At 43.9% G+C, this 288,358-nt stretch overlaps 1 protein-coding gene across 13 annotated transcripts; it reads left to right on the top strand.

Moving 5' to 3' along the window:
- Nucleotides 1-1,153: 1,153 nt before the first annotated feature.
- LOC310922014 (kelch-like protein 13) lies at nt 1,154-138,496 on the top strand. Of its 13 annotated transcripts, XM_083882296.1 has the most exons (13): nt 1,154-1,243; nt 3,372-3,504; nt 4,803-4,892; nt 6,919-7,019; nt 11,945-12,009; nt 22,851-22,933; nt 23,085-23,143; nt 99,023-99,164; nt 100,364-100,496; nt 100,747-100,943; nt 107,427-108,222; nt 124,624-124,737; nt 126,323-128,136. In XM_083882296.1, the coding sequence occupies exons 7-13, from the start codon at nt 23,124-23,126 to the stop codon at nt 126,808-126,810; spliced, it is 1,890 nt and encodes a 629-aa protein (XP_083738422.1). In that variant the 5' UTR covers nt 1,154-1,243; nt 3,372-3,504; nt 4,803-4,892; nt 6,919-7,019; nt 11,945-12,009; nt 22,851-22,933; nt 23,085-23,123; the 3' UTR covers nt 126,811-128,136. The 13 variants fall into 13 exon arrangements, with proteins under 13 accessions (XP_083738422.1, XP_083738419.1, XP_083738421.1 ...); XM_083882293.1 differs by lacking the exon at nt 22,851-22,933; XM_083882295.1 differs by lacking the exon at nt 6,919-7,019.
- Nucleotides 138,497-288,358: the final 149,862 nt, after the last annotated feature.

Here is a 288,358-nt window from a genome sequence, read left to right on the forward strand (position 1 = left end):
AGCTGGCTGCAGTCTTGGCAGGAAGGTTACCGATGATTTCATAATTAGTTTTGCATCAAGTTCTGCCCTTGACTGCATTGCTAAAATTCCTATAAATTTATTAGGGTTGACTGGGTTTAACTAAAGTATTATTTGCCCTAAGATTACCTGCAGTCAAAAATTTGCTGAATGTTGGGTGTTCAGTAATTAAAGGTCTTTACAGGAAACAATACAGGCAGAACAGCAGAAGAACAGCAGTTCCCAAATCAAACATGTGGCCACATGAAAAAGAGGAGAGGACTGTGAAGAAAATTCAGGGTTAGCATCCTCCAACGTTATGGGAGCAGGTGAAGCAATTCTGAACTTTTCAGGAGCCAACACTATGGTTGGGAGAGCAGCTTGGGGCTGGCCTTTCTCTTAGTAATATTGCTGATCCCAAATGAATCCCTTGGAGAACACAAGGAGATGTTTTTGTGAATCTGTCACTTACATTCCCTAGGCCATCAAGGACTTGGCGAGCAGCCTTCCAGTGTCTGAGAGGGGACTACAAGGAAGATGAAGAGGGGCTCTTCATTGGGAACTGTAGTGACAGGATGGGGGAAAATGGCTTCAAACTAACAGAGGGTAGGTTTAGATTAGATATTGGGAAGAAATTATCTACTTTGAGGGTTGTGAGGCACTGGCACAGAGAAGCTGTGGATGCCCCATTCCTGGAAATGTCCTAGGCCAGGCTGGATGGGGCTAGGAGCAACCTGGTTTAGTGGAATGTGTCCCTGACCATGGCAAGGGGGCTGTAACTAAATGGTCTTTAAGGTCCCTTCCAACTCAAATCATTCTCTGATTTTATGACCGTTGCTGCCTCTTTCTGTCCTCCCTGCTGTTCCAGCAGCTCTCCTGATGCACCAAGCTGCTGGAGACAAGACCTGCTGGAGACAAGACCTGCTGGCAGACCTGCTGCCCCTGTGCACCGTGGCCCCTCCCTCTCCCCTCTTTTCCTCCCTCCCTCCTTCTCTCCATCCCTCTCTCCTTCTCTTCATCCCTCCCGCCTTCCATCCCTCCCGACACTCACACAGACCACGCCCCTTTCCCGCTGGCCCCGCCCCTCTCCTCTGGCCCCTCTTCGCGCAGGCGCAGTGCGCACCCCCTGTGCCGGTGACGCGAGGCCAGGTGGGCCGGGCGTGTGCGCGGCGAGCGGGGTCGTGCTCGGCACTTCGGGGACTCTCTGGAGCGGGGCTGCGCCGGGGCCGGGCGGCCGCAGCCGCAGGTGAGGGCGCGGCGCGGGGATCTGGCTCGGTTCTGTCCCGCTCGGGGGCCCGGCGGGGCCGGGGGCGCCGCGTCCTGCGAGGCCTCTGCGGCCGCGGGGGAAGCGGGGCCGCACTCAGTGAGCGGCGCGAGGGGGCTGCCTCGCAGCGGAAGGGCTGCCCCGAGGGTCTCCCGTCCATCGGGGGCTACTCGGAGGCCGCGGGGGAGCGCTGCTGGCGGCAGGGGCTCCCTGCGTGCGGGGCGGGACCGGGGTGTCCCGGCTGCACTTTGGGGGTGGCGGACGGTAACCCCTGTGCCGGGGGGTCGGCGTGGGGCGGTGAGGGGACCCCGCTGGTGAGGGAGGGCAGACGAGAGTGTCCCCATTTCAGCGAGTACCCAGCGAGGGGTGCTCGGTGCAGGGGCAGAGCCAAAGTGCGCCGTGGCCGGCGGGGCAGGGACGGGGGTCACCGCTGGGAGTGGCTGGGGACACAGCGGGAGTGTCCCGGCCGAGGTCGTGGCTGGCGGCGTGTGCGGGCCGGGCTGCGGCGCTTATGCTGCTCGCAAAAAGTATCTTTAACTCTCCTTTTCCAGGCTTTGTTGTGCAACCATTGTAATCGTTCTCTTCCTTCACCCGGCCCGTTCTGCTCGTCAGTGTTTATTGTTGCCTGGTCTTTAAATAGGCTGAATGAAGTCTGGGTGCAGGAAGGAGTTTTGGGGATTAATTCTGAGATGCGGTCATTAAAAAGGGGGACGTAGCTGTAGGTTATAATTAACTTGTCAGTTTCCTCTTCTCACTGTTCGCAGAAAATTTAGGCCAAACTCTGTTTTTAGTAGGTACTGTTCAGGACTTTTTGCCTCCGTATGAAAAGTGCCATGTTAACATAAGAACTCTAGGAGTCTTGGCTCGGCTCCTTTGTATAATTCAGGAGATGCAAGGTGCACATCTTTTTCAGTTTTGTATGGCAAAAGGCTCTTCAGCTTGGATGTTCTGAGTGTTAATGAAACTGATGCTGGCTTGGACTTGCTGTGAAATCTGCATCAGAAATACTTCCCTTACTCATTTAAATATGCCTCATATATTTGAATAGAATGTCACAGAGGAGTTTTCCTTATTCTTTCCCCAGTGAGCTACACATAGAGATAATGCTAATGAATAACCTTCAGGGCACTCTTCCTGCTTTGATTTCATGGTAGAGCTTGTTCTTCAGTCTTGTTTAATACTAGAATATGCTGCAGAGTGTTGACAGAAAAAAAAAAAAGTGTAGTAACTTGGGTTAAATGCTATCCCGAATGCACTTCTTGCGATCTCTTTGATTCTATGATTTTCAAAATTGTGCTTCTCAACATTTTCCTTCACTTTTAAAGTTCAAAAAATTGTAGTGAGGTGCCAGCCAGCACAAATTAGCATGCTGCTCTGCTTCAAAGAAGCAAGACTGCTTCTAGTGAGCCAATGATGCTAGGTGTCAAAAATGAATTAAAACAACTTTGCCCCAGCCAGCTTTTTTATTATTATTACTTAAAAAAAAAATCTTCTGCTCTTCTGTAAAAGATTTATTAAACTGAATGTTATGAGGCCGTAGTTCAACTGTACCTAATCTGTAGCAGTAATAGTGGCTTGGAGACTTCTGCAATTCATGGTAACATTGGCACAACTGGTGACGTATGAAGCAGATCAGCAAATGTACCCAGCCAGAAGAAAAGGGTTATGCCCAGATTCCCTGATCTAGTTTGCAGTGGAGTCCCCCAAATGACAGCAGAGCATGTCCGTGGAGTGATGATGAGCACTTGGATCATCTCAGGCAGCTGTGGGGGCAAAGCAGGGACAGGAGCACGTGCAGCTGGTGTCCTACTGGGGCAGCACGTGAAGCTCAGAGGGGAAGTGAGATGTAGCTACTGCAAGAAGGGTTCTGCTGGCACATGACCTGTCTAGAGGCACACTGGGATTGGGCATACAAAGTAAAGCCTTGCCTTTTCCCCCTGAATTCCAGGCCAGGTTGGATGGGGCATTGATCAACCTAGTCTAGTGGGAGGTGTCTCTGCCCATGGCAGGGGGGTTGGAACGGGATGATCTTTGAGGTCCCTACTAACTCAAATAGTTCTATGAATTCTAGTCATAAGTGTGTTTTTTTCTTTGTTTTGTTTTCCCACAGGCTGAGAAAAATGCTGGAGTTCTTAAAAAAAAATCAACAAGCTATCTCATGTTGAATGTATCTCAGTGTAACATAATACTTGTATGTGTTGCTTTGACAATGGTGATCAAGCCCAGGTTGTCTGGATCCAAAGGTATAACCTCTCTTGTCTGAAATAAGAGATCACTGAAGTTACCTCCAGGGCTGTGTTCTTGGTATGGTCCAGCTGTTAGAAAGGGATAATTAATCAACACTACAGAGAAAGCGTTGGTAGAGATTCCAAAGGAATCTGCAGTGTGTTCTGCTGGGAGTGTTTCTGCTAGCACTACTCTATCACCTCCAAAAACACCACAAGCAAAGCTGTCAGAAATGCTCGTGTTTTTCATGGTTGTTAGGTTGCTGAAATGGTTGTGATGCCTAGTATATGGCTTTTTTTTTTTTTTTTTTTCTTTTACTATTTTAGATGATATGTCTGTGCTGGCAAAACTTTCTGTGAAACTGCACTATGGCAAAAATTGAACAATTGTGAAGTGCTTTAAGAATAGCAGCTTCAGAACATATTCAGTGTTAGGCTGTTTTGCTGTATCAACAGTGCAAAACCGTTCTAATGACTCTTAATAGCTTGTCAGAGTTGATTTTTGACAGCCTGGGGCTGGGTTCACAGGGATGGATGCTTTTATCACAGATCTGGCATAGTGTTTTTGGGTGTCAGTGTGAGTGGGAGGTAAAAGCCTAAATAGACGGGGCAACATATGTTCTGCTTTCCTTTCAAGGTTTTCTACTTTCAGGGGTTTTTTAATTCTCACAGCTGTATTGCATTGTCAGAGCACTGACTGGAAACATTTTTATGGTATCTTGTTAACTATTTGTGATGCAACAGGTTTATTGAAATTGTGAGATTAGAGCTTTGGTGATAAATTAAAAACACTGCTGTGGAAGAAACTTTTCTCAGTATATTGGCTAGCCCTAAGCAAAGTGTCTTTGAAAAGCTACAAAGTAATTAAACAATGTTAGATTGTAGTCTCTGGGAGCAAAGGCATGCTTTCAGCGGGCATTCAGGGGAATTGAAAAAATTTCTGGTTTTATCTGAATTATTATGAATTATGATTATGAAATATTATTAATTATTTTCATAAGGCTTTATCTCTGAGGGCTTTATACAGTAGGAGGTGTTTTGGGGTGAAAGTATGCCTATGCCATGTAGTGCAGACAGCCTATATCCTGTAACAGAAGGTTCTGACAAGGGAACCAGGCTATAAGTGCATTGGGATGGGAGATACAGGGAGTTGGAATGTGTGACTTGGTATTGGTGATAGAAGTGTTTCAGAAGTGGATTTCCTGAAGATATCTTTTGGATTTTGAGGTAGGAAGGGATCTGTTTGAACCCAGGAGGAGCTTGCAACCTGCAACAAAATTTAAACCTGACTCCTTTAATTGGCTTATGTCTTTCAGAAGACTAAGAAAATTTGGGTAATTTTCCATGTTCAGTGTCCTGTAATGAATTTGATGTCTTCGATGCCTGTTCTGAGAAGCTGTTTTCAAGTGAGTTTGCTGTATTACTTTTTGAAGAATGCCCCAGCTACTGATTTGTATTATTGATGTTTTTGCTTTAAACTTGCTGTAGGAAATACGTAATTTGATTTCTTTTTGTGCAAACAGTGCTTTGTTAATATGAATGACAATGGTCATATGATTCCTTGGGGCTTTTGTTTTACCTTCTTTGTGACTGATGCAGCTGCTTGATAGTGTGTTCTGTAGCTGTGAAATGTGAGATTTGTTTGGCAATGCCAGATATTCTGCTTGGTTTCTTTAATGTGAAATATTTAAAATATGAACAAGCTTATGTACAGGAGAAGGAAAAATGAAAATAGCTTGTGAACAGAAGCTTCACTTTTAAATAAGTTCTTAGAGCTTTTGCCCTGACTTGTAGTTGCTTAAATTTTGGGGAAAACTTCAGACCTTTCTCCATTTCCTTATTAAAGAGCATCAGTCTTACCAGGTGCTCCATGCATGCTTGAATTGTACATTTTGCTCTCCTTTTTCAAGGGCCCCTTCTCTGGAGGGTGCCCAGACAGTGATGCACATGGAAAGCTACTGACAGAGCAAAACTGCTGCTGTCCTCTGCAGGTGTGGATGGGACCAGAGCAGAACTGGTTGTCAGTAGGCAAAGCAGCAGGGCTATTTACCTGTGATGTCAAACACTTGCTTTGGCTCCTGCTTCCTGGCATATGGGCTTGTTTGTCCTGCCTCTCAGAAGTCTCTTTATTTGCCTGAAGTGGGAGGTGTAAGCTGCTTTAGGACAGAGGTCCTGTCTAAGCTGTTCCACCTCCCAAGAAGAAAAACAGTTGGCACAAAGCTTATGGTAATGTGTTGCATGGATCTCATGGTTAAAACTAGGAATGGGGTGATTTGAGTGCCTGTCCTCGCTTTGATGACTTAAAAGTATGTGTTCTAACAAATATTGCAGTACTCAGCTACTCATCATGTGAGTCCTGTTATGAATGTTAATTTCCATCTTTGCAGGGCAGTGGGGGAAGAACTTTGTTCCTTTTTTCTTGGTGAGGAGAATAAACTCATTTTATCAGTCTATTATTCAGAAATCACAGACCAGGATTTAGCATCATGACAAGTGAAAACCATGGTGCATGGTAAATGAGCTTAATTCATACCATAACCATCTGGTCAAGTGCAAATTGTTATGAGGAAGATGAGGTGCCATGTAATGAAAAAAAATCAGCAGAATGAGTGTGATTATGATTAAATATTAGAGAGAATCTTATAGGCTGAAAAAAGCCAAGGATAAATGTGAATTTCAACCCAGTTCCTTTTTCCTGGTTGTTCTTTGGGATCTCCATGTGAGTGGCGTGTTCTAGTTTAAGTTGAATGTGTTCCACATGCATTTAATTTAGTATTGTGAGAACTTTGATTCCTTTGAATAACTGACCTTATCTGCTAATGGGAGGTATCCAGGAGTATGTTACGATGATCTGAACCCAGCATGTTTTTATTGTACTGGCTTTCTAAAGTTGAAGCTCTGGTTCTGTCATATGTGATTGCAGTGTGTTTTTTACATTTTAAAATAATTCTGTAAGAAAAACAATGCAAAATATTTCTTTTAAATTTCAAACTTCTTAATAAACTTGTTAGGGATTGAAAATTAAGCAGAAAATTCACACTCAGACAGCAAAATCTGATGCTGGAGGCTTTGGGGACAGTTTAGTGCTGCAGATACTTCATCAGATGTGGCTCTGGGTGCTCCTGCCTTGTGCCCTGATCTCCTGCTGCAGCTCCTTGGCAGAGCTAATGCTTGAGTGATTGCATGATGATTTCTTTCATGCTGCTTAGCTCATGGGAAACTTACCCACTCTGTAATGTTTTTATCAGTTTGCTAACTCACCCTGTGGCTACACCTTGCTATTGCTCTCGCAGGTAGAGACAGGATTCCTGTCAGGAGGTAAGTGGAGGGAAAGCAGCACGGCTTCTCCCAGCAGATGCTGAGGATGAAGCATCAAACTCAGTTCAGCAGGATCAGGGCATTGCTCTCACTTCAAACTTGTCATGTTTCCAGATACCTTTAAACAGCTCTTCCTGGGATTGCTGTTCTCCAATTAGCTTTCCATCTGTGAGGAAGCCGAGTGATCCATGTAATGCTTAAATTCATGTTTTCAGGTAAATATTTATATTAAAGCAGAAATTCTACACTACATTAAGGAAGGGGGAAAACTTTTTCTCAGTTCTGGAGGATTCAAACACTACCCTGCTTCCTGCTGACAGATACCTGGCTGTTGAAGGGAGCCAAGAGGGAGAAACGGGTTGCTCTTCTGCCTTGTCAACTTTTGGCTTCTCAGTGCCTGACTCTCAACCAGTTTCAGTGTTGCAAAACACATGGTTCTGGGCAAGTTTATGGCTGCCCACAGATTTTGAATAGAATTGAGGAAGTGAGTAGCATATCCATTATTTAAAGAAAGCTCTGAGTGGCACTAGAATCCTACAGACATGGGCAGATGTTCTGTATACATATATTTCTTGTTTTTTTAGAAGCCGATTATCCACCATGGTGCCAGAATTATAGAAGACTTGTGTTAATAGTTTATGCCTACCACCTCCTATCATTTTTCAGCTCAGTGTTAGTGAGTAACTTTTTAAGTAGTAGCAACTACAAGTTATAAAATACATGTGAGATTGTATTGCTGACACTTATTATCAACTGTATTTTATTGCCTGTTTATGTTGGAAGCTTTTAACAGTAACAGTGTTACCAGTTGTGCTTTCTTTGATGTTGAACTTATAATATAGCAATGATTTTATGGTTAGAAATTTAATCTGGGCTCTTGTGTTTGCTGTTCTAAGCAAAGCTTGTTTTTATACAGTGAAATTAAAGTATTTCCACCAAGGTGTATGTCCTATGAGACATACAAGCAAAAGACTACAAGCTTACACATTGAAGCTGGAAATTGGGAATTAAACACTTAAACTACAAAGGAATTGAAAGATAAATCTAGATAAATCAGCAATATTGAATTTACCAGGTTGCTTGAGCTGCCTTACGCTGCTCCCTTGGTGGCTCTGCAAATCTGACCAGTCTCTTGTGGTTGTTCACATTTGTCATGGGGAAGTAAATGTGCCATCATTCACTGTCTCTGTTTCTTGTTAGGTTTAGGCAGTACCAAACACTGACATCTGTAATGATAAAAGGACTATTGTGGGGAGTTTTGTGATCCAAGTGAGGCTTGGTACCATATTTTACCCCTGAGTCTGAGAATTTTGTCCTTAATGTCCAAACAGAGTTCTGTTATTTTAAGGATAAGAGTAATGAGATGATCATGTTATCACTTGTCTTGGGGTTGGCAGAAGTGTTGTTAACTCTTCTCAGTGATGTTGGTGGCATCACTTGCTACAAGAGAGTCTGGCCTGTATCTTTGCTAATCTTTTTCAGGAATGGTTTAGTACCTTGTCTTAATGTAAATTTTGATATGTGGAAGAGTTTGCTGTGAGACTCTAAATGAACCATGGTACAACCCCCCCTAGTGCTTTCCTTTAGCAAGAAGGTAGGGACTCTGAGATTTTGTGTTCCTACTGCAATTCCTTATAGGTTTTTTCATAGTGTTCTAGCTGGTGTGTCTACCTGATGATAATTAAGAGCCACAGTGATGCACCAAGACCTTGTTATGATAGTCTCTCCCATGTGCAAAACAAAAAGGCAGTTTCTGTTCCCAAATCTTGCTATGCTGCCGTAGTCTTTCTTCTACTGGTTATTTTTCTGGTGTTTGGTGGCAGTGGGTGGGGTTGAGTATGACTGTATAAAGAAACAGTTATCATTGTTGGTAACACCTTAGTAAGCAAGTTGTCTAGCCTGTGGTGGTAACATTTTTCTCTTTCTTGTAGCCTTAAGGCGATGTGGTGGACTTTACCAGCATCTCTTGCCTTCCTCCAAGGGCAGGGGTTTGTGTCAAGTGTTATTGTAGGTGCTCACATGGCTGTCCAGGCTCATGGAACTCCACGTTATGTCTTTTCTGAAAGAAAGGGCTGAGCAGATATACACTGGACTTGTCCTCCTCTTAAAATTGATTTCTTTGGTGATGATGAGTGTGCCAAATGCCCTGTCTTCTTTTGGGATGATAGCAGGGATTTCTTGTCTGCTGATGGCTTTCTCTTGCTGTTGGCTATCATTCCTAGTTTTTAGGAGGAGAAAATATTTCAGTAAGGAAGTTGTATACCATACCTCTAGCAGCTTAGACATTTATGTGAGCTCTTCTGCAGAATGTCAATCAAAATAAGCTGGAGTGGTTTAAACAGCCTAAATAATCACTCTTTGTATTGGTTGATCCTGAGTAAATAGGGTAGAAAGTACTTAAGAGCAGCTCATCTGGAGCCTTATGGCAGAGAGCAGGGACAAGCAGCCAAGGGTGCTGAGCTCTTCCATGGCACAGCTGTTCCTAGAGGAGGAGATCCAAACCTAGGGCAGAGGTTCACTGCTGCTTGGAGGCAGAAATATGGCTTCTCCCTGCAAATAACCCTGCAATTACAGCTGAAATAAGAAAATCCCACTTCATCAGCCTCATGGGGAATGAGTGTATTTTCTAGTTATGCTGTAATGATCTGCTGGTGTGGAGTGAAAGAAGTGATTAAATTTGTTCATGTTTCATGTGGAAGCAGGGGATGGCAGTGCTGGCACCCTTCTGGTGGTGCTGCCAGGTGCCAGGGCATGTGATGTGGGGCTGCTGTGCAGCAGTGTCTTGTCTTCCCCACGTGTGTACAGAAGAGTCCATGTTATGGTTGTAACCAGCTTCCACTACTAGTTCAGATTGTTTATTCATTAGTAAAATTAATGGTAGGAGGGAGTTGGGCTGGAAAATGTGAATGTGCAAGATAAGAGGTTGCATGACAACAGGAATAAATAATGGCAGAAAAAGAAATGGGAGGAGGAAAAAATGAGTGGATCAGAGGAGAAAATGCTATCTTTGTATTGACTTTATTGTTTCAGTGCTGTCCCAGATGTGTCTTAACAAGTCTGACATGGTTTGAGATTTTCATTACTAAGAGCCTTTCACAAGGCCCCGCAGAGTAACACTTGTGTGTGTCACTGGAGCAGCCTGACACGGCTCTGCCGCCCTGCAGGTTGGGCAAAATGTGTGTTATTAATGTATATTATAAAGTTGGCTTTTCACAAGATGTGTGCTATATGATTAATAATGTTGTGGTAAGGATATAAGTTTTTTATTTCTGCTATTAGTAAAGAAAATTAGGCATAGTAGTAGTAGTTGATATAAGTATGCTTAAACTGTCTGTTTGGTCGGAATAACATCCAGTGAACATGTAAAGAAGACCCTGCTATTGATATACCAACTATCAGCATCTACCATTTGAAGAAAGTATGGACCAAGGCCCAAGCTGGAGGTGATAATGAAGACACAGCCAAGAAACACGCATGCTCTAAAAAGGCGGATCCAAGGAGGGACCATGCAAAACAGTTCCTGGAATATGGAAACTAGTTTGTGGAAAAATATGAATATTCAACAGATTGATACAATAGAACGGGTATTTAAAGAATGTCTCTGATATAGCAGGGTGTGGACTTGGCTGAATGTCAAGTCCCCTGGCCGGCTGTACTTTGCTTTTTTTTTCTATCTCCTAATTGTCTTATTTTCTATTAAACCTATTTCTTAAAATTTACCTAGAAAGTGAACCTCGTTTTTTACATGTGCTCATGGGGGATGGAGGAGAGCTGGATCTTACTCCTGATTTTAAAGGGAGTGAGAAACCACCAGAAAGTACTTTCTAAATTCATGTCTTTCTGGCCTTCTTCACCAAAACAAACTGTGTAAGAGGCTTCCTGGTGAATTGTGTATGTCATTCATGATACAATGATATTTTAGTTCTGGAACTTGAGTCATTCTGATTGCTGCCATCCATAGCTCTGCATATGTAAAAGTAAAATAGTTTGACACGTTTTAAGGAGTATCAAAAGCTTCATGAAGTAAGACTGCCATAGCCTCTCATCTTCAGGTAAACCCTTTGTTCTGGTTAAGAAGTTTAAATGTCCCATGTGCTTCTGATCCATTATTATATATGATTTTTTTTGTTAGTATTGCTTTATTGTTTTAACTGGATGAATAATTTGATTGGCAATGGCTTGTAATTGAAAAAATACTGTTCATTCATTGAATTATAGAAGTGACCCTCACTGGTGCTAACAGTGAGAGAATATGGGTTGCCAAATGCAATGTTTCTGTTTTTTTCTTTTCTGGGAGGAAATGAAGAGGAAACGAAAGCCAGCAGAATTATTGCCAGCATTTCTTTACTCTGCTTTATGTTAGAATGAATTAAAAAAAATTAATGCTGGTGCAAATAACAGCACTGCTGATTGCTCCTTTTGTTTTGGGGTAACTGCCTGCTGTTTTCCTTTTGAATCAGTTGTGCTATATTTTCAGCATTAAAAAGAAATGCCGTGTCTCCTCCTAAATCCCTCTATCCCATTGTTCATGGCTGTAAGATGACTTTTCACTGTAACTTTGTGCTATTTGAGCTCTGCTCTGACTGACGCTCCCTGTGCAAGCCCAGCTAGAGCTTCCTGCTTCCTGCTGTGGTAACAGCTGCTGGGGGGAATCTGTGAAAAGGGGGGTTGGCTTGGGATCACGGTGCAAGGTATTACTTCTGTTAGGACTTCTGTACTTCCTGTGACTTGTATGCATTTAGTGATTGACATAAAATGGTGGCTGTGATTCTGAGACGGTGACTGCCTGAATAGCTTCAAAGCAAAAATTAGATCCGACTTTTTTCTTCTGTGCTACTGTTGAAATTGATTTTTATGTGGAGCTGTGATCTTGTGGGATTCTGTATGAAATATTCCATGCACATGGAAAAGAGCAGGATGCCACAAATTTTTAGTGAGTTATGTGAACGTTCCCTTCAGGCAAGAAGCGGGGATATCCAATTTTCCACTCACACTAGAGACAGCTCAAAGGGCTGCAGAAGCCAATAGTTAACTCTGTTGGAGATGCTCTACCCTGCAGTTCTTTAAAATAACAACTACAGTGGATTATAGTGTGCAAACATGTGTGACAATTTTTTTCTCTTCCCAAACGTTCTTCTAGATGTCAAAATAAACCTGGACTACTTGGGAATGGCGAAACATAGCCCTCGGATCCTGCCGTGAACAGTAAGAAAGTTGAGATACTTTGTGTACACAAATAATTTTCTTTTAGCGACTAAACCCCAGTGAAACCATTCCTGTTCAGTTAACACAACCAGGCAACACATTGTGTAGCTCAGTGTGGAGGTGCTCCTAGCTTTCCAGACAGTAAAGAGGCAGCACAGTAGGTCAAAGGGGTGGATCAGCAGGGGAGCATTCTTTGGGAAACTATAGTGGGGAAGTCTCTGCAGTCAGTATGGCATTGGAGGTGGGAAATTGCTATGGGTGGTGCATTAGGACATTATTGAGGTGGTAGCTGAAGGATGCTTTCCTGTAATGTGTAATTATATTGTGAGACTCCATTGTTACCCAGTGTATAATTATATCAAGACTCCATTGTCATGGGATATCTTGAGTGCAAATTAGATTGAAATGTGATTAGACAAATTAATGGAAGAAAAAAAGTGAATTTTGAAGTGCTTAAGGCTGAATTCCAGATGCAGTTTGTGGGAGGAAGTCCCTAAAACCCTGGCAGAAGGAAGCTGCCAGAAGGCAGTGTCCTTTCACTGTCACAGCTCCTGAATCGACTGCTGTTAGACAGGTGGCCTGACTGATTAGGTCTTCAGTCTGAGCTTTCCTGTCTGACTTTTGTGTGGTGCTTTTCTTATATGAAACTTAGTGTGTAACAGAGCTTGATTAAACAGTTCATGTAGCCAAGAAACCAAGATAGCTTTAAAGATATTCTTGAGTGTTGATCAAAATATTCAGATATTTTTGTGTTATTGGTAGCCTGAGACTTCCTAATTTGAAGGATATATAAATATTCATGTATGTACATGCTCTGTATTCTTTACATAGCCTTTTCCAGATGTTGCAGTAGACATCCTTAAATTAACACATTGAAAATTATTCTGATAAATTTTCCCGATACAAAACAGATGACTTGAGAGACTGTGTGGGTGAGTAACACATTTGTAAAGTGTCAACAGTGTCTGCGGAAAACTTACACAATTTGTCAGCTTCACTGGGATAGAAATTAGAAGGCTTTTCTATTGTTATATATAATAATTTGGATATAGTCCATTGGAAATGTACATCTCTTGAAAACTCCTGTAATCTAAACTCTTCACAGCAGTGTAAATACTTAACATGCAAATGTTCAAATGAAAAAATATTTTCTTTTGTAGGACTCTGACCATTTCAAGTTTAATTCTTCTTCAGGAGCAGTTTTTTTTTTTTCCGAGGGCTTTCAAAAGCTGGTTTATATAATTGAGATGGTAGGCACTGCTAATATCTCAAAAATATCAGGGCTCTCTTTTGGTGAAGTAACTATAATTGTTAAATTCTTGTATATCAAATCACCAAGCCTTATGTTCTTTATTAGGAGATCTGATAAAGACACAGGAAGCCTAGTGCTTTGTACAAAGTAGGTGTCCTGGTTTAGGGCGAATTTGGGAGGAAACCTCCGAATGGGGTTCCTCAGGAGAGCAAACCCAAATGGCCCGTCCCCCCAGCTGGTCCAGGAAAAGAACTTCCTCGGAGAAAAGTGGAAAAAACTATTTATTTAACAAACAAACTGCCCACAAGCATAAGAAATGAATAATATGAAACAATAAAACCTCTCGCTACTCCAAAGAGAGATGGCAAAACTGAGAGAAGTCCTTGCTGTGAGTTAACTCAACTCTCTCAGTCTCTTATCAGTCCCAGTCCCTTCGGCACTGGAAAATGCCGAGGTCCAGGCCCCGGTGGGCCACAGGTGCAGCTCCTGGTGCTCCTCTGGGTTTTTTCAGTCCAGAGCAGATTTAAACAGTCCCAAGAAAAAGGAAAAAAACAGTCTAGGAAGCTTTTTTGCCCCAGCTAGCTAGACTAACTAAAAGGAAAAAAAAACCTCTGGCCGCTGTCCATGCGTTCGATGAGCACACAGTCTAAGGACGAAGAAGTGCAGAGGAGTGAATAGTTTTTCAAAACAAACTGCGCGCTTCTGGTTTCTCTGCTTGCTTCCAGAACCAGTCTTAAAGGTACAGAACACACAGAACAGACAATTGGGGATACAAGCATCATAGTCACCCTAGGGACAGTAGGGTATGTAACTCAAGCAGATTCTGCTAAGACTGATTGCTTTTGACTTTCTGAGAAGCTTGTTCAGCTTACCTGAAAAAGATAAATGTATATATTTGTAGAGTATTAAATTGCTTTTAAATCTTTCCAGAATGCAGCTAAAGCTTCAATTTACTTTTTCTGATTGTGGATTGACTGAGCTAACAATTTAGCTGTGCTGCTCAGAGGTAAAACATTCCTTCATTTTGAACTGTCTTATTTACTAAATTCACTGTTTGAGAGGTTGGGACATCTAGAATGATCCTGGGTTTTTTTGTTCCCTGCCAATGTTATCTAAAGGTTGTGTGGCTTCTCTTCTGGCTTTTCTTTCAAGGTGGTTATTGGAGCCAAAAAAGCTGGACTGTTGTACTGGTGTTCAAGATCCTTGTGTTTGGTAGGTTCTTAATGTCCATTTCTAGCACAAGTATCATCAGAAATCCAAATCTCATTTTGCTTTTAAAGCTGTTGTGTTAGAAAACATCCATGTGCCACTAACTAAAGCTGAATGACCAACATGTGAAGCACATCTTACTCAGCTGTCATGTCATTCGTGAGGCTTATAAGGCAGTGAGTGGTGAGCTGTGGGTACACTTCTGACCTAGTGTGTCCCGAATTGTCCGTTCAGGGTTTGTGCCATTTCAAAGTCTGCTCAAAATAGCTTTAGAAAGAAAATAAAGGAAAACTAATGCCTCTAAGTTGATCTGCAGCCTGGTGTTCCCTTAGCTTCCACCTTCACTCATAACAGCACTGCAAGATTAGGAACTTTGCTGACAGTGCTTGGTGTTGGAAATCATACTAACTTGATCTAGGAGCATTTTTCTCAGGCCTTTATTTGCATATGTAGATTTTTCTTCTCCCAAGGATGTCGCTTAGGAGAAGCCTCCAGGTAAAGGACATTGTTGATGGAAGTAACAGCAGGTAGGAAGGCTTGGAGTTCAGTGCAAAGTGATTCCAAGGTGGCTTGTCAAAGGATACTTGAATGGTAGCAATAAGGAATTACCAAGGATTCAATTTCTCAGTGATGCAGGTGGTTCTGATACTCTGGTATGTGATACAGGAGAGGGTGCCAAAAGGTTTTACAGCAGAGAGTGGGAAAATGGGCTTTAATGTTCTGAGCTTCTTTTGCTTTTATTGACAGGTAATGTATACTGGCTATCCAGGAGTCACTTAAGACTGGAAGATTTCAGTCTGTTGAAGTGTGTGTGCGTTGTTTTACTAGGAAGCTTCACAGGCTTTTACTTCCTGTTTTTATCACTTGTTTCCAGTCTGATGTTGTGGTGGTTTTACATTTGCCGAATTTGTTTGCTAACTGGGAGATAGGATTTTGGGAGAAAAAGACAAAAGCAGGCTCAACTTAGAAGTAAAACCAGATTTTATTAACATACACTAAGAGAAGGAAATAAGTAAAGAAAAAAAAAAAACACAAATGAGTTTTTTAAACCAACCACAAACTGTTAATTTTCTACCAACAGTGTAAAGAGGCAAAACTCAGAACTCCAGGTCAGTACTACTTATAAAACAGTCTTTCATTCAGTCTTTGAAAGAGAGGTCTCTCCTGTTGTTTGGTAACTTTCCACAAGAGAAACAGTCTGCTTGTGGCTTCCAACTCACACAAAAGCAGCCTGCCCAGGAGATTCTGCAGTTGTGGAACTTCCCATATCACGTAGCCTTTCTCATGACTACATATGGGCCGTAGACTCACAGAATTGGGGTGGTACCTTTTAAAAATGAGCTGTTTCAAAAGCAAAGGATCTTTTTCAACTCAGGGAACAGAGATGTCATCTCACTTCTTCACTGGTAGAGGGCTTCTCATCTGTTCAGCCTCTCATGGGGTCACAAAAATCACAGCTGCTAATTCAGTATTCACTCAGTTCATCACAGATACCTTTGCTCAAATCCCCAAATCATCTCCCCAGTTTATATTGTCCATGATTTAAAAGATTATTCTAGCATATTACACTCTGTTGCCATAATCCATAGGAGATTTTCAGCCTAGAACCAAGGCAACTTGTCATCTCTATCATTTAAGAAGTCACTCTTCCTTTAGTGACTTTGAGATCTCCATATTATCCCTTTACATGCCCCCAATTTGACCTTTTCTCTCATCTCCGAGAGGGGTTAGAGTTTAAAGTTTCAATCGGTGTCAGGAAAGAGTAAAAGCTTGGCCAGGCCTGTGGTGGTCATGTGATCTCTGCCATGGCAGCTGCAAAAGTTTAAAAGCCATGCCGGTGGGGGGGGGGGGGAAGGCTGATGGATGCTTTCTTTTCCACCCCTCGATTTGATGGCATGAGCCGCTCGCAGCTGCTCTGTAAGGCCCAGCGTAGAGTGGGGGGAGATCCCATCCTCCCCCCACGGGCCAGGGGTGCTGGCAGCCAGGGGAGCAGAGGCACGGTCCTGCCATGGCCAGCCCTGATCCCCGCTATGCCCCCAGACATGTGGCCAGCACTGCCAAACTGCAGCAGTACCACCGACAGCCAGGGGGGAAAATCTCAGCTGGCCTTGCCTCCTCTGCGAGCTCTCGGAGGCCCGGACAGGCCTGGCCGCCCCTGAGGCAGTGGGGACTAAGCCGGGCCCTCCTCTGTCGCCCCTGATTTTCTTGCTTTCAAGTGTTTAAACCTTTGCAGCACCATTCTCACGCTGCTTGATGTAAACAATATGTATTTTTAGAATTTATCTATGTGTTTTGCATAGTTGTTCTCTGAGAGAGAATTTGACTGATGGTCATAGTGACCAATGGAGTCAGGAGGTTGTAACCTTCTTGGGCCAATCTTGGCCCTCAGTTAAAAGTGTATATAAGTTTATTGGAGTCAGAGAAATAAAGAGACTTCCATGTTTGACCCTGCTGCTGCCTTCTGTCCTCTGTGAGGGTCCACACCCCCGTCGCAAGGTGTTACCCCTCTAAGCGTAGGGATAACACTCCTCAGCCAGCCCACGATGTTACCTGGTTGCCGGACAGGGGGGAAAGAGGAGGGCTTGAACCCAACTTCAGCTTTATATGGGTATTACCAAAAGTCGCATTCCGTTTTCTGAGTGGTCAGAACTGCATGTCAATCTAAAACCTGCCCCCTAATAGGTCCCTGTCCTCACCAGAAAATTTTAAGGTCCTAGTGAAACGCCACGGAAAGAACTCCACAACTAATAGTAGTTGTAGACCGATATGTATTTATCAACGTCGAGATGCGTGGGGAATAATTTCACCAAAAACACGCATACCCACCAGGGAACTTGCCCTCCTTATTATTCCCTGAGATCTTACATATGCATGACATTCTGTGGTCCCCCTTCATACATAATAATTCCCTGACCCCACCCATCTGCGCTCGGTATGGTAATTACTCCATGCCCTTCTGGGCATGCTCAGTCCTTAGTGGTGGTGGTCTTCAGGCCGTGGTAGTGATCTTCTGATGTTCACCTCTTCACCTTTATCTCTCCCATGTGGGCTTTGGCCCTCTTGGCACGTTTTCAAGGGAACATAGCATCTTAGAGTCTGTGTTCTTTTTTTTTTTTTATCTGTGCCCTTAGCCCTGTTCTTCTGCTGTTTAGGCTAGTTCTTCTAGTTCTTCTTCTGAGTATGCTGAAGGTTTTTCATACTTGTGGTGCTCAGATATATGTGAAAGGGTAACAGACACAGCATTCAGTGTTCACTAAATGTCTTCTAAAATGCAATCTCATATATTCTAAAGTACTACTTGGAATACATTCTAACATACAGTATATGTTCTTAAATCTATAAAGGATCAGCTGGGGTTTTTCAAATCTATGTCTCATCTAGCAGAGCGATATTCCATTAACCAAAAAAAAACCCTGTATCAACCCATGACAGATGTGAACTGGCCTTTTCATTAAGGCTTCCGGAGTAGTAGTTGGTGCCTCTAAGTCTGTGACACAGACTGTCCAGAATGGAGTTCCTAGCAAATAAAAGCAATCCAAGGAGGGTAAGACTCCTAACTTTGTACTGTCAGCACTCTTGGGAGATAATGATTAAAAACCTTCCTCCAGTCATAAGCACAGAGGCAGAAGCTCACATTGCCTTGGAGAGGGGTGGCATGGAAGCTGCTTTATTGTCTGGACACAGGCGAACTGCAGGAGTTATGGGCATTGTCACTGGTAGGGGCCTGCTCTGCGTTGTGGCTGTAGGAGCAGCAGTAGGAGGACAACAGTGTTTTGGGTAGCTGCCACTGACAGGCCATCTAAGTGCTGTGCACAGCTCTGAACAATGCTTGGAGCTGTAGCTGGAGAGGACAAGAGGGTACAGATGTTTGAGCCAAGGGCAGAAGAGAGAGCAGTGCTGCTGTCCAGGGAACAGAGCTGATGTAAACCCAGGTGAGTCACTAACCTGTCAGATCATTGTGGCTCTGGCAGGGAGCTGGCTTGTCTCACGCTTGCTTTCTTGTGTTTTGGGGCACTGGTCCCTGCTGCATCCTTGTCCACTCCCTGTGCTGGCATCTTAGACTCACTGTCACTGTGGTGTGTCATCTGCAGCCTATTCCTTGTCCCCCTCTCTTTGGTCCCAGGCTGGGATTGCTGTGTGAGGAGATGATCTCGTTAGGGCTCAAGGGAATGAGAGAGAAGTCCATTCATTCCTTGGGACTGGATTATGCTATGCTCTAATTGCTGAAGCTCCCAGTGTTGAGAATATAATATAAGGGCATCCAACCTAGATCTGTTAGGCTTAGCACAGCTATTCAGTATAACACAGCATTTTCTTCTTGCCTATGGTGCCATTTTGAACTGCATGTGTTTTACTTAGATGTGATTTATATGTGGTGTATTAATGACTCGATCTGCTTCAGGGAACTGTTTTTTCTTTCTGTGTGAGTGAAATACTATACCAAGAAGTTTGGGGTTTTTTAATACTTGAAGTATTACTGAAGACTTCTAAGCTTGTGTGAGCATGCTGAAGCTTGTTTTATTTTGTGTTCCTAAAATAAGTTGAATAAAATTTTTTATGAAACATATTTTTAAAGTACATTAATGAAGGCCATTCTGTAACTGCAGTTGACAAGCCTGGTAGCACTGCTTTTGGTGGGTAAGACTTCTTCACATAATACAACTGCAAAATTTCCATTTGGATAAGATCTGTTCTGCTACTTAGAGTTGTATTTCAACTGTTGGCTTCCTTTATAACACTGAGATTTTCAAAATGCAGGACTTTGGCTGACTGAAGCTAATTGGTAGCTTCAGTTGTATTTTCTGTAGTCTATAATATGGGGTTTCTTTTGTGTCTGGACTTGATTTTTATGGAAAATGTTTAAGTACTTATATACTTCTGATTTGTGGGTGGAAGTTAGTAAATTATTCTACTTGGTAATGATTATCAGGTGATAGTAGATATAGGTTAATGCTGCTCTTGAGTAATGCAACTCTGATGCCTGTTATAAAAACTGAGAGACTGTGCTGTTCTCCAGAAATGTCTACGAACTTCATGCTGGCAACTGCCTACATCAGACTGGTCTGCATCTGACTTCTAAGATGATAATACTTTTTTTAGGCATATATTCTCTGTATTTAGAGAGAGATTCTCTTATTATTACTTATTTAGAGATTAAAGCCATTCTTTTAATAGCATAGTTCAATGTCAGATTTAATCAGTTGCTGCTGGGAGGAACAGTGCTGCTTCCTTCTCTCTTTGCACAGTGGGTGCCGGGGATTTGCGGCTGCCGCCTAGAGAGCGGTATGTCCCTGTCCCTTTGGTGGGAGGCAGCACTGGCTGTGTTGGCACTGCTTGTCCCCTGACAGCTCTTTGTTGTTGGCTTATGCAGCTGGATGGTTTGGTCCAGCACAAGGTAGGCAAGCGATGGTTGGGTGAAACTAAGTAACATGGGACTGTAGCCCTCAGTAGTGTTCCCAAGCAAGAATTCAGCCTCTTGCTCCCTTGGATTTCACGAGAACTCTGTTTTTCAGCAGTTGTGTTTTGTTAGTTTTTGATTCAGGTTCTCTGCCGTGCAGGAGGAAGGACTGTGTTACCACTGTAGGTCAGGCTCAATCCCAACATCTGCTTTGTGATTTCTGAGAATCATTTAAAACCAACTTGCCTGCTGTAGGAATGATGTTTGCTGAGGTCTGGCCTCTGACCTGACAAGTGTTTCTCATGTTCCCTGGATGCTCATGTTTGCCCCTGAGGATGTGTGGGCTTGTTCATTTAATGGCTTCCTAGGCTGTGCCCTGCACACTTTGTCACTCCTTGGCATATCTTGTGTCACTAATTTGCTGTTGTTTCTGAAGAGCTGGCTGTAACTGATACAAGTAACCTACATAAGCAGTGTGCACTATCAACCCTGAATAATCTAGAGCTTCCTGACAGATGAATTACAGGCATAAAAATAAGTTTCACAGGGTATCCACCATGTGAATTGCATTCAGTGGCATATGACAATGCATGTAGTGTGTTTTTTATGGAATTGGAATTAGAAGTAGTTTAACTTCTCAGGAATGCTCAACAATTTAACATGGGTCTCAACCACACCTCTTCTGTCTTCCCATATTCAGGCTGAAGATGGTTAGAACAAATGTAATGGTTTTTATAGGAAATGAATCCTTATTCATTAATATACGTACTTCTTTTTGCATTTCTGAAAGAATGATGGCAAAATATAACAGCAGCTACAAGAGCAAACCCTGCAAATCAGAGACCTCAGGACCTTGCACAGTAGTGAGAAATTCAGCTCCTGGCAGGGGATGCAAGTTTGTACTGGTGATCATGTTATAAGTGTATATTATAAAGTTGACTTTTCGCAAGATGTGTGCTATATGATTAATAATGTTGTGGTAAGGATATGTTTTTATTTCTGCTATTAGTAAAGAAAATTAGGCATAGTGGTTGTAGTTGATATAGTATTCTTAAACTGTCTGTTTGGTCGGGATAACATCCAGTGAACATGTAAAGAAGACCCTGCTATTGATATACCAACTATCAGCATCTACCATCTGAAGAAAGTATGGACCAAGGCCCAAGCTGGAGGTGATAATGAAGAACACAGCCAAGAAACACGCATGCTCTAAAAAGGTGGACCCAAGGAGGGGCCATGCAAAACAGTTCCTAGAATATGGAAACTAGTTTGTGGAAAAGTTTGAATGCAACAAGACTGATGCAATAGAAATGGTATTTTAAGAAGGCATCTGAAATAGCAGGTTGTGGACTTGGCTAAATGCCAAGTCACCTGGCCAGCTGTACTTTGCTTTTCCTATCTCCTAATTGTCTTATTATTTTATTAAACCTATTTCTTAAACTTTACCTAGAAAGTGAACCTTTTTTTTCACAATCAAATTTGTCCTTTCTGTGGCAGAGGTATAAGCAGAGGTGTGAATTTCTGATATTTATATGCTGGGAATATAGAATCAACACTGAGGATGATAAAAGCTCTATTGTTAAAGATGAAAGTTAACTAAAATTTTTCTGAGTATGAAAAATTCTATTTTAACGCGGAATTTTTTTTATCCCTTTATACTGTTGTGTTATGTATTGGTCTCATTAGAGAAGCCTGTGTAATGTCCACAGGATGGTAAAACAAGGACTGAGACAAGCACCCATCCTAATTGCAGTAACCACACTGCACATCACATAGGACTTCACAAATAATGGAGTAATGATGGTAGGAGAACAGCTCAGGTGATGTGGCACTTTCTGAATGCTAGTTTTGTGACAGAAGATGGATAAAACCTATCCTATTTACTCAGCAGACTTCTTTGAGGAAAACCTAAAGTTTATTTGAAACAAGAGGATGTCCTGAGGTGTAGCAACACTAAGGGTTAAGAACCACTTTATTCTGCCAGCTGCTGTAGTATCAGTGGGAGGGAGTGGGCAAGTTAGGTGCTGTTAAACAATTCTGTTTCATGCTATCTCAGTTGTAGCATGTTTAAAGTATTGCAAAGCACACATTGAATTCATAATTCATGCTTACAAATACTGTGTGCTATTTCCTTCCACTAAATGTCTAAGTCTGCTTTAGCAAAACAAAATTTTAGACAGGCTCTTAACTTAGGAGAGCTTGTGTCTACTCTCTGAAGTCAAAATTTTATTTGTCATGGTACAGAGCAGTTGAAGGGGAAAGGATGATTTGCAGAAGCTCTTATTTTCTGTTATATATAAACTGCCACTGTGACCTTATCTAAAAATTTGCTTTTGTATCTTAAATGTATTGACTTAGAAAAAGGAATTTCTTCTTCGGGCTGTGAATTAATAGCAAATTACTTTAAAGAAATATGGGATACATGCAGCTACTAAGTTTTTATCATTCAGTTATGTTTATAAATGTAAAATATATAAAAGACCAAAAATCTGAAATGTGACTCTTTTCAGGGGTATTACATAGTTTATATTTTGCAATGTTTGCTAATAAATAAATGTCACCAAATAGAAATGTTTCAACTTTTTCACTGTCCCCTCAAATGGAGGTATGATTTCACAAGCCAGAATATAGTCTGTAGTCTTTCATTTTGGTTAAAGGCTGTGCCATACTCTTGAGCCATAAAAAAAATGAACTAGGAATTTGTTTATCAACTGTATTTGGTCTTAGAAATAGAAGTCATTAAGATTTTGGCCTCTTTGATACAAATTAATGTGATTATGTCTTGCTTATAAATAATTTGAGCTGTTTCTCTCTCTCTTAAAAGGTGGCTTTAGTGTGTCACAGCTTCCATTTTAGTAAATTGTTCATGGGATAGGCAGGCTCAGGAACAACTGGATTAAACCAAGAGATTATTTGAAAAATCTAGGACATGTGCTCTCTGCTCACCTGATTATTTTTCATAATTCATCCTTGTTTCCACAGTAAAAGAGCAGCCTAATGCACGCAAACAAGAAGCACTTTTCTTGCTTTTGTGCTCCTTCATCTCTGTAATTTTACCAGAGAAAGTAAGTGAAATGGGGAAACAGATAGATTGTGCATGAATGTTTGGAACAAATCTTGTTTTGTTTAGTGAAAATCCATGGGGTCAGAGTGCCAGGTGCTATTTGGGGATGTCTGTCTGTGACTCTGCTTCAGTTCTTTTTTGTTTGACTACAGGTGCATGAAGAACAGAGGAGATATTTCCGCTTGTCAGAGATGATGTGGAGAGACTCTTTGTGAGTAACTGATGTGTGTTTTCTAAAAAGCCCAAAATGCTAATGCGGGAATTAATTTTTTATTTATTCTCTAACTTAGAATAACTGTGCCATTTGTCTAACAGTTTCATTTGAGTCTGGAAAGCTTTGAGTGTAGAGCCCTTTATAGGAACCATGGACAAAGCTCATGGTTGAAAGAAAGACCTGGAGGACAGAGCAATGTATGGTTTCATAAGTGATTAACCACAATGCTTTACTTGTCTGTAGTGGTCAGTCTACCAAAGGCTTTTACTGTTGACTGCTGAAAGTGTTCCAGACAGCAGTAAAACCCCTGACATGGTGGGTATGGGGAACCTTTAGCTGGGTTAATTTGTTACTTACAGAAGTTTATTCTGCATGTCAGGTTCTTAACACTTTATTGTCCTTGTCCAGTTTTTATCACGGTCCCCAGAGCTGCCCACCGGCTAGCTGGGCTCTGTCGCGATATGGTGAAGTTTTAGGCAGGTCCGGACCCCAGGCAGAAGCGTGCTTACTTAGGAGAAGGAGTTACTCACACTTGGTGGTAAAGAAGGTGTTTATTCAGGGCGGAAGCCCAGGTGTTCAAGGCTTGAGTGTGTGTGTGTGAGAGTGAATGCCAGAGTGACGATTTTGGGTCTCCCCTGCCCTTATGAACAGGGGTGTTACTCACGGAAATGAGGAGGTTTGACCTGGCCATATAGGGGTGAGAGGGGATGTGTAGGAACTTGAAGCTTTGGCTGAGCCATCTGGCCTGCCAGGGCTATCAAGAACCTTGGGCGTGTTCACAGATAAGATATAATAGATTCTTAAGGACTGGAGCCAGGGCTATCAGCAGAGACAATGCACTGAGCTAAGGTATTGAGAAAATACAATGGAGAGGGCCAGGGCTATTATGTAGCTTAATGATGGTGATCAAGGAAAAGGGGGGGGGGGTAGGAATGAAACCTTTTACAGAAACTTAGATACAAAAATTATACAAAAATTTTAGGAAACCCACGATGCACACTGCAACATTATTGTCCTTGTCCAGTTTTGGATTGCAAGTCTGCTAGATCTGCTATAAAGATTATGGGAATAGTAGCAGTCAGTAGAAGCTTTCCTGAAAGTTTTCATTTCTTTTCTGCTGGAATAAACAATATTCTGGGATCAAGCAGCTAAACCACACTCCTAAAATATTACCGGAAAAAAATATTACAGGAAAGGAAGAACCTCCTTGATGGAATATAACTGTACCAAAATAAGTACTTAAAGGATTTGCTTTTCTGGAGACAAGGTCATTTTTAGAGAGCAAAATTAGGTGATGCACTCTTATTTTTCAGATGGATTCCATAAAAATGCTGTGCTTTTAGTGCAGTAGGTTCCTCAGCCATCTCATTCCTTTGGAGTAATTAGTCCCAGTGTTTCCTTTTTTTTTTGCCAGATTTCCAGTAACAGTTGTGAATTAAAGCAGCATGTTATTTTAGGATTTTCCATGATAGTCTTTGTGCTTTTTTTTTTTTTTTTTTTTTTTTGTGTAAGCATAATATGAGTAATGTAGTCTTGAGTGCTTTCTTTTAAACCATAAACTTTGATACTCTGGAGCTGCTGCTTTGTTCTAATGATAATTATTTAGGAGAACAGTGCCTTGTGGACAACTTCAGTGCTTTTCTTGGCAAGGAAGAGCTCAAGTTAGAAGAACAGCTCTTGTCTCAGACACCTTGATTTCTAATTTTTCTGATGTTTGTAGCATTAAAGCTACACAGTGAAATTTTTTTCTTTTTTCTTTTCTTAAATTGAAGAAAAATCCTTTTATTACAATAGGCTAGTAATTGCTTTTACTCCTGTTATGAATAAAAATGGGCGGAGAAAATATTAATCTCCATAAACGCCTTTATTAATCAGCTCTTATTAATATTTGCCCGAGGGGTTTTTGGCTGCCCGTGGTCGCCGTGGAGGAGGAGGGCTTTATCAGCTCTGCTGCAGGCAATTCAACAGAGCTGGAGGACTGGCCCTCGCTGGGAAGCAACCCCAGAGTCCTGACAGTTCTTTGTTTTCTCCTGTGGTCTCATCTTCGGTTTGATCTTTTTAACTTACGGCTAGTAAGCAAAACCTGAGAAATTAGCTCTTCTGATTCCCCAGGGTCCACACGGCTGAGTATTAGTTTTTATCCGTTTTAATTTTACTTGGTTTTTATTTGATAAGGGTTTTTTTGATGTTAAATTTCATCCCGAGACCCTCTCGGAGTCCTTAATTTGCATGCGGGATCAGCCGGGGCGGGCGCTTGGAGCTCTTTGCGGCCGCGTGCTGGTCCTGCCGCAGCAATGGCGTTTCGGTCTCACGCTGCTTCACAGCGGTGGCAACGTTGTGGGGGTTTGGGCCGGGGCTTGTGCGGTGGGAGGTGGAACGTGGCGTGCGTGGGTTTTTTTTTTTTTCTTGAAACGGGGCAGCGGTCCGGCCAGCTCGGGGACGCGCTATCTGGCCGCGGCGGCTGACCGCATGGCGGCTGCGGGCGGACGGGGCGGCCGGGGCTCTTCTCCGCGCCGAACCGGCGGCGGCTGACTGCAGGCGGGCTGCATGGCGGCTGGACGGCCGGGGCTCTTTTCAGCTCCGGCACGGGGAACGGCTGGGGCTGGGGAGAGGCTGCTCCGCGGCTGCGGGCGGACGGGGCTTTTCTCCGCTCCGGACCGGGGGGGGGGCGGCCGGCTCTTTCTTTTCTCTCTGTCGGTGGCAGAGCCGGCGGCTCCGCTGCGGCTCCCTCGCCCTGTCTCCGACCTGGGGTGGGGGCGCGGTGCTTGAGAGTTCTTTGATGGGAACGGGTTTCTTTTGTTTTTAAGGTGGTCTGGGAGGAAAGGTGCCACTGAGGTGGCATTTTACTGTTACATTATAGGATAAACATTTTAAATTTTATTTTTATCAATTCCCTCCTCTTATCTTTTGATCAGGTTGTTTAACCTGCATCAACTTATTTATGGTAATAATTTTTGATTATTTCTGGGGTTTAACCTTACTTGTTTAAGTTTGGACTTTGCTCATATCAATCACAGCTTGGTTTTGTTTTGTTATTTTTTTGTTTAATTTTTGGGGCTTTCTTTGAGGTGCTTTTGGTATTAAAAGGAATCTGAATTTGGGCTATATTTCTGACTACTAGGGACTGTTTGTAGCTTATTTTTTTTATCAAACTAATAACCAAATTCTTACTGAGAGGTTTGCCTAGCTAAAACCATTCTCTTATAGAGCACTCTCCAGTTAAGCTTTGCTCAAAGGTGGCAGTATTTTTTATGACCAATTGTTTTTTCTCATCCTGACAGGTTGAGAGTTGCGGATCAGCAAAGCAAGTGTGGTTTGGATTGATATAAACTCTTATTGAGGACTTTGAGTTCTTCTCATCATTGATGAGGGAATGCCTCTCTGAACCAGCTCCTCTTATGGGTTTACTCATCATTTAGACTATCATGAGTCTTTCCAAGAGTCCAGTGTGAACCTGTTTCATTTTTTTCGATCTCACCTGGGCTTGCCTCTTGGTTCTAGGAGCTCTCCGGGTTCAGTTTCTAGAGTTTTTCTTTTGTACTTTCACACTTGGCTGTTAACTTTTAGGTAGCCTTTTTGGGTTGTGCTCTATGAGAGATTTCTAAATTTTTGTAGTAATTTTCCCAATAATTTATACTAATTTAAAACAACAAACAATCCCACAGCTTTTGTGATTGATATGCGCTTTCAGTCACAACATTACAATAATAACAACAACAAACTTCTAACAACAATATCACAACCACTAATACAAACAGTAAAAAAAACTTCTTGTATGCAATATGTAGTCTGGGTGTTTTTTGAAAGTTATTTTTGAAGAGTTTGAATATGAAATAACAGTTTATGGGGGATGATGTTTTGAAAGGTTTGTGCTGGACAGGATGTTTGGAGGTAGTGTTGCTGGTTCTTTCACTCTGGTCTTTAGCAGCACCTGGAAAGGACTTATATTTTGGGGTTAATGGAGTGATATTTGAATTAAGGGGAGGAATTTGGGGATTTTTGGATTTTGGTTTTTCTTTCTTGGTAACCTCCTGGGTTAGGGGGTTAACAAGAATGGGAGTCTAAACATTTCTTATGGGAAAGCTCTTATGTTAAATTGGGGCCAGGTTTTAATTTACAGAAGAGCTAGAGGCAAACAAACAGCTGAGCCAATTTAGCTGTGTTTCTTCTATTAATTTGATTTTTACAATTTTGCAAGTCATACCTTTTATGACTTTTTAAGTTTCATCATCTTTTTCATTTAATATACTTTCTAATATATCTTTCTCTCTCTTGATTGCCTCATCAAATGATACTTTTTGGCAATCTTTTCTGAGGTGCCCTATTTCTTCACAATAAAAACACTTTCGAGTTTCCCCTTGTCTTTTAGGGGTCACCCAAGGTAGTAAATTATTTCTTTGCCCTCTGACTGGCTTCCTATCCTCTCGGTGGGGTGAACTCTGGTTAGATACACTTTCTCTAGCCACAGCTACCATGATTTTTCCCTTCGTGATGGTTTTTTCTTCTTCCCTTCTTAAATAGACTTTTAAGGCTTCCCTTAACAAGTCATTTATTCCTCTATCTTGCCAGTCTTCTAACTTTTCTAATTTTCTTCTAATATCTGGCCAGGACTTTGTAACAAACTGTGTTTTAAGTAACACCTGGCCTTCAGGGCTTTCTGGGTCAATATTAGAATATCTTTGGAAATTTTGTTTTATTCTGCTCAGCCAAGTGGCTGGGGTCTCATCTTTTCCTTAAATACTATCAAATGCAAGTTTTGAGTTATTGCTTCTGGGGACTGATTCTTTAATTCCTTTGATTATCAAATTTCGATAATCATCCATATTCCTCCTGTCTTCTTCCCTATTTGGATTCCACTTTGGATCACTTACTGGCAGTTTATGTTCACCTGGGGGCCCTATTCTATTCTCCCTTTCCCAAATCCTTATCCCTGCTGTTCGAATTATCCTTATCTCTTCGGGGCTAAATAAAATTCTGAATATAGAATTTATTTCCCCCCATGTGAAGGTATTGGGACCTAGGAACTGATCTACCTGTTCAGCCACCCCCACTGGATCTTCTACTAAGTTTCTTAGTTCCTTTTTGAAGTTCTTGACCTCTGAGGCTGTCAGAGGGGCATTTACAAATCCCACCCCTCCAGCAACTCCGCCCATTGGAACCTCTCTCAAGGGAAAAAGCTTAGCTTTAGATCTTGTGTTATAAGAATGTCCCTCTGGATTATTTTCAGGGGGACGCTCTATGGTTGGGGTGGGCAAATTTGGTTCTCAGTTTGCAGGTGGGGCTGGAACCATGGATGGCAAGGGAGAAAAAACATAGCTACTGTTGGGGGAAACTGGGGGTACTTCTGTTGTATAGAAGGGGTTAGTACTGGATGGGGGGAGACTCACTGGAGGGCTGGTTAGGGAGGGGGCAAAGGTATTGGTAGAGGGAGGAATAGGGGAATTAGTTTGAGGGATTTGAGGGTGGCTTGGGGCTGAAGGTAAGGGGGAAACAGGGGTTACAGTTTGGGGAAGTCGGAAGGGGTTTCCAGGGGGAACCTGGGGCATATCTGGATATGTGGGAGGGAGAGGTAAGTAACTGAGTGGATCCCAGATGGGGCCATTCTCTTCTTTATCCCTTTTTTCTTTTTTCCCCTGTAACTTACAGATCTTTATGTTGTCTCTATTTCTGTTTTGTTTTTCCCAACAAGCAGCATACTGCACTTGTTCTGCTTTTTTATCACCTTGGGCTCTCAGATGTTGATTTAACTGAGCACACATCCAAGGGTCTGTTGTTCCGTGCCATGGCCATTCTCCAGGTAAACCCAGAGTAGGCCATACCTCTATACAATAATGGATCATTTTGATCCTATCTAAATCTCTAGTACTTTCCTCCCTGTCCCACTGTTCTAACATCTTTCCTAGTGGGCTCCCTGGAGGGATATGTGGTATTTTTTCTTTTTGTACTTCAGCCTCCCTAGGCCTACTTATCCAAGTACCCATTTTTACTTGGTAAAATTTATTCAAAATTTTTTTAAAGCTCTTTCACTCACTCTCACTCACTCACACTCACTCGTGAGCTCTGGAAGCAGTTCGTATGACCCGCCCTTAGGGCCCCGACCACTGCCACAGCCAGCCCCTGGTACCCGTCAATGGCCTCAGCACTCCTGGTGCTTCCGTCACCACCCCAGCCGGTACCCTCTTTCACTCCTGCGCGTCCGGCGTATCCCCGTAAGCAGCCGGTCAACCTGGGCCCAGAGTTCCAGTCACTACTTCTGCCAGGATACACACACACAGTATGCAACTCACTCACTCGCCCTATCGTTAAGTTCCTCACACGTTGGAACTCCCCTAACTTTCACTCACTGCACCCGGTAGCACCGGCCTTAGATACCCCCGACCAGCTTTACCACTCCGTGTCCGGTAGCATAGAGCTCCTGTCTACCCCCGCCCAACACGACACACTCAAGCCCGGTAGCGTATCTAATCCGACCCCCGCCCAATGCACTCTTCACACCCGGTAGCGTGCTCCCCTTTGAGCACCCCCGCCCAGTGTGACCGTCCTGTACCCCGTCAGTTACCTCAGCCTGGCCACCCCTCCCTTGGGAGCAGCCCCTGGTAACCTCGGCCAGTACCTCTTTCTCTCCCCACACCCCTGCAGGTCCCTGGGAGCAGCCCCTAGCCACCCTTTCTCCTGCGTCGGTGTGGTGTGTGCCTCACACACTTGTCCCTGGCCTCCCCGCACACTTGAGGTGACCTGGGTGGTTTGCCCCTACAGGTTTAGGGGAAACCCACAGTACCACTTACTCTATGACATGCCACTCACACTCTATCTAGCCTCCGCACGTCCGGAGGGGGGTCCCCTACACCCCTGGAGACGCCTCGCTCACTCTGTTTCCTCTCGCTTCCTCCTGTTCCTGACCACTCCTCTCGTGAAGAGGTGGAAATGCAGTACTGAGGAGTCCTCAATCGCTCCGGGGGTCCGTGCTAACGGCCCCCGTCTCACACACACACACACTCGTCCGCCTCCTGCTCCCGCCACCGAGTTTTATACTTACCCGGTGCTCCTCAACGGCGCCCCCTTGTGGCTGCTGTGTGTCCCTCGAGGCTGGCGTGCGTTGTCCTCGTTGGTTGTCTCTCGAGGCTGGCGTGCGTTGTCCTCTTTGGTCCAGGAGGCCAGCTGTCCAGGAGGTCCAAGGTGGGCGGCGCCTTCCCGTCTCGGTCCTCTTCTGGGCGTGGCCAATCCCGGACGAGCTCCCAGTCCTCCAGCTCTGTTGAATTGCCTGCAGCAGAGCTGATAAAGCCCTCCTCCTCCACGGCGACCACGGGCAGCCAAAAACCCCTCGGGCAAATATTAATAAGAGCTGATTAATAATGGCGTTTATGGAGATTAATATTTTCTCCGCCCATTTTTATTCATAACAACTCCTAGGTAGGTGATTTATTAAAAAACTATGGATATTAATCTAATACTAATATCCAACTATGACGGACAAAGACTCTCTAACAGTTTCTAAAGTTAGAAAGTGTATATTTATTACGATGCCGGGCAGCGTGTGGGATCGCTCCGAAAAACACACGCGCAATTTACAGATGATCACAGGGTCTTTTATGTACAGGAGTATTGAATACCCAAAACACAAATGCATATTCATTATTCTGGTACATCCCATTCCCCACTTCGTATGGTAATTAGCCCAAAAAGCCATTAAGCATGCGTAGTTTGTTCTTTGAAATGGGTCAGTGGTCTTTTTTATAGGGTGGGGTCCCAAAATGATGAAGTAAGATGGGTCTTCCTCTCTTTGACTTTTTAACCTTTAGTGTTAGTGACAGCTAAATCCTGTTTTTTCCAGGACTGTTTGATTTATGATTGTATTGTATTCATGGGGTCTATTGATTATTCAGGATGCAAAAGCCTAGTTTGACAGCTTCCATGATTTATCAGTTCCTTCTATGATTTATCAGTTTCTTCAGTCAGGCTTCTGTTAACAAAAGGGAAGTTTTAGCTCCCTTACCTCAGCAATATTTATTTTAACTAAAGTCTTTAATTCTTCTAAATCATTGCTTCAGCCCCACTTCTTTTTTTTAAGGTGAGTAAATTCTTTTACTCAAAAGAGTCTTTCTTATCAAGTTAATTTGTACAGCTAGTGTCTCTTAAGACCAAGCCATACGCCTTTGATAGTGAAGTTAAGGCTGCTACTTGTTGTAGCATCCTCCAATTCTAAACAAGTATCACAACAGATAAAACTAAACTTATACTAACCAAAATAAGCAACACAACTATAGGGTGGACTAAGGCATTTAGTATACCGGTTGTTGTTGGAGACCACTCAAAAGGCACATCTCACTAATGATGGGATAAATGTTCTTTAAGCTTCTTAAATACTTATTTGATGGTCTCTGTGTCATGGTGTTTTAAAATTAATGTCTTTTTTCTTCTTTTTCTAATTTCTTTTAAGATTTCTCTCAATCTGGGATGTTTTATCAATTGAGCGATTAAAGTCAAATTCATTCCTATGGGTACAGGCAGTATCTTCTGCATGGTGGTTGTGATATTACAGGTGCCCGATAGGAAAAATTGCATCTTTTAATTCTAACAAAATTGCAAACACACAAATTTAATTGGGTCTCATTTACAATTTGGTTGTCTATTTTTATGATGCGGCATGCTGTCTTTAGACAGACACAACCTTGCCCTGTATACACCAGTGAAGTTTTCTGTTTGTCTGGATGCGTTTCAAAGTGACAGATATTCTGGTCTGTATTCAAACAAGTGTCTTCAAAGTGACAGATATTCTGGTCTGTATTCAAACAAGTGTCTTTGTCACCTTTTAATGTTTTTTCACATATGTATCCTAACTGTCTTCTTGCAGTACAGGGCTCTAGATTAACAGTTTGCCATTTTCTTTCAATTTCTCGTGCTCACATCTTGTGTTCAGAAGGGTACAATACAGTTCCCTCATGATTTAATCTTTAGGGGACTATTGGCATGTATAGTTAAAACAAAGGCTGTCACTGTACCAGTCACAGGGTTATAGGTGAAATTGACCAGACTCCCAACCTTGTTTTTAGCACCCCAGTGAGATCTCTCTTACTTTTAGAAATTAGGAGGCATACTTTTTTGGAGCCAGGTGGTCCAGTCTATAAAGGAGTTTTTGAGAAATGGAGCACATTCTGGTACCTGTACTACCATTTCTACTCGTTTTAGAGACTACTTTGGGTTAATTATCACCTTCTGAACTCTTGTCTTTTTAATAGCTCAATTTTGGTAATTACAGGAGTTATTTGTTTCTCTACTTCTCGAATAGATGGCACCTGGGGGATCATAGCCTTTCTATTACAGATGCTCAATAGGATGGACATATTCGAGTAATGCTAAAGTTGATGTCATACCCTTTTATTGCACACCCCTCTATTTTGAGTCTAAATGGAGGACGTTTCCTTCTCATAAGCTTGCATTCGTAACTCTTAGCATCTTATTTAAAGCCTTACGAGAGTAAGCATCATAAGCTTTTCCTTGGCACCTGTTTATCTCAGTCACATTGTACCTACGTGGTATTGCGTTGACTCTTGCTATGGTTAAGGTTATTACTGCAATAATTACAACTTTCTACATAATGTCTATAATAACTATTAGTCCATCTATTTGTGGTTCCGAGTGAGTTTCAGTTTTAGTTCATCGTCGCCTGGTGTGATCTTCCAGATTCCTTCTGGGGCTTTCTTCACTCAGGAGTGATGGATCCAGGCCTTCTGTTCTTTGATCTTGATTGCAGTGAAAGTAGTAAGAAGCATCTGGAATGCTCCTTCTCACTGTGGTTCCAAGAACCTTTCTGCAAAAGACTTAATCTCCAGGTTGTATATCATGTACTGGCCTATCTAATTTTTTGTTTTGAGCTCCAGCCACATATTTCCTAATTTCTCTAAGTTGTCTATTTAGGGCCACCATATACTTGTGGCCCTCTATCTGCGGATATGGTGGCTGGAACTCCAAACTCTGGTATTATTTCCTGCAACAGTGCTTTGGTTACTCCTCGGGCTTTAGCCGTCCTGGCAGGAAAGGCTTCTGGCCATCCTGAAAAGGTATCAGTTAACACCAATAGGTAACGATATCTTCCCTTCCTGGGCAGCTCTGTAAAATCAATTTGCCATTGTTGCCCAGGTTCACAGCCTTTCCTAATTTGTCCTATTTTAGGTTTTGGTGTATTTTTGGGATTAGTTTGGAGGCAAAGACTACACTGACGGGTTACCTGTATTACTGTACCTTGTAACTTTCTGGCTATAATTTTTTTTTTCAAATAGCTATACAAGGTGTCTATTTCTCAGTGTGTTTCTTCATGTTCTTTTTGCACTAATGACCATAACAAATAGGAGGGTACTACAAGCTTCTCTTTCTCTGTCATGGCCCACTCTTTCTGAGTATAATTTGCTTTTTTTGCTTTAATAAGTTTCATATATTTTTTATTGTATACTGGCTTACCTTTAATTGAAATTTTTCCATTTGGGATAAGTGCTGCCTCAATTGTTTCATCAGGGACCTCACCTTTAGCTGTGTCTTTTGCCTCTCTGTCTGCCAGCATATTCCATTCTTCCAATTCAGAGCTCACTTTTTGATGCGATTTGATGTGCATGATTGCTATCCTCTTAGGTAGCTGCACAGCATCTATCAGCTTTAGGATTTTTTGTGGATGTTTAATGTTTTTTTCTTGTGAATTTAGTAGTCCTCTCTCTTTTCTAAATGGCTCTGTGTGCATGGACTACTTTGAAGGCATACCTTGAGTCTGTATAGATGTTAAGCTTTCTGCGTAGAGGTGTTGGTGGGCAATGGTCTAGACTCTATTACCTCTATTACCTCTTTGCTAGTGGTAACTGCATACTTAGTATGCCGCTTTCCACTGACAACGTAGCTGCTTTTGTCAGTAAACCAGGTCTCAGCATCCTCAATCGAAGTGTCTTTCAGATTCGGGTGACTGGAGTAGGTGGTTTCGATGGTTTCCAGGCAGTCGTAGATCACTGGTTCTCCTATACTCCCACTGAGGACGGAAGCTGGGTTCACAATGTTAGTTACCACAATCTCAACATCATCTTGTTCTACCAGTATAGCTTGGTACTTCAGGAATCTCTGTGGGGAGAGCTAATGTTCTCCTTTTTCTTCAAGGACTGCAGACACTGTATAGAACACTAGCACAGTTGTCTTTTGGCCTAGAGTGAATTTAACAGCTCTGAGGCATCCTGGCCATCCTTTAGCAGCTGTGTCCAGTTGTTTGGAAAGATAGGCCACTGCCCTTCGATATGGGCCGAGGTTCTGTGCTAGTATTCTTAAGATGATCCTTTGCTTTCGTGAGAGAACAAGAAGAATGGTTTACTCACATCTGGAAGCCCTAGGGCTGGAGCTGACATGAGGGCCTTCTTTAGCTGGTCAAAGGCTCAAGTAGCTTCCTTTGTCCACTGAAGTTCTCTGATTCCATCCATGATCAAGGCATATAGAGGTTTGTTGGGGTGTGTATCTTTCTCTGGTCCGCCCGATGTTCGGCTGGACCACCTGCTAGCTCTGCTACGCCACAACAGAACCATTGTGTGGGTTCTTGGCTCTGCGGCACCTTTACTTTTGCTGTCATGGCCGTGGTATGAAAGAGGGGAAACTCTCAGAGGCTCGGGGAACAAAGGTTTTATTCGGGGGTCACAGGGGAGCCCCTGTCCCCAGGCCCGGTGCCTCAGGAGAGAGACTCCGAAGCTGGGCTGCAGGGAGTTTTTGTCCAAAACAATTCAAGGGGTGGATACAAGTTGTAAACCAATAAAACAAAGCAAAGTGGCAAATGCCAACTGAATTAACAAATCAAGGTAAATTGGGGAGGGGTCCCTGGGGGATCCACCAACCACTGGCCGAAACTTCGGACCTTGGAGATAATTGATAGACAGAGGGGGGGAAGATACATTGGAAAGGATGGGTAGGGATTCATCCCGGGGAGGGACCAATGGGAGACAGTCTCTGGGCAGAGACCTGGGTTGTCTTAGAAACTCTTATCCACTTCTGATGAGAACATTCCAGGATAGGGGGCCCACTTAAAGTGGCTAAAAAACTACACTAAAGTTACAATTAAAAACTATACTAAACTTATAACTAAAACTTATAAAACAATTCCAGCATCCCCACACCTCCCCCTTTTATTTGTGTTACTGTTCTGGAGTGTAGATTTCTGAATCGCAATCGCTGCTGGAGGCAGAGTCTGGTGGGAATTCGATGGTGGGTACCACGGAATGCACCGAGGGGGTGGTAGTGGGGAAGATCACATTCATGATGAGATTTTTCACCAAACCAGTAGCAATGGCTACGATTAAAATGATGAACAGAACTAGCAGTCCTGTTTTGACCCACGAGCTGGCAATGTTAGAGAGTCCAACACCTTTAAAGATGTTGCCAAACCAGTCTCCTATTTCTTGCTTGATGGAATCAACCATTCCTTGCAGCTGTTGGATTGATTTTTTGACGTTCTCAGCCTTAGATGATAAATTGAAGCAACACAGCCCTTCGAACTCCTCGCATGAATGTTGGTTCAGTGAAAGTAGGTAGTCGATCGCAGCGCGGTTCTGGAGGGTCGCCTGCCTGGTAATTTGTTCGTCTGATAGGAGGTCACTTATAGCTTGAGTTGTTAAATTCGCTTGCTTGGCCACCCAGCATTCTAAATGGCCTAATTCTCCCATAGACTTTGCTATCGAGACCCAGGGTAAGAAAACTGTCAGGGCTGTGGCCTTTGTCCTGGACCAGTGGATGATTTCCGAATCACAATCTGGGTTGAGACTTGTTAGGTCTCTTTTCTGGATTGGTGCGTGGTGAGAGGAATTTTTTCTTTGCCAATTAAGGATTTGAGTCATGTTTAGGGTAAACAGGCTCAACTTGCCTAATGTGCATGGGCCTCTGATCAGTCGAACAGGAATGCCTGTGAAAGCTCTGTCACCACAAATGAGGAAAAAACCTTTGGGTAAGGAACGGGGAAAAGGACTGTGAGCATCAGTGGAAGGAGTGGTAACATGTGCAATTTTTGTGCACCAATTTTTTGTCACATAAGAACTCTTGATTTGCAGTAAATGATAAAATGACTTGATGTGTTTTTATTGGGGGGTGTAACCAAAATGGACACAGAAAGGAGCTTTTGAGGACCCAAGAAGATCTAATTCTTGAGGCTCTTGGGGGGCACATGGGAGTATTTGCAACCACTCTTTCAAAAAAGCAAGGGGATTTATGACAAAAGCAGAAGGGGCATCACCAATTTCTACAAAGTGATCAACTTCAACAGGTTTTCGATTGTATTTTTAATGTATCTGGAGGAGTGAAAACGGAAACTCCTCCTCTTTCGCAGGGATTCCTACCAGGCAGGTGGACATGAGATCTTGGGCTGCTGCTGAGGCTAGGCAGATGTGATCTTGACCTAGACTCCATGCGAGGGTTTTCCATACATTGGTTTTAGGCTGTGGAACGATCCAGGGGGTGGTTATTGACGGGAAACTGAGCAGCACCACAAGGGTGACAACTGCTGTGCTGCGGACTTCCATGCTTATAACCCGGACTGCAGTTCTGTAACTCAGAAAAAAGGGGTCAGTTAAACAACCACTGAAAACATTCAGCTGGAGGAAACAGCTCTTCTGCTTCCTCTCTGTGCCAGAAAACCCAGGAGGGAAGAGTAACTGGGAAAGGAGGACTTGCCTCTGGGCCCGCTTCCTCTTCCTCCTTTTTCCTCCTTCTCCAGGAGGCCACAGTGACCTGGGGTACTTTTGTTTCTGAAGTCTTGGGGACATAGGGTCTCACATTGCGGGAGGGGATCCACCATAAGCCGGTGGGAGTGGAGACGCAGGCAAACTCACGCTCCCAGGTGACCAAATCGTGAGGACCCTTGTTGCTTCGCGTATCTGTCTCTCAGGCCAGCCCAGCGTTCGGCTGGACCACCCTGCTAGCTCTGATACGCCCCAACAGGACCTTTGCGTGGGTCTTTGGCTTTGCAGCACCTTTACCTTCACTGTCACGGCCGTGGTTCGAAAGAGGGGACGCTCTCGAGGCTCGAGGAACAAAGGTTTTATTTGGGGATCACAGGGGCAGTCCCTGGTCCCAGGCCCTGTGCCTCAGGAGAGTGACCCAGGACCTGGTCTGCAAGGGGTTTTTGTTCACCAGCAGTCTCAGGAGTGGGTACAAGTTGTAAAACCAATGAAACAAAGCAAGGTGGCTAATGCCAAATGCAATACACAAACATCAACAAATCAGGTAAATTGGAATGGGCTCCCTGGGGAATCCACCAACCACTGTCCGACACCTCTCAGAATGTCTTGGGCCTGGGAGATTGATGGACAGGAGGGGGGAGAAGATACATTGGGATGAGGGAAAAGACAATGGGAAAATCAGTCTCCAGGCAGAGACTTAGGTTGTCTTGGAAACTCTTATCAACTTCTGATAAGAACATTCCAGGGTAGGGGGCCCTCTTAGCTAGCGTTAAAGTCCAAGCCATACTAAACTTATAACTAAAAACCTATAAAACAATTACAGCATCCCCACACCTCTCCCTTTTTCTTTTATTTGTGTTACTGTTCTGGAGTGTAGATTTCTGAATCGCAATCGCTACTGGAGGCAGAGTCTGGTGGGAATTCGATGGCAGGTACCATGGAATGCACCGAGGGGGTAGTAGTGGGGAAAATTGCATTCATGATCAGGCTTTTGACCAAACCAAAAGCAATGGCTACAATTAAAATGATGAACAGAACTAGCAATCCGGTTTTGACCCACGAGCTGGCAATGTTAGAGAGTCCAACACCTTTGAAGAGGTTGTCAAACCAGTCTCCTGTTTCTTGCTTGACGGAATCGGCCATTCCTCGCAGCTGTTGGATTGATTTTTTGACGTTCTTAGCCTTGGATGATAGAACTCAGAAAAAAGGGGTTAGTTAAACAACCACTGAAAACATTCAGCTGGAGGAAACAGCTCTTCTGCTTCCTCTTCATGCCAGAAAACCCAGGAGGGAAGAGTAATTGGGCAAGGAGGACTTGCCTCTGGGCCCGCTTCCTCTTCCTCCTTTTTCCTCCTTCTCCAGGAGGCCACAGTGACCGGGGGTACTTTTGTTTCTGAAAGTTTTGGGGACATAGGGTCTCACATTGCGGGAGGGGATCCACCATAAGCCGGTGGGAGTGGAGACGCAGGCAAACTCACGCTCCCAGGTGACCAAATCGTGAGGACCCTGTATCCTCAAAGTTTCTGGATCTTTGACAAGGACTTTTGGCCTTTCCCGGGGCTCTAACTGTGAGCTCCCACGGAAGTGCCTTGTCACCGGCGGGTTCATGGTCTCAAAGGAACAGTTAAGAAATTCAAAGTGAACACAGCACAGGCTAGTCTTACAGATGGTGGTTCAATTTTGAGGATCGGTTGCTGCTGGCTGAGGACTCTTTTGAGGTTCTGATGAGTCCTTTCCACAATCGCCTGACCTGTCGGGGAGTGGGGGATGCCAGTTTTGTGTTCCACTCCCCATTGCTGCAGAAAGCTGCAGAATTCCCTGGATTTGTACGCTGGTCCATTATCCATCTTCAGGGACCTTCGGATGCCCAGGACAGAGAAAGCCTGGATGAGATGCTTGATAGCATCCCCAGCCTTCTCCCCTGTGTGGGCAGAAGCGAAAACAGCTCCTGAGAACGTGTCCACAGAGACGTGCACGTATTTCTGCCTCCCAAAGGGGGCAAAGTGCGTGACATCTGTCTGCCACACTTCACAACTGGACAAACGACGGGGATTCATGCCTGTGGGCATGGATGGGATGGCACATTTGTGACATTGTGGACAGCCAGTCACAATCGCTTTGGCCTGGTCACGGGTTAAGTTAAACTGCCGGACCAGACCTGGCGCGTTTTGATGGTGAAGCTGATGGCTGATTCTGGCTTGCTCAAAACGGTTTGGCAGCGGGGTCACCTCCACAGGGGCAGCGAGAGCATCGGCTCTCCTGTTTCCCTCTGCTATGAACCCTGAGAGCTCTGTGTGTGATCTGGTGTGCATCACATAAAAGGGTTGCTTCCTGTGGGAAATCAGTTTGACAAGTCTAGAAAGCAACTGAAACAGAGTGACGTTGGAAACCTCCTGCAGCACAGAATGTTCTGCTCTAGAAACTATCCCTTCAACATAGCTCGAATCTGTTACTAAATTGAAAGGTCCAGGGAACGTCTCAAATGCTCTAACGACTGCGGCCAACTCAGCGACTTGAGGCGATCCTTCCACCTCAACAACCTCTGACTCCCACCTCTGGGTGAGAGGGTCCCGCCAAGTCATAACTGATTTGTGGGACTTTCCAGACGCATCAGTGAAGACGGTTAGAGCCTTAAGAGGCTCCTTGCTTTGGACACTTTTTAACTCCAATCGAAATTGGGCATCCGAATTGAAAATTTTGTGGGCAGGCTGATGAATAGAAATTTGACCAGGGTAGTTATCTAGGGCAAACTGCAGTGCTTCGTTCTCTTGAAGCAAGTGCTCTAACATTGCTTTTGTAATTTGACCCGATTTTAATTTGATTGGCATGTGAATGCACTCAAAGTCACAACCAGCCAGTTCCCGAAGGCGAACTCTGGCTTTCCAAATCAGGTCAGCCATCAATTCTTGTGGCTTTGTCATCCTTTTGGTCCTGTGGTGGCTCAGAAAGACCCACTCTATAATAGAGAGAGGATCTTCTATGTTTTGGACCTTCCTTGATTTTTGGAGAGTTTTGCTGTTCCATTGGAAAATCATCCCATGGAGGTGTGGCAGCTTTCCTAAGATGATGAAACGAAAAGGCAGGTCAGGTTTACATCTGTTGGCCTGTCTGGTGGACAATGCGTGTTGAATGTTATCAAGTGCAATCTTTGCCTCTGGGGTGAGGGCCCTGGGTGAACTCCGTTCAACTCCCCCTTTTAACAAATTGAAAAGGGGGGCCAGGTCTTTGGTAGAAAGACTCAGCCAAGGTCTCACCCAATTCAAAGCTCCACACAGCTGATGGACGTCTGCAAGGGTCTGAACTTGGGTCTTGATTTCCAATTTTTGAGGAACAATAGTCCTCTTCCCAATTTCAAGCCGTAGGTATTTCCAGGGTGGCATCTTTTGAATTTTGGATTCTTGCAGCTCAAACCCTACAGCAACCAGTGCAGACACTGTGAGGTCGAGTGCATGCGCCAACAGGTCATCTGTTGGTACGGAAATCAACACGTCATCGATGTAATGATGGATTATTACTTGGGGCACCGCTGCACGCACAGGTGCGAGCAGGGAAGAAACATATTTTTGACAAATCACAGGCGAATTTTTCAAACCCTGAGGAAGAACTTTCCACTGATACCTCTTTCACGGAGCCTCTCGGTTCAAGGTGGGCACCGAAAAGGCAAAGCGTGGGGCATCGTCAGGGTGGAGAGGAATGTGGAAAAAACAGTTCTTTATATCAATGACAGTCAAATTCCAGTTTTCGGGGAGCATGCTTGGGGCGGGCATCCCTGGTTGCAGGGATCCCATGTCCTCGATTACCTCATTAATTTTGCGGCGGTCGTGTAGAAGGCTCCACCTGGTCTTATCTGCTTTCTGAATGACAAACACTGGAGAGTTCCACGGTGAAGTGGTCTCTTCAATGTGGCCCTTTTTCAGCTGTTCTTCCACAAGCTCATTGAGCGCCTTTAACTTTTGCTTAGAAAGTGGCCACTGTTCAATCCAGACTGGTTCATCTGACAGCCAATTCAGTTTCTGGACAGGGCGCTCCTCAGTGACCACTGCCCGAAAAACCTTTGGAGGGTCAGGAATGTTAATTGTGACCCCCCATTGGGACATCAAATCTCTTCCCCACAGAGGTTCGTCAAAATCCAAAACGAAAGGGCATAGAGTGGCCAATTGCCCTTTTGGCCCTTCAATTGTCACTGCTTTTTTTGACTGCTTTGCCAATTGCAAACCTCCAATACCGTTTACGTGTTTGACAATGTCCTGCAGTTCCCAATGTGATGGCCACATCCTTTCTGGGACGACCGTCACATCAGCGGCTGTGTCCCAAGCTCCTTTAAGGAGTTTGGATTCCCCACCCATGGAAAGCTTACAGTAATCTTTTGGCCTGTCTGAGCCTATCTTTTTTACCACAGCGACAGTGGTGTCTTCGTCGCTTTCTCCTCTGCCACTCTCTGTGGCACTGTCCTCTGGACTTGCTTTTACTGGAAGCCCTTGCACTGCTGGGATGGCCTGGACAATGATTTGCCCTTTTGGTAGAAAGGTGGGTGGGTTTTCACTGCGGAGCCACACAACAAATCGCTCTGGGTCAGTTGTGATTGTCCCAGGGGCAATCATTATGTCTGAGGGGGTGAACTTACAGTCTCCGATGACAACAAATTTTGTCTCCACCATGTGCCACGTGCCGGGTTCCTTTGAGACCATGGCTGTTTGCCACTGACTGTCCTGCAGGTGAAGAGACTCCGCCAACTGGAGCCTAAAGGGCTCATACCTGTCCATAGTTGTCAAGGATCCTCTTGGCTCAGGCAATATTATGTGCCTCGGTTTCCCTTGTTTTGTCAGGTCCTGTGAAGAAAGAGACAAATCTGATTTAGATGACCTTTTTTTCGTTTTTGGGTTATTTGGGCTGCCCGATTGGGATCTTCACGCTGGGCAGTCCCGCGCTCTTCAATCAGTTTTTTGACACCCTGGTGTTCTTTTTGTTCTCCCTCCCCTCATTTTCCCTTTCTCGTTTTAAAAAATTGTCAAATCGTCCTTTCAATGGACACTGGTTGATCCAGTGACTGTTTTTCCCACAAAGAAAACACGGGCAGTTAGCTCGTGCAGGAGTGTTCTTCTTGTGTGGCTCTGGTGTTTTCTGCGTGTTCCGGGCTTTTGGTGTTTCCACGGCAGCAGCGGTGATTTTCAGTCGCGTTTTCCCCTCTCTCAGGGCTGGTTTTCTGCAGTGCAGGACAATGGCACTCACAGCCTGCAGCATCTCCTTGAGAGGAGGCGTCGAGCCTGGTTGTCTGGGTATGAGATTTATGGCAGCAGTGCATTCCTCATTCGCATGGGAGTATGCTAACTGCTGTATTACTTGTTTCTGTCCCTCTTCTCCAACCAACTGCTGTTCAACTGCTGATGCAAGTCGCTCCACAAACTTGACATAGGGTTCTTGTGGTTCCTGAAAAATTTCTAGGTAACATTGTGAGGGACCATATGGTTGTATTTTTAAAAAGGCTTTACAAGCTCGATTAGCTGTAAACTCAAGGACATTTTTGGGAATGTTGGTGGCCTGATCTGTGGCTGTTTTCCAATAACCCTCGCCTAACAGGTGGTTTAGGGTAATTGGGTTGCCTGCATTGTCAGTGGCAGTGGTTGGATCTTCCAACAGGCCTGGAAGGGCGGCCTTCAGCAGTTTTCCCCAAGAGACCTCCCAAAGCTCAAACTCCATTTTGCTTGAGAGGCATTTGAAAATCTGCTTTAAATCAAATGGGACAACTGTGGTCCCACCAAAGGAAGAAAACTACACGCCTTCAAAGTATGGGCTATCTCGCCCATACTCCTTCAAGGCTTTCATGAGATCCCTAACAAGGGTCTGTGACAACGCTTTCCAGGTGGCAACAGTTGTTCCCTGCCCCCGACTCCGGCGGTATGTCACTGGAGTAACTGTGGGCACACCACATGGGTTCACACCCCCTGGCTTCTGACTCCCTCCCTCTGGGTCCCCAATCACAGCATCAGCTGCGGGTTCCGGGGCAGCTACAGCTTTGTAGCATGTCTCGGGGCTCCAACTGTATGCTAGGGGTCACACCCAGCCTGCCTGTGGCAGGGGCGGCTGGGGCGGCTGAAAGCTCGGAAGAGCGTTCCCTAGAGGGGGTGCAGTTGGGAAAACCATGTCACCAGGGGGGGAATAAGGTGGGAGTGGGGGGGCAGCAGCACCCTTGGTGGAAGCCATCTGCCAGCCCCATGCTGCTGTGTGCAGCGGCAGTGGCTGGTGGGCGTGCGGTGCCAGGGTTGGAGCAGCGCCGCACGGCAGTGGGGGAGGAAAAGAAGCTCCGTCCGTGCCGCACGGGGGCTGTGAGAGGGTGGGCTGGGGCAGGGGCAGCGCCTCGCTCGCACTGCGGGGGGCGGGGAAGGGGCCCCACAGCGTCCCTGCCGGGATCGTGCCCGCTTCGCCCCGCCGCGGCTTCGGGAAAGCGGGCTTTTCCCCTGCAGACATGGGCGGAAGCAGCGGGGGGGGGGGCAACACCCGCTGCGTTCGGGAGGGCAGAGGGTGCCGCGACCGCGGCAAGCGGCGCCGGGAAAGCGGCGCCACCCGCTGTGTGCAAAGGCGGGGGAGGGGGGGCCGGCCAGGCAGGGGGGGGAGCGAGCTCAGGCGGAAACGGCGCCGGCGGAGCCGGGGGGCAGCTCCACGCCGTTTGGGCTGCGCCGTGCCCTCCTGCCGGTCCGAGAAGTGGGGCCGATGCTGTGAGGGGTTGGGGCAGGTGAGGGGCGGTGCCGGCCTGGCACGTAGCAGGGACACCCCACTCCGGGGGCGGGGACGGCAGGAGGGAGGTTCGCAGGGGAGATGGGGCGGCGCCCGCACAGTAAGAGGCGGGCACACCCCACCCCTGACTCTGCGAGGGTGGGGGAAGGGGCGGGGGCAAGCCTTGAGAGGAAAGGAGGGGCGGGTACGGGGGAAGGCTGGTGGGAGGCGGGGGGAAGGGATTGTGGGAGCAAGAAGGTGAGGGGGGAAGCGAACAAAGAGACAGTGGCTGCTCCTCGTGGCTGCCGCCATTACTGGGGCATTTTTCTTTGTTCTCTGAAGGGGAGGGGCCTCGGCATCTCCCTTTTGGGGGTTACCACAGCCATTTTCGCCACCGGTCCCAACAGGGGCTGTCGGGGGCTGGTTTTCCTCGGCAAACGAAAAACGGACTCTGGGTTTGTTGGCAGGGGAAATCGGGGGGGTATTGGGGGGGGTTTGGGCGTTCTGGCCAGCCAGACTGCCCCGGGAACCCTGAGCAGCCCGGCCGTGGCTGCAGGGGGGAGGGGACCCTGGAATTCTTAAAGCGCCCGGACTGGGGGGTCGGAGCACTTTTCAGAATCCCTGCGGGGGGGGGGGGGGGGTTTGGGGTTTTTTGTGGACTTGGGGGGCTTGGGAGACTTGGGGGATTTGAGGGACTTGGGGGATTTGAGGGACGGGACAGGGGGGACTTGGGGGAAGCAGGGGGAGGGGAAGGAGGAGACAGGGCTGAGGGAATGCTTTGAGAGGATGCAACTTTGTTTTCTTGCATTCCTCTGATCTCTTTTAAAGGGGCTTTTGTCTGCCATGGCCAAAATGCAAATTTTGAAGCTAGGACATCTCCTGACTTCGCTAACTGTTCTAACTTTTTAGAATCATTTTCCCAAAACCAAATGCTGTTTACTTGGTCCGAATTAACATTCAGAAAATGCAAAAACAAATACCTAATAAATTTTTTCAGTTCCTTTTTTGAGTATTTAACTTTGCTGACAATTAAAACTCCAATTAAACTTTTAAAAACCTCTTTCTGGGTGGTGTTTAGTCCGTTTCCCATTCCGACTAGCTGTTACTTTTTCCACCACCCCTCCCTAGCAACACCCACCCCAAATCCCTGCGGGTGTCCTTCCTGGGGGAAAGGGCCTCTGCTTGGGGTAGACCCACAGTCCCCCCTCCTTCCCTCCCAGGGGTTGCGCAACCTAGATCCCTGAGGCTTTTCCAAGCCTCTGTGGTGGGTATCTTCCCCTCCCTTCGAGGAAAATACTCACCCAGCCCTCGGGACATTGGACGACGTTGCTGGGGCAACCACAAGCTGAAGGGGACTCCTCTGGGCCGGAGCTGTTCCCTTCATCCACCAGGGGCGCTTTTTGAGCAACCCCAGTGGTGCGTGGAGCGCCGAAGGCCTCGGGACACGACAAAGCGACGTCCTCACAGAAGGTCTCTGGGTCACAGGGTCCGAGTCTTTCTCGGGCCTCCGTGTTGGCCCTCACGCCACAGCGAGGTCGAAAGACCTCTGCGAGCCCCACGTTGGCGTGCCAGAGGTTTAACAAACATTTTATAATTATAGATCTACAGTCTATACCACTCTGTTATGCCCAAAAAAGTTTTTTTTTTTCACTGTCTGAGGCTTTGGGGTCTGGCATCCTGCCCTAAAGTTTTTGTCCAGCACTCACTTCATAACCCAGGTAAATGACTGTTTGCCTCACTAGTTGGGCTTTCTTCTGGGATACTCGATACCCCTGCAGGCCCAAAAAGTTTAGGCGGCTTACCGTCCAGTCCACGTATGTTTCCTGGGTCTGGGTGGCTATTAGATGGTCATCCACATACTGGAGTAACTGTGCTTCTCCTGGTGGAGGTTCTCCAGACTCTAAATCTTTTGCAAGCTGCTCCCCAAATATATTTTTAGGGAAGCACATGCTATGTGAGCTGGTTCTTCCGTCCAGTTTGGGGTTCTCCTACTCAAATGAAAAGATTTTCTGGCTGGCTTTACGGAGAGGGAGGCAAAAGAAAGCACCTGTCAAATTTAAAACAGTAAACCAGGTTAGTTTGGGGTTAAATGAGTTAACAAGATATAAGGGTTAGCAACTGCTGAATACAAGCTTTCAGTTATCTTGTTAACAGCTAAGTTTTGTTCTAGCTGGTATGACTTGTCAGGCTTCTTCACTGGCAAGATAGGAGTGTTGAAATCCGACTGACACTCCTTCAGTAGTTTTATCTTTAAAAAGTTTTTTTTGCCCTGCCTGGCATGTCAGGAGCCCACACTCCAGGAAACACCTAATCTATTATTTTTATGAAATTCTCTTTCTCATTTACAACTTCAATTTTTTTTGGTTATCATCATTAAGCTTAACAGTTCTACATATTGTTCATTCTTTACCTCCAAAATAATTTTTCCATTTTTAAATATTACTTTTGCCTCCAGCTGCTCTAGCAGATCTCTGCCCAAAAGTGCAGATGGAGCTTTAGGCATATAGAAATTGGTGAATTTTTCATTGTTTCCCCAATTTAAACTTCAATGGTTTGTAAAAGTAAGCCTTTTTTAGGTTGGCCAGCCGCTTCTTTTACTATAACATAGTTACTGGTTACAGGTGTTAGGGTTTTATTGCCCTTATGTCTATTAAGAAATCTATTTCTTTTTCTCTGTTATGGCATCAAGCAGCAATTGGAGGTCTGCCCAATCAGGTAAATGCTGTTTGATTGTAAACTTAATTTTTCTTAGCAACCTCTATTGGATGATATTGATAGCTCTTAGCAGCCTTTTCCTAGATTTCTAAATCAATTGAGGAAAAGAGAACCTTAATCAATTTTCTCCCTCTATCAGAGGTCATTGCTTGTCTTAGAGGTGCTTGTATGACCCCTCTGGTTTGTTTTCGGGTCTTTGATGCAATAGGCTCTTGTGGGGGAAGTTTGGGGGCTGACAGGGGAGGTTCAGGTTCATCCCACTCACTGTCACTATTAGGTAGTGGTGGATATAGTTCGGTTGCTGTCCTTCTAATGGAAGATGAAGTGGGGGAGGTTGGAGTCAATGGTGGTACCATTTGCTGGCCACTTTACTCCTTTATCAAGTTTATAAAGTGGCCACTACTGTGTACATAACTTAACCAGCTCTCTCTTCCTCTTGGTTTTGGTACTATCATAGCCCACCAGCTCTTTCCAGTGTGTTAAAATGCACCCCAAAGGGCTCTCTTTGGGGACCTCTCTACTCTCATTTGCCCCCATGCTTAGAGAGTGGGTTTTCTGTCCCTGGCTTGGGGGGAACTCTTCTGAACCAGCTTTTCAATTCTTGTGCCTCTTATTCCTGGGCATATAGTTTAACCAGAAAAAGGGAAAGAACAGTTTGTTAATCTTAAAAGAAATAGTTAGCAATATGTATTCTTTAAAACATGGCTCGAAGCATTACCAAAATATGTTTGAAAATTGCAATCAACTTCTCATAGCAATTTTGAAGTTCACAAAACAATGGGTTTTTGACAACTTCAAACCCACTCAGCTAAAGATCTTAACAGTGTCTTCGAGAATTCTAGGGGCAAACAACAGTTAAAACAAACACATTAGGCTTTATCAGAATTTCAAAGACACCGCCTGAGGCTACAGGTCCTGGCTCCCTGCCAGTTACTATGGTAACTCAGATTCAGCACCCTGAATCTTTTTGCTTTTTCAGACAGAGGTATCCCTCCCTCTGCAGATCGGCGGGGGTTTTAAAATCTCTTACAGCTTTAAATTTATAACACTTACAAGGGTTAGTAACACACTTTAAAAACAAAAACACTTACAACACAAACTTTCACAATTCACCCACGTATGGTACACAAATTATTCTCTTTGTAAGCACGCAATCACAAAGAAAACCCAAACAGACACGAATACACACACACATCCAGTGCTCGCGACCACAACCCAGAACGGGACCCTGTTCACCTCAAAATTCAGGCTAGCCTCTCAGATTATGGATTACTAAAGTGCACCTTTAAACTACAAACCAAAATTGGAGCCACTACGCTCCTATAACCAAGACCAGCAGCTCTGTGCCGCCGCTGCCCCCACACTCGGGATGCAGTCAACAAGTGACCAGCTTAACCTGGTACACAACAACCATTACAACACTCTGCAGAGACTTCAAAACTCAGTCAGGCCTCTGCTTTGCATAAGACGTCTCTTATGACTTATAAGCCGCCTCTATTCAAAGGTACCTGCATTCAATACGTTTTTCTTTAAACATACCTTTTGTCTGAATTTCCAGGAGATTCTGGTCTTTTTCCTGGGTAGACAGCAGGGTCGTAGGAGCCCTCTCTCTCCGAAAAACTTGGGGTGGGTGCCCTGAGGGGGTCCCAGATGCCACTGGCCCCACGGGCAGAAAGAGCAGCTCCTGGCTGGCTCGCCAAATGATTTATTAAAAAAACTATGGATATTGATCTAATACCAATATCCAACTATGACGGACAAAGACTCTCTAACAGTTTCTAAAGTTAGAAAGTGTATGTTTATTACGATGCTGGGCAGCGTGTGGGATCGCGCCCAAATACACACATGCCCTTTACAGATGATCACAGGGTCTTTTTATGTACAGGAGTATTGAATACACAAACTACAAATGCATATTCATAACTCTGGTACATCCCATTCCCCACTTCGTATGGTAATTAGCCCAAAAAGCCATTAAGCATGCGTAGCTTGTTCTTTGAAATGGGTCGGTGGTCTTTTTTATAGGGTGGGGTCCCAAAGTGATGAAGTAAGATGGGTCTTCCTCTCTTTGACTTTTTAACCTTTAGTGTTAGTGACAGCTAAATCCTGTTTTTTTCAGGACTGTTTGATTTATGATTGTATTGTATTCATGGGGTCTATTGATTATTCAGGATGCAAAAGCCTAGTTTGACAGCTTCCATGATTTATCAGTTCCTTCTATGATTTATCAGTTTCTTCAGTCAGGCTTCTGTTAACAAAAGGGAAGTCTAGCTACCTTACCTCAGCACTATCTATTTTGACTAAAGTCTTTAATTCTTCCTAATCAATGTTTCACTATTTCCTTCAAGTTATTATTTTGTACTTCATTTTATTTAGCAGTCATCTTTGTGTTCATAGCAGTGATGTTACAAGTACTTTCAGTCCTTACTAGGTTCATGATTTTCTCCTTTGTTCCCAGGCATGTGCATTTGAATACTTTAGAATTCCATTGCCATTCAAAATGTGAATGTTGGTGTTGCCATGTGAAGCCTTTTTAATATATTCATGTAAGAATTAAAATTAGAAGATAAAGAACTAGAAAAAAAATCAGTGGATTTTTTTTTAAGAAGATGACAAACTTCTTACCTTATTTATTGGACACTTGTTTTTGTTGCATCTGGTCTCAGTATGGTGTGTGACAGTGTTTATGCTTGTTAAGGGGGAAAAGGTTTCTTAATCTCAGTGGAAGAATTAACCTCTTCAGTAAAAAGTTTTTCTCCAGTAAATGCTTTTAGCTCTCCAAATAACCTTTGTTTTTAACCAACCACTAAAATGACCTAAAGATTAGTAGAGTGAATACTTGCAGCTTTAGTGTTGACTTGCATTAAAAGAAAATAGCTGTAATTTTTTTCAAGATTGGCTAGGCAAAAGTAATGTTTTATTTCTGATGGAATATTTGATGAAAAAGCAAAAGTTCCTCTTCTGTGACTAGAAATTAATATGCAGGCTTAATGAATATATTGCAACATGACACAGGTGTACTCCTGTTATTTTTTTTTTTTTTCATGAAGAAAGAACAGTGGTTCAAAGCAGAAACATTCTCTTGCATATTTAAAAGCTGGGTTTTGGTTTTGGTTCGGGTATGTTTCTGGGTTAAATGCAGTTCAGTTTCCTCTAGACATGGCTGTGGGTCCTGCCATCTGTCCAAGTGCATCTTTTGTGTATGGTTTGTAAGCCAGTGCCTTTTGCACATGAACTGTTTGCAACTTGAACTTCATGTGGGAGGCAGAGAGGTATGGATCTAAAATAGCTCATATTTCATTTGAAGGAGGTCAGCTGCTGCTTTTAATGAGTGTTGTGGTTTAGGATATGTGAGCTTGGAAGGTCTGGCTGGCTTGTAGGATGTTCAACATACTGTAAGCAGGTTTTTTCTGGAAAGTTCTGACTTTGGAAAGTTCTCCATTTGATGACACCTATTAGCAGTGTAGTGTAATCTCATGCCGATTGTCACTTTCCCTTTTGTTTCCTCTCTCTGTCTTCTGTCACTTGGATGGATGTCAGATGTCTGCTGGTTATAGTCGTTCTCCTGATGAGTGGTGGTTGTAGGGTTATGAGTAATTGTTTCCCTGCTCCGTTTGCTGTTTATTTGAATGCATCAAGTTAAAAAGAAGGGCTTTAACCAAAGCAACTTTATGCTTATGGTAAGGTGCTTTAAAATCCTAAATCTAACACAATCTACTCACAAAGTGTGTATAGCATTGTCCCTCTGAGAGTATGGTATTTGTTTGTCTGCATGTAATTTATCAATTGCGACCTTATATTTAAACTGTGTGTATCACTTTTGGGTACAGACTGGCATAGTTCTTAAATTGATAATGTACAAAACATTCAAAAATTACTCATGTTGTTTCAAAAATGAATCATTGTAATACACAGTTTAATCTGCCATAGCTAGCAGCTGATCATCTAAATGAACACTTTTGAAATAAAAGTTGAAATCTTGAAAAGCAACAATGCTGTCTAAATTGCTTACTCCCAGAAAATTCTTTTGGTGCTAAAGTTTAGCTCTAATCAATGTCCCTCCATTTAGTCAAAATGGAAGAATTATATTATCTGCTATTCATAAAAGGAAGGGGAAAAAATAAATAGAACTTTTCTTTGAGTGTGTCTGATCTGTTTTATTTAATTTTGTTGTTAACAGAAGAAGTGACCTAATTTTGGAACGAGAAGTGTCCCTTTCTTCATGGTTACCAAATAGTTTGGTACTTCCTACATTTAAAACAAATGAAAGAAACTGCACCCCACCCTAAAACAACTGAAGGATGTGTATATTTTTGCCTTATTTGAACAGAAAAACTCTCCACACCTGAACACAACCCCCCCCCCCTTGCACTATAAAACTGAACCAATCAAAAACCTCCTACGTGTACATTCCACTCTTTTTTTTATGCTAGAAGTGTTCTGTCTGTGTATGTTCCTGTGTGCAGTTTGGTAATACATTTCCCATTATTCCATTGTCATTGGACATCTGGGATGTCTCTGATTCAGGTTACAGCTCACTTAGATGCAAAATCAGTCATATCTTGGAAAATAATTGCACAGTGGTGGAGACTGCTGGAAAAACAGTCTTGCTTGTGTTCATTGTATGGGGACATCAGTTTTGCATCTGAAACTGATCTGTTTTAATGAGCTGCACTGTAAGCTTACTAATGTTGTTAAGGACATCTTGTAATAATGAGAAGTGTTGGGTTATATTTGCATTAATGTCCTGTACTGGAGAATGAAAGTTGAAGCAACTAGTAAGTTTTCATGTAATCTTCAGAGGTATTATACCGGTATCCTGCAGGACAAGCAAAGGCTGTTCAGGGAAACAGCTCAGTTTTTCAAACAGTGTGTTCTACAGCCTGGTGACCTCCAATCCCATAAATAAACACATACTGAAATCCAGACAGCAGTATGATTCCTGCGGGTAATAGCAAATTTAAAAATTGAAGATAACAGTGCACTGTTTAGGTGTCCATGTCTGTCACAGAAAACCTTCAGCTATAACTATTGCTCTTCTGCCTTGTCACAATATTGTGTGTATATTTATGCCTGACCTTCTTATGGCATTACTGAAACTTGAGCAGCTTGCTAATCTCCTTCCATTTTCGCAAGCTATGTTATCACATCCAGCTCCATCATGTTGGATTCCAAATGTTTTCAGCATGCAACTACCCTGTTCCAAATTCCTGAATTCTACTTTCATTCTTCTGCTCCAGCTCACCTGTTAGAGGGTGGTTGAATCCAAGCTGACAGCTGGGTAGGTGGTGGTGGATCAACCAAGGACCCAGGAGGAAATTTAATTTGAAGTGAATGTGTTAAATCTTCAGATGGTCTCATTTTGCTTCTGTTGTCCCAAAGAGCACAGAGGTCATGTATCAACAAGTCAACAAGTCCCTCAGATGCCCAGTTGGATGAGGAGCAAAGCTGTGTTTGCTGTTGCTTAAATTGATGTGACTTGAGTGAATCAGAGCAATGTGGGAATGAAGCAGAACATGAGAGCTGAAGCAGAGGAGTTTGCAGGCTTTGCAAAGCTGCTCTCTCCCAGCTGAAGCACCATCTTTGCCTTTGGATTCCTCTTTGCTCTCACAGCCTGGTTTTCTCCTCTCTTATTCTGTGTCCCGGTAATTAGAGTGCCGATGTGACTCTGTTCAGTTTTGTTTTCAGATAATTAGAGCTCTGCCCATACAGTAAACTACATGGTCGTCTGTGTTGGGCTTTGCTCAGGGCCTTTGCCAGGATGTCACTCGTCTATCATTGGGAACCAGAAATCCTTTTCATTGCTGTTCTGCAGTGGGGTATGGCAAAGACTTTGGCTGATGAGAAGTAATTATGTGATGCTGTTGGTTTGATGTGCAGTCGGAGCAGCCACCCCTCTGCTGTACATGCTTCAGGAGTAATGAGCAGCGATGCTGGAGAACAGGAATGGCCTCGTTCTCCAGCCAGTTAACTTGGGTTAGAAGACTGATGCAGAACTCGAGAGCAAAGGGAGGGAGGAGAGTAAATGAACTGAATCACATTGCTGGAATTTGCTGTGAAAAAGAATTTGTGCATTCAACACCAGAAAGCTAAGGCTCAATAATTTCAGTTAATTGTACTTCTGCCCTTTGGATTCTGTAGGCTTTAATCAGATTAGAGTCCTGAAGTAAAAGCTTAGTCACACTGTGCCTTGTGCATTGTTCTAGGGTGTTGATAAAAAACAATTATAAATAGGCTGCTTTTCTACAAATTCTATATTTAGTTATTTTACACCCAGATGCCTGATACAATGACTCATAATTCTGAAAAACTTTTTATTGAATGTAATTATTTAAAATACTTGGTAGTTTTCAAATAGGTATTTTTCTTTTAATAAATCAGTCTTTGATTAGTGCCATCTGCACACCCCCTCTCCCCCAGCAAAAAAAATAAATCCCTGAATAGACATTTATTTCAAGATCCAACAAAATTTTGTCATGTTTTAGAAATTTCTCCCCAGCAGCTGCTTTTTGGACAGCAAGGTGTTGGTAGTTTGCTTATATTTCTACTTTAGTGAAAGACTCATACAGAAGAAGGTATGTTTGTGCATGTTGTTGCTTGATTCAGGATATGAGCCAGAACATAAGTTCACAGAAACTTGATGAGAAGCACTAAAAGAAGAGTCTTCTGTAACAGTGTTTATGTAAAACTCCTGGGTTCATAGTTACTGTAACTGTTGGTTTCCCTGCAGAGGTTTATTATTCACGAAACAGTTTTTATTTCAGTGTTTACAGAAACTCTTGTGGCAAACATCTTAAACTACCAACTGCATTTTGCTTTGATTTCAGTACTGACCCTACTGAATAAATATCTGGTTTACTGCCCTGCCTTCCTGCCTTCCTGCCTTCCTCCCTTTTTAATCTGACCACTGTATCCTGTGCTTTTGGAGTAGTGTATGTTTGTCTCAGAAGAGATTTTCCATGTCCCCTGAATTAATCTTGCCTTTTCATGTTTTCAGTATATGCTGTTCAAAGGCCTCTAAAGCTTCAGCTTTTGAGGATATTAGTGTCTGTAACAGTGTGTCTTTTTTGGAGTGCAGCCACAACCTTTTTATATCCCAGTCAGCGTCTCCGTAGAGAAACTGCTTGAGAAGAATTCAGGCAGCAATTCAACCTCACCCAACCACACACATTACAAGGCTAGCTCAGCAGGGAGGCAGAAGGCTCCCAGCCCCAGATCAATTTCCAGCAAGTGTTTATTCCATGTGCCAAAGGTGAATCCAGAGCAAAAGAGAGGGGAACATGTGGTTTTTCTCAGTTATATAGTGTCTCAGGTTCATGTGTGGTACAAGGGGCAGAGCAGGGGGCAAGTGGCCATAAGAAAGACAGTAAACTGGACACCAGGCCCCATAGCCAATGGGGAAACAGGGAAAGGGGATACCATGGGGGGAGTGATGGACTTGCGAAACCCAGAGAGAAGATTGCACAATGTTTGCAAGGAACCATGAGGGAGAAGCCTTTTGTTACACCTGGGAGGGGTATCTTTAATCTTTGCCTTTCCAAGGCAAGGCACTTGGAAATTCCTTTAATGGCACAAGGGACTCCACAAGTATCATGAAAGTACTGAGTTCCTTTGAGATTGCCTTTGAATCTCTAGACGCCAGTACTGCTTTCAGTACAGGGTTTGAAATTTAGAATCATTGTTCCAAGTGAATGAAGAAATGCTTTGGTAAATTGCAGAAATTTACTCAGTTACAGTTCTAAATGTCTGTAGATACATGGCTAGGCAGGAGCAGCTCAGGCATGACTGATGTTAGTGCATAGCTTTTTTAAAAAATATATTTTAACAGTTGGTTATGTGGGATTATGGCATTGCATTTTCCTGGCAACACTTTGTGCAATGTGCAGCATGACTTTGTTCAGGTGGTTTCAGTCACATTTCTGCCTGGTCTGAGTTACTCTCATGATTCTCCTGAAGTATTATTGTGCAACTTTGCTGTTATATTAATTATTTCAGAGGTTCTTGTAAAATTTTTCAAGCAAATAAGATATTATTTGCAGTATGACTTATGGTGTTGCTTATGATGAAAATCATGTTTTGTATTTCTCGCGGTGTGTGTATGCCCTCCTGCATATTAACATTCTGTCTTGTGTTGGCAATATTGTAATTTCAGCATCTCCCGAAAATGAAACTGCCAAACTTCAGAATGAGTAAAATATACTGTACTTGGAAGAACACGTTAAAGCAAAGTTTTGATTAATGTAAGTTTTGCTTTGTTTAGAGTTCCAGGAAATGATTATACCATGGGACACATTCTGCAGAGACCTGAGTAAACATGACTGAAAGAATATGCAGAGGTTTGTGGGAAGGTGTGATGAGCAAGTGGGCATGCAAATAGATGTCCTTGTGTTTCAGCTGTCTTATGATGTTTCTGCTGTTTGTACATTAGTGCCTGAGCATGGTCTTGGGTTTGATTCCTACACCAAACTTCCAAATTTTGTTTTAAATTCATATAGTTAAACTTTGTAGTTCAAAGTTACAATGGAAAATTATAGTCAGAAATACCTATTTTCTGTGTCAGAGCTTGTCTAAGTTTGGAGAATCACTTAATGTTTGTCTTGGGAGGGATTGTGTGGTATCAGTTGACACACTTTGGAGTCAGTTATCCACTTAATTTGTAAATGTTATTTTATACCTAATTCTATGCCTTCTTTCTTCCTTCCCTGAAGCTTTTTTTGCTTCAGAAACTGCTGGTGGGAATTTGACATGTAGAAACAGTTTTATATTGAAGGCATAGGTTGAAAATGATCAAAAATTTCTTGAAGTCATAGCTTAAATTGATCTTCCCTTGTGTTTTTATCAGTATAGAGTTAATTGCATAGATCCAGGTATAATACAGGAGGAAGGGGGTTTATAGTTGTTTTTACATAACCATGTGTGTGTCCCGCTACAGTATTAAGGATGCTTTGGTAGTGGGAGGTAAGGTGGAGAAGTTTGATTGCTGGTCTTGTATGTAAGTGCTAGAGTCATGTATGGAGCACTGGGTACAAACCACTTCTGTTTTAAACTGTTTTCCTCACTTTGCTTCAGCGAATCTGTGTTGTAATAAATGGTTATTGAGAAGCTGCAGCATGTTATGTGAAGACATTTCCTCTGTTTTGTTTTTTTTCCGCCAAACATCTGCTAGTTTCATGCAAAGCTTTCTCTTTATTGTGTTGGAGAGCTGGTGAATAAGGACCCCACATTTACCATGCTTTTTGTGACACTATATACTCTCAATGTATTTATTCTTTCCTTTCTGCTTTCCATGCTAAGTCCAATCTAAAAGTCGATTCTTGTACAGAAGCCATTCCACAAGTTTTCTCATCCTTTTCACTCTCTGCCTTTCTCAGTTCTTTGCTGCAGCAAAGATGGGGCAAAGGGCAGAATAGCTCACGTCTCACGCCAGGTAATGTGTGGGAAGGGTGCTGTGTTTGTCAGTAGGTGTCATAGAATATCCTGATTTGGAAGTGACCCACCCCTAAGGATCATCAAATCCATCTCCTGGGCTTAGGAACTTCGAGGCTAGGTACAAACTAGTCCAAGCTAGCTATGATGTTGCACAGATCAACCAAAGCTTAAAAGAAGTAGAATTTTTCACCAGTTTCATAGATAAAGTGAGTGTTCTGTTTATATTTTTTTTTCCATTTAAAATGGGAATGTATTAAAATATTTGTCTTGTTGAGTAGTTCTTGTGAATACCAGAAGGTGGCATAACTGGTTTTCCTAAAAGTGTTCTGATTGCAAGAAATACGCATGATGCTACTGCACTGATTTTAAAGCTGTCGGTGAAATTTTGATCTAAGGGAAGCTGGATCAGCTTAGACCTTAGCATTTAAAAGAGTTATTTAAAGGTATACCCATCTGCCTTTTTTTTTTTTTTTTCAAACTGCAAAACCCTTGTGTGCTGGTTTTTATAGGTAAAGTTTTTGAATGTGGAAGTAGTTTACCTGAAAATGCATCAGGGAAGAAAGGGGTCATCCAGTATGTGTGCAGTGAGATTCTTTCCTGAGCTGTTTTACAGAATCCCAGTTTTCCATGAACACACTGTTTAAATAGCTTGCTTTATCAATTTTCAAAATGACACCAATTCCCGTTTATTTTAAGCTCTTTAGCAAGTGCTATAAAAGAATAAAGTATTGGTATGGTAACATATAAATGATAGTTTTGCGTGGTAGCACCTCTAACCACAGGCAGATTTTTAGGTGTACCAACATTGTTAGAAGCAGTATGTGAAAAGACTGTGCAAAAAAGACCAATGAGCCTTTTAATGACATTCTCTTTTCAGATAATATGTATCTTGTTCTAACTGGAAGCTTAGTCTTTGTGCAGTGTTGCCCTGCATTTATTGACAAGCTGATGTAAGAAGGTGTTAGATACCATCTCATTTGATGTTTTCCTTATTACTCTGTCTCTGGGGCAGTCATCTCCACTACACTGTTGATCAAAAAGCAGTTAAATACACTTTAAATGAAAGTATTGTTGCCATTCAAAGTTGTTGAGGGACTCACTTCTAGAGCGAGTGCACTGGGCATGATGGACAACGTTTTGGTAGTGGAGTGTCAGTGCAGGGGTGCCCTGTGCCAGACACAGCTGGGGTTGATTTTACATTAAACCCCCTTTTGGTTAGAATACTTACATTAATGGGTGTAGGACAACCCTGAAACTTTTGAAGGGATGAGATGCATGGGATTTTTTTCTCTTTCCTTCAGCTCCCTCTGGCAGACAAAGCCCCAAATAACAACTGCTTAGAACTATTTCAGAGAAGGGCTTGTCCCAGCTGAAAGTTATCATGGTTGCTTGGTGTTCTCTATGTATGTTTCAAAAAGATATTTTCAGCTGTAGAAAAGTACATTACTGCAGCTGCAGAAGGTGCTGAAATACAGATATTTCTTGGTTTAGCTGACTCTTGCACTGTGTCTGTGCATCACAGCTGTGCAATGCTATTTCACCCCAAGGACCTCTATACCATGCACATCTATTGATTTTTAATTTTTTTTTTCTCTAATGTGGTCTCTCCTGAGCCTGCTGTTATTCACTAGAGCAGCACAGATGAGAATGATGTGACTGTTTTGCATAGGATCCTAGAGTTATTTGCAGAATTTAGACCCTTTTTTTTCCTGACCAAATGAGGTGGGTGGAATGAAGTGGTGCAGCTGAGCTGGTGGTGGCTGTCACTGGGCTGAGCCTCCCACCCACCTCTGCAATCTTCTCCTCTGAGCTTCATTGATTTATTTTCAGTTCTGTGTTTCTGAAGGGGGGTTTGTCAGGTGAAGGGATGTGGCCACATGTACAACGCTATAAAGATGTAGAAAACTGTCAGGAATGTGTGGAGTGCTGGTAAAATGACCTGTAGAAGCTGCTACATGGACATTGGTGAAAGTACTTTTGAATAGAAGTCAGATGTCTGAAGTTTTATGAAAGAAAGGTTTATAATCAGAAGACTTTAAAGTATTTGATTTAAATAGTTCATAGTTTTTAAAAATGCAAGTAAGATTGCCATTCTTCCATGGGCCTTTCTAAAATCAGCTTGTACTTTTCTTGCTATGTACAATTATTTTATGCAAAGCAGCATGTCTTCATTTGATCCTAAATTATCTAGATTGCCACTAAATGGGGTATTGCAATTGCAGAGTTCTTCCAGTCTGCTAAGGGAATATCTTAAAACTTTAAATCTGCTTTTGGAAATGAATTAATAGCTTGTATATTTGCCCACCATAACAAATTTGAAATAACTGACTGGCATCTTTCAAAATTTTGCCTAGAAAATGTGGAATTTTCCTTAAATTTATGTTCTCAGAGCTGCTAAAGATGAAAGCACTTTGAAATTTTCTGTCTATAATTTAATTACTACACAGGAGTTTTGACATTTAGTGATTTAGAAGTAGAACATAGTGGTGTATTTCAGAGAAATCGAGCCCGTTCATAGGAAGAATTGTTTTTGTGATTGTGTTTTTTGTCTTCTGGAAAAATCTAAATGTAAGCAAGGTATGCATTTTGAAAGTTGCTAGTGGTTTTTAAATGTTGATGACCACTAAGATGGGGCTAATTCTGTGGCATGAACACACTCACTGATTGTACAATGAAAATTTAGTACAAGACTCTTTCCCGCACTGCCTGTTCAGATGTTCTGGTTTTGGTACTAATTTCACCTGTTCTCATGGCATTTATTTGAAATTATCTGTGGTCCTGAAACTCCTTTTCTAGTGTAGAGAAATTATACTTTTTTTCTCCTCTCACTGAATGTGAGAAATTAACACTAGCAATAAACAATTAACATTAGTGACAAATTTAAAATTGAACTTTTTGCTGCTTAAGACTTTCACATGTCCCTGTGTGAAGCCAAGCTGAACTTTAAGGTCAAATTGCTATCTCAAAAAATTGTATCTAATATGCTTCAGAGTATCCGATGGCAGGTAATTAACTGCATTTGGGTGTGTCTTTTGTGACTCCTTGAAGGAATCCAGCCAGCTGCAGTGCAGTGGCCATGGGCAGCAAGGTTCAGCAGTTTCAAGTCTCCTGGAAGAAGCATGTCTGCAATTTTTATGGCTCCCAGGCTGCACACAATGATTTCTGACAACCTGGACTTGAAGCATCAGCATCTTTCTTGAAACCTTTTCAATCTCATTCTCTGTCAGTCTTCTTGAGGGATTCTGGCCTTTGGATAGAGGTGTCAGGAGTGTCCACAGTGGAGATTTTGTGGATTGTGGATTAGAGACATCAGAAGTGATAATGCAGTAGGAATTCCTATGTTCAGGAAAAGTTTGTATTTTTGGCTTTTAATGAAACTGAATCATTACAGAAGCACACAAGAGCAATGATCAAGGGCTTTGTTCTTGCCTCCCCACGCCTGCTCTTCTGATCTTTTCATCAGGGACACTTTCTGTAGGTATGCAGGACCACAAAAACACTCCAGTGGATAAAGATAGTAAGGTTTAGAGAATGCAAGAGGACTAACAGATTCCATGCAAATAATGCAAGAATGAAAGAAAAAGCCTACAAACTTTCACTTTAAGAATATTTCCAAAAAACTTTACCCAACACATGACTCCTGTAGTTTGCAGTTTGCTGTCTGTGGTGCAGAAAATACTGAAGTTGTTCATGGCTGGTGCTCAGTCCTGGCTTCTGTTCCATTACTAAATTTTTTAATATATTTGCAGCATTTGAATCTGATGCGTAAATGTGTTTAGGCATACTTTACTAAAATAAATTGAGCAGCCAACAGACTATAACAGCTGTGGAGAAGTTGTTAAGAAATAAATTCTTTGTAGTTCACAGTTTGACCTAATAAAAATAACTGTTGCTTCAGACAATTATCTTCAGCAGGGTCAGTCTGGCTGCTGTGTCTGTGCATTCAGTTTTCTGTGTTGATTTATTAAATATAATCACCTGGAGAAGATGAGCCAAGTTCTCTGAATAAAGTGGTGCTAATTCAAAAGCATTTCTATTTAGTGGTGTGTTGTCAGTTGAGTACATGGACTTTGATCAAAAATTGGAAACCTTCGTTAGCTCACTTTGGTTTTACCTCCTACTAAGTGTTTCAAGACCTCACTTTATCTAATAACATTTACATAACAATAATTTACCCAAGCAAAGCTGATTTTTTAAAATATATATTATAACCTGTAACTTGTAATTAAGTTATCAGTGCATCTTGACAAATTTTACCTCAATTTTAGAAAAATCTCTCTTCAAGAATACACACAAGAAAAGGCAAGACATCCATAAGTGGCATAAAATAAAACCCACTTTCATGGTAAGAAACACACACATCAGAATATTTGAAATATTTCTGAGACTGTGTGTAGTTACCAAATATACCTGAGACAGGCTTTAATATTTTAATAAATGAATGCTTCCAAATATTAAAAGTATGAATACTGCAGGGACTGAATTTGTGCATTTCTTGTTTCCCTTTTCCTGCAAGTTTTTGAGAACCTGTCCTGGGTTGCAGTGTAGGATGTACACAAAGTATTTATTCTATCACCATCTTCATGAACTGTTGAAACCAGGTGGGCTAGTGTTTTCCCAAGCCCCCTTCTTCTTCTGCTAATGGCCTTTGGGGTGTCTTCTGCTAATGACCTTTGGGGTGTCTTCTGCTAATGGCCCATTAACGCCTGGCCCATGAGTCACAGGTAACTCCCTCCAGGGGTTATCTCTGTTTAATGGGCCATCAATGACCCATTTCACACTCCTTATGCTATTGTGAGATGCTCTGCCCAGGGGGAGGAGCCAAGCATTCTCACCTGGATATAAGCTGGTATGTGGGACAGTGCAGGAGCACTTATCCACTGGATTCCCAGAGGAGCAGGGCTACCAGACCTTTCTACAGGATCACTGCTTCAGGAAGAGCACCTCACCTGGACTGCTTCCACCATCCTGCTCAGGTTGTATTCTGACCTTGTCAGTGATCCTTTGTGTTATTGCATTTATTTTATTTTACTTTTACTTTTTACCTTTCTTCTCATTAAATTATATCTCTGACTTGGAGCCTCTCATTCATTTTGCTTTCAAACCACAACAGAACCTGACTTAAGATTTAAGCAAAATTATTTTACTTAAATATTTTTAAAAGTAGCTGATTGTGACCCTATAGGAAATGGCATGAGTTTTTTTGAATGTTTGCTGTTGCTGAATAATTTCAGATGTTTCAAACTTAGACTATCAGATTTTTTTTTCCCATTTATGAATGATGCAAAGACCAGGGTTATGGACATTTGAAGAATGTGTGAAATTGAGAAACTAATTTCTCAACATGATACCTTCTCAGCATCTTTGGTTTGTTGAAGAACATATACTTACTTTGGTAGTTTCAAAATCATGTGAGAATTTGAATCTCTTCTATTTGAGGTGTTTGGAAGGGAAGGGGAAGTGGCTGTGTCAGATGCAGGGTAATGTGCATTCGTCAAATATATATAGAAATAATGTATGTCTATATATATAGTGTGTGTATATATATACACACATGCTATATACACAATCCCATATATATATAGTATGCATATGTATATTTATGTATATTAATTTTCACTGAAATGACGCATCCTAAAATGTTACTGCAGCAAAATCCTAATTTATACAAGAAAAAATGCTGAGTGAGTGGATAGAAAACTGTAGCACTTGTTGTTAAACACATAGGACATGCCCTGACTGTTTAACTTAATATTTAAAGATTTAGGGATTTTTTTTTTTCCTATTTGAGAAAAGGCTCCACATATTGCTATAGAGACAGGAACCCACACTGCTTACAGCATGTTGACAGCAGGAGGGGTTGGTTACAAACTCAGTTTATCTCACTGCTTTATGATTCATAATTATTCCTTGTTCCAAGAGCAGTCAGCCCAGTTTAAAAGAATTAAATATATTTGATAGTAACAACTTTGTAAGCATCTCTGATCCATATATGAGGTCATATGCACCTTGATGTCTACAGTACAACTGCTTCTAAAAGCTGCTGTAACTTATATCTGATGTCTGAGGGCTTTTTTACACCCAGTTATAAAAAAAATTGAGACAGCATAGCAGGTAGCAAGTCAAAGTACAGGCATAATTGTCAGAACTGTCTTTAGCAGTTTTAAAGCTAATTTCTTAATGAAATTTAAAAAAAGTTAATTCAAAGACTGTTTCTTAGTAAGATCTTTGATGTTTTTAGAAAAGTTACCATTTCAGTAAAAGCATTGCCGGGTGCATTTTGCCAATCTTTTTCTGTACTTCAATATTTGGGGAATGTTATAGTGTTGCTGTGAGAGGACTGCAAATGTGACTGCAGCGGTTTCCTTTGGATTCCTCCTTAGGCAAAGGTTTGTTTTCCCTTTATACGAATTTTGGTGTGAATATTTGACGATATATGGTCAAAGAAATTGTATTAACTGACTCATATATAGGGCAGTACTGTCACCACCATATTTTAATTATTCTCTTCCAGTAATTGGAACAGCTGCAGTTTAATAGAATGAAAAGCCAGAGGTAGAGGCATGAGAAGCATCCATCTGAAGTGGAAAGAGCTGAATAAGGAAGCTACATAAATTATCACAGTCATTTTTTAGGGAACCTGTAGAGAAATGTTACACATCCTTCTTTGCTCCTCTTCAGTTTCTAGACTTGTGACTTTGCAGCCATATTTAAATTGCTAAAATGATTTTGATATTGAAATGATTACTGCATTTGAGCTCCATGCCTTTGGGAATATTTTACTGGATTTGGGGGTTTCTGCTTTATTTTCTGCTGTATCAAAATGCTCTTATGTAGTGTAAGATGTATCAGCTCAGTAGGCTGGTGGTTTGAATATATAGAAAAGATGAGAGCAATTCCTCCTTATGTGAAACTGATTTTCTGCCTTCAGTTTGGAGTGAGCTCTGCTAGTGCTAATATCATAAAACAGGGATTTTATTATATAAAAAATGTGCATTTTAAAATTGAAACATGCTTTTGTATCAATGAATTTTTAGAACACAGGCATGGGGGAAAAGAATCTCAGAAGTTTGAATATGTTTACTGGTCTTACCACTACCATTTTAAGGTATTTTTCTTGTTGTTGAGTCTGGCATATTTTCTTATATAAACACTATATCAGTAGGAAATAGCTTGTGACACAAATACTAAGACCTTTCTGTTGTCTACATTTCTAGATGAAAATGGGAGATGTACATCATACTGTCACTGTAGCTTTGACTGTTTTTCTTTTTGGAAAGCTTAAGAAACCTGAGGTTCTGGAAGTGAGACGACTTTTCAGGTCATGCTAGAAAGGGTTTGGAAGACTTGACAACGTTGCGATATAGCATAACCCTACTTTTCACCTAGTGCTTTCAGTTCCTCTGACTCCTAAGAGATGAATAAAAGGAGAGAGGTAAGTAGCCTGTTAAAGTGGAACAGCAAATTTATTTTTTTTTTACCACAGCAATTCACTTGACTGAGCAAGTATTTTTTTTAGTTTTGCTTTTAACAGTTTAAGAACTGAGGAAAAAAAGTTAAAGTCATTATCTGTGCAAACTGATGAAAATCCAGTAACATCTCTAGAAGTTGACTTTTATTCTGCTTAGTTTTCATACAAAAATTCAGGTGAAATTCAAAGGCTAAGAATAAATACTTTCAGACTAGTACAGTTTTATATTGCTTGGACTCTGATACAGCTTTCTGCCTGTGCCTTTTTGAACAACTGTGAAGGGAAGTCTTATGGGAAATGCAGAGATGGTTTAAAAGTTTTGTTGGCTGTACAGATGCCCCAGAAATGTGAACACAGTGAACTGTAAGAGGACAATGTGTTGACAGTTGCTATGGGCGACACAATGCGATAGCAGCTTAGCATTCAAGTTGCAAAAAGGAATGAAGAGGATATCCCCAGAAAAGGAAGAGAGTCACAAGGGACGTGATTTTAGCTGCATTCCTGCTCTGAAGGTCAGGGAGAGCTTGCAGAAGAAAAGATGCTGTGATCAGTGCCCTGGCAAGGGGGCTCTGTGTGTGATTTGGTCATGTTCTTGCTGAGTGTGATGCTGTGTGTCTGCTCTTCTCATTTGGGGCCAAATTTTGCTTGTTGATCAATAGTGAAGCAGGATGTAGATGCAGGGATGGAGGAAGAGGGTTAGGAAATACTTTCCTCTCTTAACACAACCACTTTCCAGTGTTTCTTCTCTTTGTGGGATCAGAGCTGCACTGCTGTTCAGCCCCAGTCAGTAGCTTCTGGCCTTGCTTAACATCTCAGGTCTGTAAAATGGCACCTTGGGATCTTGCCTTTGGTGGCATTATTTACTTTTTTTCTTCTTATGCCACCTGTTCCTTTCCTCTATGGCCGAGTTTTGTGCAGAAGTTCATGATACTCTGACAGTTACTTTGTCTGTGCTCAGTGCAGCTTTGGAAACATGAGCATGGAGATAGTTGCTTAAACCCCAAACACTCATCTTTTGTACACAGAATAAAGGATGTGTGGGAGACTTGGATAATAAATAGAATATAACTTCAAGCAAGTTATAAATAGATGCTTTTAATTTTGAATGTGAACTTGCTTGTGAAAAAACTACAGAAAACAAGCCCTTCTAATGGTCCCAAAATTATGTTTAATCTGTGCAATTATAATGGGATTTTCAGCATTTAGGAGTTTTAAACTTAAAGCACATCTCCAGTTTGTGTGCCAAGTTGGTATGTTTTCAGAGCACTTGTCTGGGAATAACTTCTCAGCAAGGAGGATTCTGCACAGAGCTATAATGCTGCTTTTGGCCCTCAGAATCCTTCATTTGAGTATGAGTGGCAAAGCTCTGTAATATGAGAACAGAAAATGCATATTCAGTGGGTGCAATGCACTCCAGGAGATCAGATTACTTTTCCCATATTTTTAAATGTGCAGCTAAATTGTTATTTTGAAGTCTTAATTTAAGTACCAGAATTATATACTGAGATGTTCTGTTGTCTTAGGAATAGTTTATGTAAAACATAACATACATAATAATAGTATTTTCCTTGTGAATATGCAACCAATCTGTGACTGTCAGGAAGAAAATGGGGTTTGATTTATGTTTTTTCTCCTTATGTGAGGATAGGTGATTCATTTCCCACATGATTGTTCTTTAGCAAGTAACAAGCATTTCCCTATTTTTAGAGTACCTGGCACTGCTACTTTCTTCAATTCTGGATTTTGTACATGTGCTGTTTGGTGGAGTAGTTTGTGCTGGACTTTGGGAGGGGATTTGGTTGGCAGTGGTTGTAATTTGTGGGCTTGATATTTTCTGAGCCTGAGAATTGCTGAGCTCTTCCCAAGGGAAACTTTTCAACAGTTTTCTTTTTCCCAAAACAACCTTGTGTAAACAATATTCCTTTCCCATAACAACAGGTGTTGTTTGCTATTTCTGTTACTTAGCCAATGGGAAAGGTGTCAGTCCTATGGACCAATAATGTGCCTTTTTAGCACAGCATGTTATAAAAGAGCTGAATGAATTGTAAATAAAGCCTTCTGATTTCTACTGCCTTCTTACTGGAGTCAAGCATCTTTATTTTGTGTCCTATCGCGACAGAAATTCCTGTTCTTTCAAAAAAAACATTTACTGTTTTTTCTGCAAAGGTTTTATTTATGTTGTTTGTAGAGTAATTGGAAAAGTAAGTGGGACTAGGAGCACACAAAGGAGAGCAGGTATTTGAGGACTCATGTTGCCCTCTACGGTGAATTATCTTGTTGGGGTCAAAAGTGAGAAGTAACTCTGATTTCTGTGCCTGTGTGGATTGACTTAAATGTCAGTCAATGCTTGGGAATGACTTTGTGGCTTGAGTTGGATTTTATTTTACTGATCAAAAGGGTATTTCAGGAGTTACTTCTGAAAAAAGTGTCCATTGATTGTCTTTAGCCTCATTCTTTTTTTTTTTTTTTTTTTAATTAGTCATGCAGCTCTTAATAAATAAAACATGTGAAGATCTCCTTGGAGGTGGCAGAGCAGTGAAACAGAGACTTTACAAGCAGTTACCAGTTGGTTGCACTGGCTGCACTTGGTGTGAGGAAGGGAGTAACTGCGTTTGCATATTGTATTTTAAGAGACTTTCTGTATAATGGTGAATTTAAAAGCAAAGTTGAGTGTATGAATGCAAATTCATGATTTTTTTTTTTTTTTTTTTTTTTTTTTTTTTACTTTGTGATTATAATAGATGCTATCTAGCATCTTTCAACCTGATTTCTAGACCTTCAGTGCAGAGCTGGCATAATGTAGTAGTCCGGTGTTGTGTGTGTGAGAGACGACACAATACTGATCAAGTGTGTAGCCAAGCGTGCCTGTTGGCATGTAAATACTTGAATTCTTTTGCTAAAATTATGACTGTGCTAAAACTGCATAGATGTTTTTGCAGGACTTATGTTTCTTAATAGTCACAGCATATAAACACTGTTGTCATACACAGAGGTGTCTATTCAGCATCCCAGTAGCAGTTCCTGTGAAATTTATTCCCTCGGTTAATGCTGCTCATTTGTAATTTAGAACTTGAGAGAAGTGGGAGAGGCCCTCAATTGTTTGTCCAAGGGGTGCATCTGGTTTTGAGTGAAGTTGTCCTGTGTTGTTTTAATTCCTTGCCTTTGGTTTTGGTAGCAGCTTCAAATGCTCAAAACTATTTTGGGCAAACATTTTCAACAATGGTGATCAGGAGCAGCAATTATTCCTTAAAACTTAAGATGTTTCACTGTTGCAAAAAACCTATCAGAGTGTTGTTAAATGTTACTAGAATGAATAAATTTATAGAATTTTATAGAAATAGCTCCTGGTTCAATTCTTTATTGCTAAGCAGCATGACAGGGTGTTGGCTTTTTAATGAGAGGATTAATCTGTCCTGATGAATAGAAAAATTGTCATGCTGTACAGAGACTATTCTGAAATCTGTAGACTAAATATCTTAGTGTTGATTTGGTCTGCTGTGGCAATACATTAGAAGTGATGTATTTTTTTTCCTGTAAGGTAATCAGTATTGCTGAATCTCTGCCTTCTTTTCCCTAGAAACCTGCTCTGCCTCTGTATAAGAGGCTATTGAATTCCCCATTTCCTTTTTAATAGCTTGCCTTCCCTGCTCCCCGCTGCTGTCAGTCCCGGGAGATCACCAAGTAGAGCCCTGAGTTGCGGAGTGGTCCCTGATGGGGACCTGCATGACCATCTGCTTCGTCAGTTCTGGAGGCAATTTGGGAGCTGCTGGGGGGACGTTGAGAATTAGATTGTTGATAGCGTTCCCACAAAGGCTGCTATTAACAGCCTGCTAGTCTCTGCTTCTCTACTGCAGAAGACAGAGTGATATTTGTGTTTGCATATCATGTTGTAAAATGCATGAGATTTTGCTCTTCCTCCTTGGAAATGAGAATAGGAAACTGAGAGCCTCCTGAACCAGAAGCTATTAGAAGAGCATGCAGAAACCTGCAGCAATTTCTGCTTTGTCTTCCTAGCTATGGATTAGAAGGACTGATTTTTGCAATGGACTTTTTCCATAATGGCATTCTTGTATTTTTTGGTCAGAGATTGCACAGGAGGAAAACAGGCTGCTGAATTTAGTCACTGATCTCTATTAGCCGTGGCCTAAGGCTATGCTGAGATTTATATCCCATTTGTATTGTTGCAGCTCAAAAGAAGAATGTTCAGAGGATGACAAGTGTATTCTGAGTAGGTATGTTGTTTCATTTTCATATGAAACCCATTTTTTTTTCTGCTTCCATTGGTCAGAAATGAGGTTAATAGGAAGAGAATATAGTACAGTGCTGCAGTGTCCATGTTAAGGTAGAACAATAGCATCAGAAACAGTTCTTTAAAAATTAGCTGCTTTTATTAAATAAAGCTGCATTATGCTGGTGTGCAGTGCAGTCTTTCCTTTTTTTTCTTAACATATACTGCAGTCAGTGCTTCCCTAATGAGGTGGCACTATTGTTGAGTTAGAAGGATAGAATCATCATATTGCTTTAGGGGACAGCAGGATTTAAAAGGAGATGCCTTACTGCCCTGTTTTACAGATTGGATGCATCGGTTTAAGGGCATCGGCAGAATCATTTCCTTGTTCTTAGCAGCAGCCACTGCTCTGCTGTGTCAGTAGTGTGTGGAATGGAAGTCCTAGTTGGTAGTCTGTTATGGAAACGCTGTTTACTGTTATTGTAGTACCGTGGTGACAACATGCCATTGAAATGGAAAACGAGCTCTCCTGCTATCTGGAAATTCCCAGTTCCTGTGCTTAAAACATCCAGGTCATCGCCACTTTCTCCAGCATACATGTAAGTGAGAGAAATTAGGATAATAAGGTGGGAATTCTTTTCATGAGACTACCGTGTGGCAAAATACCCTGTTACATATTAAATGACATTGGCACTCAGAATTTTATCTTGTTTGCTATATAGACACCCCCCCCCGATTTTATTCTGGATGTTTCATGATGGATGTCATGTCAAGTCTTTCCCTTTTTGTTGAAGCGTAGAGAAATTGTGCAGATTAAGCCCTATTCATAATGATATTGTGTATATTAATTTGAAAATTTTGTGGTGGTGATAATTTGTAGACCTGATCTTGAAATGACAAGTTAAGCTTTGAGGCTGGCAGGCTTTCTGTATAGTGTTTATGTGAACATTTCCTCCTGACTATTTAATTTGGAAATTGAGCTTAAAATCACCTGCTGTACTGTACTGCACTTTTGTTCGTGTGAGTTCTTGTAGAGATGAAATCATCCTGCTTTGGTCTTACTTCATTCTTTAAAGTCTTAGCCTTAATACAAATTAAATGTCTTCATAAAAAGTTACAATAAAAGCGTAAAGCATAAATTTGAATCATTCATATCTGAATACTCACATAGTTATACAGGTTGTCAATGTAAAGTAGCTTCACAATATGCCTTTGTCTTGCCAAATCCTGATGCAGCTTTTGTTCACCTTTTGTTGCTATGAGTTCTGTGTTAGCATATACAGGTGGCTTTTTTTTCCTTCTCTGAAATAAAACCACTAAGCTCAAGGCACTGAATTCCTTCTGCCTTTATTCAAGGAAGCAGCTCTTCCAAAATGAGGAAGAGTTGCTTTAAAATGCATAGGTAGCAGTGTAGGTGACTTTCTATCTGGAAATTGCTGTAAAGGCTACTGCTTTCCAATAGTATTCCAGCCGAGTACCTACAATATTAGTACTTTTAAGCTTTTATTGTCTGCTTGCAGATCAGCTTTTGCTTCAGCTACAGTAGGTACATGCTGTAAGAGAGATGTGTACAGGTCCTCTAAATGTTTTGGTTTTTTTTTTTTTTTTTTGGGTTTTTTTTTTGCTGTTGCTGAGCATGGCATTGTTATGGTGGGGCTGAAAGAATCCAGTGCCATGTGCATGGTCACTATTGTTCTCGGGCAGAAAGGCTGAGGGAACAAACTTGGCTGTACAAAACCTGTGCTGGACACACTCACGTTTAAGATTAATTAATCTTATTACAATATGTGGATGTGCTTCAGTCTTTTTATGGGAAGCATCAAATATACTTAAGGCTAGCAAAAGAGAAGCTATTTCCAATAAATTACTACCTGTTCTAAATTGTTAAAAAATAGGACTTAAATATAAGGAAAGTATCATGTTGATAAGAGTTGAGACATTTGAACCTATTTCAGGGAAGGAAACAGTGCTGTTAGTGTTTTATCTTATGCTGTTGTTTTCAAACTGTAGTAGTCTTAAATGCAAGAAAAATCAGAACTAGCCCAGTCTGATCTCTCTGCTGCTGAAACAGAGCATTTCTTTTGTGCGTCGCCTTTAAAGTGCTAATCTTAGCCCTGAGAATGCTCCAGCCTTTGTGATGGGGATGGTGTGGCTGATTATCTCAGTGTTGAAAGTATGAACAGGTTTAGTGATCATGTTTAAACTATATGATGCTGTGCTTATCTGGAGCATGAGAAATATGTGATCAGCAGCCTTAATCATCTCTTGATAATGAGTCAATGTAGCTCAGTGCTTATGAAGACATTTCTTTATTAGCACACAGACCTGACATTAGGAGGACTCATATATCTAATGCTAAAAATATTCATGTGTTTTATTATAAAGAATGAGAAAGATTACAAAATGGCACCTATTTGATTAGGCAATATAAATCAACTAATTAAAAATCCCTTGTAAATTAGGTTGACCAGTAAAATAGATGATGGGATTAATTACCTTCATTGCAAAGATAACAGTAAATTTGATACTGTTTTATATTACCTGATGTTTTTCATATTCGTATTTATAAGTTTTCTGTCATAAATAGTACTCTGCAGACTGGCAAAGGGCTTATGTTTTCAGTAAAGAGTTGAGGAATAAGTGGTGTGTGAAATGGAGCAGTATTGATGTAAAATAAATGGCCTTAAAACTCTAGAATTCACAGATGAACACTTACTAAATATTTTGGATCTAGGGTATACAAAGGTATGATTGAGCTTTAAACCCCTTTAATACTTGACATCTCAATCTTACAAAATAGGGAGTTTAGTGTGGTTTGGAATGCAAAGTAGGAAGGTTTAAAATGTGTTGTTTTTTTTCTTGTATTTAAAATGAAATTCCAGTTTTTCAGGTTCCTCTAGTAAAGTTGACCTTAGCTTTAAAAGCTTCATCTGCTTTTAAATCACCTGCTTATAATTTACAAGCAACTTATCTAGAGATTAAACTGATGATCAGGACACATAGATTTTATTAGTTTTTTTTGTTCTGTGTACCCAATAGCTGAACTTTGCCTTAGTTTCCCTGTCTCAAAATGCTGAGACTGGTGGTTGTGAGCAGGTTTGGCTTCTTGGATGAAGCACCTATGTTCGAAGTGCCACTGCAAAATGTTGGCTGTCCTGCAGCTGTGCAGGCTTAGCTCAGGCTCTGCTTGGGAAGTTTGTGGTAGTTGCTGATGGGGGAAAATGAGTGGGAGGAGCTCATCTCAGAGAGTTCTGTGCCGTGGGAAGCTTGTGGCTGTGTAGTATCTGAAATGAAGGACCTGCAGAAGTTGAGGTGTGATGAGTTTGTAGGTGAGGACGTGGTTCTGTCACTGGGAAGTCTACTTGGTTTGCAGGATGTGGTACCCCTTTCCTAGCAATGGGAAGGAGCAGCAGGGACTTGCTGCCTCTTGGCTGGTGGATTTGTATACGACCAGTTATTTATTAGGGATATTTTCAGGACATCCTGACTGCAAGAGGTAACTCTTCACATTATACAGAGGGCGAAGGGTCCCGTTGATGGGGAAGGCATACATTCCTTGACTTCTGGTGAAACCGATCCAGAGTAGCTTTAACTTTCCCCCAAGCTGGAGAGATCCGGTGACATTGCTTAGGGAAAATTAGGCACTATAAGAATTGGAACAGTGGCATGTGCCAATATATGTAGGTGTAGTGCAGCTGGCTTAGTGCACGAGTTAGGAATGTGCAGCTCTGGGTACATGCACGCACCTTTGTCAGGCTGCATTTTCTTTCATAGCACTTATTTTGCTGGGATTTAGAGTATAGATGCCGTTTATCAAATATTGTGAAAACTGTTACAGCAAGTATATGCACCACTAGTCAAATCATTCATATTTGTGGTTGTGTTGACTATGTGGAGAGAGACCTACGTGACTTCATATATTATGTGGACAGTTTCAGAAAGTAAATAAGAGGATAGGAGAAAGTGAATAACACAGACAGTGAATAACACTTGAAAAAGTGGTGTCCCATGGCATCATAGCTGTTAGTTAACATGACTGCCAAATGTTTAAAAAACAAAAAAAACCAACAGTTACTGACATAAGCAGAGGTTAAGAATTAAAGCACTACTACAGTGAGGGTGAAGAACAGTTCCGAATTGTATTTAACAGCTTTGGGGCATAAAGGAACATGAGTCCCAATTATTGTTCATGAGGCATGGCATCTCATACATTAAGAACTAAGAGAATTATTTCTTATTCACACCAGTAATGTCATTAAAAAAAAAAAAAAAGAAAAAAAAGAATTGTGCACATCTTCCATTAATACAAGTGGAAGAGATGTTTGTGAAACTCAGGAGATTAAAGTGCTATGATGAACATCTACAAAGAATTCAATAATGCAAAAATACTATTTGCAAAAACACTTTACAGAAGATTGTTCTGTTAAGGTTGTGTCATGCAAGAATATTCTTAGCTGGTTTTTAGAAAGTTAAATGTTCAATTAAGTAGTTTTAGTCACCTGCATGCCAATTATAAAGATAAGTAAAATAAAAGATTTCTTAATTCAGAATAATCCACTTGTAATCTTAGTGCCTTCTATCCTTTCACATGGAATAGTATGTTAATATTAAATGGAAACTATCCTTTGTGTTTTCATAAATAACTGACCAATGTCAGGAGAAATAAACAGATGTGGTATTCCAAATATATTGCTATCAAAGGGTTTGCAACACAGTCTATCCTGAGTCACATGGTTATGAAATTTGTCTGATAGGAAATACTTTGCTCTAATGGAAATCAGTTACTATGCAGAAAAGTAGAATAAATTCTTAATACTCTGGAGTATGCAGCATAAGTTTTAGCTGCTTATATTGGTTATAGAGATTAATGCTTTTGTGTCTTTTTCCAACTATCTGCTTTGCTCTACAATGAGCTCTTTGAAATTAAGCTATACAGTGATATATACTTTAATGGGAAAAGATGTGTGTGTGTAATTCATCAGACCTCCTGTATTAGTTCTCTTTGGTGAGACCACCCTATGTGTGTCTGCTGCCTTCAATGGTCATTTTTAGTAAATGAACCCTTTTGTTGAGCTCCCGAGCATTTGACAGACTACACGATATTCACTCACTTGTCTTTGGCAACATTTCCATTTTATGACATTGCTTCCTAGATGTTTCAAATTTCAATATGTTGAAAGTCGATATGCAGCTCACCTCAAATGTTTTTTAAAATGATCTGACAATACATGAAAACAGATGAATTTGAAGAGTGGGGAGTAGAAGGGGGTTGTATCATACTAGTAGAAGACTGCTTTTAATCCCAGAATTTTTGTGTATAGAGTTCTCGTTTGTGCCTGTTGATGTTTCTTTTGCTCTTTATATAATAGGTATTTCAATAGATTATTCTAAGTTTGAAGTGTGAAATTTCATTGCTGTAATAAACTGATAAAAATGAGAAAAAACCTCCAACTTGTTTGTCATGAAGTCTCCTGGGGCTACTGTTTTTTCTGGGGAGACCTTATAGGGGATGATGTGGTCTACAGGTTCCCAAATTTACACGCTTCTCCTTATACATCAGGATAGCGCAATATTGACATTGTGTTGTGACATGATGTCCTGGGTTGTAGTATAGGATGTGCACAGCTATCACCATCTTCATGAACTGTTGAATCCAATTGTTGGAGCAGTGTTTTCCCAGGCCCCCTCCCTCTGGGCTATCTTCTGTTAATGGCCCATCAAATGCCTTGCTGCATGACTCATAGGTAACTCCCTCCAGGAGCTATCTCTTTTTAATGGGCTATCAAGGACCCACTTCATGACTCATCATCCCATTGTGAGATGCTCCGCCCAGGGGGACGAGCCAAGCATTCTCATTTGGATATAATCTGGGATTTGGGACAGTACAAGCAGCCCTTACCCACTGGATTCCCAGAGGAGCAGGGCTACCAGACCTTTCTACAGGATCACTGCTTCAGGAAGACCACCTCATCTGGACTGCTTCCACCACCCTGCTCAGGTTGTATTCTGACTCTGTCAGTGGTCTTTTGTATTATTGCATTTATTTTATTTTACTTTTTTTCATTTCTTCTTATAAAATTGTATTTCTGACTTGGAGCCTCTCACTCGTTTTGCTTTAAAACCACGACACATGATAAAGCATCTTTATTGAATTATCTAGAATATGTTACTCAGCCTGTTCTGCCAGCATGTCGGTTCTACCAGTTTGTTATTTTTGCCATTATTTCTTTGTTACTGTAGAAAAATCTTGTTCTCCAGTCACATTCTACTCACTGACTTTTCTAGTGTTAAGTGGTATTTTCTGTTGACATTTGGATGGGGCTACCTATGATTTCCAAAAAGTGCTTGGTGAATATTTGGATTTTAAAAGAGTAGTTGCTTGTTCTGAATGGTAATATAATGGGAATTGTAGTGTAATAATGTGTAGCTATCACACTAAAGTGGAAGTGCACATCTATATTATTGCTGTAATCTTTTGTCCAGCAGTGACTAAGATTGTATCAATGTCTAAATTGCAAAAATGTGTTTTTTCATGGGATGAACAAGTCACATGCCCCTCTTATCTGGCATGCATAGATCTAAATGCTTTATCACATAGAGGAAAAATATTTTACATTTGAAAGTAATTAATGCCCCTCTACATTCTCTCTAGAAGACTGCAGTAAAGGAATGCTAAAACATCTGTAAGAAGTGACATAGCAACAGAAATAGTAGATAAGAACCCAAACCCTAATGCCAGAATCTTACTGACTTTTAAAGTATCAGAATTATTCTGACCAGTATATAGGGAAAAAAACCTCTAACACTCTTGAAAGGAGTAGTTCATAATTTGGTTACAGGAACACAGTAGGATGTGTCTTCTATGACCAAATATTGAATGTGCAGGTGCCTCCTTAGATTTATATTTGTCTCTAAGGAGCAATTCTGTTAACTTACTAATTTCTTTGTGTGAAAACTAAGGACACATGAGGTACAACTGTAATCTGCTGGTGCATGCAGAATGGTTTTTGTAAGTGTTTTGTAATACATGGGAAATATTAAGCTGCCTAGTCAAAATTCTTATTTAACTCTTGAGTACTTAAGAACAAATATAAAGAGCAGAAAATAGGTGCAGTGTTAGTTCAGCTTAAACTGTGAAACATCTGACTGTTCTATTTTACCTTTTTCAACATTAAGGGAATAAAATAGTTCTCCTTATGTAGACAAGCTACAAAATGTGTATTTCCTTAGCTTTTTGTGTTTCTAATAGTTGGACTCAATAGACAAACACCAACTTTGGCAAAGAGTCATTAGCAAACTGTTTCTAATTTATCATCATTAAACAATGCGAGTCTGCAAATTTAAGCTATGAATGACTCAATGAATGCAAACCCTTTGTCAAACAGATAAATGTGGATGTGATACTAAGGCTCCCAGAGTGATTAAATGCTGTTAGGGACAAAAGCTTTATAGCACTGACTGAGCCAAATATTGCTTTGTTTCTGTGGAAAATAAATTTGAATTAACCAGCGAGCTGTAATTATGCTGCAAAAAGCTTGAGACCTGTGATTGTTTAGTTGTTTAAGAAGGAATTTTAAAGAAAATATTTTCTATGTGCATATTCTTGGGAAATCATACCAAAACAGTTGATGTTGCTCAGTCCTCCTCTGCTGGCTTTGGTCACAGTGTGGCCTTACTAGAAAGCGATACAAAAGTGTTTTAAGTGATGTAGGGATTATCTTTGTTTCTGTGTTCTTCTACTTGCCATTGAGATCCACTGGTGCTTGGAACAGTGACAATGTCCTCAATCACCTGAGTGTTTATAGTAGCTCTCATCATTTCTCTTGATGTGTGCTTGTGTGCTTGGACACAATATGGTGATTGCATGTTGAAGTCCAGAGAATTGACTGTACTAAAAACAAAAGGGGAAAAAAAAAAGAATGGAAAGGTTAAGGCTTGACATTTAAGTACTAGTCTCCAAAACTTTGCTTCTAGAAATAGCTTCAGTTGGTTACCTGGAGTGTGACTGTGGTTAAGCATGTGTCATTGTCCCTGTCCTTCAAGTGAGGTTGTAGTTGTTCCCCTTGTAGCCTTGCTGCCTTTGGTGATGGTGCTGGCAGAGCTGCTCAGCCTGCATTGCTTATGTACTGACTTTCACCTTCTTCAGCTGGTCACTGCAATGAGAATCTTGTGCTGTAACTGTGTCAGAACAGCAGATAAAGTTGTGCTCTGCCTGCCTCTGCCCACCAGTGTGTGCCCACAAACGACCTTTGTCCTTCTCTGCTGATTTTGGGGTTTTGCAAGTCCTGTATCCTCATCTCCTGCTTCCCTTGGCCAGAGGCTTGTAAAAGACCACTGCTTTGGTCTATTATATAGAGCCTGGTTTTATGTTCTCCTTTTACAGAACATCCTCAGTTTAGAGGAAAGGTGGAAAATGGGACATCTATTTGCTTTTTAATTTACAAAACAGTAAGTTTTACTTTGTGCCTTTCTCCTGGAGTGGAGATTTAGAAGAGCTCAGTATGAAGTTACTAAGCAAATATTTTTAAATGTTCTGCTGTTACTGCTGCCCTTATAATGTATGAGAAAGATCAGGTATAAAAGGTGAAATATTAAAATATAAACATCAGAACATTGTCCGAAGTGAGCAGTATTCTGCACTAGCTGCCATAGCTGTTTTAGGAGATTGTATTCACAGTAGTTACAGTGCAATGATAATTCACTTGAGGCAGGTTTGTAAGCTTCTGGTTGTGTTGGCCCCTTTCAAGTGAACAGAATTAAATAGCATTTTAAAGAAATTCAGTAGCCTGACAAATACAAGGTGTTTTTAGTTTCAGTGGCAGCCTCAAGTTAATCTAATAAAAATATGGTCTTTAAACTGTCCAGTAAAAACAGTGACATCTGAAGCCGATAGCGTAGGACAACTGGCCATAGTGATAAAGGAAAAAAAAGGCATGATTCCCACTCCTAATGCACTGTGTGTGTCACAGAGGTGATCCATGCAAAGCAATTTAGGTCCTGCCTTCCAGTGTTGTTCTTGTTTTCATGCTACATTTGGGTCTTGAACAGCAGCGGTGTCAGTTCCTGTGTGCTTCAAAGAAAGAATTGGCTTTTTGCAAATATTGAAATGAATACTATATGTGTTATGTTAAAAAGTTATGTTGCATTAATATAGTGTGTTATGAATATATATTATAAAGTTGGCTTCTTACAAATATTAAAGTGAGTGCTATATGTAGAAAAATATAGTTTTTATTTCTGCTATTAGCAAAACTTATAAATAGTAGTGAGATAGCTGATATGTAGTTATGCTTGTAACTAAATGGCCTGTTTGATTGAAATAACATCCAGCCAACATATAGTAGAGACTCTACTGCTAACATGCCAACTATCAACACCGACCGTCTGTAAAAAGTGAAGACCAAGGCCCAAGCTGAAAGTGATAACAAAGACACAGCCAAGAAACACGCATGCTCTAAAAAGGCGGACCCAAGGAAGGGCCATACTAAACAGTTCCTAGAATATGGAAACTAGTTTGTGGAAGTTTGAATATGCAACAGAATGATGCAATAGAAAGGGTATCTAAAGAAGGCCTCTGAAATAGCAAGCTGTGCACTAGGCTGAATGGCAAGTCACCTGGCCATACTTTGCTTTTATTCTGTCTCCTAATTGTCTTATTTTTTATTAAACATATTTTTTTTTTAATTTACCAAAAAAGTAAACCTCGTTTTTAACAGAACTGAGGTTTGAACCTGCTTGTTGGTCTGTGGAGAGGAGTTAACTCGCTATGTCAGCCTATTGGAACAAAAATGACCTTCGTTCTTTCTTCTGCTAGCTGGAATCATGTATCTGTTTTAAAATATGAACTTGCATTTCCTATCAAAACCTTTTTGTGACAAGAAATCATTAGCTGTTGATAAAACTGGTTAGATTTACTGGGTTGCTGATACCATAAAAGAATTAAATTAGAAATTCTTGATAAAAAGTAGTAATAAAAGGAAGAGATGTTATTTTAGGGGAGGACAAGTATAAGAGTAACTTCTTTGCCTGAATAAAGGATTTCCTGAAATTGTATGAGTAGAAGATATGGAATGGAAATGTGAAATACCATGACTGCCAAATTTTTTCATCTATATATTATATTAACATTTGAATTTCTTAAGAAACATTGAGTTTTTCTTTAATACAATGCTGCCATATCAGTTCTGCTTACTGAGCTCCAAGGTGGCTAGTACTTTGTTGGGGAATTCCTAAATTCATTAATCATGAAATTGGAACATCTATACATAATGGGAAGACAGCAGTATAGTAAATAAGGGTTTTTTTTGAGACTAAGCTAACTAAAATACTCTTTGGCAGATTATGCGTACAAAGTAAAAAAATATTGTATTTTTAATAACAAATGAAAGTTTTGTTGTCTTTTACTGGCCTTTTAATTAATAGGTTCATTAGCAAATTACATGCATAGGTGCATGCATAGGATAGCCCTGGAATGTACCAGGGTTGTTGTTTTTGTTTTTTTTTTTTTGATATGTCATAAAATCATAAAGATTCGGCCTGCAATAAGAATAACCTAATATGAAATTGAAATCTCTGTCCTTGTTACCTGATAAATACCAGAGTCTTGGAACATGCCAGGGGTGATTGCATCTGAAGCTGATATATTCACTCTCCTGCCCTCCTCCTGGGGACTTTTAACTAGCTCAGTTATTAGGAGGATTTGGAGAGAATTATACCAAGGACGAGGTGAGATACCTCAGAAGAGGCCCTTTCCCCGGGACCCTTGTCCCAGGTGTTTATTCTTCGAATTTCCAGGGGGGAAATAGATAGAACAAAGGAAGGGGAGACATTTTATAGCCTCCCAGCTCAGAGGAGAGATAGCTGGACTACAGCCAATGGGGTCAAAGAAGGAAGTAAGGGTCTGTCCTGGGTTGTAGTGTAGGATGTACACAAAGTATTTATTCTATCACCATCTTCATGAACTGTTGAAACCAGGTGGGCTAGTGTTTTCCCAAGCCCCCTGCCTCTTCTGCTAATGGCCCATTAACGCCTTTGAGGTGTCTTTTGCTAATGACTTTTGGGGTGTCTCCTGCTAATGGCCCATGAGTCACAGGTAACTCCCTCCAGGAGTTATCTCTGTTAATGGGCCATCAAGGACCCATTTCACACTTCTCATGCTATTGTGAGATGCTCTGCCCAGGGGGAGGAGCCAAGCATTCTCACCTGGATAAGCTGGTATTTGGAACAGTGCGAGGAGCCCTTACCTACTGGATTCCCAGAGAACCAGAGCTACCAGACCTTTCTACAGGATCACTGCTTCAGGAAGACCACCTCATCTGGACTGTTTCCACCATCCTGCTCAGGTTGTATTCTGACTCTGTCAGTGGTCCTTTGTGTTATTGCATTTATTTTATTTTTATTTTATTTTTATATTTTTACCTTTCTTCTTATAAAATTGTATTTCTGACTTGGAGCCTCTCACTCGTTTTGCTTTCAAACCACAACAGGGTCACTCTAAGTGTTAAGGAACTCTAGGAGGTCAGGAGGGAGAAACCATTTCCCTAGAGAATTACAACAATTCCCCCTTTTTTGTTTAACAAAATTACAAGAAAAACATTTGGTTCATTTAGACAAGGGATGTGAGCTTTCCCACCATTTACGATTGGTGGGGAAGTCAGACTGCTTTAGGTCTGCAAATTGATGTGGTTGACTTCCGAGGTAGAAAGTATGAGGCCATGGATAGCCTTGAAAACCAAACGACATAGGATCCTGAACACAATTGTTACAAGGAAAAGAATAACAAGGAATAACAGAATTGTTTTAACTATAGAGGTCCACCACCCTGTGACTCCCCAGCTCTTGAACAGTTCATTGACCCAATCCTCAGATTCTTGTTTCACTTGTCCGATCAAGCTGTTCATGCTCTGAAGGGCAGCACGGATGTCTGGAGCTTTTGAGGTCAGGTTCAAGCAACAAAGTCCTTCAAATTCCTGGCATTCATGTCCATGCAGGAGCAAGAGGAAGTCTATGGCAGCATGGTTCTGAACCGTTGCCTGTCTGGTAATTCTCTCGTCCTCTAGGAGAGAGCTGATGGCAGTGGACGTCAAATTTGCCTGTTTGACCATCCAGCACTCTAGATGGCCCAATTCACCTAGAGCTTTGGATGCTGCGACCCACAGAAGGAACAGGGACACAGCAACTCTTTTTGACTTAGCCCAATGAAAAATTTCTGAGTTACAATTTGGATCCAATGTCAGCACTCCTCTTTTGAATTTTGGTTGCCGATTTGTTTTTGTGAGTCCATTCACCAATTAAGGTTTGGTTGGGTGTCAATACGGACAACCGCCCTATGGTACATGGCCTTCCTAGAAGTCGAGATGGAATTCCTGCCCACGCCCGATCCCCACAAACCAAGAACAATCCCTTAGGGAGGCTTTTGGGATTTGAGTCAGATGGGTTGTCAGCTGCAATATGGCTTATATTATGACACCACCTTTTTGCAGTGAACTCCCCACGATATTGTCTCATGTGGTGATACTCGTCAGTGTTATGGGGCTTTGGGACAACAGAGAAATGTATGCAGTGGGACGCAGGGGAGGAACCCAACAGCTCTAACTCTTGGGGTTCCTGAGCTACCTTGGGCAAGCTTCGCAACCACTCCTCTAAGAGGTTCATGATCCCCACAGCTTGCTCCTGATGCTCTTTGTGTGTTCGAGGGGTGTGTGATTCTGGGATTTCATTGGACCTATATTTGTCCAAAACCGCTGGAAATTCTCCAGCCTGCAATAGAATTCCTACCAGACAGGTAGACATAGGATTCTCTGCTACTGCAGTGGACAAACATGTTTTTCTGCTGAAGTGTCTGTGCCAGGGTCACCCAGATGTTTTGACACGGCTGAGGCACGATCCACACCATTACCAGATTGTTTAGCATTAGCAAGGTGGCCACTTGGATGGAGTTCATCACAGGGTTGAGTGTGAGGTAGGTTTTCTCTAAAAGGGAAAAACAAACATTTTAAAAACATGTTAGAGTTTCTGTTTCTGCCGGAAGGAATCCACACCTAGGAAGATTCTTCTTCCTTCATCCGACGGCGTCTTCTCTTTGAAGCAACAGCTACTTGCCTCTCATCCCCTTCTGCTGGAGCTGGATTTTTGGGGACAAAAGGTTTCACCCATTTCTGTGGAATCCACCGAGGGCCTGAAGGAGTAGCCACACAGGCATAGCCACGACTCCAGGTCATGAGCTCATAGGGACCTTTGGTTTCCCAAATTTCAGGGTCCCTAATCAAGACCGGTGGACGCTGAGACAATTTGAACTGATTGCCACTGTTAAAATGGTGTACCACAGGTGGACTCATGTTTTCAAATGAACAGTTCAGAAAATTGATGGTAAACATGGCTTTGCAGAGCTTCTGCTGTGGAGACATCCACGCTGTCTAGCCAAGACCTGCTTGAGCATCTGGTGTGCACGCTCGACCACAGCTTGACCTGTGGGGGAGTAAGGGATGCCAGTTTTACGTTCCACTCCCCACTGCTGGATGAATTCCAGGAACTCCTTGGACACATACGCTGGGCCGTTATCAGTTTTGATTTCTTTTGGAATCCCCAACACTGAAAAAGCTTGCACTAGGTGCTGCTTGGCATGCACAGACTTTTCTCCTGCGTGGGCAGAGGCGTAGACTGCACCTGAATATGTGTCAATGCTCACATGAACATATTTGAGGCGACCAAAACTAGGAATGTGTGTGATGTCTGTCTGCCACACCTCACAACTGCCAAGTCCCCAGGGGTTAACCCCTATGCCCATGGATGGTATGGCCTTGAGCTGTCAATTGGGACAGGTGGCCACAATGGCTCGAGCCTGACTCCATGTTAGCTGAAACTGATGAATCAGACCTGGCACATTTTGATGGTATTGTTGGTGACTCAGCTTTGCCTGTTGGAAGATGTCAGGTAGATGTGCCTTTTCAACTGGGGCAGCAAGGGCGTCGGCAGTACGATTCCCTTCTGCAATTTCACCTGGCAAATCAGTGTGTGACCTTACATGCATCACATAGAACGGATGTTCCCGATGAGAGATTAAATAAATTAGCCTGGTAAGCAACCTGAAGAGCTGCTCATTCTCTATTTCTTTGAGCACAGCCTGCTCCACTCTGGACACTATCCCCGCCACGTAAGCAGAGTCGGTCACCAAGTTGATTGGCTCCGAGAACTTCTCAAAAGCTCTCACCACGGCGGCCAGTTCATCCACTTGGGGTGATCCCTCCACAAACTCCACATCAGCTTCCCAAAGCTGTGTTTGTGCGTTTCTCCACATTATCACTGACATGTGAGAAGCCCCAGATGCATCCATGTACACTGTGAGAGCCTTGAGTGGTTTCCAACTCCTCACGAGGAATGAGGTGGAATTCCTCATTGAACAACTTGTGGGATGGGGTATGGTCTGATATTTGTCCCCTGTAGCTGTCCAGAGATATCTGGTGACTGGCATTGCCCTGAAGCAAATGCTCAAACATCTCTTTGGTCAATCTCTCAGGAGAGTTCCTTCCCTTCTCAGAAAGTTTGACCGGGAGGTGGATGCATGCAAAATCACAACCCGCCAATTCACACAGTCTCACCCTGGCCTTCCGAATCAGCTGAGCTATCAATTCTTGTGGCTCTGTGCTGGTCTTGGATCTTTGGTGAGAGAGGAAGACCCACTCTATGATCAAGAGCGAATCTCTCTGCCCCTCGATCCATTGGAAAATCAAACCATGCAAACGTGGCAGCTTTCCTAGAACAATGAAATGGAAAGGCACGTTTGGCTCACACCGATGAGCCTGCCTCTCTGACAAGGCCTTCTGTACCTTTTCGATTGCCGTCTTTGCCTCTGGAGTCAGTTCCCTGGGAAAAACCAGCTCCCTCTCCCCCTTCAATAAATTGAAGAGGGAGGCTAGATCCTCATTTGTGAGGCCTAGCCAGGGTCTTACCCAATTCAAAGACCCAGACAAGGAGTGGAGATCTGCTAGGATTTTGAGATTGTACTGAATTTCCAATTTCTGCGGAACAACGGTCCTTGCAGTGATTTCCAAGCCCAGGTACTTCCAAGGTGGCATCCTTTGTACTTTATCTTCCTGCAATTGAAATCCAGAAGAGGTTAAAACCTTAACCACTAGGTCAAGCGTGTGTTGGAGTATTGAGTCATTGGGGGCACACACAAGGAGATCATCCACATAATGCAAGGTTATTGTGTCATTTCTCTCAGCACGCACTGGAGACAGCAACGAGGCTACAAATTGTTGGCATATAAAAGGACTCACTTTAAGACCTTGTGGTAAAACTTTCCAGTGATAGCGTTTCATTGGGGCTTCCCGGTTAATAGAAGGAACTGAGAACGCAAACCTTGGGGCATCTTCTGGGTGTAGAGGAATTTGGAATAAACAATCTTTGATATCTAGGACAGCCAATTTCCAATCTCGAGGAAGCATTGTTGGAGTAGGCATCCCTGGTTGGAGGGGTCCCATGTCCTCTATAACTTTATTTATTTCTCTGAGATCGTGGAGAAGTCTCCACTTGTCCTTCCCCGGTTTCTTTATTACAATGACTGGAGAATTCCAAGGGCTTGTTGTCTCTTTTATGTGTCCTTGAGCCAGTTGCTCCTCCACGAGTTCCTCAAGCGCCTTGAGCTTCTGTTTGCTTAGTGGCCACTGTACTACCCATTTTGGGGTATTATCCAACCATGTTAACTTTTGGGTAGGGCGCTCCACAGTGGCTATTTTCAAAAATCCTGGGGTGTCTTGGGAATGACTAACTGGACTCTCCATTAGGACATGGTGTCTCTCCCCCACAGGGGGGCCTTGTAGTCAGCAACAAAGGGACAGACACTTGCCAATTTTCCGTCAGGTCCCTCAATTTGCACTATGTTTTTTGAAATTTTTGCCTATGCAATTCCTTCTATGCCCTGAAGTTTGCCCGCTACAGATTGCAATTCCCAGTGGGATGGGCACATGGTCTTAGGTATAACCGTGACGTCCACGGCCGTGTCTAACACACCGTCCACTTGGAGGTGCTCTGAGCCATGGGCTATGTTACATGCCATAGAGGGTCTATCTTCTCCCACCACCTCCGCCCAGTAGACCTCTGGTGATTTACCATCTGCTGTGATCTCTGCTGGAACGGGAATGGCCTGGTGTTGTGGTTTGAAGCAAAACGAGTGAGAGGCTCCAAGTCAGAGATATAATTTAATGAGAAGAAAGGTAAAAAGGTAAAAATAAAATAAAATAAATGCAATAACACAAAGAATCACTGACAGGGTCAGAATACAACCTGAGCAGGATGGTGGAAGCAGTCCAGGTGAAGTGCTCTTTCTGAAGCAGTGATCCTGTAGAAAGGTCTGGGAGCTCTGCTCCTCTGGGAATCCAGTGGGTAAGTGCCGCTTTCACTGTCCCAAATCTCAGCTTATATCCAGGTGAGAATGCTTGGCTCCTCCCCCTGGGCAGAGCATCTCACAATAGCATGAGAAGTGTGAAATGGGTCCTTGATGGCCCATTAACAGAGATAACCCCTGGAGGGAGTTACCTGTGACTCATGGGCCATTAGCAGAAGACGCCTCAAAAGTCATTAGCAGAAAACACCCCAAAGGCGTTAATGGGCCATTAACAGAAAAGGCAGGGGGCTTGGGAAAACACTAGCCCACCTGGTTTCAACAGTTCATGAAGATGGTGATAGAATAAATACTTTGTGTACATCCTACACTGCAACCCAGGACATAATCCACCCCTTATTCTATTACCATCTACATCATATCCAAATCAATATATTCTTACAAAGATATGCATACACATAGAGAATAAAATGTTACACACTGTTCTCACTTAAAATTAAGTCTCCCTGTGGTACACAATGGGTTTCCCCATCTTTCTGCATTACCCACCAAGTGTGACCAGGTCCTTGAGCAAAGACAATCCCACGGATGGGTCTGCCTTTTCCTGAGACGGGGTTAATCCAAACAGTCTTCCTTAAAATGCCTTTCATATGTACTGCAGGGACTTTATCTCCATCCACTGTGTGCAAGGGTTCAGACTGGGCAGGACCACCTGGATTAATAGACCCTCGGGTGTTGACCATCCAGGTAGCTTTGGCTAAGTTCATTTCCCAATTCTTGAAGGTCCCCCCGCCAAGTGCCTTCAGGGCAGTTTTTAGTAATCTATTGCACCGTTCAACTTTTCCGGCAGCTGGTGCGTGATAAGGAATGTGATATATCCATTCAGAACCATGTTCTCTAGCCCAGGTGTTTATAAGGCTGTTTTTGAAATGGGTCCCATTGTCCGACTCAATTCTCTCAGGGGTGCCGCGTCTCCACAGGACTTGTTTTTCCAGGCCCAGGATGGTGTTCCGGGCAGTGGCATGAGGCACAGGGTAGGTTTCCAGCCATCCAGTGGTGGCTTCCACCATGGTCAGCACGTAGCGCTTTCCTTGGCGGGTTTGGGGAAGGGTGATGTAGTCAATTTGCCAGGCTTCCCCATACCTGTACTTCAGCCATCGTCCACCATACTACAGAGGCTTCACTCGCTTGGCCTGTTTGATTGCAGCGCAGGTCTCACAGTTGTGGATGACCTGTGAGATGCTGTCCATAGTAAGGTCCACCCCTGGGTCACGGGCCCATCGGTATGTCGCATCTCTTCCTTGATGACCAGAGGCATCATGGGCCCAACGAGCTAAGAACAGTTTTCCCTTGTGCTGCCAGTCCAGATCCTCCTGTGATACTTTCACCTTGGCAGCTTTGTCCACCTGCTCGTTGTTGCGATGCTCTTCATTAGCCCGGCTCTTGGGTACGTGCGCGTTTACGTGTCGAACTTTCACAGTTAGTCTCTCTACTCGGGCAGCGATGTCCTGCCAAATGTCAGCGGCCCAGATGGGTTTTCCTCTGCGCTGCCAGTTGGCCTTTTTCCAGCGATTCAGCCATCCCCACAGAGCATTAGCTACCATCCATGAGTCAGTGTAGAGATAGAGCCTCGGCCATTTCTCTTGTTCAGCAATATCCACAGCTAGCTGAACAGCTTTAAGCTCTGCAACTTGACTCGACCCAACTTGTCCTTTGGTAGCCTGTGCAACTTGTCGTGTGGGGCTCCAAACTGCAGCTTTCCATTTCTGGTTAGCGCCTACAATTCGACAGGAGCCATCAGTGAAGAGAGCGTATCGTCTTTCAGTCTCCGGTAGCTCATTATACGGTGGGGCTTCCTCAGCACGTGTTACTTGCTTTTCTTCTTCTTCAGACGATAATCAAAAATTCTCACCTTCTGGCTAGTTTGTTATAACTTCTAGAATCCCAGGGCGATTTGGGTTTCCAATACGGGCGCGCTGTGTTGAGAGCAATCCATTTGCTCCATGTGGTGTCAGTGGCGTGATGTGTGGAGGGAACCTTTCCCTTAAACATCCACCCCAGCACTGGTAATCGGGGTGCCAGAAGCAGCTGTGTTTCAGTACCAATCACTTCTGAGGCAGCTTGAACTTCTTCATAGGCGGCCAAGATCTCCTTCTCTGTGGGAGTGTAGTTGGCTTCGGAGCCTCTGTAACTTCGGCTCCAGAATCCCAGTGGTCGGCCTCGAGTCTCCCCAGGCACCTTCTGCCACAGGCTCCAGGACAGACCGTTGTTCCCAGCTGCAGAGTAAAGCACATTCTTCACATCTGGTCCCGTCCTGACTGGGCCAAGGGCTACTGCGTGAGCAATCTCTTGTTTGATCTGAACAAAGGCTTGTTGCTGTTCAGGGCCCCAGTGGAAATCGTTCTTCTTGCGGGTAATCAGATAGAGAGGGCTCACGATCTGACTGTACTCAGGAACGTGCATCCTCCAGAAGCCTATGGCACCTAGGAAAGCTTGTGTTTCCTTCTTGTTGGTAGGTGGGGACATGGCAGTGATCTTGTTTATTATCTCTGTGGGGATTTGGCGACATCCATCTTGCCACTTGACTCCCAGGAACTGGATTTCTTGAGCCGGCCCCTTAACCTTACTTCGTTTAATGGCAAAACCAGCTTTCAACAGAATTTGGATAATCTTCTCTCCTTTCTAAAAGACCTCCCCTGGGGCATTTCCCCATACGATGATGTTGTCGATGTACTGCAGATGTTCCAGAGCCTCACCCTTCTCCAGTGCAGCCTGGATCAGCCCATGGCAGATGGTGGGGCTGTGTTCCACCCCTGGGGATGTGGGTTCCAGGTGTACTGCACGCCCCTCCAGGTGAAAGCAAACTGGAGCCTGCACTGTGCTGCCAAAGGAATGGAGAAGAAGGCATTGGCAATATCAATGGTCGCATACCACTTTGCTGCCTTGGACTCCAGCTTGTACTGAAGCTCTAACATGTCTGGCACAGCAGCGCTCAGTGGTGGCGTGACTTTATTCAAAGCACGGTAATCCACCGTCAGTCTCCATTCTCCACTGGACTTACGCACAGGCCATATTGGGCTGTTGAAAGGTGAATGAGTCTTACTGACCACCCCTTGGCTCTCCAGTTTACGGATCGTCTCATGTATGGGAATCACAGAGTCTCTGTTAGTACGGTATTGGCGGCGGTGTACTGTTGTTGTGGCAGTTGGTACCTGTTGTTCTTCGACTCTGAGCAGTCCCACAGCAGAGGGGTCATCTGTAAGACCAGGCTAAGTATTCAACTGTCTGATGTTTTCCTTCTCAACTGCAGCTATTCCAAAAGCCCAACGATATCCTTTTGGGTCTTTGAAATATCCATTCCTGAGATAGTGTATGCCGAGAATGCATGGGGCCTCTGGACCAGTTGCGATGGGGTGTTTTTGCCACTTGTTCCCAGTTAAACTCACTTCAGCCTCTAATACAGTCAGTTCCTGGGACCCTCCTGTCACCCCAGAAATAGAGATGGATTCTGTTCCTACATACCTTGAAGGCATCATGGTACATTGGGCCCCAGTGTCAACCAACGCTGTATATTCTTGTTGGTCAGATGTGCCAGGCCATCGGATCCACACAGTCCAGTAGATCCGATTATCCTTTCCTCTTCCTGGCTAGAGGCAGGGCACCCCTATTCCTGGTCATGGCATACATTGTTCTCCTCCTGTACGTATGTTTCTGAGGTCCCTTCCAGAGGATCAGTCATATCATCATTCCTGTACCGTCTGGAGTTCTGAGAGACTGGGGCAACCTTGATTCTAGATGGGCTTCTTGTGGTAGGTGTTCCTCTTTTCAGTTCACGCACCCGGGCTGCTAAAGCAGGAGTGGGTTTTCCATCCCACTTCTTCATACCTTCTCCATGCTCTCTAAGAAAAGACCAGAGGTTACCCTGTGGTGTGTATCCTCTCTCCCTGGCTGGGGGACGCCTGCTCCTAATGGCAGAGACTCTCATCAGCTCTGGTGAGATATGGTAAATTTCTTCCTTAAGTTCTTTTAATTTCTGATGGCCTTCTTCAATCAAGCTCCGGACTTGCTCAGCCAGTCTTGTTTCCACAGACGAGACATGTGTGCGAACTGGGGCGATGACAGTGTCCTCGTAAATTCTTAATTTATTAGCCAAGACACCCACCTTGTCCTCACCTTCCCTCCATTGCAGTGTTGCCAGGTAACGTGAGTGCATCTCTGGTCCAAGCCGTGCAAGTCTCAGCCACATCCGTGATGTGCACTGGACATCATCTGGGTTTTTAGGAAATCTCTCGTTTTCTGAAAAAATGATCTCCAGCACAGCCAATTCCCTCAGGCGTTGGATACCTTGTTCTATTGTGCTCCATTTGCCTTGGTGCACTTGGAGGTCTTCTTTACAAAGGTATCTGTCTTTCACACTTGTTAGCAGTCGCTGCCAGAGGCTGAGAGGTTCTTGGGTTTTCCCAATCCCCTGGTCAATGACCACATCCCGGGACAGCGATCCCAGTTGCCTGGCCTCAATTCCATCCAGAATGGTGTCATTGGCTGCAGCGTCCCAGATGCGGAGCAGCCAGGTCAGGATGGACTCGTTGGTCTGGCGGGTGAATTCCCTTCGCAGGTCACGCAACTCACCCAGGGATAGAGAGCGAGTGATGATCTCTATCTCTGTCTCCTCTGCTGGCTGCGAAGGTCCTGCTGCATCCTCGTCAGTCACTACGCGGACTGATTTGCTCCTTGACTTCTTCTTCTGAGTGGTGGCAACTGCTACTGGTTTAGGTGGTTCCAGTTCAGTGACGGTTTGTGTGGAGATCGTGACAGCACCTTTGGTTTCTTTCTCCTCTGTGACAGTCTGCATAGATGTGGACACCGTTGCCTCACTTTTGGCTTCTTTCTCTTCTATGATGGTCTGTGTAGATGAGGACACTGTTGCCTTGCCTTTGGTTCCCTTCTCCTCTGTATCGGTCTGTGTAGACGTGGACACTGTTGATTCACTTTTGGCTTCTTTTTCCTCTGCAATGGTCTGTGTAGATGAGGACACTCTTGTCTTGCCTTTGGTTCCGTTCTCCTCTGTATCGGTCTGCGTAGACGTGGACACTGTTGATTCACTTTTGGCTTCTTTCTCCTCTGCCATGGTCTGTGTAGATGATGATGCTGTTGTTTTGCTTCTCTTTCCCTCTTCCTCTTCCTTAACAACACACTGTATCACACCATGTAGTGTTTTGATCCTAAGCATGGTGCAGAAAAAACAAAAGGCTGTGCAGAGAAGAGAAAGCAGGACTAACAACATCATACTATCCTTGGTATCAAGAGGGTACTCCATATTTTCAAAAACTGCTGTGTTATGCCTGAAAAGCTGGAAAAAATCATTCTTTACTCCTCCCCACAGGGGCTGGGTAAGATTGTTGAGGCCCCAGATGTAGCATCCTAGACCAGAAAATGAATCCACAACTGGATATATATTCTGAATGCTGTTCATTGCCTCGGAGTTTATCAAGCAATGGGCATAATAGACCAATAAGGCAATTTTAGTACCATACCCTGGTCTACTCAGGAGCATTAAGACCGGCAGATAGTGCCCCATGTGTGGAAAAATATAGAGAGATAGGTATAAGACACATGTAAGCATGTTGAGCATCATAGCAAACAGGTGTCTTCTCAAATACAAAACTGTAGTTCTGACTTTTCTCAGTGCCTCCTGCCCCACGTTGGGCACCAAAAAATGTTGTGGTTTGAAGCAAAACGAGTGAGAGGCTCCAAGTCAGAGATATAATTTAATGAGAAGAAAGGTAAAAAGGTAAAAATAAAATAAAATAAATGCAATAACACAAAGAATCACTGACAGGGTCAGAATACAACCTGAGCAGGATGGTGGAAGCAGTCCAGGTGAAGTGCTCTTTCTGAAGCAGTGATCCTGTAGAAAGGTCTGGGAGCTCTGCTCCTCTGGGAATCCAGTGGGTAAGTGCCGCTTTCACTGTCCCAAATCTCAGCTTATATCCAGGTGAGAATGCTTGGCTCCTCCCCCTGGGCAGAGCATCTCACAATAGCATGAGAAGTGTGAAATGGGTCCTTGATGGCCCATTAACAGAGATAACCCCTGGAGGGAGTTACCTGTGACTCATGGGCCATTAGCAGAAGACGCCTCAAAAGTCATTAGCAGAAAACACCCCAAAGGCGTTAATGGGCCATTAGCAGAAAAGGCAGGGGGCTTGGGAAAACACTAGCCCACCTGGTTTCAACAGTTCATGAAGATGGTGATAGAATAAATACTTTGTGTACATCTTACACTGCAACCCAGGACACCTGGGCAAGAATTTGCCCCTCTGCCAGGTAAAATGGTGGGTGCATGCAACGTGCCAACAGCATGAGGCTTGTTATCTTTCCCTTAATGGTCATAGGTGCTATCTCAATCTGTATGTGTATGTGTGCTGTGTCCCCAATAACAAAATAGTCACTGTCCAGTCCCATGTCGTGAACTTTCAGGTCCTGTGAGGTATTTGACAGGTCCACTGTGACAACAGCCCAAGCAGTAGACCTGAAATGAAAACCTTTGGTAGTCACGAGCCTTATTCGGCCTCGCGGCTGCCAAACCTTGTTAGTTGAACATTTGGCATTTTTATTTTTCTGCACTCCCATACCGTGTGTCCCTTCCTCCCCCCTTCTTTTAAAGAGAGAGGCTTTAGTCAGTGTGGGTCCCGCCATATTTTTATCTTTGCGCGCAAGGATATTAACTGCGGGATCGCGTTGTGGACTCAGTTTTTTTGCTTGTTGACCTTCTTCTGCTTCTGGTTCTGTGGACAGGCTATGGCGAAGTGTCCAGGCTTCTTGCAGCGAAGGCAGATGATGTCCTGCAGTTGTTCTGATGACAATGGTTGTTTCCTTGGTCCTGGCCCTGCAACTGCTGCAGTTTTTGGCTGTGCCAGTCCTGCATTCCTTTCAGGTGCATTGAAAAATTCTTCTTTTCTGGTGCATGCTTCAATCATATGTGCAAGGCTGGGGGCTGGCTCCAGTGGAAGACTGAGGATAATTCTACGACATGTCTCACTGACATTCCTCTGAGCCATCTCTTTTATCAGTTCAGCCTGCACCATTGAGTCTTGCACCTGTCTTTCCACCTGAGTCTGTAGCCGATCAAGAAACTGCAAGAAAGGCTCAGAAGGAGACTGGGTTACATTAACATAGCTGCCTTTAACTTCAGTTGTTGCTAACTGGTAAAAGGTTTTCTCTGCAGTATTACAGATCTTATCTAAAATTGACTTGAGTAATAATCAGGTTTGTTGTTCTGGGCTGTAAAAGGCACCCTCACCACAGAGATGGTCATGAGTTATATCATAGCCATCATTGTCTTTGGTTTCACCAGGTGTGTGGTCGATCTCCTGTAATACTGTATATAAAGTTTGTTTCCACCTATTTTCCCAAAGATCAAACTCTGAGGGCATTAAAAGGCATCTGAATAAGTCTTTTATGTCAGCTGGTACCAATTCATTAGAATTTAAGGTTGCCCTCATAAAGCCTTTAAATATTTCACTCGATCTCCCAAATTCCCTTCGTATCTTGCAGATTTCTTTTTTATCTTGGTAGGATATCGGCTGATAAGTTCTCTTAGTATTTCTCCTTCCAAGATAAACTACTGGTGTCACAGATGGGATGCTATCATCCACATTGGTCTGAGTTGTTAGAACTTCTGCAGTTCTTTCACTGCCCAGGGAAGCAGGAGGTATCTGCTGTCCCACCCCCTGGGGTCTGGCAAGGGGCAGCCTCCCTCCCCCATCCCGGGGACTCAGGGGAAGCTGCTCCTGTTCCGCTGCCGCAGGGGAATTCCACCCTCTGCCGGGGCTGCAGGCTGGGAGCGACCCACCCTCATCCCCACCGGGGCTGCGAGCTGGGGGCCACTCCCCCCAGTCCCCGCAGGGGCTGCGGGCTGCAGAGGGCCCGCCCCCGTTGCTGTAGTAACTCGGGGGAAGGGGTGGACAGTGGGAGGAAGAGTTAGACAGGACAGGCAAAGGTATGCAAGGGTTAGATAAGGGATATGTATTAGGGGTAGAAAAGATAGGAAAGGAGGGGTTCTGGGGAGGGGGACCAAACATGTGGCCATTGTTTCCCTCCATGTGTCTCTGTGGGTGAGTCAGCAGTTCTGTGCCGATATGGTTTATACCAGAGTTCTGTTTCTCGGAGGGAGATTGGAGCCCCTCCTGGTCAGCCACAGAGGAGTTTGGAAAAAAAGTGTTATTTGGAGCATTTTTCTCTGGCTTACTGCTGCTCTCTGCTTCCAGCACCTTTTTTCTGGCTTGTAGAAATCTTGGAATTAATAAAGAAGCTTTCTTATCACCATTTTCAACTTTTAAAGTTAGTATTTGCCCAATATTATCCCAAAAGGAAACTGAATTCAAATCCTGTAAGTCAGAATCTGGAAATTCAGTGGTTAGCCAGTGGACAAATGTTATTAGTAGTTTCTTAGGTATTTTAACATCTGATAGAATATTTCTAAGGTGTTTAAATGTGTTCTTCTGAGGGACAGATAGTCGGACGCCCATGTCTTGATGTTTTAAATGCTATTTGTCCAAAATATCTCCCTCCTGACACGAGAGAAACACAACACAAACTTCCCACCCCAGCTCTCTGCTGAGAGAACGGGACCGGGCAGGGGGGCACTGCGGTGCCAGAGGACAGCGTCAGCGCCGCTTCCCGCCGGCTCCGTGGGCGCAAGGGGGGCCCCAGCTGTCCTAACCTGGCCTCAGGGACCCGCTCTGTGCTGGAAAAACTTGAGAAATGCGGTGCGTGCCGGTCAGGGCCACCCCGCCACTGTGGAGCCCTCCAGCGGCAAAGACGCGATGGAAAAAAACCCACCGCGATTCTTTCAAGGAGGGGTCCGCAGGGTCCTAGCTTCCTCAGACCGCCGCCTTCTCCAATCCACTGGTAAGAAACTCCACCCAGCTAGGACCTCTACCCAGGTCCACGGTGGGGTTTTACCTGTCCTTGTGGATCGTGGGACTGTGTCAGGAGTTCTCGTCCGGGGACCGCTCGCGTGGCGTGTCACAAGTTCCTGGCCCCTTCCCCCAAGCACCCACAGCCGTGCAACACGGCTGGGAGAGTGTAGGGGGTAGTTGAGCTACTCAAAAGGCTTCTGAGACCCCTTAGAAGAGGCCTCCAGCCACTGCGTGGGCTTTTAATATTTCATAAAAACCGACGTTAAGCGCCAACTGATATATTCACTCTCCTGCCCTCCTCCTGGGGGCTTTTAACTAGCTCAGTTATTAGGAGGATTTGGAGAGAATTATACCAAGGACGAGGTGAGATATCTCAGAAGATGCCCTTTCCCCGGGACCTTTGTCCCAGGCGTTTATTCTTCGAATTTCCAGGGGGGAAATAGATAGAACAAAGGAAGGGGAGACATTTTATAGCCTCCCAGCTCAGAGGAGAGATAGCTGGGCCACAGCCAATGGGGTCAAAGAAGGAATAAGGGTCACTCTAAGTGGTAAGGAACTCTAGGGGGTCAGGAGGGAGAAACCATTTCCCTAGAGAATTACAACATGAAGCCATTTTACCAGTGACCAGAACACTTGTGGTCATGGTTCATTGAACAGTAATTTGACAGAGAAAATAAGGTTATAGTCTTTTCAAAAATGAGCTATTGAGCTTCACCAAAGAACTCACACTCTGGCCAATCTGGCTTTGGCAAAGCTTTTACTGAGTTATGTAAAGACTGGGTTTTAAATAAATTGGAGAACATGGACTCTAAAATATCTGTAACTGTAGGCTGATCTCCTTACTTTGTTTTCAGAGAATCTACAGTAGTTTGAGAAACAGATGAATGGATTACTGATGGAAATTACCAAACCTTAATAATATTCTTAGTTGCCTTGTTTCTGTTGCATCAGAATAAACTCAACTACTTCTGAAGAAAACATTTTAACAGAGTATTGGTTTATTTCATTTGTGCCACTAAGCTCTACAAAATGGCAACTCCATGATTTGAATATTCTAGTTGAGAATAAAATCTTTCATGGTTTTCATGGATCTTTGCTTGTCATGGGTTACCTGAATGTCTCTGAACTGTTTTAACAGGTCAGTATTTGCTAAGTGGTTTAGAAAGCAATTTGCCTCTGTGAATCATGTTGTAACTCCGACCTGTGAAATCTGTCAGTATTTGCCATAAAGTTAAAGCATGTTAATATCCATATAATGAACACTCCATATTTAATCACTACAAAAAAATATCATTTGGAAATACTTGGAGGATTAACTTGGAGTCATAAGAAAAGCCCATTTAGTTACAGCCTCTAGGAAAAAAACTGTTGTAATATAAAGAATCATCATGCGGTTAGAAAGAAAATTCTGATTCAACCTACTTTGTGATAGCAACTAATTAACCTCTGGCACCTGTCTCTTAACTGCAAGCCACTGTATCCCAGAGGTTGCAGAAAGGCAGCTCCTCTGCCTTCCTCTTGCAGTGTTAACATTCATTTCACACTCAACTCCAACATTCCCTTGTTCTTACCACTATGATGTTCAACCCTCTCCAGACCAAGTGTGTATGTTGATGGTGATTTTAACATCCACATTTAGAGCAGCTTGTTGTGAATTCTCACTCCATATTACTGTATTTTTAACTTTTTTAAACTTTTGTTTCCTAAGTTTTTTAAACTCTGGTTAAAAATGGTACTGGTCCACTTCTTGTTTAATGATTTCTATTGATCAGAACAATAGAATTAATTAGAAAGTGAATTAACTTTCTCCTTTGGTAGTATGCTTAATTGTGATATACTGTATTTGAAGTAAAAAAGTCAATGTTTACATTCATTACTATTGAGTTAATTATAGTGCTTAGTAGACCTATGTTAATAAATGTAAATAATGCCTTTGGTAAGTGTCCAAACAAGACAGATGAACTTACTGTGGTTTTGTTGGGAAGTCAGTTGGACATTCAGCACATTTCTCATCTGTTCTGGGTTTGAATGGCAGAGTTATTTCTGAATCTTAATGTTACAGCCCCTGAAACAGAAGCTACATTCTAAATACTTAAGGATTTTGTTGCAGGGTATATGATGCAATGCTTGGGTTTTGCTCTTTGCATATTGCTGTTAACACAGAGCTTAAGCACTGTTGCAGTTTCACTTTGTCTTACAAAGACAGGTTCTTTGTGGTGTGTGGAGATAAATGCTGAACTGCTACCAAGCTGGTGACAAAGGCATAATTTGTGGTCGCTCTGGAAGTGCTCTTTCCCTCTTGGTGAATGTCACGGGGCTGGAATTCAGGGGATCAGTGCCTTATTGCCAGGTGTTATTGCTGACTTGCTTTGGAACTTCTGCCAAACCCAGCTCCTGAATGTCACTTACTGCATAAGGGAGAGGATGCTCAGCCCTCCAGAAATGTTAAGCCGTAGGTTAGAAAGGTGGTGTATTTAACAACAACAAATCAAACAAAAATCCCCAAGTCCCCACAAACAAACAAAAAACCCACATCACAATTTTTTTTGGTCATAGTTATTTAGATATAAGCCAAAACCCATATAGGATTAATATAATCTGCTTGTCTTTATTCACATGGAATTATACACAGCCAAGTTAATGTTTAGGATTAGAATTGTAACAATTATACTCCGGTGAATATTTATAGTGTGGAATTTGCAGTTTTTAATGCCTCATTCACATGTGCAAATTTCTGTCCATACATAACAGCAGATGTGGAAGCGATATAGTGAAAACCTTTTCTGCAGAAGAGCTTCAGGTGGTGAGCTGCTGAGGTTATGTGTGTGATATAGAGAACTGTTCATTATATATTGAAAATCAGGTAGAGGAAATAACTTCTTATAGCCACACCAGGCATGTTGAATGTCTACTTTTAAGTATTGCAAGTATTTTAAAATTTATTATATCCTCTCTGTTGACTGTGCAGTTTTAACAAAGCGTTATGTTCTACAGAGGATGACCTGTAGAGAACAGAGCTATGGGAAGTTGTGTATCATGTTCAGAATAATGCTTCCATTATCCCAGCTGTTCTTGGAATAAATGAATCATGCTCAATGTCTTTGCCTTCATTTGTAAAACTTATGGATTATGCTGTCTGTCAGGAAGTCAAGTAGTGATGTGGCAAACGTGGTAAAAAACCCACTCCAAACAGCCAAGAAGGTTGGTTTACTTGTCTGTTTCTTTTTGTAATGATTTTAAATGACATGTTCACTTTCTATTTTCTTCCGAGTTCAGAGAAAGTATTTTAAATAATCCTTCATGTAACATCTATCTGATCTGACATTTTGGGAAGATGCTTCAAGAGCAAAGAGTCAGATTCATGCTTGTTGAATCTATTGTTCTTCACACCCACACTTGCAGGTCTCCCCACATTATTTTGTATTTCTTCTCTAGAAAGACATGTACAAATTTAGAGACTGGATGTCCTTTGAAATTATGTAAGACTCTTGCCTCCATGCAATTGTATGAAAACTAAAATAAACAAAACCCGCCAAACCCAAAACACCCTAGAACCAAGTGAACAAAAATATTTTGGGTCATGAGCCAGCAACTGCTTGCTGCTCTGTTGCATAGTTGTATTTGTTGGATGCAGAGATAGTCTGGAGAGCCCTTTTCTAAGGTATACCCTGTAAACTTTGTTTAAATGACTCTGGATTTGTTTTATAAAATAGAGATAATTGTGTTTCAAAAATAGCACAAATCTTGCATGCTGCAGTTCATCCACATTAGTTTATTCAGCTGAATACATTAGAAGTCACAGCTGTTTACCTTTGTGTACCCTTGTTCCTACAATGTTATGTCTGTGTGCATAAAATCTCACTGTTTCAAACCCATGTACACTGTTGAATGGTGAAGTTGTTTTGAATATGTTTTTGTACCTGACCTTTTGTACTCATGGGTTTGAACAAGGCACAATGATGCTATGAGGGTAATATGTGAGTTTCAGAAAGTGCTCTACATGGTCTTTGTACCCAAAGAAGGTGGGGGTAAATATTTTTTTTAAAAAGGAAATTATGGTAATTATTTTTCTTCCACAAATTTCAAATTTGTCCTTACATAGTGATCATAAAACTGGGGAAAAGGAGGGGGATTTTAAGCACATTCTTGTTACTTAAAGTAATTTCTGAAACTAGCGTGGAGGCCAATGTTTTAACCTGCATGTTTAAAATTTGGAAATCTTTTTGTATCTGAAATTTGCAGCAATTATGTCAAACAGCTATAAATCTTTTTTGAGATATGGAGTCTTGATTAACAATGGAGATGCCCTCTTCTGTGGATTAATAGCTTATGTTTGCTAATTAAAATTGTGTACATATTCATTATACCTCTACACAGGCTCATAGGTAGAACACTAGATCACAAAAATTACAGAAACTAGTTGTTATTTTTCTGTAGAAGAATTTTATTTACATTGTATAATAATTACAGATTAGCATAGTTATGTTAAAAATTAGCAGAGAGAGTATTTTTCTCCTTAAAATGCCTTTATTAATCAGCTCTTAGATGGATGGCTCGAGGGAGGTTTCAGCCTTTCCAGGTTCACCTTGAAGAGGAGGGTCTTGTTCAGCTTTGCAGTCTTAAGTTCTTGCAGAGCTGGGAGCCCCGCCCTCATCGGGGGTCGTAGGAGTTCATTTTTCGTTGGGTTGGTCTGGGGTCTGCTCTCTCTTGGGTACTTTTTAGGTTACAGTGAGTTACAAAAAATTGTTCATTAATACTTTAGGGTATACACAGTTTAGTACTGTCTTTTGTGGGTTCAAATTTTACATTGGTTTGTTTTGGTAGGGGATTTTTGGTTGTAAAAGCATCCCAGGGTACACCAGGGTTTCTAATTTGCATGTTGGTAGTCGGGGTCACCTGGGGGAGTTGCGTGTGTGTGCCGTGGCACGGCAGCCCCATGGTGGTGGCTGGGGGTTGGAGCAGCCCGCTCTGGGAGCTGCGGGGGACATGGGGGCTGCACCGCGCAGCTCCGCGTCGGCCACGCGGCGCTGCGGAGGAGGCGCGGGGCGGGCTCGCGGCTTGCCGTGGCCCCGGCGGCACAGGGAGGGTCTCATGGCGGCTGCGGCGGGCAGGGATCGCGGGGGCACCGGGAGCCAGGAGCCACACGGGAGCGGCGAGCGGGGGTCGGGTCCAGGCCGGCCCCATCGGCAGAGCCACGCCGGAGAAGTGGCGGCCGCGCGGGTTTACTCTGGTGTTGAGGGGGGTTGCTGCACGCTGGCAGGCACAGGGGCACTTGCTGTGGAGGAGCAGCGGCTTTTTTGTGGCCTCGGAGGCGGGGCGCAGGCTGCCCCCCCCCCCCGGCCTCGACGGTGGGCGGGCCCCGCAACCTGGGAGCCGGGAGCGGCGGCGGATGCGGGCGGCTGCTTTCGCTTTCAGTTACTCCGGTGGCTCGGGGAGGGGGGGGGGGGGGGTGCTGCCGGTCTCCAGCGACCAATTAGGCCCCCCCTGCTTTTTCAGGGGAGTATAAACGTGGTTCTCTACTGCTACATTACAATTTAAAACATTTAAAACATTAATACACTTATTATACAATAACCAAGGGTTTTAACACTTTAAATTTTTAACATATACTTAGGAGTTTTCTAATTTTTATTTCTCTCAATTAGGCTCTCAGATGTAACCTAATTTGCATCTCAAGATGAAAATAGTAGGCTAATAATACTGCAGTAATTCTTTAACAATTCTACCTAAAATTAGCTCGTTCTGTCTAGATTTGGACGGTAGTTGCTTGGAATCAAATCTTGAATTAAAATTATGAAGTGTTTGCCTGCACAGTAGCAAAACACTGGATATCATGTCCTAAAGACTTCTAATTCTGTGTTTCTAAAAGCAGGTTAAAGCTGTAGCTTGAAACTCCATTATGTATATTTTCTATTATGAATAGTCATGCATGAATGATGTCTAATGCAAGCTGTAAGAATGAAAATACTTTCTTTAATATTACACTTAAAAATTCAGTGTTTCACCAGTTTGCCAAGGAAAAGCTAAGATGCTTGATTTTGGAAACCAGATGAAACCTCTAAAAGAATCCTAAAATACTGGCTCATAGAAATAACATAGTGTGCAAGTGTCTAAATCAGGGAGCTGGGGATGGAAAGAAAAGGAAAAGCTTACTAGCCAAAAAGTAGTCATGCCTTTTTAGCGACTATTAACGCTTCACTTTCTTGAATTAGCTGAAGGGAACCACTAAGAACTGATTCTGTTGCCTGCTGATTTTTTTCCCTGTAGCCTCTGTGCTGTCACATTTCATCCCAGAAGACTATGGGTTTAGAACAAAAGATCACTGAATGAAAATTAGTTTGGTCTTAAAGGTTTTTCTATTCCAATTTTCTTAGATCTCTGGTGGAAGAGGAAGATGCTCATATGAAAGTATCTCTTGGTAGCAGCGATATGGGCATCTCCGCTCATCTACAGTCTTTGAAGACAGGAACCACAAGATTTTTCACCAGCAATACTCACAGTTCTGTGGTATTACAGGTAATTAAATATTCTCATGCCTGTATTGAGCTGTACTGAGAATTTTGGCTGCTCTAAACAATGTGTCCACTCAATAGATTTTATTATTCTAATAATTCCTATAAAGCCTCAAAAACTCTCATGTTCTTGTGCTGTCAATGCCCACAAGCAAGCATTGCTTGGGACTTCTTTTCCTGTGAGATAGAGGTTTAGCTTTTACTAGCAGCTTTGAAAAAACCCCTGGCCTTTTCCTGGGGTCCTATCCCAGTCCACTCTCAAGCTCTAAGAGGTAACAACATTTAAACTCTGACATGACAGCTGTATCAAAGAAACTCACTTAAATATCATTATTTAATTAAGTAAGGCATGTCCCTAAGATGGCAGAGCCCTGCCAGGTTTGGTACAATGCCCTGTGCTGGGTCTGACTATGGCACTACTGTGTGGTAGAACATCTATAGAAACAATTCTTGCTAGTATTAGAAAAATACCAGTTTGAAGGAAAATGTTTACTATTTGAGCTTCTGTTCCACAGTGAATGAAGGAGGAGAGTATTTCATCCATCCTCCAGTATCCACAACTGGGTACATCTTTGGAGGAAATTTTGCTCTAGGATGCCACTGTAGATTATTTTATTTTTTATTGCAGTTAGATGCTATAAGTAATTCAGAGGAGATCAGATGTATAATGAGAGCTTATTTTGGAGTTTTTAGCATATCAACTTTGATAATAAATTTGATAATCATAAAACCAGCTAACAGCTTTCCTTTCAGGCCACAGACTTTTGCAGCTTGTTAGGTTGCAAACCCCTTAAATTGCTGTGGAACAGAATTATATCTAGAATGCTTATGTGACCAGAAGGGATAGGTCCAAAAAAGATAGCAGTCCCTACCTGAAACAACTGCTATTGTGAAAGCTTACAAAAGAAACTCCTTCCTGAAAATAACTATTTGAATAAAACTACTTTCTAAGGCCCGATGTACTTTGCATTCATCAGCTATATCTGGAAAATAATGATTATTCTGCTTGTTTTCAATTGATAATGATAATTGAATATATTACAGATAATATTTTTAAGATGACAAATTATTTTTTTGTCATTTTTTTGGACCTACAGTACACATGTACATAAAAGTAAATAAATATTTACATAAAGGAAATAAAAGAGATTCCTAGTCTCCTCCCAAATCAAAGGGATGCTTTGCATTGTGCTTTTCCTGCAGGGTTTTGACCAACTGCGAGTGGAAGGTTTGCTCTGTGATGTGACGCTTGTTCCTGGAGATGGCGACGAGGTGTTTCCTGTCCACAGAGCAATGATGGCTTCTGCAAGTGATTACTTCAAGGCCATGTTCACAGGTGCTGTTTTTATTAAAGCCATGTACTTCTGTCTCCAAATTGCTCTCATTTAGACACTCAGACACAAGTTCAGTGCTGTGTGTGAATCAGTCCAGTATTGCAAACAACACTGTGGACTAAACATCTCTCTACTTGCATATGGGGTTTTTAAATTAAATTTTAAAATTGTATTTTAATCATCTCTAAATTTATGAAGTCATTTCAACCCCATCAAAATGATCATATACATTTACCTGCATGTCTATTTCAGGAGGGATGAAAGAACAAGATTTAATGTGCATTAAGCTTCACGGTGTGAACAAAATAGGCCTAAAGAAGATCATTGATTTCATCTATACTGCAAAACTTTCCCTTAACATGGACAACCTTCAGGACACTCTAGAAGCTGCCAGTTTTTTGCAGATTTTACCTGTTTTGGACTTCTGTAAAGTATTTCTTATCTCTGGGGTAAGACTATTAATTTCCCATTTACAATGTTTAAGGCCTTGGTATGTAGTTTTGTTTTTTCTTCTGTGATGACACTGACATAATAGTCAAAGTTATGTCTAAAACTTGCCATTATTCATAGTTTAGATTCACAGAGAACAAATTTGCTTTATAGTTTCCTTGAAAAACTTGGTTTTCTTCTGAGTATTACATACAGTATGAGTTTGATACAAGTGTTTTACCACATTAAAATTCTTCCCTTACATGTCTGATATGAGATGTTTCAGGGTCTCCCTGCATGATTTCACTTTCTCTAGCATTAGTCTGCTTGCTGCATTCATTTTATTTCTGTACTTACAGCCCTTCCATCTCAATGGGGGTGCAGTTACCTGTTTTCTGACTCAAACACAGTATAAAAGCAACACCCAGATAGGATCCCTCAGTACCTTTCCTTGCCTTCCTGTCCTGTCAGCAATGAGGAGCACCTGCTCTGTGGGGCTGTAGAACAACAGTGGTGAAAGAGCTGTGCTGTCAAAGCAGTTCTGCCTGGAGACAGACAGCAGTTATTTTTAATGTTTCCTGGAGGTTTTCTAATGTTGATGTTAAATGCTTATATATCTCACTAGAACTCTGACTTTAACAGGGAGACTGGTGTGCTCCACACGAATTACAAAATTATTTGGAATTCAGCTTTTTGATTCTGTAATGAGAAATAAAGAAGCAGATATTCATGTTGCTCTGCAGAGTACAGGCTTAGAAATGTGACCTCCTTAACTGAAAATATGTACCAGGATTTATGCAAACCAGAGGGACTCCAAGCTGGTAATAACAGCAATCTGTTTCATACGATGTGTTAGAGATATTTAGGCTTGATAATGCCATTTTTATTGTAATTTGGAAATATTTTCTAACTGACCAGTCATCTGATAATGTTGTGATAATGTTTCATTAAGCTTAATACTCTTCAATCCTAGCCACCTATTTTATGATGCTTGGTGTTTTTTTACCCTCCAAAATGATGCCTCTCCAGGTTTGACATTACTATAAATACCAACTTGGAAAAAGGTCTTGGTGGTGTTTTGAATCAGGTATTTGAAAAGGGCCTCCTCTGATGGGAGCTGAGCCCTGAGGACACTGTGTTGCCCTTTTCCTTTTCTGGGTAGGGCAGCTGCTTGTTTATTTTGCTTTGTTAAGGAAAGAACTTTTTCATATTAAATCATGTTATTGTTTAAAATGCTCATTCTCTGAAAGTATGTTCACTTGTGATGTTGACTCAGTCACTGTTTTTGTTCAAATAAGAAATATCTTGTTTGATACTGCATTTTCAAAGAATGAGGAAGACTTTATTAATTCTCTAATTTTATTGGGGTTTTTTTCAGAAATACTTTCATTTAGACCATGTCTAAGGGAAAATAATCTCATTCATGGTATAGCTGTAGAGGAAGTAGAAAATTGAAGTTGTTCTGTTAGCCTAGTTGTTCTTAGCATCCTTATATAAAGAATTTTTGAATTACCTTACTTCTAAATTTGTTGAAGCAAGAGTTGGTGAACAAATGAGCTTCTTTTCGAAGGAGCATTTCTGTAATTTAAATGAATTTTCTGAGCAAGTATTGAGCTTATTTCTACTGAAGTTAGCTGGCTCGAGAGCTGAGGTAACCATTCCCGGACAAATGCTTGTCTTTGAATTGTCTGGGGAGTCCATTATTAAAGAGATTATAGAAGTCAGTTTATGTAAGGCATAATGTAATTGTTTACTTCATAAGAGAGTATTGGAAATATTTGCAAAGAAAAACCGAAGCTTAAGGTAGCAGCTTAATTTGTGTAACAAAAATAATGAGATCTTCAAAGAACAGTATCTGTTGTAGCTGACTTGAAAGTGTTTTTTATTTGTTCTGCAGTTACACTCCTCCTGTCAAGTAGCCCATTGCTCTGAGTATCTTTGCTCTGCAACCAGACTCTCAGAGAAACAATGGAATACTTCCTAAGATGTTTTGTCTTACCGTTACTATTGGTTTTAAATAATTATAGCTGTACAATAGACTAGGACTATGCTCATGTTCACGCCTAACTGAGCTGTAATGTAATTAAAATTCATAAAAATGCTGTGGAAATGTTTTCAGAGTAGTGAGTTCTAGACACAATACTGATTTTGTAAAAGTAGCAGCAATGGACAAAATGGAGAAAGAGGAGAAACTTACCCAAGTGAATTACAGCGTTTAGGAAAATCACAGGGTAATGGGGAACAGGTTGTTACACTGTAATTAAAGAAAACATTCCCAAACATTGAAAATTAATGTCTTGGATGTACTTGCAAAAAAATTTTATTCCTTCGATAATTTGGTGCTTTAAGCTTTTGTAACTACCAGGAAATAGTCAAATATTGAGGGCTTAATACTTGGAAGTCGTGTCTTGTCAAAAGAACTTGGTTATCTGAGGATGGACCAAGTTAATCTGTTTAGTGGGAGCACGGGATTTAATCCTGGGACCAGCTCTGACAGCCACCAGAAATTTGACTTTGTACTGTAGGGGTACAATGGATTCTGTTTTCTGAGCTGGTCAAATTTCTGTGCTTTTTTTTTTTTTTTGTGCTTCTGTCAATGGAAGCCCACAGGAAAATTGAGGGTTTCAGGAGTGTGTTTACCCTTTTAAACTTTGACCCTTTGAAACACTGCATTAATTGCTTCAGTGTCTAACAGTCATTGAAACAAAACAGTTAGACACCTATGGTCCTTCCGAGCTTGTCTGTCCGGCTAGCTCTGCTCTTCAGATACCATACAAACGAGTTAATCCTTTGGGTCCAGATTTCAGACAGAGATGTGACCTTGCTTGGAAGAATGGAGCAGACTCACACTTGGTGTTACTTAGGAAGGTGTTTATTCAGGGCAAAAGCCCAGGTGGTCAAAGCCTGAGTGGAGTGTGAAAGTTCTTGCTTGCCCTTATCAACATGGGCGTTACAGATGGAAATGAGGGGGAGAGGTTTAGGTACAAGGGGGCTGAACTTTGACATGTAGGGGAAAAAGGGGTGTGGAATATACATGAGGCCTTGGCAGAGCCACCTGGCTTCATAGAGCCATCAAGAACCAGGGGTGTGTTCACAGATAACGTACAAAGTTATACAATGGCCTAGCCAGGGCTATCAGAGACATACAATGGGGAAGGCCAGGGCTATTATGTTGAGTTGATGACAGTCATCAAGGGAAGTGGGGTGGATGAACACTTACAAAAACCTATTAACAAAAATTACAGAAATTTTAGAAAACTCAAAAATGCACACTGCAACAGACACCCGATTGTTTTTTGCTACCAGGTTTGAGGGCTTGATCTTTTTGTGCATGTTACTTTTCCTGAGCTGTTCTCCAAGGCTCTCATACTTGCAATCATTTTGCTACATCCAGTTTTGTAGTATTTTGTAGTCAGTTAAGTTTTTATGAGAACTTGCAAAGTGATTGCTTCAAAATTTCAAAGAATTAAGTGAACTGCTTTCTCAAGAAAGTACTTTGGGTTTTGCTTTGGGTTTTTCAGGGTGTCATAACACGGTGCTGTGCTTGACCTTTCTTTTTTGAAAAGCTTTTTAGTATTTTCTACAACTTCTGCTATGTTGAAGAGCTCCTGATTGCCTGACTTCCACACAGAACCATAGCATAAGTCAAACTTCTAAAAAAACCAAAAAATGCCAATATTTGGGTAACTGAAGTATTTATTTAAATAACATTATTGTACTGAACTCTGTACAGTTTTGAATATTCAAGTAGAAGTAGCTGCAGCATTTCTTTTTGTTGAAGGACTTTTTTTTGGCTCAGGATTTAAAAATTTCTAGAATATGTATTTTTATGACTTTTAAGTCTTTGCAATATATTTTAGCCTGATACATTGATCATTATCTTAGAGCACAGTAAAGAGGGTAATAGCAATTTTGCAAGGTAAGTAACCTTTAAGACAATATTTAATATATCACCCTGATTTGAGGTGAGTGGTGGAATGTTAGTGAGTCATAGTACACAATTTCATAAGCATAATGGAAAGTACTTGCAATCATATATGAAAAAAAAAAACAACTCTGAGTGCAGTACAGTCCCAGTGGATTAATAAAGGCAGAATAAAGTAAATTTTCCAAGAATCAGGGGTTGACTGGAAACTGCTGATGTCATGTTCATCAGTCATTAACAGTGTGTAATGTATGAATAAATTTCAAAAATGTAAGAAGTCCAGGAATATGCTCAGTTGCATAGATTTACAGTGTAACCTAATTATGGTAATACATAACCCTGGGCACTTGATAAGTGGCAGCCAGTCAGCAATAGCTCCAAATACTTAATTGCATCCTGAACGTGTGCCAATGGTACAGAATCTGTACAAAAACTGTATAGATTTTGCTTTGATCTTTTAAGTTCAAGCATGCCTTTCCTGTATGCAATAATATCTGCCTGCCTTTGATGTGGAGGAAGTGCTGCATCTCTCTAGTTTGGTGCCAGTCAATGTGTTCCAAAGTGATTTTTAGATACAGTAACTATATAGCAAGAGTTAAGATTTGTGGTATGCTGCAAGTCAGCTGTTTGTTAAGGGGTGATTTTTCCATTGCTTTATTTTGTAATACAACTTGAAAGAAATTTTAGAAGTAAGAATGTTCTGTTTCATTTACTCAATTTATGCTATGCTGTTATTTCCATTATGCAATTAATTTATGTAAATTAAAATACCTAAAAGGAAATGTACAGAAATTAGAATCATAGAATGGCCTGGGTCAAAAGAAACCTTAAAGATCATCCAGTTCCAACGTCCCTACTGTGGACAGGGAGCTTCCACTAGATCAGGTTGCTCAGAACCCCATCCAGCCTGGCCTTGAACACTATAGCGATGGAGCAGCCACAGCTTCTCTGGGCAACCTGTTTGATGTTGATCCTCAAAACCAGTCAGAGAATATTTTACAGGCTGTTGCTAGTTGGTGTGATTATATATTGATACAAACAATGTGATCTGTCTTGTAATACAAAAAATTATTTCCATGTATATAAAGCACAAATATTTTCATAATAGAACTCCTGACAGTCTGCTGCACATTCATTTTATAGATAGGACCTCATTATGGGATTAGCAGGCATTTCAGGATGTGTGAATGAAAACTTTGGATGAATGTAGATCTTAACTCTAGGGCAAGTTAGATCAGTTTCTAGAATTAAGAAAATCTTCTATTCCTGTACTCATTAGACATTTCAGTTGTCTGGTATTAAAGGACAATGATGAGATTGAGCTATACAGTATTTAAATCTTCTAATCTCTGTTATGACCAGAAGGTCATTTGAAGGTTTTGGAATTCTCAGGCTCCAGTTGGGTCATAGTCCTCAATCTTTATAATCTTTTTTAAAAATAACTGTGAGATTTGTAAGCTTAAATTCTTCTGGAATTACAAATGTAATGAGAATCACAAAGTTGTGGAGATGGTTGACACTGAGTAGGACTGACATGGACAGAGATTAGAACATGTGTAAAAGAAGCTTAGATTGGAATAAGGTTTGAATGCAAAAGAGCCACAATTCTCAGCAAGAAGCATTTGAGTGACTTTCTGGGCACATGTACCAGAGAACTTTCTGAAATTAACTGACTGGGTTCACTGAAAACCCACTAGGAGTTGTGCCCCATACCTCTCATGTTTCTTCCTCCCTGTGCCTTGGATCCCAGGTGAGCTTAGAAATTCAGGATCCAAAGATATAAAAAGGTAGATGCAGCTACAGTTTAAAACAGATTATTACCAAGATACAGTCACTCGAGTACTGAGTTATATTAGGATGTGATCCATACTGCTAAAGCATTTAATGAGCTGGGTATTTTTTAGGGAAAATCCTCCTAGGTTCATTCTTTAAAAAAAAATTACGTATAAACTAAATTCACTTTGTCTTATTTTTGACATATATTTAATTTTGAACAGTCTGTAAGAACACTGCCTTGATTTATTAAAGATCCATTTTTGTTTGTTTTGAAGGAATTTATTAATGAGATTGAACACTGTACATATAACTTGGCCGAAATATGTGGCATACAGGGGTTAGTTGTGCCATTCTCTTTGGTTTTATTGTGTCAATACAATTTTAATAATGTCAGAAAATGTCTAATGGTGAGACTTTTGTTTTGCTCTCTGTAGCCTTGGGCTGATCACCTCTCCCTTAACTTTCTTTCCACATCTTTATTACTAAGATGTTTTCAGAGCTTTTCAAAGATGAAGTGCTATATAACTGCTATCCCTCATCATTGTATAAGGTAATTGACATAATATATGCCATCTGTTTGTTACTTGTCTCATTTCTTTCTTCAAAATAAGGAATAAATTTGGTCTCCCCTTGCAGTCATGAATATATATACTGCATTGAATATTTACTCATGTGTAAATCACTTTGAGCACTGCAAAATGCTGAAATGTTGCTGATTCTACAGTATTCATTAAATTTTACATTATCATTTAGACACCAAATTAAGAAAGTGTTTTGATTCCTTTTTCTGTTTCCTTAATAGGTTTTGTTGGAAAATTGTGTTGAGATTGGGCGAATTGCCAACACATACAATCTCACAGAAGTAGATAAATATGTTAATAATTTCATCCTGAAGAACTTCCCTGCATTATTAAGTACTGGTGAATTTGTGAAACTCCCCTTTGAACGTCTTGCCTTCGTGCTTTCAAGTAATAGCCTTAAGCACTGCACTGAACTTGAACTCTTCAAGGCGGCATGTCGCTGGCTGCGCTACGAGGAACCTCGCATGGAGTATGCTGCAAAGCTCATGAAGAACATCAGGTTTCCCCTGATGACACCCCAGGATCTTATTAACTATGTTCAGATGGTGGACTTCATGAGAACTGACAACACCTGTGTCAACTTGCTTCTGGAAGCCAGCAATTACCAAATGATGCCATACATGCAGCCAGTGATGCAGTCAGAGCGGACGGCCATCCGCTCAGACAGCACTCACCTGGTGACCTTGGGGGGAGTCCTCAGGCAGCAGTTGGTGGTCAGTAAGGAGTTACGGCTGTACGATGAGAAGGCCCACGAGTGGAAATCCTTGGCTCCCATGGATGCGTCGAGGTACCAGCACGGCATTGCCGTGATCGGGAACTTCCTGTACGTGGTAGGGGGCCAGAGCAATTATGACACAAAGGGAAAGACGGCAGTCGACACGGTCTTCAGGTTCGATCCTCGCTACAACAAGTGGATGCAAGTGGCATCTTTAAACGAGAAACGGACCTTCTTTCACCTAAGTGCCCTCAAAGGACATTTGTATGCAGTCGGAGGTCGGAATGCAGCGGGTGAGCTAGGTGAGTCCTCCTGGAGCCAGCCCCTTGCCTTTTGTTGAGCCTGGAAATACCCTGCTGACCAGGGAATGGGTGGAGAGAAACAAGGGGAAGTCATTGGAGTGCTGCTGCTTTCTGGAAATACTGCAAATGCAGAGAGAAATTTGTCTGGATACTGTTATATCGGCGATTGATGGAGAAACAGGAAGACTGATTCATGATCAGAATTCGATTTTACTCAGGTTTTCCAAGAACTTATATACCATTTCAGTAAGATTAATAATTTCTACTACAATAATTAGGTTAAAAGATCATACAAACAACTCATGCATTTTACATCATCTTTATTGTAGGGGGTTGATTGAATCTTTTCCCTTAAGCAGGTTTAATCCCATGTTCTCATAAGCTCAAAGTTCATGGCATCCTATTCACCAGACTAGTTATGCTAATTAAGTCTGTCTTACTCTCGCGAATCCTCACAATTTTCCCTTCTGTATTAACCAAAAACACCCCTTTAACAGCCTTATCAATCAATCTCTGCACACATTGAAGCAAGCAAGGTATCATAACTAACATAATTATTATTAAAGTCATAACATGCATTCCTATTCTAAGAAAATCTTTTAGCCAAGGTGTCAAACCCCAGCCACTAAACAAGTTATCTAGCCAAGATCCAGATTCTACCTTTGATTTAAATACACTATCTTTCAGCAGCTGAATGCTTTTATGGATAGATTCTGAGTAATCAGAAAGATTCATACAACACATTCCATCGAAATCTTCACATCCATGGCCTTGAGCAAGGAGGAGGAAGTCAATAGTAGCCCGGTTTTGCAAACTGGCATGCCTTACACTGTCAACATCTGTTAATAAATTTGATAAAGCAGAGCTGGTGGCATTAATCTGCTTTGCCAGCCAGCAGGCTGCCTTATTTAATTGGTTTAAGGCCTTCTTTGCAGCCAGTCCTGGCAAAAGCAAAGAGGCCCAATTCATCTGGGTCACAGACCACAAAGACAATTCATCATCACAATATTCATCAAATGCATGCAAGCTGCACCTTATTCTGCGGGGTTACTTGTGCTGTAAAATCAAGGATGCATTAGGTGTCAGCACGGTCAGTCGTCCCAAACTACAGGGACCTCCATTTATGTGTGAAGGGATCGCTGCCCAGGCCCGATCTCCACATACCAGGAACATTCCCGGTGGCAACCACAGGGGGGTGTTACTGGACTTAGAAGGGCTGCTAGAAGTATAATTACACCAAGAGGTCTGATTCCTATACACGGGATGATAAGCAGAAACATCCCAAGCTTTAGACTGATTTTTTCCTGTGTAATCAAAATTGACACAAAAATCCATTTTTACAGAACCCAGGAGTTCTAATTCTTGTGGCTCCAAGGGTGTTATAGGAAGGTAAGGAGTCCACTGATCCCATGTATTAACAGGATTTGAGCTCTGTACAGTGCTTTTAGTTGCTTCTGGTATTGGCCAGCCATCTAATGGCAAGCCAACTAAACAAGTTAAAAATGGATTTTCTGGGGATGCAGTAGCTAGGCATAAGGTTTCTTGTTTGGTTGCATTAGCCAGGGTTACCCAAACATTTGTTTTGGGTTGGTTAACAGGCCATGCTGTGCTATCACGGGCAAGCAATGCTAATAAGCATAGCATTTGATTCAATCCCATTTTTGCTTGTTTGTTTTGATCTATGTTGTGGAGAGAAAAAGATTCCTTTCAGCGTATCCCCCTTTTAAAAATCAGTCAAATATAAGGTACTCACTTAATTGTTTTGTCTGCATTCCAGTTTGCAAATATGGCTATTTTTGGATTTCCTCAATACTTGCCTCCTGAGAGTAGGGAGGTGAGGACTATCCTTTTCTTGTGCCCTGCTATAATTAAAATTTCAATGGCTGTATACCTGAATTACACCAAAAGAACTCTGTAATCACTCTAGTTTTCACACCCTTTATACTGACACAAAGCTCAAAGTTCACAGTTTCCTAGATAGGACAAAAGATCATCAGCTGCAGTCCGGGTGGGGTTCCTCCTCTTCCTCCTCTCCTGTGGACTCGGTGGTGTCAGCTGCCGGTAGAGGTTCTTGGAAAGGCTTCACATTCCTTTCCAGGAATCCAGTGAGGTCCTCTTTCTGAGGAGATACAAGCAAAGCCCCTCCCCCAAGTGATCAAAGGGTAAGGGCCCAGGATTTTACCAGATTCTGGGTCACGAATTAGTACTGGTGGGTTTTCCTTGCAGGAAAGCGATGTGGATGAAGCAAAATGCCTAGTCATGGGGGGATTCATGTTTGTCATTGAACAGTTTAAGAAATTGAAAACATATAGGGCTTTGCATAGCCTTTCAGCGGGGATGTCTCCAACTCCCCCCTTTTGTTGTACCAGAAGGTGTTTGAGGGTGCCATGGGTACGCTCTAGAATGGACTGCCCTGTGGGTGAGTGTGGTATGCCTCTTTTGTGGGTGATATCCCATAAGAAGAAAAAATCTGCAACTCTACGGGAAATGTATGCAGGTCTATTGTCTGTCTTAATCTGTTGGGGGATTCCTAATGTAGCAAAGGCATCAGCGAAGTGACAGCAGACATCCTTCGCTGTCTCTCCTGTGTGAGCTGAGGCAAACAGAGCACCTGAATATGTGTCAATGGAAGCATGCACAAATTTCAAGCGGCCGAATTCAGGAAAGTGTGTTATATCTGTTTGCCAAATCTGTAGGCTTTGTAAACCTCTTGGGTTGACTCCTGTGTTTGCATTACGAAGAGAATAACGCTGGCAATCTAATCTGGACACGTATTAATTATGCTAGAAGATTGTGTTGGAGTTAATTCAAAAAGTCTCACTAAAGCTCCAGCATTCTGATGGAAAAAGGCATGACTCAGCCTACCTTGATCTATTTTGTTTGGTAAAACATGCTGTACTGATAAAGCTAGCAAGTCCGCCTGGGCGGCCTGGGCGTTACCTTCAGTGAGATAACCTGGGAGGTTGGAATGTGACCTAATATGCATAACAAAGTAAGGAGCCATCCTTTTGTCTAACAGAGTAACCAGCAGTTTCAACCAGGAAAAGAGTGTAATTTTTAACATTTTTCAAAACAGAATTCTCTGCTCTTTGAACAATACCTGAAACATATGCGGAGTCAGTAACCAGATTAAAAGGTGTACTGAACTTCTGAAATACTGTGACCACAGCGGATAATTCCACTATTTGTGGAGACCCTTCAACAACAGCAATATCAGATTGCCCGGTTCCAGTTTCAGAATCCTTCCACTCAATCACTGATTTATGGCTTTTCCCAGAACCATCTGTGAAAATTGTCATAGCTCGCAAAGGAGTCTTACTTCTCTTTGGCTTGGGGAGTAAGTTAAAAGAAGAACTTAACAATTTGTGTTTAGGTGGATGGATAGATATCTGTCCTGGGTAATCTGATAAAGCAATTTGCAATTTTTCAGACATTTGTAGCAACCAATTCAAATAAAACATAGTGAGAGGCAGATAGATACGATCAAAATCTTTCCCAGCCAAAGAGGTCAGCCTTTGACGAGCCTTGATAATCAACATGGCCATAAGTTCATCCTGCATGGAAATAGTCTTGGGCATGTTATTAGGCAAAAAGACCCACTCGATGATTAGTAAAGGGTCTGGTTTTTTCTGAGTCCCACTGAAATATTAAGGCATGGGGTTGTTTGGTGGGGTTCAGAATGATTAACCACAATGGTAGTTCAGGGGCCGAACAGGCTGATTGTCTCTGAGAGATAGCATCAGCCACTTTCTGAAGCTCAGTCTGTGCTTCTTTGTTTAAATGCCTAGGTGATAAAAGGTCGGGCTCTCCCCCTAGGAGGGCAAACAATGGCTCCAAATCTGCATTTGAAATCTCAACCAGGGGACGAACCTAATTTATCATTCCCAGCAGTTTCTGTGCATCATGTAAAGTTTTGATTTCAGTTGAAATTTGCAAGGGTTGTGCCAAAATAGAATGCATGCCTATTCTCCAGCCCAAATATTTCCAGGGAGATGTCTTTTGAACCTTCTCAGAAGCAATGGTCAAGCCTGCTGCTTTGGCAGCTTGGCAGACCACTTGCATTGCTTCCTCCACACGAACCACAGTTTCTGCAGAGATGAGGATATCATCCATATAATGATACAACAGAACATCAGGCATTTTTTCCCGTACTGGACTCAGAATTTTTGCCACATACCATTGGCATATGGTCGGGCTGTCTCGCAATTCTTGAGACTGTACTAACCAATGATATCGATCAAGTGGTGCCTGCATATTAATGCTTGGCACAGAAAAGCTAAATCTGGGTGCATCGTCTGGATGCAGTGGAATATCAAAAAAGCAATCCTTTAAATCAATCACTAGTTGATGCCAATTTCTAGGGATCATGGAAGGAGAAGGGAGCCCTGGTTGTAGGGGCCCCATTCCCTCAATTGCCTCATTTATTTTCCTCAAGTCATTTAACAGCCTCCACCCCCCAGACTGCTTTTTAATTACAAACACAGGTGAATTCCAAGGACTATTAGATGGGATTATATGTCCCTTTTTTAGCTGTTCTTGTACAAGTTCCTGTAATACGCAGTTTTTCTAATGACATGGGCCATTGGTCTACCCAAACTGGATCAGAGGTTTTCCAAGTCAGTTTGGGGGTGTTGCGCGCAACAATGACCCTTAGGCAAAATTTGACTGCATAAAAATTCCCCACTGAGATAAAACATCTCTCCCCCACAAGATCAGTGGCGCAGAGACCACAAACGGCCTAACAGTAGCTACCCTTCCCTCAGGCCCTGTAATTTGCACTAGGTGTTGGCTCTGATAGCTTTGACTGTTCCCACCCACCCCTGAAAGGACTTAGGGGACAGGCATTAATGGCCAATCATTAGGCCATTGATTTCGAGAGATAAGAATAATGTCTGCACCGGTATTGTTATAAATGCAATGGCAAATATTGGATAAATAAAAGACAATTTATTAATAACAAAATATCGAGCACAAGAAAAATGAGAAAGCCACAAAATACGAAATGGTCAGCGCCGTGCTGGGTGGATAGGGGTCCGCACCGGGGTACAGGACTCCCAAATCCACGCCGATGCAGCTTTCAGTCCAGCATTTTATAGGGTTTTTCTGCCCTTAGGCAGTCCAGGTGTCCAGGATGGGCTGAATAGTCCGAATTTCTTTTCGATGGCCTTCCCGGATCTCGTCAGGTCTCATTGTCTCATTCCGGGAAAAACTCTTATGTCAATTTCATGTGTTAGTCTTATGCTGATTTCATTTAGCTTGTTGCACCGGAGAGCTGATGAGATCGCCAGTGGGTTGATGAGATTGGCATCGTTGTCACGAAGGAATTTCTTCCTTGTATTGGCAAGGAAGTGATTCTTATCGAGGTTGGCCAGTGTCTTTGTCTAGCTTGATAATGTTCATCCTGTCTTTGCAACTGAGACTGGCAGGCTGGGGGGGAAACGATTAGCCCTATACTGGATTTCACAATTTTATTAACCTTATTCCCTATTACACATCAGGTTATTATTTTATACCCAAATTTTTACCCAAAATTTATCACAGGTATCAATATGTCCGGTTAAAATTAATTCCTTGCCTTTCAGAGAGACTTTGCATTGGCATGTGGGATGCTGAGAAGTGATACCTTATGTCCAGAAAATCTGTGGTACCCCTGTGGAACCAAACCCATCCCCCCTCCGTGCATCTATCGGGGGTGCGGACAAGGGGCCTGCCGGGAAAAGTATAAGCTGAGCAATTTTGCTGCCTGTGGGGATCATGCAGGGGGGGTGCGGGGTCCAAGTTATAATTTTTATTTCCTCATCTGTATCAGAGTCAATAACTCCTGGCAAAACAAACAGTCCTGTCACTGAGATAGAAGATCTACCTAAAAGCAAAGCATGGTAACCCTGTGGTAAAGGACCACAAATCCCTGTGGGGAGACAAAATACAGAGCTGTTGGTTAACGTTACTATGTCACTGGTTGATATGTCCAACCCAGCACTTCCTGGAGTGGCTGCCCGTAGTTCTGTGATGGTCCGGGTGGCGGGGGCAGGGCCGGCTGGAACCTGAAGGTTGGCTCTGGCAGCTGTGGCTGGGAAGGCTGTGGAACTTGTGTTTTCACGCATAGCCATCCCGCGCTGCGAGATGAGTTTTCCTGCAAAGGCTGGCCATTTTTGTGAAATTTAGAGTGACAGGAATTAGCGAAGTGAGAACACTTCTGGCAGCATGGGCATAAAATTGGTGGTTTTGCTTTTTGCACCTTTCGGCAGTCATTTTTAATGTGCCTGGGCTCCCCACAGCCAAAACAAACCGACTGCTTTCCAGGCAATATTTTCAAAGCAGCAAAGGCATCGGCTATACCTTGCCCCACGGCGTGGTAAGTAACTGCTGTTGCGTGCTGCAATGTCCCCAGACGATTGCAAGGCTCAAACATTTGGGGCAGTGTGGGCTCAGGTTCTGGGGGCAGGGTTTTCAAAAGGAGTTTGCAATCCTCATTAGCATTTTCAGCAGAAAGTTTTAGTAGTACAACTTCCCTGGCTTGATCATTATCAATTTGTCTTTCCAGAGTTTGTTTCAATCTGTCCACAAACTGCATATAGGGTTCTTGTGGAGCTTGCTTAATATTTATGAAGGATTGTTGCGGGGTTTTGGCATCTGGCACTTTGAGAAATGCATATCTAGCTGCCTCCATGATCCCCTCCAAGGCTTCTCTCGGTAAAGCAGCCTGGCCATTAGGATCGGTATGCACACCCTCGCCAGCCAATTGGTCAATAGTTAAGGCAGCCAGGGCTTGGGTTGCATGCCCCGCATATGTAAAATTAAGTTTTCCAGTCTTTTTTTCCACTGTGCCATGAATATTGCATATTGAGTTGGGGTGAGCAAAAGGTTTGCCGAGAATTTAATGTCATGAGGAGTCATCAGGTGGGTAGTGAAGGTTGCTCTTAGTAAACTACTGAAGTAAGGAGATCCCAGAACATATTCTGTCACTGTTCGGCGCAGTTCCTAAATTTCTGAATGGCCTAAGGGCTCCCATTGCGGATTCCCCCGCTCGGGCTCGGGCCGAGTTGCACAGGGGCTACAAAGATTTCTGCTGCAGTTTCAAAGTGTCTGTTCTTAAGGGCTTTCTTTTTTATCTGTAGCAAATTGTTATGCATTTTTGGAGGGAATGGGTCCAGATCTTTTTTGGGGCTGGGGTTGAAAGACTCTCCGTCGCTACTAGAGTCACTGTCCGCATAATCAATTAACCTTTGGTGGTTCTGGGGTCGCTGGTGGGATAGCGGCAAGGCTACAGGTGGCGTCTGTGCTCTGTCCCTGGCTTTCGTCGGGGAGGGGGTGCGGACGGGAGAGGGAGAGTGAGACCTGGGCCAATCAGGGTTTAACACAGCTGCAGGGACCATCTCTGCGGTTGCCTCACAGGTTACCTCACTTCCCGTATTTTTTAATCACATCCATGACCGCTCTCCAAGCAGGGAGCAGGCGAAGCTCTGGCTCATGGCCAGGCTGTGTAGCCAGGTCGTAGAATTTTACACCTTGTCCCAGTAGCAGAGAGTAAAATAGAAAAAGGGATGGTATCAGGAAATATGTATGACACCCATCGTAGAAGTGACTTAAAATCCCTCTTAGGGATGAGGGATCCATACTTGCTTAGGAGGCGTAGCATGGTTTCGTAGACATCTCTCTCGGTGGACATTCCCTCTCCCATATTTTTAGTTCCCCTGGCTCACCTGTCACGTCGCAGCGTACAGGGATTGTGGGCCGAAACGCAGTTCTTTCACCATCACAATCAGTTCCAGTGGTGTCACCGATTGCTGTCAGATAGCTGGTTCTTCTCCAGTCACACAGAGCACCAATTATCAGCGATTGATGGAGAGACAGGAAGACTGATTCATGATCAGAATTTGATTTTACTCAGGTTTTCCAAGAACTTATATACCATTTCAGTAAGGTTAATAATTTCTACTACAATAATTAGGTTAAAAGATCATACAAGCAACTCATGCATTTTACAACATCTTTATTGTAGGGGGTTGATTGAATCTTTCCCTTTAAGCAGGTTTAATCCCATCTTCTCATAAGCTCAAAGTTCTGTTTGTCCTTGCCATGGCATCCTATTCACCAGACTAGTTATGCTAATTAAGTCTGTCTTACTCTCGGTCTTGTGTATTCCCACACTGTTAGAAATTAATTTTAGAAGGGATTCCACAAAAAAAAATTCCAAATATGTATGTCTTGTGTACTGATGCATAATATCCAGTGTCTTGGCCTTTACTACGAAACATGAAGTAAGCATGTATGTCTGCCTGTGTAAGTGTGGGGGAATATAAATGCAGTTTTAAAAAGAAAAAAATAATCATTATTTCAGCTGAGAAACAAAATCCATTCCTAAGGGATACATGGCTCTAGCTGAAACTTGCTGTTGAATGAATGTTACATTTTAAAAGACAAATTCTCTGGAATAGTATTTGAAATGCCAAGGGGTTTTTTGATGTGTTTTTTTGTTGTTATTGTTTTAGTCTAATGACAGTGATTTCTTTCACTCACAGATTAGTGAGATTCAGATATTCTGATGTTCTGGGCTTTTTAATTATTAAAAATGTTATATTTCACCTATGATCTTGTGAGTACGCAGGTAACTTATTTGTACGAATGACTGAATTACTTGTTCCTGCTGCCTCTTCCTTTTTGCCCCCTTGCAAATGATATTTAATTTAGCTTGACCAAAAAAAAAAAACCCAAAACCCTAACCCAAACAAAAAAAGCAACCAAAAAAACCCCACAAAAAAACCTGAAAAAACACACAAAAACAAAAACCCCAAACAAAACAAAACAGACCAGAAGAAACCCTCCCATATCAGTTTTTAGGAAACAATATAGAAAGAATGAATGGCAAGTTTTAATTTAACAAAAAATCTGCAGAGGATGACCCCTATTAATCCACTGCATTGTGCAAAGCCATAGTGGTTAGCATTTAGTGAAATCTGGGATAGGAGATTCAACTTTAAATTTGTCTGTACTTTAAAATGTGTCCTGGTTTAGGGCAAATTTGGGAGGAAACCTCCAAATGGCGTTCCTCTGGAGAGCAAACTCAAATAGCCCCTTCCCCCCCCCCCCCCCCCCCCAGCCAGTCCAGGAAAAGAACTTCCTCGGAGAAAAGTGGAAAAAACTATATATTTGACAAACAAACTGCTCACGAGCATAAGGAATGAATAATATGAAATAATAAAACTTCTCGCTGCTCTGAAGAGAGATGGCAAAACTGAGAGTCCTTGCTGTGAGTTAGCTCGGCTCTCTCAGTCCCTTCTCAGTCCCAGTCCCTTTGGCACTGGAAAATGCCGAGGTCCAGGCCCTGGTGGGCCACAGGTGCAGCTCCTGGTGCTCCTCTGGGTTTTTCAGTCCAGAGCAGATTTAAACGGTCTCTAAAAAAGGAAGAAAAACAGTCCAGGAAGCTTTTTTGCCCCAGCTAGCTAGACTAATGAAAAGGGAAAAAATACCCTTCTTTGGCCGCTGTCCGTGCATTTGATGAACACAGTCCAAGGGCGAAGAAGAGATGCGGAGGAGTGAACAGTTTTTTAAAACAAACTGCGTGCTTCTTCTTTCCCTGCTCACTCTCAGAACCAGTCTTAAAGGTACAGAACACACAGCACACACAGAACAGACGATTGGGGATACAGGCATCATAGTCACCCTAGGACAAAATGTCACAGAGATTATGCTTGGAATTTAAGCATAGTATTATATCTAAACCAGATGTATCATCTCATCATTTAGTTTGCTGCTTTCAGCCCAATACTCAACTGTCCCTTGTCCCTCTGTGGCTTCTACCTCTTGCTACTAAGATTTGCTTTTCAGAAATGCACAGATATCAGTAAGTGCAGTGAGAAACATTTTTAATTAAAAGAATACAAAACTTGATTTCTACTGCAGGATCTGTGACTTCTTAAAATTACTGCATCTCGGTTATTCACATACACAGGTTTAATTCATCATCATGTTGCAAATTTTCATAGGAAACATACAGTACACTGCTTCCACCATACAAAAGTGGCCTGGCTTTGCTAGAAATTTAAAATCCATTCCAATGTTTGACAAAATGGGACATTTAAAAATGCCTCCTGTTCCAAAAAGATGGGAAACTGCTTAGCAGTAACTTGTTTTCCCTAGACAGCCATTTTCTGATGCGGAGCCTGAGGTTTTCAGAATTTTTTACTTCGTATCACTTTATTTCCCTGAAAGTACATCCTAAACAATTTCAATATCCTCTAAAAGACTAAATGTGCAAACTAACATCATGTATTGATCTTCTGAGTATCAGAAAACCTGATATATAGCTTCAGTGAGCTATTTTCTAACAGTATGAATTAATAGCAGATAATCAGATTGCTGACCTTGTGCACTGTAAAATCTGAACAGAGTAGGGTTGTAAAAATTTCAGTGAAAAAGTTGCAAGTCTGACAAAATCAATATGAAATAATATTGTCAGTAAGCCAATGCAACCTGTGTGAAGGAGGCTTTGAGTGCAGCATTACTTTAAATTAGATCAAGCAGTATCATTCTGCTGACATCAACTCTTCTGCTTTCTTTAATTAAAATTCAAAATTTATCACCTATCTAAAATTCTTTTATAAAGATATCATTAAAATCCTGTAGCAATTTCCACACAGACCTGAAAAATGCCACTGGATTAGTCTGTGGGAAGAGCACTCTAAATGCTAAATATTTTAGCTGTCTGATGCTTTGATTTGGGACTTCAGGTTCTTTCCTTGTTAATTGTGAGGTGAGTAATTTTTCATTTTCATATTTCTTTCCTAAACCTTGACAACTGGAAGATGCAATCCAGCTTAAACTTCACATTCTGTTCAGAAGAGAAAAACTCTCAGGCTTTACATGGAAGAGAAAGTCAAATGTGTGTTGGACAGATATTAAAGAAGTTGCCCTTGGGTTCAAACTAATTTCAGTCTGTTGTTATAGAGGAAAAATTCCCAAATCCTGAATTGAGCTTTCTGGAAGATCAGCTCTTATGAAAAGGGCCAAAAGATTAAAGTTACTAAAATGAATTTTTTTTTCTTGACATTCACAGGAATAAAAATTATACTTTTTGAGGCTTTCTATCAAACCTTTTCAAAACAGTTTTCAAATGTTTCATCTTCTGAGAACTTTGTAAATGCCACTTCCTACATCTGTAATACTTGCTTTAGTGTAATAATGAGCTGCTGTTTTACCAGTGCATGCCACTGACAAAAGTTTGGTTAACTGGAGAGGATGAGTGAATTTCCATGTAGGTGGTACATGTGTTGGAAAGTGGTAAATGTATCTTTTAAATGTCCTGCATTATGATATTATGATTTAGATTTTTCAACCCTGTTATAAATGCAATGGCAAATATCGGATTAACAAAGAAAATTTATTAATAACACGATATCAATCACCAATAAAAGAGAAAACCACAAAATAGGATATTAGCAGCGCCGCGCCGGGTGGATGAGGGGTCTGCACACCAGGGTACAGGTCGCCCAAATCCACCCCGAACGATTCTCAGACCACCGTTTTATAGGATTTTTCTGCCCTGAGGCAGTACAGGTGTCCAGGATGGGCCAAATAGTCCAAATTTCTTCTCGATGGCCTTCCCGGATTTGCCAAGTCCCGTTGATCCGTTCCGGGAAGGTCTTTTCTTATGCCAATTGTACCAGCCAGTCTTATGTTGATTCCAATATGCATATCGTGCCAGGGTGTTGATGAATTCTGCTTCACCGTTCAAGAAGGAATTCTCCTTGCATTGGAAAGGATGCGATTCTTATCGGGGCTGGCTAGCGTCTTTGTTTGGTCTGATGGTCCTTGTCCTGTTTTGCAACTGGAGCCGCGGAGACTGGGGATACAGATTTCTACCTACTAGACTTTACAGTTTATTAACATCATTCTTATTATACATTTGATTATTATTTTATCCACGAATTTTTACACCAGATTTATCACAAACCTTGTGACAGCTTAGGGCTGTGCAGAATTAAGCACCACTCCTGGAAGGATTGTAGATAATTCTGGTTAGTTCCCTTTAAATGTCAAGGCAGGCACCTGCCAGAAGTATTCCCAGAAGGCAGGAGAACAGCATTTGGGCACAGGGAGGAGCCCAGCCTGGAGAAGGCCGGCGTGCAAAAAACAAGAGTTTTTGGAAAAAGAAACAAAGGGAAAACCAGGTGTGGCTCATAGACACTTGTGAAGCACAGCACATTGGCAGATTCCAGCTGAACAATGGAGTCTGTTTTCTCTTCTGACAAGTAGATTTTTGTAGCTCATTGTAAGAGTTCAGTTGTGGTGCTTGATGATGACAGAAGCTGTGTGTGTAAGTACTAGAAAACTTATGCATTTAAGTCTTTTCCAGATACTTCAGGCTCTGCTGTTGATAGGCTTGAGTAGAGTTTGGGGTTTTTATATATGGGCTTTTCCTAAGCACTTTAGGGGATGTTGGGTTGTGACTAAACCATAGATTCATTCATCACACTGCACTAAAGACAGAAAGAGAAAACCACCAGGCCAGTTACCTGTTCTTTTGACCCTCTGCCCATCAAGTTGGAAGGTATTTATTTTCTAGATGCCCTCTATGATGTTGAACCCTCCTTGTTTATGTAAAAACTTCCCCTGTGAGTGTGTGTGTACATATATATGTATGTATGTATATAAAGATAGAGCTAATGTATTTTAAATGTTGTTGATTGATATGCACCAGTACCCAGTTGGGCTGTTTACTGTTGGAGTAGTATTGTGAATATCAGACCAGAGCATGAACTAGAGGACCTTTTGTGCAGAGGCTTATTTTGGAGTGGCTCCTTGGTATGCTAGGACAAAATTAGTCAGGACTATTTAACCAAGTCAGCTTGGAGTTGTACAGGAACAAGCTGTATTACAGAAATAATAAAATTAAGAGCTGGGTTTTGGGACATCACAGAGTTGCTAAGTGCTGCTGTAACAGACCTCAAGACACTTTAGAAGCTACTGACAGAGAAAGGTTAAATATCTGTATACTCCTCAAATAGCATCACAAATGGCACTATAAAATGAGTGCAGGCTGAACTACCCTTGGGACTGCCAAAACTTTGTCTTTTTGAGATTGCTTAATTCTATTAAAACGAGGCCTGTCTTCCTTGGATTATGGTAATGAACACATCAGAAGTTCTACTGTTAAACATCAAGCCTGCTCTGAATCATTCATGGTGTTGGAAGAATGACTCCATCACTCTCACTTAGGTGCATTAAAGTAGCAGTTCTAGAGTGTTTTGTGACCTCTGCTCTGTCTGGAGATTTTCTAGAAACGTCTCTCTTAAATTATGGGGCACCTTTAATAGCTGGAATTTTGATTTTTTTTTTCTTTTCAGTGCAGAGGAATATCTGGCTAAAAGAGAGAATTTGAATGACCTTGCAAGGTAACAAGGAAACAAGTATATGGATCAATCTAACAGCAGAGTAGGATTTTTCAGCTGGAAAGTGATTAGCTTTGTTTTAGAGCACAGTGGATGTGAAATTTGAGTTGGAATAGTTTGTCTGAAATAGTGTCAAACAGTACTTTAGCTTTACTAGGAACGTTTGAGACATTTTTGAAGCCACATCAGAAAGTGAGGGGTCTTGGCCTCAGCATCATCCATTCTCAGATAAATAATATCTTTACAACATGGTGATAGTGATGGTGGTAATGGGTACCAATTCTGCATGTTTTGTCTTCACTTGCTACAGGGATATTTTGGCTATGGCTTCTCTCTTAAATCCAGTTTGTAGTGCAGAGTGAGATAAAACTGTCCAGCGCTGAATGTCACGTTCATCTGAGTGCTGCTGGCTCTGCAGTTGCTTTGCACATCCTTTGCTCTTCCTGTCCTTGGAGCGTGTTAGAAATACAAGTTCCTCACCTAGGTGCAGAGTGGAAGCACTTTGGGAAGGGGAATGCAGTTGTTGTGGAAGCAGTAGAGTGATGGTTTTGGGGCAGAGGAGGAGCGAATGGCAGGTTGGAAGGGACTGCTCTTGGGGTGGAACTGGGACAGCTATAATTACTTGCACATCAAATCTGTTTCTTTCTGGTTTTGAAATTTTTGCACATCTTTGCTTCTGATTGCTAAATAGAGCAGAGTGGAAAGGAGCTTTCCTTTTAAAAAAAGAGTATTGGAAGGGATGAACATGTTTACAAGAGCCAGTATGGGTTTATTTGGGGATTGGGCAAAAACTGCATGTGATGTCAATGTGGTACTGCACAGAAACACAACTCACAGATTTAATTTTAGGTGTCATTTGTGGAATCAGTTCTTTGTGCCTATACCTTTCTTTGGGCAAGAGAGTGTCTCCAGCATCACTGGATTTATGGCTACAAGTCCTTGATGGGATACAGAAGGGCCTGCAGCATATCGAATGGAAAAGAATACAATTTTTTTAAAGAGGAGATTTCTGTCTTTATTAAGAAAACCCAAACAACAAAGGCAGATCTCTTAGAGTAGACTTGGGAACTTGCCCATATATTGGGCAGATTTTTAAAATCAAAAATTTGGTACATCACCAGTACTGCAGACACACATGACTTCAGTTACTTTGTATTGGTTTATTATTTTGTCCATCTTACACATCCCTGAGAAGGCAGAACTGGGAGTCCTTGTGCAAGGCACTCTCACAGAACCAAATGCATTTCAAGATTTCATTACTATTTTGAAACAGTTTCAAGAATATGAAATGAATAATTTTATACATGCAAATCAACATATACAATTTGTTTAGAAGAAAGCAGAAATTTAGTATGTTTTGCCCTATATCATGAACTTAATGTTCTGGACTGGCACTTTTCTGCATTTCATAAATTTGAAGTTCAGCTCCTGGGTGGGGAAAAGCTGAAGCAAATCCAGTGTGTTGTAACAATTTAACAATTCTTAAATGCAAAATAGATTTTTTTATTTTTCACTTCTAGCCTTAGATGATGCTGAACTGGCAGTCAAACAGTATTTCTGACTTCTGTTTTCAGTGCATGTACTTGAGACACTAATTGCATAGAATTATGTATTATCATCCTGTTTTGCAACAATAAAGAGGTTATGCAGCAACTAAAAGAGAATTCAGGTCACTCTAATGTGCTCTATACTAATTTTTTTAAGACTGGGGATTTTTTTTTGTAGACCGAGACCATAGCTATACTCTTCAAAAATGATCCAGAGGATCTTATTTTAAAAAAGCTTTGGAGTTAGGGTGAGGTGCCTTATATTCACTATGTAAGAGTTACTGTCTGGTGTTCTTTACTGGCCTGGTCTATAATTCTGTAATTAGGCTTAAACTAACACTAACTAGGTTCTGCCTTTATAATGGCAAGTTTCTCAGATTCTAAGGGTTTTTTCACTCTCGGTTGATGTGTAATCCTGCACTGTTAAGTCACCATCACTGATTCCATAGAGCTGACTCAGATTTTCTACCCTTGATTCAATAAAAACCTTGTTCTAGAGCAAGTAAAATGCCACTTTTTAAAGACAGTTTCGATTTTTCTATGTATAGTTCATAAGCATCCAATAAAGATTAAGCAGTCTTTAATTATTTAAAATGAGATTTGATTTGTCTTTAAGATAACTTAATTATTGACAATTGCTCTGTGCATCATAAAAACACTATATTATGGGGTTTTTGAGGATCTTGTGCCTCTCTGATCATACTGCAGTATTCAAGCTGCCAATACCTAGAGCTTGCTCCATTATTGAATCTGCTTTCTATTTGTATTCCCTGTGCTTGTTGTACGCCCTTTTCCTGCAACCTGCATCTTTCCCGTGTTATGTCAGAGAGAGGTTTCCTTCTCAGGAATCCATTCTGCACTGACTCCTGGGCACTGGGTTTCTTCTTAACTTGGTACTGTCCTCTGTGATTTCTGATCTGATTAAACCCTTAAACGTTTTAACATTCCAACTCTCAGAGAAAACTGCACAAATGGAGTTGTACATCAACATAGGCACTGCTTATCTCCTTTCCAGATTCAGGGATGTTTCAATTTTTTTGTTTGCTTTTTTAAGCTTACTTTTGTAAATTGATGTAGTGACTTGCGTATGCTGTGCTGTATGTTGCTGTGCAAATCCTTAATAAAACACTGCAATACAATAGAAAATTAGTCAGCAAGGGACAGTGTGTTCTCTCAGCAAGTTTGCTGATGGTACAACCCAGCTGGACACAATTCTATGCAACCTGTTCTTGGTGACCCTGCTTTAGCAGAGGAGTTGGACTAGATGATTTCCAGAGGCCCGTTTCAATCCCATTTGTTCTGTGTTTCTGTGATAGTGCTCAATAATTCCTTTGAGACTACCTCAGCTGAACAGTGTTACTTGCTGGCACTTCCTCTGTGAATGTTTCTGCCACTGCACTGAGCTCAGCACCAAACTGCCATGCTGGTTTCAACACTTTTATGCTCTCATTTGTCTCCAACAGCCACTGTGGAATGTTACAACCCCAGAATGAATGAGTGGAGCTACGTGGCAAAAATGAATGAACCCCACTATGGTCATGCTGGAACCGTGTATGGGGGTTTAATGTATATTTCAGGTAAATCATGCCTGTGATATCAACTCTATGAAACAATTACTTATCTAACTTTTCCTGTTTCAGCAGGAGACAGTACAAATTAGTCTGTGGTTGCAGTAGGATTGCTATGGTATCAGTAGTGATGCAATTTCATATGAAGTCAGTCAAATAGCACATACACTGCAGGCTCTGACAAAATTATTGTAGATAATATTATGCTTAGTAATTGAATAGCTCTGAATTCCAAAGCAGTTCCTCACTTTACCAATCAGAATAGTTTTTATATATGTGTAGCCACATATATAAATTTATATAGCAACATAATTAAATACAATATTGTTATAATATATAATTATAATTGTGTATAACAGTATTAAATAATTTTAACATAAATTATGATATGATATAATATAGCAATGTAATTAAACACACCCTCCCTATAAACTTTGGAATGCACTGGAAATTTTATTGCTTTAAAGAACAACATTTGCCTTCATTGAGGTAATAGAAAGGGCTAAGTTCCCATGTTAATCATATTGTATAAGTGATATCTGTACTTTTCACTGTTTTTTTATTTGGAATATGCTCGGTCCTGTATGTCACTCAGGTTGTAGTTTCATTACATTTTTTTTTTCCAAATGGGTTGTCTGAAAATCGGCTATTAGCTTAATTTTTAAAGAAGATTCAATCTGTCTGTCAGTGATCATTGCAGAGATCACAGGCCTATATTCTCCTACTGAAATTTTAAAGGATATCCTCTTAAGAACTAAGCTGAAATTCAGGGCAGGAGGTGGGACAAGATTGCTTAGCTGACAAGAACTGGTGGGGAGATGTGCTGGAGCAGCTTGATTTAGGGGCCCTTGTTCCAGTAGACTAGGAGGAATTTGCTTTAGAATTCACTGTAAGATACAGGTGCTTATTATTCTGTGAGCAAGTCCATTGAGCTCCTAATTGCTGTGCTGTTGTCAGTTGTTTTGCCCATTTTCCTTGTTTTACTGCAGGTGGCAAAAGCATGTGCTGTCTGCTGTGGGTCTTTTTCATGTAGATCACAGAGATTTTTCTTTTCCTTTTGTCTTGAAGCTTCTCCAAATGCTTTTGCAGGGAGCTATGGAGAAGGTAAATGTAGAGGGAACCATAGGTAACTATTACCTGAAGAATGTTTGAAATCTCTGTCCTCTCTCTATTCACTTGAAGTTGATGAAAAAAGTTTTCTGATGAAAATTCTACAATGTGATACTTAAAACAGTGGCATAGCATCAAAATTTGAAAGGGAAATGAATTCTTGATGGTGAGAAACAAAACTAGCAAACTGAATGAATGTAAGCAAAGAAATAATTTTGCAAAATAGAAGCATAGGTAACAGATTTTTGTTCTTTTAATCTGCCAGTATCAATTGTGTAATGAGGTGCAGTGTGAGACATGCCTTCTGTCCATATTCCCATTTAAAGGAACAAATGTTGTTTGAAATGGAGTACTTCTGTGATAGTAATCTAAGCTAGAGTGAAGAAGTTTTAAGGAAGATGGGATTCTTTCAGTAAAATGTATTTTTTGTTATTTAATGCTTATTAGGGTGAGCACTACTCTAACATGTGTCTTGTTTCTTTAGGGGGAATTACCCATGATACTTTCCAAAAAGAACTCATGTGTTTTGACCCTGACACAGACAAATGGACTCAGAAAGCTCCAATGACAACAGTCAGAGGTCTGCATTGCATGTGTACTGTAGGAGACAAGCTGTATGTTATTGGTGGAAATCACTTTAGAGGAACAAGTGATTATGATGATGTTCTAAGCTGTGAATATTACTCGCCAGCTCTAGACCAGTGGACTCCAATTGCTGCCATGTTACGTGGGCAAAGTGATGTTGGGGTTGCTGTCTTTGAAAATAAAATCTATGTTGTTGGAGGATATTCTTGGAATAACCGGTGCATGGTGGAAATAGTTCAGAAGTATGATCCAGAAAAAGATGAGTGGCATAAAGTATTTGACCTCCCAGAATCTCTTGGTGGCATTCGAGCCTGCACTCTCACTGTTTTCCCTCCGGAGGACAATACAGGATCACCATCTAGAGAGTCTCCTCTTTCAGCACCTTAGAACCATCCCTTGACTCACGATGTAGTAACACTTCTGCACTGCATCATGGAGTCTATTCTTTTTCTTCAGTAGTTTCTGTTAGGCTTAGCCTACATCATTTCATATAATTACTGGAAAAAAGAAATAATTTTGGCATTATTTGTGTTGTTTCCTTGGCCTAGAATGTCTCTCAAGTGGTTAACAATAAAAGATGTATTCGCCTGAGCCAAATGTTTAACAAATGAGAGGGTATTGTCTATAAAATGTATGAACTAGGTACATTATTAATGTTGTATGTTGGGTGTGAAGTACCTTATAGCTTACATTTGAGAGCCCAGTGAGTCAAATTTGTATTGAACATGTCACTAAATTTCATGTTGAAATCCTTTTTCCTTTCAGTTTTGACTGCAGATTACAAGGGTAGGTAGATCACATCAGTTCTCCAAGGCAGCAACTGACAGAACGAGAGGACACAGTCTCAGACTGCATCAAGGGAAATATAGGTTGGATATCAGGAAGAAGTTTTTCACTGAAAGAGTGATTAAGTACTGGAATAGTCTGCCTGGGGAGGTGGTGGAGTCACCACCCCTGGACGTGTTTAAAAAAAGACTGGATGTGGCACTCGATGCCATGATCTAGTTGAGGTGTTAAGGCTGGGGTGGATTCGATGATCTTGAAGGTCTCTTCCAACCTACACATTCTGTGATTCTGTAATGTGAACTGTCTGAAGGTTGCCAAGGGACCTGAGCTTCCTCCCTCTTTACACAGAGTATTTTTGACATATCTGTTTACCTACCTGACTTTGTGGGTGCTTTCAGAGCATATGAAGTTTCTTAGGCAGAGGGAAGAAATAAAATAATTTTAAAATATTAGCACTGTACAGGAGCTGACCTTGTAGAGGCCAGGAGTTTTTTATAACATATATCAAGTGTTTTTCCTAAGTCAGTTGAATGATGCTTCAAACAAAACATCCTAAACATGTTTGTGGTTTTTAATTTGGGTTTTTTTTCAGGAATTGGCTTCCGCTTGCATGGGAGCACACACTATTAACAAACGGGAACTCAGTGCAGTTGTGCATTCTGTTGTATGGCTGTACTGAATATGGGTAGTTAAGGGCTAGAAACTGCAACTTAAGACACTGAATTTGACCAAATGGTTCCATCCGATCAAATTTAATCTACCTTTTCTCCTTTGCTGTTAAGATAACTTGCATAATGTGTCCTCTGTATAGTCTCAGTTAATAAGATTATTTAGCACAAAGTGCAGCTTCAGTGAGAGCTGCTTTTGCTCAGTGAACCTGAACTACCGCATTTTACCTTCTTTTGTTCAATAAAACTTTTAACTGCAGTTACCCAGTCTAAGCTACCTCATTAAGGTTTTCTTCCTCTGCCTCACTGTCTCCAGGATACGCATTATGTATATCCATGTGGGTAGATGAATTTGCTAGGAAACCAATGCAGAAATGATCCTAAATGGGTATTTTTGACCTACTTTTAAGAAACTATTTTGGTATGATGTGTTCATTTTATTGTTAGGGACTGATGAAAAAACAGTCTTAATGTTTTTTCCTTGGAGAACTGCTTGTGTGCAGCTGTGCAAATTCACAGGAATCTTTACCTGCTCAAAATACAGTGCCCTGCTGACAAACTGCAGCTCTGATTATGCCATTGTGCTTGTTCTGAACTTCCCATGATGTTACAAGTCATTTTGCTGATGAACACAGTCACAGGGGCATCCTCTGGGGAAAACTGTTTAAACCAGCTTATTGTGTTACCTATTAATAATAACCAAGTAAAGCTTAATAGACTTTTGTTGGGAGTTTGCTATTTGTGTTTTGTCCCTGCTTGATGCATCAAGCAGCTGGATTACTGTGGTGTCAGTTTTGGAAGTACTGATATTTATTCCTTGTGCAGTTTACTAGTAATGGTCACTATCAAAATCTACATGTAAGCTTTAGGATTCATAATTGTTTTGGTTAAAAAGCAAAAGCAATTCTTCCTCTTTAAAAAATTGAAGTCTCAATTCCATGTCGCTGTGCAAGGTTGTTGGAGGTGGAATAGCGGCACCAGTGTATACTCCTGGAAACTGGCCAGTGAGGATAAGTTGACTCATCACCCTAAGAATACTTTTCCTTTGCTGTGCAAAGCACTGGATAGAAAAATGTTGCTCTGTCTTTTAAGGATTTGTCAGTCATTTAAGTGTCACATGCTACTAAATTTCTTTTCCAGCTCAAGAGACCATGTTTTAGACCGTGCTTGAGTTTAAATCCCCTGAAATCCATATTCAGTGTCTCTTTTATTAATTAAACTGAAAAGTACTTGAAGGAGTTGCAATCGCTTTAGAATAATGTAAATATATCCTGTTCTTTGTATGCTGGGGATGAGGGACACTGTCGTCTCTGAATTTCTTGCCTTCAAGTGTTTGAGTCTTTGCAGCAGCTTCTCACGCTGCTTCATGTAAACAATATTGTATTCTTAGAAATTATCTGTATGTTTTGCATTCTTGTTCTCTGAGAGAGAACTTGACTGATGGTCATATTGACCAATGGAGTCAGGAGGTTGTAACCTCCTTGGGCCAATCTTGGCCCTCTGTACAAAATGTATATAAGCCTTTGGAGTCAGATAATAAAGAGCATTCCATGTTTCACCAAGCTGCTGCATGCTGTCCTCTGTGAAGGTTCACTCCCACGTCTCAACGTGTTGCCCCTCTAAGGGCAGGGGTAACATCTGGTGACCCCGCACGTGTGAGAAGAGGGTCCCCTGTCACAAGTGGTGACCCCGGACGTGTGGGAAGAGGGTCTCCTGTCGCATCTGGTGACCCCTCCATGTCTGGACTGCAGCTGGGTCACATCTGCTGACCCTTTGTGTCTGAACGGCACATCTGGACACTGTCCGTGTCTGAACAGACTCCTGACGTGGGAGAACAGGTCACACTGGTGACCTCCGACTGCGAGAGAACTGCACGTCAGTGGACCTCTGTGCCCAGTGAGAGACTGTACCTGCTCTGCCTGAGGCAATTGTGGTAAGAGATAATGATCTCTAAACCCTCCTCAGATAAGGAAACCCTCATGTTGGACCTTTGCCTTGAGGTCCTGAGGAGAGAAGAAGTCTCCTTTCCTGGAGATGCTCTCCAGAAATTGTTCTATTATGCTAGAACTCATGGGGTTTTTTGCAGCCTTGAAGAAGTTTTTTCTACAGCAGAGTGGAAGTCTTTGGGCGACTATCTGCTCCAGGTTTTCTTTGCAGATCGCAGTGTGAAGCTTTTGGAATTGATAGCGACCTGGAGCAGGCTGGAGAAGGTGCTGCCTAAAGTACAGCTTTCCAGCTCTGAGGACAGCTCCAGCCCCATCGGGCTGAGTGCCAGGGAAGACGATGGAGTCATTCCTCCTGTTCCTGCCCCTCGGAGACGGGCGGGACAGCCGACCCCCCTTCCTCGGAAAGGTAGCAGCTTGGCGGGAAGCCTGCCTGCACTCAATGCACCAGCTGAGGCAGGCACGGGGTCTTCTGTAGAGCAGATCCCTCTCCCACCCACGCCGTATTGGCGCTGGAGTGTGGAAAACCTCGGGGCTTGTGAAAGCCCCGCAGGACCGGAGAGATCAGCGCTCCCAAGCCCCGTGCCAAACAAACGGCGGCGGAGGCCAAAGATCGCCTCCCCCACTTCCTCCCCCCGTGCTTTCCTGGCCTTGGAGGCGCCGGGAGCGCTCTTGGATCGGGGGGGCGGGGTGTGTTTCGTGGACTGTCCGCACTGTGAGGCATCGGTGGAATGTTACGTGCGGCGGGGCGGCGCGGGATTGCGCTGTCCCGGGGCGCCGGGCAGGGCGGCCATGCGCCCCCGCGGCGGGGACTTACACAGGGCACACAGTTCTGTGCAGTTTGGCGACAAGCCAAGTGCCCCGCCAGAGCGGGGGTGGAGACCTGCCCAGCCCGTCAGCGGCGGAGCGGCCCCGAGAAACAGCGGGGCTGGCCCGGGGCGGGCAATGCAGCCAGCCCAGCCCCCACGGGGGGGGGCGGCCCCAAGGAGTGAAGGGGCCAGCCCAGGGCCACCGCGCATGGCCCCGGAGCGAGAAGAAACCCCCCTGCACAGGCCGGTGCCGCACGTGAAAAGGGGCGGGCCGGCCCCAGGCAGCGCGGTGCAGCCGGGCAGCGCAGGAGCCACAGCCGCGGCTCCGCTTGGGAATGCAGAGCTGGGACACCCTCCCAGCCCCCCTGCTCCTCCCAGTGCCGATCGGGGCACTCCCCCTGCACCTGTGGGGGCAGCACTTGGCAAGCGGGACACGCCTCCTGCAGCGCTGCCATCTCCCCCCGTGCGGGGTCGGGGCCACGCGGAGCGGGCAGCAGCCGCCGGTCCGAAAGTGGCGCCGAGGGACACGCCCCTCCCAGCGCAGCGATTCCCCCCCGCGCCAGGCAGGAGCAGCGCGGCGGAGGCAGCTGCGGCCGATCTGTCAGTTTTAAAGGGACAGAGCAATCACAAGCGGGTGTTCCCCCGCTGCAGAGGATCCTGGGGTGCCGGATCCCCCTCAGTCTCGGATCATGTCCCAGCCGAGGCTGATGCTGTGGGCGGCCGTGGGTCAGCACGGCGCCCCCTGCAGGGCAGGGATGGATTCCCCAGCTCTGTGGGTGCGGTGAGAAAAGCTCTCACCCCGGTCTCTGTGAAACACACGAGACGGGAATCAGAGGTGGATGATGCCGCATCTAATGCTCAGGCCAGCAAGACTAATGCTCAGGCCAGCAAGAAACAAAGAAAGAGAGTGCAAAAAAGAGGAATCACTCCCTTGTTTCTTTGTGGAAGGTGTGGACGGCCGAATTACATGGCAGATGTTTGCAAGGCAAGCCATCTGAAAGGTCAACCTCTGTCAAAAGGGCAGTGGGGTGCAAAGAGGAAGTGTGCTCAGACAGAAGAGTCTTCCCAGTCCCCACAGCTGATGGAGGTTTGTTGGGAAGGTTTAATCCCACACCCACCTCTCCCTGTCAGTGTCCCTGAAGGGACCAGAATTGTTTAATTTGTGTTTGAGTTTCTGTTCACAGGACAAAGAGTCGGTGGTGAGAAGGCAGTTGCTCTGAAGTATTGAGCTGCCTGGATTTCACTGGACTGTTGCTCTGATCAGAGACTGTCCTGGAACAATTTGGAACGGACATTGCGATTTTTTCCTTTGCTGTTTGGCAGCTAGAATGGACTGTCTTTCAAGATCCATTCATCGCACTTCGTGACTTGTTTGGGAGCTGTTGGACCAGGATCATCTGGAAATTTCAACCAGTCCTGGGATGTTCCTGTGTTCTGCATCGAAACAGAACTCTGGGGACTGAAGGTTTTTTATAACACCTCCAAAAAGCCAATCCTCAATTGTGAATCTGAATGATTGTTTTCTGTGATTCATTTGTATCCTGCAGGTATCACTGGCTGATGAATGTCCAATTCCTTGCACGTTCTGGAATGGGTCATTTTTGCCCCATCTGCCACAAGGTGGCAAAATATTGTTTGAAAAAACAAACAAACAATCAAAACTTTTTTTTGTTTTGTTTGAGCTAATTATTGCTCAATTTCAGCCAAAAAATGGCAATCAATCATTTTTGTATGAGCTCATTGCTCAATTGATAAATGCAGGCAACAATGCTTGCAAATTTGATGGGTGCAGATTTTTGTAAAATTCATACTCTCAGTATTATGGGAGGAATTTGATTGGAGCTTTGCAAGCAGTGTTTTTCTGCCAAATGCTCTGGAGCCATGAGCTGTTGCGAGTGGCAAGAATCCTTTGGATTTCTTTTTTTGCGGCCCAAAAATATTCAGAAATTTAGTGCAAGGGCCCACTGTCTTTACAGATGATTTGGGAGGATGAGATAGGCCAGTGTTCCTTGGAAGGATGATTTTGAGGGCAATGTTTTGGAAGCCCCTGAGGATGGGCAGCCCATTTGGTATTGGGACTGCTGTCATGGCATTTCCACAGTTTTCCCAGAAACTTTTTCATTTAGTCACGGATTTAATTTCTGTGGTCGACATGGCACACAGATGGGTTGTTCAATTTAAAGGGAGTCAGCAATGTTGTTTGTTCCATTTGCTGAAGAACCTTTTGTTATGCCACAGAGGCCTGGTTCTTCAAAAACAAAAATGGGGAACGCAGGGTGAAACCCCGCAAATTTAATTGGCAAAGGCTTTGCATGCCATGGAGCACCTTACAGGTGCCAAAGAATTTCACTAACCCTGCAATGTGAAAAGCAAGAAACCATGACCGAATGAAGGTCAACAGAGGAGGAACCACTGGTCCTCCCATGGGAACAGAAATTGAACTGTAGTTCATTTTCTTTTTTCCTTTTTTCTTTTTTTAAGGTAAAAAGGGTGAGATGTCGTCCCTGAATTTCTTGCCTTCAAGTGTTTGAGTCTTTGCAGCAGCTTCTCACGCTACTTTATGTAAACAATATTGTATTCTTAGAAATTATCTGTATGTTTTGCATTCTTGTTCTCTGAGAGAGAACTTGACTGATGGTCATATTGACCAATGGAGTCAGGAGGTTGTAACCTCCTTGGGCCAATCTTGGCCCTCTGTACAAAATGTATATAAGCCTTTGGAGTCAGATAATAAAGAGCCTTCCATGTTTCACCAAGCTGCTGCATGCTGTCCTCTGTGAAGGTCCGCTCCCACGTCCCAACGTGTTGCCCCTCTAAAGGCAGGGGTAACAGAACACAGCATTTAAAGTGGGTATCTTCACTGGTATTCTCTGTTTGGAAGAAGCTTAACATGGCTTCTGATCATTCTGAGGTGGTTTAAAGCCAGGATGTCAATTTTGTGTCTGAGCCTTGAATAGCCAGGAGCTGGTATATGGCCACAGTGTTGAGGGTTTTTTGTTCTTTTTTTAAGTGACTCATTATCTGTTTTATGTAAAGTGGAATAATTATTTTTGAACATGTTGTCTTCAGTGGATTAAGTGTAATGCTTCAATCAAATTAATCTTTGGGTTTTTTTTCTTTTTCTTTTTTTCTTTTTCTTTTTTTTCTTTTTTTTTTTTTTTTTAATCTCCCTCTGGATTAAAGTATTTATAATAACATTAGTTAACATTTACTCTCTAGGATTGAAAAGCAAACATCAGACTTGCCCAAAACTGCAAACTGGTTTCTTCTGTAATGTAGTATAAAATGACTTGGTGTCACTGTGTCTTTCTTAACCATAGCATAAGAACCCCTTTCCATCTCTGAATCCACAGCTGTAGATATGCACATGGATACAGCAAATACCCATCTCCATTTCCAGTCAGGCTGCCTCTTCATAAATCCTCGATTCTCTCATATTGAAGTTGTAGTACTTAAATCAGAAAAGCATCTGGATAAAAAGCAATTATAGCTATTTGACTTGGATGAAATTAAGACTACATAGTGTGCCAGCTGGGAGAGCCATGGGAGCTGTCTGCCCTCTCCCAGTGATGCAGACACACACTGCAAAATTCATTCAAACTTTGCTTTTTTGGTGCCCAATTAGCAGCAAATGCCAAAAGCACTCATTTCCATATACAATTTGCCCAAAGGCCCATATGATATCCCTGCAAAACCCAGTACTCTGGGTCCAGACATCTGAGATGACATTTCCCTTGGTCTGTGTTTTGAGATAGGACAAGAACAATGGGGAAGAAGACCTGGGAAAATCCAGATTATGTAAAGTTTCTTTGTCCTTTTAACATCAGAGAGTTCATCATCTGCAGATATCCATTTTTCTGTGATTCCTCTCCCTTTAGAAAGCTGTAAAGTCCAAGACCCTGGTCCAGGGAAAGCAATTCCTGCCAGGATCCAGCCAGTCTTGTAACTTCTTGGGATAATGGAGTTGTGCTGAAGGGATGAGCACTGGTGCAGCAGAATGTGGCTGACAGCCTGGCTGTGGCTCTACAGGCCCCTTGGGTGGAAGAATCACTTTACCTGTTCTCATGACAAAAGTGAGTTGTTTTCTTATAAGCAATGCTATTTTTCAATTGCCCATTCTGCTTCTGAGGGGTGGGTTCTCTAAGGAGTAGCATTTTAGTAAGTCAGAAGCTCAAACCAGTAGTCTGGTCCTGTAGTGAAATAATGGCAATCATGGATTCTCGGATTTAGGTTTTCTTTTCCCGAGATTCCGGGCTAGTGGTTCAAGTGGGTCTTTTTTCCTCTGAAGGCTTTGAGCCAGGCGCGAGAATGAAGTGGAGTCTTAAGGTCTTGGTTTTCTTGGTTTCTCGCGTTGTTTATTAATTCTTATCTTACAATTCTCTGTGTCCAGCCAAGATGTTCACAGCAGCTCAGACATGATGTGACTCTCCCTGTGATGGGAGGTCACTCTGCCTTTATACAGATAACTACATGTCTCTTATTTACCATTTCATACCAATGCCTGGTATCTATACTAGAAGGGTCATTTCTACTTTGACCCAATCATCTCAAACTATCTTGTGTCCACGTCACTGCAGAAGATGGATGCCAAGGGAGAAGGAGAAGGACTCAGGGCAACACCCTAATTCCTCCATCTTGTTCCCCTGCACCTACATTCTAAAAACTCAAAACTACAAAATTTTCCACCTGGTGATAAACTACACTACTATCTGTTACACACTTGTGACTTGTAATTCCTCTCTGTGTTGGAAGTTTTTCCCATGGACTGAAATTAAAGCCTGTGTCCTCCTGGGCTCTGTGCCAGGGTCTCAAACCCCTCTGCACAGACCCCAGACCCTCTTTTTCTCGGGTCCCAGGCCTCTCTGCCGAGGTCTGTGACCATCCAGGGCGCCCAGAGGGTTGCCCTGGACTCTGACAATGGATTAGGGTTCTCCCTAAAGGCTTACAGTCTTAATCTGATGGGCTGGTTGGACATCAAAAAATAATTCGATACCACAGCAACAAGTGCAGTACAAATATCTGGAGAACTTTCTAACCAAAGAGTTGGGGATGATCTGATCAGAAAAGATCATAGCACTTTTCTTTGCAAAGTTCATTCTGCCTACCAGAATTGTTGTTCTTTCTTAATCTGCCCTCCAGCTGGTGATTACCTCACCTTTACACTGCTGACTGACTCTGCCAGTCACTGTTTTTTTAATCCTTTGGTTTTGTAGATGATGTCTCTGTTACTTCCTCTGCTCCTGATCAGAACAGATAAAGCTGAGGCTTTTTTAGTGGCACTGTCCTTACATCAAGAGAGAAAATAGCCCATTGTTGATAAATCTATTCATAATTCAGCTTGTGCATTCTTGGAAATATATAAGCAGTTTTAAGCTAGTGAAAGGCACGTGCATGTTGCAGAAGTAATGTGTGTCCCATTTCCTCCTGGCTTGCACCTTACGTGGTATGTGGAGGGTTGTGTGCAGTGGTTACCCAGAGATCTGGAGGGAGTCAAGCTCTCATGTGGCACTTTGCTTCCCATACTCTGTGAAAGTGTTCTTTACTTGCACACCTTATGTAGCTTATCGGGTATTTTTTCTTTTGTATTTTAGTTTAAATGTGAATAATGATTCTGTGTGCGCAAATGTGGTCAGAAAAAAAAAGTCTTAAAGGGCAGAGTTATACTTTGCTTAATTGATGCAGTTTTTAGTCCCATGAGTATTGCAGGACCCATTCACCTGTGAAAAGGTAATTGCAGTTTGAGAGCAAGCTAGGAAATTTGGATGGCTTTCCTGCCTGTCACCAGTTCACATGTTCTTGTTGCCAGTCTTTTACAGGTCATTAAGTGAACTTCTTTTCTCGGTCTATAGGCTCCATATTTTGATGGCCAGCTCTGTTGGACCTGCTGATTGCCCACTCTGGGGAAAATGTGGTGAGATGTGTTTTCACAACCTTACTGAAACAACATGGCTTGTTTTTTTCAGGAATTCCACCATTAGTGACACACAGGAGTCCTCCAGAGTTCTTTAATGACCAGGTAATTTGTATAGATGATGTAGCCCGGATAACCTGGGAGTGGTGCTACAGCAGGAGCCATAAGTGGCTGACATTCCTGAGGGGGTGGTCTCCTGTTACAGTTCTGCTTGCTTTATTTCGGCCAAGGTTAGAATAAAAGACACAGGAAACGTAGAATCGAGTTTGGTCTTGGTTGTTTTTTATATCTTATCTATTTACAGTATTTACAGTTTCACAAAGTGTGAGCTCCAACTTGCCAGTTAAAGAAATGTGACAAAATGGAGACCTTCTAACTTTTACCAAGGCTATTTAAGAGTTGTTTTCTTATAAGAAAATGCCAAAGTGACACTTATTTATGGTTTTGACCCAATAATGACCATTTGATGTTCGCAGTGCAGATATCTTTCACCCAATTAGAGAAAGCCACCCAGATCCGTGAAGAAGACGGAAGAAGAAGGTGAAGAAGAATTCAGACAACACCTTGAATCCTCCATCTTGGCCTACACACATTGCTATATACCAAAACCCTAAACCTAAATTTCTACCTTGTGAGATCACACAACACTACTTTAACTACACACTCACAACCCCTGTGCTATCACACAATCTCGGAAGCCTGTTCCAAGACCTCAAGTCAAATGCAGTGTCTGCTTGAGGGTCAGCACCCCTCAGCTCAGAAAGCTTGAAATTTTCAGCCTCCAGGGTTCCAACAGTCTCCTACTATATGTATTACTTTGGCTCGACTGCTGTTTTTTTCCCCATCTTTGGGAGTATTTATTGCTGTTGTTTGAGTTTTTAACTTTTTATTTATGAGATGAGTAATGCCTCTCTGGGTCTGCAGTGGGAGCAAAAGGTTCAGGTGGCTCTTTCAGAGCTTCACGCTGTCAGGCTATCCACATGGTTATTAAACCCTTTCTATCTGGAGCTCTGTTTCCTAAGCATTTAGGAGAAATCGTTCTGCAATGTGAAAAAATCTCAGATGAAAATGTGTTTGGGACTGGAAGAGAAATGCATATTGTTTTAGAACTTTTTTGTCATGGTTTAGAGGTTAGTTTGGACTTTGAGCTCTCACAGACTGAATAGGGAGTGATATATATATAATTTTTTAAATAATTTATAGTTGGCTTAAGTGAGTCAAAGCTCAGTTGTTTGTACCTGCTTGCACTCTTGGCTGGCCTTTTGTTGTATTCTCTCTCAGACCACAGCATTCTGTGCTGTCTGGCATCTGTTTCCTTTTGTAAGAGCACCTCCTGTCTTCCCTGCTGCCTGTTGATTGAGTTCCAAAATAAATCTGAGCTTGGATTCTTACATCTAAAGTACCTGTGGACCTAAAGACCATGTGGAGCTGTGGATTGAGGGCCATGACTTTGGAATTTAATTCCCCACCAGCCCCTCACTGCTTTGCAAGATGTTCCCAAACCCAACTTAAATCTGTGTGCAGGAGGCAAATCTCTCAGGCTGAAAATTTTAGTAACCTGGGCATCTAACAACCACCAGAGTGTCCTCGTCCCCTTTGCAAGGAGAGTTGTGCATGCGAGCTGCTGAGTGGTCTGGAAGGGGACAGACACAAGAACTCCTTTGTTAACCATACTTTTTGTTGGCCTTTAATTCTGCTCTAATTCTGCTTCCTTCTGTGCCCAGATGGAGATCATGGGAGGGAAGGTCAGGGTTGGGTCACACTTTCCAGCTCTCAGTAGAGAGCAAGTTTGTTTATTCTCATCTGTCTGCACAACACTGCAGGAAAAAACTGTAGGAGCATTTCAGATTTTAAACATTGTTTCACAGAACAGTATTCATTAATAAAGGAAAAATTAGTCTGTTTTAACCTGTGTTCCTCTTAACCAGGATTGTTCCAAAATACTTGGCTTCTGTTGAATTATCAACTTTGCCTTTACCTCCCTTGTTCAACATTACTGTAAAAAAATTGCTTGGTTTCTTTTCCATTTGTTTTTCATTGCTTGTAACCTTTTCTTAGAAATGCGGAAATGATTTTCCTTACGTGTTTTATGCACTGAAATAAACACACCACTGATCACCTGTGGGGATGCTGGAATTGTTTTATAGGTTTTTAGTTATAAGTTTGGTGTGGTTTGGACTTTAACCCTAGCTAGATAAGAGCCCCTGTCCTGGAATGTTCTTATCAGAAGTTGATAAGAGTTTCCAAGACAACCTAAGCCTCTGCCTGGAGTTTGGTCATCCCATTGTCTTTTCCCCCATCACAATGTATATTCTCCCCCCTCCTGTCCATCAATCTACCAGGCCCAAGACCTTCTGAGAGGTGTTGGACAGTGGTTGGTGGATCCCCCAAGACCCCACCCCAATTTACCTGATTTGTTGAAGTTTGTGTATTGCATTTGGCATTAGCCACCTTGCTTTGTTTCATTGGTTTTACAACTTGTACCCACTCCTGAGACTGCTGGCGAACAAAAACCCCCTGCAGACCAGGCCCTGGGTCACTCCCCAGAGGCACAGGCCTGGGACCAGGGACTGCCCCTGTGATCCCCGAATAAAACCTTTCTCCCTGAGCCTCCAGAGTGTCCCCTCTTTCGAACCACGGCCGTGACAGCGAAGGTAAAGGTGCTGCGGAGCCAAGACCCACGCAAAGGTCCTGTTGAGGAGTATCGGAGCTAGCAGGGTGGTCCAGCCGAACGCTGGGCTGGCCTGAGAGACAGATATGCGAAGCAACAATCACCCGAGTCCCCTCCTCATGTTTCTTACTCAGTGCCTGCCGGTGTATCTTTCCATATTTTTACCCAAATGTTTGACAGCTGCCAACAAATACCATCACAGAGTCATAAAATTCCCGCTGATGAGTGCTGCATTGTTAGTTGGGCTAAAGAGGGGTCATCTTTTTTCTTAAACACTTCTGGAAAAAAATTGCTTTGAAGAACAGGCCTGCCCTGTTTAATACATTTAAGTGCAGATAGTTTTGGCCTGTGGTTAACTTTAGTTTTGAATATTTGACTCTTTCATATATGTAATTGCAATGAGTGCCTACAGTAGCTGTTTATAGAGTGTGTATTCCCTGCTGGTATGTGGACGAGGCACTGGGTGCTGAGGTTTCCTCACCCCCTGCCTGTGAGGTTCCCTTCCTACCCAGGAAGACTCATTGGGACTGATGTTCTTCCATCTTCAGGGGAACAACCTTGTGTGACTAAAGAACCTCTACCAGGGTCAGGAGCAGTGAACTTGGAAGGAAAATCAAAGCAGTTTCCTAATTGCAGTTAAAGCACAGCCCAAGTTTCCAGAAAGCAGAGAGAGCTGCTGTCCCTTAGGCATGTTTTGTCAGGAGTTGAGGATATTAGCAATGAAAGGATTGTTGCTGTCAATAAAGACAATAAAATAAATACCTACATCTGCCCTCAAAACAGAGAGAGATTGCTTCTGTTGATATACCACAATATTAATATTTGACTTTGTGTGTATATGGGATGTCCTAAGTGCTCATATCACATAAGTGATGCCCTAGTTCCCATAAGTCACAGTGTTTTCTACCTAGTCAATTCTGAATAATATTTTTAAATTACATAGAATATTAGAGGATACACTTTGGGTTTTTTTCCTAAGCCTTTTTAAATGAGATTTTATGTATCTAGTTATTTCAGCATTATTGTATTTAGTCAAACCCAGGAAACATGAAATGTCAGGTTTTGGTTCATCATTCAGGTCTTTTTTGAAGTTTCTGCTTCTCCTTTTCACTTTACAGAGTTTTATGGAGGCGATGTTTCTTCCTGTGGCGAGAAGAAACAAAGAAAAGGAAACATCAGATGCAACTGATATTGTCTGCTGTCAGCAGCCATTTGGGACAATTTTATGATTTACAATCCTGTCAAATTTATCTTGTGTAATAACCCAGGAGGTTTCAATTTGGCCTGCAGTGACACAGTGCTGGGAAAGGAAAAACCAAACATCTTTGCATTATTCCCTGCTCTGTGAGTTTTGTCTTACACCATGGAATAACAATGCACGCTTGCTTGCATAGAGGCACTGGAGCCTCAAATCCCATCCCTGCTCCTGTTGGGAGGATGGGTTCAGTCTCCACTGTGCCAGAGCTTCCCAGAGCCAGGGGCCATCTGTGGCCACCTCTGCCCCAGCTGGTCTCCAGCCCATGGCTCTGGGAGGCTGAAGGGATGGAGCGTGACTTTGGGAAGGCAGGTGCTGCTGTGCCTCTCTGAGCAGGGACCAGCAGGGCTCCACTGTGGACAGCAGAGCCATAAAAATACCTTCATCCAGCTGCATGGAGGAAGGATTTTCTCTTTTATCTTTGATTGTTCATCAGAATACTTTGAATCTTGGCTCTCCAAAGCATAGGACAAATTTGAGCTGCAACCATTGCATGTAGGCTGGACCATGCAGAGGTTTAAGTAGTTAGAGACATGACTGAGACCTCTTCATGTCACCAAGCATGTGCCCTGTACTTAGGGATGCTGATAAGAAAAAAGCTGTGACCTTGTTTGCTCTCCCTATCCTTACTTCCTCCCCAAAGAAAACTCATCCTCATTGTAAACCAGCATTTTCATTAGACCAGGCATCAGATTGGAAGTTTTAAAAGATGACTCACATTCTTCATCTCACCCTTCATTTTTGCTGTCTTTTTGAAATTAAGATGAATTTTTTTGTCTTAATATTATGTGGCATGAGAGACCATTGCCATTCAATAAACAGCTGCAGCTTAGAACTTAGGGTTACAGCAGAAACTACGCTTCCAAAAGAATCACATTTCATTTTCCTCTTCTTGGGTTTGGTTTCTCACCTGAGATTCAGATGGTTGAGAGTCTTTTGCTTTCTGAAGCCCTGAGCCACATTGCAAGAAAGAAGTGGAGTTTTCAAGGTCTTGTTTTTTAAGGTTTCTCGTGTTGTTTATTATTTCCTATCTCACAATTTTCTCTGCGCTCAGCCAAGATCTGAACAGCGGCTAGGACATGAGGCGACTGACTGCCGATAGGGCATTGCTTCCCTCTTATAAAGATAACTATGTGTCTATTATTTACAATTCCATGCCAATGCCTATTACCTATACTAAAAGGGTCATTTCTACTTTGACCCAGTCCCCTTAAACTGCTTTGTGCCACCATCACTGCAGAAGATGGATGCCAAGGGGGAACAAGAAGAACCTAGGGCGCTGCCCTAAACCCTCCATTTTGTCCCCCATTTACCTCCATTCTAAGAACCCCAAAACTACAAAATTTTCCACCCTGTGCTATGCTAAACCACTGTTTTCACACCTTTGTAGTTTGTAATTCTTCTCTCAGTGTTAAAAGCCTCTCCCATAGACTAAAATCAAAGCCAGTGTCTTCCTAGACTCTGTGCCAAAGTCTCCAACCCCCCTAGACCAGCTCCACACCCCCCTGTCCAGAATTCAAACTCCCTTCCTCAGGTCCAGGGTGTCCAAAGGGATGCCCTGGACTCCAACACCTCTTCTGTATTTACACACTTATAAATGTGGACTTTCTCGAATTTAGATAACTTGATAGAGGTGACGTGCCATATGGTCTTCAGGACAAATTCCAGCTTCATTAACAGTTTACTGGCTGAAAGGAATAGCAGTTAGTCTTTCATGTAGTCTAAAATCAACTTGTCAATTAGCAAACAAACTAAAAATTCCTGAAATTACTGGAGTTTCTTTTTACAGAAGCCTCTGCTCTGAGCCTTCTCCCTACACCCCATGTAGAGCTGACTTTGCAGCATCAAAGCATTACACTCTGTGTTCATTGTTACCGCTTTGCCACTGGAAATGGGTCAAGATTAAGCAGGAGAATCTCAATGTGTGTGATGCAAATATGAAAGCTGAGGCAAGTGAAACCTCTCTATTGCTAAATCTTATGGGCACAGTGCTGGGAGTGGAGGGAGGGACCTGCTGGAAGAAGCCCTGAATGTTGTAGCTGGTGGGCAAAACCAGTGCCCTGAGAGCAGGAATGCCATGAACCTCTAGAGAGAGGTGATGTCCAGCAGGGTGGCTCCTCAGTAACCAGCACTGCCATTTGTTCAGGTTCTGGATGGGGATGTGGGGAGAGCAGGGCCAGAGTCTGGGAGGGGCACCCTTGGCCTGGCCTACCCAGGGGCTGGGTCTTGGTCAGAGGGTACGATACATCTTTATTTTCCTAGTTCTGTTTGCTGGAGGAAGACCTTTCTCTTTCCTGTTTCTTTTCTAAGCCACATGGGAAGCCTGTATTCCCTTACACATAAAATGGGAACAAATAATTTATTACACTCTTCTGAAGCTGGTTATCAGCTAAGGTTTGAAAGACTTGTTTTCTCCAACTGTTTGTTGATATTACTTTTTGGTTTTTTCTCAAAAGCCCTAACATCAGGTGATCTACCTGAAGGAGTATGGGGGGTCAGGTGACATTTTTGATGTCAACAGCAAAGACTGTGCTGTCAAATGGCTGTATTTGCCATCCATGGAAGGCACAGAACCTCATGACCACTGGTTATTTTATGAAAACAGCTCTTGAACTGCTGCAAGTAACTGGATTCATCATAAGAGTAAGTCTGCTGTGATCAAGTATCTAGTGCAGGCTGCCCCTCCTGGCTCTGAACTCATCCCTGTTGGTTAATGCCTCTATAAAATGCTGTGCATGGCTGCTGTGATGGGAACCATCAGCCCCTGAACCCACTGTGCTGTTTTTGCTGAAGGTGGGATGCCCCTTGTTCAACTTCTAGTTTCTACTCTCTAACTGTGGACTTTATCCATGTGATTTGACAGCCTTCAGTGAAAACATGAAAACATTTCACCAGAGGAGTAAGTAAAGGCATCTGCAGAGGCTTGTGACCCCACTGTCTGCAGATCCTGGACAGTACATTCTCAGATGTGTGGTACTGGGGGGTGGATATTGAATGGCCTTGTGTGCCTTTCAAAATGGGAGTAATATTTTGGAAAGACCCAATCAAATGACTGTAAAGTAGCTTCTTCTCTGGATGTGTTACTTGTTGCTTGATGGGGGGGGGGGGGGGGGGGAGGGGGGGGTGTTGAGAAGCCAAAGCATTGTAGTGCAAAGACCCTGGCAAGAGAGACCCCAGGTATCTGAATTGACCAACACCAGAAATGCTTATTTGGGTTTGTTAGACAGTTCCTCAGTTTTCTCTTTGCCCTCCCAGTCCTGACCCCTTTGCTTGGAAAACATACAGATGACTCCATGTCTGACCGCTCTGAATACAGGAGGGGAGGGTTTCCCAACAGGCAGCTCTGCTCCTGCAGCTCAGAGATGCAGCTATGGGACTCTGTTCCTGGTCCCATAGCACTGCTGAGGTGGCACCAAGAACAAGGTCATAGCACACAAGCTGAACTTCAAAAATTATTTTAGTAACTGCTAATGATAATGGAACTGAGCTGGAAATGTTCCTGTCTGAAAGAGCTGGGCTGCAGAAAGCCACCTACTTTTTCTCTATAATTCAACAGAAACTGAGTTTGCTCCTAAGTGCAGCCTGTTTTGAAACCAACCCTTGTGTGGACTTGCAGGGGTTAATGCCCATCTCCACTGTCAGATGGAAACTCCCAGGGCTGGTAGGGATGACTGAGCGGAGCATGCAGAGGAGCTTGCAGGCCCCTTGTGTGTTGTCTGCTGTGCTGTCTTCTCTGTATTTAGGCTGTCTTGTCTTGCTAATCACATCACATCTGTCATCTCTCTGTGGCTAGAAAAAAAAAAATGTAAACAAGATGTTAAGGTGGAGTGGGATGAATTGTTTTAAAAAAGGGACAAAAAATCAAACCATCTTGAATAGCTAAAAAAAATTTGAATGGGTAAATAGCATCTGAATGTTCCTTTTAAAAATTCTTTTTAGTGCATGTTTTATCATAGCTAATGGATGATGGTTTATACACGAACATTTGGTTGTAAAGATGTGCACCAGAGTGGCAAATCTAAAGCAGTTTCATTCCTTCTCAAGGCCTATAGCAGGTGCTTTACCATTTTTCTACTATTAAGATACTAGAAAGGGCTGCAGCAGTTTAGTAGCAACTTTTTCTTGCAAACAGTACAACCCCACCAACCAACACCAGCAGCATTTGCCCTGTTCACACCTTGCAGAATGTCTGATATTTCTGTGCTTCATTTACCAGATTTGCCCAGTAGCAGGACTCTGGTAATATGATCACAGACAATATAAGAGAGAATATGTCCTGTAGGCACAGAGAAAAGATTTATAGTTTACTTATTCAGTAAAAGTTACTTTGGTTACTAATTAGAACTAATTTTATTTATTTCTTAGAATTTCTATCACCAATAACTGTGTGTTCTCAGCTGAAAAAAGTGGTGAACAGGAAGGATATAACAGAGGAACTGTTTGTCCTCGGTTGAAGAAGATGCAATGTTAAATACTCAGATGCTATGGTTTATGTTCATTTAAAGTCCATTTTCCTTCCAGCTCCAGTGAATGATGTGGAACCAGGTGAAATGTTTGTGTGTGGGTCATAGATTAGATTTATATGTCTTGATGGAAAGTTATTTCAAATAATTTTAGGCTTAGAAAAAAAATCTGGAGCATGTTCTCAGCATTACTATAGGCATATGAACAAGTTTTGGTTGTGGCCATCACCAAGTAGGGAGGTCTTTAAAAGCCCTTTGGAAAAGCTGCTGGTACCTGAGAGCTTTACCTCCTCTTGGGTGTCGCCCCTGATTTTCTTGCTTTCGAGTGTTTGAGTCTTTGCAGCACCATTCTCACACTGCTTCATGTAAACAATGTGTATTCTTAGAATTTATCTGTATGTTTTGCTAGTTGTTCTCTGAGAGAGAATTTGACTGATGGTCATAGTGACCAATGGAGTCAAGAGGTTGTAACCTCCTTGGGCCAATCTGGGCCCTCTGGAAAAATGTATATAAGTAGATTGGAGTCAGATAATAAAGAAGCCTTCCATGTTTGACCCTGCTGCTGCCTGCTGTCCTCTGTGAGGGTCCACACCCACGTTGCAACTTGTTACCCCTCAAAGTGCAGGGGTAACACTCGGGCACAGCTTCCTTCAGGCAGGGGAGTATCTCGCCTGCAGGCTCTGCTTCCAGCTGTGACAGGAGCTGGATTCAGCAATTTTGGTGTTACCAGCTGCTCCTCACTGAGCTGTGCTTTTGGGTTGGGTGATGGACAGAGAGGGAGAAAGGGAGATCCTGACCAGCCCTGTGACCAGCACGCTCATGGGAAATGCTTTGTATAGTCTTAAGAATTTCCAGTTGTTTGCTTTAACACTTCTGTAAACATTTTTTTTATCAAATTGAGCCTTTATGTGGAAGGGCAATGCAGGGCTCATGCTGCATCTCACAGGCTAGAGAACTTCTGCAGGAGTGATGTGACAGCATGGAAAAATTCAACAAGAAACTCCCTGTAATTCAGGGCCAGCATCTTGTGATGAAGAGACATTAGAGAGCTGTAACTTAAACAAGAACTAAGCCTGATGTAGGTATAGAGCTCTTCAGTGAGGTGGTGGTTCCAGGTGGCACAACCCTGCCAGGTCAGTGCAGCTCCTGTCAAGGACCTCCAAGACATGCCATAAAGGGAATAAAAGAGTGTAGCTGTGGGTACAATGCATGGTCTGAACACAGGGAGGGGTAGGTGCTAATTTATACCTGCACAAGATTATTGCTGGGTTTTGCATGTAGTGGTCTGGTGGTTCTTTTGAATTCTCACAAGAAAAAAACTGATTGCTCTGACTCTTTTTACCCCTCAGAAAGGCAGAAAGCCATTGTTTAGTTTCTTTGATGTATTTTTCATGTTTATTAGTCTGTGCTATTGTATTACATAAGAGTAACCATGATTTGCTAATGAGAATCACTGTATTCCTAGGGACAAACCAAGAGTATTTTTAGCAAGGGGATAGACTAACGAGATCACTGAGAGGATACATGGTTGAATTAACTATTGCTATTTAATATACAGGCATTTTGCAAAGGATTAGACATTGTAAATCCAGTGGCCTTCCCAAGTAGGATAACTATCACTTTGAAATTATATTTAATTGTCCACTCTTGACTTTTATGTCATTTAGTGTGTCTAGCCATGCTATTAGTGACTTACTTCAGGAAAAGCCTGCTGTGACCTTACAATACACAAACCTCTAGGCGGTTCCTCTTTATCCTTCTCTCTGGGCAGTCTGTTGTTCAGGAATAAAGGCTCGGCATAAAGGAAAATAAAATTTACCTGTACCAGTGGGGGAGAGAGGGGCAAAATCAAAAGCTATTTTTATGTGTAGAAGAGCCCATGATGCTGATGGTTTTGGAATACCTGGATGTGTCTGATGGCCTGGAGCCCCCTAAGCTCAGGATCTGACCTATCTCAGACAAGGTACTGAAGCTGCCATTGTAGAAATGAACCTGCTTTAAGTCCAAGAGATCTCTGGGGGGAAAAAAAATCCAACCAAGGAATGGGGATTAAAATACTTTCTTAAAAATAATTAAACCCATAGGTTTAGCAGTAACTGCAAAATGGATTAATTCCCAATTGGAGTTGCTTCTCACTAAGCATCCGATGGTGTGAGAGCTGACACACAGCACTCATGTCAAACTCCACTAAATGAACTCCTGATGGCTTTTCTCCTCCAGCAGAATTAAAGCTGCCTCCCCAAAATTAAAGCTGCCTTTTTTCATGTAAGGAGTGCAGCACCAGAACTTGCTGGCGTGGTGAGCAAGCCAATCAGATGACTAATGGCCCTCAGTAATGGAAATGATCCTTGAGGGCTGGTTGCAAATGCTCAGCAGTGATGAGTGCATCTACCTACAGCAGAAGGACCGCCAGAACCCTGGAGCACCATGGCCTGGCATTCCAGAGAGTGAAGCCTCAGGATCCCAGCTGTCCCTGGGAGGAACAGCTCTGTTCCTCTGAGGCTCCAGTCCTGGGGGAAGAGGCTGCAATTAAAGCACCCATCCCTGTCCATAGGGAGCAAGAGTCTCAGCTCTGGGAGAGAGCAGAATGTGAAGATCACTGGCATGGCAGACTCAAGGCAGCAGTCTACCACAGCTGCCATCGTGAGGGGCACAAGCAAAAGGAGCAAAGTCACCAGGAGCATGAATTTTAAATAATGTCAATATGTTCTCAAGGTGAGAGTTTGCTCTATGTAATTGCTCCGGGGCTCCAGTGGTCCTTTTGCTTAAGATGGATGCACTTGTCATTGCTAATCAATTGGTAAATACCAGTGTTGCCCGATCCTGAGAGAAAACACAAACCAACAGAGTGTCAGTTTATGCGGTGCTTTATTCGAGGGACCTGGGGACCTGAAGACTAGCATCCCAAGTCAGTGTCCCAAGTTGGTTACAAAAGATGCTCATCTTTTATACCTTTGTTACAAATCTTACTTCATCAGCCTACGTGCAGTTTCCTACATACTTCACTTCAAACATTCACATTCATCTTCTAGATAACCTTTCTAACGGTTATAAATTTTGCACGCTTGCTTTAGCTAAAATTAAGGTTAATTTTCTAAGCTTAACTCCCACCATAGAAAACATTTTATTGGTAACCATGTAATCATATTTCACGAGTAATCTGTATAGCTGTATGTACTACATGCTCTACTAAGTCCTTTAAACGTTGTTCCCTACATCAGCAGATTCTCAGGCCTCATTTCTCAGGCTTGGTTCCCATGGGCCTGTACCAGGAACCAACTCCTTAGCCTAACTACTGCTAACGGAGGCCTTATGGCAACAACTCCCCCCTTTTGAGCATTCTTCAACCAGTTGCAAGGATGCTCAATTTTCTTCTTCATGCAACAGTCTCCATATAAGATGGTGGTGGAGTAATTCTTGTCATGACTTCATTTCGGGTCATGGCCTTCATGACTCTTCTCATATGCATTCTTTCCCTAAAGATCATTCCTAAGAAACAATGATATGCTACAAAAATAATCACAACCAAGATTATAATCATTATTACATATTGAATAACAGAGGATATCCAACCAGAAACCTGGATCTCTAAGGAGTTAATATTGCTCCAATCCAATTGTGTTCAGCATCTTCTTTGGTTTCCTGTATCTTAGACTCTATATCTTCCAATTGACTTATGTCTTTTTCTACTTCCTTTGTAACGTTTGGGATATGGATACAGCAATGATCTGTTCTATCATGTAGGTACCTGCAGACACCATGTTCTTTTAATAACAACATATCCAATGCCATTCGATTCTGTATAGCCATCCTACTAGTTGCTTGTAGCTGCAAAATCAAATCCTTAAACCCTTTTTAGTGGCTGATGCGAATTTCTCAGTTTGTCCCAAAAGCCGGTAGAGCATTTCCCTATTTCTATAGGTCGATATGGGAGCAAATAATGATTCTAACATCCAACCCAATTTGACCCCTCCTGATGGTTCATGCCACTCATCTTCTGGATTTATTCCTTCCATGACCTCTCTTTTATTCCTCCTTCCTATGTCCAAATCTGTCAATCTTGATTGTTTCCAGAATGGGCATAATGTGGGCACTCCCAACGTTATTTGGGTCACCAATCCATCTATAGGTATATGTGTGGTCCACATTCCATGTCCCATGACCCATACTAAATTCCCTGGACTCCTTATGGTAGTAGTTTTACAATTCACCTGCTTTTGCCCTTTTAATTCTCCTTTTATAGAGTGGTTGTATCCTCTACATTCACATCCCCATTTCAGCAAAATCTTCACCGGTACCAGCCCTATCTGCTCTCCTGGTGTATCACACGTAATTACCCTTGTGCAATTCCATGACTCTACTTTCTCTGTCATTTTCCTATGACTTGTTTCTACTGTCAGAACATGGGCATGTGTCTGGTTCTTTCCACCAGTCCATTGTATACACCATCCAATTTTCCCCAGATAACTATATGTTTCCAGCAAGCTTGGCCCCCAGATTGCTTGCCATGTAGTCCACTCTTCCTTGCCATCCTGGCAAACTACTTCATAGTAATATTTTGTAGTGGGCATTTTATGCGATTGCACCTCATCATATTCACACCATCCTACATTTTTGAATTGTCCAATCTTGATAAATTTGGAATTGGTTAAGGCTTCACAATCCCCTCTGCTTCCAGGTGATGACCACTGTTTACGGAGAATCGTTGTTTTAACTGTCCACTTAGTACGATTATACAACTCTTTCCTACATTCCTTTGTCCCATTTCTGGTGATCGGAGGCATTTCAGTGATAGGAATAATTCCCCAGGGTATAGGATCCCCTGCTGCATGGGGTAAAGGTAGACAAGCAGTTATGGATGACACATTCTGAGTTTTTCCAAAGTCTCGTATCAGTCCTACTACCAGATTTTCCTGTTTAGAGTTTCTTGGTAACCCTACCTCATTATCTACCTGCCGAGTCACTCTCATCTCATCTAGGTACGTCGTCGTTCTTGCATGTGCCCACCAATCATCCTGTGCTATCCAACACCAGTAAATGCCTTCATCTTTCCCTGGCTGCACATTTCTTACTATTAGGATAATTGATTCTCCTAATCTTCTTTCTATCTGATACTTTCCTCCAGATGTTAAATTTTTCCCAAACCACCATCCATACTTGGAAAAATGCTGGCCTTCTTTAACTTCACAAGTAAGAATCACATCCTTCCCTTTGGTTACCCGGTATTCTCCATGTTGGGCCTTAATTTCAGAGCCTAAGTGGGTCCTTGCCTCCACCTTTCGTAACCCAAAATTCCCTTTCCCTCCACAGGACACTATGCACAGATATATACCTTCTGTCTCTCCTGTCTTCGGATCAGTATAATTCAGCCACCCTTTCCCATAAGTTCCCAGAGTCCACCAACTTATATTCCCCAGCTGTCTTTCCCATTGCTGATGTTTATTCTGTTTCCACCATTTGACTTGGATATCCTGATAACATTTCTTTTCCAATTTGAAGGTACAATTTATTCCCAAAGGAGGTCCGTCCCACATATCCACCTGAGTTGAGACTGGAGTTACATTTACAGCTACAGTTTCTTCACTTATTTTCCCAGTATCCCATGGTAAAACCTTCAATTTGAAATTCCCATAATCAAAGCTTTCTCTTATCCAGACCACGCAACGATAAACGTCGCTGTCATTTATCGTGCCATTGGATAGTTGCAGGGTGGTATTTCCCTTTTGCTCATCCTTATCCCAAACCATAGTTATACCTGTATGAATTTGTTCTGCCCCCTGTCTCCTCCACCTTACATTGACTTCTTCGGATCCAACTTTCTGGTTGTCCGTGAACAGACAGATCATAGACATATTCATTCCTTCCATTATCACTATTTCGGGTTTGAATTCTGTAATAACTAAAAATTAATTGGTTAAAGGTAATAAACGGATCAGCAAGAACCCAACTGTCAGAATCCAACCTTGGGCTGGAACGCCATTCGAGTGGGGGTTAACGGTTGAACTTCCCAACGGGTCGGCACCTTCTTGACTCGGGTGTAATGTATCCAGTTGTCAATCCCCTCGACTTTTACTGCGGTGAAGGTGGTCATGATCACTTGTCGCGGGCCTTCCCATGTTTCTTTCAGGGGGTCTGTGTTCCAATTCTTCACATAGACCTGGTCTCCCGGCCGGATGTCATGGACAGGATTTTCCAGCGGCAGGGGTCTGTTCCATTGCAGGGCTCCTTTTAGGGCAGTAAGTACCTTATTCAGAGACAATACATAATTAAAAAGCACATCATTCCCTACTACATGAGGGTCTCCTTTTAATACTGTAGCATGATATGGTCTGCCATACAGTATCTCGTATGGACTTACTCTTATCCTCTCCCGGGGTTTAATCCTAATTCTTAACAAGGCTAATAGTAGGGCCTGAGGCCACTGGATTTTGGCCTCCTGACAGATTTTCTTAATCTGTCCTTTCAGGGTTTGATTCATCCTCTCTACTTGCCCGCTGGATTGAGGCCTCCATGGGGTATGCAAATTCCAGGTAACATCTAACAGTCGGGCGACTGTCTGTACCACTCCTGCCACAAAATGAGGTCCCCTGTCAGAAGAGATCCCTAATGGAACTCCAAATCTCGGAATGATTTCTCTCATTAATGTTTTCACTACTTCTTTGGCCTGATTAGTTCTGCAAGGGAAAGCCTCCGGCCATCCCGAGAATGTGCAGACATACACCAGCAGATACTTGTATCCTTGTGATCAGGGCAATTCGGAAAAATCTATCTGCCAATAATCTCCTGGCTCTGCTCCTACCTGTAATTTCCCTAGTTGTATCTGCTTCCTCACTATTGGATTATTTTTAAGGCACACTGGGCACATGGCATTCACTCGTTTAGCCATTGTTAACATCTGGTTAGAGAAAATTTCCCTTTTCAGAAATTTTACCAATACCTCTGCTCCCCAGTGGCATTTATTATGCTCAGTTTCTAAAATCACCTTCATCAATTTGGTAGGGACCACTACTTGGCCAGTCCCAGTCACATACCATCCCATTGCATTCTTCTGGGCCTGGACCAGCTGTGCCAATTTCTCATCCTCAGCGGAATAACTGGGGTTTTGTCCCATATAAGGTTGTACTGGTCCTACCTTCGTTGGAATCAGCGCCATTTCAGTCCAGACCTTTTTAGCAGCTTTTCGTGCGATTAAATCAGCCAGCCGATTCCCTCGAAAAATCTTTCCCTCATCTTTCTGGTGTCCTTTCACATGCATCACAGCCACTTCCACTGGCTTATACACAGCTTCCAGTAGCAGCAGGATCTCATTCCGATGTCAAATGGATGTCCCCTGTGAACTCAACAGTCCTCTCTCTTTCCATAAAGCCCCATGTACATGCAGAACTCCAAATGCATATTTTGAATCTGTCCATATATTTACCTTTTTCCCACTGCTCAGGACCAGGGCTCTGGTTAATGCTATAATTTCAGCCTTCTGTGCAGATGTTCCTGGAGTGAGGGCCCTAGCTTCCACCACCTGCGTGAGGGTCACCACCGCATACCCGGCATACCTGCTTCCATTCTCTACGAAGCTGGATCCATCTGTATACAGTTCCCAGTCTGGCACCTCCATGGGCACATCTCTCAGGTCCGGTCGGCTAGCGTATACCTGTTCGATGGTTTCCATACAATCGTGTTAATTCGCCCACATTCTGCTCACTGTGGAGGAACTCTGCTGGATTGATGCAATTAGTCACTTTGAGCTCAACATCATCCTGTTCTCTGAGCAATGCATGGTATTGTAACAATCTGCTAGAGGACATCCAATGCCCCCCTTTTTGTTCCAAAACTGCCAGTACCATATGTGGCACAAACACCTCCATCTTTCTCCCCAGAGTCAATTTTCGGGCCTCCTGGATCAGTATTACTGTGTCTGACACTGCCCGCAAGCATGCCGGCCATCCTGCGCTCACAGTGTCCAGTTGTTTAGAAAAATACCCAACAGGCCTCTTCCACGATCCGAGGGTTTGGGTTAGTACGCCCAGGGCTAGTCGCTGCCTCTCATTGACGTATAGCTGAAAGTCTTTATTTAAATCTGGTAGGCCGAGTGCAGGTGCCTCTTTCAAGGCCCGTTTCAGATCTAGGAAGGCCTTCTCCTGTGGTTTGTTCCACTGCAGTTGAGACTCCTTTAAAGCTTCACAAAGGGGTTTAGCCATTAGCCCAAAGTTTGGTATCCAGAGTATACACCAACCCACCATTCCTAAAAAGGATCTTAATTCTTGGTGGTTTCGGGGTGTGGGTATTGCACAGATAGCTTCAACTCTATTGATTCCCAATTTCCTTACCCCCTTTGAGATTTCACAGCCTAGGTATATCACACTCTCTTGGACTAATTGGGCCTTTTCCTTTGAAACCTGATATCCTCCTTGTCCCAGCATATTCAGCAGTTCTATGGTTAGGGTTAAACAGACCTCCCGTTGTTCTGTAGCCAAAAAGATGTCGTCCACATACTGGAGGAGAACGTAAGAGAAGGGTGATTCTCTTACCTGAGTCGTCTTCCATTCCTCCAGCTCTTTGGCTAATTGATTTCCAAAAATTGTAGGAGAATTCTTAAATCCTTGGGGAAGTCGTGTCCAAGTGAGCTGCTTTTTTCGTCCGGTATCCGGATTTTCCCATTCGAAGGCAAAATATTTCCCACTTTCTAATGCCAGTGGGATGCAGAAGAAGGCATCTTTTAAATCAATAACTGTAAACCATTGGAATTTCTCTGACACAGATGTTAACAAAGTATATGGATTGGCCACCACCGGGTGAATGTCTTTGACAATGTTATTTATTGCCCTTAAATCCTGCACTAGTCTATACTTACCATTTGTATATTTCTTTCACAGATGCTAGCAATGCATAAGGATTAGCAACTACTAGATGAATGTCTTTTTAGTTATCTCATTTATGCCCCTTAAATCTTGTACAAGTCTATACTCACCATTAGATTTCTTTACTGGGAATATTGCAGTATTGTATTTTAATTCACATTCTTCTAGAATTTGGTACTTTAGGAATTTATCAATGGTCTTTACTATTCCCTATCGTGCTTCTGCCTTGATAGGATATTGTTTAATTTGCATGGCACTTGACTTGCCCTTCCTTCAATTCTACCTGTACTGGCTGTGCCAATTTAGATTTCCTTAATATATCCGTTTCCCACACAGAGGGAATCACTACTTCTTCTACCTTTTTAGGAATATTGGAGTTGGTTTCTCTTTTACTGTTAAAATCTTTCCTGGTTTAGACTCGGGTATCCTCATTACAAGTTCACCATTCTCAAAAGTAATCACTGCCTCTAGAGCTGCCAGAAAATCACATCCTAAAAGCAGAGCTGAACACCCAGGCATATATAAAAATTTATGTGTTAAAGTTTTATTTTCAAAGCTCAGATCTAGGGGTTGCGGAATGGCCAGATCTCCTCTTTCCTTGTGGCTCCAATAATAACAGTCATTTTTATTTTTTTTTTTTTTTAATTTATTTTTTTTTAATTTTTTTTTTTTTCCAATCTGCCCTTCTACATAATTTAATATGAAATATTTACAAGAAAAGGGATATCTTTCCCTTCTAAGCACAGAGTGACCATCTGTTCCTTTGATCCTGGCTTCCCCTCACAGATCCATGACTCTGGCTATGCTATTCAACTGAGGCTGAACATACTGACTAAACCAGTTTGGGCACTCTCGCTTTCAATGTCCTTCTAATTTATTTATTCTTAATACTCCACAGCTTCTGCCAAAACCACCTCTATTACTGTCCCAACCGGTTCTGCCACTATGTCCTCGCCACCTCTAAAAGCTTGTCCAAACTTCTTAACTTTCCGCTTTCCAGTTCTTGTAACTTTTCCTAATGTCCTCCTGTGACTGGTCTAGAAAAATAAAGGCGAGCTGAATCCCCACTCGCCCACCATCCACTTGAAGACCAGTATACCTCCTGGCCGCATCCGAGCCATCCCTCCCACCACCACTGCTTTCCGCCCTGTCCCTTCTGCATCTCCCTTCCTTTCATCCCCGCCCCACAGTCAAATCCTGATCGCTGCCAGGGATAGAAGCAATGGGCAACTCCGGCAGAGGAGGACTGGGGATAGGGGACAGGAGCCGATGACATAGGCGTAGGTGGGAGAGGAGGGTCGGTAGAGGGATAAATCTTTGAGCAAGTGTCAGCAGAGAAGGGGGATAGCCAGGAGAAGCATTTTGGATAGGCGCAAGCAGGGGAGAGGAAACAGAATCAGGTGGGGTGAGAGTAAGTGGAGTAAAACTTAATGCTGAGGTAACGTTAGTAGGGGCAGTGGGTCCTACAAATAAATCAGCTTCCAAATCATCTCCTCCCTTTTTTTTTTTTCAAAACCAGGTGTTCTACACAACACTTATCTTGGACACAAGCCAAACAATGATTATTTTCTAAGACCAGTACTTGTATTCCACATTCCACTAACCATGCCGGTTTCTCTTTTAAATAAAAGAAAAGATCTATGTATGGCAATTCATCAAGTTTTGATTCTCGTTTACAATGTGGCATCAGTTGTGATATAAGTTCTGATTGTAAAGACCCATTTTCCCGCCATCTCTGGTTTGTTTTTGAGAGCATAAAACAAATCAAGATAAGGTATTTCATCCCATTTCTCATTATTCTGTAAAAAGTACATCAAAGTGGTTATAACATCAGGGTTAACAGATCCATTCAAAGGCCACTCTGGGCCACCAGTTTCATATAGTGTCCACCGATGATTACAATAATCAATCTTTTTACTTTTTTTATTTTGTGTAACTCTTGGTGGAATCCTTCCTTTTTCCACCTTCCCAGTAAACATCCCAAGGGGGAATTCCCTGGGACCTTATCATTAGATTGTACCAAAGTCTTAAAGGTTTTAAACGGCATCACCTCTTTTTTTTTTTTTTTTTTTTTTTTTTTTTTTTCTTTTTTTTTTCTTTTTTTTTTTTTACAGCTTAAGTTGCTCACACACACACACACACACACACCAATACTAATACTAATACCAATACCAATACCAGTACCAATACCAATCTTGCCACTTCTCGTCGCCGCGAGGGGCAAGAGCCGAGCCTGCGAGGCTTTCGCCTCGTCTGACGGTCGGCGCCTAGGCTTCCCAGACCATAGACGTCTTTAGCCCAACCCTGCGGGAATCGCCGTCCCGTCTTATTAGGCAGGCACCCAAACCTTAAAAAAAAAAAAAAAAAAAAAAAAAAATAAAGCACCTTTCGGGCTTACCTTCTCACAGTTGTCCGTCAGGCACGGGGTCGGGCGCGGGTCGATGACTCCCCAGAAATCACCTGGTGCCGGCGTGGAGTTGATCGGCTCGCGAACCGCCCCAGCCACCTCCGGAGGTCCTGCCGCGGTCGCCAGAAAACTGCTGCCCGATCCCCAGAGAAAACACAAACCAACAGAGTGTCAGTTTATGCGGTGCTTTATTTAGGGGCCCCGAGGACCTGAGGACTAGTGTCTCAAAGTCAGGGTCCCAAGTTGGTTACAAAGATGCTCATCTTTTATACCTTTGTTACAAGTCTTACTTCATCAGCCTACGTGCAGTTTCCTACATACTTCACTTCAAACATTCACATTCATCTTTTAGATAACCTTTCTAACGGTTATAAATTTTGCATGCTTGCTTTAGCTGAAATTAAGGTTAATTTTCTAAGCTTAACTCCCACCATAGAAAGCATTTTATTGGTAACAATGTAATCATATTTCACGAGTAATCTGTATAGCTGTATGTACTACATGCTCTACTAAGTCCTTTAAACCTAGTTCCTTGCATCAGCAGATTCTCAGGCCTCATTTCTCAGGTTTGGTTCCCATGGGCCTGCACAGGGACCAACTCCTTAGCCTAACTACTGCTAACGGAGGCCTTATGGCAACAGTTTTATTGCAAGGGTCGTGGGTAAAAGGGCCTTGCCTTCAGCCACCAGCCTCGGCTGAAGGGATGCCCCAAAGAGAGAGGGAGAGAGGGAGAGAGAGAGAGAGCTCCAGAGGGTAAGAGGGATAAGAGGGTAAGAGAGGTAAAAACAAGAGAGAGAGGTCCTTGTTACAATACATTATATCTCCTTTTGTGCTGAATATTCTAATTTACAGTGACCAGCCGGCGCAAGATACAAAACCTACAGACTTTGCATACAGCCTATGAGAACTACTATATTACCATATCACTCTGTATTCTAAACTCCAAAGGCTACTCTCTTATCTACCTTCCCCCCCCCATACCTTGGTTAGGTTACACCCATGAGTCCCTCGGTGTCCCTTTGTTTGTTATCACTCAACCCATCTTCCAGTTAATCACCATCTTCCTGTCTGCCATGCCTACATCTCAAAGCTAGCTTTTATTTCTATTTCACTCACAGGTTTTATATTTTCAGTATTTCTTGCCAGGCAATCATATTTGTAAGGTTTTCCTGTCTCATCTTTCCCAACAATCCGCAAGGCTGGGAGAGACTCTCCTACAATCCTTTTACCTTAATCAATCATGTTTGCTACTAACCTGTTATTAACTTGTGACGCGGTTGCTGGTGAAATCCCCCAAGGTAGCCCTCACTAACTGGTCTGCGCCAGGAGTGGCGGCCCCCAGATCTGGCTTTGACCTGAGTAGCAGTACAGAGCAGGGCTGCTTCTGCTCTTAATGGCAGCCAGTGGTACAGCATCTAGGATCAGGGTGAAGAACAGGGAGGAGCCTTCTGTGTGTTTCTCAAAGGAGTTTATTCCCCAAGATGGTCAGGGATGAAAAGGCACCAAAAGGCATTGGGCACAGTCTTTTAAATGGGGGAGGTAGAGGGGGAGGGTACAATTCTTCCACCAATTAGGGATACAACAGGGAGGAGATTAAGGAGGAGATCACAATATGACAACCAATAGGAAAGACAATGGGAGTGGAAAGGGTCACATGGGCCAATGGGGCCTCATGGAATAGGGGAAATCCCAGGAGGAGTTTAGGCAGGGGGTTGACACTACTACAGGTTGGGACAACAAGGACTGACAGGGAACTTTCTAGAACAAAGGGCAGGGATTAGGGAGGATTGACATTTATGTAGATGGAGTAAAAGGCAGGTCTAGGGGAGTGAATGACAACCAGGCGAGGGAGGAAAAAACTTTGGGTAAAACCATCCACCTGAGGGGAGAAATAGGAACAAACCATTCAAAAGGGTTTACAAAAATATACATAAAGGAAAACACACCACCACAAACTTGTGAAGAAAACAATCAGAAAATCAGTATCAAATTAATCTGACAAGATCATCTTGCCCTCCTTTAATGCTTTATTTGTTATGAAGTAGGATTTAAAATAGTGATGCCTTCAAGGTACCTTCATCCCAAGCAGATGGCAGAAGTCACAAGGCAAGAGCTGTAATTAGAAAATCAATGGTGGTCTTATCATTTATTGCCTTCTACATCAGTTCTGGAGAGAAAAAGAGGGGGTCTGTTTGTTGGTGCTGAGGGTACCCATTTTCCAGTTTGATGCTCCTTGTCCCTGGCCTCCACAGAGAATGGTAACATCCCACTTGAGTTGTTTTGGAAATCTCCAAAGTGCTCAGTTGTTTCCAGGACCAAGGAAAGGGGAAGATGTGTCACTTTGCCTGCTAATAAGTCCCCAATTGCTTTTCTTTAATGCCTTTGAAGCTGATTCATGAAGATTGGCAGGGAAAGGGCACTAACAGTGGGATTGTGCCTTTTGCATCCCCCTGATGAGTTACCACACTCAGCCCAGAATTTCCCTAACACTAAGGGGAGTGTATGCAGAAACTCTGCACTCCAACAAATGCTCTATGTGCATATGGGTCAGATCAATTTTAATCACATGATTCTTTTTTCTCTCTCAAATTCCCAGACTTATGCAGGACATGCTGCAGAGCTGGTTCATGATTTGCACATTTAGAAGGAGTTCTATTCATAAACCATGAGGATAAGGTTTATGCTTCAGGCCTGCTTCCTAGAGTATCCAATATTTAGTAGCAACAGGGAAAGCTCAGGAATGAGCAGCACCTTGCCAAGCTTTTCAGCAAGGGCTGAGACCAGCTGGCCTGGCTCAAAAAGGATGCAGAAGTACCTGAGCAGCAGCTGCATTTTGGCTGCAGCTGCCCCCAGACGCAGGTTCCAGCATCTCCTCTTTTTGCAACCTGTGGGCAGGACCTCAGTGCACTGCAGGCTGGAGGGGTGGGAAACCAGCCCAGAAAAGGTGCACCAGCTAGCAAAGAGAGCATCCTGTAAGTAACAAGGCAAATAGTGCAAGGGTACAGTCAGCATTAATTCAGGAGCAATTCTGGAAACATCCCACAGAGTAGATAATGCCAGGGAAGAGCATTTTCCTTTAATGGCCCCTTCATTTCTCTTTTATTGCATCTGAAGTATGCAGTAAAAGGAAAAACATTTGAAGCCATAAACAATCACAAAGAAACAGCCTGGCATCTCCTGAAATACACTGCAGGATTGGATGCAGGCAATTTTAGGAGGGAGCAGGGTAGTGGCACAAAGGAAGAGTACTGATGATCCCATGCTGGGGGAAATCTCATCCTCCCATGGGATATCTGAATAAAAATCCCACACTGTACTCCTCATCACTTGTTCTGCTCTGGGAGACTTGCCTGCTGGCTCCATGGGCATCAGGCCCCATGGATCATGGTATTGCTGGGGGAAGCAGAGGTGGTGGATAGACAGAAGGACAGTCCTGCAGCAGCACCACATGTTGCACGTCCTAGAGATGTGCTGAGGAGATAAGCCAAGATAAGATTTGTGCCACCGCACTGCAGCATAAGGAATCCAACCAGCAGAATTCCACTACCATGGACAGTAACAATGCAGTACTGTCAGAGCATCTCTAACTGAACTGCGCCTCACTGGCAGAATTTTGGCCCTATATCTGAAATACCAAGGAAAATGATCTTTTTTTTTTTAGGAACTAATAAGGTAGCAAACCCCCACAGTGTGCAGGATGATACAGAGCCCATCTAGGGGGTTTGAATACCTACTCCATGCAGTACCTGAAGGAAAGCTGCAGGATGGGAGCAGCCTCTTGCAGATACTACAGGACAGCATCGCTAAGGCTCAATGGGATAAGTAAGCTTCAAAAATGAAAGATTTCAGATGAGACTCACTTTCAGAAAGAGTCCATGCTGAGCTCACTTGCTACTTGCAAAAGCTCATATCTAGCAAAGACATGATAAGCAATTTCTCTGCCAACACACAAAGAACTCTAAAGCTGTGGGGATGCTGGAATTGTTTTATAGGTTTTAGTTATAAGTTTAGTATAGTTTTTAATTGTAACTTTAGTGTAGTTTTTTAGCTACCTTAAGTGGGCCCCCTATCCTGGAATGTTCTTAACAGAAGTGGATAAGAGTTTCCAAGACAACCCAGGTCTCTGCCCAAAGACTGTCTCCCATTGGTCCCTCCCCGGGATGAATCCCTACCCATCCTTTCCAATGTATCTTCCCCCCCTCTGTCCATCAATTATCTCCAAGGTCCGAAGGTTCGGCCAGTGGTTGGTGGATCCCCCAGGGACCCCTCCCCAATTTACCTTGATTTGTTAGTGTTTATGTAATTCAGTTGGTGATAACATAGGGTTAAATTGATTTCTAAAATAGCAAGGGCCCAAAAACAGGGATCGGCTCCACTTGTGACCAGGATGTTATTCCGTGCTATTGTTCTAATTAAATGAAGTATAAAGCATAACTTTGCACAGGTGGTAGGGGGAGAGAAAGGGGGAACCTTGGTAGAATGCATAGGCCCTAAAGAATAAAGTTAGGTCAGGAGGATCTGTACCGATATAATCATTAGCAAGACGCATGCCAGAATTGTAAATTGTAATATCAGTTTGGTAACTAAATATGATTATTTTCTCTAACCAGAATCTTGAGCAAGAATCACACAGACTATTGTTCCTCGGGATGGAATCAATGGAACAATGGGGTTTAATGATTAACACGAATCCTTATGTAACAATAAAGGTATAAAATTGTAACCATGAAGCATGTTGGACAAGCCGAGATCTGGGTCTGGACCCCCGGCTTCCAGAGCTCTGAAATAAAGCACCGCATACAATTTCACGATTGTGTGTTCTTTCCTCGGCTAACATTTTGGCGACCCAAGATGGGACCTTGTGAGCGCTGCTGAGGACCTCCCAACCCGATCACGCTCCAGCCGGCACCGAGGGATTCTCGGGGAGCCCATCGCGCCGGGACCCCCCGCCGCTCACAACGTCCCCTGGGAATGAGGTAAGGTGCTTTATTATTTGGTTTGGTATGGGTGCCTGCCTGTTAGACGCGGCGAAAGCTGCGCGTGGTTGGGCTAAGGAATTCCTGGTATTGCCTAGGCAGCCGTCCGTCAGTCAATTGCGAAAGCATTGCAGGTTCGGCGGTGGTGGTTTTATGTAGTTATAATGGAGAAGCTAAGAGGATTAAAAGGGTTTTGGGCGGCAATGCCCCCATCCCACATGCTTCTCCACTGGGTTGTTTCTTGGCACATTGGAAGGAAGGAAATTTTGGTCAAGAATTACATAAGGATAAGTTGATTGATTATTGTACTGTGTGGTGGCCTGAGTACATTTTGCCTGATAACCAGAGATGGCCGGAAAATGGGTTTTTACAATCAGAACTTATATCACAACTGATGACACATTGTAAACAAGAATCTAAACTTGATGAATTGCCATACGTAGATCTTTTCTTTTATTTAAAAGAGAAACAGGCATGGTTGGTGGAATGTAGAATACAAGCACTGGTCTTAGAAAATAATCATTGTTTGGTTTGCGTCCAAGATAAGTGTTGTGTAGAACACCTGGTTTGGGGAAAAAAGGGGGGAGATGATTTGGAAGCTGATTTATTTGTAGGACCCACTGCCCCTACCAATGCTCCCTCAGCATTAAGTTCCACTCCACTTACTCTCACCCCACCTGATTCTGTTTCCTCTCCCCTGCTTGCACCTATCCAAAATGCTTCTCCTGGCTATCCCCCTTCTCTGCTGACACTTGCTCAAAGATTTATCCCTCTACCGACTCTCCTCTCCCACCTACGCCTATATCATCGGCTCCTGTCCCCTCTATCCCCAATCCTCCTCTGCCCAGGTTGCGCACTGCTTCTATCCTTGACAACAATCAGGATTTGACTGTGGGGCGAGGATGAAGGGGAGGGAGATGCAGAAGGGACAGAACGGAAAGCAGTGATAGTGGAGAGGATAGCTCAGATGCAGCCAGGAAATATACTGGTCTTCAGATAGATAGTGAGCAAGCAAAGATTCAGCTCGCCTTTATTTTTCTAGACCAATTACAGGAAGACATTAGGAAAAGTTACAGAAACTGGAAAGCGGAAAGTTAAGAAGTTTGGACAAGCTTTTAAAGGTGGCGATGACGTGGTGGCAGAACCGGTCGGGACAGTAATAGAGGTGGTTTTGGCAGAGGCTGTGGAGTATTAAGAATAAATAAATTAGAAGGACATTGAAAGCAAGAGTGCCCAAACTGGTTTAGTCAGTATGTTCAGCCTCAGTTGGATAGCATAGCCAGAGTCATGGATCTGTGAGGGGAAGCCAGGATCAAAGGAACAGATGGTCACTCTGCGCTTAGAAGGGAAAGATGTCACTTTTCTTGTAGATAATCCATATTAAATTATGTAGAAGGGCAGATTGGGGAGAAATTGATTGTAATTATTGGAGCCACAGGGAAGGAGGAGATACGGCCATTCCTGCAACCTCTAGATCTAAGCTTTGGAAATAAAACTTTAACACATGAATTTTTATATATACCTGGGTGTTCAGCTCTGCTCTTGCGGTGTGATTTTCTGGCAGCTCTAGAGGCAGCGATTGCCTTTGAGAATGGTGAACTTGTAATGAGGATACCTGAGTCTAAAGCAGGAAAGATTTTAACGGTAAAAGAGAAACCAACTCCCAATATTCCTAAAGAAGTAGAAGCAGCAGTGATTCCCTCTGTGTGGGAAATGGATATTCTAAGGAAATCTAAATTGGCACAGCCAGTACAGGTAGAATTGAAGAAAGGAGCAAGTGCCATGCAAATTAAACAATATCCTATCAAGGCAGAAGCACGACAGGGAATAGTAAAGACCATTGATAAATTCCTAAAGTACCAAATTCTAGAAGAATGTGAATTAAAATACAATACTGCAATATTCCCAGTAAAGAAATCTAATGGTGAGTATAGACTTGTACAAGATTTAAGGGGCATAAATGAGATAACTAAAAAGACATTCATCTAGTAGTTGCTAATCCTTATACATTGCTAGCACCTGTGAAAGAGACATACAAATGGTTTACTGTAATTGATTTAAAATATGCCTTTTTCTGCATACCCCTTGACCAAGATAGTAGGAAACTATTTGCCTTTGGGTGGGAACATCCAGAAAGTGGAAGAAAGACCCAGCTCACCTGGACTCAATTACCGATGAAGTACAAGAACTCCCCCACCCTATTTGGGAGTCAATTGGAGAAGGAACTGGAAATCTGGACTAAAGGACAGGTGCCAAGAGACCAATACCTAATACTTCAGTATGTATATGAAGTTTTGATTGCAACCGAGGAAGAAGCAACTTGCATAAAGGTAACAACGGAGATTTTAAATTCATTGGGAATGGGAGGATATAAGGTGTCCAGAGAAAAAGCACAAATTGCCCAACAGACTGTGATCTATTTGGGATGCAAAATCTCACAAGGGCAAAGAAAACTAGGTACTAATCGTGTCCAAGCTCTTTGTGCCATTCCAGAACCCCAGAATCTACATGAGCTGCGGATTTTCCTTGGGATGACTGGGTGGTGTCACCTGTGGATCATGGACTATGGACTGATTGCGAAATCTTTGTACAAGGCTCAGAAGATGCAGTCATTCACCTGGGGCAAACCACAGAGAGAGGCCTTCCAGAAATTGAAGGTAGCACTGACAACTGCTCCTGCTCTAGGGTTACCTGATCTGTCCAAAGACTTTCAGCTGTATGTACATGAAAGGCAGCAACTGGCACTGGGAGCCCTGACCCAACGACTGGGAAGCTGGAAAAGGCCGGTGGGTTACTTTTCCAAACAACTCGACAACGTAAGTGCTGGATGGCCTTCATGTCTATGGGCAGTGGCAGCTACTGTGCTGCTGATACAAGAAGCCAGGGAGCTCATGATGCAAAGACACATAGATGTCTTCGTGCCGCATATGATAACCACGGTTTTGGAGCAGAAAGGGGGCCACTGGCTCTCTCCAAGCAGGATGATGAAATTCCAGGTAACCCTGACTGAGCAGGATGACGTGACTCTGAAAACCACTAACCTTTGAATCCAGCCTTGTTTCTAGGTACCACAGCTGAGGAAGGTCCACTAGAACATGACTGTGTGGAGGTAATTGAGTACACCTATGCAGCAAGAGCAGACCTGAAAGACATCCCTCTAGAACAACCAGAATGGGAACTCTTCACAGATGGAAGCAGCTTCGTGGAAAATGGAATCAGATATGCTGGATATGCGGTAACCACAGTTGATAGGGTAGTGGAGGCAAAAGCATTACCACCAAGTACTTCAGCTCAGATGGCAGAACTGGTCGCACTAACCAGAGCCCTAGAATTGAGCAAAGGAAAGACAGTCAACATATGGACTGACTCAAAATATGCCTTTGGAGTAGTACATGTACATGGTGCCTTATGGAAGGAGAGGGGACTGCTATCCTCTCAAGGCACACAGATTAAACATCAGGATGCAGTCCTGCAATTAATAAGTGCAGTACAGAAACCTGAACAGGTAGCGATTATGCACTGCAAAGCACATCAGCCAGGTAACTCCAGAATCTGTGAGGGAAATCAAAGAGCAGATTGGACAGCCCGCCAGGTGGCACAGAAGTACAGACAACAATGGCACTAATACTGTTGAAATTTAATGTGTCTCAATTCAATTTGCCTCCCCAGCCAAAGTACACAGTGGAAGACAACAGGTTAGCATGTCTGCTGGAAGCACAGAAGAACTCAGAAGGGTGGTATGTAACTACACAAGGGCAAATAGTGGTACCTCCCTTGGTAATGAGAGAAACTTTACAAATAAAACATAATGAGTGTCACTGGGGTGCAGAGGCATTGGTAGCATTGGTAAAACAACACCTAATCTCCTCACAAATGCAAACAATGGCAAAATCAATAATGTCAAAGTGTGAGATATGCTTAAAGAACAATCCAGTGGCTAGACGACAGGCACGGTTAGGGAAAATTCAGATAGGAATAGAACCAAGAAATTATTGGCAGGTAGATTTTGCAGAACTACCCAGAGCTCGGGGATACAAACATCTGTTAGTAGGGGTTGACACATTTTCTGGATGGCCAGAAGTCCTTCCCTGTCGCACCAATCAAGCAAAAGAAATAGTTAAGTGGTTACTGCAGGAGATCATTTCTAGATTTGGGGTGCCCCTAGGGATATCATCAGACAGAAGTTTACATTTTATAGCTACAGTGGTACAGGAAGTAAGTAGATTATTAGGAATATTTTGGGACTTCCACACACCATATGAATCTCCTAACCCTAATGCAAATGTACATATCATGATGTGTATAATTATGTTCTGTCTCTTGGGAGAACTTTAGCTCAGCTCCAAAGTGTCCTTGTGTAGAATAAGCCACTGACTCTCGAGAATCCAGTCCATGATATCGAAACCAGGAGATGAGGCGTACACCAGAGCCCAGAAGGAAGAACCATTGAAAGAGAGGTGGACTGGCCCTCATCTTTACAGCAGTCAAAGTGGCTGAAGTGGAACCCTGGATACACTACACGAGAGTGAAGAAGGTCCTTTGAGGAGTTCAATCATGAGCTGTGCAAACTGTGGAACCAACGAAGCTGAGGATAAAATATCTGTAACTATTTTTAATGGTATCAGTAACTATGCTCATGCTCATGCTTATTTTGTGGTTAATGTTAATTCTATGGATTCTAATGTCACCATTAGGGAATGCTGTTGCTTTGGGATATGGAATGCAACAAGGTCAATCAACCGCTCTTCATTCTAGGATGAAGAGAGAAGTGCAAACAGAGACACAGGTAATAGAAGCTCCTAATACAATTCGGGCTGAAAATGTGATGATTGGATTGGTTAAAGACTTTGCCAAAATGCAAAATACTAGTAGAATAACAGCCTGCCTGCCAATACCAATGGCAGCAGGGGACCCTATAAGTTGGGGAATTATAACATCAAATTTACCTGATATAAAAGGGAACAAAACAGTTAAATGTAAACAAGTGCCAGAGTCAAGGATTGTGCTTAAAGAGTACTGGAAGATAACAGAAAGAGCTTATATGAAAACCTTGAGGAAAAAGGACTGTAAGTTAAGTCATGGACAGGTGGGAAAACTGGTAGAATGGTGGGTTAAGGATGAAGACCTTGCAAACTGGGAATGCTGGTTACCACACTACCAAAAGGTTAAGGACAATGCTACAGAAACCACTGTGGTATGGAGGTGTGAGGAGAAAGAATGGAAAGGTCTAGAGCCCTGGGACAGTGCATGGTCTGTGAGTATACTCCAGAAATTCCAATATATGGCAGGCACTCCCTGGTGCATTAAATGGAAAGGTCCCGAGAATGACACAGACCCAGCAGTAACGAATACTGAAACCAGCAGTAGCAGGGAAGCAAATAAAGTAGATTGGTGGGCATGTGATAAGATTTATGACTGCACTTCTGATGACCTGGAGATAAAACAATGGTCACTATTGGCAGTAGCCTTACAAATTGGTTGTGGTTGCAGAGGGATCAGACATAAACAAGGTAAGATAGAATCTAGGATTGTAGTGGGATGTAGCAGGAGTACAATTCGGAGTCTGGTGCAATTTGTATGGGCAACAAGTGATGGTAGATGGATGACACACCTGCCAGTGGATGGGGAAGTAAAAGAAATTACCATGGGTCTCCCTACTTTATGTCCCATTTGGAAAAGGTCCCCATTTAATGGGAGCCATGAGCTTCTGCAAATCAGAACAAAGCAAGATGTCCCAGATAGTGAAGATCAAGATGATACCTGGCAAGAACCCTCTAGTGGAGTAAAGCTTGGATGGGCCCTGGAATCTTTGTTTGGCCCTGTTGCAAACTATCAAAATAGGGAAATGTTATATAGGCTCACAGGTCAGGTAGATAGACTAGCCAGGGTTACGAGAGAAGGATTCAGAGAACTCAATATGCAATTACAAGCCACTACCAAAATGACCCTACAAAATCAATTGGCTCTGGACATGCTACTTTTAAAAGAGCATGGAGTGTGTGGATATTTAAAAGGACAAATTGACCACTGCTGCGTCCACATCCCAAATGTAACTGCAGATGTAGAATATGATATTGGTCAAATAAAACATATAGAACATGAGGTACAAGAGGAGCAAAAGGATTTAGCTACTAATTGGTTAGACAAAATCTTTAACAAGTTGGGATGGAATGTGAGTTCATGGGTAAAATCTATCCTTGAGAACTTGATAACTTTACTAATCATATTTCTAGTGATTTGGTTAGCTTTTAGAATCCTGAAGAGAGAAATACAGAAAAGGACATCCTGGAACAGAACAATAATGAAGACACTAACACGAGACAAGACTCCACATCCAGCGCCTGCAATCCATAACAACTTCCACCATGGGGCCCACATCAACCATGGATTTGAAGACGAACATCCAGTATAGACACAAAAGATGAATGGACTGTAATTCTGTGAAAGCATTTGCATAGTAGAATGAAAATACTTTCAAAGGGGGGAATGATAACATAGGGTTAAATTGATTTCTAAAATAGCAAGGGCCCAAAAACAGGGATCGGCTCCACTTGTGACCAGGATGTTATTCCGTGCTATTGTTCTAATTAAATGAAGTATAAAGCATAACTTTGCACAGGTGGTAGGGGGAGAGAAAGGGGGAACCTTGGTAGAACGCACAGGCCCTAAAAGAATAAAGTTAGGTCAGGAGGATCTGTACCGATATAATCATTAGCAAGACGCATGCCAGAATTGTCAATTGTAATATCAGTTTGGTAACTAAATATGATTATTTTCTCTAACCAGAATCTTGAGCAAGAATCACACAGACTATTGTTCCTCGGGATGGAATCAATGGAACAATGGGGTTTAATGATTAACACGAATCCTTATGTAACAATAAAGGTATAAAATTGTAACCATGAAGCATGTTGGACAAGCCGAGATCTGGGTCTGGACCCCCAGCTTCCAGAGCTCTGAAATAAAGCACCGCATACAATTTCACGTTTGTGTGTTCTTTCCTCGGCTAACATTGGCATTTGCCACTTTGCTTTGTTTTATTGGTTTACAACTTGTATCCACCCCTTGAATTGTTTTGGACAAAAACTCCCTGCAGCCCAGGTTCGGGGTCTCTCTCCTGAGGCACCGGGCCTGGGGCCAGGGGCTTCCCTGTGACCCCCGAATAAAACCTTTGTTCCCCGAGCCTCGAGAGTTTCCCCTCTTTCAAACCACGGCCGTGACAGCAAAGGTAAATGTCGTCCCTGAATTTCTTGGTTTCAAGTGTTTGAGTCTTTGCAGCAGCTTCTCACGCTGCTTCATGTAAACAATATTATATTCTTAGAATTTATCTCTATGTTTTGCATTCTTGTTCTCTGAGAGAGAACTTGACTGATGGTCATATTGACCAATGGAGTCAGGAGGTTGTAACCTCCTTGGGCCAATCTTGGCCCTCTGTAAAAAATGTATATAAGCCTTTGGAGTCAGATAATAAAGAGCATTCCATGTTTCACCAAGCTGCTGCCTGCTGTCCTCTGTGAAGGTCTACTCCCACGTCACAACGTGTTGCCCCTCTAAAGGCTTGGGGTAACATCTGGTGACCCCTCCGTGTCTGGACTGCAGCTGGGTCACATCTGGTGACCCCGGACGTGTGAGAAGAGGGTCTCCAGTGCATCTGGTGACCCCTCCATGTCTGGACTGCAGCTGGGTCGCATCTGCTGACCCTTTGTGTCTGAACGGCACATCTGGACACTGTCCGTGTCTGAACGGACTCCTGACGTGGGAGAACAGGTCACACCGGTGACCTCTGACTGCAAGAGAACTGCACGTCGGTGGACCTGTCTGCCCAGTGAAAGACTGAGCTGCTCTGCCTGAGGTATCGTGGTAAGAGATAATGATCTCTAAACCCTCCTCAGATGAGGAAACCCTCATGGTGGACCTTTGCCTTGAGGTCCTGCGGAGAGAAGAAGTCTCCTTTCCTGGAGATGCTCTCCAGAAATTGTTATATTATGCTAGAACTCATGGGGTTTTTTGCAGCCTTGAAGAAGTTTTTTCTACAGCAGAGTGGAAGTCTTTGGGTGACTATCTGCTCCAGGTTTTCTTTGCAAATCGCAGTCTGAAGCTTTTGAAACTCATAGCCACCTGGAGCAGGCTGGAGAAAGTGCTGCCTAAAGTACAGCCTTCCAGCTCTGAGGACAGCTCCAGCCCCATCAGGCTGGGTTCCAGGGAAGACGGTGGAGTCATTCCTCCTGTTACTGCCCCTCGGAGATGGGCGGGACAGCCGACCCCCCTTCCTCGGAAAGGTAGCAGCTTGGCGGGAAGCCTGCCTGCACTCAGTGCACCAGCTGAGGCGGGCACGGGGTCCTCTGCAGAGCAGACCCCTCCCCAACCCACGCCTCATCGGCGATGGAGTGTGGAAAAACTCGGGGCTTGTGAAAGCCCCTCGGGATCAGCCCCCCATCCCAGTCCCAAGCCGCCGCAGAAAAAGCGGCGGCAGAAGCGAAAAATCGCCCCCTCCACCTCCCTTCCCCCCCATGTTTTCCTGGCCTTGGAAGCGCCGGGAGCACTCTTGAATCGGGGGGGCAGAGTGTTTTTTGTGGATTGTCCGCACTGTGGGGCATCGGTGGAATGTTCAGTGCGGCAGGGCAGCGCGGGATCGCGCCGTCCCGGGACGCCGGGCAGGGCAGCCGTTCCCCCCCGCGGCGGGGACTTGCAGGGCACACACACGTCCGTGCAATTTGGCAACAGGCCAAGTGCCCCGCCGGAGCGGGGGTGGGGCCTTGCCCAGCCTGTGAGGGGCGGGACGGCCCCAAAAAGCGGCGGGCAATGCAGCCTGCCCAGCCCCCGCGGGATGGGGCAGCCCCAAGGAGTGAAGGGACCAGCCCAGGGCCACCCCGCACGGCCCCGGGGCGGGAGAAAACCCCCCCCGCAGCGGCCGGTGCCGCCGGTCAGAAGCGGCGGGGCCGGCCCAGGTTGGGCAATGCAGCCTGCCCAGCCCCCGCAGGGGCCGGTGCCGCCCCTGAGAAAGGGCGGGCCAGCCCCGCGCCGAGCGGCAGCGATGCCGTCCGGCATTGGAGCCACAGCCGCGGCTGTGAATGGCAGGCGGAACACGCCTCCTGCAGCGCTGCGATCTCCTCCCGTGCCAGCCCCGCGCCGCGCGGGGCAGGCAGCGGCCACCGGTCCGAAAGCGGCGCCCAGGGACACGCCCCTCCGTGCCGATCGGGGCACTCCCCCCGCGCATCTGTGGGGGCAGCGCTTGGCAAGTGGGACACGCCTCTCCCAGTGCTGCTTTCCCCCCCCGCGCCAGGCAGGAGCAGCGCGGCGGAGGCAGCTGCAGCCGATCTGTCAATTTAAAGGAACAGCGCGGCCACAAGCGGCTGTTCCCCCGTTGCAGAGGGTCCCGGGATCCCGAATCCCCCCCAGTCTCGGGTGATGTCCCAGCCGAGGCTGATGCTGTGAGCAGCCGTGGGTCAGCACGGCGCCCCCTGCAGGGCAGGGATGGATTCCCCAGCTCTGCAGGTGCAGTGAGACAAGTTCTCACCCCTGTCTCTGTGAAGCACACAGGACAGGATTCAGAGGTGCATGATGCCTCATCTAATGCTCAGGCCAGCAAGACTAATGCTCAGGCCAGCAAGAAACAAAGAAAGAGAGTGCAAAAAAGAGAAATCACTCCCTTGTTTCTTTGTGGAAGGTGTGGACGGCCAAATCACATGGCAGATGTTTGCAAGGCAAGCCATGTGAAAGGCCAGCCTCTGTCAAAAGGGCAGTGGGGTGCAAAGAGGAAGCGTGCTCGGACAGAAGAGTCTTCCCAGTCCCCACAGCTGATGGAGGTTTGTGGGGAAAGTGCAGTCCCACACCCACCTCTCCCTGTTAGTGTCCCTGAAGGGACCAAAATTGTCTAATTTGTGTTTGAGTTTTTTGTTCACAGGACAAAGAGTCGGTGGTGAGAAGGCAGTTGCTCTGAAGTATTGAGCTGCTCGGATTTCACTGGACTGTTGCTCTGATTAGAGACTGTCCTGGAACGATTTGGAACGGACATTGCAATTTTCTCCTTTGCTGTTTAGCAGCTGGAATGGACTGTCTTTCAAGATCCATTCATCGCCCTTCGTGACTTGTTTGGGAGCTGATGGACCAGGATCATCTGGAAATTTCAACCAGTCCTGGGATGTTCCTGTGTTCTGCATCGAAACAGAACTCTGAGGACTGGAGGTTTTTATAACACCTCCAAAAAGCCAATCCTCAATTCTGAATCTGAATGATTGTTTTCTGTGATTCATTTGTATCCTGCAGGTATCACTGGCTGATGAATGTCCAATTCCTTGCACGTTCTGGAATGGGTCATTTTTGCCCCATCTGCCACAAGGCGGCAAAATATTGTTTGAAAAAACAAACAAACAATCAAAATATTTTTTTGTTTGAGCTAACTATTGCTCGATTTCAGCCGCAAAAATGGCAATCAGTCATTTTTGTATGAGCTCATTGCTCGATTGATAAATTGCAGGCAACAATGCTTGCGAATTTGATGGGTGCAGATTTTTGTAAAATTCATACTCTCAGTATTATGGGAGGAATTTGATTGGAGCTTTGCAAGCAGTGTTTTTCTGCCAAATGCTCTGGAGCCATGAGCTGTTGTGAGTGGCAAGAATCCTTTGGATTTCTTTTTGCGGCCCAAAAATATTCAGAAATTTAGTGCAAGGGCCCACTGTCTTTACAGACGATTTGGGAGGATGAAGTAGGCCAGTGTTCCTTGGAAGGATGATTTTGAGGGCAAGTTTTGGAAGCCCCTGAGGATAGGCAGCCCATTTGGTATTGGGGCTGCTGTCATGGCATTTCCACAGTTTTCCCAGAAACTTTTTCATTTAGTCACGGATTCAATTTCTGTGGTCGACATGGCACACAGATGGGTTGTTCAATTTAAAGGGAGTCAGCAATGTTGTTTGTTCCATTTGCTGAAGAACCTTTTGTTGTGCCACAGAGGCCTGGTTCTTCAAAAACAAAAACGGGGAACGCAGGGTGAAACCCCGCAAATTTAATTGGCAAAGGCTTTGCATGCCATTGAGCACCTTACAGGTGCCACAGAATTTCACTAACCCTGCAATGTGAAAAGCAAGAAACCGTGACCGAATGAAGGTCAACAGAGGAGGAACCACTGGTCCTCCCATGGGAACAGAAATTGAACTGTAGTTCATTTTCTTTTTTCCTTTTTTCTTTTTTTAAGGTAAAAAGGGTGAGATGTCGTCCCTGAATTTCTTGGTTTCAAGTGTTTGAGTCTTTGCAGCAGCTTCTCACGCTACTTCATGTAAACAATATTATATTCTTAGAATTTATCTCTATGTTTTGCATTCTTGTTCTCTGAGAGAGAACTTGACTGATGGTCATATTGACCAATGGATTCAGGAGGTTGTAACCTCCTTGGGCCAATCTTGGCCCTCTGTACAAAATGTATATAAGCCTTTGGAGTCAGATAATAAAGAGCTTTCCATGATTCACCAAGCTGCTGCCTGCTGTCCTCTGTCAAGGTCCACTCCCACGTCACAACGTGTTGCCCCTCTAAAGGCGTGGGGTAACAGGTAAAGGTGCTGCAGAGCCAAGAACCCACACAACAGTTCTGTTGAGGCGTATCAGAGCTAGCAGGTGGTCCAGCCGAACACTGGGCAGACCAGAGAAAGATATGCACCCCAACATGATGCAGGTGAGGCAGACCCGTTCTCTACACCTCCAGCACATGCACCTTCTGGACAAATCATACAAACTGCAGAGCCAGAAAAAACTTTTGATTTGGGGAAATTAGGGCTTGGCTCTGCTGTGCTAATGAGCAGTCATTAATTGAAGCATCAAAGCCAAAGAAGGGAGATCCTGGAGCAGGGTGAAAACACACAGAAGTGTCAGGGAGAAGCATGATTAACTTCCCTTCAGAATCAGGGTACTCTCACACTAGGGCTGCCACAGCATATCCTGCAAAGCAGCTGAAATGAGAGTGACCATTGAAGGTAACGAGGAAGTGGATGAGCTGGAGATGGAACTGCTACAACTCAGCATTTCCTATTCCCTGGCTCAGCTCTGCCTTCAGCAGAGGTTCTCACCAACTCCAGGCAGTGGGAGAGGCTACAACTGTCAGGACTGAGTATGGAGGTTTAATTGGGGTCATCCTGGGGCTGTGATGTTTGACCTTCTACCTTTCAGCTGCACTCTCTTCATCTATTCTGTGTAGGCTTTTCCTGCTGCATTTTCACCTTTCAGCAGCACTCTCAACAATGGGCAAGTATCTGATACCCAAAAATCCTTCTCCCTCCTACCCTTTTCTGAGAGTACATCCACCTACATTATGAAAACCTACTGATTTTTAAAAGAGCTTCATAAATCAAAGAAGGGAGCAAACAGTGGAATTAGCAAGCAAATTACACACTGCAACATGATGAAGAGTGAATAGAGAGGGGTAACTTGTTGAGATTTTCTGCAAATAAGTCTCCCATTGGAGCAGGCTACATAAACAACTAGTCAGAAATTTATTACATCTGCATGAGTCACCACTGGCTTGAAAGCTGCAAAAAATGGTAAGAGTTCACGGAATCCTAATCGGCAACAAACGTGCAATCAGCCTCAGAACTAGAATAACAACTTCTCTTGGTTTGAAAAACAAGCGTCTGCCAAGGAAGGTGGGAACCTCCCTTGAAATAGAAAATATGGCCCCCTCCCCTCCAAATTATTTTAACTTTGAAATTAAGGGGCTTTCAGGCAAAGATATGGGGAAAGGAACAGTTCTTAACTGGTATGTATATGTCAAACAATGCAAACAAACACCACCAGCAGCAGCACCAAGGAACAGAACACAAACCCAGTGACAGCCTCTCTCAGCTGCAGCACCTTCCCCTGCAATGCCGTTCCGCTCACAGCCAGCAGGGGTGGTGCTGGCTCCCGGCCGGGCAGGGCTGTGCGATGATTCCCCCGCACCTGCAGGGGGCGCTGTGGCGTGAGATCGGCCATGGCTCCCTCACACGGTAATGGTGGGCAGGCTGGCAGGAGAAAGAGAAAAGCAGCTTCCTTTGCAAATCCCCAGGGGAAGCCAGTGTCAGTGCCCCTCTAGATGGCAAAATGGGCTGCAGCAGAAACTTCAGAGTGGAGTTGGGATGGCAGAGACGGGCACACCCCGGGGTGGCAAACAAAATGTATCAGAAACTCTGTAGCTGTAGCAGGAGCCACAGGGTGTCCCAGCAGGCAGGGGATGTGGGGTTACACTGTAGTGAAAAACCTGGAGGAGTGGCAAAGGAACGGCGGGGCTAGGCAGCGGCAGCCGGACTCCCAAACACAGTCAGGAGAGGTTCCCTCAGGGGGGAAAGGGGCTCGGGGTCCCAGGTTTTCCCTGAAGCACCCAAGTAGATGGTGAGGGTCCCTTCCAGTGAAATTGGGTGTTAATAAGGTACCAGTTCAATGGCTGTTCCCATGAGCAGAGCCTCACTCACAGTAGAAGACAGAACTCCATAGTGGTGGTGAATTCTCCCCACAGCAACTGCAGCCTGTTTTCCCTCCCCTCAACAGTGAGAGATAGGAGCTGTGCCCAGCCCCTTCCCCCAGCCCAAATCTCATGGTATCTCTGCCCCTCCAAGAGAAACCCCTCAGCAAGAGTAGCCAGCCACACCCTTCCTCTGAACTTCTTGGGTCTCTCTTATGCACCAGTCATTATCGTGTCTTAGCAACAGAGGTGAGAAAATTCCCTGGGAGAAAGAAAACAAAAGGAGCAATCCTAACCTCCAATACAACTACACATATGCAAACAATGCTGCTTTCCTATAAAGTTTGTAGAAAGATGTTAAATAACACCTAATGCTGGTTTTAATTTAGCTGGATGCTGTAAAATAATGCCAAAATAGGAAAAACCCACAAAATCCCAAACAATCCAAAACACCAATTTCCAGTGCCCAAGAGTCAGTAACCTATCACCGTTCCCAGAGAGCCCTCCGGCTAGCTGGGCTCTGTCGTGATATGGTGAAGTTTTAGGCAGGTCCGGACCCCGGGCAGAAGCCTGCTTATTTCAGAGAAGAAGCTACTCACAATCGGTGGTAAGAAGGTGTTTATTCAGGGCAGATGCCCAGGTGTTCCAAGCTTGAGTGTGTGTCCGAGAGTGAAGACCAGAGAGAGATTTTTGGGTCTGTCTTTCTCTTATGAACAGGGGTGTTACTCTATGGAAATTAAGGGGAGTGACCCAAAAAGAGGGGATGTGACATTACCATTTAGGGTTGAAAGGGGTGGGATGATACCCGAGGCCTCTCTGGCCATCTGGCCTGCCTGGGCCATCAAGAGCCTTGGGTGTGTTCACAGATAAGATATAATGGTATACAATGAGCTAGCCCAGGCTATTGAGAGACATATAATGGGCTAGCCTGGGCCTATTATGTGACTTAACAACTGTAATCAGGAGAAGGGGGGGGGGGGGTGGGGGGGGTGGAGGGGTAGGAATGAAACCTTACAAAACCTTAATAACAAAATTATACAAAACCTAAAAAACCCAATTCCACACCACTACAGTAGCCAAGGACATCAAACACATTATTAACATTTAGTGTATGTGAACAATGAGGTTCACTTTCCTGGTAAAATTTAAAAGGTTTAATAAAAAGACAATAGGAGACAGAGATAAAGCAAAGGGTTAAATGGCTGGGTGCTTGGCATTCAGCCAAGAGCATACCTAGCATCTTCAGAGATACTCCTTAAATACCTTTTCCATTACATCATCAGATTGCATATTCGTTGACCGTTATGCATATTCATACTTTCCCACAAACTAGTTTACATATTCCAGGAACTATTTTGCATGGCCCCTCCTTGGGTCCACCTTCTTAGAGCATGCGTGTTTCTTGGCTGTGGTTTTGGTCCTCCTTCATTATCACTTCCAGTCTGGGCCTTGGTCCATACTTTACACAGATGGCAGGTGCTGATAGTTAACGTCAGCAGCAGGGTCCTCATCATATGTTCACTGGATGTTATCTCAACCAAGGAGACAGTTCAATTACAAGCCTAACTATATATCAGCTATCCCACTAGCATTTCTAAGTTTTGTTAATAGCAAAAATAAAAGCTATATTCATACAGCAAAGTTAATCCAACATTATACATATAGCATTTATCTTAATATTTGCGAAAAGCCAATAATATGTATTTATAACAGTGTAGATATGCATTACACCTCTGGTTGTCCAGCCAGCAACACGTAATTGAACTAAAATTATTCACTCTGCATATCTAATTAGAAGACATAGTCTCAAGGCTGTGATACAATCAGTCACTCAGCATTAGGCTTTTATATGAGACAGCTGATGACACCCGCTTGTGCAGGGCATGGAGGAAATGCCAGTGCTGCACCCGCAGCTCTGGTTTGCAGCAGATATTACTGTTTATGATGGCCTTGATATTTTTGTTGTACATTTACAGACCCTACTGCTGTGCACAGACAACCCACACTAAATCTATCAGAAAACATTACCCGCTATAGCTCTTGGCAACACCAACCCCACTGTGTCAACCAGCCAAAACAGGGCTCTAAACAAGGAGGACAACTCAGATCATATGTTTTGCTAATTATGCATAAGAAGAAGACATAAACAAGCTCCATTAAGATTATTATGCATGAGTTCATGTTTTTGCACAATTCACAAATTACCTATAACCGCTTTTCTCAGATAAATAAGGTTGGAACCATACAGCTGACATTTTTTGCCAAAGACTATGATTTCACCTCAGCTTTCAGAGAAATTACCCGGAGATTTACAGTCCTATTAACCCATGACCCTGATATTGTCTGATGAGACTTTATTATCATCCTAGTCTAGTGGCTGAAAAGAGTCCTTTTCTTGAACCAGAAGACTCAGAGCAGAAGCAATATGTCTCTGAACTGAATCTGAGTCTGAAAGAAACTGTCCCAGTTGTGTATGAGCATGGATAGCCCTGTTCTGTCTAGAAGGAAAGCTGGGTCAATAGGATGAAATACAGGATATCTTTCTTTTCTGATTCAAGTCAATCTTATACAAACTGGGAATGCTAAAAGAGACAAAATTACTAGAAGGCATTGATACATAATTCCCTGACCACACCAAGTTCACGATGCTCCTGCAGAGAGATGCATGGAGAGTCTGGGGAATCAGGACAAAAAAAATAGGTTTCCTGCAAGTATCATCTCCACATCCTGAACAAACACAACTCCAAATGTATAAAGCCATGGCCTCTCCCTAGGTCTTAGATCACAATTAACATGTTGTTTGGCAATACCATTCTCTTTTTTAAGCTCTCAATTCCCCAGCACTTCTGGGTTCACTCTTAACTGCATGCCCACTTGGGATTTCCTGTTGAAAAATGTTGGGAAGCAACTGCAGTCCCTTTTTACTTTTTAACAGTGCATAAGCAGATTAGGGCAGACTTGTGACTTTTTAAACTAACCATATTATTATTTTGATACTATTTTCTTCTGGATTGTTAGATAACAGGAATTCCTTTCTAACCCCATGTTACTCTGCTAATTTCTTCAGTTGTACCTACTGAGCACTGGCCCACTGTCCAACACTGGAAAGAACAAATTTGATATGAAGAGATTGCCTGTTTTTCTATAGTATCTTCTGACAGAGATAGAATGAAAATACCTCCCCAAGATGAGAATAACGTGGGACAAGTCTGTCGTTTCAGCCAGCGCTGCAGACAGCTTTGCTGGAGGAGAGCAGCGATCAGCTTCTTCCCTTGACCAGGCTGTACACAAGCAGGAAGTCTTACCTAACATTTCTTAGATTTATAAATCCCTGAATGACCTTCATGGATCTCTTTAAAACAGTTTTGAAGCACTGCCAGGTTCACCAACCTTGCATAATTTCCAAAATGATGCTGAGTGCCTTTGCTTAAATCGGTGGTGGGGTAAGAGCACCTTGTCTCAGCAGCTCTCTTCACACCTGAAGGGATTTAAAAAGGCAATTTAAGGATTTCTGCAGAAATCTCATTCATCTTCCAAAAGTGGCCATTATGAAGGACACAACTCCTGTAACACTGAGGGCCCAGTGGACTGGAGGGCAGAGCAGAAGTCTAGAGGAATCCAACAGGACCTGGGTTTTAACCCAAAATTAACCCACATGTCCATGAGCTGCTGCTACCATTGAGTTAAACAGGCATGTGCTTTCTTATGGATGTGTTCAGGCATTCAGCTTCCAAATCCAGCTTGCTCAGGGGCTCCTGCTTGTGCAAAACTGTCCTGTCCTGGGTTGACGGTACCTCCTATCCCATATCGTGGACTACCTTGTTATGTCTAACAGCTGTCCCTGTTTTCCTGTTGGCTCGGCTGGCACTTGCTCTCTCTTCTCTCTGCTGGGCTGGCTTTTTGGCTTCTCTGGCTTGGCTTTTTTGCTGCTTTGCTTGCTCTTTTTCTCTTTCTGCTGCCTCTGTTTGGTTTTTTTCTTTCCCTCTTTTCCCTTTCTTCCCCCCCCCCCCCTTTAAGATTTTGGACCAGCACCAGACCTGACCTGACCTGAGAAGTCCGAGGATCTCCGGGGCCCGCGAAAGAAGCTCTGCGCCCTCCCCCTCACAGTAACCTGAGCCTTTTTTTTTTCTTTTTCCCTTGTGTCGGGGGGTGTTTTTTCATTTGTCAATAAACCGTTTTTTTTCCACTTTGTTCGGGAAATTCCTTCCCAAACCCAGGGCTGGGGGAGGGGTGGTAGAGGTTTTATTATTAGGGGATTCCTTTGGAGGTTCTCCCCTAATTCATCCTAAACCAGGACACGTCCCCAGGCCACAAATTAAGGTTATCCAGTGGCATTGTGTTCTCCTTGACTATGACATTCATAGCCTTTAACTACAGGTATTTAGAACCATATTAATGTCTCCTATATTATGTAAGGCAGATTAAATTTCTGTTCCATTTAATCTTGCTCATCCGTCATTTATTTAACTTTGCATATTGTCATTCAAGGCAAGTATTTTGAAATCAAAGCTCCATTAAACCTATTCAATTATCTGTTGTTCTGGGTAACTGTTATCACTAGGTGCAATAGCTTTTCTTAACTGAAATAGAACATTTAAAAATGAAAAATATGTGATTGTTAACCTTGGAGCATCCCCAGGTCCTCATTTTAAAGCAGTTCAGGCATTAATCCTACAACTTAGAAATAAATTATTATTTAAAAAAAGACTAGGAAAAGTTGTAGAAACAGTCAACTAAGCAATGTCTTCCATCATTGATTCTGCTTTTTTAAGCAGATATATCTTTTTTTCCATGCAGCACACAGAAAGGCTTTGCTGTTTTATGTAATGCTGTCACTTACTAAAAGGCAACTTGAAGTTCAGTATAAAATTCAGACTGCACAGAGAGCCCTTCATAGCTCCTGCTCTCCTATTTGTGAAATGCTTTATATTTAAGAGTATTTATACTGCTTGAAAACTATATTCAGAAGAGACATATTGTGGCGACTCTGTCTTAATCACTTTGTAATTAGATGTACATTTAGTAACTTGAAAGTAAGGGGAAATACTGGTATATTTCTGTACTATTCTTACTCTATGTCATGCTTGTAAAAACTTCAAAGTGTCTAAAAAAACAGTCTGATTTTATACATATTAGGTATGGAAGTGATACTTTCAACAGCAGCCTAAGACAATAGCAACCCACTTTCCAGCCCTTGGCAAGAAACAAATTGAGACAGAGACAACAGCAAGAATAGTTGATACCTGAAATCACCTCCCTGCTTTCTGAAGTGAGAAAGCTTAGGATCAGACAACCCATGTAGTCTCTGCATCGTCAAATTTCTCATTTGTGCCAGGAAGATATCTAGGAAATCTTATAGACTGAAATATATGAATTGGTCAGAGATAGGTGGCTAGATCCAGAAACATCCTTGAAACAGGGAGCTGCAGAAAATTAACAGGCTCTAAGGGAAGATGCCCAACTCTTCAGAGGCCAAAGATACCTGATATGGTAACAAGAGGCAAAATTGCAGTGTGAAATTCCACTATACTTAGATAAAGTTGTTAGCTTTATCCTGGGAGAAGTTTAATCCAGGCTTCCTTGTAATCCTTTTCCTATTGCTGACCAACACCATCTCCCCCAAACAGCCCAAACCACTCTTCATGGAGAACAGTGCTTGCACAGCACAGCCTGCCATCCCCATAGCAATTCTCTGGTGCAGGAATCAACGCAAACTCCTATTAAGGCATATATTTTTCTGTTGTTCCTCTGCCACAGTGCAGAGAACCAAAAAATACCCTTGAAGAAATGCACATATGAGATTGGATGACTTACAGGCAGCATGAACAACAGATGTACGTGGGTATTGACTACCTTTATTGCTCCAAGTAATTACTGCAGGCTACAGTGAAGAAACTGCAGTCTCCCAAACACCTTCAGGCACATCTCATTGACCTCCAGCCAGATCATCCCACAAGAATCTTTTCAATTACACAATCCTATAAAAACCAATTCGGTTTCATGACAGTGATGAATCTGTCCTCTGACTAACCTTATTATTTTCTTGCTTGCTTTGTGAAGAGCCAGATCAGATAGCTTCAGATTTATCCATACATTTTCAGTGTTTTGTTAATCACCCTATTGCTTTATCGATGTTCCCATATTAGACAATCACTTTCATCTGAAGAACACTTGCTAATTGTCAGTACTAGGGAGGCTGGACATTTGTGATAAGTCTGATTAGCAGAACAGCATTTCTGTTGTTTTGTCAGAATGTAACAATCAGCTGTAAAACAACAGGATAAAAACAAGTAGGAAACAAAATAAAATGCTATGTATTTTCATCCATGGGAAATCATGCCTGACCAATAACACATGATTCCTTATAAGAAAACTTCCTTGTTGGACTGGGGAAACACACTTGTCCTCACCTATCCAGTGTGGCAGTCAGTGAAATCTCCTTAAGTGAGTTACTGCTTGAAGACAGAGTGGCTGGGAATTAAGAGAAGGAACCAGCTCCATTGGGATTACCAGCAGGCTGTGCTGAAATGAGATTTCTCAGAGCAAGGGCATTATCAGTGATGACAATCCAGTTCATAGTTGTCATTAAGGATCCTGGTCCATGAAGCAGCTGTGGTGTTCAAGGAACATGCCAGGCTCATGTTCAAGGCAAGAGCTGTCTTACAGAGGGAGACATAACATCAAACCTGTATCAAATTGCACTGTATTACCAGGCTTTTTTTTTTTTTTTTTTCTAAAACCTTGAAACAGTCAGGCTGAGAGTCAGAGAAAAGGTGACATCAGAAGAACTGGTACAGATAAAACAGAGAATGCCTTGCAAAGAGGCACGGCTTGGCTCAGCTCTGCTCTACATCAAGCAGGTGATCACTGACACAGGCCCATGTGAAGGAAGAATAAAAACTATACTTCAGCTCCTAAAGACTTAAGATCTGTAGGAAAAGCAATCAACAGTGCAATTTGATTCTAATTCCCAAACTTTTAAAGTCTGCTGTCACCCCTGACTTTCTTGCTTTCAAGTGTTTGAGTCTTTGCAGCACCATTCTCATGCTGCTTCATTTAAACAATATTGCATTCTTAGAATTTATCTGTATGTTTTGCATAGTTGTTCTCTGAGAGAGAACTTGATTGAAAGTAAGAGTGATCAATCAGCTCAGGAGGTTGTAACCTCCTTGGGCCAATCTGGGCCCACTGTACAAAATGTATATAAGTAGAATTGGAGTCAGATAATAAAGAGCCTTCCATGTTTGACCCTGCTGCTGCCTGCTGTCCTCTGTGAGGGTCCACATCCATGTCACAACGTTATTGCCCCTCTAAGGGCAGGGGTAACAGTCTGCTGCAGTGAAATAGTTCATAATGAAGCAATTTCTACCACCACGCTGAAGAGGAGAGATGTATGGGCTAGGAACAAATCAAAAGCCACTCTACCAGAACCATTGCTCTTGAAGAGCCATCAGAATTGCTGCTGAAGTGTCTTCAGTGCATGTGACTTAGCATTCAATCATTGCCCAGGCTGATGCCAGGCTAAGTAGTCTTGTACAGGTCAGTGTATTGCTGCTGTTGGGACTGAATCTGGAGGCCAGGTGACTTTTGAGCTTCTCTGTGCAGAACAAGGAGTATGAGATGCTTTCATTTGCCTCCCAGAAACATTTCACCTCTAAATAATCAAGCAGTGGAAGAAAAATGGGTTTTATAATGCCAGATGCTGAAGCCTGTCTTCAAAGGCTCTCTCTCACAGGGTGCACCAAAAAGGCTCAGATGGTACAAAGGGTTTAGTCCACACAGGGTTGACAGCAACTCTTGCACCAAGCCAGGAGGCCCTGCAGTGACCTTCCTGTGGTCACCAAACTCTTGGAAGTTTGCAGGATTTCCTCAGCTCAGCTGAGACAGATGTGAGCAGGAGCAGCGGCACAGCCAGGACAGACACCTGGGGCTGAGGTAGGTCCTGCTCCAGTGCCAAGAAGGCTCAGCCAGGGCAGCTTCTGGACCAGAGCACCACAGTGAGACAAGCTTAGCATTCACCCTAATGAGCTACTTATTACAGGAACAAAGCCCGCCAATTTTAATGCTCTCCCATTTATGCTGAAGTCATTGTGCTCCCACACTCCCTTCACCAGACAGTGTCCACTGAGACAAACAGCAGCTCATTCCTAAAGCAGCAGCACCTCTGTACCCCATGAGCCCTGGGCTGGAGGACCAAAGCTCAGACAGGAGCTCCCTGGCACCTAGATGAAGCATGGGGGATGCAGACACCCTGCTCACTGCCACTGCAGGACTTCCCCAGAGCAGTAGTGCCTGGATTGGGGGAGGTGATGGTTTTGCCTCCAAAACCATCCCAGTCCCTCTGCAACTTCAAGGCAAGCTGAGGGACCTGAGCAGGATCCCAAACTGCAGCAATCTGGGGCACAGAGACTCCTGAGCTCTTCCAAAGGCAGGCAGAGCCACACAGCCTCTCTCATCTGGTAAAGAACATCTGCTCATCAGAAACTACAGTTTTCACAGAGAAAAAGAAGAAAAACAGGTGGCATTTTTCACTCTTTCCCACTGAATTTTAAAACTGAAAATATCACAATTTTCAAAGAAGGCCAAAAAGAAAAAAAATACAAGACAGGGCAGAAACAGAAATTAATAGAAGTATTTCCACAGTATTTTTAAAGCATGAAAACCTTTTTATAAATATCTATGGAAAAATTACTGTTATTGATAGCATAGGGTTAAAATACTTCTAAAAATCATGGGAACTGTATACAATAGATTCAGGGGAGGTGGAAAGAAAGGTTGGGCCTGGATAGTCCTGGGAAGGGAACCAAAACTACGTAGGCCCTGGAAACAAAGGTTAGGTTTTGTCTTTACTAGATCATGTGAAACTGCACCTGCATAATCATCATATGATAAATGATATGATTGTTAATTGTAATGATGGTTTGGTAATTGAATATGATTATTATCTTAAACAAGAATCATGAGAAACAATATTTGGGGGGCCTGATGGAAACTACAAGAATTCATGCTTGGATAAGATCAATATATACAATAGAACAATATGAGTTTAATAATTAATGATAAAAATGAAATTTGGAAAAGTGAAAACTTTGATTGTTATGTAATAAGTGTATTAATATCTTGAATGTTTATCTTGTAATGTAACAGTAAAAAGCCACCTCCGTGGCACCCCCCCAGACCTCAGACCACCTTAAAAACAGACTTCGAGAGCGGGTGAGCCGGCTCCATTCAAAGAAGCCCGGCACCGCAGCCCCCGCCCGCAGCATGGCACCCCACCCCCGACCCGCCGGACCGTTGCCGGCGCTGCCGCCGCCGAGGCCGGGAGAGAGAAAGCCGGCTGCTCCTCTGTGCCCACCACGGGGCAGCCAGGCGCCGCCGAGAAAGCCAAAAAGTGAGCAGGGCCGCCCGGCCCCGACCCCCGCCCGCAGCCGCCGCGGCCTCCTGGCTCCCGGCACCACCGCGGTCCCTGCCGGGCAGCCAGCCGCCGCCAAGAAAGCCGAGAGCGAACAGAACCGGCCCGAGCCCGGCGCAGAAAACCCCAAAGCTCGCAAAACCACCACGTGGCGCGCCCAGACCGCCGCCCCGCTCCAAAAAAAAAAAAAGAACCTGCACCCGCCACGCTCCGTCCCCACCTCACAGCCCCGGCGCTGCCCACCATCAAAACCTCCAAGACGCCATGGCTGTTGCGAAACTGCCATGAGCTAGTTAGAGCCGGCAGCCCCTGCTTCCCTGGGCAACCCTGTACATGCAAATTAGAAATCCCAGGTGCATCTCGGGATCCTTTTAACACCAAAAAACCCTTATAAAAATAAACCTAAGTAAAATTAAAACACACAAAAACCAATACTAGGCCGTGTAAACCCTAGAGTATCAGGGGAACTGATTTTTCCAGTTTTTGTGACTGGCTGTGACTTGAAAGTACCAAGCCAGAAGTGAGACCCCGAGGAAAACAAAGGGAATTCAGAACTTTGGGAATACTCCCGACGAGGGAAGAGTTCTCCAGCCCTGCTGAACTTCCTGCTGCAGAGCTGAAAGGATCCTCCTCCTCCATGGCGCACCGGGCGGCCAAAAACCCCTCGAGCAACCATTGTAAGAGCTGATTAATAAAGGCATGTTAAGGAGAAAGATATTATCTCCGCCCATTTATTACAATTAATACATATAGTTATATAACAAAAGGGTATAAATACATGTCCATCTCAAATCCATGTCGGAGTCAGATTTGGGTCTGTACCCTGTACCCCTGATTCCCAGAGCTCTTCAATAAAAGCACCTGCATATAATCATTCTATGATTATGTGTTTCAAGGCTAACACTATTTTGGATCAGCTGTGGAGTCAGCATCGAGCAACAGATTTTGCTGAGCATGCGCTCCTCTGGAAACATTTCCCAGGATGGAAAGCAAAACACCCAGAACTTCTCAGTCCACTCAATTTGCTAATTTTGTCCAAGGGTGACACTGGCCAGTAGATCCCCAGCTAGCTCTGATTCCCAGCTGTGCCAGGGGCCATTCCCCAATCTTCCTGCAGTCTCGGGTAACAGTGCAGAACAAGGCTGTTCTTCTACGGCAACAGGTGTTGCCATGTCTAGGTTTCAGAGCAAGGATGAGAGAAGGCTCTTTTCCACATGGTTTCTCAGAAATCTTTATTCCCCAAGAGGGGGGGATGGAAAAGAGGTTGAACAAAGCCCGTGTGCCCACTTTTAAACTGGGGGGTAGAGGGCGTGGGACAGGAAGGTGATTGGCCCCAGGCTGGACTGACGGGTAATTTTCTATAACATAGGGCAGGGTCAGGAGGTAGATGGACAGCTGACCAAAGCTTCCAGAGCAAGGGCAGAGTCAGGAGAGATGGACAAGGGACAGGGGAGGAGTTACCTTTGGACAGTACCTGATTTATCGGGGGGGAGCAGGGATGAACCATTGGGATACATAACTCCAAAACAGCTTAACAAAACCCACCACCAGAGGTATCTCTCCCGGGGAGGGTTGAGACTAGCCTATCACAGCCCATTCAAGGGACATCCCTTCAGGGAAGAGGTTTGGCAAGCTTATCTGCCTCCACACAAGGAAATCTACCCTCCAAACTGTCTTAGAGCAGTCCCAAGGAAGACCAGGAGCACTGTAGACACTTTGGTCACCTATCAGCCCTTTGTACAACACACTGCACATACAATCCAAAGCCTTTCCCTTGCCAAATACACATTTTTATCCATTTTAATGCTGATCCTCCCAGCAGCTCCTAAGCAGCAATGAGTGGCTGAAACATAGGCAGGGAGGCAGCAACAAAGCCACTCTCAAGGTGTTGGGGAGCACTGAACCTCCCAGAGAGCACTGGTGGGACATGAACTCCTCCTTGGAACAAGAGTGGAGACAAATTCAGGGAACGTTTTCCTGCTGCCCTGGGGCTATCCTGAAAGAAAACCCATCAGATAGTGTTGCCATAAGGCCTCCGTTAGCAGTAGTTAGGCTAAGGAGTTGGTTCCTGGTACAGGCCCATGGGAACCAAGCCTGAGAAATGAGGCCTGAGAATCTGCAGATACAAGAAACAATGTTTAAAGGACTTAGTAGAGCATGTAGTACATATAGGTATACAAATTACTTGTGAAATATGATTACATGGTTACCAATAAAATGTTTTCTATGGTGGGAGTTAAGCTTAGAGAATTAACCTTTATTTTAGCTAGAGCAAGCGTGCAAAATTTATAGCCTTTAGAAAGGTTACCTGGAAGATGAATGTGAATGGTTAAAGTAAAGTACGTAGGAGACTGCACGTAGGCTGATGAAGTAAGACTTGTAACAAAGGTATAAAAGATAAGCATCTTTTGTAACCAACTTGGGACGCTGACTTTGAGACACTAGTCCTCAGGTCCCCAGGGCCCTCGAATAAAGCACCGCATAAACTGACACTCTGTTGGTTTGTGTTTTCTCTCGGGATTGGGCAGCAGTTTTCTGGCAACCGCGGCAGGACTCCAGAGGTGGCTGGGGCGGTTCGCGAGCTGATCAACTCCATGCCGGCACCAGGTGATTTCTGGGGAGTCATCGGCCCCGCGCCTGACCCCCCGTCTGACGGACAACTGTGAGAAGGTAAGCCCAAAAGGTGCTTTATTCTTTAGGTTTGGGTGCCTGCCTAATAAGACGGGACGGCGCTTCCCGCAGGGTTGGGCGAAAGACGTCTATGGTCTGGGAAGCCTAGGCGCAGACCGTCAGACGAGGCGAAAGCCTCGCAGGATCAGCACTTGCCCTTCGCGGCGACGAGAAGTGGCAAGATTGGTATTGGTATTGGTATTAACACTGGTATTAATATTAGTATTGCTGTTTGAGTCTATCCATATTTAGTGTGTGTGTGTGTGTGTGTGAGCAACTTAAGGTGTAAAAAAAAAAAAAAAAAAGGAAAAAAGAAAAAAAAAAAGACAAAAAAAAAAAAAAAAAAGATGATGCCGTTTAAAACCTTTAAGGCTTTGGTACAATCTAATGATAAGGTCCCAGGGAATTCCCCCTTGGGATGTTTTACTGGGAAGGTGGAAAAAGGAAGGATTCCACCAAGAGTTACATAAAAGTAAAATGATTGATTATTGTAATAATTGGTGGCCACAATATGAAACTGGTGGCCCAGAATGGCCTTTGAATGGATCTGTTAACCCTGATGTTATAATCCCCTTGATGTGCTTTTTACAGAATAATGAGAAATGGGATGAGATACCTTATCTTGATTTGTTTTATGCTCTCAAAAACAAACAAGAGATGGCCGGAAAATGGGTCTTCACAATTAGAACTTATATCACAACTGATGCCACATTGTAAACGAGAATAGAAACTTGAAGAGTTGCCATACATAGATCTTTTCTTTTATTTAAAAGAGAAACCGGCATGGTTAGTGGAATGTGGAATACAAGCACTGGTCTTAGAAAATAATCATTGTTTGGCTTGCATCCAAGATAAGTGTTGTATAGAACACCTGGTTTTGGGAAAAAAAAAGGGAGGAGATGATTTGGAAGCTGATTTATTTGTAGAACCCACTGTCCCTACCAACGTTCCCTCAGCATTAAGTTTTACTCCACTTACTCTCACCCCACCTGATTCTGTTTCCTCTCCCCTGCTTGCGCCTATCCAAAATGCTTCTCCTGGCTATTCCCCTTCTCTGCTGACACTTGCTCAAAGATTTATCCCTCTACCGACCCTCCTCTCCCACCTACGCCCATGTCATCGGTTCCTGTCCCCTATCCCCAATCCTCCTCTGCCAAAGTTGCCCACTGCTTCTATCCTTGACAACGATCAGGATTTGACTGTGGGGCGGGGATGAAGGGGAGGGAGATGCAGAAGGGACAGAACGGAAAGCAGTGATAGTGGAGAGGATAGCTCAAATGCAGCCAGGAAATATACTGGTCTTCAGATAGATAGTGAGCAAGCAAAGATTCAGCTCGCCTTTATTTTTTTTTTTAGACCAGTCACAGGAGGACATTAGGAAAAGTTACAGGAACTGGAAAGCGGAAAGTTAAGAAGTTTGGACAAGCTTTTAGAGGTGGCGAGGACGTAGTGGCAGAACCGGTCGGGACAGTAATAGAAGTGGTTTTGGCAGAGGCTGTGGAGTATTAAGAATAAATAAATTAGAAGGACATTGAAAGCGAGAGTGCCCAAACTGGTTTAGTCAGTATGTTCAGCCTCAGTTGAATAGCATAGCCAGAGTCATGGATCTGTGAGGGGAAGCCAGGATTAAAGGAACAGATGGTCACTCTGCACTTAAAAGGGAAAGATGTCATTTTCTTGTAAATATTTCATATTAAATTATGTAGAAGGGCAGATTGGAAAAAAAAAATTGACTGTAATTATTGGAGCCACAAGGAAGGAGGAGATCTGGCCATTCCTGCAACTCCTAGATCTGAGCTTTGGAAATAAAACTTTAACACATAAATTTTTATATATGCCTGGGTGTTCAGCTCTGCTCTTGGGGTGTGATTTTCTGGCAGCTCTAGAGGCAGTGATTACTTTTGAGAATGGTGAACTTGTAATGAGGATACCCGAGTCTAAACCAGGAAAGATTTTAACAGTAAAAGAGAAACCAACTCCCAATATTCCTAAAAAAAAAAAAAAATAATAAAAAAAAAAGTAGAAGAAGTAGTGATTCCCTCTGTGTGGAAAACGGATACATTAAGGATATCTAAATTGGCACAGCCACTACAGGTAGAATTGAAGGAAGGGGCAAGTGCCATGCAAATTAAACAATATCCTATCAAGGCAGAAGCACGACAGGGAATAGTAAAGACCATTGATAAATTCCTAAAGTACCAAATTCCAGAAGAATGTGAATTTAAATACAATACTGCAATATTCACAGTAAAGAAATTTAATGGTGAGTATAGACTTGTACAAGATTTAAGGGGCATAAATGAGATAACTAAAAAGACATTCATTTAGTAGTTGCTAATCCTTATACATTGCTAGCATTAGTGAAAGAAATATACAAATGGTAAGTATAGACTAGTGCAGGATTTAAGGGCAATAAATAACATTGTCAAAGACATTCACCCGGTGGTGGCCAATCCATATACTTTGTTAACATCTGTGTCAGAGAAATTCCAATGGTTTACAGTTATTGATTTAAAAGATGCCTTCTTCTGCATCCCACTGGCATTAGAAAGTAGGAAATATTTTGCCTTCGAATGGGAGAATCCGGATACTGGACGAAAAAAAGCAGCTCACTTGGACACGACTTCCCCAAGGATTTAAGAATTCTCCTACAATTTTTGGAAATCAATTAGCCAAAGAGCTGGAGGAATGGAAGACGACTCAGGTAAGAGAATCACCGTTCTCTTACGTTCTCCTCCAGTATGTGGACGACATCTTTCTGGCTACAGAACAACGGGAGGTCTGTTTAACCCTAACTATAGAACTGTTGAATATGCTGGGACAAGGAGGATATCAGGTTTCAAAGGAAAAGGCCCAATTAGTCCAAGAGAGTGTGATATACCTAGGCTGTGAAATCTCAAAGGGGGTAAGGAAATTGGGAATCAATAGAGTTGAAGCTATCTGTGCAATACCCACACCCCGAAACCACCAAGAACTAAGATCCTTTTTAGGAATGGTGGGTTGGTGTATACTCTGGATACCAAACTTTGGGCTAATGGCTAAACCCCTTTGTGAAGCTTTAAAGGAGTCTCAACTGCAGTGGAACAAACCACAGGAGAAGACCTTCCTAGATCTGAAACGGGCCTTGAAAGAGGCACCTGCACTCGGCCTACCAGATTTAAATAAAGACTTTCAGCTATACGTCAATGAGAGGCAGCGACTAGCCCTGGGCGTACTAACCCAAACCCTCGGATCGTGGAAGAGGCCTGTTGGGTATTTTTCTAAACAACTGGACACTGTGAGCGCAGGATGGCCGGCATGCTTGCGGGCAGTGTCAGACACAGTAATACTGATCCAGGAGGCCCGAAAATTGACTCTGGGGAGAAAGATGGAGGTGTTTGTGCCACATATGGTACTGGCAGTTTTGGAACAAAAAGGGGGGCATTGGATGTCCTCTAGCAGATTGTTACAATACCATGCATTGCTCAGAGAACAGGATGATGTTGAGCTCAAAGTGACTAATTGCATCAATCCAACAGAGTTCCTCCACAGTGAGCAGAATGTGGGCGAATTAACACGATTGTATGGAAACCATCGAACAGGTATACGCTAGCCGACCAGACCTGAGAGATGTGCCCATGGAGGTGCCAGACTGGGAACTGTATACAGATGGATCCAGCTTCGTAGAGAATGGAAGCAGGTATGCCGGGTATGCGGTGGTGACCCTCACGCAGGTGGTGGAAGCTAGGGCCCTCACTCCAGGAACATCTGCACAGAAGGCTGAAATTATAGCATTAACCAGAGCCCTGGTCCTGAGCAGTGGGAAAAAGGTAAATATATGGACAGATTCAAAATATGCATTTGGAGTTCTGCATGTACATGGGGCTTTATGGAAAGAGAGAGGACTGTTGAGTTCACAGGGGACATCCATTTGACATCGGAATGAGATCCTGCTGCTACTGGAAGCTGTGTATAAGCCAGTGGAAGTGGCTGTGATGCATGTGAAAGGACACCAGAAAGATGAGGGAAAGATTTTTCGAGGGAATCGGCTGGCTGATTTAATCGCACGAAAAGCTGCTAAAAAGGTCTGGACTGAAATGGCGCTGATTCCAACGAAGGTAGGACCAGTACAACCTTATATGGGACAAAAACCCAGTTATTCTGCTGAGGATGAGAAATTGGCACAGCTGGTCCAGGCCCAGAAGAATGCAATGGGATGGTATGTGACTGGGACTGGCCAAGTAGTGGTCCCTACCAAATTGATGAAGGTGATTTTAGAAACTGAGCATAATAAATGCCACTGGGGAGCAGAGGTATTGGTAAAATTTCTGAAGAGGGAAATTATCTTTGACCAGATGTTAACAATGGCTAAACGAGTGAATGCCGTGTGCCCAGTGTGCCTTAAAAACAATCCAGTAGTGAGGAAGCAGATACAACTAGGGAAATTACAGGTAGGAGCAGAGCCAGGAGATTATTGGCAGATAGATTTTTCCGAATTGCCCCGATCACAAGGATACAAGTATCTGCTGGTGTATGTCTGCACGTTTTCGGGATGGCCAGAGTCATTCCCTTGCAGAACTAATCAGGCCAAAGAAGTAGTGAAAACATTAATGAGAGAAATCATTCCGAGATTTGGGGTTCCATTAGGGATCTCTTCTGACAGGGGACCTCATTTTGTGGCAGGAGTGGTACAGACAGTCGCCCGACTGTTAGATGTTACCTGGAATTTGCATACCCCATGGCGGCCTCAATCCAGCGGGCAAGTAGAGAGGATGAATCAAACCCTGAAAGGACAGATTAAGAAAATCTGTCAGGAGGCCAAAATCCAGTGGCCTCAGGCCCTACCATTAGCCTTGTTAAGAATTAGGATTAAACCCCGGGAGAGGATAAGAGTAAGTCCATACGAGATACTGTATGGCAGACCATATCATGCTACAGTATTAAAAGGAGACCCTCATGTAGTAGGGAATGATGTGCTTTTTAATTATGTATTGTCTCTGAATAAGGTACTTACTGCCCTAAAAGGAGCCCTGCAATGGAACAGACCCCTGCCGCTGGAAAATCCTGTCCATGACATCCGGCCGGGAGACCAGGTCTATGTGAAGAATTGGAACACAGACCCCCTGAAAGAAACATGGGAAGGCCCACGACAAGTGATCATGACCACCTTCACTGCAGTAAAAGTCGAGGGGATCGACAACTGGATACATTACACCCGAGTCAAGAAGGGGCCGACCCGTTGGGAAGTGCAACCGTTAACCTCCACTCGAATGGTGTTCCGGCCCAAGGTCGGATTCTGACAGTTGGGCTCTTGCTGATCTGTTTATTACCTTTAACCAATGAATTTTTAGTTATTACAGAACTCGAACCCAAAATAGTGATGATGGAAGGAATGAATGTGTCTGTGACCTGTCTGTTTACGGACAACCAGAAAGCTGGATCCGAAGAAGTCAATGTAAGGTGGAGGAGACGGGGCAGAACAAATTCATACAGGTATAACTATGGTTTGGGATAAGGATGAGCAAAAGGGAAATACCACCCTGCAACTATCCAATGTCACGATAAATGACAGCGACGTTTATCGTTGCGTGGTCTGAATAAGAGAAAGCTTTGATTATGGGAGTTTCAAATTGAAAGTTTTACCATGGGATACTGAGAAAATAAGTGAAGAAACTGTAGCTGTAAATGTAACTCCAGTCTCAACTCAGGTGGATATGTGGGACGGACCTCCTTTGAGAATAAATTGTACCTTCAAATTGGAAAAGAAATGTTATCAGGATATACAAGTCAAATGGTAGAAACAAAATAAACATCAGCAATGGGAAAGACTGTTGAGGAATATAAGTTGGTGGACTCTAGGAACTTATGGGAAAGGGTGGCTGAATTATACTGATCCAAAAATAGGAGAGACAGAAGGTATATATCTGTGCATAGTGTCCTGTGAAGGGAAAGGGAATTTTGGGTTACAAAAGGTGGAGTCAAAGGCCCACTTAGGCTCTGAAATTAAGGCCCAACATGGAGAAAACCGAGTAACCAAAGGGAAGGATGTGATTCTTACCTGTGAAGTTAAAGAAGGCCAACATTTTTCCGAGTATGGATGGTGGTTTGGGAAAAATTTAACATCTGGAGGAAAGTATCAGATAGAAAGGAGATTAGGAGAATCGATTATCCTGATAGTAAGGAACATGCAGCCAGGGAAAGATGAAGGCATTTACTGGTGTTGGATAGCACAGGATGATTGGTGGGCACATGCAAGAACGACGATGTACCTAGGTGAGATGAGAGTGACTCGGCAGGTAGATAATGAGGTAGGGTTACCAAGAAACTCTAAACAGGAAAATCTGGTAGTAGGACTGATACGAGACTTTGGAAAAACCCAGAATGTGTCATCCATAACCACTTGTCTACCTTTACCCCATGCAGCAGGGGATCCCATACCCTGGGGAATTATTCCTATCACTGAACTGCCCCCGATCACCAGAAATGGGACAAAAAAATGTAGGAAAGAGTTGCATAACCGTACTGAGTAGACAGTTAAAACAACGATTCTCCATAAACAGTGGTCATCACCTGGAAGCAGAGGGGATTGTGAAGCCTTAACCAATTCCAAATTTATCAAGATTGGACAATTCAAAAATGTAGGATGGTGTGAATATGATGAGGTGCAATCGCATAAAATGCCCACTACAAAATATTACTATGAAGTAGTTTGCCAGGATGGCAAGGAAGAGTGGACTACATGGCAAGCAATCTGGGGGCCAAGCTTGCTGGAAACATATAGTTATCTGGGGAAAATTGGATGGTGTATACAATGGACTGGTGGAAAGAACCAGACACATGCCCATATTCTGACAGCAGAAACAAGTCATAGGAAAATGACAGAGAAAGTAGAGTCATGGAATTGCACAAGGGTAATTACGTGTGATACACCAGGAGAGCAGATAGGGCTGGTACCAGTGAAGATTTTGTTGAAATGGGGATGTGAATGTAGAGGATACAACCACTCTATAAAAGGAGAATTAAAAGGGCAAAAGCAGGTGAATTGCAAAACTACTACCATAAGGAGTCCAGGGAATTTAGTATGGGTCATGGGACATGGAATGGGGACCACACATATACCTATAGATGGATTGGTGACCCAAATAACGTTGGGAGTGTCCACATTATGCCCATTCTGGAAACAATCAAGATTGACAGATTTGGACATAGGAAGGAGGAATAAAAGAGAGGTCATGGAAGGAATAAATCCAGAAGATGAGTGGCATGAACCATCAGAAGGGGTCAAATTAGGTTGGATGTTAGAATCATTATTTGCTCCCATATCGACCTACAGAAATAGGGAAATGCTCTACCGGCTTTTGGGACAAACTGAGAGATTAGCATCAGCCACTAAAAAGGGGTTTAAGGATTTGAATTTGCAGCTACAAGCAACTAGTAGGATGGCTATACAGAATCGAATGGCATTGGATATGTTGTTATTAAAGGAACATGGTGTCTGCAGGTACCTACATGATAGAACAGATCATTGCTGTATCCATATCCCAAACGTTACAAAGGAAGTAGAAAAAGACATAAGTCAATTGGAAGATATAGAGTCTAAGATACAGGAAACCAAAGAAGATGCTGAACACAATTGGATTGGAGCAATATTAACTCCTTAGAGATCCAGGTTTCTGGTTGGATATCCTCTGTTATTCAATATGTAATAATGATTATAATCTTGGTTGTGATTATTTTTGTAGCATATCGTTGTTTCTTAGGAATGATCTTTAGGGAAAGGATGCATACGAGAAGAGTCATGAAGGCCATGACCCGAAATGAAGTCATGACAAGAATTACTCCACCACCATCTTATATGGAGACTGTTGCATGAAGAAGAAAATTGAGCATCCTTGCAACTGGTTGAAGAATGCTCAAAAGGGGGGAGTTGTTGCCATAAGGCCTCCGTTAGCAGTAGTTAGGCTAAGGAGTTGGTCCCTGTGCAGGCCCATGGGAACCAAACCTGAGAAATGAGGCCTGAGAATCTGCTGATGCAAGGAACTAGGTTTAAAGGACTTAGTAGAGCATGTAGTACATACAGCTATACAGATTACTCGTGAAATATGATTACATTGTTACCAATAAAATGTTTTCTATGGTGGGAGTTAAGCTTAGAAAATTAACCTTAATTTCAGCTAAAGCAAGCATGCAAAATTTATAACCGTTAGAAAGGTTATCTAGAAGATGAATGTGAATGTTTGAAGTGAAGTATGTAGGAAACTGCACGTAGGCTGATGAAGTAAGACTTGTAACAAAGGTATAAAAGATGAGCATCTTTGTAACCAACTTGGGACCCTGACTTTGAGACGCTAGTCCTCAGGTCCTCGGGGCCCCTAAATAAAGCACCGCATAAACTGACACTCTATTGGTTTGTGTTTTCTCTGGGGATCGGGCAGCAAAACCACGTGTTCCAAGAGTGTCTCAGGTCTGCAGAGTTCCCTCTCCCTGCCATCCGTGGAGGCTCCTACAGCAGATCTTTTCTACTTTGAAAATAACATCATGAAGAATTTATAATCATCAGCAGTATACTTTGTAGTCAGCACTGGACTGGTGTAGAATAAGCTGATTTTAATGCAGCTAAATACAAGGCAAGGTACAAGGCAAAATAAATGTAGGCTGTGTAGGAAAGATTGCAAATTTGTTTCTTTAACACAGTGCTTCAAAGGAAAATTTATGGTTTACAGTTACCAGATGCTTTAGTGTTTGCAATATCCCTGGGTGTCTAACTTGGGGGTCTGGTGTCTGCTCAGTGAGAGCCAAAAAACTGAACTGCTCTCTGTCATCTGTGCTGCAAAAGTGAGAGGTGGCTGAACAGCTCCTGGCACCACTGGTGCTCCTACAGCATCATCCTGCACCTCCTCTGGCCCTTACAGATACAAGAACTTCATCCTTGGCTCTTCCTTAGCCCAACGGTCACTGTAGCCATGTGTTGTTTTTGTTTTCAATCTAGCAGTTTTACAAAGCCTTCTGCTGGCAGGAACAGCTCTCTTAGTTCTGGTGCTCAGAACTGTCAGTGGGGACTTAATTTGTCTTTTACGATTTGCAGTTCTGTGGTCTCACTGCTCCACATATCACCCTGTGGCAGTCAATACTTTTAATGGGTGGAATTGGCAATGCTCTTGCTTAGGCAAGGAAAAATCTGTCTCTGAGACTGTCATTAGGAGACAGCTTTAATATTGCTACAGGTGAGCTCACAGGAGAGAAAGGGCTTGCACTGTATGAAAAAACCTGTGTTGTTGCGGTGCACATTTTGGATTTCCTAAAGTTCTGTATGTTTTGTTATTAATTTTTGTAATGGTTTATCCCTACAACCCCCCATTCCCAATTCCCTGTAGCTTTCCCTAATAATAGACAGGTTCCCCACTCCCCTTTCTATCCCTAAATGGCCCTGCCAATGCCCCATTCTTAGTCACTCCCCCCCATTCCCTAAGTTGGTTCTGGGTGTCGCCTTGCCCAGGAAATGCCCCTTGTATTTAATGGGCATGCTAAGCCCCAGAGAGCTCACTTCCACGTGGACTCGGAGCTGAAATGAACCTTCCTGCTTCCCACGTGTGAGTCCTCCTTCTTCCAAGCTGTAACCACGTTTCTGTCTGAGGTTCAGACCCAGAAATACTGCATCATATGGTTGTCAGGAGAGCTAGCTAGCCGGTGAAGCAGCTCAAAAGTCACCATACTGTGTGAGTCTTGGGGCTGCAAGCACAAGACTGAGCAGCAGCTGTGGGTGCTCACAGCAGACCTCCTGATGGGCTGCACTTCACTGGGAAGAGACCACTGGCCAGAATTTGCCTTTCTCTTCATCCATGATTTGAGCCAGCCCTGGAATATTGTGGTGACAGCAAAACCTGACATTTTCTGTCTGATAATGGCAGAGCAGTGGTCCTGGGCTGTAGAGATGTGTTTAGCTCTCCAACATTTTCTGTGATCTGTTGGCATATTTTTGTGGGGAGAAAAAACCCCAAACCCACAAAAATTGTGTTCATTTTTGGCAGGTGTATCTCTTGTTTATAGGAAAAGTAACAAAGGAAGAAGTCTTCCCTTCCCTTCCCGCATTGCAGATGCCAATAGATACATTAGGGGCAAATTGTGAAATGTTTGAATAGCAGGACTGGAAGACAATGCAGAAAGTAATTTTTCCCTGTGCTTGCTTCAAGGCAGGAATCGCTTAGGTGTAGATCTCTCTGCTGTCATCTCAGGAGCCCATCCCAGGAACTCTGATGGACCAGTTTCCAGAGGTCACAACTATTCAGCCCTATGATTCTGTCAAACCCTCCTTTCCTCTGAGGAACGGACATCCGAAGTGTTAATCCTTATCAGGTTCCTCAAGGTCTGTCTCACTGACTTTTAATTTGCCTTTTCCATCCTTTCCTTTTTTGGTTGTTTGCTTGAAGTCAGATTTCATCCCAGTGCTTCTCCTGGGCTCCTGCCAAGCTCATCTGAGATGAACCCTTGAATTCATAAGCACAGAATCACTGCTGCCTTGCCTTGCCTTGCCTTGCCTTGCCTTGCCTTGCCTTGCCTTGCCATGTTGCGTCCATGTCTTGCACTTCTGATTCCTGCCCTGAAGTCGTTAATTTTCAAGTTGAGGCTTGAGGCAAGTTAACTGGAAAAAGAAACCGGCATCTTCCACAGCTTGTGCCCACCTCAGGAATTTCTGCTTTCATTCCTTCCCCTCCAGCACCTTCAGCTCACCTTAAGAGCTGGCAGTGGAAGCTGTGCTGCATCTTGGAGCAGTGTTTGTGGCTGCCGCTGTGTCACTTGTGGACATGGAAGTCATGGAGTGATCCCAAATTGCCTCATTCTCACCCTGTCCTCAGCTTCAGAGAAACAAGGAAAGCAAGCCACTAATCACTTGGGGCGACAGGTGCTCAGACTTGTCTCAGCAGCTTCCAGCACAGGCTGTTATAACACGGGATAAAATTAGACTCTGACCTTGAAACCTATATGTGGTAGAGCAGGAGCTGTAGCCTTGAAGCTACCCACATCCCATGTAATTCTCGGGAAATTATGCACTTTGAAAATGCTTGTCTTTCATTCTGACAAGTTTAAATCTTTTCTTATGGCACAAAGTGCTCCTGCCTTCTTTTCCAGACTTTGTCTCCTTCCCTCTCTCTCCACTGTGCACCATGCTCAGAACATTTTCTCCTAAAGCATCTTCACCAGAAAAAAATCCTTTTTATCATGCATACAGCAGCATGAAGGAGAGTCATGTGCCAAGCCTCAGCTCTGCTCAAGTTACTGCAGGTGATATATTTATCTCCCAGGCTCAGCTCCCCCTGGAAGTCCATTCATGGGGAAAAAACCCAACAACCCCCATCCCCCCAAAAAAAAATCCCAAGAGGAAAGCAAGACTGAAGCCTTGATTATAAATAGTTTTTGTGGAGAGGCAATATTATCTGCTTAAGAAGCAAGCAAACAAACAGGAATGCACACAAAAAAAGCCTGTCTCTCCTTTTGTCCTCTGAAAGCCACCTTGCTGCTCTTGGTGTGATGGTAGAAATGAGCAAACCACAGAATAATCAAAATAATGAATGTTTTGGTACTTGTATTTAGTGATTGCCCCTTCATTAACAATAGGTGTGTTTGCAGTTCAGTGAAAGTATAATAAATCCATAGCAAGTCTGGGTGGATCCCACTGATTTCCCCTTCAGTGGAAGTAGATAGCAAAGTCAGGGCTTTTATGACACCTAATCAATGGCAAGCCACACAATAACATGTACAAAAACTACTAGAAACTCCAATAGCCTCTGTGAGCCTAAACCAGTCCGACTGGGCTTCAGTCTAGCAGGAAATACTATCAGGTGTGTACCATCATCACTTTAATTTTATGCCAATTGTAATGTGCACAAAGCAACAGGTTAATATAACAAATCGGGATAGGAACTGTCCCTTTTCATTTGCATTTGCACTATTCCATGCTCAAGTTTTTCATTAGAAGTTATTAAAAAGTCAAGTTTTTAAAGTCAAATATTGAAAAAAAAACTTTTAAAAGCATATTCTTACAGCAGTTTTTGTAATTCTTCTCAGAGATGTTTTAAAGATGTACATAGTAACTACTTACACCTGTGGTTTGGTAGAAATATTATTTACATATAACACATTAAAAACCACACTTGTGAATCTTCAAAGCTAGGAACTCTTTTCTGAAATATTTGCATTTGAAAGCTCAAGGTAATAGTAATGAAGTCTGCATATTTAAAAAGAATTTACTCTCAGCAAAAGCCTTTGATTGTTTTTCCTTGCAAAGAGAATGTTTCAGCAAGAGTTGTGTCTCTCCAGTGGATGCAACACTCACTGTAAAATGATGGAATTAATCCAGTACTGGAGTATCAGCATGTGAATCCATTTCTCCCTTTCTTCCTCAGTGAATATCATGTTGTTGACAAAAACTCTTGGTAATGTAGAGTATTTTTGCAGTTGCTGGAGGTGAGGATTCCGTCTCCCTCATAGACCCCAGGATAAGAGTGAAAGAGAGACTTGAATGAGGCTGGCAGATGTTTGCTCTTGTGTTGAAATTATTAAAATAATCTCACTATACATAATATATAATGAAAGTGTAGGTACCCTCCTGGAACAGCCGAGGAGTTCTTTAATAATGAAACATTGCACCTCTGACAATGATGGGCTTTTTGAATTACTAGGTCTTGGAAGATATAATTTCTGGTTTGATTGGAACAATCTGATTTACACCCAGATAAACCCTGAGCCAGACTGAAAATGTTACTTTGCTTGATGGAAGATTTTGGACTGAAACGCAGGAGAGAAGATGGCTCCTGGGGCTGTGCTTAAAGGTGTTTTAGTGTTTCTTGTCATGCACAACAGTCTAGGGAGACTTCTGAAAGTTCATTACAGGATATATTCCACTCCCACTTTCTCTCTTGATCTCATGACCTCTTCTTGTCTATTCTCTTTTCTTTCATTAGCACTTTATATCATTGACACTTCATCAGGATGATGGCCTGTTTACTGTATGCAAATAATCCCTGAATTATGCATTATTAATTATGAATTTTCATATTGGTTTCCTGAACTGGCATATTGCCATGTAAAATTAGCTTCACTTTAACATGAGCACAAAAACACAGCGACACATCCAATTCAACTTGAAGGAAGAGCTCACCTTGAAGGGAACACAAAGTATTGAGCCAGTGCTGGGAAAGAGCAAAGTACAGTTGGAGTCAGGTAGGTGCAGCCATGATCCTCAGAACTGGGGCAATGGTGTGCAATGGAACAGGGTCTTTTTGCACTGTAGCACCTCCTCTGGATCAAAGGTACCTTCCGAGTATCACCTTCACATATGGCACCCCCTGAGCTGACTCAGCCATCCGTTCCAGTGCAGGGATTTGGTGCATTGCTTGAAGTCAAAGCTGACCACAGGACTTGACCTGCCCAGTACAGCCCTCGTGAACGGCCTATGGTGTTCAGACTATGAGATGGGAAGGAGCCACACTGAGGATTTGAACCCTTCTACATTTCAAGATTTGTGTTCTTCAGGACTGGGTCCCAATTGAGTCGCTGGGGCTGACTGGGTCAGTGTGGGCACTCCTGAGGTCATGCGTCAGTCTCTGGTCTGCCAAGGCACCCTCTGTGCCATCCTGGCAGAACTGTGGATGAAATACCCTGCATAATTGCAAATCAATTAATTATACTTACATGTGGTATTTAAATTTTATTTCTCTGCCATTTTAATTGCCTATAAAATCTACTCCAGAGTAGCCAGCCTGCCTCTGATCAGATGAACCGACCTTCTTAAAAGACTTCAAAAGCTGAAGGCACCTTGTTTTCTCTTGCTGCCAAGCGAAGGCCAGGGGTGAGCCCACTGCACTCATGCTCTTGCATCATCATCTTAAGTTTTGCTATGCAAAGCCCCTCAGCAGGACCACTTTGTGTATCAGATCTAAGAAGGGAGCTAGAGGTGGTAGCAGCCCTTTCACAAGAAAGAGTACAAGTATTGGCGATTGATGGAGAGACGGGAAGACTGATTTGGTGATCAGAATTCGATTTTAATCAGGTTTTCCAAAAGCTTATATACCATTTCAGGAAGGTTAATAATTTCCACTACAATAATTGGGTTAAAAGATCATACAAACAACTCATGCATTTTACAACATCTTTCTTGTAGGGGATTGACTGAATCTCTCCTCTTCCCATAAGCAGGTTTAATCCCATCTTCTTGTAATCTCAGAGCTCTGTTCATGCTATGGCATCCTGGTTATCAAACTAGCTATGCTAATTAAATCTGTCTTACTCTCTGTCTTGTGTATTCCCACACACAAGTACTGAAGATCTTTTTGCCTTTCTAGTATTTTTCCCTCTTGCCAGGGAAACCTTGATAGAAAAAGGGAGGACTGGACAGAGGAAACGTAGGTCCACTCAATGTGAGTAACACTACGCAACCACTTTATTTCGAGAAAAATGGCGTCTTTTATACACTTCTATATAGTTTACAGTTCAGATAGCTCAGTCATTGGTATACAGCGAGAGAAAGAATGTAAACACACATTATTTTAGTTACAATTAAGGTGGCTAGACATGTGCCTACTAACTACTTCACCCAGTGACCTTCAAACCTTAATACTTTTCCCAAACACCTTAAAAACTGTTTTCTAACTGCGCCACAACTCTAAAAGAATTTTATCTGCGTCATGGCTCCAAGGCCCCGACAAGGCCTCAAACCAGGCCTTGACCAGGCCTCAGGTCAGGGTAGTTCAACATTCTGGCATAAATCATGACCTCCTACCCTGAGGAGATTAGCAACATTTCCCAAGATGACATGGAATATATTTAGAGAAGGGCTGAAGACAGGCATTCAGTAGGCACAGAGAGACTATTTGTTATAAATGTATATTATAAAATTGGCTTTTCGCAAGATGTGTGCTATATGATTAATAACGTTGTGGTAAGAATATAGGATATAAGCTTTTTATTTCTGCTATTAGTAAAGAAAATTAGGTATAGTGGTAGTAGTTGATATAGTATGCTTAAACTGCCTGTTTGGTCGGGATAACATCCAGTGAACATGTAAAGAAGACTCTGCTACTGATATACCAACTATCAGCATCTACCATCTGAAAAAAGTATGGACCAAGGCCCAAGCTGGAGGTAATAACAAAGACACAGCCACGAAACATGCATGCTCTAAAAAGGCGGACCCAAGGAGGGACCATGAAAAAGAGTTCCTGGAATATGGAAACTAGTTTATGGAAGAATATGAATATTCATAAACTGATGCAATAGAAAGGGTATTTAACAAATGTCTCTGATATAGCAGGGTGTGGACTTGGCTGCATGCCAAGACACCCAGCTGGCCATACTTTGCTTTTTTTATCTCCTAATTGTCTTGATTTTTTATTAAACATATTTCTTAAAAATTTACCCAAAAGTGAACCTTGTTTTTCACATATTGAAGAGCTGTTTTCAGTTGGCAATAATTCTGCCTTGAATCTGTGGCGCCCCTTTGAGTAAGCTCTTTGGTAGGTTTGTATTTAATAGCTGAAATCTCACGTGTCTCTGCATATGGTTCTTCTGAGCTTGTCTCTCGGCTAGCTTGCTTTTCAGATACCATATAAACGAGTTACCTTTTGGGTCCAGATTTCAGACAGACGTGATCTTGCTTGGAAGAAGGAGCAGACTCACACTGGGTGGTAAGGAAGGTGTTTACTCATGAGTGTGAGTGTGAGTCCCGATTTTGACTCTCCCCTGCCCTTATGAACAGGGGTGTTACTGATGGAAATGAGTGGGAGTGACTTAGGTACAGGGGGCATTGACATTGCCATTTTGGGGCAAAAGGGGTGTGGGGATACCTGAAGCCTTGGCTGAACCATCTGGCTTTGCCAGAGCCATCAAGTACCAGGGTGTGTCTATAGATAAGATACAATAGAAGGTACAATAGACTGGGAGAGGGCTATCGAGGAGACATACAATGGAGAGGGCAAGGCTTATTGAGGGGGATAACGACAGGGATTAGGGGAAGGGGGGTGAGTAGGAATGAACCATTACAGAAATTAAAAAAAAAAATCATACAGAACTTTAGAAATCTCAAAATGCACATTGCAACATCTGCATAAATGTTCTAGTTGTCGTCTCCTCTTTGAATTTCCTGCCAGGACAAAGCTGTTGATTGAACCTGTTTGAGCAAATCTTAAAACATCTGCACCAGTCTTGGTGTTACAGTGCTTTGTTCTGTGATGTTTGACAAGGGCTAATTAAAACAATTATTAGCTATTCTATCTGAAATATTATCTGAATTACTCCCTCTGAAGTGTTTTGTGTGCATTGCAGCTCAGGGACCCCAGGACAGAGGAATAGTGCTGCCCTGTAATTGCAGGCATTCTTGGCTCTGCTCCATGTTTGGTGAGTGTTATTTTAGATCAAAGTTTGATTTTTGGTGGGGATATGTCTAAACTCATGACAGCAGTGAGCAAAAGGACCAGTTAACATAAAAGTCCGTGTCCCTTCTCTTAAAATCTAATCAGTGGACACACTGTTCTCCCAATAAGTCTGTTATTCATCAAAATCAGCTTAAATAGTTCACTAAAGTGACTTCTTTTTTTCTATTAAAAAGAGAACCAGTAAACAAATCATAATACTTTTATTACATTTTAGTGTGAATGTGATTTCTTAGCAAATGAAGGCATAATATTTTCTTTGTGTGCCTTGCCTTCCTAGCACATGGGGCCATAAACTCAGTGACAACTATAGAAAGGTGAGTTGGTGCTCCTTGTTCCATCCAGCAAGCAACAAAGATGATTAAATGAATCCAAGAAAATCCCTATCTATGGACAAAGTCAAAGGAGAATTTAATGACTAATTTTTCAGAATCAGCAGAGATAAGGCTCCTGTATGAGTTTTTTTCATTGTGCAGCATCACATTTCCTTCAGATTCAAAGATCTGAGAAATTCCAGAATGCTTCCTCTTGTCTCCTTCCTGTTTTAGCTAGATTCTTTTACTGGGGTTTGGGACAGGGACCATCTTTCAGCTGCATGCACATGGATCATCCTGCATAACTGAGCTGTAAATGATATTGGGGTGATCTGGCTAAATTTTCCCAGTGTCTTGTGCTGTGATGTTCGCTGAAGTCTTTCCATCTTCCCCCTTTAAATCCATTCCTTGCTCTCTGCCTATTTCAGGCTTGGAGGATGCTGACCAGTGATGGCACTTTCCTCAGCACTGAGTTGTGCTGGTTTCTAGGAAGGTGATCTGATCCATGTTGCTCCCCTGGCAGCTCCACAGGTATTGCACAGGGCTGGTGCTATGCTGCCATAAGCAGGCAGAGGTGCATCTGCGCTCGGGCAGGAAAACAGGCTGGGGAGCTGGCAGGGCTGCTGTAAATAGTGTCTGTGGGATGGTACTGAACTGGTAACAATGGGGAATGTGGGTGATGAGCCTGCAGCACCATTTCATTGCATTATTTGAACCCATATGATTATTTACCTCCTCAGTGGTGAATATCCTCTTGATTCCAGCTCAGGAAGTGATTACTGGGGTCTGTGATCAAGCTGCTGTTTTTATTCACCTTTCTCCCTCTGCAATTTATCCTCTGACTCCTGATAATCCCTGTGGCTCAGGCTGGTTTCCCTCCTCTCTTTGTGGCTTTTACTAGCTTCTATCTATTTTAAGGTTTAAAAAATGTATATCAATTTCTTTCCTAAGCACAGGAAGTCAAAGAGCTGAATTTTAGCTGTTAAGCTAAAGCAGTCTAAATAAATGATCGTTGCTACATCAGGCAGCAAGTGTGCACCCATCCATGTGGCCCTGAGAGGGGAAAACAACTTCTTTTTCATAGGAGGACTGAGTTGATTAAAATATTTAGTAGTTCTTTCTGTTCAGACTTTCTCGTGAATATTCACATTCTCCTCTCAGTAGGAAGACAGCACAGATTCCCTTCTTGGCAGAAATTTTAAAAATGTCCCCCTTCACCTGCATCGACCTTTGACGGGCAGCATGTGCTGTGCTTGTGGACAGAGGTTCATGCAGATGTTTGTGCCTGTCAGCTGTTTCATTCTGTCTCTATCCTGCAGTTGCTGTTTTGGTCAGGGCAGCCATCTGTGGAGTTTAGTAAGGCTTCACCCCACACCTTCAGGAAACCACTGGATCCTCAATTTGACAGGAAGGTGCCTTCAGCCACCCTCAGAGAGCATGGCATTACTAGACCTGAGTGCCTCTGGACAAAAACTGTTTTCCATAGGCCTGTCTTGCTCCCACTGATAGATGAGATTTATTTGAGAAGTTTTAGCAAGCCCCTCAAAGGACACACTCCTGACTGCCTGCAGGGGAGGTGCAGGAGACCCATTTCTGGCTTCAATTTTGATTCAATTTGCCCAGTCAAAATTCCTTGGAAACACTCCTACCTTTTTGTCCTGGCAGGCATATAGCTTAAGTGCCCTAACAGATTCAAAACACCTGAATGATCACAGTATTAACAGCGCATAAAGAGTTCTATCATTCAGTGTCACCTCATTGCGCTAAGAGAAGTGTAACACCAAATGTAGTGCCAGTGACAAATGCAGAATAACTCCAGCTGCTGATGGTACGAATTGAATTCAGCTTCAGCTTCACACATGCTCAAGAAGCTGGAGAGAATCAAAAGTCTATTTAATATACTTGAGTGTTTGAGAGTAGTTGTAAGGTATTTCATGCTTGTGATAAAAATAGGGTAAAAATTCGTGTATAAAATAATAATTCGATGTATAATGAAACAAAGCTAAAGTAAAATTGTAAAATCCAATAGAAGGGTAACCGTTCTCTCTCAGCCTGCTAATCTCAGTTGCAAAGACAGGACGAAGGTCATCAACTTAGACAAAAGACACTGGCCAACCCTGATAAGAATCACTTCCTCGCCAAGGCAAGGAGAAATTCCTTCCTGACGACGATGCCAATTTCACCAACCTTCTGGTGCCACAAGCGGAATGAAATCAACATAAGACGGACTTTTGGAATTGACATAAGAAAGGAGCCTTCCCGGAATGAGACAACTAGACTTAATGAGGTCCGGGAGGGCCATCGAAAAGAAATCCGGACTATTCAACCCACCTTGGACACCTGGACTGCCTAAGGGCAGAAAATTCCTATAAAACGGTGGACTGAGAGCTGCACTGGCGTGGACTAGGGCGTCTGGTACATCGGTGCGGACCTCTATCCACCCAGCGCGGGCTGACAATTTCCTATTATTGTGGTTTTTCTCTTTTTCAGGTGCTCGATATTCTGTTATTAATAAATTGTCATTTATTAACCTGAAATTTGCCTTTGCATTTATAACAATGCTCATTAATCAAGGGCTGGGGGAGAAACTCAATTGTTCAACACTGATTAAACCTGTCCTTGCTGCTTTTACTAAAATACATCTTCACTTTGGAGCCTTCCTTAAAAAGATAATGCATCTAGGTTGTATTAAACAGAGAGTCATGTTTGGGTTTTGCTGGGTAAAGTTTTAATTTGCAAAATCGCAGGAAAGCCAACACTTAGCGGATACAAACTGCAAGATGAAGTCTTTGGTGTGAAAAGTCCTCTCTTCAGTTGACCCATCTGAGGTCAGTTCTTATCACCGTTCCCAGAGAGCCTACAGGCTTGCTGGGCTCGTCGTGATATCATGAACTTTTAGGCAGGTCTGGACCCCGGGCAGAAGTGTGCTTATGTCAGAGAAGGAGCAACTTACAATCGGTGGTAAAAAGGTGTTTATTCAGGGCAGAAGCCCAGGTGGTCAAAGCGTGAGTATGTGTCCGAAAGTGAGGGACCAAAGAGAGATTTTTGGGTCTGTCTTGCCCTTATCAACAGGGGTGTTACAGAATACAAATGAAGGGGAGTGACCTAGGTACAGGGGGGCTGGACTTTACCAAACAGGGGAAAAAGGGTCGTGGATGATACCCGGGGCCTCTCTGGCCATCTGACCTTGGTAGAGCCATCAAGATGCTTGGGTGTACCCGAAATAAGATACAATCGGTCTACAATGGCCTAGGCCGGGCTATTAGAGACATACAATGGGGATGGCCAGGGCCTATTGATAACATACAATAGACTGGGCCTGGGCCATCAAAGGGCATACAATGGAAAAGGGGAACCCTTTATGTGACTCAACTTCTGTGATCAAGAGGAGCAGGGATGTGGGGGTAGGAAAAAATCTTACAGAAACTTATTAACAAAATTTTACAGAAATTAAAAACCCCCAATTTCACACCACTACAAGTTCTCCCCTCTGGAATGAATAGGGAAGTCAGGGAACAGAGGAATCATGCAAGAGGCAGGAGAGGGAGAGGCTCCCAGGCTGCTTCAGGATCTGCAGAAGCAGAGCCCATCCCTGGCAGTGCTGGGAGTTGGGAATCCAGCTTTGTCTGTGCTGAGAAATTTGGCCACTGTAGCAAAACACAAACAGTTCCAAAGCTGTTTTAGTAAACAGAATAGGCTCAGTTAGCAAATGGAATTCATGCTGGCACTATGTATCTCTGCTATTGTATTTTGCCAGCAGAGAAATGTGGCAGATAGAAGCAAGTGTATATATTTTTTTTTTAATTCCACCACTAGTAGAGCTTGGCAGAGCCTGGGGCAAACCTGGTGTGAGTTGCCAATCCCATGGCTCCAGGCATGCTGAGGGAGGGATTGAAGCAAACACCAGATCTTTCCTGGAGTCACTGATAAGCTTAATGTGGGCACTAAGCAGAGGCAAAACCTCTCTCAAACCCCCTGACAAAGTTCCCAGAGGCATCTGGGAGAGCAAATATTATGCAAACTCCAATTCTTCAGTGTGGTTTTAGGAATATATCTGCTAAATTCAGAGGCCTGGGGATGGGGGGAAGATCTCCACAAGCAAAACATGCCAAAAGAGTGTCCAGAGCCGGTAACTGCATGCCTGTGTCTCCGCTGGGTTCACGCAGCTGCGGTTGCTAGATGGATCCAGGTGCCATCAGATTCCCCAGAGCCATGCATTTCAAGGGGAAAGAAAGGGTCTTAAATTTTTTTTCCCTAGCTTTTCTGCAGTGTGATCTCCAAATCCCTTTGGAAAGGGAAATTGCATACTGGTTTTCACTGTTTGGCTTCATGAGTGGGGCATTTTTTTCTGCTCTACGATGCAGCATGCTCTGTTTCTCACAGCTATTAACCTTGTAAATGTGGGTATTTGAGACTCAGCCACTTAAACAGTTTTAGTTCTTTCCTGGGGCTTGATATATTTTTCCTGAAAATGCATCATTACAAAAGTTTATTAGGAGAAACTGCCATTGGCAGAGCTCTCTTTCACCATGGTCCAGATCAGGTATGTGATGTGTTGAGGTTTATTTTCTTATCTCATTGCACACAATTTTAGAAGTCAGGCTTTTGGACTGGGGAGGGAGAGATCTGCCCTCTCTTAGCTGCTGAAATTAGTAATAACAAGTGGTCATGGTATAGGGATGAATCTGAGGAAGAAATAGAATGGGGCTACTGCACATCAGTGTGCTACCAGAGCCAAACTCCCTTCATCTTCTGCTCTTCAGGAATTTCTGTCATTAAAGAAGAAAACTATGAAAGCAGAGAAAAATGGCTCTAGGCTACTTAATTAGTGAGTGTCTGGCAAGTGCAGAAGATTGGACCAATCCTTGGGACATTAAAGTTTTTTTCAGGGACAATTTTTCCTTTCTACACTGTTCCTTTCGAGGTGGACATGTGGATTAAAACTCTCTGCATTGTTTCTAGAAAAAAATAGCTGCAACAGCTTGATTCAAACCTCTCAGAAAGCTTCAGTGCCACCCCAGCTCTGCAGGTAGTGGCTGTTGGGGCTGTTTGGGAGTGTGGATTGTGGGATCCCAGTGGAGGATCTTGCTGGGCTTTGTGCTGTTCTTGGTGTGGCTTCTCTGTCTGGTGCCACATGGCATGGGCTCTTCTTGTGTCATGAACCCAGCTCTTCCTGCAGTTCTCAATTTTTTCCTCTACTTTTCCTTGCCTTTCAACATTTTTACAGGTATTCCTTAAAAATAAGAAGAAAGAATGAGTACAGTGGATAACTATGTATATATCCCCCCATAATCCCCCAACAATTTAATAATCTAAAATGCTGTTTATTTGCCACATCCAGACATCCACCAGCAAGCTGTTCTGCTGGACTCTCTGCCAGCAGCACACAGCAATGAATGAGAAGGGTGTTAAAGTGAGAGGGATGTGAAAGAAAACACACAGAACATTGTGTTTGTCTAAAAGCACCAAAGAAAGTGCTACTAGAGAAGAAAGAGTGTTAGATTTTCCTGGGCCATTCCCATTCTCAAGATAAGTGCTTCAGAGAGAGCCAGAGGGCCTCTGCCACCCAGGTATTCTCCAGGGTATCTGAGTTATCAGCATGATTGGAAATGGTCCATGGTGCAAAGGGGTAAAATCCTCTGACCCGATGCACTGATGCGAAAACTGAAAGTTTTGCTTTATTGCTGGGGAAAGAAAATCAGGAAAGAAATGTCAAGAAAGGAAGGCTGAAAAGAAAGGCAAATAATCTGCGTGCTTTACAAGAGAGGAAAGACTTGTGGGACATTCAGTGGTGTTTCTTGGATGAGATGCCACCTCCATGGCTCAGGGTAGCTCACTTGCCCTGTGAGCAGTGCTGTGGTTCCTGGGAGATCAAAGCCATGGGGCACTGGTGCAGCCTTTGCTGTTCCCATCCCACTCAAGAGGCAGAATTTTCTTTTCCCATTTTAATTTGTGCCAGTGCTGACAGCAGAATTTGCCCAGGCAGAAGTTGCTCTTACAAGAATTATGTTCCTTTTCTAAAATTGCTTCCACCACTGATTGCTTAAAAATAATTTGAATGGCTGCCACGCCAGCTCTTAAATGAGAATTGCTCACAGAGCATCTCAAGAGATTTCCAGAGAAGCAGCAAATGAAAAGTCTCTTCTGTTTCTGAATTCCTAATCTGCTCCGAAGCGGAGCTGTATGTCACAGTAGGACATGAAATAAAGATGCTTGACTCCAGTCAGAAAGCAGTAGAAATCAGAAGGCTTTATTTACAATTCATTCAGCTCTTTTATAACATGCTGTGCTAAAAAGGTACATTATTGGTCCATAGGACTGACACTTCTCCCATTGGCTAAGTAACAGAAATAGCAAACAACACCTGTTGTTATAGGAAAGGAATATTGTTTACACAAGGTTGTTTTGGGAAAAAGAAAACTGTTGAAAAGAGCTCAGCAATTCTCAGCTTAGAAAATATTGAGCCCACATCTCACCTTTTATTCTGTAAAAAAAAAAGAAAAAAAGAAGAAAGGAGCAAGATGTTCAATGTCTGCTTGTAGAGGGGCCATCCAAGTGATCGCTCGCATCTTCTGCACTCGAAGGTTCCTCCACTTGATGACTTTCATTCTGGTCACAGTCTGAGGTTTGCCTGTTGGCCCAGTTCTGTCTTTGCTATTGCAAGTATAGACAAACACACCTTGCAGGTACCCAGCGTACCCCAGTATCTGTAGATACACATGCATACCCACGACCCAAAGTGATAAGCTCATACGGACCTTCCCACTGCTTGGTGGTTAAATTTTGCACTCAACCTTCAGTCGAGGCTGATGTGTCTCATCTGAAGCCTGCAGCGAAAGGTGATGGTTCAAAATAACAGGATTATTTGAATTCTGCGGCACCATAAGGTGTTTGATTGTATACAAAGCCTTTGCCAATCAACTGCGCGGGGTTTCACCCTGCAGCTGTGAGCCAGAAGGGTGAGGGGAGCCCTGTCTGTGGATACAGAACTGAGGACTGGACAGGCTGGCTGGGCTAGCTCATATTAAGAGCTAGCTTGCTTCTTCTCCTTCCATGCTTGGCCTTCCTTTTGGTTTCAAAGGCTCCATTTGGAGCCAGAGCAGCAAATTGGAGGCCAGTTGTGTGAAGACAGTGTGGGGAGAGACCTGGACCAGAGCAGAGGCTGTGAGCTGGGATGTGACTGGTGGAGATGAAGCCTGCAGAGGAAGGAGAAAAAAAATAAATGCTTTGTATTTGGAATAAGGTTGTTCTTTCCTGCCTTGTCTGCCAGAAGGATGCTGGGGGTTGAGAGCTACTGAAAAGCAGTTTTTCTGGCAGAGGGATGCAAGCCTCCTGACTACACCCCCCTGTGATAAGGAATTGGCTGAGGCGCTCTCTCCCAAAGATCTGTCCGAGGGGAGAAAAATAAAGGGAAGGAGAAGAAAAACAGCCAGCAGAAATACCTTAGAAAGACCAACTCCTGGTTGATGCTGCAGTGCAAGCTTTGAAAATCAATGGTGACAATTGCAAGGTGCTGCACAAGGAGAGTGTTATAAATGCAATGGCAAATATCGGATAAATAAAAGACAATTTATTAATAACAAAATATCGAGCACAAGAAAAATGAGAAAGCCACAAAAGTAGGAAATGGTCAGCGCCGCGCTGGGTGGATAGGGGTCCGCACCGGGGTACAAGACTCCCAAATCCATGCCGATGCAGCTTTTAGTCCAGCATTTTATAGGGTTTTTCTGCCTTTAGGCAGTCCAGGTGTCCAGGATGGGCTTAATAGTCCAAATTTCTTCTCGATGGCCTTCCCGGATCTCGTCAGGACTCATTGTCTCATTCCGGGAAAAACTTTTTCTTATGTCAATTTCATGTGTCAGTCTTATGCTGATTTCATTTTGCTTGTTGTGCCGGAGAGTTGATGAGATCGCCAGAGGGTTGATGAGATTGGCATCGTTGTCACGAAGGAATTTCTTCCTTGCATTGGCAAGGAAGTGATTCTTATCAAGGTTGGCCAGTGTCTTTGTCTAGCTTGATGATGTTCATCCTGTCTTTGCAACTGAGACTGGCAGGCTGGGGGGGAAACGATTAGCCCTATACTGGATTTCACAATTTTATTAACCTTATTCTTTATTACACATCAGGTTATTATTTTATACCCGAATTTTTACCCAAAATTTATCACAGAGAGGAACTTGAACTGTGGGCACAGACCTCCAGATTATTTGCAGACGCCGGGGCCAGGCTGCTGGAAGCTGGGTGAAAAGCCACTTCTCAAAATGCAGAAGTAGAAATGTCACATTGCAAATCATGGGACAGGTGACAGCCCTCAAAATGCTACAGTGACACTGCTAAATAGGAGGCTCAAAGTTTAAGGGTGCCTGGGGGGAAGTGCCTGCTCCTACCATTTGGTGAACAACTACAGAGGTTTCCACAAGGGCATGCAGTGACAGGACAAGGGGGAATGGCTTCAAGATGAAGGATGGTAGGTTTAGACCAGATATTAGGAAAAAATTAGGGAGATGTTGGCTAAAAATACTCCAGAGAGCCCATTTTTCTGCAGGAAACTCTTTGAATAGTTCTTTTCCACATCCATGCAGATTGAAATATCATTTTTTCAGTAAGGGGGTAGAATCAGCAAAGTTAATTTTTTGACTTCGAATCCATCAGATTGTAGGAAATAGAAGCAAAAAATTATTTTAAAAAAGGAATAGAATGTATTTTCACAAATATGATGCTTATTAAACATTATTTTCTATTCTCAAAACCAGCATGTTGACTTTATTATCAGCCAAACAGACTATGCTGACTGTAAGCCTAATAATGACTACTGTACCCCCACTGCAAATCTCCCAACAATTTTTGATTGCTGCTGAGAAGACATTGCTGGCAATTCAGGAGTAAGATTTCAGAGAACACCGATTTTTCAGCAGAATATTATGAAGTGTTGAAGAGTCACTGAGAGTCACCAGTCTAAGGCTGATGTTATTTATATCCTCTGTGTCTGGTACAAATGATAAATCTGCAAAGACAGTGAGGATCATATCCTGCAGCCCATACTATAATGGCATTCCTTAGCCATAAATTGAAAACTAATGTTTATTTCTCTTTAATTAAATATTCCATTAGCCACAGACTGTGTTAAAATATTTAAAAGGAAGTAATGTAATCAATATACCAACTTTGCCCCTGAAAACATATCTCATATGCAGTAAGTTCCAGGTTTTCTTTCTTTGCTGACTTATGAGTGCTTTGAAAAGGATAGGTGGAACATTATGGGTTGAGATAATCTGTAAATGCAAAAATGGTATTTTTTTCTTGACTCTCATGAGGGCACTTCAGCAAGTCTTGGTAATGCTCAGTGTATTAATTGATTAATTTTTTTTTTTCTGACAGGCAACATTTCTCCTAAAAATCTTCATCTGCTTCTTAGGTATGTTTGTGTGTGTGTGTGTATTTAAACATAAAATTATTATCGAAAGCAGAGGATTTTGTGCTCCCCTTGGATTTACTCTTCATATTGAGTAAATCTTTTTTGATTTGGTTTTTTTTTTTTTTTTTGGTCTTCCATGCTTGGGCTAGAAGCTGATGGGACCACTGCATAAGGTGTGGGTGCAGTGAAAGGTTTCCTCTTGCATGAGGCCTGGGTGAGATGAATAAATGCCCAACTGCTCCCTTTCCATAGTGATAACAGACTCCTGTTCCTGCTCCTGTGTGGCCACTGATGGCCACTCAGGCAGAAGAGGCTACACATCTCATAGACAAAGCCTTTCCAAAATATGATCTAAATAGAAGGGAAGGGAAGAGAAGCCTGGCAGTAACCAGGTGGAGGAATGCAGAGATTATTTTCTTCTTCAGTCCTTAGGGAACCAGGTTAAAATCAGGCTTTCAACCACTGAGGAAATGTGTGTGGGGGGTTTCCAATAAAATAAATATTCTGCAGCCCCTCCTCTCCCTTACTGGTACCTGAAGGAGCTCAGCCAGAAGCATCAAGTGCCTGATTTAGTGTCCACATGTTCTCAGCAGGTACTTTCTTCCCCCTTGTTATTGCCTTGCAAAGTGTCCACTGTACTGAGGTAATCAAGGGGAGTTTGTGCAGACACTTTCTTTCCTCAGAAAAATATTCCTAGAGGTGTGATGATAGAAAAAAAAAAGTCTTTTATGAAGATAATCTGTCACTTGAATTAGTTTAAATGTGCTTTTAATGCCAAGAACCTCAGACTGCTTAAAAATAACAAAAATGAAATGTCAAGCAAATAAAAGTTAATTAAACACACAGTGAGAGAGGCTTAATTTTAGTCCTAAAAGGAGCAGAAGCTTTTGCAGAACATCTCTACAAAGGTAACAAAATCCCTCACTGCAAGGTGTAAAACATCCCCCACTCCCTGGCAAGAAATAAGCACAGCAACTGAAGAGCATCTGTACTCCAGACACCACCAGATGTGAAAGAGGTAATTTTCTGGGAGGTTGGGGAAATAAGAAAGCAGTGAACTAACACAGATCCTCCATGAATTGTTGTATATTACTAGTATTCTTGAAAATCTTCATACAGAAAGAGCTCTGAGTTATTCAAAGCCAAATGCAACACAAGATTTAAAGGTCAGCTCCTTTTCCATGGCAGTCCATGGAGGTGTGTGTTTCACAGGAAGCCAAGTTGAGCTCCGGGCTCTTCCCAGCATGTTTATTCCAGCATATCAGCCACGTTGAAGCAAAAGGGTAGCAGAGATTTCCATAGGAATGTTCACTTCCCTTGCTGAGACTCCTAACTGTAAAGGTGTCTTGTCTCTCTGCCTCGGCTAGCCCTGACACCTCGACAGTAAAGGGTACGGCTTGGTAGCAGGATGAACCTCACCGATCCCTATGAGTTCTTGTTTGCCCGAAGGAGTGAAGCGACGACAGCAGGAAAGAAAGAGGGAGGCTGTTCAGGGTTAACTGCTGGCTTTATTCATCAGGGTATCTGCCCCAGCAGACACCCCTCAACAGAAGTAGTGGGGAAAAAAGGGCGCGGAAAAAAGTGGAAAACCCCTCCAAAGTAGCATCTTTTATTCGGGGGAGGAACTCAGGGATGGGTTTAACTGGGGACAAATCAGGGATCATGGGGGTATGGCTCTCCAGGTAAATGACACACATTGTAAAAAATCAATAATTCGGGTGGGGAGACAGCCGAAGTCTTGTCCAATCACTTGGGGTCCTTACTGGAACTTTCCAGAATTTTGAGAGAGACCTCAAAGTGACAGACAAGACCCAGGGGCTGTATAACTTATGACTGACATATAACGGGTTGGGGTATAACCAATGTTATAAATGCAATGGCAAATATCGGATAAATAAAAGACAATTTATTAATAACAAAATATCGAGCACAAGAAAAATGAGAAAGCCACAAATTAGGAGAATATCAGCGCCACGCTGGGTGGATAGGGGTCCGCACCGGGGTACAAGACTCCCAAATCCACGCCGATGCAGCTTTCAGTCCAGCATTTTATAGGGTTTTTCTGCCCTTAGGCAGTCCAGGTGTCCAGGATGGGCTGAATAGTCCAAATTTCTTTTCGATGGCCTTCCCGGATCTCGTTAAGGTCTCATTGTCTCATTCCAGGAAAAACTTTTTCTTATGTCAATTTCATGTGTTAGTCTTATGTTGATTTCATTTTGCTTGTTGCGCCGGAGAGTTGATGAGATCGCCAGCGGGTTGATGAGATTGGCATCGTTGTCACGAAGGAATTTCTTCCTTGCATTGGCAAGGAAGTGATTCTTATCAAGGTTGGCCAGTGTCTTTGTCTAGCTTGATGATGTTCATCCTGTCTTTGCAACTGAGACTGGCAGGCTGGGGGGAAAACGATTAGCCCTATACTGGATTTCACGATTTTTTATTAACATTATTCCCATTACACATCAGGTTATTATTTTATACACGAATTTTTACCCGAAATTTATCACAGTCCCCCACCTAATAATTCATCAAATTAAAAATTCGTTTATTTTATTTACTTTGACCTCAATTCCAATTGAGATCACACTCTTCCCAGTCCTCCTGAGAGGATTCATCACCTGGTTCATTTTACTCTCAGAGTTCATCTCTTCCTAATGCAATTTTCCACCCATGTTACATATTTTCAGTTTTGTTTTGTCGTAAACACAGGGGATTCACCTTGTAGTAGGCAAGGAAAGTAGATTGCCTTTTTCCTCCCACCCATACAGTTTTGTTACATTGCTGACATGTTTGCACTGGGTAAGGAATTTCGAGTTCGTGCCTTTGCCTAATGAGTGAGCAGGATTCTTGAACAGCCCGCCCTTAGGACTTGCCTCTGAGCGTTGGCACCGGACCCTTTTTTCCAATTCACAAAGGTGAAATCAAGTGCCATTGGCCCAACAATCACCCAGCTGCCTTTCTAGAGGACAATCCATTATCTGCCCGGTTTCTGGAGCTGTTAAACACCATTCACACTTCGCGGGAGGATTCTCCCCCAGGAGCGCCCCTGGAAGGGCCCCCTTGGTCTAGCACACGGCTAGACCCAGGACTGTCAGGATTCCCCACAGAAATACCCCTTTGCCTTGCCCTTCACCCATATGTGAACATACGGCGGGGTAAACCATCTTCTCGGCAGCAAGGGTGTGCTTCAGGGGCCCATGTGGTCCTGATGGCAAACCTTCTCTTGTAGGTTGCCCACCGGGATAATTTGATTGTATCCCCTCGGCAAGGTACTTTGATGGTCCTCCGGCACTCAACTGCTAAAGGCTCTGCTTTAGCGTCCAATTTTCCCTTTATTCCCTTTTTGAAAATTTGGTACCACTCAGGAGAGTCTAATTCTAAAAGTCCGGCCCGAGTGGCAAGTATTAAGAGACAGTTTGTGTTATCCTGCTCCTCAGCTAGACAGTTAGTACACAAACCTCTAGGTCGATTCCCTCCCCAACAATGGGTGACCCAAACCTGTTTACAGTATACACACTCAAAATGAATGAAAGGAAAACATTCACAGTCTGGGGTATTGCAACTTATCTGACTGGTCATTTAGGTTGACGCCTGAGCTTGATTTTAAGTTCTCCGGGAGGAGTGGTGACCTTCCAGTCCGAGGTTTTTGGGTCCCCGATCTTTTTCACCCTTGATGAATGAGTCCAACCCTTCTCAGCGGTTCGAACTGCAGTGTCGGTCGTGAGCAGCACTAGGAACGGTCCTTCCCACTGTGGAGCGAGAGGGGTTTCTTTCCAAGTCCTGATCAACACTTTGTCTCCCGGCTGGATCTGGTGGATTGGAAACCCGAGAGGAGCGCTTTGGGGAATGAGTCCGCACCTTCGAAGCTCCTGTAAATTTTTGTTTACAGTGATGAGATAAGGTTGCAATTGCACATCTTCGACCCGGGGATGTCCCACAGGCATTCCGTGTTTGTATGGCATCCCATACAACATTTCAAAGGGGGACAGCCCCGTATCAGAATGAGGCATAGTTCTTACATTCAGCAAAGCAAGGGGAAGGCATTTCACCTAGCACATTTTTGTTTCCAACATGAGTTTTGCCAATTGTGATTTTAAAGTTTGATTCATTCTTTCTACTTGCCCTGAACTCTGGAGGTGCCAGGGGGTGTGATATTGCCATCTGATTCCCAAGGCCTCGGTTAATTGTTTTATAATTTTTGAGGTGAAATGAGTCCCTTGGTCTGAATCTATGCAATCCACGATTCCGTACCTGGGGACTATTTCTTCTAACAATATTTTGGAAACCGTTTGAGCTGTGGCTTTCGCCCTTGGGTATGCCTCTACCCAGTGTGTCAGTTTGTCCACAATAACCAATAAGTACTTATATCTCCCGACCTTTGGTAAATCAGTGAAATCCACCTGGATCCTTTCAAACGGCCGATATGAAAGAGGACGACCTCCCCAAGCCGTTTGTCTGGATCTGGACCGGTTCACTCTCTGGCAAGTCACGCACCCTTGTACCTCCTGTTTCGCCAATTCAAAGATACCCTTGCACCCAAAGAACTTCAGAAACTGGTCAGCCAGTGCCCATGTTCCCCAATGGGTCTGCTCATGCAGACGTCTCAGGATCCCTCTGCCCGTACTTTTTGGGACCAGTTCCCTTCCGTCAGGCAACTTCCATTTTCCCATTTCCAAAGCTCCTCCCATCTCCTTGAATCCTTCAATGTCTTTTTCAGAGGGACATATTTGGATTTCGGAGTTCTCCTCCCCGACTACCTCAGGAATGCTTACTGTGAGCAAAGCTGCCCTTTTCGCTTCCTGATCAGCCAGATTATTGCCGCGCGTTTGAAATTGCAATCCGGTCTGATGCCCTTTCACATGTACCACCGCAATCTCCCTTGGTTCTCTGATTGCCTCCAAGATTTGTCGAATCATCTCCCCGTGAACCAAGCCTTTCCCCTTTGTGTTTATTAAACCTCTTTCTTCCCAAATCTTTCTGAAAGTGTGAACCACCCCAAACGCATATCGGGAATCGGTGAATATGGTCCCCCTTTTTCCCTTTAGCCTTTTGAGAGCCCTCAGGAGAGCGTAAAGCTCACAAGCCTGGGCCGACCATTTGGGCCTCAGGGGGCTTGATTCCACCACCTTTCCCGTTCTGCCGTCCACCACTGCGTACCCTGATTTCCTTTTCCCTTCCACTACTCTTGCCGACCCATCCACAAACCATTTTTCTCCCCCTTCCAATTCCTCGTCCTCCAAATCTGGTCTTACTTTTGTCTGGAGTTCCACGATCTCAGCACAATCGTGCAGTAGTTCCTCGGAGGGGTCTCCAAACATGAACTGTGCCGGGTTCTGTGCTGAGGTGGTTTTTAACTCCAATCCCGGGGAGCTGATCAGAATGGCTTCATATTTCAGAAGCCTGGAATCGGTCAACCACTTTTCTGCCTTTTGTTGTAGAATGTTTCTCACATTGTGGGGGGTGTAAACTACCAGTGAGGCTCCAAAGGTGATTTTCCTCGCCTCTTCCACCAGGAGTGCCACTGCGACGATGGCCTGCAGGCACGTAGGCCATCCCCAACTCACGGGATCCAGGATTTTAGATAAAAATCCTATAGGTTTCCTTTTGCTGGCCCATTCCTGAGTCAGGACTCCCTGTGCAGTCTGTCCACTGACATCTACAAACAATTGGAATTCTCTGTTCACATCTGGAAGGGTCAGTACTGGGGCTGCCATGAGAACCTCTTTCAATTTTTGGAAATCCAATTCATCCTGCTCAGTCCACTTCACCCTGTCGGTGTTCAATCTTTCATACAGAAATCTCACTTTCTCACTGAAACCTTCAATCCACTGTCTACAGTATCCCAGGAGCCCTAACACTTGGCGTATTTGTCTCTTAGTTTTTGGAGCGGGTAAGGTAATGATCCCCGCGACCCTCTCAGGGTCTAATTTCTTTTTCCCATGGGACAGCCAATGACCCAAATATTTCACTTCGGGCTCCGTGAACTGTAGTTTGGATTTTGAAACTTTCAATTCCTTAGCTCCAATAAAATTTAGCAATTCCACCGTGCATTTCCTCACACTTCCCTCAGAAGGTCCAGCTATTAACAGGTCATCCACATATTGTAACAGTTTCGTCCCTGCCTCCGGAGTAAATTGAGTCAAGAGGTGTTCCAGGGCCTGCTCAAACAGGTTAGGGGATTGTACAAACCCTTGGGGAAGCACTGTCCATCTCAACTGCTGTTTTCTATTGGTATCGGGGTCCTCCCATTGGAAAGCAAAGTAATCCCTGCTTTTCTCATCCAAGGGACAAGTCCAGAATGCATCCTTCAGGTCAATCACACTATACCATACATCCTCAGGCGTGAGCCGGTTCAGTAAAGTATATGGATTGGCCACCACCGGAAACCTAGTCCTGGTTCGAGCATTTACTGCCCTCAAATCCTGAACTAGCCGATAGCTTCCATCTGCCTTTTTCACAGCCAGTATAGGGGTGTTATGGAGGGGGACATGCATGGTTCTATTGTTCCTCCTTTCAAAAGGTCATCGATTACCCGCTTCAATCCCTTTCTCCCTTCCAGAGGAATGGGATACTGTTTGACCCGTATAGGGTCCTCGGGATTCTCGATTATGATGTGAATGGGATCTATTTCTAGCTTCCCAACCTCCCCTTTTGAGTGCCATACCTCTGGATTGATGTCTGCCTCATCCTTCTCGGTGAGCTTAAACATTCTTACCCCGAGATCGGAGCTTCTTACAACTATGCTAATTTCAAGAGCGATAATCATATCTCTCCCTAGCAAGTTGTAATCCGCTTCCTCCACCAACAACAAATTTCCCAAGCAAACTTTATTCTCTGATTCAATTTCTACGCTTTTTATCACTGGTACTTTAAAAGGATCCCCCTTTGCCCCCACCACCACAACTTTCTCTTCACTGACCGTGCATCCCCCTGGTAAATGCTGCAAGGTGCTCCTTTCTGCCCCGGTATCCACCAGAAAAACGATCTCTTGATGCTGGGGACCTACTTTCAATTTTACCAGGGGCTTGTTAGATGTCTTGGTCCCCAAAGTGAAGAGCCCCTGACACCCCTAATCCTCCTGGAACAGCTTTTCATCTCTTATCCTTTTCTTGCAATCTCTCCGAAGGTGTCCTGCCTTTTTACAATAGTAACACTCAGGCAATTCCCTCCTGGTGTCTGGGGTTGCCTTGCGGGGGCCTGAAGGCTTTCGGGGTAAGGTCTTATACTTACCCAAAGCCTGTTCCTGTCTCTGAACCTCCTTCACTGCCACTACCAAAACCTTGGCTTGCACCTTCTGCTTCTCGTCCTCCCTCCTCATGTAAACTTTCTGCGCTTCCCTCAGCAACTCCTGCAAGCTTTTGTCTTGACAGCCATCTATTTTCTCAAGCTTTCTTTGAATGTCCTCCCAGGATTTTGCTACAAACTGTGTTTTGAGCAACACCTCCCCCACGGGGGAATTGGGGTCCGTCCCAGAATATATCTGTAGACTTCGCCTTAGTCGCTCAATCCATTCAGTGGGGGACTCATCTTTCCCTTGACATTCATTGAAAGCTTTGCTAATGTTCTGACCCCTTGGGACGGCTTCCCGAATGCCCTGGATTATGATATTTCTCAGGTCTACCATGCTCCTCCTCCTGTCCTCTGTTTGTGCATTCCAGCTCGGGCTAGAGCTGGGCCACTTTTGGTCCCCTGGTGTCCCTTGTGGGTTTCTTCTGTCCCAATCTCAGATACCCGCCTGTTTTATCATTTCCCTTTCCTCGTTGTTGAATAAAGACCTTAGGATTGCCATCAGGTCTTCATATGTATAAATACTGCTTCCCAGGAACTCATCCAACCTATCTGCCACCCCAAAAGGATCGTCTAACAATCGTCCCATTTCCTTCTTAAATGCCCTTACATCTCCCGTGTTGAGGGGTACATTAACAAATCCAATTACCCCAGGGGCCGTGGGTACCTCCCTCAATGAAAGTAGGTTGTGTCCCTCATTCTCACTCTCTCCCCATTCATCACCCACCATCCTTGCTTTCAGTCGGGTTCTGCTAGCAGGGGGAGAACTTGTAGCAGTGGGTTGTCTCCCCCTCCCAGATTGCGGGGGCGGGATTGCCGCCTGTGCGGCAAAAGGGAGTCTCTCCTCCGCTCGGACCAACCCTGGTGGTGGCGGCAAAAGTGAACGAGAGTACTCCCAAGCTTGTGCAGGAAGGACCTCAGAAGGGGCTCCTGCGGCTATAGCGTCTATCGGCGGGGACGCCGCCGACGGACCCAAACCAGACGGAAGAGGCAAGAGTGGGGAGGGCAGCAAGGAAGCTGCCAGTGGGGACAATGGAGGAGAGACATGGCTCCCCACCTGGGATGCCGGTGCCTCCGAGAGTTGGCTCGGAGGATCCAAAGGAGCCGTGGGCACCACTTGCTCCGGAGAGGGTGGGGAATTTAACCCATTGTAGGGAGGTGGTAGGTGGTCCAGGGGTTCCCAGGGCTCGGTCCCGGTTCCGGGCCGCCCTTTCTGTTTCATCGGAAACAGGCCCGCTCGGGTGTTTAACCAGAGCCGGGGCGTATTCCTTCTCCTCGGGGTCCGAGGGGCTCTTATTTTCCACATAGCGATATAACTCACTACATACCCAACTTTCAAATGTTCCCATTACTGGCCACGTAAGGTGGTTCCTCAATTCTTCACCACCCCACACATCCATGCAATAATAAATCATTTTTTCCTTGGATTTCTCTTTTCTTTGTGGACAATCTCCCCAGTGTTCCAACATCCACCCCAAGGGACTATTTCGAGGGATTTTCATGGTTCCCTTTCCCTTACCAGAGGGGCACTTTTCTGAGGTCTTTTTCTGGGGCTTACTCTTTCTCTGTCCCATGTTTTTGCAAGTTCTCCTTACCAAATCTTCAAATTTCCCTGCGAGTCGACTTTTCTGCCTGTGCGTTGTGTTTTTTCCTTTTTCAGGGGATGGGGCTTTTTCGATCACTCACCCCTCCAGCGAGCTGTGCCGGGGGTTCCTGATCGGTTCTCAATCCTTTCGGATTCCTTTTGGACCCTTACCTTGGTCCGCTGGCAAAAAGGGTTTACCAATTCCCGAGCTCAACAGGACGTACCCTTCCCCTTTTTGCCCACTCCGTGATCGGTCCCCGAGACTTCCCTCGTCCTGGTTTTGACGAGCGATGTAAGAGAGTTTCACACGAAATCGCTTCCTTCGCGGCCGACCGTTCCCCTCGCGGGAATACGGAAATGCGACCTTGAAGTCCACACTCACTTCGTGATCAGATCACGTCTCACACACTCGCCCGATCACCCGCTCAACCAGCAGTACTTACAGCTCCTTTTCCTGCGTGGATGTCTTCGTGCACGTAGACGTTTTACGAGCAATTGCAAGCCGCGGCTTTTCCGAAGGCCCTTTGCCTTCCTGAGCTCTCTTTTGCCCCCGGATCCATTTTCTCCCCTGTCCTAATTTGTGGCTTTCTCGTTCCTAAATTTGGTTCGGAGGTTCGGGTGGAGCCGCAGGGTTTCCTCACTCACCAGGCCGCCGAACTCGGCAGGGGTACCCTCCTGGGTCGCAGGTCCCCGCAGCTTCCTCCGAATCCGAGTCACGGCACCAAATCTGTTATAAATGCAATGGCAAATATCGGATAAATAAAAGACAATTTATTAATAACAAAATATCGAGCACAAGAAAAATGAGAAAGCCACAAATTAGGAGAATATCAGCGCCACGCTGGGTGGATAGGTGTCCGCACCGGGGTACAAGACTCCCAAATCCACGCCGATGCAGCTTTCAGTCCAGCATTTTATAGGGTTTTTCTGCCCTTAGGCAGTCCAGGTGTCCAGGATGGGCTGAATAGTCCGAATTTCTTTTCGATGGCCTTCCTGGATCTCGTCAGGTCTCATTGTCTCATTCCGGGAAAAACTTTTTCTTATGTCAATTTCATGTGTTAGTCTTATGTTGATTTAATTTTGCTTGTTGTGCCGGAGAGTTGATGAGATTGCCAACGGGTTGATGAGATTGGCATCGTTGTCACGAAGGAATTTCTTCCTTGCATTGGCAAGGAAGTGATTCTTATCGAGGTTGGCCAGTGTCTTTGTCTAGCTTGATGATGTTCATCCTGTCTTTGCAACTGAGACTGGTAGGCTGGGGGAAACGATTAGCCCTATACTGGATTTCACGATTTTTTATTAACATTATTCCCATTACACATCAGGTTATTATTTTATACACAAATTTTTACCCGAAATTTATCACACCAAGAAGGGTGGAACATAGGTGACATGGGGCAAGCCATTACAACTTATAAAAAATACAAAACAAGGAACAAATACATCCATAAAACTGATAAAACCAAAAACACACCACTACACTAAAGAAGGTAATAAAACTGTAATTAAATGCTTCTCCATCACCATAGCTCAATCAAGGATGCAGACAACAGATGTGTGCTCTCGTCCAGGGCAGCTCCCCGGGGGGCCGCAGGGTCTGGGTGGGGAGCAGAGCTGCAGGAAGGGGTGACGTCCAATATCTGGGTCTGTGCCTGGACCTTCAGGACCACAGGTGGGATAGGAAATGTCCTAAAAAAAAAAAGGTATGAAAGCCCACAGTGCAAGGGCTATCAAACCAAAATAAAGGGATACCAAAGCAAAATTACAGTGGTGGGTGGGGCTCTTCTGGTGGGAAACCGCCCGCTCTGGCCAGGACCCCAAGCCTGCCTAAATGCCTCCAACCAGTGGAGGAGGCTTGAGGCTATGTCCAAAATAAAGATGCCAGGACTTGTTCAAAAACACCCCCAAAGTCCACTGTGAGGGTTGTATCTTCAGGAAGCACAAATGCCGGGAAGAGATGGAGGGAGACAAGAGGTTTGCTCCCCATTTTATTTATGTTAAAGGGCTGTATGCTACATTTCCTGATTAATTTTTAAAAGACATGTCAGAAACAGAAGATATGAGACATGCTGTATTTAATCTTGGAGTCTACAAGGCTTTCCTCACCCTTGACCCATCACTGATTTATGTGTGCTTTGGAATGTGCTGAGTTTCTTAATGGATGGGTAACATCATTTCATATCCCAGGAAGTGATAACCTGCCCAAAATGTCAGAGCTTCAAACTGATGAGTTTCAGTCAGGCTCTTTTCTTTAGTCTTTCTCTGCATTCTGAATGCTTTTTCTTAGCACCATCTAGGAACCATTTTCACAAAGTGGATGATATTTTGGTAAACACTTCATATGCAATCTTCAACAATATAACAGCTTTGTTAATCACTGTAACAGAATAAATGCTCCTTCTCTGAGCTGGCCTAGTTTGGAGGTTAAAATTATACAGCTTAAAAGGAAAAAAAATATGGGGGGAGGAAGGAGGGGGAAGGTGCTCTCATTCTCTTTGTATTATTTTGCAGTACAAAAAGATCAGCATCATCAGGAAAGCAGATTTCATCTTGACAAGTAACTTTGTTTTGAAATGTAATTATTGGGTCAGACTTGCAGAATGGGTAACCCCTAAGGTTGTGCATCCTTGAAGAGTGGGAGAAGGAGCATGGATGAACAAGGGGATAACAATGCAATGACTGTTTTTTTCATTTTGCTTTCTCTGTACTTACAAAGAAGTAGACCTCGTTGCTCTGTTGATGAGCTTGCAGTGCAATGCAAAGAAAAACAGCCAACACTTGCTGTTAGATGCACAGCGCATTAATTGCATGAAGACATGAGCATACAGGTCCTTTGCTGGGTAGTGGCAGACATAGCGAATAGAGTCATATTGATTTATTAAAAAACTATGGATATTGATCTAATACCAATATCCAACTATGACGGACAAGGACTCTCTAACAGTTTAAAGTTAGAAAGTGTATGTTTATTACGACACCGGGCAGCGTGCGGGATAGCTCCCAAAAACACATGCGCAATTTACAGATCATCACAGGGTCTTTTATGTACAGGAGTATTGAATACACAAACTACAAATGCATATTCATAACTCTGGTACCTCCCATTCCCCGCTTCGTATGGTAATTAGCCCAAAAAGCCATTAAGCATGTTTGTTCTTTGAAATGGGTCGGTGGTCTTTTTTATAGGGTGGGGTCCCAAAATGATGAAGTAAGATGGGTCTTCCTCCCTTGACTTTTTAACCTTTAGTGTTAGTGACAGCTAAATCCTGTTTTTTCCAGGACTGTTTGATTTATGATTGTATTGTGTTCATGGGGTCTATTGATTATTCAGGATGCAAAAGCCTAGTTTGACAGCTTCTCTGATTTATCAGTTCCTTCCAAGAATTATCAGCTCCTTCAGTCTGGCTTCTGTTAGCAAAAGGGAAGTCCTAGCTACATTATCTCAGCACTATCTATTTTGACTAGTCTTTAATTCTTCTAAATCAATGCCTCATTTTCCCCACTTCTCTTTTTTAAAGTGAGTAAATTCTTTTACTCAAAAGAGTCTTCCTCATCAATCCAATCTGTACAGCTAGTGTCTCTCAAGACCAAGCCATACGCTTTTGATAATGAGGTTAAGGCTGCTATTTGTTGTAGCATCCTCCAATTCTAAACAAGCATCACAACAGATAAAACTAAACTTATTCTAACCAAAATAAGCAACACAACTATAGGGTGGACTAAGGCATTTAGTATACCAGTTGTTGTTGGAGACCACCCAAAAGGCACATCCCACTAATGATGGGACAAATGTTCTTCAAGCCTCTTAAATACTCTTTTGATGGTTTCTGTGTCATGGTGAATTGTAATTAATGTCCTTCTTCCCTATTATTTAATTTTCTTTAAGATTTCTTTCAATCTGGGATGTTCCTATGGGTACAGGCAGTATCTTACAGGAGCTCGATAGGAAAAATCACATCCCTTAATTTTAACAAAATTGCAAACACACAAATTGAATTGGGTTACAACTTGGTTGTCTATTTCTATAATGTGGCATGCTGTCTTTGGACAGACACAACCTTGCCCTGTATACACCAGTGAAGTTTTTTGTTTGTCTCAAAGTGACAGATCCTAACTGTCTTCTTGCAGTACAGGGTTCTAGATTAACAGTTTGCCATTTTCCTTCAATTTCTTGTGCTCACATTCGGTGTTCAGAAGGGTACAATACAGTTCCCTCATGATTTAATCTTTAGGGGACTATTGGCATGTACTTTTTTATTGCACACCCCTCTATTTTGAGTTTAAATGGAGGACATTTCCTTCTCATAAGCTTGCATTTGTAACCCTTAGCATCTTATTTAAAGCCTTATGAGAGTAAGCATCATAAGCTTTTCTTTGGGACCTGTTTATCTTAGTCACATTGTACCTACGCAGTATTGTGTTGACCCTTGTTATGGTTAAGCTTATTACTGCAATAATTACAACTTTCCACATAATGTCCATAATAACTATTAGTCCATCTATTCGTGGTTCCAAGTGAGTTTCAGTTTTAGTTCATCGTCGCCTGGTGTGATCTTCCAGATTCCTTCTGGAGCTTTCTTCACTCGGGAATGATGGATCCAGGCCTTCTGTTCTTTGATCTTGATTGCAGTGAAAGTAGTAAGAAGCATCTGGAATGCTCCTTCTCACTGTGGTTTCAAGAACTTTTCTGCAAAAGACTTTCTAATTTTTTTGTTTTGCGCTCCAGCCACATATTTCTTAATTACTCTATTTAGGGCCACCATATACTTGTGGCCCTCTATCTGGGGATATGGTGGCTGGAACTCTACCTCCGGTATTATTTTTTGCAACCGTGCTTTGGTTACTTCTCGGGCTTTAGCCGTTCTAGTAGGCAAGGCTTCTGGCCATCCTGAAAAGGTATCAGTTAACACCAATAGGTAACGATATCTTCCCTTCTTGGGCAGCTCTGTAAAATCAATTTGCTATTGTTGCCCAGGTCCACAGCCTTTCCCAGTTTGTCCCATTTTAGGCTTTGGTGTATTTTTGGGATTAGTTTGGAGGCAAAGACTACACTGATGGGTTACCTGTATCACTGTACCTTGTAACTTTCTGGCTATAAGTCTTTCCTTCAAATAACTATACAAGATGTCTATTCCTTAGTGTGTTTTCTCATGTTCTTTTTGCACTAATGACCATAACAAATAGGAGGGTACTACAAGCTTCTCTTTCTCTGTCATGGCCCACCCTTCCTGATTATAATTTGCTTTTTCTGCTTAATAAGTTTCTTACCCTTCATATTATATACTGGCTTACCTTTAATTGAAATTTTTCCATCTGGGATAAGTGCTGCCTCAATTGTCCCATCGGGTACCTCACCTTTAGCTGCGTCTTTTGCCTCTCTGTCCGCCAGCATATTCTCTTCTTCCAATTAGAGCTCACTTTTTGATGCGATCTGATGTGCATGATTGCCATCCTCTCAGGTAGCTGCACAGCATCTAGCAGCTTTGGGATTTCTTGTTCAGCCTTCTGTGCAGAGGTGTTGGTGGGTAATGGTCCAGACTTTATTACCTGTCTGCTGGTGGTAACTGCATACCCAGCATGCCGCTTTTTATTGACAACGTAGCTGCTTCTGTCAGTAAACCAGGTCTCAGCATCCTCAATCGGAGTGTCCTTCAGATCCGGGTGACTGGAGTAGGTGGTTTCGATGGTCTCCAGGCGGTCGTGGATCACTGGTTTTCCTATACTCCCGCTGAGGAAGGAAGCTGGGTTCACAATGTTAGTTACCACAATCTCAACATTATCTTGTTCTACCAGTATAGCTTGGTACATTAGGAATCTCTGTGGGGAGATCTAATGTCCTCCTTTTCTTCAAGGACTGCAGACATTGTATGGGACACTAGCACAGGCATCTTCTGGCTTAGAGTGAATTTTGAGGCACTCTGGCCATCCTTTAGTAGCCGTGTACTCACGTCTGGAAGTCCGAGGGCTGGAGCTGACATGATGGCCTTCTTTAGCTGGTCAAAGGCCTGAATAGCTTTCTTAACTCAGGTAAATGACTGTTTGCCTCATCAGCTGGGCTTTCTTCTGGGATCTGCAAGCCCAAAAAGTTTAGGAGGCTTACCATCCGGTCCACTCATGTTCCCTGGATCTGGGTAGCTATTAGGAGGTCTTCTGCATACTGGAGCAACTGTTTGCAAGCTGCTCCCCAAATATACTTTTGGCGAAGCACACACTATGTGAGCTGGTTCTTCTATCTAGTTTGAGGTTCTCCTGTGCAAGGACCACCTCAAAGGACTCAAATGAAAAGATTTTTTGGCTGGCTTTATGGAGAGGGAGGCAAAAGAAAAGCATCTGCACATCTAAAACAGTAAATGAGTTAACAAGATATAAGGGTTAGCAATTACTGAATACAAGCCTTCAGTTATCTTGTTAACAGCTAAGTTTTGTACTAGCCTGTATGACTTGTCAGGCTTCTTCACTGGCAAGATAGGAGTGTTGAAATCAAACTGACACTCCTTCAGTAGTTTTATCTTTAAAAAGTTTTCTTTGCCCTGCCAGCATGTCAGGAGCCTACACTCCAGGAAACACCTAATTTTTTTTTTTTTTTTTTTTTTTTTTTTTTTTTTCAATTTTTTTGGTTATCTACATTAAATTTAACAGTTTTACATATTGTTGATTCTTTACCTCCAAAATAATTTTTCTATTTTTAAATATTACTTTTGCCTCCAGCTGCTCTAGCAGATCGCTGCCTAAAAGTGCAGATGGAGCTTTAGGCATATAGAAATCGGTGAATTTTTCATTGTTTCCCCAATTTAAACTTCAATGGTTTGTAAAAGTAAGCCTTTTTTTAGGTTGGCCAGCCGCTTCTTTTACTATTACATAGTTACTGGTTACAGGTGTTAGGATTTTATTGCCCCGGTGTCTATCAAGAATTTTATTTCTTTTTCTCTGTTATGGCATCAAGCAGCTATTGGAGGTCTGCCTAATCGGGTAAATGCTGCTTGATTATAAACTTCATTTTCTTAGCAACCCCTATTGCATCACTTCGATAGCCTTTAGCACCCTTTTCCCAAATCTCTAAATCAATTGAGGAAAAGGGGACCTTAATCAGTTTTGTCTCTCCATCAGAGGTCATTGCTTGTCGAAGCACCAGCTGTTGAAGAAAGAATTTTTTAAAAAGGAAAAATTCTTTTTATTTAAAAGAAAAACCCCATACAATTGCCTAGACACTTAATCCAAATTACTGGTTTCTGAAATTCCGTCTCTGGGCAGGGGAACTCTTTGAACCAGCTTTTCAATTCTTGTGCCTTCTATTCCTGGGCATATAGTTTAACCAGAAGAAGGGAAAGAACAGCTTGTTAATCTTAAAACAAAAGTTAGAAATATGTATTCTTTAAAACAAGGCTCGAAGCACCAGCTGTTGAAGAAAGAATTTTTAAAAAGGAAAAGTTCTTTTTATTTAAAAGAAAACCCCACACAATTACCCAGACACTTAATTCAAATTACTGGTTAACGCAGCGTGAACTATTTTGCTTGGGTGTCTCAGCAGCAAAAATCTTTCACCTTCTTCTGCCGGCATTAGACATAAGTTCTGGGTTCTCTGCTTTTCTTGCACAAAACTACTAGACTAGGTTCTTTCCCCCCTTCACCAAAACCTGTTTGTGTGATAGCAATTTTTTTAAGCTCACAAAACAATGGGTTCTGACGACTTCAAACTCACTTAGTTAAAGATTTTAACACAGCGTCTCTGATCAAAAACACTCCACAAATTTTCTGCACTGAGGAAAAAGCGGGGGGGAGGGGGTTCCCGATCAGGCAGTTCTGGCTCTTTTTACAATTAAAACTGCATTCTACAAACAAACAACAGTTAAAACAAACACATCAGGCTTTTTTCAGAATTTCAAAGACACAGCCCGAGGCTGTAAATTCTGGCTCCCTGCCGGTTTCCGGGACAACTCTTATCTCGGTGGTATGTTGGGCATAAGCTTGCAAAAAATAACAAAACAAAAACAACTGAAACAAAACTCCTCAAAACTCTTTACTTTTTTTTTTTTTTATACACAATAAACAGTTTATTCACCCACAGATGTTTTTTTACTGAACAACACACTGATTAAAATCACACTATCAGTTATACAGTCAGGACTCACAGCACCCTCCGTGACACCTTCCAGTCACGGCCCAAGCACATCCCCCCTCGAATTCCTCCGCTTTTCAAATAGAGGTATTTTCTGTGGATTGGCAGGGGGTTTTAAAATCTCTTACAACTTTAAATTTATAACACTTACAAGGGTTAGTAACACACTTTAAAAACAAAAACACAACACAAACTTTCACAATTCACACACATACGGTACACAAATTATTCTCTTTGTAAGCACACAATTACAAAGAAAACCCAAACAGACACGAATACACACACACATCCAGCGCTCGCGACTGCAACTCAGAACGGGACCCAGTTCACCTCAAAAATTCAGGCTAGCCTCTCAGATTATGAATTACTAAAGTGCACCTTTAAACTACAAGTCAAATCGGAGCCACTACGCTCCTATAACCAATACAGCAGCTCTGTGCCGCTGCTGCTCCCCTCCCTGGGATGCAGCCAACAGTGACCAGCTTTACCTGGAACACAACAACCATTACAACACTCCTCGGAGATTCCAAAACCCAGTCAGGCCTCTGCTTTGCATAAGACGTCTCTTATGACTTATAAGTCGCCTCTATTCAAAGGTACCTGCATTCAATACGTTTTTCTTTAAACATACCTTTTGTCCGTAGTTCCAGGAGGTTCTGGTCTTTCCCCGGGTGGACGATAAGGTCTTAGGAGCCCTCACCCCGAAAACTTCGGGCAGGCGTCCAGAGGGGGTCCCAGACCCCACCGGCCCCACGGCCAGAGAGAGCAGTTCTCCTGGCTGGCTCGCCAAAATGATTTATTAAAAAACTATGGATATTGATCTAATACCAATATCCGACTATGACGGACAAAGACTCTCTAACAGTTCAAAGTTAGAAAGTGTATGTTTATTACGACACCGGGCAGCCTGCGGGATAGCTCCCAAAAACACACGCGCAATTTACAGATCATCACAGGGTCTTTTATGTACAGGAGTATTGAATACACAAACTACAAATGCATATTCATAACTCTGGTACATCCCATTCTCTGCTTCTTATGGTAATTAGCCCAAAAAGCCATTAAGCATGCGTAGTTTGTTCTTTGAAATGGGTCGGTGGTCTTTTTTATAGGGTGGGGTCCCAAAATGATGAAGTAAGATGGGTCTTCCTCCCTTGACTTTTTAACCTTTAGTGTTAGTGACAGCTAAATCCTGTTTTTTCCAGGACTGTTTGATTTATGATTGTATTGTATTCATGGGGTCTATTGATTATTCAGGATGCAAAAGCCTAGTTTGACAGCTTCATGATTTATCAGTTCCTTCTAAGATTTATCAGTTCCTTTAGTCTGGCTTCTGTTAGCAAAAGGGAAGTCCTAGCTACATTATCTCAGCACTATCTATTTTGACTGCAGTCTTTAATTCTTCTAAATCAATGCCTCAATATATAAAACCTTTTTTTTTGTGGGGGAGCTGTGGGGATTACCTGTACATCTTTATATGATAACTCAGTTTAAAAAAGGAGCACTTTGGTGGCTTTCCCACCCATGACAGATGGTGTGGGCTGGCAGTGGGAACGTGCAGTGAGCCAGAGGCAGCACTGCTGTATGTGCCATGCTCTCTTCTCCATGACAGTCCTATCTGTATCCCCTGACTGCTCATGAATCTCAGCTTGCAGGGACCTGCACAGGGGTGCCAGTCAGCCCAAGGCAGGTAGGCAGGGGTGGCACTGATTAAATGCCTTTCCTAATGATGTGCTATTAGAGGGGTCTTAACCAATCCTGGGAAAGGACTTTTGCTGTTGAACTAATAAAGATTAGGTGGCATTTGAATTACCGCTTTGGCCCTTTCATTTCCAAAGACTATGAACATGTTTGCATTAGTTTCCCAGCTCAAGAGGTTTGTATACCCCATGTCTTGTCTGGCAGGACTGGCCATCAGTCTTTCCTGATGCTGTCTGTTGTCCCAGTATCTCCAGTGACTATGCAAAGTGCTGGATGCTACATGCACATTCCAGATTTATCAGTGCAATTTGCATATACTTAATATTTGTGCCTCACTGATGTAAAACTTGAATATTATTGGATTATTAACTTTTTTTGGGGAGGAAGGTCATTACTCTGCTTTATGGAGGTGTTTAAAATGTACAGAACTTGATGTAAACACTTTGATTGCATGCATAAAACTTGTGGGAAATACTGTAATAAAGCTTATAGAGCGGATAGTAAATGTCTTCATGTTTGGAAGGAACTGGATGAGCTTTGTGTTTCCTGATGAATGGTTCATCATTGTTAAGAAACAATTTTCTATTGTTCAGGGTGTATTTCAGCTGCAACCTGCCCCGTGTGTCTGTGTGGGTTGGTAAAGGAGCAAGTGTCACTTTTTGCGAGCCTGGGTCTGCTTCTGGGAACCTTTCAAGCCATGGTCTCTCCTCTCATATCCCATGCAATTCTTCAAATTTTATCTTTCAGCAAGCAAGAAAACATAAAAACTGACAAGAGTTTAGTACTTAAAATGCATTCATTTTACTTGCTGGCAGGATATTGTTGTTTCAAAAAGACAAAAAAAAAAAAAAAAAAAAGAATTGTGCTTGTTGGAGTAAGAGAACAAATCAGAAAAGCATGAAATAATACTAGGAAAATTCTCCTGCCAGGTGCAATATATCCATCCAAACAGACTTTTGAGTTTGACCATGCAATGCTTGTGATCTCTTATGGCTGCTGAGGGTGCAAGATGAGGAAGAATTGGACTGGACAAGGTTAAACAATCTTTCAATCCTCCTCTGGTACTGAAGTCTAAAATATCCTAAAAGATCTGTAGTTTATCTTTCATATATAGAGGTTTGTAGTGACTTATTTTCAGTTTGTCTGTTCTGAACTAGTGAAAGGAATGAATGGTGTGCAATTAATTTATCAATCACATTCAGTAAATGGATTGTTGGATCTGAAACACAGAGGGGGAAATTAAACAGATTAATGTCTTTTCTCAACTGAAGCAAAAGCAGTGATGAGAGCTGGCTGAATTAACTTCAAAATGAATTGACATCATTTCTGCAGACACAAGTAGTTTCTGTCATGTTTGGGTTCATGTTATTCAATGTCCATGAAGCAGTCAGGCATGCTGGCAAAGCTGGGACTTTTCAGAACATCAGCCTGTGTGGTAATTCAAGCCAGCCTGCCAACATCCATCTTTTATTGGCCTTTATCTTTTCAGAGGAGGAGGAATGACCTGGTGTTTTCATCCCTCTCTGTCAGTGCCCAGTCATTATGGGAGAAACTCATGATGGAGCCAAGGTGTTGAATTCACAGATCACAGGAATGCAGCAGGGAAACCTCCCTCCCTCAGGAGGAGCCTCCATCTGCCTCCCAGACAGGAATCCAAGCCCAACCACTCCCTGCAGAGGCACCACTCCAGCACTCAGTGGGTAGCAGAAGGGGAGCTGACACACTCTGTATTGACAGATCTGTATTCAAAATTGGGGGCTCCATAAGGAAGGTGCTTTCTGGGCAAGGTGAACCAGGTATGGTCCTAGAAATAGACATTGCTGGAGGTAGCAGACATTCCACAAGCCAAGCAGAGCATGCCTTACCTTGTATCCCATCACTTATTGGAAGGGGCTGTCACATCACTGAACTCACCTTCCTTGTTCCCTGCTGCTGGGAGAGGGGGTAAGACCTGCTGTAGAAGTGGAAAGAAGGGGTGAGAGTGGCTGAGAACTTGGGAGATGCAAACTGAAGGACTTGAGTTCTTGGTGAGCTCAGAAAACGCATTCAAATAGGCCAGTGGGGTGCAGGCTGCCTGCTTGTTGTCAGGTCCTGTGATAGGAAACAAAATTTGTGGAGAGACCTGAAAGGTCTGGTTTTGGTTCATCTGGGCCTCTGAACCGGTGAATGCAGCCGGGAAAAACACATTCAGGAGAATGAAGCCTGAACTGGGCAGAGGCAGTGACTTCCCTGCAATAGGCAATGGTGTTCCACCACTGCCCAGAACCTCTGTGTCACCTCTCAGGAGACAGGCAGAAGGGAGAGGAGCAGCCAAGCTGATCCACTTGGCTGTCACCTCCTTTTTCCTCCTGAGTGAACTCACAGCAAGTAGAGCTCCTGTCTTGGTTTGGGAAGATAGGCATCTGCCAGGGAAAGCTGGAGTTTCCCTTGGAATGGAGAATGTAAACTCCCCACCTTCTAAATTATTATAATTTTGCAATTAAAGGCTTTTCAGGAAATGATTTGGGAATAGGAATAACAGTTCTTTACTAGAAATATTAAGAATACAAATGTAGTAGTACAAAAAACAAGCAAACAAAACAAACAAAAAATCCTAGAAACCCTGATAGAGTCAGAAATACAACCTGACACCCTGTTGGTCAGGGTGTTGGAAGCAGTCCAAAGCAAGCCCTCCTGGACTGGCAGATGTAGTTCTGTTGGAGTAGAGATGGTCCTGTAGAAAAGAGTCCAGTAATGGTGAGATGGGTCCAGTCTTCCTTTGGGAATCCAGTGGGAACACTGGATATCTGGCATCCCTACATCTCAATTTTTATCTAGGTAGGAACGGTTTGGCTCCCCCCACTGGGTGGAGCATCTCACAATGGGATGATGTAATGTGTCATGTCATTGGTGAGCCTTAATGGCCCATTACCAGAAAATATCCCCCAGAGGGTGGGCATGTTGTGGAAGAGATAAGGAACAATGTTCCATCCGGTTTTAACAGCTGGCCCATTACCAGAAGGCAGCCACCCTCCTCCCCCCTGGAGCTACAAGAGATAAAGAAAAACATGTCCCCAACTGCTTTCAACAGATGAAATAGAATACACTTTTTTTTGTTGTTACCTAACCCAAGACAGCTCCCAAAAGCAAGAGCCTGCCCAGAGCTGAGTAGATTGTGGAGAGCAGCTCCCTGCCAGTCACACTCCCATCCCTGCCTGGCTCCCAAGGGTGCACTGCCTGTTGAGCTGCTCCTGGTGCCAAGCTCTGGCTTTACATTTCTGCATGCAAGTTACCCTCTGAGAACACAGAACTGCAGAGCTAATCTGTGTTCATAATTTGCCATTAAAGTTTATTTTCAGCAAATTATTTAAAAAATCCACGGCATAGCTGTTCCACATTAATCTCTTCCTTCTTGCAATTTTTTTCCTTTGGCAGGAGGCAGTTTCTGTCTCTCTGTTTGTTTGTTCCAGAGCCATCTACAAGAGACAGGAGCCTGATGAGTACTTGGGGCAGGGAGAGAGTCTGTGGAGGTGGGTTTTACCTAACAGGAATTTGGAGAGGAGGTGGGGAAGGGTAACCCATCACCTGAGACATCCCTGCACCACTCCAGTGCAGGTTAGGGCAGGGATTTCTGGAGCACAGATATAACAGGCTGCTCTGAGGTTTGGAGAGTGAGGACTCAATCTGAATTATCCTGCTAGCCTCATCACTAACAGCTGTAATGGCTGTGCATGGGCCAGCTCATTTCCTTTACTAATGACAAGAGGACTTAAAGCTGAATGTTTCCTGGAAATCAGATTAGTGCTGTGTTGTTGGAACCCTGGAGGCTGAAAATTTCAGGCTTTCTGGGCTGAGGGATGCTGACTCTCAGGCAGGCACAGCATTTGACTTGAGACCTTGGAACAGGCTTCCGAGATTGTGTGATAGCACAGGGGTTGTGGGTGTGTAGTTGGAATGGTAATGTGTGATCTCACAGGGTGAAAACTTATGTTTGGGGTTTTGGTATATAGTAGTATGTGTGTGGGCCAAGATGGAGGATTCAGGGTGTTGTCTGAGTTCTTCTTCACCTTCTTCTTTCTTCTTTTTCATGGATTTGGGTGGTTTTCTCTAATTGGGTGAAAGATGTCTGCATTGCGGACCTCAAATGGTCATTGGGTCAAAAGCATAAATAATATAGGTGTCACTTTGGTATTGGGCAATTATCTCTTAAATAGCCTTGGTAAAAGTTAGAAGGTCTCCATTTTGTCTCATTTCTTTAACTGGCAAGTTGGAGCTCACGCTTCGTGAGACTGTAAATACTGTAAATATATAAGATATAATAAACAATCAAGACCAAACTCGATTCTATGTTTCCCGTGTCTTTCATCCTGACCTCGGCCGAGATAAAGCAGGCAGAACTGTAACACTGTGTTAGTGCAACAGAGGATTGCCTCTGGGAAACAGTGTAAGGTCAGAAATTTAGTTTTAACTTTTGAAATCACCCTTTGGGCAGCTAAAACATGATGTTACAATAGCTCACTGATACTGTGGTTTTGAAAGTAAGTTTGCTTTACATATGCTCTTTAGACATTCAATAGGTTATTTGAATTAACCATTAACTATTATTGAATTCAATTATTTAATATTTGTATTGAATATTTTAAAATAATGTTTATATATAATATTTATTTACTTTTGTTATTTAATTAATTACTAACTGTAATGGAATGTTATTAACTACTACTTGAATTGACTACAAACACAATACAAATTGATGCCTTTGAATAGCACAGGTCCAATTTGTAATGCACAGTCAATTTGTTCAGGTACTTTTAAGCACATGGCTTGCAGTTGTCCCCTTTCTCAACCCAGTTACTCAGAAACATGCCTGCACTACTGTGATCTTTTTTTAAAAGTAATTTATTTTTCTGAGCAGCTCTATCTTCCCTTGTTAACAGACTCTGAAACAGTTCAAAGCAGAAGGTGAACGGGCATTCAGTCAAAGTGGAAAATGTCAAATGTGTAAGCTGGTGAATGTGGTTTATCTCAAGATGGAGAGTTTAGAATGGACAAGAACTGGAAAATATGTATAGCATCATTTTTCCTACAAATTTAAGACTGAACTTTTCTGACCCATCCATCCTGTGTGCCATACTATTAGATGCAGCATGATATTGGCAGTACCAGAACTGGAAGGATGTTGCAGTTTGTTCAAGTTTTAAAGTTGATAAACGGTTCTGTACCCCTTGTTTAGTCTGAGTCTGGGGTTTTGTCTCAAAAACCGTTTACTCCCCCAGAGCTGTCAGTTGTTCAGACCCCGGCCCTTTTTCCTGAAGATTCTAGGCCAATCTTTCCCCAAACCAATTTTCATTTGTCCCTATAATTTGTTTTCCTTTCACTGGTTCCCTATTAGTCCCCCAAACCCTTGTTTACCTTCTTCGCTTCCCCACGATTGGCCGGAAGTTATTGCTCGCCCAAATCCCTCTGGTATATAACCTGCCATGCCCGGTGTTCGCAGTCTATCTGTCGCAGTGATTCAGGGAATAAACTGTTTGGATATAAGACAACAGATCTCCCTTTCTTAGTCCCTGCCCTCTGCCTGCGTCGAAGAAAGATATCTGAGCTGCTGAGCTGAGAAGCTCAGAGACACCCCACCTGCAAATTGGCTGAGGAGGGGGTGTCCCACACAATATCGCCTATGCGGAAAATCACAGCTAGCACGAAGATTCTGGCCCTGGTGATAGAAGGAAAATATGTGTCTTATTAGAAAATGTATCTGTTTGGAAATTAGGTTCATCTATTGCATTTTTTTTTTTTATTCATATGATCTTCAGCATTCAATTTACATTTACCCCATTCAATAGCCTGAAAGCCATGGGATGTTTCAAAGGGGATATTTTCCTGTTCATTAAATCTCACTGGAGTCTAAGACAGAGCACTGTGACTTTCAACCAGAAATGTGTGGCAGTGCTGTTTGGGGAGTGGAAGCCATGTACAATAACACTGAATTAGAACCAGTCTAGAAAAAATACATTTGAGCAAATTTCATGTCTGTTAGTTCAGACTCCTCTTCGGACCAAAACACTCATGAGGTACTTGGATGGGAAAAAGGAGGTAGATCTTGATTTCTCCTCTCTCATTTAGCTGGGAAGACACTGCACAGTTGTACTAGTTTTAAGTTTGCAACCAAGTGGAAACACCAAATCATGTAGCAGTTTCACGTTCGCCAATTTTGACCTTTCCCATTCAATGCACCAATTTTGTGATGGTTTCAGTGTTTACTCTGCTGTGAGATAGGATTAAGAGGAAAAAAGAGCAAAACAGGCCTAAACTTAAAAGTTACAAAGATAGTTTATTCACACATACTAAAAGAATGAAAAAAAAAAAAAAAAGAAACTTCAAAACACTTCTCCTGCCCCCACAAACTGTTCACTTTCCCACAAACAACATAGAGAGGCACAACCTGTGATTTTCAGTTTCACTATTTAAACATAATCTTTCATCACTTTGGGAGAGGAGTCTCTCTAGAGTCCCATGGAGACATTCAACACAGGAAAAATACAGTCTGGTGTCTCCCAGTGTCACAAATCTGCAACCACACGGAATTTCTGCAGATGATGCAGCCCTGCCTATTAGCAGCCTTTCCCCTGGCTACTCATGGGCCTCTCAGTGTATTTGGGGTACCGTTTAAGAATGCTTCTTCTAGTATAAAACAAAGATTCTCTTCTTCTATCTCTAAAATCATCTCTATCTCAAAAAAAATAGAGACCTCCTTTTTATCCTAGGAGCGAAGGGCCTCAAATCATTTTCTCTCTAGAATAATCTCTGTCTCAAAGCCTGAGACCTCCTTTTACCCCAGGAGCGAGGGGCTTACTCTGTTCAAAATTCTCAGTTAAATCTCAATTATATCAATCCACAACCTTTGAATAGAACCAGCATTCCCCCAAACAGCATTAATATATTACAAGAAATAGTCCATTTCTCCATGGTTTACACCAGAGAAGTCCAGCCAAAAACATCCACTTCCTTCATCCCTTCTTCCAATAGTCTTTATCAGTTCTTTTGCTGACTCCATCTCATGCTGTGTCTCTACATTTTAAAATCACTTTGTCTTCCATGGAGGAGGGAAGGAGTTAATATATTTGCCCAGATTTCCTCTCCTTCAGGCTTGGGCTTTCAAAACTGTGCTGGTGATGGGAGGTGGGGGGGACCATGCTCAGGAACGGCTGATGGATTGCTTTCCCCCACCCCCTGGTCTGATCCAAAGCGGACCCATACTCAGAACTTCTCCCTGGGGCCTGGGGGCAAGATCCTGTAAGAAATAAAATACAAAGTTCCTGAATTCAGTTGAGCATTAATACTGTAAAGTGTCTTTTTTGTTAGATACTATTTACCATTACCTGTTGTAAGGCTTTCTCTGTTAGATACCGTTATCTCAGACCTATTGCAAATGCTTTTCCTAAATGTTTTCTCTGTTAAGTGATAATTATCTCGGACCCCTTTGAGGTTGTATCTCTCCCATCTCCTCCTGCTGCTCCCCACATAGCAACCGCATGGCAACCGATGACACCACCTGACATGCAAATGAGGAGGCCTCAAGGGCTCATGGGACACTATTCGGACATAAAACCCCTAAAAACAATGAGCCAACCCAAAATCAAGGACTAAGAATAACCGCTCTGAGTCAGCAGAACCATAGAGAACCTCAAACCAACCAAAGTTGAGTTCCACCTCGTCACCATAACTTAAACAGCACTCGACCAGGCAGACACCCCTGGACTACGAGCCCAACAGTGTCTTCCCAGAGACTCTCGTGAGGAGGAAGCCCCAGCTCTGCCCTGCAGCAAAGCTGAACACCTCCTCCCCTGCGTCGTCCATCGGGAGCAGCGGCGGTGAGCACAACCCCTCGAGCCCCCACCTAGAGCTGATCTTAATAAAGACATTAAAAAGGAGCTGGTCTCCTTGCCCATTCATTTCAATCCCATCCTCTCCCAGGCCAGTAGCGCCAGCAGCCAGGGCCGGGGCACGGCCTAGCCAGGGCCAGCCCCTCCCTGCCAGCCACCACAGGCCTGGGCACATGGCCAGCATTGCCAAGCTGCAGCCTCCCCTCCCTCCTGCCAGCAGCTGGGGGGAAAAGGGGGCCCAACCAGCCCGGGCCTCTCCCCCGTGGGCAGTGGCTCCTGGAGGGCCGGCTGGACCCGGCCCCGGCCACGCAGGGGGCAGCAGGGCCTGGACCAGGCCCCCTGCTGCCCACAGTGTTACCTGGTGGCCTGGTGGAGAGTGTGTCACCTGGGACCCTCTGATTTTAAGCCGAGGTGTTTCCAGAGGTGTATCTAACTCTTTAATTGATAAACTAAGCTGTCAATATCTGCTATAACTTCCTTAGATAAAAAAAAAAACAAAACCCTCACATCCGTGCTAAAACACCACAACAGTAAAGGTTTAACTTTTTTCAGTTGCTTTGAAAAAGATGCAAAAGGAGAAGTGAAAGGAAAGGGCAGCAGATAAAGATACAGCAGATGGGGCAATGTGGTGCCTTGAAAATCAATTTCATAAAATACATCTTAAATGGAGGAAGGATTAAGTTAGGAGGATGCCATGTAAAAGCAGAGGAAAGAGTGATACTAGAGCAGGAAAATGTCAGTGCAGGAAGGCAGAGATGTGGCCAATGTTTCAGGAGGAAGATCTGGTGTCTCCCAAGTTGATGGGAATTTTTTTGTTGGATTCTATGGAGCCAACATTTCCACCTTTAACTAGTGGTGCCATGTTTTGAATCACGAGCAAGATTCTTTTCTCCATCTGAACACAACTTGCAGTAACACACCTCCCAGAACCAGAGGTGATGAAATAGTTTTTAATACATTTCTACCTTCCTTTTAGTTCAAAGGTTTAACCTTGGCCTCTGAACCACCCACTCTCAGAATCTGAACCACTCACTCTCAGAATCATGTCCTCCAAGAAGACTTAGTTCCTACCCATTTAGGCCTGTGTGAAAAGCTACAGGAAGAGAAAACTCACCTGATTTTCCCATCTGGCTCTGCTTTTGATATGGAGTTAGGAAGAGTGGTTGCTAAGCATAACCTGGGATAACAGTCCTCTGAGGGTTTTCTTGTCTTAAATCTGTTCCAAAGATCAGAAAAAAACCTACCAGATGTCAATTTTGATGAGGTTAATGAAAAACTGTGGTTCGGGTACTGTTTTATGAAATATGTTTCTACATCTGTTAGTCAAACAAAATGAATTCTTTAATTAGATACAGTAAGAGAAGCTCTAAAAAAAGACACTAAGTCAAATTTGAGCCACTGCAAATGAAAGAAACTTCAAAAATTTAAATATGTTGCATTCTTCCTGCAGTTTTAGTTATATCTTGGTATTTTTGATTTATCTTGTTATTCTGAGCTAAAGGGTTAGTGGGCCTAGAAGGCTGTAAGCAAGGAGAGACCAACTGAGGGAAAAGGAAGGTCTCCAGAGTATTTGTAGGAAGGTGGATTTTCTGACATCCAGGTTGTAGTGGAGAACTGCTCCATCTCCCCACTGTGACTCACTGACACCAGGGCTCTGTGTAGAAAGTCCAGCAACCAAATTTCTGTCCCAGTCACAAAGTGTTGGGTTGCTCTGGGGACACTCTGGCTTTTGCAAAAACATGTCCTGAAAGCATTTTGCTTTCATTTTGATGAGGAATGGGAATGCTTTGAAATCTCAGAAAATGCTCAGGTTAAATCATATCCCACTGAGGGTACAGGAGCTCCCTGTAGCACCTTATCAAACAGCACAGCAAGAATATGCCCTTTCTTTAGGCAAGTGTACTCTTTCCTGAACAGTCCTCTGTACGTCAGAGCAGAGCTGAATCTCTCCAGGTAAAATGGAAAAAATTTCCCTTTGACACAAGTTTATCCTGATGTAAGGCTTAATTGATAGCTCGCAGGGCACTTGTGTTTTCCAGGCTGTTGGTTTTGCTCTAAGCACAAATTTACTCAGTGACGAGAATATTTTGACAACTCTGCCTATCTGAGCTCAGGAACTGCAGTTTGGTGTGAATTTTCAGGGTGTGTTGACCCAGTTTTAAAGCCAATAATGAGCATGCTCTAGATTGATATGGAAATACTGTGCTTGGCAAAATAAAACAAAGAAATTGTAAATAATCAGAAGTAGAGTACATTCTGCACAAGAACTTTTAGGAGAGTTTTTCTTAGCTAGTAGAAGTGTGTTTTTGTCCTTAGACTTTCTCCAGAAGGTAATTTTAAAAAAGTGGTGCAATTCAGCTTGAAGAAACTTGTCATTCTGACCCACTTGCGTGGCCTCACGGACACCTCTCTTCAGCAAGTCCCTGCCTAGCTGTGAACACACAAAAATCAACATGTCAAATCAAAGAGAATTAGTTTTCACATGTTACTTCATTATTCCTTTGCCATACCAGGTCTAATAAATGTCTCATTTAGAATTCTCTCTCACTCATATTTCTGGTGTTTATTTTTATGTGCTTATCAAAGCTTATTTTTAGGCAACTCATGGCTCATTCTTTAAGAATAAAGAAATTCTTTTTGGTTTTATATGTTGTTGTGTGAGCAGAGCTGGGAAGCCTGTTCTTGTTTTCTTTAGATGATGTAACAAATTAACTTCTTCCAAAATATTATGCTCTGGGGACTGTGGTCACAGGAAGCATGAGAGAACATTTGACTACATTACCAGATCTCTGCAATACATATGTGTGGTTTTTGTGTATAGAACAGAGTTTTAAGTAGAAGTGTTCAAAGCATTTTGCTACAAACTCTCCTGACAGTGTTTGTGCTGTCCATACAGTCAGAAAAACATTTACATGCTGGAAGATAGTTGATTTTGGTTATGGTAGTTTAGCACGGATGTGAGGTGATTTTTGGTTTTTTTTTTTTTTTTTTTTTTTTTTTTTTTTTTTTTTTTCTCTAAGGAAGTTATAGCAGATATTGACAGCTCGGCTGACCAGTTGAGAGTTGTTCATGCCTCTGGAAACCCCAGCTTAAAATCAGAGATCCCAGGTGACTTGGCCTTTCCCTCTTCCAGCTGGTAAGGAGTTAACATCACTTTGTAAGTTAGAGGCTGGAGTCCAGGCCCCGCCGCTCCCCCCCCCCCCTCGGCGGTCGGGGCCAGGCCTCCGGGGGCCGCCGCCCAGTAAGCAGTAGCCAGGGCCAGCTGTGTCTCCTCTCTCCTCCCTCGGCTCCCTACGAGGGGAGGAGAACGAGATTGCACATCGGTAGTGCTGGCCCTCCACCAGGGGCCGCTGCGGCTGTGCCCTTGGCTTGGCTGCCAGAGCTGCTGGCCGGAGGGAGGAGAGAATCTTTCTCTGGAGCCTTAGGGAGCTGATCCAAGTTTGGGTCTGCTTTGGATCTGACCAGGGGTGGGGGAGGGTCATCCTATCAGTGTTCCTGAGCATGCTTCCCCCCCTGCCCCCACCCCCATGACCTGCTCGGCCTTGAAGTTCCACACGGGGAGTCAGCTGGAGAGAAAAGAAAGACTCTGGGCAAAGACATTAACCCTTTCCCTCCTCCATGGAAGACAGAGTGATTTTAAACCGTAGAGAGACAGCATGAAACAAAGTCAGCGAAAGAACTGATAGAGACTATTGGAAGAAGGGATGAAGGAAGTGGACATTTTTGACTGGACTTCTCTGGATGTGAACTATGGAGATATGGACTACTTGTAATATATTAATGCTGTTTGGGGGAATGCAGGTTCTAGCCAAAGGTTGTGTGTATTAATATAACTGAGATTTAATTGAGAATTTTGAATAGAGTAAGCCCCTGGCTCCTGGGGTAATAGGTCTCAGCTTTTGAGACAGAGATGATTCTAGAGAGAAAGTGATTTTGAGGCCTCGGCTCCTGGGTTAAAGGGCAGTCTCTATTTCTTTTGAGACAGACAATTTTAGAGATAGAAGAAGAGAATCTTTGTTTTATACTAGAAGAAGCATTCTTAAACCAGTACCCAAAATATGCTGAGGCCCACAAACAGCTTGTGAAACTGTTAAATGGGTGGGACTGCACAGATCTTCAAAATTCCGGGCGGTTGCAGATTTGTGACTTTGAGAGCCGCCTGACCTTTTCTTGTGGTATGTATCTCCATGAAATTCTAGAGAGACTCCTCTCCCAAAGTGATGCAAGACTATGTTTAAATGGTTGCAACTGATTGAAAATCATAGTTTTCTCTCTATGTTGTGTGGGAAAGTGAACGGTTTGTGGTGGAGGAAAGGGTTGGTTTAGAAGTTTCATTTTGTTTTTTTCTTTTTCATTAGTGTGTGAATAAACTGTTTACCTTAAGTTTGTGGGGGTGCTGGAATTGTTTTTAGGTTTTTAGTTAGAAGTTTAGTGTGGTTTGGACTTTAACCCCAGCCAGACAAAAGCTCCTGTCCTGGAATGTTCTTATCAGAAGTTGATAGGAGTTTCCAAGACAACCCTAAGCCTCTGCCTGGAGTTTGGTCATCCCATTGTCTTTTCCATCATCCCAATGCATCTTCTCCCCCCCCGTCCATCAATCTCCCAGGCCCGAAACCTTCGGAAAGGTGTTGGACAGTGGTTGGTGGATCACCCAAGACCCCATCCCAATTTACTGATTTGTTGAAGTTTGTGTATTGCATTTGGCATTAGCCACCTTGCTTTGTTTCATTGGTTTTGTAACTTGTGCCCACCCCTGAGATTTCTGGTGAACAAAAACTCCCTGCAGACCAGGCCCTGGGTCACTCTCCTGAGGCACAGTCCTGGGACCAGGGACTGCCCCTGTGATCCCCGAATAAAACCTTTCTACCTGAGCCTTAAGAGTGTCCCCTCTTTCGAACCACGGCCGTGACAGCGAAGGCAAAGGTACTGCGGAGCCAAGACCCACGCAAAGGTCCTGTTGGGGCATATCAGAGCTAGCAGGGTGGTCCAGCCGAACGCTGGGTTGGCCTGAGAGACAGATACGCAAAGCAACAGATTGGCGCACCAACTGTGGGGCCTGCAGACACCTTTCAACCCGGCTGTGCCATGGGGCCTGACACGGAGGCACGAGAAAACGCTCGGACCCTATGACCCATAGACCTTCTGAGAGGATATCGCTTTGTCGTCTCCCAAGGTCTTCAGCACTCCACGGACCACTGGGGTTGCTCAAAAAGCGCCCCTGGTGGACGAAGGGAACAGCTCCTGCCCAGAGGAGTCCCCTTCAGCTTGTGGTTGCCCCAGCAACGTCTCCAGCGTCCCGAGGGCTGGGTGAGTATTTTTCCTCTAAGGGAGGGGAGGATACCCACCACAGAGGCTTGGAAAAGCCTCAGGGATACCCCTGGGAGGGAAGGAGGGGGGACCGGGGGTCCCCCCCGAGCAGAGGCCCTTACCCCCAGGGAAGGACGCCCGCAGGGATTTGGGGTGGGTTTTGCTGGGAAGGGGTGGTGAAAAAAGTAACAGCTAGTCGGAATGGGAAACGGACTAAGCACCACCCAGAAAGAGGTTTTTAAAAGTTTAATTGAAGTTTTAATTGTCGCCAAAATTAAATACTCAAAAAAGGAACTGAAAAAATTTATTAGGTATTTGTTTTTGCATTTTCTGAATGTTAATTCGGACCAAGTAAACAGCATTTGGTTCTGGGAAAATGCTTCTAAAAAGTTAGAACAGTTAGCGAAGTCAGGAGATGTCCTAGCTTCAAAACTTGCATTTTGGCCATGGCAGATAAAAGCAGCTTTAAAAGAAATCAGAGAAATGCAAGAGAACAAAGTTGCATCCTCTCAAAGCATTCCTTCAGTCCCTTCCCCCCTTCCCCCTCCCCCTGCCTCTCCCGAGTCTCCCAAGTCCCCCCTGTCCCGTCCCTCTGCGTCCCCCAAGTCCCCCAAACCCCCCAAGTCTGCCCTTCCCCCCCCTCCAAGTCTCCCAAGCCCCCCAAGTCCCCAAAAACCCCCAAACCCCCCCAGGTATTCTGAAAAGTGCTCCGACCCCACAGGGGTCCCCCTGTCCGGGCGCTTTAAGATTTCTGGGGTCCCCTTCCCCCTGCAGCCACGGCCAGGCTGCAAGGGGTTCCCGGGGCAGCCTGGCTGGCCAGGACGCCCAAACCCCCACCGTTACTCCCCCGATTTCCCCAGCCAACAAACCCAGAGTCCGTTTTTCATGTGCCGAGGAAGACCACCAGCCCCCGACACCCCCTGTCGGGACCAGCGGCGAAAACGGCTGTGGAAACCCCCGAAAGGGAGACGCTGAGACCTCCCCCTCTTCAGAGAACAAAGAAAAATGCCCCGGTAATGGCAGCAGCCACGAGGAGCAGCCATTGTCTCTTTGTTCACTTTCCCACCCCCCTTCTTTCTCCCAGAATCCCTTTCCCCCCCCTCCCACTGGCCCTACCCCGTACCCGCCCCTCTTTTCCTTTTGAGGCTCCGTACCCACCCCATCCCCTCACCGCCCCGGTCCCACTCCTGGGACCGGGAGGAGATCACGGCACAGCCGAAACAGCGTGGGGCTTGCCGCTTCTCCCAGCCCCGGCGCCGCCGGCGCCGTTCCCGCCGGCTCCTATACGCCCCCCGACACGGCCGCCCCCGATAGCGCCGTGGACCCCCTTCCCCGCTCCCCGCGGCGCGAGTGAGGTGCAGCCCCTGCCCCAGCCCGCATTCCCGCCGCCCTCACGCGGCACGGATGGGGCGCCCCGGTCCAGCGCGGGCCCCCCCACCTGCACCAGCTGCTGCCGATGGGAGCATGGACCCTGCAGCCCCCTTCCACTGCGGGAGTCCCGCCGACCCCACTCCCACCCTATTCTCCCCCGGTGACATGGTTTTCCCAATTGCGCCCCCTCTGGGGAACTCTCTTCCAAGCTTTCAGCCGCCCCAGCCGCCCGTGCCACAGGTGGACTGGGCGCCTCCTCCAGCATACAACTGGAGCTCCGAGACATGCTACAAAGTGGCAGCTGTCCCGGAACCTGCAGCTGATGCTGCGATTGGGAACCCACCAAGAGGAAATCAGAAGCCAGGGGGTGTGAACCCAGGTGGTGTGCCCACAGTTACTCCGGTGACATACCGACGGAGTCGGGAGCAGGGAACGACTGTTGCCACCTGGAAAGCGTTGTCACAGACGCTTGTTAAGGATCTCATGAAAGCCTTGAAGGAGTATGGGTGAGATAGCCCGTACTTCGAAGGCATGTTATTTTCTTCCTTTAGTGGAATCACAGTTGTCCCATTCGATTTGAGGAAGATTTTCAAGTGCCTCTCAACCAAAATGGAGTTTGAGCTTTGGGAGGTCTCTTGGGGAAAACTGCTGAAAGCTGCCCTTCCAGGTTTGCTGGAAGATCCAACCACAGCAAAGGACAATGCTGGCAACCCAATTACCCTAAACCACCTGTTAGGTGAGAGTGATTGGAGAGCAGCCACAGATCAGGCCACCAACATTCCCCAAAATGTCCTTGAGTTTGTAGCTAATCAAGCTTGCAAAGCCTTTTTAAAAATGCAGCCATATGGTCCCTCACAATGTTACTTAGACATTTTTCAGGAACCACAAGAACCCTATGTCAAGTTTATGGAGCGACTTGCATCAGCAGTTGAACAGCAGTTGGTTGGAGAAGAGGGACAGAAACAAGTGATGCAGCAGTTAGCATACTCCCATGCGAACGAGGAATGCACTGCTGCCATAAATCTCATACCCAGACAACCAGGCTCGACGCCTCCTCTCAAGGAGATGCTGCAGGCTGTGAGTGCCATTGTTCCGCACTGCAGAAAACCAGCCCTGAGAGAGGGGAAATCGCGCCAGAAAATCACCGCTGCCGCCGTGGAAACACCAGAGACACACAAGAAGAAAACTCCTGCACGAGCTAACAGCCCGTGTTTTCTGTGTGGAAAGAACGGTCACTGGATCAACCAGTGTCCATTGAAGGGGCGATTTGACAATTTTTTAAAACAGGAAAGGGAAAATGAGGGGAGGGAAAACAAAAAGAACACCAGGGTGTCAAAAAACTAAGTAGGGAGCGCGGGACTGCCCAGCGTGAAGACCCCAATCGGGCAGCCCAATTAACCCAAAACGAAAAAAAGGCCATCTAAATCAGATTTGTCTCTCTCTTCACAGGACCTGACAAAACAAGGGAAACCAAGGCACATAATATTGCCTGAGCCAAGAGGATCCTTGACAACTACGGACAGGTATGAGCCCTTTAAGCTCCAGTTGGCAGAGCCTCTTCACCTGCGGGACAGTCAGTGGCAAACAGCCATGGTCTCAAAGGAACTCCGCACGTGGCACATGGTGGAGACAAAATTTGTTGTCATCAGAGACTGTAAGTTCACCCCCTCAGACATAAAGATCGCCCCTGGGACAATTACAACTGACCCAGAGCGATTTGTTGTGTGGCTCCGCAGTGAAAACCCACCCACCTTTCTACCAAAAGGGCAAATCATTGCCCAGGCCATCCTAGCAGTGCAAGGGCTTGCAGTAAAAGCAAGTCTGGAGGACAGTGCCACAGAAAGTGGCAAAGGAGAAAGCGACAGAGACACCACTGTCGCTGTGGTAAAAAAGATAGGCTCAGACAGGCCAAAAGATGACTGTAAGCTTTCCGTGGGTGGGGAATCCAAACTCTGTTGCTTCGCGTATCTGTCTTTTAGGCCAGCCCAGCGTTTGGCTGGACTACCCTGCTAGCTCTGATACGCCTCAACAGGACTTTTGCGTGGGTCTTGGCTCCGCAGTACCTTTGCCTTCGCTGTCACGGCCGTGGTTCGCAAGAGGGGACACTCTTAAGGCTCAGGTAGAAAGGTTTTATTCGGGGATCACAGGGGCAGTCCCTGGTCCCAGGACTGTGCCTCAGGAGAGTGACCCAGGGCCTGGTCTGCAGGGAGTTTTTGTTCACCAGAAATCTCAGGGGTGGGCACAAGTTACAAAACCAATGAAACAAAGCAAGGTGGCTAATGCCAAATGCAATACACAACATCAACAAATCAGGTAAATTGGGATGGGGTCTTGGGTGATCCACCAACCACTGTCTGACACCTTTCCAAAGGTTTCGGGCCTGGGAAATTGATGGACAAGGGGAAGAATATACATTGGGATGGGGGAAAAGACAATGGGATGACCAAACTCCAGGCAGAGGCTTAGGGTTGTCTTGGAAACACCTATCAACTTCTGATAAGAACATTCCAGGACAGGAGCTTTTGTCTGGCTAGGGTTAAAGTCCAAACCACACTAAACTTCTAACTAAAAACCTAAAAACAATTCCTGCACCCCCACACCTCCCCCTTATTCTTTTATTTGTGTTACTGTTCTGGAGTGTAGATATCTGAATCGCACTCGCTGCTGGAGGCAGAGTCTAGTGGGAATTCGATAGCAGGTACCACGGAATGCACCGAGGGGGTAGTAGTGGGGAAAATTGCATTCATGATCAGGCTTTTGACCAAACCAGAAGCAATGGCTACAATTAAAATGATGAACAGAAACAGCACTCCGGTTTTGACCCACGAGCTGGCAATGTTAGAGAGTCCAACACTTTTGAAGAGGTTGTCAAACCAGTCCCTTGTTTCTTGCTTGATGGAATCGACCATTCCTCGCAGCTGTTGGATTGATTTTTTGACGTTCTCAGCCTTAGATGATAGATTGAAGTAACACAGCCCCTCAAACTCCTTGCATGAATGTTGGTTCAGTAAAAGTAGATAGTCAATCGCAGCGCGGTTCTGAAGGGTCGCCTGCCTGGTAATCTGTTTGTCTGATAGGAGGTCACTTATAGCTTGAGTTGTTGAATTTGCTTGTTTGGCCACCCAACATTCTAAACGGCCTAATTCTCCCATAGATTTTGCTATTGAGACCCAGGGTAAGAAAACCGTCAGGGCTGTGGCCTTTGCTCTGGACCAGTGTATGATTTCCGAATCACAATCCGGTTCGAGACTTGTTAGGTCTCTTTTCTGGATTGGTACGTGGAGAGAGGAATTTTTTCTGTGCCAATTAAGGATTTGAGTCATGTTTGGGGTAAACAGGCTCAACTTGCCTAATGTGCACGGACCTCTGATCAGCCGAGCAGGAATGCCTGTAAAAGCTCTGTCACCACAAATGAGGAAAAAACCTTTGGGTAGGGAACGGGGAACAGGACTGTGAGCATCAGTGGAAGGAGTGGTAACATGTGCAATTTTTGTGCACCAGTTTTTTGCTATATAAGAATCCTTAATTTGCAACAAATGATAAAAAGACTTGGCGTGATCGTCTTGGCGGGTGTAACGAAAGTGAACACAGAAAGGGGCTTTTGAGGACCCAAGAAGGTCTAAATCTTGGGGCTCTTGGGGGGCACGCAGGAGAGTTTGCAACCACTCTTTCCAAAAGGCAAGGGGATTTATGACAAAAGCAGAAGGTGCATCACCAATTTCTGTAAAGTGGCTAGCTTCAACAGGTTTTTGATTGTATTTTTGTTGTATCTGGAGGAGTAAGAATGGAAACTCCTCCTCTTTCACAGGGATTCCTACCAGGCAGGAGGACATGGGATCTTGAGCCGCTCCTGAGGCTAGGCAGATGTGATCTTGACCTAGACTCTTTGCGAGAGTTTTCCATACATTGGTTTTGGGCTGTGGAACGATCCAGGGGGTGGTTATCGACGGGAAGCTGAACAGCACCACAAGGGTAAAAACTGCTGTGCTGCGGACTTCCATGCTGATCACTCGATCCGGAGTTCTGTAACTCAGAAAAAAGGGGTCAGTTAAAGAACCACTGAAAACATTCAGCTGGAGGAAACAGCTCTTCTGCTTCCTCTTCATGCCAGAAAACCCAGGAGGGAAGAGTAATTGGGCAAGGAGGACTTGCCTCTGGGCCCGCTTCCTCCTCCTCCTTTTTCCTCCTTCTCCAGGAGGCCACAGTGACCTGGGGTACTTTTGTTTCTGAAGTCTTGGGGACATAGGGTCTCACATTTCTGGAGGGGATCCACTGCAAACCGGTGGGAGTGGAGACGCAGGCGTACCCGCGCCCCCAGGTGACCAAATCGTGAGGACCCTGTATCCTCAAGGTTTCTGGATCTTTGACAAGGACTTTTGGCCTTTCATGGGGATCTAACTGTGAGCTCCCACGGAAGTGCCTTGTCACCGGCGGGTTCATGGTCTCAAATGAACAGTTAAGAAAATTCAAAGTGAACACAGCACGGGCTAGTCTTACAGATGGTGGTTCAATTTTGAGGATCGGTTGCTGCTGACTGAGGACTCTTTTCAGGTTCTGATGAGTCCTTTCCACAATCGCCTGATCTGTCGGAGAGTGGGGGATGCCAGTTTTGTGTTCCACTCTCCATTGCTGCAGAAAGCTGCAGAATTCCTTGGATTTGTACGCTGGACCATTATCTGTTTTCAGGGACCTTCGGATGCCCAGGACAGAGAAAGCCTGGATGAGATGCTTGATAGCATCCCCAGCCTTCTCCCCTGTGTGGGCAGAAGCGAAAACAGCTCCTGAGAACGTGTCCACAGAGACGTGCACGGATTTCTGCCTCCCAAAGGGGGCAAAGTGCGTGACGTCTGTCTGCCACACTTCACAACTGGATAAACCACGGGGATTCACGCCTGTGGGCATGGATGGGATGGCATACCTGTGACATTGTGGACAGCTGGTCACAATCGCTTTGGCCTGGTCACGGGTTAAGTTAAACTGCCGGACCAGACCTGGCGCGTTTTGATGGTGAAGCTGATGGCTGATTCTGGCTTGCTCAAAACGGTTTGGCAGAGGGGCCACCTCCACAGGGGCAGCGAGAGCATTGGCTCTCCTGTTTCCCTCTGCTATGAACCCTGAGAGCTCTGTGTGTGATCTGGTGTGCATCACATAAAAGGGTTGCTTCCTGTGGGAAATGAGTTTGACCAGCTTAGAAAGCAACTGAAACAGAGTGATGTTGGAAACCTCCTGCAGCACAGAATGTTCTGCTCTAGAAACTATCCCTGCAACATAACTTGAATCTGTTACCAAATTGAAAGGTCCAGGGAACGTCTCAAATGTTCTAACGACTGCGGCCAACTCAGCTACTTGAGGCGATCCTTCCACCTCAACAACCTCTGACTCCCACCTCTGGGTGAGAGGGTCCCGCCAAGTCATAACTGATTTGTGGGACTTTCTGGACGCGTCAGTGAAGACGGTTAGAGCTTTAAGAGGCTCCTTGCTTTGGACACTTTTTAACTCCAATCGAAATTGGGCATCCGAATTGAAAATTTTGTGGGCAGGCCGATGAATAGAAATTTGGCCAGGGTAGTTATCTAGGGCAAACTGCAGTGCTTCGTTCTCTTGAAGCAAGTGCTCTAACATTGCTTTTGTAATTTGACCCGATTTTAATTTGATTGGCATGTGAATGCACTCAAAGTCACAACCAGCCAGTTCTCGAAGGCGGACTCTGGCTTTCCGAATCAGGTCAGCCATCAATTCTTGTGGCTTTGTCATTCTTTTGGTCCTGTGGTGGCTCAGAAAGACCCACTCTATAATAGAGAGAGGATCTTCTTTGCCTTGGATCTCCCTTGTTTTTTGGAGGGTTTTGCTGTTCCATTGGAAAATCATCCCATGGAGGTGTGGCAGCTTTCCTAAGATGATGAAACGAAAAGGCAGGTCAGGTTTACATCTGTTGGCCTGTCTGGTGGACAATGCGTGTTGAATGTTATCAAGTGCAATCTTTGCCTCTGGGGTGAGGGCCCTGGGTGAACCCAGTTCAGCTCCCCCTTTTAACAAATTGAAAAGGGGAGCCAGGTCTTCGGTAGAAAGACCCAACCAGGGTCTCACCCAATTCAAAGCTCCACACAGCTGATGGACATCTGCAAGGGTCTGAATTTGGGTCTTGATTTCCAATTTTTGAGGAACAATAGTCCTCTTCCCAATTTCCAGCCCTAGGTATTTCCAGGGTGGCATCTTTTGAATTTTGGATTCTTGCAGCTCGAACCCTGCATCAACCAGTGCAGACACTGTGAGGTCGAGTGCATGCACCAACAGGTCGTCTCTTGGTGCGGAAATCAACACATCGTGGACGTAATGATGGATTATTACTTGGGGCACCGCTGCACGCACTGGTGCGAGCAGGGAAGCAACAAATTTTTGACAAATCACTGGCGAATTTTTCAAACCCTGAGGAAGAACTTTCCACTGATACCTCTTTCGTGGAGCCTCTCGGTTCAATGTGGGCACCGAAAAGGCAAAGCGTGGGGCATCGTCAGGTTGGAGACGAATGTGGAAAAAACAGTTCTTTATATCAATGACAGTCAAATTCCAGTTTTCGGGGAGCATGCTTGGGGCGGGCATCCCTGGTTGCAGGGATCCCATGTCCTCGATTACCTCATTAATTTTGCAGAGGTCGTGTAGGAGCCTCCACCTGGTCTTATCTGCTTTCTGAACGACAAACACTGGAGAGTTCCACGGTGAAGTGGTCTCTTCAATGTGGCCTTTTTTCAGCTGTTCTTCCACAAGCTCATTGAGCGCCTTTAACTTTTGCTTAGAAAGTGGCCACTGTTCAATCCAGACTGGTTCATCTGACAGCCAATTCAGTTTCTGGATAGTGCGCTCCTCAGTGACCACTGCCCGAAAAACCTTTGGAGGGTCAGGAATGTTAACTGTGACCCCCCATTGGGACATCAAATCTCTTCCCCACAGAGGTTCGTCAAAATCCAAAACGAAAGGGCGTAGAGTGGCCAATTGCCCTTTTGGCCCTTCAATTGTCACTGTCTTTTTTGACTGCTTTGCCAATTGCAAACCTCCAATACCGTTTACGTGTTTGACAATGTCCTGCAGTTCCCAATGTGATGGCCACATCCTTTCTGGGACGACTGTCACATCAGCGGCTGTGTCCCAAGCTCCTTTAAGGAGTTTTGTGGGGGTGCAGGAATTGTTTCATAGGTTTTTAGTCATAAGTTTGGTGTGGTTTGGACTTTAACCCCAGCCAGACAAAAGCTCCTGTCCTGGAATGTTCTTATCAGAAGTTGATAGCAGTTTCCAAGACAACCTAAGCCTCTGCCTGGAGTTTGGTCATCCCATTGTCTTTTCCCCCATCCCAATGTATATTCTTCCCCTTGTCCATCAATTTCCCAGGCCCGAAACCTTTGGAAAGGTGTCAGACAGTGGTTGGTGGATCACCCAAGACCCCACCCCAATTTACCTGATTTGTTGATGTTGTGTATTGCATTTGGCATTAGCCACCTTGCTTTGTTTCATTGGTTTTGTAACTTGTGCCCACCCCTGAGATTTCTGGTGAACAAAAACTCCCTGCAGACCAGGCCCTGGGTCACTCTCCTGAGGCACAGTCCTGGGACCAGGGACTGCCCCTGTGATCCCCGAATAAAACCTGTCTACCTGAGCCTTAAGAGTGTCCCCTCTTTCGAACCACGGCCGTGACAGCGAAGGCAAAGGTACTGCGGAGCCAAGACCCACGCAAAAGTCCTGTTGAGGCATATCAGAGCTAGCAGGGTAGTCCAGCCCAATGCTGGGCTGGCCTGAGAGACAGATACACAAAGCAACAGATTGGCGCACCAACTGTGGGGCCTGCAGACACCTTTCGACCCGGCTGTGCCGTGGGGGCTGACATGGAGGCCCGAGAAAACGCTCGGACCCTGTGACCCAGAGACCTTCTGAGAGTGTTACCATAAGGCCTCCGTTAGCAGTAGTTAGGCTAAGGAGTTGGTTCCTGGTACAGGCCCATGGGAACCAAACCTGAGAAATGAGGCCTGAGAATCTGCTGATGCAAGGAACAACGTTTAAAGGACTTAGTAGAGCATATAGTACATACAGATATACAGATTACTTGTGAAATATGATTACATGGTTACCAATAAAATGTTTTCTATGGTGGGAGTTAAGCTTAGAAAATTAACCTTTATTTTAGCTAAAGCAAGCATGCAAAATTTATAGCCGTTAGAAAGGTTACCTGGAAGATGAATGTGAATGTTTGAAGTGAAGTATGTAGGAAACTGCATGTAGGCTGATGAAGTAAGACTTGTAACAAAGGTATAAAAGATGAGCATCTTTTGTAACCAACTCGGGACACTGACTTGGGACGCTAGTCCTCAGGTCCCCAGGGCCCTGAATAAAGCACCGCATAAACTGACACTCTGTTGGTTTGTGTTTTCTCTTGGGATCGGGCAACAGTTTTCTGGCGACCGCGGCAGGACTCCGGAGGTGGCTGGGGCGGTTCGCGAGCTGATCAACTCCGCGTCGGCACCAGGTGATTTCTGGGGAGTCATATACCCGCGCCCCGACCCCGCGCCTGACGGACAACTGTGGAAAGGTAAGCCCAAAAGGTGCTTTATTCTTTAGGTTTGGGTGCCTGCCTAATAAGACGGGGCACGATCCCCGCAGGGTTGGGCGAAAGACGTCTATGGTCTGGGGAGCCTAGGCGCCGACTGTCAGACGAGGTGAAAGCCTCGCAGGATCGGCACTTGCCCCTCGCGGCTACGAGAAGTGGCAAGATTGGTATTGGTATTGGTATTGGTATTGACACTGGTATTAATATTAGTATTGGTGTTTGAGTCTATCCATATTTTGTGTGTGTGTGTGTGTGAGCAACTTAAGGTGTGAAAGATGATGCCGTTTAAAACCTTTAAGGCTTTGGTACAATCTAATGATAAGATCCCAGGGAATTCCGCCCTGGAATGTTTACTGGGAAGGTGGAAAAAGGAAGGATTCCACCAAGAGTTACATAAAAGTAAAATGATTGATTATTGTAATCATCGGCGGCCACTATATGAAACTGGTGGCCCAGAATGGCCTTTGAATGGATCTGTTAACCCTGATGTTATAACCCCCTTGATGTGCTTCTTACAGAATAATGAGAAATGGTATGAGATACCTTATCTTGATTTGTTTTATGCTCTCAAAAACAAACCAGAGTGGCAAAAGGAGTGTGGAATTATGATCTTGCAAAAGACAGAGAATGGAGATGGTTGCTTAGGATGTAAAAATAGAAGTAAATGTGATGAGTGCATTAGTAAGTTAACGAGTACGGAGGAAGACATTTCGTTGCTCGTATCCCCTAGCGCCCCCCCCCTTAGAATCCTCTGAAGAAGAGGATGGAGCAGAATGTGGGGGGGAGGAGAAAGTGGTTTCCTGGGACTCGGGGAAACGTGATACTCAAGAGTCACCTGCGAGAAAGGTGAAAGAGAAGCCGAGAACTCCCTTAGCTGAAAGAACTAGAAAAGGGAGAAAGGGTCGGGAGGAGCCTCAATTGATGGCCCCACTGAGGGAAGCGATGGGGGTGCAAGGAGAGAAAGTAGTGATTAAAGTCCCATTTTCCCCAGGCGATTTGATGATATGGAAGCAATCAGCAGGGTCATATTGGGAGGACCCAGAAAGAGTGGCCCGCGTGGTTAAAATGGTGATAAAAACTCAGAATCCGGATTGGAATGATTTACAAGTTTTATTAGATACATTAATGGACTCCACTGAAAAGGAGATGGTATTACGGGTCATGACGGAGAGAGCTAGGGAAATGGTGTGGTTGCAGCTGGCTGAGGGAACTTTGAATGATCCGGTGCCAAGAGAGGATCCTGGGTGGGACCCAAACACAAACAGGGGTTGGAAAAGGCTTAAAGACTACCAAGAGTTGCTGATTGAAGGAGTTAGGACTGGAATACCTAAAACTTTAAATTGGTCTAAATTATATTCTGTAAGGCAAGATAAAAACGAATCTCCTTCTGCATTTTTAGAACGGCTGAAAGAGACAGCCAGGAAATATACTAATTTGGAAGTGGAAGGAGAATCAGGAAAATTACAATTGGCTTTGATTTTTATGGGGCAGTCGCAGGAAGACATTAGGAAAAAGTTACAGAAATTAGAAGGGGAAGACACGAGGAATTTAGAGAAGATGTTGGAAGTTGCTTGGAAAGTGTATAATAACAGGGAGAAGGAAACAGTGAAAAGGCATCAGGCTAGCATGTTAGCAGTGCTGCAGCAGGCTGTGGGGGGTGAAGCGAGAGGAAGGGGGCGGGGAAGAGGGAGAGGAGGTATTGATCGTGGGAGAATTCTGCAAAGTCAGGGAAGAGGGGGAGCTGGGAATGTGTTTGGGGTCCAGGGAAGGTTGGATATTAATCAATGTGCCTTTTGTAAGCAGATGGGGCATTGGAAAAACGAATGTCCAGTGAGATTGGGAATGGGGAACGGAGCAACTGCTATGGGAAATATGGGAACTTTCGCTTCAGGGACAGCAGATGTCGCTCAAGCATTTGTTTTAGGAAACTATCAGAATCAGAGCTGACTAGACCAGGATCTCAAGGTAACCCTAGAAATTGGAAGACAAGAACATGAATTAAGAGTGGACACTGGAGCAACACATTCAGCATTAAACACAAAATTAGGACCATTAAGTGATACTAAAATTCAAGTTGTGGGGGCTATGGGAAAAATGGAAGAAAGGGCTTTTCTACAGCCCCTAGATATTAAATTTAGAGGGAAGGCGTTTGATCATCAGTTTTTATATTTACCTAACTGTCCAGAGTCTCTTCTTGGAAGGGACCTATTGTCACAATTAAATGCAAAAATAATATTTGAAAAAGGAAGAGTTAAACTGGAAATACCAGATGAACAATTGTCCAAATTATTTGTAATTAAAGAAGTTGAACCTACCCCCGTCCCAGAGAAAATAGAACAGGCAGTAGTACCTTGGGTTTGGGAAACAGGAGTCCCCGGAAAATCCAAAGCAGCCCAGCCAGTGGTAATTGAATTAAAGGAGGGAGCACAACCTGTTAGGGTGAAACAGTACCCCATAAAGTTGGAAGCCCGGAGAGGGGTAGCCCCTTTAATCACTCAGTTCACTACGCTAGGGATACTACAGGAATGTGAATCTGAATTCAACACCCCCATTTTTCCCGTAAGGAAGCCAAATGGTAGGTATAGACTAGTGCAGGATTTAAGGACAATAAATAACATTGTCAAAGACATTCACCCGGTGGTGGCCAATCCGTATACTTTGTTAACATCTGTGTCAGAGAAATTCCAATGGTTTACAGTTATCGATCTAAAAGATGCCTTCTTCTGCATCCCACTGGCATTAGAAAGTAGGAAATATTTTGCCTTCGAATGGGAAAACCCGGATACCGGACGAAAAAGGCAGCTCACTTGGACACGACTTCCCCAAGGATTTAAGAATTCTCCTACAATTTTTGGAAATCAATTAGACAAAGAGCTGGAGGAATGGAAGACGACTCAGGTAAGAGAATCACCCTTCTCTTACGTTCTCCTCCAGTATGTGGACGACATCTTTTTGGCTACAGAACAACGGGAGGTCTGTTTAACCCTAACCATAGAACTGCTGAATATGCTGGGACAAGGAGGATATTGGGTTTCGAAGGAAAAGGCCCAATTAGTCCAAGAGAGTGTGATATACCTAGGCTGTGAAATCTCAAAGGGGGTAAGGAAATTGGGAATCAATAGAGTTGAAGCTATCTGTGCAATACCCACACCCCGAAACCACCAAGAATTAAGATCCTTTTTAGGAATGGTGGGTTGGTGTAGACTCTGGATACCAAACTTTGGACTAATGGCCAAACCCCTTTATGAGGCTTTAAAGGAGTCTCAACTGCAGTGGAACAAGCCACAGGAGAAGGCCTTCCTAGATCTGAAACGGGCCTTGAAAGAGGCACCTGCACTCGGCCTACCAGACTTAAATAAAGACTTTCAGCTATACATCAGTGAGAGGCAGCAACTAGCCCTGGGCATACTAACCCAAACCCTCGGATCGTGGAAGAGGCCTGTTGGGTATTTCTCTAAACAACTGGACACTGTGAGCGCAGGATGGCCGGCATGCTTGCAGGCAGTATCAGCCACAGTAATACTGATCCAGGAGGCCCGAAAATTGACTCTGGGGAGAAAGATGGAGGTGTTTGTGCCCCATATGGTACTGGCAGTTTTGGAACAAAAAGGGGGGCATTGGATGTCCTCTAGCAGATTGTTACAATACCATGCATTGCTCAGAGAACAGGATGATGTTGAGCTCAAAGTGACTAATTGCATCAATCCAGCAGAGTTCCTACACAGTGAGCACAATGAGGGCGAATTAACACATGACTGTATGGAAACCATCGAACAGGTATACGCTAGCCGACCGGACCTGAGAGATATGCCCCTGGAGGTGCCAGACTGGGAACTGTATACTGATGGATCCAGCTTCGTAGAGAATGGAACCAGGTATGCCGGGTATGCGGTGGTGACCCTCACGCAGGTGGTGGAAGCTAAGGCCCTCACCCCAGGAACATCTGCACAGAAGGCTGAGATTATAGCATTAACCAGAGCCCTGGTCCTGAGCAGTGGGAAAAAGGTAAATATATGGACAGATTCAAAATATGCATTTGGAGTTCTGCACGTACATGGGGCTTTATGGAAAGAGAGAGGACTGTTGAGTTCACAGGGGACATCCATTCGACATCGGAATGAGATCCTGCTGCTACTGGAAGCTGTGTATAAGCCAGTGGAAGTGGCTGTGATGCATGTGAAAGGACACCAGAAAGATGAGGGAAAGATTTTTCGAGGGAATCGACTGGCTGATTTGACAGCACGAAAAGCTGCCAGAGAGGTCTGGACTGAAATGGCACTGATTCCAACGAAGGTAGGACCAGTACAACCTTATATGGGACAAAAACCCAGTTATTCTGCTGAGGATGAGAAATTGGCACAGCTGGTCCAGGCCCAGAAGAATGCAATGGGATGGTATGTGACTGGGACTGGCCAAGTAGTGGTCCCTACCAAATTGATGAAGGTGATTTTAGAAACTGAGCATAATAAATGCCACTGGGGAGCAGAGGTATTGGTAAAATTTCTGAAGAGGGAAATTATCGCTAACCAGATGTTAACAATGGCTAAACGAGTGAATGCCATGTGCCCAGTGTGCCTTAAAAACAATCCAGTAGTGAGGAAGCAGATACAACTAGGGAAATTACAGGTAGGAGCAGAGCCAGGAGATTATTGGCAGATAGATTTTTCCGAATTGCCCTGATCACAAGGATACAAGTATCTGCTGGTGTATGTCTGCACATTCTCGGGATGGCCAGAGTCATTCCCTTGCAGAACTAATCAGGCCAAAGAAGTAGTGAAAACATTAATGAGAGAAATCATTCCGAGATTTGGGGTTTCATTAGGGATCTCTTCTGACAGGGGACCTCATTTTGTGGCAGGAGTGGTACAGACAGTCGCCCGACTGTTAGATGTTACCTGGAATTTGCATACCCCATGGAGGCCTCAATCCAGCGGGCAAGTAGAGAGGATGAATCAAACCCTGAAAGGACAGATTAAGAAAATCTGTCAGGAGGCCAAAATCCAGTGGCCTCAGGCCCTACTATTAGCCTTGTTAAGAATTAGGATTAAACCCCGGGAGAGGATAAGAGTAAGTCCATACGAGATACTGTATGGCAGACCATATCATGCTACAGTATTAAAGGGAGACCCTCATGTAGTAGGGAATGATGTGCTCTTTAATTATGTATTGTCTCTGAATAAGGTACTTAGTGCCCTAAAAGGAGCCCTGCAATGGAACAGACCCCTGCCGCTGGAAAATCCTGTCCATGACATCCAGCTGGGAGACCAGGTCTATGTGAAGAATTGGAACACAGACCCCCTGAAAGAAACATGGGAAGGCCCGCGACAAGTGATCATGACCACCTTCACCGCAGTAAAAGTCGAGGGGATCGACAACTGGATACATTACACCCGAGTCAAGAAGGTGCCGACCCGTTGGGAAGTTCAACCGTTAACCCCCACTCGAATGGTTTTCCGGCCCAAGGTTGGATTCTGACAGTTGGGTTCTTGCTGATCTGTTTATTACCTTTAACCAATGAATTTTTAGTTATTACAGAACTCGAACCCAAAATAGTGATGATGGAAGGAATGAATGTGTCTGTGACCTGTCTGTTCACGGATAACCAGAAAGTTGGATCCGAAGAAGTCAATGTAAGGTGGAGGAGACAGAGGGCAGAACAAATTCATACAGGTATAACTATGGTTTGGGATAAGGATGAGCAAAAAGGAAATACCACCCTGCAACTATCCAATGTCACGATAACTGACAGCGACGTTTATCGTTGCGTGGTCTGGATAAGAGAAAGCTTTGATTATGGGAATTTCAAATTGAAGGTTTTACCATGGGATACTGGGAAAATAAGTGAAGAAACTGTAGCTGTAAATGTAACTCCAGTCTCAACTCAGGTGGATATGTGGGACGGACCTCCTTTGGGAATAAATTGTACCTTCAAATTGGAAAAGAAATGTTATCAGGATATCCAAGTCAAATGGTGGAAACAGAATAAACATCAGCAATGGGAAAGACAGCTGGGGAATATAAGTTGGTGGACTCTGGGAACTTATGGGAAAGGGTGGCTGAATTATACTGATCCGAAGACAGGAGAGACAGAAGGTATATATCTGTGCATAGTGTCCTGTGGAGGGAAAGGGAATTTTGGGTTACGAAAGGTGGAGGCAAGGACCCACTTAGGCTCTGAAATTAAGGCCCAACATGGAGAATACCGGGTAACCAAAGGGAAGGATGTGATTCTTACCTGTGAAGTTAAAGAAGGCCAACATTTTTCCGAGTATGGATGGTGGTTTGGGAAAAATTTAACATCTGGAGGAAAGTATCAGATAGAAAGAAGATTAGGAGAATCGATTATCCTGATAGTAAGAAATGTGCAGCCAGGGAAAGATGAAGGCATTTACTGGTGTTGGATAGCACAGGATGATTGGTGGGCACATGCAAGAACGACGATGTACCTAGGTGAGATGAGAGTGACTCGGCAGGTAGATAATGAGGTAGGGTTACCAAGAAACTCTAAACAGGAAAATCTGGTAGTAGGACTGATACGAGACTTTGGAAAAACTCAGAATGTATCATCCATAACTGCTTGTCTACCTTTACCCCATGCAGCAGGGGATCCCATACCCTGGGGAATTATTCCTATCACTGAAATGCCCCCGATCACCAGAAATGGGACAAAAAAATGTAGGAAAGAGTTGTATAATCGTACTGAGTGGACAGTTAAAACAACGATTCTCCGCAAACAGTGGTCATCACCTGGAAGCAGAGGGGATTGTGAAGTCTTAACCAATTCCAAATTTATCAAGATTGGACAATTCAAAAATGTAGGATGGTGTGAATATGATGAGGTGCAATCGCATAAAATGCCCACTACAAAATATTATTATGAAGTGGTTTGCCAGGATGGCAAGGAAGAGTCGACTACATGGCAAGCAATCTGGGGGCCAAGCTTGCTGGAAACATATAGTTATCTGGGGAAAATTGGATGGTGTATACAATGGACTGGTGGAAAGAACCAGACACATGCCCATATTCTGACAGCAGAAACAAGTCATAGGAAAATGACAGAGAAAGTAGAGTCATGGAATTGCACAAGGGTAATTACGTGTGATACACCAGGGGAGCAGATAGGGCTGGTACCAGTGAAGATTTTGCTGAAATGGGGATGTGAATGTAGAGGATACAACCACTCTATAAAAGGAGAATTAAAAGGACAAAAGCAGGTGAATTGCAAAACTACTACCATAAGGAGTCCAGGGAATTTAGTATGGGTCATGGGACATGGAATGTGGACCACACATATACCTATAGATGAATTGGTAACCCAAATAACGTTGGGAGTGCCCACATTATGCCCATTATGGAAACAATCAAGATTGACAGATTTGGACATAGGAAGGAGGAATAAAAGAGAGGTCATGGAAGGAATAAATCCAGAAGATGAGTGGCATGAACCATCAGGAGGGGTCAAATTAGGTTGGATGTTAGAATCATTATTTGCTCCCATATCGACCTATAGAAATAGGGAAATGCTCTACCGGCTTTTGGGACAGACTGAGAGATTAGCATCAGCCACTAAAAAGAGGTTTAAGGATTTGAATTTGCAGCTACAAGCAACTAGTAGGATGGCTATACAGAATCGAATGGCATTGGATATGTTGTTAATAAAAGAACATGATGTCTGCGGGTACTTACATGATAGAACAGATCATTGCTGTATCCATATCCCAAACGTTACAAAGGTGTCGCGGCCGAAGGTGAAGAAGCGAGACACATCAATATGATGAGTAGGCTAATGCTTGCTATATTGTTGCGTCCGTGTGGACTCTTATACAGTTTTTTGCTTCCGTGCACGCGATCATGCATTTTCCTATTTGCTATAAACATAGTGCACGAGGCAAGCATGCATAAAGCTCTACTATTGATTGGTTGGCACTCGCCTAGCAAAATTCCTGTTTGCGGTTTTTAGATGCTGCCTCCATATGTTTTTTCTCAACTTCTGCTTAGCTTTGCATGACTGTTATCTAGCTAGCAGTTTCAAGGTTACTGTGTCCTTTATATCTTTCTGTAAGCATTATTAACTGTTAAAGCCCCAACATCTCCCCCTCTTTTTTCGAATAAGGCTTGGGTCATTGCTTGCATGCGAGCCATAAAACATTGTAAAATGCAAGGCCCAAATAACAGTATGGCAAAAACAACCACAAGTACCAAAAATGCCCCTTTTGCAAGTGACATAAGCCAAGGGGAAAACCCAAAAGAGGCCAGCCAATTTGTGAAAGGATCCGAGGTCACCTGTAATTTATGCATGTTATCCCTCAATTGAGCAAGCTGTCGGTGAATAGAGTTAGAGTGATCTGATAGATTCATACAACACATCCCTTCAAACTCCTCACAACCATGGCCTTGTGCCAATAATAAAAAATCAATCGCGGCGCGGTTTTGAAGAACTGCGTGTCTGACCCCCTTCAACATCAAGCATTAAGTTGGCAAGAATATTGGAGGTAATATTGATCTGTTTGCCTGTCCAGCAGGCTAAGCGTCTCAATTGTGTCAATGCTTGGGAAGTAGCCACCCCAGGGGCAAAAATACTAGCAAGGATTACTTCGGGGGGATCCCACAGTTCCATGGTGTCCTTGCAGTCAGGGCCTAATTGCGACACGGCCCGCCTATGGCGAGTCCGATTATGATTCACTGTGGTGACAGCGGTGATATTGGGGGCAAACATTGTAATCCTGCCCAAGTAACAGGGTCCCTCGCTAGCATTTGCTGGGATACCTTGCCAGGCTCTATCACCACAAATCAGAAATATCCCTTCCGGGAGTGTGATCGTAAGGTTACGGGGGTTGTAAATATGTGCTGTGCCATTACAATAAAGAGAATAATTGTAAAATCGTACTGGAGAAAGGTTACTGCCATTGCCATGAAATTTAAAGCAAGAATCGTTGGTGGCAACTGAGCCCAGCAATCTTAATTCCTGTAACGAGGACACGTTCTTCGGCCTAGTATTAGCATTATGGTATATTTTTGTATGGTTAACAACGGACACTCCTATTAAACAAGTTCTAAAAGGATCGGAAGGGGTAGCTAATGATAGGCAAAAACTCTCTTGGCCGGTTTTGTTGGCCCAGGTGACCCACATGTTCTGCCTGTCATCTATGTTCAATAGCTCCGTGCAAGCAACAGCCTCAATACTTATTCCCATTAGCAAAAACAAAATCAAGCTGCTCCTATTTTTTCCAATAATGTTTCCAATAATTGCCATGATGTTGGCACTGTATCATATACCGCGTGCCAATAACCTTAGTTCTCTTAAACACTATTATATTGCTGCAAAACCAAGCTAAGCAATAAGCGCACTCCGCTAAAGCCCGCTCTTCTCTACTTTCAAAGAGCTCCAACAACTGATTGTCAGTAGCGTCGGGAAGGGAAACCCACTCCCGCAATGCCACAAACACGTTTCTTGCGGTTAAAGCGCGCTGACACTCAATACAGCCATACACATTAGCAAGGCTGTGTCCCTGCACTATTCTCCTACAGCCTCCACATTCCACAATTACTGTATCACACAAATATCCAGCGCGGCCACAGCACAACTGAGTTACGGCCCGTCTACGTCTGCTCTTCTGTTGTTCCCAAAGACGAATGACCTGAGTTACGTCAACTGCGTGAGGGGAATCACAGTTCAAGGTGTTTGGCGGTAGGTTGAGCAGAGTCTCAAGGGCTTGACATAATAGGCCTAATCTTTGACGTGCTCGGAGTCGCTGTCGGTGTGTCGGCTGGGTTTCGTTGCTGGAAGCCAGGGCCGCACCCACTTTGCTGGCAACCACCTCGGGCGCGATTCTCCTGTAACGACACAAGCATACCCTCTTCCCCAGGTAAGCAGTTTACTACCTTGTCGGCTTGTTGACGACCGGCCAATGAGTAGGGCTGCCAGGCCGTTGCCAAGTGGTCCAGAGGTAGTGGAATCGACCACATGCACATTCTCATCCTTTAGTATTACTGCGTCTGCCAAGGCCAGATCGACTCCTGTGCTTCCTCGGGTTGCGGCATGCAGCTCGTGGAGGCAGCCATGCTGGGGAGGTTTTGACGGCCCGAGTATTTGTTGGCCGCACTCGGTCCGCGGCTGCTGATGTTTCCCTGCTGGTTCTATGGTGTCCCGTCTTTCCGAAAACGAGAACAGCATTCCTGAGCTTTATGCCCAAACTTATCACAACGCTTACAGGTACCATCAAACGGCCCTGCTGGCTTCACTGTAGCCTTTTTCAGCCTTTCGGGACAATGCCTTTTAAAATGGCCGGGTTTTCCACAGGTATAGCAGTTAGTAGGGCCCCGATCCCCTTTGCCTTGAATGTTTTGTTTTAATGCGACTGCTAAGGCTGTGGCATGAATTTTTGCCTTTTCTTTCTCCTCTTCCCATGGCGCACGGGCGCATGCTTCCACCATTTGCACTAATGTAGCCCCAGGGGTGAGTGTAGCCAACAGCCTTTTGCAAGCCGTATTGGCATTCTGTGCGGCAATTTCCTTTACCATAACGTCTTTCATTTCTTCTGGCACATTTGGTGCTGCCTCCACAGCTTCTTTCACCTTATCAAGAAAACTTAGGAATGATTCTCTGTCGCCTTGTGTTATCTTCAGATAGGGGGGGTTGACCTTCCCAAGCTGAGGCAGGACCATAAAGGCTTCCAAGGCGGCAGCTTTGGACTGCGCTAATACTCGCGGATGAAGAGCCGCCTGTCTTTGCGGGTCCCTGTATGCCCCAGTCCCCATTAGTTGCTCAAGGGTAGCTAGGCGGAGGGGATCCCCTTCAGGTAATTTGATATTTTCCAACTGTTTGTCCTCTAAAGGCTCCTGCCACTTAGTTAAGAATAAGGTGAAAGATGTGGGTCCCAAAATCAACTCCATCAACAAGCGGATATCAGTTGGTACCATTTCCGCATATTTGCAAAGGGCCTGAACTTGGCGCTTAACCAGTGCGTTGTTAATACCATATGCAAGAACCGAATTCTGCTACTTATTAACAGCATTCCAGTCAATAGGTTTCCATTCTGGCCCATTAGGGGTGGCCACCACTGGAGCAGCCAACAACGGTGTAAAAGAAAAATCCCCGGTGATTTCAGCATTTGTTACCACCCCCTTCCATCTCTTAGTGATGTCAAAGGTGGGGTCTCGAGGAGGGTCCATTGCGGCTGCACCCCCAGACCTCCGAGGGGTTGGTCCGGTATAATGACGGTCCCTAACGTCCAGATCTTTTCCCAGCGCTCACAGTTGCTGCCGCATCGCTTCGATCCTTACCCTTTCCGCTTGTGTCAGCCCTTGCCCTGGCCCATAAGTCTCCCGGAGATGGTCATTCAATTCTTCCACCCCCATCTCACCATAGGCTGCGTAGTCAATTAAGTTCAACCTTTGCGCCTTAGTAAGCGTTTTTGGCTTGTCTGGTGGTTGCTCAGGATGGGAACCACTCGCATCCTGGCGATCGAGCTGCTTCTCGATATTCTCCAGACCCTCCTTTAGAGCCTGAGCAGCACGTTGGTATGCGAGCGCTCTAGTAGGCTTTGATGCCCCTCCATCAATCCTTTTCATTTCCAACAATATCTTTTCCATCACATTCTTCTGAGCCTCTAACAAATGCCCTAACTCTGGGGATTCTGGGGATTCCTTGGGCAGCGGTACCTTAGCTGGATCAATGTCCATGGGCATCGGGGGCACGCTGGCCTGTTGCCCCTGCGCTTCCGGTGGATCTTTTGGGGGCTCTGGAATCCAGGGTGGTATGATGTCATCAAACACGCCTTTAAATCCTGCAGGGGCTGCCATAGGGGGCATCGGAGGCGCAAAGTCCCCCCACTCATCAAGGTATCCCTTCTCCTGCTCTTCTTTTCTCTCTGCATCAGCTAACAACTCTTTCTCCTCCGGGCTTAAACTATTTTCAGGTCCTTCAGCGACAGCCGACTGTAACGCCTTTGCTACCTCCGCATCAGCATGCACTTGCTCAATAACCATCCGCACCTCTCTGTATGTTTTTGCCAGCTGCTTGCTATCTTTGGCCCCTATCTGCACATACTCCCATAGTTCTCTCCCTACTTTCTGCCAAGCCGCCAAGTCAAATATTTGCCCAGTAGAGTCCAATAGCCCCTGGCGCCGGCACCAAAACAACAAGTCCACCAAATCGCTTCGATCAATTTTTTGCCCAGTCGTCATAGCAACTTTCAACAGACCGTCTACGGTCGCCTTTTCCAATGCCGTCATAGCAGCATTCCCCATCCCGATCCAGACCTCAGTCTGCCTGACTCACCGGTCAGCCGTGGCCACAGTAATTTCTTTACTTATGATTCTCCTGCCTCAGCCGGGCAGCCGGGATGGTCCACCCTCTCTCTCGTCCGCCTGGTTGCGACTCCTATCCTTGTGTCGGGATCACGTCGAGGTCACCAGATGTCGCGGCCGAAGGTGAAGAAGCGAGACACATCAATATGATGAGTAGGCTAATGCTTGCTATATTGTTGCGTCCGTGTGGACTCTTATACAGTTTTTTGCTTCCGTGCACGCGATCATGCATTTTCCTATTTGCTATAAACATAGTGCACGAGGCAAGCATGCATAAAGCTCTACTATTGATTGGTTGGCACTCGCCTAGCAAAATTCCTGTTTGCGGTTTTTAGATGCTGCCTCCATATGTTTTTTCTCAACTTCTGCTTAGCTTTGCATGACTGTTATCTAGCTAGCAGTTTCAAGGTTACTGTGTCCTTTATATCTTTCTGTAAGCATTATTAACTGTTAAAGCCCCAACACAAAGGAAGTAGAGAAAGACATAAGTCAATTGGAAGATATAGAGTCTAAAATACAGGAAACCAAAGAAGATGCTGAACACAATTGGATTGGAGCAATATTTACCTCCTTAGGGATCCAGGTTTCTGGTTGGATATCCTCTGTTATTCAATATGTAATAATGATTATAATCTTGGTTGTGATTATTTTTGTAGCATATCGTTGTTTCTTAGGAATGATCTTTAGGGAAAAGGATGCATACGAGAAGAGTCATGAAGGCCATGACCCGAAATGAAGTCATGACAAGAATTACTCCACCCCCATCTTATATAGAGACTGCTGCATGAAGAAGAAAATTGAGCATCCTTGCAACTGGTTGAAGAATGCTCAAAAGGGGGGAGTTGTTGCCATAAGGCCTCCATTAGCAGTAGTTAGGCTAAGGAGTTGGTTCCTGGTACAGGCCCATGGGAACCAAACCTGAGAAATGAGGCCTGAGAATCTGCTGATGCAAGAAACAATGTTTAAAGGACTTAGTAGAGCATGTAGTACATACAGATATACAGATTACTTGTGAAATATGATTACATGGTTACCAATAAAATGTTTTCTATGGTGGGAGTTAAGCTTAGAAAATTAACCTTTATTTTAGCTAAAGAAAGCGTGCAAAATTTATAACCGTTAGAAAGGTTACCTGGAAGATGAATGTGAATGTTTGAAGCGAAGTATGTAGGAAACTGCACGTAGGCTGATGAAGTAAGACTTGTAACAAAGGTATAAAAGATGAGCATCTTTTGTAACCAACTCGGGACACTGACTTGGGACGCTAGTCCTCAGGTCCCCAGGGCCCTGAATAAAGCACCGCATAAACTGACACTCTGTTGGTTTGTGTTTTCTCTCGGGATCGGGCAACAAGAGGATATCGCTTTGTCGTGTCCCGAGGTCTTCAGCACTCCACAAATTCACTGGGGTTGCTCAAAAAGCGCCCCTGGTGGACGAAGGGAACAGCTCCTGCCCAGAGGAGTCCCCTTCAGCTTGTGGTTGCCCCAGCAACGTCTCCAGCGTCCCGAGGGCTGGGTGAGTATTTTTCCTCTAAGGGAGGGGAGGATACCCACCACAGAGGCTTGGAAAAGCCTCAGGGATACCCCTGGGAGGGAAGAAGGGGGGACCAGGGGTCCCCCCCGAGCAGAGGCCCTTACCCCCAGGGAAGGACGCCCACAGGGATTTGGGGTGGGTTTTGCTGGGAAGGGGTGGTGAAAAAAGTAACAGCTAGTCGGAATGGGAAACGGACTAAACACCACCCAGAAAGAGGTTTTTATAAGTTTAATTGAAGTTTTAATTGTCGCCAAAATTAAATACTCAAAAAAGGAACTGAAAAAATTTATTAGGTATTTGTTTTTGCATTTTCCGAATGTTAATTCGGACCAAGTGAACAGCATTTGGTTCTGGGAAAATGCTTCTAAAAAGTTAGAACAGTTAGCGAAGTCAGGAGATGTCCTAGCTTCAAAGCTTGCATTTTGGCCATGGCAGATAAAAGCAGCTTTAAAAGAAATCAGAGGAATGCAAGAGAACAAAGTTGCATCCTCTCAAAGAATTCCCTCAGTCCCTTCCCCCCTTCCCCCTCCCCCTGCCTCTCCCGAGTCTCCCAAGTCCCCCCTGTCCCGTCCCTCTGCGTCCCCCAAGTCCCCCAAACCCCCCAAGTCCCCCCTTTTCCCCCCCTCCACGTCTCCCAAGCCCCCTAAGTCCCCAAAAACCCCCAAACCCCCCCAGGTATCCTGAAAAGCGCTCCGGCCCTCCAGGGGTCCCCCTGTCCTGGTGCTTTAAGATTTCTGGGGTCCCCTTCCCCCTGCAGCCACGGTCAGGCTGCGAGGGGTTCCCGGGGCAGCCTGGCTGGCCAGGACGCCCAAACCCCCACCGTTACTCCCCCGATTTCCCCAGCCAACAAACCCAGAGTCCGTTTTTCATGTGCCGAGAAAGACCACCAGCCCCCGACACCCCCTGTCGGGACCAGCGGCGAAAACGGCTGTGGGAACCCCTGAAAGGGAAACGCAGAGGCCCCCCCCTCTTCAGAGAACAAAGAAAATGCCCCGGTAATGGCGGCAGCCACGAGGAGCAGCCATTGTCTCTTTGTTCACTTTCCCACCCCCCTTCTTTCTCCCAGAATCCCTTTCCCCCCCCATACCCGCCCCTCTTTTCCTCTCAAGGCTTGCCCCCGCCCCTTCCCCCGTCCCCGCAGAGTCAGGGGTGGGGTGTGCCCGCCTCTTACTGTGCGTGTGCCGCCCTGCCTCCGCCCCAAACCTCCCCCCTGCCGTCCCCGCCCCCGGAGTGTGGTGTTCCTTCTCCGTGCCAAGCGGGAGCCGCCCAATACCCACCCCAGCCCCTCCCCTCTCCTCCCAATTTCCCGGTGCCGAGCTGTCCCAAGCAGTGTGGCTCCGGGGAGGCTCCGTACCTACCCCATCCCCCCACCGCCCCGGTCCCGCTCCCAGGACCGGGAGGAGATCACGGCACAGCCCAAACAGCGTGGGGCTCCCCCCCGCCGCTTCTCCCGGCCCCGGCGCTGCAGCAGCCGTTCCCGCCGGAGCCGCGGCCGCCCGCTTTCCCCCCTGCCTGGCCGGTCCCCCCTCCCCCGCCTCGCGCCGCGGCTGCTGCGATTCCCGCTTTCCCGGTGCCGCTTGCCGTGGACGCGGGGGGCGCTGCCCCCGCACCGCTGCTCCCGCCCGTGCCTCCGGGGGAAAAGCCCGCTTTCCTGGAGTCGCGGCGGGGCGGAGTGGGCACGATCCCAGCAGGGACGCCGTGGACCCCCTGCCCCACCCCCCACGGCGCGAGCGAGGTGCAGCCCCTGCCCCAGCCCACGTTCCCGCCGCCCCCACGCGGCACGGACGGGGGGCCTTGGTACAGCGCGGGCCCCCCCCACCTGCACCAGCTGCCGCTGCTGATGGGAGCGTGGAACCCACAGCCCCCTTCCCCTGTGGAAGTCCCGCCGACCCGACTTCCGCCCTACCCCCCACCTGGTGACACGGTTCTCCCAACTGCACCTCCACTGGGGAACGCTCTTCCGGGCTTCCAGCCGCCCCAACCACCCGTGCCACAGGCGGACTGGGTGCCCCCCCCCAGCATACAACTGGAGCCCCGAGACATGCTGCAAAGCGGCAACTGCCCCGGAACCAGCAACTGATGCTGCGATTGTAAGCCCAGCAGGAGGGAGTCAGAAGCCAGGAGGTGTGAACCCAGGTGGTGTGCCCACAGTTACTCCGGTGACATACTGACGGAGTCGGGGGCAGAGAACGACTGTTGCCACCTGGAAAGCATTGTCACAAACCCTGGTCAAGGATCTCATGAAAGCCTTGAAGGAGTATGGGCGAGATAGCCCGTACTTCGAAGGCATGTTGTTTTCCTCCTTTGGTGGGATCACAGTTGTCCCATTTGATTTAAAGCAGATTTTCAAATGCCTCTCAAGCAAAATGGAGTTTGAGCTTTGGGAGGTCTCTTGGGGAAAACTGCTGAAAGCTGCCCTTCCAGGTTTGCTGGAAGATCCAACCACAGCAAAGGACAATGCTGGCAACCCAATTACCCTAAACCACCTGTTAGGTGAGAGTGATTGGAGAGCAGCCACAGATCAGGCCACCAACATTCCCCAAAATGTCCTTGAGTTTGTAGCTAATCAAGCTTGCAAAGCCTTTTTAAAAATGCAGCCATATGGTCCCTCACAATGTTACTTAGACATTTTTCAGGAACCACAAGAACCCTATGTCAAGTTTATGGAGCGACTTGCATCAGCAGTTGAACAGCAGTTGGTTGGAGAAGAGGGACAGAAACAAGTGATGCAGCAGTTAGCATACTCCCATGCGAACGAGGAATGCACTGCTGCCATAAATCTCATACCCAGACAACCAGGCTCGACGCCTCCTCTCAAGGAGATGCTGCAGGCTGTGAGTGCCATTGTCCTGCACTGCAGAAAACCAGCCCTGAGAGAGGGGAAATCGCGCCAGAAAATCACCGCTGCTGCCATGGAAACACCAGAGACACACAAGAGGAACACTCCTGCACGAGCTAACAGTCTGTGTTTTCTGTGTGGAAAGAACGGTCACTGGATCAACCAGTGTCCATTGAAAGGACAATTTGACAATTTTTTAAAACACGAAAGGGAAAATGAGGGGAGGGAAAACAAAAAGAACACCAGGGTGTCAAAAAACTAAGTAGGGAGCACGGGACTGCCCAGCGTGAAGACCCCAATCGGGCAGCCCAATTAACCCAAAACGAAAAAAAGGTCATCTAAATCAGATTTGTCTCTCTCTTCACAGGACCTGACAAAACAAGGGAAACCAAGGCACATAATATTGCCTGAGCCAAGAGGATCCTTGACAACTACGGACAGGTATGAGCCCTTTAAGCTCCAGTTGGCAGAGCCTCTTCACCTGCGGGACAGTCAGTGGCAAACAGCCATGGTCTCAAAGGAACCCGGCACGTGGCACATGGTGGAGACAAAATTTGTTGTCATCAGAGACTGTAAGTTCACCCCCTCAGACATAAAGATCGCCCCTGGGACAATTACAACTGACCCAGAGCAATTTGTTGTGTGGCTCCGCAGTGAAAACCCACCCACCTTTCTACCAAAAGGGCAAATCATTGCCCAGGCCATCCCAGCAGTGCAAGGGCTTGCAGTAAAAGCAAGTCTGGAGGACAGTGCCACAGAGAGTGGCAAAGGAGAAAGCGACAGAGACACCACTGTCGCTGTGGTAAAAAAGATAGGCTCAGACAGGCCAAAAGATGACTGTAAGCTTTCCGTGGGTGGGGAATGCAAATTCCTTAAAGGAGCTTGGGACACAGCCGCTGATGTGACAGTCGTCCCAGAAAGGATGTGGCCATCACATTGGGAACTGCAGGACATTGTCAAACACGTAAACGGTATTGGAGGTTTGCAATTGGCAAAGCAGTTAAAAAAGACAGTGACAATTGAAGGGCCAAAAGGGCAATTGGCCACTCTACGCCCTTTCGTTTTGGATTTTGACGAACCTCTGTGGGGAAGAGATTTGATGTCCCAATGGGGGGTCACAGTTAACATTCCTGACCCTCCAAAGGTTTTTCGGGCAGTGGTCACTGAGGAGCGCACTATCCAGAAACTGAATTGGCTGTCAGATGAACCAGTCTGGATTGAACAGTGGCCACTTTCTAAGCAAAAGTTAAAGGCGCTCAATGAGCTTGTGGAAGAACAGCTGAAAAAAGGCCACATTGAAGAGACCACTTCACCGTGGAACTCTCCAGTGTTTGTCGTTCAGAAAGCAGATAAGACCAGGTGGAGGCTCCTACACGACCTCTGCAAAATTAATGAGGTAATCGAGGACATGGGATCCCTGCAACCAGGGATGCCCGCCCCAAGCATGCTCCCCGAAAACTGGAATTTGACTGTCATTGATATAAAGAACTGTTTTTTCCACATTCGTCTCCAACCTGACGATGCCCCACGCTTTGCCTTTTCGGTGCCCACATTGAACCGAGAGGCTCCGCGAAAGAGGTATCAGTGGAAAGTTCTTCCTCAGGGTTTGAAAAATTCGCCAGTGATTTGTCAAAAATTTGTTGCTTCCCTGCTCGCACCAGTGCGTGCAGCGGTGCCCCAAGTAATAATCCATCATTACGTCCACGATGTGTTGATTTCCGCACCAAGAGACGACCTGTTGGTGCATGCACTCGACCTCACAGTGTCTGCACTGGTTGATGCAGGGTTCGAGCTGCAAGAATCCAAAATTCAAAAGATGCCACCCTGGAAATACCTAGGGCTGGAAATTGGGAAGAGGACTATTGTTCCTCAAAAATTGGAAATCAAGACCCAAATTCAGACCCTTGCAGATGTCCATCAGCTGTGTGGAGCTTTGAATTGGGTGAGACCCTGGTTGGGTCTTTCTACCGAAGACCTGGCTCCCCTTTTCAATTTGTTAAAAGGGGGAGCTGAACTGGGTTCACCCAGGGCCCTCACCCCAGAGGCAAAGATTGCACTTGATAACATTCAACACGCATTGTCCACCAGACAGGCCAACAGATGTAAACCTGACCTGCCTTTTCGTTTCATCATCTTAGGAAAGCTGCCACACCTCCATGGGATGATTTTCCAATGGAACAGCAAAACCCTCCAAAAAACAAGGGAGATCCAAGGCAAAGAAGATCCTCTCTCTATTATAGAGTGGGTCTTTCTGAGCCACCACAGGACCAAAAGAATGACAAAGCCACAAGAATTGATGGCTGACCTGATTCGGAAAGCCAGAGTCCGCCTTCGAGAACTGGCTGGTTGTGACTTTGAGTGCATTCACATGCCAATCAAATTAAAATCGGGTCAAATTACAAAAGCAATGTTAGAGCACTTGCTTCAAGAGAACGAAGCACTGCAGTTTGCCCTAGATAACTACCCTGGCCAAATTTCTATTCATCGGCCTGCCCACAAAATTTTCAATTCGGATGCCCAATTTCGATTGGAGTTAAAAAGTGTCCAAAGCAAGGAGCCTCTTAAAGCTCTAACCGTCTTCACTGACGCGTCCAGAAAGTCCCACAAATCAGTTATGACTTGGCGGGACCCTCTCACCCAGAGGTGGGAGTCAGAGGTTGTTGAGGTGGAAGGATCGCCTCAAGTAGCTGAGTTGGCCGCAGTCGTTAGAACATTTGAGACGTTCCCTGGACCTTTCAATTTGGTAACAGATTCAAGTTATGTTGCAGGGATAGTTTCTAGAGCAGAACATTCTGTGCTGCAGGAGGTTTCCAACATCACTCTGTTTCAGTTGCTTTCTAAGCTGGTCAAACTCATTTCCCACAGGAAGCAACCCTTTTATATGATGCACACCAGATCACACACAGAGCTCTCAGGGTTCATAGCAGAGGGAAACAGGAGAGCCAATGCTCTCGCTGCCCCTGTGGAGGTGGCCCCTCTGCCAAACCGTTTTGAGCAAGCCAGAATCAGCCATCAGCTTCACCATCAAAACGCGCCAGGTCTGATCCGGCAGTTTAACTTAACCCGTGACCAGGCCAAAGCGATTGTGACCAGCTGTCCACAATGTCACAGGTATGCCATCCCATCCATGCCCACAGGCGTGAATCCCCGTGGTTTATCCAGTTGTGAAGTGTGGCAGACAGACGTCACGCACTTTGCCCCCTTTGGGAGGCAGAAACACGTGCACGTCTCTGTGGACACGTTCTCAGGAGCTGTTTTCGCTTCTGCCCACACAGGGGAGAAGGCTGGGGATGCTATCAAGCATCTCATCCAGGCTTTCTCTGTCCTGGGCATCCGAAGGTCCCTGAAAACAGATAATGGTCCAGCATACAGATCCAAGGAATTCTGCAGTTTCCTGCAGCAATGGGGGGTGGAACACAAAACTGGGATCCCCCACTCTCCGACAGGTCAGGCGATTGTGGAAAGGACTCATCAGAACCTCAAAAGAGTCCTCAGCCAGCAGCAACCGATCCTCAAAATTGAACCACCATCTGTAAGACTAGCCCGTGCCTTGTTCACTTTGAATTTTCTTAACTGTTCATTTGAGACCATGAACCCGCCGGTGACAAGGCACTTCCGTGGGAGCTCACAGTTAGATCCCCGTGAAAGGCCAAAGTCCTTGTCAAGGATCCAGAAACTTTGAGGATACAGGGTCCCCATGATTTGGTCACCTGGGGGCGCGAGTACGCCTGCGTCTCCACTCCCACCGGTATGCGGTGGATCCCCTCCAGAAATGTGAGACCCTATTTCCCCAAGGCTTCAGAAAAGAAAGTACCCCAGGTCACTGTGGCCTCCTGGAGAAGGAGGAAAAAGGAGGAAGAGGAAGCGGGCCCAGAGGCAAGTCCTCCTAGCCCAATTACTCTTCCCTCCTGGGTTTTCTGTCATGAAGAGGAAGCAGAAGAGCTGTTTCCCCCAGCTGAATGTTTTCAGTGGTTGTTTAACTAACCCCTTTTTTCTGAGTTCTATCATCCAAGGCTGAGAACGTCAAAACATCAATCCGGCAGCTGCGAGGAATGGTCGTTTCCATCAAGCAAGAAACAGAGGACTGGTTTGACAACCTCTTCAAAGGTGTTGGACTCTCTAACATTGCCAGCTCGTGGGTCAAAACCGGAGTGCTGTTTCTGTTCATCATTTTAATTGTAGCCATTGCTTCTGGTTTGGTAAAAAGCCTGATCATGAATGCAATTTTCCCCACTACTACCCCCTCGGTGCATTCAGTGACACCTGCCATCGAATTCCCACCAGACTCTGACTCCAGCAGCGAGTGTGATTCAGATATCTACACTCCAGACCAGTGACACAAATAAAAGAAAAAGGGGGAGGTGTGGGAGTGCTGAAATTGTTTCATAGGTTTTTTAGTTGTAAGTTTGATGTGATTTGGACTTTAACCCTAGCCAGGTAAAGTTCCTGTCTTGGATTGTTCTTATCAGAAGTTGATAGGAGTTGCCAAGGCAACCTAATCCTCTGCCCAGAGTTTCGGTCATCCTGTTGTATTTTCCCCCATCACAATGTATATCTCCCCCACATGCCCATCATCCCCCAGGCCCCAAAACCTTCAGGAGAGGTGTCTGACAGTGATTGGTGGATCTCCCAGGACCCCATCCCAAATTCACCTGATTTGTTAATGTTGTGTATTGCATTTGGCCTTACCCACCTGGCTTTGTTTCATTGGTCTTGTAACTTGTGCCCACCCCTGAGATTTGTGGGGAACAGAAACTCCCTGCAAACCAGGCCGGGGGTCACTCCCCAGAGGCACAGGCCTGGAACCAGCGACTGCCCCTGTGTTCCCCGAATAAAACCTTTCTCCCTGAGCCTCGAGTCTCCCCTCTTTCGAACCACGGTCGTGACAGCCAAGGCAAAGGGGCTGTGGAGCCAAAGACCCACGCAAAGGTACTGTTGGGCGTATCAGAGCTAGCAGGGCGGCCCAGCCGAACGCTGAGCTGGCCTGAGAGACAGATACGCGAAGCAACAGGCACCCTTAAAGTTCAGGACAAGTAGAGAGAATGAATCAGACTCTAAAAGCACAATTGGCAAAACTCATGCTAGAAACGAAAATGTGTTGGGTAAAATGCCTTCCCCTTGCTTTGTTGAATGTGAGAACCATGCCCCACTCCGATACAGGGCTGTCCCCCTTTGAAATGTTGTATGGGATGCCATACAAACACGGAATGCCGGTGGGACATCCCCGAGTCGAGGATGTGCAATTGCAACCTTATCTCATCACTGTAAACAAAAATTTACAGGAGCTTCGAAGGCCTAGACTCATTCCCCAAAGTGCCCCTCTCGAATTTGCAATCCATCAGATTCAGCCGGGAGACAAAGTGTTAATCAGAACTTGGAAAGAAATTCCTCTCGCCCCGCAGTGGGAAGGACTGTTCCTGGTGCTGCTCACCACTGACACCTCAGTTTGAACCGCTGAGAAGGGTTGGACTCATTCGTCAAGGGTGAAAAAGATCGAGGACCCAAAGGCCTCGGACTGGAAGGTCACCATTCCTCCTGGAGAACTCAAAATCAAGCTCAGGCGTCAACCTAAATGACCAGTCAGATAAGTTGCAATACCCCAGACTGTGAATGTTTTCCTTTCATTCATTTTGAGTGTGTATACTGTAAACAGGTTTGGGTCACCCATTGTTGGGGAGGGAATCGACCTAGGGGTTTGTGTACTAACTGTCTATTTGAGGAGCAGGATAACACAGACTGTCTCTTAATACTTGCCACTCGGGCCGGACTTTTGGAATTAGACTCTCCTGAGTGGTACGAAATTTTCAAAAAGGGAATAAAGGGAAAATTGGATGCTAAAGCAGAGCCTTTAGCAGTTGAGTGCCGGAGGACCATCAAAGTACCTTGCCGAGGGGATACAATCAAATTATCCCGGTGAGCAACCTACAAGAGAAGGTTTGCCATCAGGACCACACGGGCCCCTGAAGCACACCCTTGCTGCCAAGAAGATGGTTTACCCCGCTGTATGTTCACATACGGGCGAAGGGCAAGGCAGAGGGGTATTTCTGTGGGGAATCCTGACAGTCCTAAGTCTAGCTGTGTGCTAGACCAAGGGGGCCCTTCCAGGGGTGCTCCTGGGGGAGAATCCTCCCGCGAAGTGTGAATGGTGCTTAACAGCTCCAGAAACCGGGCAGATAATGGATTGTCCTCTGGAAAGGCAGATGGGTGATTGTTGGGCTAATGGCACTTGATTTCACCTTTGTGAATTGAAAGAAAGGGTCCGGTGCCAACGCTCAGGGGCAAGTCCTAAGGGCGGGCTGTTCAGGGATCCTGCTCACTCATTAGACAAAGGCGCGAACTCGAAATTCCTTACCCGGTGCAAACATGTCAGCAATGTAACAAAACTGTATGGGTGGGAGGAAAAAGGCAATCTACTTTCCTTGCCTACTACAAGGTGAATCCCCTGTGCTACGACAAAACGAAACTGAAAATATGTAACATGGGTGAAAAATTGTATTGGGAAGGGAAGAATCTCAAACACGAGGAACTAGGTTCCTTTGATACTGAACCCATCGTTTTTGACTTATTGCCTCTGGGTGATAATTGTGTGTGTTTGCAGTTTGATCAGACCTTTTGTTTTTCAAGGAACGAGGAAGGGATAGACCCTGAGAGTAAAATGAACCAGGTGATGAATCCTCTCAGGAGGACTGGGAAGAGTGTGATCTCAATTGGAATTGAGGTCAAAGTAAATAAAAGAAACGAATTTTTAATTTGATGAATTATTAGGCGGGGGACTGTGATAAATTTGGGGTAAAAATTCGTGTATGAAATAATAATCCGATGTATAATAAGAGCAATGTTAATAAAGTGTAAAGCAAACCGTTCCCCCCCTCAGCCTACCGGCTTCAGTTGTGAAACAGGACAAGAATCATCAGACTAGACAAAGACTCTGGCCAACCTTGATAAGAATCACTTCCTTGCCAATGCAAGGAGAAATTCCTTCTTGACGACGATGCAGATTTCATCAACTCCCTGGCCCGACATGCAAACTGAAATCAACATAAGACTGACCTGTGAAATTGACATAAGAAAAGAAAACTTCCCAGAATGGAACAACAGGACTTGACAAGATCTGGGAAGACCATCGAAAAGAAATTCAGACTATTCAGCCGGCCCTGGACACCTGGACTGCCTAAGGGCAGAAAAATCCTATAAAAGGGTGGACTGAAAGCTGCACCGGCGTGGATTTGGGCGTCTTGCACCCTGGTGTGCGGACCCCTGTCCACCCAGCGCGGCGCTGATATTCTCCTAATTTGTGGTTTTCTCATTTTTCCGGTGTTCGATGTTCTGTTATTAATAAATTGTCTTTTATTAATCCGATATTTGCCGTTGCATTTATAACAACTGGAAATCTATGGAAACCAGATTCAGATTTCAGACTCCCGAGTCTGTAAATCCTTCCATTGTAATTGTTTTTTTTTAGAACAAAGACAAGTCTAAGAGTTTTGATATAGAAAGAGATGTATCTCTATCTAAAAGTCCCTTGTGTTGTTTTGAAATCCCACTTGTGTGCTGCATGCTCCTCCAAAATGCTTTTACTCTCTGTTCATTGTAAACCTTTTGTAAAAGAATTCTTCATTATTTTCTTTTGTGCAAGCTATTTCCTTCTAAAGCCCTGCTTAGAAGACTGGGAATTTCTTTTCTCCTGTGATTTTCTCCACTGTGCTTTTCATCTTATCACTGAAATGGAAATATTGTACTAGTTACGTGAGGGGAAAAAAGCAGTTAAGGCAGATGCTCTTTCATCATCTGCCTAACACAGACCTCCTCAGCATTCAGAGCAGCAGTTTACCACAACAAATTAAATGCACAAATTTTTCATGTGGAAGAAATGATTTCTGAATTCCCTCTGAAACCAAATTTCTTCTGCAGAAAGATGAGTTAATGAAGAAATTTACAATTTAGTGCCTGTAAGTACTTATTCTGGCTCTCAGACGCAGTTTTGTATTAGTTTCCATTATTTTAAACTCCACAATTTGGAAGCAGCAGCTGTGGTCATTCCTATAGATTTACTTTTTAGTTACCTACCTTTATTTGCTCAAGCCCTAAAGTGACCACCAGATCTTTAGCCATGTGCTTTTAATGCTAGTCAAAAGTACTAGGAAAAGGGAGAGGAAAAAAGCTGAGTAAAGCCAGCATTTCTTTGTCTGCTTGTCCGGTGGTTCATCCCAGTTGTTTTGGTCCTGTTGTGCCAATGCATGACATTCCCAGAGGTGAGGAATCCCTCTCTGTGTGCAGGCTGCTCCCAGCATGGCACGAGGTGAGAAATGCTGCTGGGTTTTGTCTGGGAGAAGGAGCTGGTGCCATTCCCCACACAGATGTGGATGTGTTTTTCCAGGTCTCTAATTCTTGCAGGAAATGATGCCACAGGGCGTGGTTTCTCCGGAAAGGCAGTAAATACATTCTTTGTGCTTTCAGAAATGGATGCACCCAGGGATTTTATTGAAAGGAAGAATATGGATGTTGCAGGGGAAAAAAAAATTGTTTCAGCCTAAAAATATAAATCTTATTTTATTTCTAGTTTAATGCTTTGGAAGTTTTCTTTCTTGATATCTTCTTGATAACATTATGTACTGTATTTCTGTTGTGTCCTTCCTAATTGGGAAATAATTAGATGGCTAAACTGAATAGTTCAATAATAATGCTTGACTCCAGTTTGATTTCCTCTGACACAAAACACTTGACAGGTCTCTCTCAGGCACCACTAGCATCAGTCATCTGTTACACCAGTTCAGCATTGCACCACCAGATACCAGGGCTGGCCTTTTCCTTTCCCTCATGCTTGCATGGCTCAGGCAAAATGCTCCAGCTCAGGCGCAGATTGGGAGGGACAGTAGTTGCTTTGAAACATAGATCCAGCAGTTTTCCAAAGTCTAAAGAGAAATGCTAAGTAAATTAGGAGTAGAAAACAGAAGCAAAAGAAAAAAGTTAAAATACATTAACCAAGAAATACCAAGCAGGGAAGTGCAGAGATTTCTGTGTGCAGGGCAAAGGTTGAATGCTCATTGAAACACGATTCAAGGAACTTCAGAAATAAATTGAAGCCATGCTTTCAACTTAAGCAGGAGGAACATTTGAGAGTGTGCTTTCCAAAACATAAAGCAATGAATTCCACTTCTTGGTAATACTAAGTCTTTAAACAACAGAGATAAATCTGAAAAGAATTCAAAAAAAAAAAAAAAAAGGAAGTCAGCCAGAGAGGAAAAAGACTCATGAAGAACTTAAACTGAATAGAAAACTTTTTTCTTCTTTAATATAGTGTATGGAACTATAGAAAGGGGGAAATACAGCGGAAATGTATTATGACAAGCTAATATCTGAAAATTCCTTTGGGCAGATTCTGTTCTAGGCCACTAGTACTTACCAAGATTCATTTTTTTATTCACCGTGTTATTAAATCACTGGGTTGGAAAGTCCTTGGGTCATTTCAAACCACTGTCTCATTGATTTCTTACTCCTAAAGCATCCTTAATATAGGAGCATCATTAGAGCGGATGACAATGATCCCTCCACTTCCCTCAGCAGTGGGCTAATTGTCTAAATGTTCTTTCTGCTGAAGAAGAACACTGACAGATTAATTCAGGCCCCAAGATCAGGTTTGTAAATAAATGGTTAGTTTTCAAGAAAACTTTAAAATATTTTAGAAATGCCGAACATGACATTGTGAAATTAACTGAATAGAGAAACACCTTTCCCTTAAGATATTAGACTCAGGGGAGGCACCTCTGTCTTCAGCTTGCATTCCAGCAGTAAGGATAACAGGTGAAATCTAAAAGACCAAATATAGAGTCTTTAAAGCACAAGTAGTTGATTTTGTTAATAACATCCGTAGGAATCTGACACCGTCCATCTTGCCACTTCACTCCTAGGAACTGGATCTCCCGAGCAGGTCCCTTAACTTTACTTTTCTTAACAGCAAAGCCGGCTTCCAGGAGAATTTGAATGATTTTCTCTCCTTTCTCAAACACTTCTGCTGCTGTGTTCCCCCACACAATGATATCATCAATATATTGTAGATGTTCTGGAGCCTTATCCTTTTTTAGCATGGCCTGGATCAGCCCATGGCAGATGGTGGGGCTGTGTTTCCACCCCTGGGACAGTCTGTTCCAGGTGTACTGCACTCCCCTCCATGTAAAGGCGAACTGAGGCTGGCATTCTGCTGCTAGAGGAATAGAGAAAAATGCATTTGTGATGTCAAAAGTGGCGTACCACTTTGCTGCCTTGGACTCCAGCTCGTACTGCAGTTCCAGCATGTCTGGTACGGCCGCACTCAGAGGTGGAGTCACTTCGTTCAAGGCACGATAATCCACAGTCAATCTCCATTCTCCGTCAGATTTCCGCACCGGCCAGATGGGGTTGTTGAAGGGTGAGTGGGTTTTGCTGACCACCCCTTGGCTCTCCAGCTCTCGAATCATCTTGTGGATGGGGATCACAGCATCTCGAGTGGTTCTATATTGACGACGATGCACTATTGAAGTGGCAATTGGTACTATTTGTTCTTCTCCCTCCAAAAGTCCCACTGTGACTGGGTTCTCGGACAGTCCAGGCAAGGTGTTCAATTGTCAAATACTACTCCAAAGGCCCACCTGAACCCTTTCGGGTCTTTAAAATATCCACTCCGGAGGTAATCTATGCCCAAGATGCATGGGGCCTCTGGGCCAGTTGCAATAGGGTGTTTCTTCCACTCATTCCTAGTCAGGCTCACATCTGCCTCCACCAATGTATAGTCCTGTGATCCCCCGGTCACACCAGCAATAGAAACCGATTCTGCCCCTACATATCTCGATGGGATCAAGGTACACTGCGAGCCAGTGTCAACCAAAGCCTTATAGTCTTGTGGCTTTAATGTGCCAGGCCAACGAACCCACACAGTCCAAAACACACGATTTTCCCTAACCTCTACCTGGCTAGAGGCAGGGCCCCTCTAAGCATGATTATCCTTCTTTCCTGGGGTATATGTCTTAGAGGTTCCTTCAAGGGGATCGGACATGTCATCATCGACATCATACTTGACATCCTGGCTGCGAACAACTGGAGCTGCTCTCTGTTTATTGAGACTTCCTCTTTGAATCCTACCTTCCTTCAAATTACGTACCCGTTGTGCCAGAGCAGCAGTGGGTTTTCCATCCCATTTCCTCATGTTCTCTCCAGATTCACGCAAGAAGTACAACTCAGCTTGTGGGGTGTACCTTCTCTCCCCATCAAAGGAGCGCCTGCGTTGGATACCAGGGCCTCTAATTTGCACAGCCGAGATTTGGAGGAAGTCCTCCTTAATATCTTCCCTGAGTTTCCTATGATTCTCCTCTATTTTGTCCTCTAATTTCTGCAGTCGTGTTTCCACAGCTACAATTCTGGCATGAGTTGGGCCATGTACAGCGTCAGCATATGCTCGAAGCTTTTTCGCCATATCGAGCACAGTCTCATCTGTCTCCTCTCGCTTCATTATTGCTAGAGCAGAGGCGTATTCAGATGGCCCAAGTCGCACAAGTTTCCTCCACATTACAGGTGTACATGCTACCAGGTCTGGATTCCTAGTTGTTATATCATCTGAAAAAATGAGTTCTGCTACCGCCATCTCTCTCAGACGTTGGATCCCCTGTTCTATGGTCCTCCACTGTGTCTGCTGCAAATAAAGGTCATCTGCACACAGGTATCTTTGTGCTACACCGTCCAGAATCCGTTCCCAGAGGCTGTGAGGACTAGCCTCCCTCATCATACCCTGATCAATAACAGGGTCAAGCGACAGAGATCCCAAATGCCTCGCTTCAGTGCCATCCAGAACTGTAGCCTCCCCTGCAGCATCCCAAAGACAGACTAACCAACTTATTATAGATTCATCAGGTTGTGCCTGTAATCCTTTCTCAGGCCTCGAAGGTCCTTTAGGGAAAAGGAATCAATATTGGCTCCAGAACCTACACCCCTCGATGTGGTTTCTGATTTTGGTGAAGGTCCTTCTCCTGGATTATCATTATCATCCTCCACCTTGCGATCGGTCTTAGTTGTACACTTTCCGCCTCTTCTATTAGCAGCAACAGCCCTTGGTTGAGCCCTACTGTCTGATTCAGCTACTGGCCTGGAGCCTGGGATATTAACTGAAGCCTGAGTGATTGGGATAGTAACTAGTTTATCTCCCTGTTCCCTGTCTTCTGTCTGCTGCCCTTCAGTATCTAAGAGAGTACGATAAACATATGCCAGGGCGCAGCTCACGGCAATAATCCTTTTCTCTTTGGTATTACCCTGGCACTTCTCTTTCAAATACTTTGCCACCTCAGCTGGGTTCTGAATTTGTTCAGATGGAAAGTCCCAGACTATAGGATCAGAGAACTCCTTTAAAATTTGGCCCATATCTTCCCATTTCCCACTCCACTCAAGATTTCTCCTACTTGGCCTTGTCCCTAAATCAGAAGTCTCATTAGCCCCTTTGGAAATCTCAGCTTTCATTTTATATAAACTGCAGACAGTATAGAGAACACTTACTAAATTAAATGCCAGAAAGATGGGCTCTAACACTCAGGGGAAATTGAATATTTTCTAATAGAGATATAAACAGTTCAAAGGAGAAGAGGGAAAACAGAGGCTTAAAAAACTCTTCCCCTGCTTCTCCCCTAACAAACTGAGTGCCCAACCATAACAACGAATCATCAAGCATATTTACAGCCTTCTTGTAAACAATCACAAACAATCTGAGCCCGGTCAATATTCTGGTTAGTGCCCCACGGCTACATAAATTATGTATAAGGAGAAATACCAAAGCTATCTCCGGGTAAGGAAATAACCCTAGACACCACAGAGGTAGTAAAACCCCAAAAAACCCTAGGGACCAGAAATATTGGCAGGCTTTCACCCCGAATGCCATTATGAGTCCAGAAAAAAACATCCCGATACACCCACAAAACAATTAGAACCACCAATATTATTATTAAGGTTTTTTCCACTTTCTTTGACTCGGTTTCCCGGGCCAACGCACCAAAAGGTGTCCTGGTTTAGGATGAATTAGGGAAGAACCTCCAAAGGAGTCCCCTAATAACAAAACCTCTACCACCCCTCCCCCAGCCCTGGGTTTGGGAAGGAATTCCTCGAACAAAGTGGAAAAAACCGGTTTATTGACAAATGAATAAACACCCCCCAACACAAGGGAAAAAGAAAAAAAAAAGCTCAGGTTACTGTGAGGGGGAGGGCACAGAGCTTCTTTCGCAGGCCCCAGAGATCCTCAGACTTCTCAGGTCTGGTCAGATCCAGTGCCAGTCCAAAATCTTAAAGGGGGGGGGAAGAGGGAAAGGGAAAAACAAACAAACAAACAAAGAGAGGCACAGAGGTGGCAGAAAGAGAAAGAAAGAAAAAAAAAGAGCAAAAAGTGCAAGCAGCAAAGAGCGGAAACCAGCCGCCTGAAAGCCAGAGAGCAAAGAAAGAGAGGGGGGGCAGACAGTGCCCGCCCAGCCAACAGGAAAACAGGGACAGCTGTTAGACATAACAAGGTAGTCCACGATATGGGATAGGAAGCACTGTCAACCCAGGACAAGCACTCAAGGCCTCAGTTATGCACCTGGATGTTCTCCTGCCATGCTGCATACCTGCTTGCTACTTGCATCTGTGTGGCTGCATGAAAGCTGGGAAACAGCAAGCCAAGGCACTTTTCCTGCTTTGTTTTTTAATAGAAACTTTTCAGATGTCAAATTAATATTTTTTAAACCTAATCATTTATTTACAAACCTGATCTTGGGGCCTGAATTAATCTGTCAGTGTTCTTCTTCAGCAGAAAGAACATTTAGACAATTAGCCCACTGCTGAGGGAAGTGGAGGGATCATTGTCATCCGCTCTAATGATGCTCCTATATTAAGGATGCTTTAGGAGTAAGAAATCAATGAGACAGTGGTTTGAAATGACCCAAGGACTTTCCAACCCAGTGATTTAATAACACGGTGAATAAAAAAATGAATCTTGGTAAGTACTAGTGGCCTAGAACAGAATCTGCCCAAAGGAATTTTCAGATATTAGCTTGTCATAATACATTTCCGCTGTATTTCCCCCTTTCTATAGTTCCATACACTATATTAAAGAAGAAAAAAGTTTTCTATTCAATTTAAGTTCTTCATGAGTCTTTTTCCTCTCTGGCTGACTAGAAAGACATTAAAATGCAAATATTTAATCAACTGACAGAACAATTTAAGACAAGTTTTAAACTGGTTCTTCTAGCTGTAGATATGGTCCTTCCGAGCTTGTCTCTCAGGCTAGCTCTGCTCTTCAGATACCATACAAACAAGTTAATCCTTAGGTTTCAGATTTCAGACAGAGACGTGACCTTGATTGGAAGAATGGAGCAGACTCACACTTGGTGTTACTTAGGAAGGTGTTTATTCAGGGCGAAGGCCCATGTGCTCAAAGTGTGAGTGGTTGCAAGAGTTCTTGCTTGCCCTTATCAACATGGGCGTTACAGATGGAAATGAAGGGGAAGGGTTTAGGTACAGGGGGGCTGGACTTTGACATGTAGGAGAAAAAGGGGTGTGGATGAGGCCTAGGCTGAGCCGCCTGGCTTCACCAGAGCCATCAAGTACGAGGGAGTGTCCACAGATAAGATACAAAGTTATACAATGGCCTAGCCAGGGCTATCAGAGACATACAATGGGGAAGGTCAGGGCTATTATGTTGAGTTGATGACAGTCATCAAGGGAAGCGGGGTGGGGGTGGATGAAAACTTACAGAAACTTAATAACAAAAATTACAGAAATTCTAGAAAAACCCGAAATGCACACCGCAACATGTAGATGTGTGCCTGGAGAAGCAGCAAGGAGAAAATCCCTTACTTTGAGACATGGCGGTGGGGTTGTTTGTTTTGGGGTTTTTTGTTTGGTTTTTTTTGGGCAGACTTGAACCTTTTTGATCTCTCTCTTTTGTAAAGTAATTCTTTGTCAGATTAAATATTAAGATGCCTATCAGAATGCACTTAGCTTTGACAAGTCTGGCCGAGTCTTGTGTAGCCTGCAACATGGTAATGATTGGCACTGAAATGAAAAGGTCTTGTATATCCGTGTCCTGAGCTGTTTACTGGCTATCTTGCTCTCTGACCGATATATAAGGAAGGTTTGGTGGGTCTGAACCTCAGGCTGGAGCGTGGTCAACGGTGTGGAAGAAAAGAGTGGACTCTTCATGTGGGTTTCACTAGGCTTTATTCCACCCAGGGAATTGCCCACATGCAAGAGCGAGCTCTGGGCCTCGGTTCTCACCTTAAGTACCTGGAGGGCATCCCCGAGGAGAGGAGAACTCAGAACCAATCAAAGGGGCAGAAGGGTGTGACCCAGAGCAGGGAAACTTAACAGAACAATGAAGAAAGGTGTTGCCCGAGTACTTTGCCAAATCCCAGGGCTTTTTCCCCAGAATCTTCCAGATCTCACAAGGTGATTGACAAGGTCTATCATCAGGGAGAGACCACCGGGGGGTTTGGGGATGGGGGAGTCAGAACAAACCATTATAAACATATAACAAAAACATACAGAACTTTAGAAACTCCAAAATGCACACCCCAACAGTCTTGGATAATGAATAAAGATTATTTTAGCAGCATGACCCATAAGTAATACAAAGGCAGCTCTGGCGATGTCTGTTCTAATTAGAGACTAGTTGCTCTGTTGTAAAAATCATGGGTATTAAGTGTGTAGGATGCTGAAATGTGTGGCCATTATGCTAAGCTTGATCTCAGTTCCTTGCAACTCACATCCTGTCTGTCCCAGCTGGAAAGTAGGTGCCTAAAAATGTATTGAGGGAAGCTAAATGTGTGTATTTATTTTTTAATATTTTTGTTGGGCCCTCCAGGTCACAAATGTTTTGAGGTGTCAGAATCATGGAGATGTGTTACACATTGCAGCAGCCAGCTGTCCTGTTGAAGCCTGGTGCTCTGGGGCTGTTTCTCATCCCTCAGCACTGCCACAGTGCAGCATTTACAGAGCATCTTGGTGGGATCAAAGAGCAGGAGCAGCAGCAATTCCAAGGTCAGTTAGGTCTGTACAGGCTTGTTTTACCTTCAGGATTTCAGAGAATGAGGTAACATGGGCTGCTGTGTCTTTGAGCAGCAGAGATGGTGATAAATCTTGGATGGGAAACCTGGAGCTGCTTGAAGGATATGTGTGGAATGAGACAGCACTGCTGAACACTGCCTGTCTGAGGGACTGGCTTCCTAGTCTGGTTAGAGGCATGGGCTTAGGCAGTAAAATGTAAATGTGACTTGTTATGAATAAAATGGGCAGAGATAATATTAATCTCTTTAAAATGCCTTTATTAAGCAGCTCTTATGATGGTTGCTCGAGGGGTTTTTGGCTGCCCGTGCGCGCCGCGGAGGAGGAGGGTCTTTTCAGCTGTGTTGCAGAGAGTTGAGCAGAGCTGGAGAACCCGCCTCTCGCTGGGAGTAAACCCAGGGTTCTGAGTTCCTTTTGTTTTCTTTGGGGGTCTCATTTCTGGTTTGGCACTTTTAACTTACAGCTAGTAAGAAAAACCGGAGAAATCAGTTCTTTTGATACTTTAGGGTCTACACGGCTTAGCATTGGTTCTTGTGTGTTTTAATTTTACTTAGTTTTATTTTTATAAGGGGTTTCTGGTGTTAAAAAGAGTCCCAAGATGCACCTCGGGGTCTTTGATTTGCATGCGGGGGTTGGTCTGGGCAGTTGGGGCTGCGGGCTCTTATGGCATTCAATATGGCGTTCCGGAGGCCTCGGGGCTGGGCAGCACCAGGGCTGCTAGATGTGGCTGGCGTGGGTTCCCCCCTCTTGGAGCGGGGCGGCGGCCCGGGCGCGCTCGGGGACGCGGCCCTGCAGGCCTGTGGACGCGCCATCCAGCAGCGGCGGCTGGCCGCGGGCGGGCGGAGCCACGTGCGGGCTTTGGGGCTTCTTTGCGACTGGACTTGGGCTGGGCGGGCGGCGGCTGCGGGCGGCCGGGGTCTTTGCGGTGGGCAGCGCTGGGCCCGGCAGTCTCGGGGACACTGGGAGCTAGCTCCGCGGTGGCACGGGGGAACAGCCGGCTCCTC

This window comes from Zosterops lateralis (assembly GCF_965231275.1).
Source record: "Zosterops lateralis genome assembly, chromosome: W".
NCBI lineage: Eukaryota > Metazoa > Chordata > Aves > Passeriformes > Zosteropidae > Zosterops > Zosterops lateralis.

Coding starts and splice junctions, on each gene's coding strand:
- LOC310922014 (XM_083882287.1), top strand. CDS start 4,848: ATGAATTTGATGTCTTCGATGCCTGTTCTGAGAAGCTGTTTTCAA. Junction 99,165..100,363: donor ACAGTTCTGTGGTATTACAG/GTAATTAAATAT, acceptor CTTTTCCTGCAG/GGTTTTGACCAACTGCGAGT. Junction 100,497..100,746: donor CTTCAAGGCCATGTTCACAG/GTGCTGTTTTTA, acceptor TGTCTATTTCAG/GAGGGATGAAAGAACAAGAT.